General features: G+C 44.4%; 2 protein-coding genes across 3 annotated transcripts; both read right to left on the reverse strand.

Moving 5' to 3' along the window:
• Positions 1-62,146: 62,146 nt before the first annotated feature.
• ASB1 (ankyrin repeat and SOCS box containing 1) lies at positions 62,147-135,482 on the reverse strand. The gene is made up of 5 exons (XM_077448202.1): positions 135,362-135,482; positions 84,180-84,321; positions 76,212-76,514; positions 68,625-69,004; positions 62,147-63,005 (listed from the first exon to the last, which is right to left on the reverse strand). The coding sequence occupies exons 1-5, from the start codon at positions 135,414-135,416 to the stop codon at positions 62,869-62,871; spliced, it is 1,017 nt and encodes a 338-aa protein (XP_077304328.1). The 5' UTR covers positions 135,417-135,482; the 3' UTR covers positions 62,147-62,868.
• An 8,580-nt stretch (positions 135,483-144,062) lies between these two features.
• TRAF3IP1 (TRAF3 interacting protein 1) lies at positions 144,063-226,196 on the reverse strand. Of its 2 annotated transcripts, none has more exons than XM_077448204.1 (15): positions 225,890-226,196; positions 210,643-210,711; positions 202,344-202,505; positions 201,581-201,724; positions 198,479-199,021; positions 198,034-198,096; positions 197,002-197,077; positions 185,510-185,530; positions 179,506-179,578; positions 177,587-177,670; positions 166,512-166,638; positions 166,392-166,428; positions 161,880-161,947; positions 149,402-149,625; positions 144,063-145,238 (listed from the first exon to the last, which is right to left on the reverse strand). In XM_077448204.1, the coding sequence occupies exons 1-15, from the start codon at positions 226,010-226,012 to the stop codon at positions 145,073-145,075; spliced, it is 1,980 nt and encodes a 659-aa protein (XP_077304330.1). In that variant the 5' UTR covers positions 226,013-226,196; the 3' UTR covers positions 144,063-145,072. The 2 variants fall into 2 exon arrangements, with proteins under 2 accessions (XP_077304330.1, XP_077304329.1); XM_077448203.1 differs by having other exon boundaries at positions 185,510-185,533; positions 225,890-226,195.
• Positions 226,197-283,093: the final 56,897 nt, after the last annotated feature.

The raw sequence follows: 283,093 nt of genomic DNA on the forward strand, positions 1-283,093 counted from the left end.
GGCTGGGCAAGGAGAGCATTAATCGGAGAAGCAAACAAGAGGCCCATGGTAACTCTGGAACAGCTGCAGAGATCCATAGCTCAGGTGGCAGAATCTGTCTACAGGACAACTATTAGTCATGCACTGGCAATTATGGAAGAGTGGAGAGAAGAAAGCCATTGTTGAAAGAAAACCATAAGAAGTCCCGTTTGCGAGAAGCCATGTGGGGGACACAGCAAACATGTGGAAGGTTTCCTGGTCAGATCAGACCAAAATTTAACTTTTTGGCCTAAAAGCAAAGCACTGTGTGTGGCGGAAAACTAACACTGCACATCATCCTGAACACACCATCTCCAGCTTTTCTTCAGCAATGACAGGGACGCTGGTCAGTTGATAGGAAGATGGATGGAGCCAAATACAGGGCAATGTTAGAAGAAACCCTGTTAGAGTCTGCAAAAGACTTGAGACTGGGGCAGAGGTTCACCTTCCAGCAGCACAACGACCCCAAACATACAGCCAGAGTTACAATGGAATGGTTTAGATCAAAGCATATTCATGTGTTAGAAAGGTCAAAGTCCAGACCTAAATCCAATTGAGAATGTGTGGCAAGACATGGAAAATTGCTGTTCAGACTCCATCCAATCTGACAGAGCTTGAGCTATTTTACAAAGAATGGGCAAACATATCACTCTCTAGATGTGCAAAGCTGGTAGAGACATCCCAAAAAAGGCTTGCAGCTTTAATTGGAGCGAAAAGGTAGTATTGCAAAGTATTGCCCTTTTTCAGATGCTTATTTGTAAAAAAAAACTTCACAATTATGTGCCACGTTGGTCTATCACATAAAATCCCAATAAAATACATTTACATTTGGTTGTAATATGACAAAATGTGGAAAATGTCAAGGGGTATGAATACTTTTTCAAGGCACTATATATAATTTTGCATTATTTTATTAAATGTCACGAACAAAGACCGTATTCAAATTTCAATGTAGGTTCTTTATTAGAGATAAAGGCATATGTCTCACCAAAAATGAAGTGACCTTTATGCTAGAGTACACTTACATACTGCAGTTTGTCTTCCAAGTTGGCCAATGGATTACTAGTATGAAAAAGCCTTGCATGTCTACAGGTAACCTTAACTTGGTTAGAGAGGAGGACCGATGCATGGATGTCCCCTCCATGCTGCCGCCCCCCCCCCCCCCCCTCGGTATCTCAGGATGGAGAGCAGAGGTAGAAGCCGGTAAACCCGGCTCCTTTGTTTTCAGAATGGACAGAGTCAGTGACCACTGACTCTGTCCATTCACATAACTGAAACATTGTAACCGCCTGTGATGACGATGTCTCAGTTAATGAATGAAGAGAAGCCGCTGTGTTCTTTCCATTCATTATCAGTGCAGCAGAGGCTGCAGAGAAAGGGACTGGGGAATCTCTGTTCCCAGTCCCTTTCTTTGTCTCAAATGGGAGATGTCAGAGGTCTGTTAAGACCCCTGATATCTCACAATAGCCCCCCCCCCCCAACAGGGCTGATAAAAAAATTTGCAATAAATAATAATAATAAAAAAAGAGAAAAATTGTAAAAAAATAATAAATAAAAAAACAAAAACACACTGACACTGTCCCCACACACCCTCCCCCTTAAAAAAAGAAAACATTGTAAAAAATAAATTATAAACATTCATGAACTTTTGAACAGAAAATATAAAGCTAAGATAAAAGAATATATATATATATATATATATATATATAATATATATTTTATTTTTTTATCTTAACTTTACAAAAAATAAGTACATAAAAAAGGTAAGAATATAAGTACATACTTATATATATGTACTAGTTATATTATTTTAATTTACCTTTTTTTATGTACTTATCATTTTTTGTAAGGTTATCCAAAGAATTAATTAGCTAATTAAAAAAAAACACTTGATTAATTAAAAAAAAAATAATAATCGTATAGTCGATGGCTAATCGAAGAAATAATCGATAGATTAGTAGACAGTCAAACTAATCGTTAGTTGCAGCTCTACTGTACTGAATATCTGCAGTAGACTGACTATAATATAATATGCATATTTTGATACCTATGCCTATAAGGATACTAACTATTATAAATCATTCTAAGGTGAAATCTAGTTGTTACAATACTTTGCACATAAATGAAAAAAAAGCTAATGATCCATAAAACTGGGTGGAGAAAATTAGAAAATATTAAAACAAAATAAGAAAGTCAGTGATGGCCACACTCGTCCTGTAGATTAGTAATCCCTTTCTCTTGCGTTTAGTTAAATAATCGCTGCATGCAATCACGATTTAGCCACAATTTATTCAGATCACTTATGCAGTTGAACAGTACCGATGTGTGACTGAATCTTCATACATTCAGACTTCTTCAGCTGAAAGCTAATGAGCTGTGATAAGTATGCAAACCTTCTGGTCACAATTTGAATTAAATGAAAAGTATTTTTGATTAGGCTCAGTTAAAAATAAAATAAAAAGCATAAGTCAATTAATATTTTTGTTTCCATGTTACTTGCTTTTTGAGTACACTAGAGGCATTACAGTATACACTTTAATGTATGCACATTGAGGATTTGAGAATTACTGCACAGGTTGTTCAGGTTGGTTAATATTGTAAATTCAAATGAGGTCTATATTGAGAATTATGTCTGTTACCTGAACAACTTTAGATTAAATAATGCAATTAAATCAATGAGTTCAAATTTAGTTACACATTGGTGAATTTAGCCTGTTATATTTTCTCAAAACAGGGTGTAAATTGGCACAAATGTGAGATGTTACAACCCAGGTGAGTATTACGTGGGATTGGTTTTTCCATGAAGTTTTAAAGTTTGTTGTCTTTCATGAGGAACTGGTAAAGAGGCTTGATGAAGCCTGTTATTTTGGTAGTTTAAAATTTCATAGCAACAATAAAGGACCTTATAACCTGTGTAACAAATAAAAACACACCATTTGTTTTGAATTCCCTTGAATTATAATGTGATAAATTTGAAAGAAATGCCATTTACAGGGTAATTCTGAAGACACTCACCACTTGTGTTCCAGATGGTGCCATTTGACCTATGTGCACCTTTTTTCATAAACTCATTCAGATAGGACTTGGGATCTGTCCCAGAAGCCAGGATGTCACTCAGCAATGCTATGTAGGCAATAGCCAGCCGCAAGGTATCAATCTTGGATAATCTCTTCTCATAGGGGAAAGTTGGGACTCTACCTCGCAATTCTTCAAAAGCAGAATTGATACTCAACATTCGCCTCCTCTCCCTGATGTTAGCTGCTTGCCTGTGCACCTTTACCTGGGGAGTCGGGCAGCTTTGGCTCTGGAAAATATTGTTTGCATCAACATCTCTTACAGGGAATTGGAAGTCTGGTGTAAACTGAGCATCAGAAGACCAGGAAGAAAGGTATTCTGGAGCAATATCAAAATCTAGGGTGCACATGTCCAGCATAGATTCATACTGACAGCTGTTTGATGGACCCAACAACTGTTCTGCAGTGGACATTTCTGGCTCCCAATCATTTTCCTTCATTCTACAAGTTGCAATGTGTTCCCATCCAGCGTTTGATACTGAATGGTAAGACCAGTCTGGGAGAATATCCTGGCTGTTGCCTTTAAATACTCTAATGACACTTAGTGGCTCTCAATATTATTGTTGTTGTTCCTAAACTAATTAGAAGATGCAACTTCTTTTCAGAGGCCAATCAATGAAACGTGCTGATTTTTCTATAGCTGTTCTTTTTGCATGTAACAATCAGGGTGCTTACGCTATGAGTGGGGGTGTCAGCATGGCATCCTTAAGTGCCCTGGATAGCAGAAAGGAGCAGCCTCAGAAGTCTACAGAAGCCTGTCAGGAACATATGAGGCTCTTGTTTCCCCCTGTAATTGAGATCACAACCTCTACTTGCATGGGGTTTGTATGGGTTTTACAAACAACTTCACTTGTATTACCATAACTTGTTAATTGGTTCCCAAGCGCTTGTGCAATGCATTTGTATGAACAAGGTACCCTGACACACCATGGAAGAGTGTGAGTTTATAGCCTGACAAAATTAAGCACTACCTGGTCTGCTCAGCTTGCTGATGAGTTCCCAAGTAATTGTAAATAGAAATGTAATTTGGAATGTTGCAAAGGCCACATAAACCCTAAAGATACATTCTTACCAGGTTACATTTTCTAAATACAGTTCGCTTTAATGAAAAAAACTATTTTAGTAGCAAATAAAAGTTTACAAGGCTAGTGTAAAAATGTATTCTTTGAAATTGCAATTTTATGGATTTTTTTTTTTTTTTTTTTACATAAGGCTGTTATGTAAAGCAATGACAGCTGAGTCGGTGATCACTATTTTAGTCTCTTTTGAGTTGGAAAGCTCTGAAAGATGCTGTGTGTGTGTAAGGGCTTGTTCACAAAGATTTTACTTGTATAACAGCAGTGTGCCTACTGAGTACTTTCAACCCCCTTCCTGCCCAGGCCAATTTTCAGCTTACAGCGCTGTCGCATTTTGAATAACAATTGTGTGGTCATGCAAAATTTGTATAATTTTTTTTGAGACCGAGCTTTCTTTCGGTGGTATTTAATTGCCACTGTATTTTTATTTTTTGCTAAACAAATTAAAAAGAGGCAAACAGTTTGAAGAAAAAAATGTTTATCTACAATTTTGTAAATAAGTAATTTTTCTCTTTCACTGATGAGGCATCACTGATTGGCAGCATTGGTGGGCACTGTTGGGGGCTGCACTGATCATCAGGACACTGATGATCACTGCCCTGATTATCAGTGTAGATGTCCCCTGTTTGGATTTACTTGTTTTTGGCTCTCCTTTCCAACAAATCCTGTTTACACTGTGATCAGCTATGATTGGACACAGCTGGTCACATCCTAAAGAGATGCTGTGATTGGCTTTTCACCCCTATCTGTGTCTGAAGGATGCAGCGGTCTCAGCTCGCTGCTGATGCGTGCTGCAGGGGGACATTGCCCTCCTGGCAATATGCGACCACACTGTAGCCTTCAAGTGGCTGTAGTGTGGTCTTGAAGAGGTTAAAGAGGAAGTAAAGGCAAAAAAAATAAAAATAAAAAACACACCCTGTAAGGCAAAGGCATAATGAGCTAGTAGGCATAGCATACTAGCTCATTATGAATAACTTACCTGAGAACGAAGCCACCGAAGCGGTCCTCCGTCTTCCTCTTCGCTGCTGCCATGTATCCCGGAGCGACTTCCCGGGTCTCGCTGCTCTGTGCTTCGCCAGAGCCGCGATGACGTCACTCCCGCGCAATCTTGATGGAAATGCTGACTCACTTTAATCAAGCTGCTAGCAGCCTTTAGTAAGCATCAGCATGATGTGATGCTTGTTAAAAATCTGCTACAACTTGCTAGCAGCTTGTTTAACCACTTGCCACCACTGTAAATAAACAGCCAGATGGCTCAATGGCAGGAGGGTGTATATAAACATCTTGCTGCTAACAACACTTGTGCATGCCCTGGGATTGCTGTGTCCTTTGAACACAGCAGATCGCAGATTTGGGGGGGGGGGGGATCGAATGAAATTCAAATATGTAAACAAAAGCTGAATCCTGCAGCCAGTGTTCTGTTTCCTGCAAGAGGAAGCACAATGTTTCCTACAGAGAGAGACTGATTTATTTTTTATTTTTTCAAACCGTATCAGTAGAGCAGCCAGCCAGTGTCTCCAGTAGAGTGTCACATAAGTCCCGGTGTCATTAGACCTGTGTCCCACACAAATGGTGACCCAAACTAGTACAGTCAACCATAGTGTTCCTGATCCCCACCAAACCAGGGCAGCCAGAGTAGTGTTCCTCAGGGCCGATCCTAGGGTCACAGATACCTGGGTGCAGAAATAATTCTGGCGCCCCCACGTGGGCGTGGTCATCTTACCAACTCCTCCCCTTTACAAATGTTACTATGGCAATGACTCTAAAACAGAGATGCTCCCATAAGAAGTCTTTATTACCCTATGATCCGCTCGTGATCTTTTAACAATAATAACAATTAGTCTGTTAGAAAGAGCCCCCTGACATAGTACAGGAGATGGTCAGAGACTGCAGACATGATACAAGAGACGGTCAGAGACTGCAATCATAGTACAGGAGATGGTCAGAGAATGCGGACATATTACAGGAGATGGTTAGAGACTGCAGACCTACTACATGAGACAGACTGCAGACATGATACAAGAGATGGTCAGAGATGGCAGACATGATACAAGAGATCGTCAGAGACTGCAGACATACTAAAGGAGACGTCAGAGACTGCAGACATGGTGCAAGAGATGGTCAGAGACTGCAGACATGCTGGTCAGAGACTGCAGACATGAGTCAGGAGACCAGGAGATGGTCAAAGAACATACTACAGGAGATGGTCAGACTGCAGACATACTACAGGAGACGGTCAGATTGCAGACATACTACAGGAGATGGTCAGAGACTGCAGACATGTTACAGGAGATGGTCAGAGAATGAGGACATATTACAGGAGATGGTCAGAATGTGCTGGGGTTTAATAATGTGTCCGCTAACACAAGTGCTGGGTTTAATAATGTGTCCGCTGACACCAGTGCTGGGGTTTAATAATGAGTGTGCTGAGAACAATACAGTTGTTTTTGAAGTTTGAAAGTTTGCATGCGCCCCCCATGGGATATGAAAACTTGTCTTGAGGCCCTCAGATAATTTGAGTTTGAGACCCCTGTCCTAAATTGCTGGGTGTTTATATTTTTTTTATCTCACATGGTATTTGCACAGAGGTTTTTCAAACGCAATTTCTTTGAAAAAAAATACACTTTTTTTGAAGTCTATAAGACTCCAGATCCTTCCTCTGCCCTTAAAATATTGTTTTGTGTTTTTGTCTCTATGACCAGCCGTCTGGTCGAATGGATGTCCGGGTGGGATGAAGCCACGGAAGGCGGTGGGAGGGGGTAATGCCCCTCACACTGCCAGTAATAGTAATCCAGTGGTTAGTTAGCTGCTAGAATTTCTTTTACAAGAGAGCCAACTGTCGCCTCAAAAAAAAAAAAAAAATAATAATGGTACCAGGGTGGTGCAGCCATCATTCCGGTATGACTACTTGAAATCCAGCAACATACTTCTGCTGGTTGTCACATGGTTGAAAAAAATGTAAGGCTCAACAGCTTTGAGCTGTTGAGACTTACCTCCTCTATGGAGCGGTGTAGATACCCCCAGCACTGCTTATTATTCGGGATTAATGACATCTAGCAGATGCAGAACCTTTAAAGAGGAGTGCCACCTTAAAAAAATAAAAAATATTAAAAGTCAGCAGCTACAAATACTGCAGCTGCTGACTTTTAATAAATGGACATTTAACTATTCCTGGGTCCAGCGATTTCAGGGAAGTGAGAAGTGAAGTGAAGCGATGCGGCTTCACTGCCCACTTCCCTACTGTGCATGCACGTCTTCTTTTTTTTTTTTCTCCCCCCCTGTAATTTCAGTTTCAGGCCCTGGTGATATTAGTAACTACAAGTAGTTATCCTTGGAAACGGCTCGTATTTCTCTGTAATAACTTACACTGCAACCCTGATTCCTTCCCCATTCCTCCACTGCAGTCTACCAACCAAAAACCTTAACTGTATATTGTTGTGCCTTCGCTGCGAAAATCCCAATCAGATTACCATGCACAGTAGAGCGGGCGAAAATGGTGACCACAGTGCGCATGTGCCGGTTTTCCGGCATGCGCAGTAGAGTGCCCAAAAATCCCGACCGTAGTGCGCATGCGCCGGATTTCCGCCCGGCGCATGCGCAGTCGAGCGACCAAAAATCCCGACCGTAGTGCGCATGCGCCGAATTTCAGATGCGCGCATGCGCAGTAGAGCGGCCGAAAATCCCGACCATTCTGTGCATGCGCCGAATTTCAGGCCCGCGCATGCGCAGTAGAGCGCCCGAAAATACCGACCGTTCTGCGCATGCGCCGAATTTCGGGCCCACGCATGCGCAGTAGATCGCCCGAAAATCCCGACCGTTCTGCGCATGCGCCGAATTTCGGGCCCGCGCATGCGCAGTAGAGCGCCCGAAAATCCCAACCGTAGTGCACATGCGCCGAATTTCCGACCCGCGCATGCGCAGTAGAGCGGCCGAAAATCCCGGCTGTTCTGCGCATGCCCCGAATTTCGGGCATGCGCAGTAGATCGCCCGAAAATCCCGACTGTAGTGCGCATGCACCGAATTTAGGGGCCCGCACATGCGCAGTAGAGCGCCCAAAAATGCCGACCGTAGTGCGCATGCCCCGAATTTCGGGCCCGCGCATGTGCAGTAGATCGCCCGAAAATCCCGACTGTAGTGCGCATGCGTCTAATTTAGGGCCCGCACATGCGCAGTAGAGCGGGCAAAAATGCCGACCGTAGTGCGCATGCACAGGTTTTCTGGCCAGCGCATGTGCAGTAGAGTGCCCAAAAATCCCGACTGTTCTGCGCATACGCAAAAAAGTTTGTGTATATCTGTGTTATATTGTACATGTATTATATTTGTTGCACCAATACCCTTTTTTTTAATCGGTGAGTGCGAGTAGAGGTGGCAAAAATCATGATCGTACTACGCACGTACTTTCGGTCAAGTACACGCCGATGCCTGCATCCATTAATTTGTATGGATGCAAAGTATGGTATCGGGAGCATACTTGTGAAAATACTCGCTATTGGTGAATTCCTAATTGTCACTGTTGGCTGTGACGTCATTTCCCATCTCATTATTATTTAGTTCATCATTCAGTTTAGTGTGGGGGAGGGGGGTTTGGTGGGCTAGCGGGTGTTTCCATTAGATTTTTATTTGATTGTACTGTAAGTATTGTTTTATTTGTTATACATTTTGTAGTGTAATTTCTCTTACATTGTGTGTTTGTTATTTATATGGGGACACGGCTGGACTCCACTGATGATTTTTGCTTAGGCGTTTCCGGAATGCGGCAAATTCTCTTCTATGGCTTCCCAATGTGAATAAATGTCACCAGAGCAGAGGAATTCCTCTAACCGGTCCGGTGCTTTGGTCAGATGGTACATACGTTGGCAACGTTTCATAGCCACGCTTTCGCCAGGCACCATGGGTGGGGCCGTACATTAGGGGCACCCGGGCTCCACCCCCTCTCTGTATGCTTAATGGATAGAAACATGCATAGCATGGCATGACTATCCATTGCCGCCGTGGCGCCCCTATTAACGCATCCATCCCATTTCAGGACGACGGGCGCTTGAATTAGAGAAGCGGGGGAGTTTTGTTTTTTGAAGCAGCCGATTAGAGCCCCGTCACCTGATTGGCTGAAAGGACAGGCACTCCTACTGGACGACTAGCAGAAGGAAAAGCGCAGAGAACCCGCTGCCCGTCCCACAGCTCGCCGCTGTCACCTGCTACCTGACCCGCCACCACGATGGGGTAAGTGCCAGCTAGACTACGAGCGGGCGGGAGGCAACCTTGTTAAATGCAGCGGGAGGGGGCATAGTGGCTGCATTTGCCACCAGCCCCCAATCCCTGCTAGAGGTCTTGGATTTTAGCAGAGAATCTAGAGAATAAATGGCGATTGTTGCAATATTTTATGTCACACGGTATTTGTGTGAATTAAAAAAACAAAACAGTATAGTTATCCCAATTTTTTTTTTGTATAATGTGAAAGACAATGTTACGCCGAGTAAATAAACGCCAAACATGGCACGCTTTATAATTGTCGCCATTCCCCGAGTGCGTGCAAACTTTGGTACCTAAAATTCTCCATAGGCGATGCTTTAATTTTTTTTTTTTTTTTTTAGTTACCAGGTTAGAGTTACAGAGGTCTAATGCTATAATTATTGCTCTTGCTCTGACGATCGCATGTGAACACCATTTACATGCGGGAGCGACTTCCGTATGCCTTTTTCTTTGCTGCGTGACCTCGCGGTGATGGGGGCGCGTTGACATTTTTTTTCTTATTTATTTTAATATTATTAAATTGTGTTTTTTTTTAAATAATAATTTGATAACTTTTTTTTTTTTTTTTACTTTTAAACAGGTAATGTTTATTGAACATTATTGCAGAGATTACAATCACAGTGGCATACACCGAACATTCAAAAGGCGTTGCATCATAACCATAACAGTAGATAAAAGACATTTTTCCATTACAGTAGCGATTATGTATCACAGTCAAGGAAAGTCCTAACATTGACATGTTATTTACTGTAACAGTACATCAAATTCCCTCATCACACGTGGCAGCCTCCTGCAGCCATTTATCCCATATTCTATGATATTTAGCTGGGCAACCCCTATTTTTATATAAGAATTTTTTGTATGGGAGCGTAAGATTAACTTCCCGTTTCCAGTCCTCAACCCGGGGTGGAAGGGGCCTCATCCACTGTCTAGCTATCACTTTTCGAACAGAAAACAAGGTTCCCTGCAGGAAAGTGCCAGTAGTTTTATCTAATACGTCAGGAAATATCCCTAGTAGACAAGGTTTGGGGTCTAGAGCCAAGGGCGAGCCCATAACATCATGTAGAAATGATGCTACTTGTTTCCAAAGTTCCTGCAGTTTGGGGCAAGACCAGATAAGATGGAAGAACGTCCCAGTCTCAAGAGTACACATCGGGCAGAGCACAGATTGATTCATATTATATTTGGCGGTCCTGAGTGGGGTGAGGTATGCTTTATGCACTATGTAAATCTGAGAAAGCCTGTCCTGGAGCCTAGGGGACTTGCACGTCTCCAGAGCCTCCTCCCATTCCTCGTCTGTCAGTTCACCCACATCACCCTCCCAGCGGGACTTCAGAGCATACGCTAGTCTCGCCGAGACGGGGGCCGTAAGCATACAATAAAAGCACGAGATAAGCTTTTTGGGATCAGTGTCCTTCACTATGGCGACAATAGGATTGGGAGCAGGCCGAGGCAATGACTGCGGGAATTGTGTTCTAAGTGCATGTTGGACCTGTAGGTACTGAAATAGCATAGTGTTTGGAATACCATATTCCTCCTGCAGCGCCTGAAACGTTTTAATAGTACCATGGTGAATCAGGTGATGCAGGTAGTATATTCCCCTCGATACCCATAACTGAACACTCTGGATCTTTTGAAGTTCTGGCAATTGTTTGTTATGCCAAAGTGGGGTATAGTCATTTGGTGATGCAACATTCAGTTTAGTGGATGCCAGATCCCAAATCTTTCTGTAATGAAAAAGCATGGAGTGTTTACCTGGCTCCACGACTGAGCTCCCCGCCCCCGTCGAGATAGCAGCTATTGGATCATCTGCCATTTGTGCCCAAGTAGGGGAGAGAAGGGTAAGAAAACGTTGTTTATCAGTCTTGTCTACATGGAAAAGCTGAGACAGTTGTGAGCCAACATAGTAATGATTTAGATCTGGAAGAGCCATGCCCCCCATATCAGTCGGGCTTTTTAAAGCCTGCCAAGCAAGCTTGTGTCTATTATTCCCCCATACAAAGGGTCTAAGGAGACTTTCAAGGCATTTAAAGTATTTCAGCGGCAAATATACCGGGGCATGCCACAACACATACAGTATTTTAGGTAATAGGACCATTTTAATCAGATTAACGCGCCCCCAAACCCCAAGGGGGAGACGAGACCAGGCCTGAATCTTAGTACGCACCAGGGAGAATAATGGTTCTACATTCAGCGCAATGTAATCTGCTGGATTCCTAGAGACATATACCCCCAGATACTTAATAGTGCCGACTCGCTGAAGAGGCAGACTGGCCTGAGATTCTGACTGTGGAAAACTGTCAATAGGCAAAATTTGGGATTTTTCCCAATTTATACGGAGACCGGAAAAGCTACCGAACCACTCTATCTTTTGTAGGGCCTTTGCGAGGGAAGGGCCCGAGTCCGCCAGGTATAACAGCGTGTCGTCAGCATATTGACTGATTTTTTCGGTTAGTCGACCCATCGTCAGTCCCCTGATCGCAGGGTCCTCACGAATCGACACCGCTAAAGGTTCAGCAGCCAAGGCATATAGTAGCGGGGACAGTGGGCACCCCTGTCTGGTACCTCTACTAAGGCCAAACTCCCGGGAGGACCACCCATTCGCCACCACCTTAGCCGTTGGGTGATGATACAGCAGCTTCACCCACCGCATAAAGTTCGGGCCAAAGCCGTATCCCGCTAGACACTTCCACAGATACTCCCATTCCACTGAGTCAAATGCCTTAGCCGTGTCAAGTGTCACCACCACACGCTCACCCACTGCCTCATGCGTTGCCTGTAGATTTATATAGAGCCTGCGTAGATTGAACAATGTATTCCGCCCCGGCATAAAGCCCGCCTGGTCAGCCTGAATCAGGCTAAGGATCACTCCGTTCAATCTAGTAGCAAGTATTTTAGCTAAAGTCTTAATATCTACCTGCAATAGGGAGATTGGGTGGTATGATTCCGGGAAACCCGGATCTTTGCCAGGTTTGGGAATCAAAACTATCGTTGCCTCCCTCATGGATGGAGGCAATGTCAGTGTATCAAAAAGACTCCCGTAGAGGGCAAGAAGCTTAGGCGCCAGCACGTCTTGGTAACGGGAATAAAATTCAATGGGAAGACCATCTGACCCCGGCGACTTGGATTTTGCAAATTCCGCAATAGCACCCACTATTTCATCGGTGGTCAGGGGGGCCTCCAGAGCCTGCACCTGTTCCTCCGTAACCTGGGGGAGGGAAACCTGAGCCAAAAAGCCGTCCATCGGAGTGGTGTCGTCGGAGACTGTAGTGGTGTATAGGTCCGCGAAAAAGTCCCGAAATCTGGCTGTCACCTCAGAAGGGTCCGTGATCATTGTATCACCCTGACCCCGCAAAGAAATAACAACCGGGGGCCTGTCTTCCCTGTGTACCAAATATGCTAGCAACTTACCAGCTCTTTCCCCGGATTCAAAGTATTTTTGTTTGGTAAAAAAAAGTTTCTGTCGGGCCTTGTCTTGGTGTAGCTGAGAAACCACCCTCGACTGTAGTCTAAGTGCATCTGCGTTTGCCGTAGACGGGTCATCTATGTAGGTGCGTTCCCTGGAGCTCAAATCAGCCTCAGCCTCAATAATGACAGTGGCCGAGTCAGCTTTGAGCCTATTAATGTGGGCAGTCAGCACCGATCGAGCGTGTAATTTAAATGTATCCCACACTGCTGGAACTGAGGCCGTGTGGTCATTATCCTCAACATTTTTTATCCACTCCGCTTCAATAGCGTCATCTTCGGGTAACAATGTCAGCCAGAACGGATTTAGTCGCCACGCCCGCGGAGGCCTACCCAGGGGCACGTCAAGCACTACAGAGTAGGGGCTGTGGTCCGAAAGTAGTCTGGGGCAGAACAATACTTCCCTGAGTCTGGGAGTGAGTTGTTTAGATATTAGTATAAAGTCAATACGGGAGAGAGAACCATGTGTGGGTGAGAAGCATGAATACTCCTTCTTTTGAGGGAATTTGTGCCTCCAAGTGTCCACAAGGTGAATGGTGGTTATAAGCCTGGACAACCTAGTGGTCCCAGCTTGCCCCACCATCAACTCGGGGGGTTTGAGCCTATCCAGGGAAGGGTTAAGCGTAGTGTTGAAATCCCCCAGCCAGATAACAGGAACCGCCGGATGTCTGGACATAAAAGACAGACCCTCAACAACCAACGTCATGGTAAATGGAGGGGAGATATAGAAGGCCATAATAAGGTAGGGTTCCCCATACAATTTAGCATGTAGAAAAACAAACCTGCCCTGTGGGTCAGTAAGAATTTCGCAAAGTTCAAATTGGACAGACTTAGCTACAAGTACCGAAACCCCCCTTGAATGAGACGTGTAGGTGGAATGAAATGCCCACCCTATCCAAGGGCGTTTAAGGGCCATCTGCAGTCCACCCTCCACATGCGTCTCAACTAGCACCATCACTTCCGCCCTTTGCTTTTTGAGGAACGTGAAGGCTGCCGCGCGCTTAATTTTATCGCGCAGGCCCCTCACGTTCCAGGTAAGAAACCGTATAGATGCCATAAAGATTCATATAAAGCAATAGGTGCAGTCGGCTCACCCCCTAACAGCCCTCCCATAAACACACCCCAATACAGTCGTGTTTGATCAAGCCCAAACAGGGGCTGTATAGGCAGTAGTGGTAAAAAACATTCAGTAAAAGTAACACTTAGTTCAGATACATACTTCGATATATTTATAGTAATCTTCTGCATAGAAACCCTAACCAAACCATCCCCCTCCCCCCACCCTACCCTGCACCAACCCCAACTTGTGCGGGTATGTTCCCTGAAAAACCAAACATGTCTGGCTGGGAAAACCAGTTTCATTAAATCAATAAAAAGGTTTAGAACAATAAGTCTGGAAGAGGGTCGCGGCCACCGGCACCAGACGGCAAGGCAAAACAAAGCCCCCTGTATAACAGTACACAGTGGTGACCCGGGTAAATAGGCAAAAGTGCCGGTTGCCGTCCAGTTCCAGTGATCAGCTCCCTCTTGACAAGAAGAAGTCCCAGCAGACAATGGAGCAGTGTTCCGCTGCACCGTGCAATTAGCCCGTAGGCCTAACATGTCTCCCCTTGCTCCGGGAGAAAAAAAAAAGGGAAAACCAAAATTGTTGAAATAAAGCAAACAGGTATGTATTGCAGAAAAGGTCCCCCAACAGGGACACTAAGAAAAAAGGAAAAAAGTTGATCCATGAACGTTGACACCATCAGCCGGCGCAAATGTCCCAAAATCGGAAAGTTCAGCAGATCTCAAAGTAGAAAAGGGCATAAAGGTAACATACGCCACAGATGCAAGCACCCTGGCGATAATAGAGCAGCAAGTAGAGATCAGGCGACCTGCCACAGTTCCAGAACACCAGGGGAGAGACGAAAAAAATTTGTTAGCTCACACGTCCCAATGGGTCTCAGGCAGCTCCATCTTGAGGCCCTCTGCGTTCCAACCATGCTATGACCTCTCTGGGTTGTTCAAAGAAGATCGCCCGGTCTCCTGCCTCCACCCTGAGGCGTGCTGGGAATAGCATAGAGTATTTCACTTGCTGTGCACGCAGTAATCGTTTGGCCTCCATGAAACTCTGTCGGCGTTTCTGGACGTCCGCGGAAAAATCAGGGAAGATTGCAACTTTAATATTGCCCACAGGAATATTACCCTTTTCCCGAGCCATGCGGAGGGCCGCGTCTCTGTCCTTATAGTTCAGGAGTTTTGCAATAAAGGTGCGTGGAGGTGCACCCTGAGGTGGAGGCCTGGCAGGCATACGATGCGCGCGTTCAACCGCCAGCATGGGGGAAAAAGACTCTCGGCCATAGGTACTTATCAGCAATTGTTCCAGAAAAGTTGTGGGGTCCTTACCTTCAGCCCCCTCCGGGAGACCAATCAATCGGATGTTGCATCTGCGTATACGATTTTCCATTTCGTCCTGTTTAGCAATCAGGAGATCTATTTGCTTCTGCATGTGGTCAGCATCACTTTGCAGTGGTGGGAGAGCGTCTTCCATATTACTGATACGGGTCTCAGTCTCCCTCACCCGGTCGCGCAGTTTCTGAAAGTCTTGCCTCAATAAAGAGATGTCCGTTTGCACTTCCTCAATTTGGGATGTAAGGGACGTGCGGCACAATGTAATGGCTTCAAGAAGCCTGTCCGTGTCTCCCGCCACACGCGGCCCTCCCGGCTCCTCCGCGCTGCCATTTTCCTCCCCCTCCTCACTCACATGTCGGCGGTATTGTGACAATCGCGCCGCCGCCGATTGTCGGGATTTCGAGGGAGACATACGTGCCGGAATATAGGGACGCCTGCCAGACGTGGTTAGGTGAGTATCGGTGCTGTGGTGTCACAGGATCAGCGTGGGAGACAGGATTCCTCGGCGGAGCTCCGGAGACACGCGTCCTACTCCATGCAAGGTCAGGCCACGCCCCAATTTGATAACTTTTATTGCAGTCAGAAGGAATGTAAACATCCCTTGTGACAGTAATAGGTTGTGACAGGTACTCTTTATGGAGGGATCAGGGGTCTAAAAGACCCCAAATCCCTCCTTTACACTTCAAAGTATTCAGATCACCGAAAACAGTTTATCTGAATACTGTATATTTTTTAAAATCCGGCAATTTCACAGTCCTAGAGGATGCCGGGACTGTGACATTATAATGGGCGGGGACATCCGGGATGTCCTTATATAAGTCGCCGCACGCCACGTCCCTGGCATTGTGACCGGAGATAGCGACGAGGCAACATCTCCAGAAGAGAAGAACAGAAGGCCAGAAGACAGCGGCGACAGAAGACCGGGCCACCGCTTGTAAAAGAGCTAGAAGAAGGTGCGGTGGCCCGGCAAGAAGAACCGAAGAGGGGGACAAGACCCCCAAAGAGGGCAACAAGACCCCCGAAGTTGGAAGAAGAGGGCGGCGGTGAAGAAGAAAGCCGGGCTCCTCCGCTAGTAAAAGAGCTAGCAGAAGATAGCGGAGGAGTCCGGCGAGAAGACCCCCGAAGACGGAAGAAGACCCCTGGAGCTGTGCAATAAACTATTTTAACCCTTGTGTGTCAGTTGCAGAATTGTCGCTGTCATTAGATTTAGTGATTGAGGATGAATTTCCCCACAAATCGCTATCGCTCAATTCTGCAAGTGATTCTAATTTATTATCGTTGTTTTCTATCTGGTCTAAAACCACTTTTGACATAAAGGGACACTTTTTAGTTGCTATGGACAATCTCCAAATTCCAGGCAGAAAAAAAACAGTATTTATAATATAAAAGTGCATACAGGGCACTGGACAGACCACTAGGGACAAATGGGGTGCATATTATTTTTTTTATATACAGTACTGTACTCTGTAAGATTACAGTGTATTGTGTCTATTCTCCATCCCTGTGCGTCACAATGCAAGCAGGGAACGGAGTCTGGCGTAACTCGGCACTGTGTGAATCAAGCGAGACAGCTCGCACATGCAGCAGGGAGATCCAGGATCCAGGGGACAAGGTGAGTAAATTTCCCTGTATCCTGCAATGCGATCCCGAGTCTGACTCGGGGTTACCGCTAATGGTACTGAAATTTCACCCCGAACCAGACTCGGGAATACAGCCAGGGAGGTTAAAGGTGGAAAAAGTTCTAAAATGTTTTATCTTTGTCTCATTTTTTTACATCACAGAAACCTGACATTTTAACACGGGTGCATAGATTTTTTTTATATTCATTGTATATATACTTTTTTTTTCTGTTCTACAATGTATGTTGCTCATCATGACGTGGATGTATGAATCCAGATACATTTCTTTAGTTAAAATTTCTATTTGCATTGCACACTTGCATTTTCAGCAACTTAAACAGGTTGTAAACCCATTTAAAAAAAAAAAAAAAAACCTGTAAGACAAAGGCATAATGAGTTAGTAAGCATCACATACTAGCTCATTAGGAAATACTTAACTTAGCATTGTGCGGGCTCCGCTGAGAGAGCTTTGTTCTAAGACAGCTGACATTTCCCTGGTGTTTCTTCCGAGTTTGCGGGCTTCGGCGCTGTGATTGGCTGGAGCCACGATGACGTCACTCCCACGCATGCGCACTGTAGCTGCCGGTCACAGCACAGGGACCTTAAGAAACGGCATGGCAGCCATTTCTTCAGAGTGCATGCGCTGATGATGTCGTTGTCGGAGTATATAGTAAATATCTCCTAAACAGTGCAAGTTTAGAAGATATTTACAGTACCTACAGGTAAGCCTTATCATAGGCTTACCTGCGGGTACAATAAAAAAGAAAGACTTTACTTCCTCTTTAATAAAAAAGATTAAACATACATATTATATAATACATACAATATTAGTGTTTTCAATTTTTTTTTCATGTTTATTTTGCATCTCAGTGCTGCTGATCTGCTGCATATGGACAACAGTTGTGACCCGAAAGCAGGGAAAGTCTGAGCAAGGACCGGTATGGCAAGATCATGATATGTTGCAGATTTAAAAAGATTGAAAGTGACATTTGAAAGGCATTAATAAGTTGAAACGCATGGCGCATGCGCAGTAAGCATTTTTTGCTCAGAACCTCACGTTATTTTCTGATGGGTAGCCGTATTCTGACAGTACACAGGCTTTATGAAAGGCGTAACACAGTAGTGCCCACTCACAGGGTATAGTGAAGAGGTGTCACTGAATTCAAGGAACTAAATGTGTGGGGATCTTGAGAAAGTTAAGCACACATTATTTGATTTTCTGCAGATTTTTGTCTTCGGATTTACCAAAACCATGTAGTGCAAGGGCCTGCCTGATTGCATACAAATGGAAACGCTTATACCCCATACACACACACGATTGGACTTTCCGACAACAAAACCATGGATTTTTGTGCGAAGGTTGTTGGCTCCAACTTGTCTTGCATACACACGGTCACAAAAATGTTGGCCAACAATTACGTAGTGACGTACAAGACATATGTGATATCTCCAATACGAACGCTGGTTTTACAAGACCGAGCGCTTCCAGCTCGTAATTTATTCCAAGCATGCATGAACTTTTGTGTGGAGGACTTGTGTACTCACAATCAAAAAGTCCGACAACAAAGTTTTGTTGGCGGAAAATTTAAGAACCTGCTAGCCAACATTTGTTGGTGGAAAGTCCGACAACAAATGTTCGATGGAGCATACACACTGTCGGGCTTTCAGCCAACAAGCTCACATCCAACATTTCCCATCGGAAAGTCCAACCATGTGTATGCGGCGTTAAGGTTTGACTTCATATTATATGATTTTGGTAAATCTGAAGACAAAAATCTGCAGAAAATCTAATAGTGTGTATGAGGCTTAAGTTTACAGACATCACGATAATTCAGATTAACCACTTAATAACCAGCCCATAGCCGTATGATGGCTACAGGGCAGTTTGTTAACTCTGGGAGGGCGTACAGTGACGTCCTAGAATTCCGCTCTCACGCACACCTTAGAACTTCCATGACCTGGACCCGGCGCATCATGGATCACGGTGAACGGCCGCTGCTCATGGGCATTTACCACGTGATCGCTCCGTCAAATGACAGAGCGATCACATGTAAACAAACCGCTGTGATTTCAAGTTCCTTCCTCCCCTCTCCATCCAGTGTGAGCGGAGAGGGGAGAGATCGCTGTGGGCTGCATGTGTAGTGCCCACAGCGCTGCTTGGAGATCCATCGATCCATGGAGATCCATCGAATGCCAAATGATCCTTGGAGTGTCTTCTTTCCAAAAAGGGGTAATTTGGGGGGTATTTTTACTTTTCTGGCTTGTTAGGGTCTCAATAAATGAGATAGGCCGTCAGTACTTCAGGTGTGATCAATTTTCAGAGATTGTGAAAGTTATAGAGTCCACAAGCTACGGTGCCAATCTCTGAAAATTGATCACACCTGAAGTACTGACGGCCTATCTCATTTATTGAGACCCTAACAAGCCAGAAAAGTACAAATACCCCCCAAATTACCCCTTTTTGGAAAGTAGACATTCCAAGGATCATTTGACATTCGATGGATCTCCATGGATCGATGGATCTCCAAGCAGCGCTGTGGGCACTACACATGCAGCCCACAGCGATCTCTCCCCTCTCCGCTCACACTGGACGGAGAGGGGAGGAAGGAACCTGAAATCACAGCGGTTTGTTTACATGTGCTCGCTCTGTCATTTGAGACCCTATTTATTGAGGTTATTTTTACCAAAGATATGTAGTGGTATACATTTTGGCCAAAATATATGAAGAAAAATCTCTAATTTGCTAAATTGTATAACAGAAACAAAGAAAAATGCATTTTTTTCAGAACTTTCGGTCTTTTTTCTTTAATCACCGCTGGGTTGTTGTTTTTTTTTTTTGCGCTATAAAATACCACCAAAAAAAGCTCTATTTGTGTGAAAAAAAGGACAAAAATTTCAAATAGGTACAGTGTTGCATGTCTAATTGTCATTCAAAATGTGAGAGCACCGAAAGCTGAAAATTGGTCTAGTTATTAAGGGGGTTTAAGTGCCCAGTGGTCAAGTAGTTAATAGGAGTAGGCATGAAATAATTGAATTACAATGGGTAAATTAATTTATGATTTTACATTTTGACTTTTCGTATCTGTATAGATGATAAAATAGTCCAACAGGTCCTTTCTGTATATCTGTAAAAAAAATGTAGCTATTAAGTTAATCATCTTGTTTTACTGTGCACAAACAAAACAAAATAGTGAAGCCTTTATATTTTAGCATTCTACTGTATTCTTTTTATTTTAGTTTCCTATAGTTAGAAGTTACAGGGAGTTATTCTGATAAAGGGGAAAGATAAGGCATGGTGCAATTTCCAAGGAACAAATGAAATGCATGTGAAAAGCCATTTAGTGTGCGTTCAATTTGAATATGTAGGTACAGATCATACCATTTACTATGCAAAGTGGCAAAGTCTACAAAACAATAAAATAAAACAATTGTACAAAGCTATTAAAAAAGGCAATCAATTGTGTAGATTGTGAATTATCAAGTAAAGCAGGATATGGCAACTCGTTTGAAACTGTTTCCCAGTATCAAAGATAACATGTTAAAAAAATATATATATTTTTTTTAAGCAATGTGAGAAGTTTCCTAAAAATAAGTTTTCACAGTTGTAAAGCTTGGTACGTGCACAGGCCGTCTAGCTGGGTGTTGTTTTTACAAAATGTAAGAAAGAAAGTCTGTCATTCTGTTTAAACAAATGACGTAAGGAATATCTTCGGCCTCTTATGTACGAAAAAGAAAGTGCAGGTGTTGCCAAGATCTATTTACTTACCTATCACAAACAGGTAAGTCCTGAACAACCTTTCACTGGAAGCTACATGTCTTCTGTGGATTGAAACTCAAATGCTACACAAAAACAGCAATGGCATAGTTATGTTGTAGATACAGGTGAGTTACAGTTAAGCCACCGTACACATGGTCGGAAATTCCGACCACAAAATCCATCTGATTTTTTTCGACTGAATTTTGTCCGAAACTGGTGTTGCATACACACGGTCAGAGAAAGTTGTCGGAAAATCCGATCGTTCGGAACATGGTGACGTTCGTTCGTTCGTTCGTTCGTTCGTTGCGACAGGACTACTTAGCCAATAGCTTTGGTCTCGTAATTTAATCTGAGCATGCGTGGCACTTTTTCTGATTGTAGAGAATTCCAATCGGACAAAGTCAGATCGGATTTTGTTGTCGGAAAATTTGAGGTACTGCTCTCAAATTTTTTCTGTCGGAAACTCCGACGGAAAAAGTTCGATAGAGCCCACACACGATCGGATTTTCCGACAATATAATCCGATCTGACCTTTTCTGTCGGAATTTCTAACTGTGTGTATGGGGGCTTAGGGATAAAAGTTGAGTTAGCTTTAGATGTGAGGGTAAAACTCATGTTTACTTTTATATCCCCTAAATTTGGCCAGTGGACCACAATAGTAATAAATGTGATAGATTCAAAGCGGAGTAAAAAAAAATAAAAAATAAATCACTACGGTACACCAATCAGATGCCTGCATTTCCAATCCTAAAGTAGATAAATGGTTGTTAGAGAATGGCTGGTTGTTAAGGGCATTGACTGTCATTATTCTTACATGAGGCTAAATAGAAAACTTGTTACAATTTTAAAGTATATCATGTTTTTCCTCTGTCACACTTAATAAATAGCAATATCCTTCTGTAAGTGTGACTGTAGAAATCTGCAAGCAACTGGGTGAGAATCGAGCTAAAGGCTTCCCAAGTTGCAATATCAAACACATTTACCCATCACTAAGGAATCCTTATGCATGGACTGCAGACATGTTACAAGAGATGGTCAGAGACTGCGGACATGTTACAAGAGATGGACAGAGACTGTGGACATGTTACAAGAGATGGTCAGAAACTGTGGACATAATACAAGAGATGGTCAGAGACTGCAGACATAGTACAAGAGATGGTCAGAGACTGCAGACATGATACAAGAGATTATCAGAGACTGTGGACATGTTAAAAGAGATGGTCAGAGACTGCAGACATACTACAGGAGATTCCCAATATATATATAATTGCGCTACCAAATAGAAACAACGTATAAAGCAGCCAGCATCAACAATGATACAATTGCATAAAAAACAAAAAATGCAGCACTAAAAGTGAAAAAATCACCTACTTGTGAAAAAGGTGAAAACATTTTTACACAGTGGCATAGCATAAGCCAAGCATAATAAAAATAACACAAATGCAATATGTATAGATAAACAATACAGAGATCCAACAATGTGTAAAGATCCCCACAATATATGTGGATAAATGATAAAGAGATCCACGTGAACTGTACCACGTAGATCAAAAAAATTTGAAAAACAAAAAATTTTCCTATGACACGTAATAAAATAATCGTCCACTTAAGCAACAAATAGTTCCTGTTCAGTAAGGAGTGACCCAAATTGACAGGAGTGTCCAACTTCCAGTAAATGTAAAATGGAACACTGAAGGTACCATCATAGCGACACCCTTCCAAAGCTCCTCATGCAGGTAATACAGCGTACTGGATAAACAGAGATAAGTAATGGGTACTCTTACCCGAAGGTGTGGACCCACACACCTTAGTGGTGAGTCAGTCAGACGTCAAGCTGTAATGAACAGCAATCCTCTCAAAGGGATGGTCTAAACCTCCACTCCGCCATGCCGTCTTTCGTACTCTGTATAAATGGGGTGTCCAATGTAGGATTTCCTCAGCTTAACCACTTCAGCCCCGGACCAATTGTCAGTCTAATGACCAAAGGTCTTTTTACAATTTCGCACTGCACTGCTTTAACTGGTAATTGCGCGGTCATGCAATGTTGTACCCAATCGAAATTTGCGTCCTTTTCTTCCCACAAATAGAGCTTTCTTTGGATGGTATTTGATTGCCTCTGCGATATTTATTTTTTACGATATAAAAGGAAAAAATTTAAAAAAAATAAAAGATATTTTCTACTTTTTGTTATAAGAAAAATCGAATAAACTAAATTTTAGTCATACATTTAGGCCAAAATGTATTCAGCCACATGTCTTTAGTAAAAAAAATTGTCAATAAGCGTAGATTTATTGGTTTGCGCAAAAGTTATAGCGTCTACAAACTAGAGTACATTTTCTGGAATTTACATAGCTTTTAATTTATGACTGTCTATCTAATTTCTTGAGGTGCTAAAATGGCAGGGCAGTACACCCCCCCCCCCAAATGACCCCATTTTGGAAAGTAGACACCCCAAGGAAATTGCTGAGGGGCATGTTGAGCCCATTGAATATTTTTTTTTTTGTCCCAAGTGATTGAATAATGACACAAAAAAAAAGTTTACAAAAAGTTGTCACTAAATGATATATTGCTCACACATGCCATGCAGTGATATGTGGAATTGCACCCCAAAATATATTCTGCTGCTTCTCCTGAGCACGGGGATACCACATATGTGGGACTTTTTGTGAGTTCAGCCGCGTACAGCACCCCGAAATCCAATCACTGCCTTCAGGATTTCTAAGGGTGCAAATTTTTGACTTCACTCCTCACTACCTATCACAGTTTCGAAGGCCATAAAATGCCAAAATAACACAAAACCCCCCCCGAAATGACCCCATTTTGGAAAGTAGACACCCCAAGGAAATTGCTGAGGGGCATGTTGAGCCCATTGAATATTTTTTTTTGTCCTAAGTGATTGAATAATGACACACAAAAAAAAAAAGTTTACAAAAAGTTGTCACTAAATAATATATTGCTCACACATGCAATAGTTATATGTGGAATTGCACCCCAAAATATATTCTGCTGCTTCTCCTGAGTATGGGATACCACAGATGTGGGACTTTTTGGGAGTCTAGCCGCGTACGGCACCCCGAAAACCAATCACTGCCTTCAGGATTTCTAAGGGTGCAAATTTTTGATTTCACTCCTCACTACCCATCACAGTTTCGAAGGCCATAAAATGCCAAAATAGCACAAACCCCCCCCCCCCCCCAAATGACCCAATTTTGGAAAGTAGACACCCCAAGCTATTTACTGAGAGGCATGTGGAGTCCATAAAATATTTTATATTTTACCACAAGTTGCAGGAATATTACAATTTTTTATTTATTTTTTTGCACAAAGTTGGCACCAAATGATATATTGCTCACACATGCTATGGGCATAAGTGAAATTACACCCCAAAATAAATTCCGCTGCTTCTCCCGAGTACGGGAATACCACATGTGGGGAACTTTTTGGGAGCCTAGCCACGTACAGGACCCCGAAAACCAAGCACTGCCTTCAGGATTTAAATATAAAACGCTACCAAAAAAAACTGTTCGCAGAGTCAGGCCTGATCGCTAATGCTGCAGTTATGCATTTAGTGGTTGGTAAGTGACAGTGATCGATTGATACTGCACTTGGGTGGGCTGGGCAGAGGGGCAAAACGCAGGTGCTAGCAGGTATCTGGGCTGACCCCGCTAACAATGCGTTTTTTTGGAACCCTAAACTGCTGGGGACGCTAGTATAGATCTGATCAGATCAGATATTGATCTGTTCAGATACTATACCATTACGGGAGGTGTATGCTTTGCGCGTGGGTGTTAGCGGTACTGGCACTAACCTGGCGATGCAGACCCTGACCCTAAAACCTAATTGATATCACCCGCCGGGTGATCAGGGGGTTAAACCTTTATTGGGTAATGGTGGGTGCCCTGATGCTATAAAAAGCAAACTAACTAACCAGAGTCACCCGTAACACTTATACAGTGTAAATTTACATGGGCTGGTCGCCTGGCAGCTTTCAAAATGATGACTTTACCAAAATTATTATATCAACTCAGGTCCCTTCCAATATGTATCCCTAAATACTACTTTAAATCCTTACAAAGCAGTTTGGGAAAATATCTATGGAATGGCAAAAAATCTTGTTGCGCATACCATATACTAATTAAACATAGAAATATAGGTGGAGCGACCGTACCTGATCTACAGGATTATTATGACGCAACTATTTTGGCCCAATTGCAAGAATGGTTCTTGCCTACTCCTAAAACTTTATGGGGACAATTTGAGAAAGACATCACGCGACAACCTAACATGCAATTCTGGTTGCTTAGTAAGAAAGTTAAGTCCACTATTACGGCTCAATTCCCACCAACGGTGAAAGCGACGTTACACTCTTGGCAGAGAATCATCACATACAAATGGGATAAAACTCCAATCACCGTGTTAAACCCTCCTCTAAAAATCATATCAACATTAATTCCTGGCGTACAAATAGACGACTGGAATTTGGGTCGGGATATCAAACTTGGTTCCTTCTTCCAACAGGGCTCATTAAAGTATTTTTCTCAGTTAAGTAATGAATTACAGCTTCCGAAATCTGAGCAATCTACATATAATCAAATAGAAAAGTGTCTGCTACACAATCCACAACTCAGAGCTTTAATCCCGGTTAAAATATGGTCTTTCCTCAATTACCATACCACATCACAGAAAGGAGTTGCTACAATGTACCCAATTCTAGGGGAAAAAAATATACCCAGCAAACTACCTTTCTTCCTTAAATGGGAACAAGACTTGGGGCAAGAATTTTCAATTAAACAATGGATGGCTTCCCTACAAAGCATATATAGGGCCACTGCATGTGGTACACTATGGGAATTGGCACAAAAAATTGTTCAAAGACAATACCTGACTCCACATATCCTAGCAAAATTCAAGAGGAACTCTTCCCCTAATTGCTGGAGAAATTGTACCCAATTAGGGACCCTATTTCATATTATGTGGGAGTGCCCAAGTTTACATAACTACTGGCAGGCAATCTCCCATTTACTTACTTCAGTAACAGGTATTGTTCTACAACTTTCACCAGAACTAGCCATTCTGAATATGAATTTACATACGATTCCCAAACAATATTGTAAAGTAGTTACACATATACTTTTAGCTGCGAGACTATCCATAACTAGAAAATGGAAAACTGACTCTCTTCCTACTATGACAGAAGTTATAGAATTAACCCAACTCCACCATTCCTACGAATTGTTATTTCCTAATGACAAATCCCTATATATTAACCACTTTCAGACCGGACCATTTTGCTGGTAAATGACCAGAGGTCTTTTTACACTTTGGCACTGCGCTGCTTTAACTGGTAATTGCGCGGTCATGCAATGTTGTACCCAAACAAAATTTGCGTCCTTTTCTTCCCACAAATAGAGCTTTCTTTTGATGGTATTTGATTGCCTCTGCGATTTTTATTTTTTGCGATATAAACGTAAAAAGACCGCAAATTTTGAAAAAAAATGATATTTTCTACTTTTTGTTATTAGAAAAATCCAATAAACTCAATTTTAGTCATACATTTAGGCCAAAATGTATTCAGCCACATGTCTTTGGTAAAAAAAAAGTCAATAATTGTATATTTATTGGTTTGCGCAAAAGTTGTCACATCTACAAACTAAGGTACGTTTTCTGAAATTTACGCAGCTTTTAGTTTACGACTGCCTATCTCATTTCTTGAGGTGCTAAAATGGCAGGGCAGTACAAAACCCCCCCAAATGACCCCATTTTGGAAAGTAGACCCCCTAAGGAAATTGATAAGAGGCATTTTGAGCCCATTGAATATTTTATTTTTTTGCCTCAAGCGATTGAATAATGACAAAAAAAAAATTTTTTTTTTTTTTTACACAAAGTTGTCACTAAATGATATATTGCTCACACATGCTATGGGCGTATGTGAAATGACACCCCAAAATAAATTCTGCTGCTTCTCCTGAGTACGGGGATACCACATATGTGGGACTTTTTGGGAGCCTAGCCGCGTACGGGGCCCCGAAAACCAAGCACCGCCTTCAGGCTTTCTAAGGGCGTAAATTTTTGAGTTCACTTCTCACTACCTATTACAGTTTTGAAGGCCATAAAATGCCAAGATGGCACAAAACCCCCACAAATGACCCCATTTTAGAAAGTAGATACCCCAAGCTATTTGCTGAGAGGCATGTTGAGTTCATGGAATATTTTATATTTTGCCACAAGTTGCGGGAAAATTACAAACTTTTTTTTTTTTTTTTTTTTTTCACAAAGTTGTCACTAAATGATATATTGCTCACACATGCCATGGGCATATGTGAAATGACACCCCAAAATAAATTCTGCTGCTTCTCCTGAGTACGGGGATACCACATATGTGGGACTTTTTGGGAGCCTAGCCGCGTACGGGGCCCCGAAAACCAAGCACCGCCTTCAGGCTTTCTAAGGGCGTAAATATTTGACTTCACTCCTCACTACCTATTACAGTTTTGAAGGCCATAAAATGCCAAGATGGCACAAAACCCCCACAAATGACCCCATTTTAGAAAGTAGACACCCCAAGCTATTTGCTGAGAGGCATGTTGAGTCCATGGAATATTTTATATTTTGCCACAAGTTGCGGGAAAATTACAAACTTTTTTTTTTTTTTTTTTTTTTTCACAAAGTTGTCACTAAATGATATATTGCTCACGCATGCCATGGGCATATGTGAAATGACACCCCAAAATAAATTCTGCTGCTTCTCCTGAGTACGGGGATACCACATATGTGGGACTTTTTGGGAGCCTAGCCGCGTACGGGGCCCCGAAAACCAAGCACCGCCTTCAGGCTTTCTAAGGGCGTTACAGTTTTGAAGGCCATAAAATGCCAAGATGGCACAAACCCCCCCCAAATGACCCCATTTTGGAAAGTAGACACCCCTAAATTTAGGGGTACACTAGTGAGACTAGGTAATAAATGGCGGGTGCCCTGAAACTATAAAAAAATAACTAACCAACCAGCGTCACCTGTAACAGTTATATGGTGATCACTGGTGAAAGGGTTAACTAGGGGGCAATCAGGGGGCTTTATGCGGTAGTATATGGGGGTCCCTGGCGCTATAAAAAGCTGCGGCGAACCTAAATACCTACCTGCCTAACTAGCGTCACCTGTGACACTAATACAGCGATCAGAAAAACGATCGCTTATTAGGCTGGGTTCACACTGGAGCGATGCGGGAACGCCACGAATGCGCGGCGGGTTCCCGCATCGCATGCCTCCCGGCGGCAGTTCACACTGCCCTATGCGAACTGCTGGGAGTGTCAGTGAAATGTTACTGACACCCCCAGATCAGTTCGCATATCGCAGTGCGATCTGCAAACTCGGATCGCATGGTGTGAACACCCATGCGATCCGATTCTGCTGCGGGCCAAAAAAAGGGTCCCGTGCGAATTTGCGGCGGGTGCGGCGGGTGTGGCGGGTGCGGCGAATGGCTGAACTCGAATCGCACAGAGATCGGATGTGATTTGCACTGCAGTGCGGTGCGAATCACATCCGTTCTCAAACCGCTGCAATCTGAACCCAGCCTTAGTGACACTGGCGACGGGGGGTGATCACGGGGTTAAACCTTTATTGGGGGGGTTAGGGGGGTACCTTAGAACTAAAGGGGGCTAACCCTAACTGCCCTAACAGTTATTAGTCACAAATGACACCCGCCGGGTGATCAGGGGGTTAAACCTTTATTAGGTAATAAATGGCGGGTGCCCTGAAACTATAAAAAAATAACTAACCAACCAGCGTCACCTGTAACAGTTATATGGTGATCACTGGTGAAAGGGTTAACTAGGGGGCAATCAGGGGGCTTTATGCGGTAGTATATGGGGGTCCCTGGCGCTATAAAAAGCTGCGGCGAACCTAAATACCTACCTGCCTAACTAGCGTCACCTGTGACACTAATACGGCGATCAGAAAAATGATCGCTTATTAGGCTGGGTTCACACTGGAGCGATGCGGAAACGCCGCGAATCCGCGGCGGGTTCCCGCATCGCATGCCTCCCGGCGGCAGTTCACACTGCCCTATGCGAACTGCTGGGAGTGTCAGTGAAATGTTACTGACACCCCCAGATCAGTTCGCATATCGCAGTGCGATCTGCAAACTCGGATCGCATGGTGTGAACACCCATGCGATCCGATTCTGCTGCAGGCCAAAAAAAGGGTCCCGTGCGAATTTGCGGCGGGTGCGGCGGGTGTGGCGGGTGCGGCGGGTGCGGCGAATGGCTGAACTCGAATCGCACAGAGATCGGATGTGATTTGCACTGCAGTGCGGTGCGAATCACATTCGTTCTCATAAACCGCTGCAATGTGAACCCAGCCTTAGTGACACTGGCGACGGGGGGTGATCACGGGGTTAAACCTTTATTGGGGGGGTTAGGGGGGTACATTAGAACTAAAGGGGGCTAACTCTAACTGCCCTAACAGTTATTACAGTCACAAATGACACCAATGCAAAAAAAAAAAAAAAAAAAAAAAAAAAATGACATTGGTGTCACTGTGACTGGGGGGCAGGGGTAATTGGGGGGGTGATCGGGGGGTAAAGGGGGGGTGTGAGTGTGCCTGGCATGTTCTACTGTGTGTGTAGAGTGTTGGTGCAACTCACCGATCCGCTCTCCTCCGTGTCGGAACGGAAAATACCGACACGGAGGAGAGAATACATCACTTCCTCTCCTGTGTTTACATTACAGGAGAGGAAGTGATGTCACGGGGGATTTCCATTCGTCGAGAGCGATCGCGAGGGGGTGGCCATGAATGAATGGCCGCCCCCTCATCCCGGATCGCTCTCGAAGAAATGCCGACCGCCGCAGGCACCGGGGGGGGGCCCGATCGGGCCCCCCACCCGCGGGCAGGCAGGGACTTATATATACGCCCATATGCCTGCCCGTGCCATTCTGCCGACGTATATCGTCGTGCGGCGGTCGGCAAGTGGTTAAGGAACAACAACTATGGGAACCTTGGAGTATATGGTACAAAAATTATACTTCCACGATTTAGATAATGCTGATTCTTTAATCATATAGACGAAAAAACCCTTGTGCGTTTTAATATTTTTTTTGGATGGCTTTAAAAATAATTTCATAACAAAGTGATAAATATATCACATGTCTGTTTATCTAAATTGAGTTGCAGAGTAAGAATAGATCTTTATTTTCCTTCATAAACGATAACTACTGTGTTTGAATTTCCTTTAGGATGTTGGCCTGGGTACTCCAGGACACAGATAGATCCCTGTGAGGGGTGTCTTGGGGTTCCAGAAGTGGCCATTATCCATGTCGTTGTTTATAAATCTTACAATAATTATATTACGGACTTTATTACACAAGTTCTAAGAGACTTACACTTGTTCGAGTCCCTTTATGACTATGAATATTAGATACTTGGAAATACTACTTAATTCTTTATTGTGGACTATTTGTTACTATGCTATATTGTGCTGAGAACACCCTGTCACTACATTATACTGTGTTATGTTACTTTTGTTGTTATAAATTATTTCTTTTGTAACCCTTGTTGTAACTAAAACTGCTAAAAATCTCAATAAAAACATTTGAAAGAGAAAAATAAGAAAGGGGAAAAGAAAAAAGCAAAAGGCCTCCTCATAGAGTAGATTAAATCCAATAAAAAAATATGTTTATTAAAAAAATATAAAATTAGAAATACATGGCATGCCCCAGTTGAAGCAAGTTATTGCGAAACATGTCGGGTACTTAGCCTGCTGGCGAGATATTTCACGCATTCCAGATGACATCTTTGTTGTTGTTTTTCTTTTGTTGTACCCCTTTTAACTGCGGGCTTGTACATGCATGTATTTCTAATTTTATATTTTTTTAATAAACTTATTTTTTTATTGGATTTAATCTACTCTATGAGGAGGCCTTTTTCTTTTTTCTTTTCCCCTTTCTTATTTTTGATACACCTACTATGATGTGAGTACTTCCTACGTTGGAGTTTAAGCTGAGGATATCCTACATGGACACCCCGTTTATACAAAGTACCAGTGGCGGCTGGTGAAGTTTTAGGATGGGGGGGCGCAAGACCCCACTCCTCCAGATTGCCCCCTCCCACTTCTCATAAGCCACACCCCTTATATAATCCACATCATATACCAGGCTTCACATTATACACGGGCTCTGCACATCATATACCAGGCTGCACATTATACACAGGGCTCTACTAAAGCAACCTGTAAATCATACATATCTGCATTCTGCAAACTGTAAATCGCACATAACTGCATTCAGCAACCTGTAAATTGCACATCTGCAACCTGGAAATCGCACATATCTGCATTCTGCAACCTATAAATCATACATATCTAAATTCTGCAACCTGTAAATCGCACATAACTGCATTCTGCAAACTGTAAATTGCACATAACTGCATTCAACAACCTGTAAATTGCACATATCTACAACCTGTAAATCGCACATATTTACAACATGCAAATCGCACATATCTACAACCTGTAAATCGCACATATCTACAACATGCAAATCGCACATATCTACAACCTGTAAATTACACATATCCACAAGCTGTAAATTGCACATATCCACAAGCTGTAAATTGCACATATCCACAAGCTGTAAATTGCACATATCTACAACCTGCAAATCGCACATATCTACAACCTGTAAATCGCACATATCTGCATTCTGTAAATCACACATATTTGCATTCTGTAAATCACACATTTGCATTCGGTAAATCGCACATATCTGCATTCTGTAAATCACACATCTGCATTCTGTAAATCGCACATATCTGCATTCTGTAAATCGCACATATCTGCATTCTGCAAATCACATTCTGTAAATCACACATATCTACAACCTGCAAATCGCACATATCTACAACCTGTAAATAGCACATATCTGCATTCTGCAAATCACATTCTGCAAATCGCACATATCTACAACCTGTAAATCGCACATATCTACAACCTGTAAATCGCACATATCTGCATTCTGTAAATCGCACATCTGCATTCTGTAAATCTCACATATCTGCATTCTGTAAATCTCACATATCTGCAGTCTGTAAATCGCACATATCTACAACCTGCAAATCGCACATATCTACAACCTGTAAATAGCACATATCTGCATTCTGCAAATCACACATATCTACAACTTGCAAATCGCACATATCTGCATTCTGCAAATCGCACATATCTACAACCTGTAAATCGCACATATCTGCATTCTGTAAATCGCACATATCTACAACCTGTCAATCTTGTTTGGGGGGGTTATGCTGCCGACCACCAATAATAACCCTTTTTTTTTAAAAATCTTGTTGAGGGGTATGTTGCCAAACATTGATAATAAGTTATTATCAGTGGTCGCCAGCATACCCCCCCCAACAAGATAAAAAAAAGGGTTATTATCGTATTATCGGTGGTCGGCAGCATTAACACCCCCCCCGCTAAACAAGATTTAAAAAAAAGGGTTATCGGTGGTCGGCAGCATTAACCCCCCCCCCCCGCTAAACTAGATTTAAAAAAAAAAGGGGTTATTATCGGTGGTCAGCGGCATACCCCCCCTTAGACCAGATATAAAAAAAGGGTTATTATTAATAACCCTTTTTTTTTAAGCTTCTTGGTGGGGGGGGTGTATGCTGCTGACCACCGATAATAGCACTCTTTTTTTAAATCTTGTTTAGCAAGGGGGTGGCGGGGGGGTTAGGGCAGTGTTTCTCAATTCCAGTCCTCATGGCCCACTAACAGGTCATGTTTTCAGGCTTTCCATTATTTTACACAGGTGATTTGATCAGTTTCACTGCCTTAGTAATTACCCCAGCTGTTTCATCTGAGGGAAATCCTAAAAAACATGACCTGTTAGTGGGCCATGAGGACTGGAATTGAGAAACACTGGGTTAGGGTATGCTGCCGAGTGCCAACCACCATAGTAACCCTGTGGATGTGGAGGGGGTACCGGCGGCGGCGCTGAATAAATAACAAAGAAGAAGTGGTAAGCAGCCATGCGGCAGCCTTACCTTATCCTCTCAGGCGGGACAGAACAGAGCAGTGCCGTGCCAACATCACTTGCTTGAGTGACGTCAGAAGCACCGCCCACCGCTCACTCAAAGTGCAAGTCTATGCACTCGCTCGGCCAGTCCATCGCGCCGGAAGCTGTGGCGCGATCGGCTGCGCCACAGAGGGCTTTTTTTTTGCCCAAATGAAGCGCCTCATCTGCAATCTTTTGATTGCATAGACGTGGCGCTTCCTATATTGCACTGCACCCGGCGCCAGGATACAGTGCACACAGGGAGGGAAATTTAAAAAAATATATCTATATTTTTTTAAAGGGACATGTTTAAAAAAATATATATTTTTTTTTTACATTTTTTTTCTTTACTTTTTTTTTTGACTACATGGGGGGGGGCCCTATGGACGGGCCTCCACTGCAAAGTACGGAAGACGGCTTGGCGGAGTGGAGGTTTACACCATCCCTTTGAGAGGATTGCTGTTCATTACAGCTTGACGCCTGACTGACTCACCACTAAGGTGTGTGGGTCCACACCTTCGGGTAAGAGTACCCATTACTTATCTCTGTTACGCTGTATTACCTGCATGAGGAGCTTTGGAAGGGTGTTGCTATGATGGTACCTTCAGTGTTCCATTTTACATTTACTGGAAGTTGGGCACTGATGTCAATTTGGATCATTCCTTAAAAAAAAAAAATTTTGTTTTTCACATTATTTGTTTGATCTACGTGGTATGGTTCACGTGGATCTCTATCATTTATCCACATATATTGTGGGGATCTTTACACATTGTTCACGTGGATCTCTGTATTGTTTATCTAAACATATTGCATTTGTGTTATTTTTATTATGCTTTGCTTATGCTATGCCACTTTGACATTTTTTTTGTTCACCTTTCAGACTGTGGGCATAATACAAGAGATGGTCAGAGATGGCCAGAGACTGCAGACATAGTACAAGAGATGGTCAGAGACTGCAGACATGTTACAAAAGATGGTCAGAGACTCCAGACATGTTACAAGAGATGGTCAGAGACTGCAGACATATTACAGGGGATGGTCAGAGACTGCAGACATACGTCTGCAGTCTCTGACCATCCCCTGTAATATGTCTGCAGTCTCTGACCATCTCTTGTAACATGTCTGGAGTCTCTGACCATCTTTTGTAACATGTTTGCAGTCTCTGGCCATCCCCTGTAATATTACAGGGGATGGTCAGAGACTGCAGACATACTACACGAGACGGTCAGAGACTGCAGACATACTACACGAGACGGTCAGAGACTGGACATATAATACAGGAGATGGTCAGAGACTGCAGACATAGTACAGGAGATGGTCAGAGACTGGAGATATAATATAGGAGATGGTCAGAAACTGCAAACATACTACAAGAGATGGTCAGAGAGTGCAGACATGTTACAAGAGATGGTCAGAGACTGCAGACATGTTACAAGAGATGGTCAGAGACTGCAGACATAATACAAGAGATGGTCAGAGACTGCAGACATATTACATGGGATGGTCAGAGACTGCAGACCTATTATATGGGATGGTCAGAGACTGCAGACATACTACACGAGATGTCAGAGACTAGAGATATAATACAGAAGATGGTCAGAGACTGCAGACATACTACAGGAGACGGTCAGAGACTGGAGATATAGGAGATGGTCAGAGGCTGCAGACATGATACAAGAGATGGTCAGAGACTGCAGACATAGTACAGGAAATGGTCAGAGACTGCAGTTCCTATGAACGTTAGTGGATAATGGCCGATCGACCCTTTCACCTGACCCAGCGATACAGCAACAACGGTTCCTCTGATCAGGAGTCTCCTCACTCTGGACTGCTCATGGAGACTCCGCTGGGTAGAGCCCAGATCTGTATTCTGGCAATGACTCCATTCCTTTCTCTGCCAGGGATGGTGCTAGGCTGTGTATGGTTTTCCCTCTGGTGGCGAGGGCAGCGGTGTTCTCTCTCACTGATGGTGTTCCCTCAGCACTGTTTTCTCCCTCTGGAGTCCTGGGTGTACTTCCCTGAAAACTTTCCAAGGGCTCCTGACTCTCTCTCTTTCCCATTCAGCTGAGCATGCTGTGTGGGCTGCAGTTTCCGTGTTACAGTAGGGCTGCCAGTCCTCCGGACTACATGTCCCACAGTCCTCTTCTTTGCTTCTTTTTCTCTTCCCTGACCGATATGAAGGTGGGGAAGAAACATAGTGCTCTGCTCACTAGTACAGCAGCGTGTGCAAGGAGGAGAGTGAGAGGGGAAATAAGAGCCCGCGGCTGCAATGGCAACATGTTATCACCCCCAGGACAAACCCCCCTCCATTAGTATAGAACCCCCAGGACAAACTCCCCCTCCATTAGTATAGAACCCCCAGGACAAACTCCCCCTCCATTAGTATAGACCCCCCCCGGACAACCCCCCTCTCCATTAGTATAGACCCCCAGGACAAACCCCCTCTCCAAACTTGTGAAAAATAAAGCCAGATGCATAAAGCAATTTTGCAGTTGTCTATACAGTTAAAGTAATACTGATTGTGATTTATGATTGCAATGGACAGCTAAAAAGTACATATGGTAATTTATAAAAAAAAATAAAAAATAACAGATATACTTTTACTAAGTTCCAGCTTTTCTAAGTTAGCCCCATTGTCTTTCAGTTTTGAAATAAAACGCATGACATGAAATGTGGATATGGAGGCCTTAGCAATCAGCTCCTTGATTTTTCTTTTTTGTTGTTGTTTTTAATATTTTTTGAGTTTTGAGAAGGAGTAATGGACACAAATGTAATAATCAAAGCCAAAGTCTTTGTGTGTGTGACATGTGAGTATAGCTTGTGTAGGACTTAAAGGCATTGTAAAGGCAGAAGTTATTTTTATCTTAAGGCGGAATGCCTTAAGTTAAAAAATCGTTTTGTGTGTAGAAGCCCTGGTTTTCACGGCATTCCCCCTGTCTTATGTCACATTTCCAATAAATAAAAATGCCTTTTAACATGCTATAGTGCTGAGGTGATAGTCACCTGTGGTGCGGCTCTGCAGCCCTGGCTTGCACGGCATTCCCCCTGTCCTATGTCACATTTCCAATAAATAAAAATGCCTTTTAACATGCTATAGTGCTGAGGTGATATGTCACCTGTGGTCCGGTTCTGCAGCCCTGGTTTTCACGGCATTCCCCCTGTCCTATGTCAGCTCTCCTGCACTTCCTGGTACCTCTCTCGTCAGCTGATTAAGCTCCACTTACCTGTTTCGTCACTCTCATGACTTCCTCTGGGAATTCTCTGAGCAAGTCACGAGAGTTACCGTCCTTTCTGGTCATATCAGTCAGGGACTTAACCAGAGATAGGCATTCTTATTCATGAAACGATCGAGCCCCCTATAATCAATACAAGGTTTCAGTCCACCACGCCTCTTCTTCATGAAGAAGAAGCCAGCACCAGCGGGGGATGAGGATTTCCGGGTGAAACCTCAAGAAAGTATGTCTGCATCATACTCCTCCATGGCCTTATCCTTCAAGACCGACAAAGGGTAAACCCGGCCACAAGGGAGTATGGCACCTGGTTTAAGGTCAATTGTGTAATTATACGGCTGGTGTGGAGGCAAACTACTGGCTTGGCCTTTGTTAAAGACATTGCTAAAATCACAATACTCAGGCAGGGAGGAGAGTGAAGAGGTCCACAGGACCTTGGCTACCTTCTGGAAGCATGTCTTACTGCATTGTGGTGACCAGGAGAGAACCTCAGCACCGAGCCAATCAAAAGAGGGGTTGTGCCTCTGTAACCAAGGATAACCAATAACCAGAGGAAACTTAGGTGAGGAAATAACTTGGAATTGGATTATCTCATGGTCAAGAGCCCCTACGGCAACGGACAACGGAACCGTCTCATGAGTCTCATGAGTCACATGGGCAGGCTGTAGGGGTCTCCCATCAAGAGCCTCAATGGCAAGTGGAGTGTCATGCAGCTGTAGTGGAATTGAGTGCTTCAATACAAAGGCAGCATCAATGAACAGTCCTGCAGCCCCAGAGTTGATTAGAGCCTGTATCTCGATGGACGACTCGGCCCAAGAATGGATGACCGAACCAGGGGCTTATTCTTCTGGATAACTGGGAATGAAACAATGATACCTAAGGTCTGTCCGTGACAGGACCTCAAGGTTCAGGCGTTCCCTGGACGGGTAGGACAAGACTTCAAAAAGTGACCTTTCTGGCCACAATAAAGGCACAATCTCCCCCTCCTCCTAAAGGTTCTCTCATCCAAAGAGAGATAAGTGAAGCCCAAGTGCATGGGTTCATCTTCACTCACTGACTCGGTACCAGGAGGCATGGGTAGGTGAGGGAGGCACAGGTGGGACTGCATAGCTTGGAGGCAAACATACAGGAGGCTTCCACAAGAGCTCCTTAAAAAAGAGTCTCTCTCTGAGTCTGGAGTCAATGAGGATGGCGAATGTGATCAACTTCTCCAGCTCATTGGGTATATCTTGTCCTGCTATCTCATCCTTGATGGAATCCAAGACCATGAGAAAAAGCAGCCACAAGGGTCTCATTGTTCCAAGCAACCTCTGCTGCCAGAGTACGGAATTCAATGGCGTAGTCGGCAACAGCTCTCATACTCTGATGGGCGTGAGGCACTTGGCAGCAGAAGCAGAGCACGCTGGAACATCAAATACCCTTTTAAAGGAGGCCACAAACTCAGGGTAACTAAAGACAATGTTTTTCCATCTCCCATAGAGGGTTTGCCAAGGCCAAGGCTCTCTCAGAAAGCAAAGATATCACGAAACCTACTTTGAGATGCTGCCCCAGGCGTTTCCCACGGACAGAAGCAAAGTATTTCTCAACCTGGTTGAGAAACCCTCTGCATTGAACTGAATCATCCCCAAATCGCTGAGGAAGGGGAGCGGAACTAGACATACCTCTTACATAGGTAATGAGGCGATTGCCTGCACAGACACTGGCGCAGCAGCAGGGATGACCTGCAACTCGGGTTGTACTGGAGCAGCCACAGTGGGAGATTTCAGGTGACACGGGCGACTCAGGAGCATTTGTAATGCCATGGCAAACTGATCCATGCGGTGATCATGCTCATCCAATCTGGAAAAAATATTACCAACAAATGGATTGACTGTATCTTCTGAATTCATAGCCTTCGCCTACTATCAGAAACCATGAAATCAGACGAACGGAATCGGAACGCATAGTCAGACAAGCCAAACGTCAGGGAGCCAGAGATGAGCGTAGTAAAACAGAAAGCAGGATCTGGAGCCAGAGAGGATGTTAGCCAAGCAAGTCTTTTAACGGGAATGCAGGAGAGCGTCTCTGTGATGTTGACTAAGGCGAAGTCAGAGAATCTATTTTGCTGGGTGAATGGGATTAGTCAGAATTGGCCCTTGTATATTCGTTTACATAAGTGCAGGTCTGTCAAACTTTGAGGTGAAAGAGGGGATCCCAGCACTGGAATCATTCAGCTAGGAGTTGGAGATAGTGATATTTTAAAAAGGGTTTTTAGTAATGGCTATTGCAGGTCCCAATAGTGGATGGTTTGAGATCTGTCAGGAGAGCTTAGTAGAAGTGTTTACCCATGGTAGACCTTTAATTGGGAATGAGAAAAATTACTGTTCTAATCAGTGTACCAGTCCAGTCAGTCTAGCCAGACCACAGCATGGTATTTTACAGGGCTTGGGAACCCAATGCCACCTTTTTGTGTTTTGGTAAAGTCAGTATGGTTCTGTATAATTCCTGTTTATGGAGGGTGAGAAAAGCCAGATTAAATTGAGATTGTAAGCCTCTGGATGGGAAGTGGGGAAGGACATTCATCTTTAGGACATTACCATGTCAGAACCACGTGAATGCGTTTCTATTCCATCTCTTAAGATCTAATCTAAAATGGGCCACTCTAAAAAAAAAAAATTGCATACAAATGTTCCTAACAAATTAAAGACATTTTTTTTTTTAACTTACCAGAAATGCATGTTGCTAGGCAGATCGTCCTAATCTACTTCTTCTTATTCCACAGTGATCTTCAATCTTCTCCTCCTCACATCGTCTTCTAGTGAATGGGGGCGCTGTGTTTTCTGAGAACTGTGTGTGTCCCAGAACACAGCGTGCCCCATTCACAAAGCTCTACTCGACTCACGCATGCACAGTAGGAAATGGACAGTGAAGCCGCAAGGCTCCACTGCCTGTTTCCCTTAGTTGGAATGGCGGTGCCAGGACCCGAGAGCCGAAGGATGGTCGCCTCGGGCTGCCGACATTGCGGGCACCCAGGACAGGTAAGTGTCCTTATTAAAAGCCAGCAGCTACAGTGTTTGTAGTTGCTGACTTAAAAAAAAATTTTTTTTCCCGGCTGGCCCTCCCCTTTAATTGTTTTTGGTAGAGGGCTGAAATTTAATGCAAAGGTTCTTTTTAGATTGATAGGGATGCTGGTTCCTAGATATCTGATATGCGAGTGTGACTATTTAAACAGGAAGTTCCATCATATGTACTCATTTTGTGAGGCAGAGGTAGTTATGTTCATATTCTCTGATTTAGTAATAATAATTTTGAAGTTTGAAATAGAGCCATATCTCTCTATTTGATGAGGACCTGGACTGAAATGGGTGATGCGGTGTTGAAAACATAAGATCATTAGCAAACTCACTGCCTTGTGGGAACCTGATGTAATTGTGAGGCCAGATATATTCTTTTGTGCCCTTACAGTACGCAAAAATAGTTCTAATCTAGAACTATTAATTCTAATTCTATTAGTTCTAATCTAGAATCTATTAATGTGAAGACAGATCCTCAAGGGTGCTCTATTATACCAGTATTTGAACATATGGACAGAAATTATTCAGTAGAAATTGCATTTGTTCTTGTCCATTTGGATATAGCTAAACTGGACACGCCTTCAAGCATATACTTATTGAAATTACCACGTGCCCAGTGAAATTAATAGCATACTTGCCTGGTTCCAAACACGCAGCCTACTGGACCCGCTGCATGCAGCCTATGGGCTGCATATAAGCTGTATTGTGCAGTGGGCTGCTGGAATCTGCTCTGTGCTCCAGCACTCAGAGAGACTGTACTGTGAGAGGGAGTTATCTCTGCCCACAGTTAAAGACCAAGCCTGTGGAACAAGAGCTTGTGGTACTAAAGTGACTAACAATGATGGGGGTTATCGTTCAATGCGTTGACCATCAATGCAGGGGATTGGGGGGTTTAATTGGTACTGCACAAATATGGAGAGAGTTAACATTCACCTGCATGGCCACTAATACAGAAAGGGGGGATTGAGGAGCTAACTTTAACTGCGACTGACCACCAATGCAGGGGGGGGTTAATAATACTGACACCAGTGCTGAGGGTTATTATTGCATCCACTGACACCAATGTTGGGGGTTGTTATTGCAGTCATGACACCCATTTTGAGGGCTATTGTGCCCTCTGACGCCAATGTTGGGGGTTATTTTTGCATTCACTAACACCAATATTGGGGATTATTATTGTGGTCACTAACCCCATGCTATTGCATCCACTGGCCAATGTTGGGCGTTATTGTGTTCACTGATATCAACGTGGGTTTTATTGCATCCACTGTCACCAATGCTGGGGGTTATTGTCGTCGTCCACTAACGCCAATGCTGGGTATTTATTGTACTCCAACTAATTTAGTGTGCATTTCAATCCGCTGCACAAAATTCAGCGTGAGGTGTGAAAATGCACTTCTATTTTGCAGTCCTCTTCTTTTTTTTTTATTTCTTTATTGAAGGAACAGAAAGCATAACAGTGGCATGGTCAGCATTGGTACAAACATAATACAGGTCAAAGAACAAATGACTTTGTAACGTTTAGTTAGTAAATGAAATTGAACAGTCCCGTACCTGGGTAGCAACATACTAGGGAAAACTTCCATCCCGATGACGTGGATGATATGCGGGACCTCTGGGGCCATCCGCACATCCCCTTATCTGGCCCAGGTTAGATAATGACCGGTGCCTAGTCATGCAATACATCAACATGGTCAAACTTTTTCTATATAGTATAAAAAGGGTAGTGGGTCGGCTGTCTGATTGGTCTGGACATAAGGTATAAAGTAGCACTTTAATTCCAGGGATAGTCCCTTATTCGGCCAGTTACTCATGAGCAATCACAAATTCCCAAAATAAGGGTATATAAAGGGGGGGGGGGAGGCAGTGGATAGGTCTATGATAGCGGGAGGGGGGGCGCACCGGGTCAGGAGAGGAGAGAGGGGGGGTGGAGGAGAGCAAGTGGAGGGGGGGAGCAGAGAGAAAAAGTAATTGCAGAGTGGGAAAGGAAACAGCAGGAGAGAGTGAAGCACAGTCAAAGGGTGTCCTGGGAGGGCGGGGAGGCGAGGGGGGAACAAGCCAAAAGTATCCGGAGTTTCGGGCCACCTCCTGGAGGTAAGCATCTGTGTAGATGAAATGCTGCCAGGGTCTCCAAGTCTCCTGAAAGGCCTCCTCCCTGTTGTGCAGTGTAGCCGTAAGGTCTTCCATGTCTCAACTCATTCACTTTGGCCAACCATAAGGACTTTGCCGGTGGGTTCTCTGATCTCCAGCACAGGGGGATACAAACCTTCACCGCATTTAGGAACTGAATAGTCAGGGAATTCCTGTATTTCTTGATGGGTTGCTCTGTCAGGTGCAGCAAGCAAGCCGCCGGGTTTCCCTCCAATGAAACTTTAGTCAAGTGGCCGATTGTGCTGATCACCTCACGCCAAGAGGGGGTCAGCCTAGGGCAGGACCAAAAGACATGCAACATTGTCCCCTCCGCATCACCAGCAACGGGCCGACACCTGCGGGAAAATGCAATGGAGAGTAGTGGGTGCTCTGTACCATCTGGTCGTTATTTTATAACATGTCTCCTGGACTCCGGTGGCAATGGATGATTTCTGCATGAAGTGGAGGATTTTCTTCCTTTGGTCCCCAGTAAAATGGGTGCCGAGTTCTGATTCCCATTTAGATACGAAAGGGGGGACGTATCCCTCCGCTGGTTGGGATAAGGAGGAGTAGAGAAGTGAGACAGTGCCGCACTGGTTCCCCATGGTGGCATATGCGCTCTAGCTCCATGAGCTGGCGGAAGATGCCTGGCTTCCGCAAGCAACTGCGTAAAAAGTTCCGCAGCTGTAGGCCACTCCAGAAGTCCAGAGGGGGGTCTGTCGCCAATGCCCCCGCCTCCGGGGCGAGCCGACCATCCGGCCCCAAGAAGTTGCATAAACGCTGCCTGCCGCCTGGTGCCAAGCATTGGAAGCGGGGACTCCGAAAGCCCGGCACAAACTCCGGGTTGCCCAAGATTGGCACCATCGGAGAGGGCGCTGGGGACACCGAGGAATTTCTGAAGGTCTCCATTGCCACTAACAGGGTGCTACCCAGCATGGGGTGTTCCACTATGTCCCTTGGCAAGGGCGTCGCGAGCCAGGGCCTGCTACTGGTCGTATCCCCCAAGTCCTCTCCCTCCATGGTCACCCAGTGTTTCGCTTCCGCATGGCAATGCCAATCTACTATCCTGGTAAGGTGTGCCGCTCTGTAGTAGGCTTTCACATCTGGGAGGCCGACCCCACCGCTGTTCTTTGCCCGGTGTAGGAGCTGCAACCTAATGCGAGGCTTGCAATGCGACCAAATAAATGCTCGGAACATAGAATCTACACGCTTGAAGAAAGCGGGGGTAGGTGGATGGGTAACACCTGCATCGGATACAATACCTTCAGCAGTAGGGTCATCTTAAGGGCGCTACAGCGACCAAACCACGTCAGCGTGAGCATGTGCCAGTGCAGGAGTTCCGTCTTAAGACGATCCAGCAGTGGCACAAAATTGGCTGCATATAGGTCAGTGGGATCTGGGGTGATGTCTGCTCCTAAATAGCGAATGCGGTCAGCCACCCACCTCAGTGGGAAGGCCGCCCACAAGAGCTGAGTGACGTCCTTGCCCACCGTTATTTTGAGGATGGAAGATTTGGCTAGGTTGATTTGGAAGAGGGAGAGAGTTCCACAGTCTTGTAGGGACTGTAGCAGGTTAGGCAGAGAGATAAGGGGGTTGGTTAGAAAGAAAATCAGGTCGTCTGCGAAGGCGGCCACCTTGTGGAAACCCGAGGGCTTAAGATAGCCGACAATGTCTGCGTTCGCCCTTATATGGCACAGGAGGGGCTCCAGGCATAGAATAAAAATCAACGGGGACAGGGGACAGCCCTGGTGGGTACCATTTCCTAATGTGAAAAAAATTGGACCTCGTCTCGTTGACTTTGACCGCCGCAGTGGGGTTCGAGTATAAGGACAGTATCCAGCTGACCATGGAGCAATGTGTTCCAGGGTGGCCCGAATAAACGACCAGTCCACGTGGTCGAAGACCTTCTCCACATCTGTAGACAGCAGGAGAAGGGCCCGCTTAGAGGTTCCGGCCGCGTGGATCAGGTTTAGCACTTAGAATGGTGTTGTCCCGAGGCTCTCGTAGCGGAACAAAGCCGCTTGGTCTCTGAACGAAACCTGGGACATGGTGGAATAGTCTGCCAAGACTCTGGCGAAGAGCTTCAGGTTGGTGTTTAACAGTGCAATTGGCCGGTAGTTTCCGCAGCGCAACAGATCATTCCCCTCCTTCCGGAATGAGGGAGATGTGGGTCCTCATTGAGTCCACCGGAAAAGGGGTTCCCCTCAGTAATGGAGTTGAGGGCCGAGACTAAAGGTGGTGACAACGTGTCAAAAAAGGATTTATAGTAGGGCGGAGTGAAGCCGTCAGGGCTATGAGCCTTTCTAGGCTTTGAGGCCGCCAAGGCCACCCCCAACTCTGCCGCTAAGATGGGCTCCTCCAGCTCATCCCGAACCTCCCCAGGAAGGGAGGGCATGCCTGAGGAGGCCACATACGATTGGGGGGTATGATTGCCTCCTTCACCGGGGTCAGGTGGAGATGGCTTGTCCAGATTGTTGAGGCCCTCATAAAAGGTCTGGAACTCTTTCGCTATGTCCGCAGACAAACTCAGTTTCTGGCCAGACGAGACCATGATATGCGGGATATAGGTCTTGGTACGTGGGCCCCGCAAAGTCCTGGCCAGTAATGACCCAGGCTTGTTTGAAAATTCGTACATAGTCCGCCGTGCCCATGCCAGCTTTTGTTTGGTCTTCTTAAACAAGAGCGAGCGGAGTTCCTCACGGGCCTTAAGGAGGTCCTGGAGGGTAGTCTGTGCAAGGCTTGCCTTGTGTGAGCACTCCAGTCTGCATATCAGAGCCAAGAGGTCCTCTGTGCGACGAGATCTCTCCAGTTTAAGGCAGGCCCCTATTCTCATTAGAACGCCCCTGACAACCGCCTTGTGCGCCTCCCAGACTACAAGGGGGTTGGCCACAGACTCCCTGTTGATGGAAAAATACTCCCCCAGGGTGTGCAATATCTCTGAATGAGTATCTTCTGATTGGAGTAGGGCTTAATTGAGTTTCCATGATAGTGGGGATCGTGGCACGCTACCTAGCTGCAAGGTTAGGTGGACTGGTGCATGATCGGAGAATGAGATGACATCAGTGGAGGTGGATACCACTTTAGGTAGATCTTTGTGTGACACCAACAGATAGTCCAGTCGGGAGTACGTGTGGTGTACCTGCGAGAAGAATGTATAATCTCTCTCTTGCGTGTGCAGCAGCCGCCAGGGGTCAACAAGGTGTAGCGCGTGGACATCAGATTTTAGATGCTTTAACGTGCATAGGAAAGAGGGAATGCACCTCTCGACACATCAAGAGCTGGGTCCATGGCAAAATTGAGGTCTCCGCCAAAGACCAGCATCCCCTCTGCAAACTATAAAAGTTCAGGGAGGAGCTTCTGCAGAAATTGCGGGTGATCCATGTTGGGGAAGTATACATTGGCAAAGGTGACCTGCACGACAGACACCTTTCCCTTCAGCAAAAGGAAATGACCCTGTGCGTCCGCCGCTGTGCCCCGAACGACCACTGTACTGATTTTGCCACCAAAATGCTCACCCCCTTCAACTTGGGGATCGGTGACACACTATGACAGGCCAGCGGGAAGGCCCCCGTTGGTCAATCTAGGTGTGTTGCCAGCACAAAATTGTGTCTCCTGTAGAAACGCCACCTGCATCTTGCCCTTACGCAAGTTAGTTAGGAGCTGCAACCGTCTCTCCGGCGCGTTTAATCCCTGCAAATTCAGGGAGGTGACCTTGAGGAGATCCATCATGTCTGCCGGCAAGCACACGACCACCAGAAAACTAGTGCAGAGATCCCTGGCCCGGGGCAGGGGACCACTCCAAAGAGAAAGAAAGAATGGAACAAACAGGTAGGTAAGATAGAAAAGTGAGGGGGAGGAGTGGCCCGGGGAGGAGGGGCTCGGGGGAGGAGGGGCAGAGGGAGGAGAGGGGGGAGGGAGAAGGGGCAGAGGGAGGAGAGGGTGGGAAGGGGAGAATGAAAGGTTTCTGTAGTTAAGTCTTATGGTCTCCTATTGGGCACTCAAGGTGTCCACACAGAGGCCTACCCTAATGGGGGGTGAAAGGAGCGTCAGGACTTTTGGAGACAATCAGCAAAAAATCTATGAAAATCAATTCTCAATGTTTTCGGAGATGCAGGAAGCCAGACCCTGGAGAACCTTGTATTGAAAAAAAAAACATTTATGCCAAACAAACGTGTGAATGGCAAACATAGCTGTAATTATTAACCATTAACCGTGCCTTGCGTCATAAAACTAAACACCCATTACTATGATCCCACTACAGCAGCAACCCGCAGGGTGCACCCACAATCTTTATGCAGGGAAGGCCCCCAACACATTCGAGGCAGACCACAGTCATCGCAGCTGCCTGAGACGCAGAGGGGAGAGGACGATCCCATGGCTATCCCTAATGGGAATGGCGAGTTCCACTCCAGGTAGCAAGGCCCGGGGGAGGGAGAACCCTCAAAACCAGGTCCTTAAGCGCCCGGATGCCCAACCAGGGGGGGAGGGGGGCAGAGACGGAGGAGGGACCAGAGGAGCAGGGATGGAACTGGGTACAGCCAAGAATGTAGGAGTTCGGTGTCCAGCCCCAAATCCCACACCACCCCCCCCCCCACACAACAATCCCCACACACACAACAGAGTATTCAGACTTGTCAAAGAATAACAGTACCTTGTGTGGTGATACTGAGTGTCGAACGCTAGTGCCCTACTGCCACAGCATCCCACAGGGAGCGCCGGCATTCTGCATATGAGGAGGTCCCCTGCTCCACACTCTAGGCGAAACACAGTTGGCTTAGTCACCCGAGGGGGACCCAGGAAGGGGGCAGCGGCTCCAAGACCATCCGGGAGGGGGGCCCAGGGCAACGCTACACCGGGCAGACTGAGCACAAGGAGAGGGCCTATGATGTCGGATTCTGGGTGCAGCCAGTATGCGGGGGGGGGGCAAGGAGAGCGGGACCGGGGAGACAAGAACGCCACTGGGCATCGCCATGAATGTATGAGCTCGGTATCAAACCCCATATCCCCGCCACCCCCCAAAGAGAGCACACCATCACATTCCCCTTGAGTCCCCTCTGGCCCCCCTTTCCCCAATAGTAGTCTATGGAGAAGGCCATGACCCTTAACCATGGATAAGCAGAGGGCTGCCCATATGGGCAAAGACAAAGTACTTTCACTCAGTCTATCAGCTGTAAAAACATATGTGTAGATCAAAGTATTTAGCAATGGGCTGGCTACGGGACAAACTCAGCACCTTACCCAACCCTGAGGTGTGGATGTAGATCAGTCCTCTGACGCCATCGGATGGGGTCTGGTGCTTTCCCGGCTGGGCACACTGGAGCGGGGCGGACGGACCCACTGCGGTCTGAGCATAGGTGGTCCGAGCACCTCCTGTGAAAGCAAATAGTCAAACCAATTAGGAGCGTTTACTGCAGGTTTATCAAGGAACTCAAACAGGTCCGGTAGCTGGTGGGGTGCACGAAGGTGGAACTCAGTACCCCTCCTCTTCATGATCAAGTGAAAGGGGTGTCCCCAGCAGTAGGTGGCTTCTGCTGCACGGATTACTTCAAGAAGGGGACGCATGAGTCCCCGCATGGCTCTCGTTTGTCTAGAGACATCTGGGTATATCCGAATGAACGCGTCATCAAAGTCAATAGGTCCCCTTTCCCAGGCAAGGAGCAGGATCTTCTACTTTATAGTGAAGAAATGCAGCTCCCTGGAAAGTGTGCTGACAATTTAGGCCGTCATCTCCTGTATGTCTTGCTTGGAGGGCAGGCCCGCCACAATGTCCCGCAGGGCGCCCTCTGCACTACCATCAGGTCTCCCTCCACCTGTAAAGCTGAGCTGTAGGTCCAGGTTTGGTGATGAAGTTGAGGGGGTGGGAGAGGGAGCCCCATTGCTCTGGGAGGCTTGAGAACAGGATGTGGCGGCTCCCGCTGATGTGCCTTTCCCCTGGTGTGTGGCGGTGTTCATGGAGGAGAGCTGCTGCGGCTCCATCTTGGCAGGCCGGATGCAGAACTATCACATGGTAGATGTATGGCACTGGAAGTACCCTGATAGAAGGAAATATTCATGTTGTTCAGACTCGCATCATACACTGTCTTGCAGGCCCGGACTAGGACAAAAAATAGGCCCGGGCATTTTGCATTGAGCAGCCCATGACATGTTAACCGGCCCCTTCCCCACTCTCCTCCCTGACAGATCCCCTGAGAGGGGGAACCCACCAGAGGTGTGGGGGAGGGGTGAGGTGGGACCAGGAAAGAGCATGGGGGGTTGGAGAGCACAGGGAAGAACCTTGAGAACATGGGGTGGGGCGAGAGCACAGGGGAGAGGCAGAGAACACAGGGAAGAAGAGAGCACAGGGGGGCAGCATAGAGCATAGGGGGAGGTAGAGAGCACAGCGGGGCATTGGAGAGCATGTGGGGAGGTGGAGGGTACAGGGAGGCTGGCTGAGAGCATGGGGGGTGGCGGAGAGCACGGGGGTGGTGGAGAGCATGGGGGCGGCAGAGAGCATGGGGATGGGGGGGAGGTGGAGAGTATGGGGGGTTGGCAGAGAGCATGGGGGGGTGGCAGAGAGCATGGGGGGGTGGCAGAGAGCATGGGGGCAGGTGGAGAGCATGGGGGCAGGTGGAGAGCATGGGGGGAGGCGGAGAGCATGGGGGGATGGTAGAGAGCATGGGGGGAGGTGGAGAGTATGACAGAGAGCATAGAGGGAGGTGGAGACTATGGGGCATGGCGGAGAGCATGGGGGGATGGCGGACAGCATGGGTGGATGGCGGAGAGCATGGGCGGATGGCGGAGAGCATGGGCGGATGGCGGAGAGCATGGGCGGATGGCGGAGAGCATGGGCGGATGGCGGAGAGCATGGGCGGATGGCGGAGAGCATGGGCGGATGGCGGAGAGCATGGGGGGATGGCGGAGAGCATGGGGGGATGGCGGAGAGTATGGCAGAAAGCATAGGGAAATGGCAGATGGCATGGGGGGGTGGAGAGTATGGCAGAGAGCATGGGGGGAGGTGGAGACTATGGGGGGATGACAGAGAGCATGGGGGAGGTGGAGACTATGGGGGGATGGCAGAGAGCATGGCAGGATGGCAGAGAGTATGGGTGCGGTGGAGAGCCCAGGGGGAAGCAGCAGAGAGAGGCAGGATAGGAGGAGGGGTGGGGGCGGCTGCATATAGAAGAATAATTCTCTCCATCCTCCTTCTGCAGTCTCAGTATGCTTCTCCTCTACCTCTCGCAGGCATTCCGCTACTGCAGGAGGAAGATGGAGAGAATTATTCTTCTATATGCAGCCACCCCACCCCTCCTCCTATGCAGTTTACAGGGGGGCTGAACTCACGGGTTTCTTTTTGGGCACTTCCGAAGGTGTCTGCTCTGGCTCCTCCTCCCGACACTGACGGCTGACCCATACGGGCAGCCATGCGGCCGCCCAGAGGCTGCCGAAGGCGTCTCATCTAGCTCCTCCCCCTGGCACCGATGGCTGAGCTTAACTGGCAGCCGGGCGGCCGAGGAGAGGCTGGATGAGCCCCGCAAGGACTTGCAGCCAGGTGGCCCCGGCAGCCGCGGCCCACCGGGCAAGGGCACGGTTTGCCCTATGGCCAATCCGGGCCTGCTGTCTTGGTTAGATCTGCTTATTGCACATACCACATGGTACTCCTCTTTGGAATTTACTTTACTACGTTTTAAACCTTGGAGAATAGATCCAATACTGGTTGTTATAGTGCTCTATAAACGTGAATATGGGACATGGTTATTTATGACAGAGCAATGGAGATGAAACCACTGAGAATACCAGTTAAGAGGCCTTCAAGGCCTGTGAGGCGCCTTTTTTTTGGCAGCTACATGTACTCCTGGGAAAACTAATAGGGAAAAAATACACTCACTAGGACAGACAAGTGGATGCAAAAATTACATATCCTGGATCTGTCCCCAGACAACTTTAAACACTTTCAGTGATTGTTTTTTGTTTCTTTCAGTAAGTGAAAGAACAGACACAACATATACAGTGCCTTGAAAAAGTATTTTTACCCCTTGAAATTTTCCACATTTTGTCATGTTACAACCAAAAACGTAAATGTATTTTATTGTGATTTTATGTGATAGACCAACACAAAGTGGCACATACTTGGGAAGTGTAAGGAAAATTATAAATGGTTTTCAAAATGTTTACAAATAAATATGTAAAAAGTGTGGGGTGCATTTGTATTCAGCCCCCCTAAGTCAATACTTGGTAGAACCACCTTTTGCTGCAATTACAGATGCAAGTCTTTTGGGGGATGTCTCTACCAGCTTTGCACATCTAGAGTGACATTTCTGCCCATTCTTCTTTGAAAAAAAGCTCAAGTTTGGTCAGATTGGATGGAGAGCATCTGTGAACAGCAATTTTTAAGTCTTGCCTCAGATTCTCAATTAGATTTAGGTCTGGACTTTGACTGGGCCATTCTAACACATGAATATGCTTTGATCTGAATCATTTCATTATAGGTCTGGCTGTATGTTTATGGTTGTTGTCCTGCTGGAAGGTGAACCTCCGTACCAGTGTCAAGTCTTTTGCAGACTCTAACAAGTTTTCTTCTAAGATTGCCCTGTATTTGGCTCCATCTATCTTCCCATCAACTCTGATCAGCTTCCCTGTCCCAGAAGAAGAAAAGCATCCCCACAATATGATGCTACTACCACCATGTTTCACAGTGGAGATGGTGTGTTCAGGGTGATGTGTGGTTAGTTTTCCACCACGCATAGCATTTTGCTTTTAGGCCAAAAAGTTCAATTTTGGTCTCATCTGAGTAGAGCACCTTCTTCGACATGTTTGCTGTGTCCCCCACATGGCTTCTTGCAAACTGCAAACAGGACTTTTTATGGCTTTCATTCAACAATGGCTTTCGTCTTGCCACTCTTCCATAAAGGACAGATTTGTGGAGTGCAAGACTAATAGTTGTCCTGTGGACAGATTCTCCCACCTGAGCTGTGGATCTCTGCAGCTTCTCCAGTTACAATTGGTCTCTTGGCTGTTTCTCTGATTAACGCTATCCTTGCCCGACTTGTCAGTTTAAGTGGGCGGCAATGTCTTGGTAGGTTTGCAGTTGTGCCATACTCTTTCCAACTTCCAGTAATGGATTGAACAGTGCTCCAGGCAATGTTCAAAGCTTGGGATATTTTTTTTTATAACCTGACCCTGTTTCAAACTTCTCAACTATATCCCTGACCTGTCTGGTGTGTTCCTTGGCCTTCATGATGCTGTTCACTAAGGTTCTAAAAACCTCTGAGGGCTGCACAACAGCTGTATTTATACTGAGATTAAATTACACACAGGTGGATTCGATTTACTAATTAAGTGACTTCTAAAGGCAATTGGTTCCACTACATTTTAGTTAGGGGTATCAGAGTAACGGGGGCAGAATACAAATGCACCCCACTTTTCAGATATTTATTTGTAAAAAACATTGAAAACCATTTATCCTTTTCCTTCCACTTCACAATTATGTGGCACTTTGTGCCACATAATTATCACATAAAATCCCAATAAAATACATTTACATTTTTGGTTGTAATATGACAAAATGTGGAAAATTTCAAGAGGTACGAACGCTTTTTCATGGCATTGTATTTGAGTCCAGTGACAAAAATTGCTGTCTTTTGGTCTTTCTAGCTAAAGTGGAACAGCTTCCTTATCCTATACCCAGGAACTATGATGCTAATCATACCCTACAAATCCCTAATGAGGGTATCATGGAAGCCTTTCTACAATGATATTGTAGGCTTTATGAGACCCAAGCCTATTACGACCCTGCTGATATCCTAAACTCCTAAACCATGTTAATTCTATTTAGCTACCCTCTCTCTTTTCCAAGCAAAGTGAATTAATAAATTCTAACATGAAGGAAAAGGAGATTTGACAGGCGCTCTCATCTATCTCTAAATAAAAAACATGGCCTGGATGGCTATTCTATTGAGTGGTACTGACATGACAATGGAAAATTGTATCATACTTACCGTAATTTTCCTTTCCTGGTGCCTACTGGCAGCATACTGGTGATAGAGCTCCGCCTCGACTCATCCCTCAGGACTAGTGAATAGCATAAATTAAAGGCATAGTCCCTCCCCCAACATTCTATGTAATACAGAATACCGAGGGTGGGAGTGTATGCTTCCATGGATAGGCACCAGGAAAGGAAAATTATGGTAAGTATGATACAATTTTCAGTTTTCCTGGTGCCTCCATGGCAGCATACTGGTGATAAATAACTAGCTGACATGGGTAGGATAATGCTTAACAATAAATGTTTAATTAGAAAGGGACATTGCCGCCTGAACTGTCCTCCTTCCAAACTCAACAATCGCGAGAGCTCCTGGGTCAGTTTGGTAATGTCTGAGGAAAGTATTGTGAGAAGACCAGGTGGCGGCCCTGCACACCGTCTCCAATGAAACATTAGCCCTTGCTGCCCAGGAAGTTGAGACTGCCCTTGTAGGATGAGCATTCACTCGGGTGGAGGCTCCATAATCTTCACACTGTAAGCCTTCTTAATTCATTTTACAACCCAAGATGCCAGAGTTCTGATGGAAGCTTCTTTGCCCCTGTATTTACTGAATGGTACAATGAAGTCTTTCTGAGTTCCTAAAGGGTCTAGTGGCTTCTAGGTAGGCCCTGAGCACTCTGGATATGTCCAGCTCGTGACAAGAATCCGAATCTGTTTCAGTAAATACTGGTAGTGCCCAAGGTTCCAAAAGGTGGCTTGGAGTTGCGACCTTAGGTGAGATGCTGCCCTCATCTCCAGGATGTTGGATACCACACCCTGTGTGTAACAGGACCATCTTCCCTGTATCCTGGTTTCACCTCAATAGGCTCCCAAGCCTTGTCCGCTTGCACTGGATGTAACTGTGATCCAGGGGAAGGAACCAAGATGATGAGGTTTGGAGAGGTTTTCTGGAAAGGTCCACCACTGAAGACCCCGGCGCATTGCTCCCATCAGTAAGATCATCTGAGAGAGTCGTTGTTTCTTCGATTGCGTCAAGAAACCTGTTTGGAAATGCCTCAACTGCCAATGGGCCCAAGGAATCATCAGTATGCAGGCAGACATTGTGCCAACGAGGCTCAAACATTGAAAAGCCGTCAGATACGGGCTCCGGATGACCTTGGCCATTCTCTGGATGATGATCCTCATCTTCGGAGAAGGTAATGATACTCTCCCCTCCTGGGTGTCGAACATTGCACCCAGGTAGATTATCTGCTGTGTAGGTGCAAGTTGACTTTTTTTGAGTTTATCAGCCACCCTAGCTCCCTTAGAGACTGGAGAAGAAAGTCTCGGTGATATACCATCTGATCCGGGTTGTTTGCTAGGAGAAGGATGTTGTCTAAGTAGTGGTATATCCTCAAGCCCCTCTGCCGCAGGGGAAACAGAGCGGATATTAGAATCTTGGTGAATACCCTGGGGGAGGTGCACAGACTGAAGGGCAGGGCTTGAAACTGCAGGTTGGTCCATCCTACTGCAAATCTTAAATACTTTTGAAAGGCAGGTAGAATTGGAACGTGTAGGTATGCATCCCGCAGATCTACTGAGATCATCCAATCCGATGGCTGAACTGCCTGGATAATTGTTTGCAGAGACTCCATCTTGAAGCTTTCAGGGTGTATGTACCTGTTGAGCCTTTTCAGATCTATCACAGGTCTCCACCCACCTGTGCTCTTTGGGACCAGAAATAGGGTGGAGTAGAAGCCTGTGAAGCGCTCTGCCAAGGGAACTGGCACAGCCGCCCCCTGAAGCTGGAGTGACGTTACGAAGTGTTTTAGGGCTTGAGCCTTCAGCGGAGAGGATGGAATCTCTCCAGGGTTTTCTTTCCAGGGTCTTCTGTTGTCTCTGGGTTGTCTTAATTGTCTAAAATCCCTAGAATTTGACTGGCGGAACCTAGAAGAACCCCTTCTGAATATTTGCATAGTTCTATCCTGGGGAAGCATACCGGACTTTCCTCCTGACAACCTGGAAGATAGCTTTATCCATCTTGTCTCTGAATAATGCCCTACCATCGAAAGGGATTTTGCACCAATTTTGTTTGGAAGATAAGTCAGCCGTCCAGGGTTTCAGCCACAAAGCCCTTTTATCCATTACTGAGTGCAGCATGGACCTTGCTGAGCACCTAATCGTGTCTATAGCAGTTACCCCGACGAAGTCTGCCGATAACCTGATCTCTTCCAAGGCTTTAATTATATCCCCCTTGGGAACATCCTGGCGCAAAGCTGTCTTGATATTATCAGTCCAAGCTCTGATGGCATTAGACACCAAGGTGAGGGTGATCGCTGGCTTACACGCTGCTCCTGCGGCTAAGTAGCTCCTCTTGAGGTCCAGGTCTATTTGTCTGTCAAGGGGATTCTTGAAGGAAGAGGAATCCTATTTATTTTTTGAGAGTCGCACCACAGACACGTCTAACACTGGCATCTAAGTGGCGTCTACCACTTAGCGACTGCGTTCCTGACTCAACGGGAAGAAAACCTGCTTCCTTTTGAGGAACAGGAAGTAGCTTCTGGATTCCTGGGGAGGTTCTTCTGTGTCCTCCCAGGCTTTCGCAGTTCTGACTGCCGGGATGAACAGTTTCACCAAGGAATGACTGAAGCCAGAAGGATCAGACTCTTCTGAAGAGTCCCCCCGAAAAGTCTTCAGGTGGAGAATCTCTGCCGGTCAGCCTGATGGAGGCGGGAGTACTGACTTCAGAAGGACCAGGAAGATTAGGTTCTCTATCCTGAACCTGGGACATCTGCAGGCCTGGCTAAGTAGGAACCAACGCCGCAAGCTCAGAGGAGTCCTTCATTGTTCTTTTGAGCAGATCCACAACCTGTTGACATTCTAGCTCACGGCTGGACGCATAGTCGGCAAAACAATCTTTACAGACCACTTTGTTTGGCAGCGGAGTAGCCCCACAGGTCCATCTTTTCTTTGTATAGGTCCTAGGAGAGGGGAAACAATCTGGTCTTCTGGATCTTGATCTATGTCGTGAAGAATGGGATCTGCGACCAGAGTGGGACCGGTGGCATGAAGAATAAGACCTGCAGTCTGGGCTGTCATCGTCACGGTGCCTCAAGGATTTTTCTGGACCTCTTGGAGTGGACAGGGCTGCGATTTAAGAGATCCACGTTAGGCCAGCGAGTGCACTTTTATTTTTTTATACTCGCGTATAGTTGGTCTAATAGAAGTGTGAGGATATTTGTTGTGAGATAAATGGCGGAGTTGGGCATAAGGATCAGCTGCGGAAATATAGCAAGAAAGGGAAATGGAAATTTAGTTTTTCTTCCACCTTTTAAAAAAAAAAAAAGAACATACACACATATATATAATGTTTTTTTGTTGTAAAAGGATACTTACCACAGAGCAACGTCAGAGAAACCTAGCAGGGCACAGGCAAGGAGACTCTGACAGCTAACCGTGAAGCTGACCTTAAATACCTTCTAGGTGGGAGGGCTTATCCCATGAACCACCACTGAGAGTTAAAACCTTTAATTTTTGTTTTTTTTTGGAAGAAAGGGCAAAACTGCCCCTTTTTCCAGAAACCAAGATGTCTGCCCCATCACAGAGTGGCCACGCATGTGCAGAAGAGCCGACGCCGAATGGTATAAAAAAATAGACATGCAGACCTCCCTCTCGCCCCGGATCGGGCATGTTCAATACGGCGGCGAGGACGCCGGTCAGCTCTGTTCCTTCTGCTGGGATTTCTAAATAGATAAGACACCCGCAAGCCCCCCTGCTGTACCAGGATCCAAAGGAAAAAGGGAGCATAATAAGATAAGACATCGGCCAGCACCAAGCAGACCAGAGGTAAAGTAAAACTTTTTTTAAAGGAAATAAAAGGGGAGGGAAGATAAAAGAAAAAAAATAACATATGCTTCTAAAATAAAGTGAAAACCACAAACCTGAGAAATTGGGAGCTGATCCTTTTGCGACTCCACTGCATTCATCATAGGATATGGTGGCAGACTGCGTTTCTGGGAGGAAACTCTGCGAGTAAAAGACCCCAACAGATCCACAGAGGGGTTCCCAGTGTCGGCGGATGCTGCCAAAGGCAGAGGTATGGACGTACTGCTACTCTTCACCAGCACAAGAGGTATGAGGGAAAAAGGGAGAATGTTGGAGGAGGGACTATGCCTTGATTTATGCTATTCACTAGTCCTGAGGGAGGAGTCGAGGCGGTAATCTATCACCAGTATGCTGGCATGGAGGCACCAGGAAAATATATTACCTGGTCCCATATTTATTGTCCCTTTATAATGAGATACTTTAACCAAGCCCCCTCCATCCCTTGATGAGAAAAGCTTTGATTTATTTAATTTCCAATCCTAATAAAGACCCCTGTATTTTGAATATTTTATTAATCTCATTATTAAATTAAATTCATTAAATTGTGTTATGTCTACTGTTGTTAATTTGGAAAAAATAGGATTATTCTAGGGAGATCCACAAATATATTCATAAACTTTTTACCAGTCAAGAAAGTTTGGGTTTGGTAACACTTTTATATCTTGGAAACGCATTTTATAAAACAGGCCTACTGCCCATATTAGATTCTCTCCCTCTCTCTATATCTATATATATATATATATATATATATATATATATAGATATAGATAGATATATACACACACACACACACACGAGAAAGGGATGCCCTTTGCTCCTGCCCCCATTGCTTTGGTTATAGAGTCTTTTTCAGAACGTATCAGACAGACCTCTTTCTATCAAGTGAGTACACTGGGAAAAAAAAGTCTCTCTATATGCATATGATACCTTGATACATGTATCATATTCATAACAAGCCATTGATAGAACCCTTCCTGTAAAAGTGTATTTTATTATAGCTCTTTGGATTAACAGTCAAGTGATCATAACACAGGGATTATTAGGCAGCTCCAGGGCCGTCTTTAATATTGATTGGACCCTGGGCAAAACTTTTCTTGGGGGCCCCCCCATGTGGTTTTGCTCTCCACCTGCTCTGAGACATACAATAAATAGCAGCTAGACTCAAAATCAGTTTACTGAATCAGATCGGGCGGCTATTGCGATTGGTTGCCAGAGAGTACAGTGCATCATTACCGCTCACTGACTGGTTGCTAGAGGTTACAGCACACATTACGGCTCACTGATTAGTTGCTAGAGGTTAGAGAACATGATTTCTGCTTGTTGATTGGTTGCTAGAGATTACTGTGGATATGACCTCAGGGGGGTATGATATACATATCAATGGTGCCGGTCTCCACTATTTACATATGAATGCTGGCAATTTACATGTAAACACAGGGTCTGCAGGTGAGTCATCTGTACACAACAATAGGGCAGAGCTGGGCAGCATTAATAGCAGCACTTCACACTGAGGTATTCAGACACAGCACAGGACTAAAACCTCAAGGGATGAGGGAACTTAAACCAGGATAGTTGGCAAGTATGAGACAGCTGCTTTGGGCCCCACAACAATGACAGGGCCCAGGGCAGCTGCCCCTTTTGCCCTGCCTTAAAAACGGCCCTGGGCAGCTCCATGTTAATGGCACTTTAGTTAAAATATTCATATTTATGTAAAATTCCCCTTGTTTGTCCTTAGGGGCATTTCATCTGGGTGTTGACTTGGTTGGTATTTAGGCACCCCCTAGTGGTGATACTTCATTACTGATTTTATTAAGAAAGAATCCTAATATAGTGAAGTAGCTAATGATGTTTTGGAAATACCCTTTATTAGTTAGTAATTTAAGGATATTTTTGCAGTCTTTATACACTTCCTTGTCTCCTCCTGTGGTCCCCTTGTTGCGCCTCTATTTCGGTTCAGCTGGGGTGCCCTACTCTGGGTGGATTGTCTCCTATAGAGGTTTCGGGGCTTCTGGAGATGTGCTTGAAAATAGGCGGACATGGTTCATCTTTTCCTTCCCCTCTCAACCTTGTGTACACAATGCATTAGTGGTAATATGGATGTCAACATATAGGGTGTGATTTTTAACTATGTTCTTTTTGTGAAATTATCGCCATTTAAAAGCAGTGGCTTCCTGATGAAGCAAAAGAGCAAAACATGTTGCTATGTGTCTATTATCACAGTTTTAAATCGACACATAATTTTTGTATGGTTTCTGTGTAATAAAATACATTTTTAATTACTTGCTCGTTTTTAATGGCTTCTTAAAAGTCCCCCTTTGTTTTGTTTGTAATACTGAGGAAGAGTTAAAGTGGTTGTAATCTGACCTGGGCACATATATATATGGTGTTTACTTATCTCTCTCCAAAGCTTAGTCCCGTGTCTTTCTGCTGCTCTGTTCCTCTGTTATCTGCCTCTTGCAAGCTCTCCAACACATGAGATAAAAGCAGGTTGAAATTTGTGTCGGGGAGGTAACATAGAGACAGATAAGCAGAGAGTGTATATATACAGACTGCAGGTCTGCAAGTTTATTTGTTCCTCTGCCTATGTGGAAGGGGGCATGTGTCTTTCCCCCAATCAGCTCTCACACAGTGCATGCCCAGATTCCGCACACACTGCTGAATGAGGAAGAAAGATTTGTAACACGATGTGCACTTTCTAAAGAATGTAGAAAGGGAAAGACTGCAGATATACATGGAAAACTTATGTAGGGAGATTTGTTTAATCTCTGTATATCATCTGAGGCTGTTCACTTCACTGGGTATAGGAGAGGATTTACAATCACTTTAACATCTTAAATAGTTTCTCCTGATGTTTTATACATTTTCTCTGAATGCTCAGTCTTTTCACAAGAACTGAATCATATGCTTAATACGTTTATTTGGCACTCCAAACACCTAGGTTTTCACTATCTCCTTTGCAACTCCAACGTTCTCAGGTTAGACTGGCATTACCAGACCTACAAAGATATTAATATGACACACAACTGAGGTAAGTGCGTTGGTGGCTATTTCCACAGTTAAATAACACCTTAACTGTAACATGCTGCCGAGGCCCAGTTGTGATTGTGTGATGTTCTCTCTCAGCCATTAAAATGAATTGTTATTTTAGTATACACTATTTCCTGTTTCCATATGCAATATGCTTAAAAACCAAAATGAGACCTACGTGATTCTGATGGAACTGTTATTACTGTCTCTCACATAATTGTCATCATCATTCTTTTAATGTTTATGTATATATCTGTCTAATACGGTATCTTTTCAATAAGCTTGAACTAAAATGTCACCTGACTTTAAGGTTAACCCCCCCCCGGCTATATCAAGTTCAGGAACAATAGAATATAAAAATGCTGCATATTAGAGGTGCAACGGATCAAAAAACTCAAGGATCGGAGCATTCCTCGGATCAGAGTCGCGGATCGGATAATTTTTCGGATCAGCAAATAATTGAATTTGCAAAAACCTGTGAAAATTCCACCACCATATAGTCCCCACTGTAATATCCACAATCTCCCCCACTGTAATATTGGCTGAGCATGGCTGGGTATTGCAGAGTATTGGCAGGGTATGTAAGAGTATTGGCAGGGTATGGCAGAGTAGGCTGTCAAAGAGCAGCGCTGGGGGACTACAATTGCAATCCACAGTGCTGCATCCATCCGATCTCTCCCCTCCATTATACAGATCAGTACAGAGAGGGGAGAGAGGAACCGTTGTCATAACATGACGCCGGTTTGTTTACAAGTGATCGCTCCGTCATTTGACGGAGCGATCACATTGTAAACGGCCTGGGTGTAGAAAGATGGCCGCCGCTTTGTAGCTAGGCCGAAGTCGCGGCCTCTCCTAAGGCCATGACCGCGGAGCGCTCTGCGGAGTGTTCGGATCCGAGCGGGGTGACCCGTTCTGATCACAGGTCGGTGACGATCCGTTGCACCCCTACTGCATATGAATGAGCAGGATTGGGATAACTTTCACAACTTTTATGTCAGCACTGCTATATCTGCAGAAGACAAACTCAATTACAATATTTTCACAGAATTTATTTCACCCCCATTAAGACTGTAGAAAATGGGAAAGTGAGACTCCACTCTCCACTGTCACAAATGCCACAGAAATACCAGGGATATTCTCAATATGGTTTGTGAATGCTCCAAATGTGGACCCTTCTGCTCCCAAATTACTGTTTTTTTCTCAGAACTTTGAGATCCCAAATAAATTCAAAATAATGTTCACTAGGAGCATTTACTTTAACCACTTGCCAACCACCCATTGCCGAAAAATGGCTGCAGGGCAGTCGGATAACTCTGTTGTGGGCTGGATCTATAGTGCCCACAGCGCTGCTCTGTGCCAATTCCTGCCTCATCCATCCATACTAAGCTATGCCATCCATCCATACTCATCTATCCATGCTCAGCCATGCCATTCATGCTCAGCCATCCCCATCCATGGCTCATCCATCGATCGACATTCATGGCTCAGCCTTCCCTATCCACGGCTAATCCATGCCACATCAGTTCTCATCTGTGCCGCATCCATGCCACTGCAGTGCCTCAAAAGTGTAATAGGTAGCCAATTTAGACTTGAAATTATGCCCCTAGAACACCTGATGGTGCTCCCTGCATGTTGGGCCTCTGTGTGTGGCAAAGATATGTAAAAGTCTCATACATGTGGAATCGTTATACCCGGGAGGAGTAGCAGAAAATAATTTGGGGTGTAATTTTTGCTATGTACATGCTCTGTGTTAGAAATATTGTATAAATGGACAACTTTGTGTGTAAAAAAAATAAAATAAGTGTTTTTATTTTATTTCCACATTTTCTAAAAACTTGTGGAAAAAAATGACATGTTCAAAAGACTCATTATGCCTCGAAGAATATATGTTGGGGTGTTTGCAAAATGGGGTCATATTGTGGGCATTTTGATTGTCTTGGTGCTCCAGAGCCTTCAAAAGTGCAAGAGGTAGTCAAGAAATTATATGTGTAATTTATGTTCCTAGAATGTCTAATGGTGCTTCCTGCATGTTGGGCCTCTGTATGTGGCCAGGCTGTGTAAAAGTCTCACACATGTGGTATCGCCATACTCAGGAGGAATAGTAGAATGTGTTTTGGGGTGTAATTTGTGGTATGCATATGCTGTGTGTGAGAAATAACCTGTTAATATGACAATTTTGTGAAAAAAAAAATCATCTTAATTTTGCAAAGAATTGTGGGAAACAAAATACAAAAAACTCAATATACCTCTTACTAAATACTTTGAAATGTCTACTTTCCAAAAAGGGGCCATTTGGAGAGTATTTGTACTTTCCTGACTTGTTAGGGTCTCAAGAAGTTAGATAGGCCATTGGTGCATCAGGTGTGATCAATTTTCAATAATTGGCACCATAGATTGTAGACTCTATAACTTTCATAAAGACCAAATAATTCACACGGATTTGGTTTATTTTTTACCAAAGATATGTAGCAGTATAAATTTTGGCAAAAATTTCTGAAGAAAATTTACTAATTTGCTAAATTTTATAACCGAAACGAAGAAAAATGCTGTTTTTTTTAACAGAATTTTTGGTCTTTTTTCATTTATAGCGCAAATAATAAAAAACCCAGCAATGATTAAATACCACCAAAAGAAAGCCCTAATTGTGTGAAAAAAGGACTAAAATTTCACATGGGTACAGTGTTTCATGACTGGGCAATTGTCATTCAAAGTATGAGAGCACAGTAATCTGAAAATCGGGCTGGTTAAGAAGTAGGGGTGCAACGGATCAAAAAACTCACGGATCGGATCGTTCCTCGGATCAGAGTCATGGATTGGATCATTTTTTGGATCAGCAAATAATAATTGAATTTGCAAAAACCTGTGAATTCCACCACCATATAGTCCCCACTGTAAGATCCACAATCTCCCTCACTGTAATATCCACGTCATCTCCCCCACTGTAATGGACATCTCCCCTACTGTAATTTTGACTGAGTATGGCTGGGTAAAGCTGAGCATGGCTGGGTATTTCCGAGTGTTACAGAGCATGGCTGAGTATTGCAGAGTATGGCTGGGTATCACCGAGTATTGCAGAGTATGGCTGGGTATGGCAAAGTACTGGCAGGATATGGCAGGGTACTGACAGGATATGGCAGAGTATTGGCAGGGTATTGCAGATTATTGGCAGAGTATGGAGGGATGGCTGTGACTGAAATTGTCACAGAGCAGCGCTGTGGGCACTACAGATCCAGCCCACAGAGCTGCTGCCATCCGATCTCTCCCCCTTCACTGTACAGACCAGTACACAGAGGGGAGAGAGGAGTTTGTTTACAAGTGATCGCTTCGTTATTTGACAGAGCGATCACTTTGTAAATGGTCGCCGGGTGTACAAAGATGGCCACCGCTCCGGAGCTCGGCCGAAGCCATGGCCTTTCCTAAGGCTGAGGCCACGGAGCTCTCCGCGGATCGCGCCGTGACGATCTGAACAGGGTGACCCATTCGGATCATGGATCGGTGACGATCTGTTGCACCCCTATTAGGAAGGGGGTTTAAAGTGGGGTACATACTATAAGAAAATCGGTCCAACGTTTGTCTGATTTTTCTTGATTCGTCACAGCAAATCAGAACCGATGAAAGAAAATTCTTATGAATATTCTCTTACGACAGACTTTTTTTGTTATTTCTGATCATGCGCGGTCTTTCTTTTCTGATTTCTCTTGTACGATAAAAAGAAAATAGTTCATTCTGTTCCAGTATGAGAAACATTTTGGAGTTTGTCCCTTTGGGAATTTTCGTATGAAAATTAGGAATCTGCTGTCAAACGTTGTGTACACTATATGAAAATCGTACGAAAATTCTTTGAACGAAAATGTTCTTCCGATTTTCTTATAGTGTGTATGAACCTTTAGTGCCCAGTGGAAAAGTGGTCAATGTCACTAATCTCAAACTAAATATCTACTCAACTCATAGATAATAATGCATGAAAATGATTAGTGAATATAGTTCTATAGATGAATCCGTGAAGCCAGAGCATGCCTCACTAAATCTGGAAGGAGTTGGGTTTTTTGTTTTAACACCTGTAAGCAGCAAGTTCCTACTTCACCATCTTAATTGCAATGCACAAAACCCCTTTTCCAAAGTTGTTTCTGTCTTCATGGTCATACTATACAAATGATACTCACAAAGAAGCAGATACAGTAAATTTCTTTTATTAACTATTGGATATGTGTACAGCTTTTGCAACTGCAAAGTTAATGGGTATTCTTGCAATAAATTATTGTATGTCCAATTATATTTTGCATTCAAAAACTGCAAATCCTACCCAGCGATAATGTTATTACATGTTAATTTTTCATAAAGCGTTGTTAAACCCAAAACCAAAAATGTAATATAATGCAGCTTAACAATTATTAGATTTGGTGGCTCCATTCGTTTTGTTAAGCTTCCCCCTCCACCCTCTGTTTTCATCTGGCCAGCAATCAACCACCTGTCTTACAATGCCTACAGTCTGTATGAGTGCATAGGCACCTTTGGACAGCAGCACTGTAGTCTGGGGGAGTGCTAGATGTACTAGCAAATTTTGTTACACTAATAAACTGAAGCCAAATTCCAACTAACTCTTTTTAAGCAGTTACAGCAACAAGTTTTTTTTCCCTATTATGGAAGTTCTTCCCACAGCTTTACTGGAAATTTGCATAATAATTTATACTGGTTATCCTATTTACATATCATTAGCCAGAAGTGGAAATGTGCCCTTTAACGAACGAACATGTTCAATTTGCCATATTTCCGCTTGCAAAGTAAAATAAGGCACTGTTTTTATGATGACAATCCATCTTCCATAAAGGCTTGTTTTTCCATGCAATGTGCAAGGATGATATTTGCTTATAGCAGAATTTTGGATACATTTTGTAGACATACATAGTAAAAGCTAGCATCCGTCCTCATAAAGAAGGTAGTGTAGAACACGGGATGGAACAGGGAGGCTATTAATACAGGACATCCTATGTTTTCCAATCGCTCTCCGCACAACAATACGACATAAACTTGATAGGGTTCGTGTACAACCTAAATAAGAATGGGCATAGTTAGTTTTTTCAGCTTTACATGTAATCTTCACACAGTTCATAAATTAAGATTTTCTAACTTAAAGGGTTAGGAAACTTTCTTTCTAGTCCATTGAGCAACACAAGTTTTTAAACTTGACAAAACAATGTATACCAAGAGTGAAAAGGACTGAAGTTTTAAGGTGCAAAAAAAATCAATTATGATTGATTTTTTTGCACCTTAAAACTCCAATCCTTTGCTCTCTGGGTATACATTGTTTTGTCATATATAAAGCAGGTGGTGCATTTATTATCTCCCAATACAAATTTTATTAAATTGTGTAACTTCGTTACCCTGCACCCACTGAATGATTGGACACTGGCAAATAAAATAAAAATTGTAGGCCAGCCCTACGATAACCCCTCCTAGTAATATGCTTCAGTTTTTTTTTTTTTTAGCTAATGGCCTTTTCTTCAATTCTGCTGTTAATATTACACTCATTTTTGCTAGCATCCCTTCTTTGGCTTTGTATTTTTTTTTTTCTTTGATCAGGACTCTTCTTTACTTCGATGCTAAAGCTGAATTCTACAATTGGCACTATCCAGAATGGCCTTTCCTTAGCATAGATTTTGGAGTGTCATGCTGGTTTACTGCTATGGGGCCATAACTTGTCTGTATCTAGACACAAAGGGGACAGTAATACTGCAATGGATGACCAGGGCTCACACTCCACTGACAGTTCTATGCTCTCTGAAGGTGCCAACATCTGCCATCTGAAATCTTGTTACCCAGTGATGACAGGGTCTACCTCCCTAGCTCTTTGGATGGGGCCAAGGACCTTGCCCTGTTGGCTGGGTCTCTACTAAATTCATGCAAAAATTTGTGGCTAAATTCATTGAATTTCTGGCTGAGGTTGGCTGCTGCGGTTCTAGGCATGCTGCTGCCCCTTCCCTTGCATAATCTATAGATGATCTGCCTTCAGCCCTATCAGCTTCTTGGCCATTGGTCAGTGACCATTTCTTACCTCCAATTCTGAGTCTGTCCAATCTCTACCTGACAAAATTATCCCTGTGGATTAGCAATTTTTGCAATATTACTCCAGAATTAAGAGGTTGGTTCAGCTCCAATTAATGTGGTGCACAGTACTCTGAATATGTAGGATCAAATGGCTATATCCAATCTTTCAGTGCCCCTGCTACTATAGACCTTTCCAGTGCACCTGCTCTTTAAGGTATTCCTCTGTGAAAATTAGAAACACCCTGACATGGCCTTGGTACCGCTAACCACTTACTGGACTTCCCATTCCATAGAGATTTTGTTAAACACAAAACTACGTAGACCCTATAGTAAACAGGCTGCACACCCATCACTTCCTCTGATAATCTTTATTCATCAAGACAACACATACAGAAAAATTATTGGGGGACTTTATAGGCACTAAGAAGAGAACAAGTATTTGATTAATAATTCAATTAATACAAACCGTACAAAATTTCATTAAAAACACAAATAGAAAAAGATGCTTCAATAGGGCCATATTCAGCATAACAGGTGAATAGACAGTGTCACATGATACAAATCCTTGACTTAGTAACCATAGTTGTGTCACAGGTTAGAACATAGTGTACATCCATAGGGGAGCATCCATCGGACGTCATGCTGCGTACGTGAGAGGGGAGGGCCCTGACTGCGGCACCCACGCGAGCGGATGGAGGAGGACCCGCCGTACCAACCGGAGCTGAGCGCGGTGAGAGAGCGCAGCGCTCCGTAATGAAGCCTGCTTTAACCCCATCGCCCGCACTCGAACGCCCGCACGCACGAGCCTGAGTACTCCCCCAGCGAGACTCGGAGGAGCACCGCCGGTAGACGGCACTGAGGATCTCGCTGGAGCGAACGGAGCCCACGGTTCTCCCCCCCCTCTTTTCTCGCCCACCTGATGCTGTGATATCCCTGTGAGCTGAGGAGCCTGTAAGCAAGGAAGACTACAAACAGGTCAGACCCAAGCATTTTATTCATTCTGACTGTTATACCACGGCCTGTTAAATACATAGCAGTAGCAAAACAGGAGTAAAACAGGAGAGCAAGCAGTAATAGGAAGCCTGCAGACCTATGTTACATGGAGTGGAAACGTGTATTTAAAATACATGAGTTCAGGAGAAATTTGCTGGAGGTAGCTGACGGACTTGAAAACTAAGCTGAGCTCTTAATAAGCATTTCCCTGAAAATATATGCTAATATATATATGCTAAATAAGCCTTGAAAAGCACAGCCTTGAACTTTGAAACATTTTGAATTGTGCTTTTTCCCTTTCTTTTTTCTCCTCTGTATGGCCTGAATTAAAACAAGATAGCCCAGTTTAAGGGTATCTACTGTGCTTAAGGTCGGTGCAGTCCAGACTTTATGCCCAAAGATAGAATGAGATGAGAAGCCGAGGATGTTAAAGACTAAGAGCTGCATCAGTGTTCCCTTATTGAAGGAGGGACCGAAGGTTTCAAATATAGCGCTGAGTAATTCTCTGTATAAGAAGACAGCACCTCGGGTCTCTTGAACATTTCTTCATTTGGGGAATACATTAATGTGACAAAGGAAAAGGTTTTTTTTTTTCTCTTTTCTTTTTTTTTTTTTTGATATATTTTTGGCCCCTACAGCTAAGGTATGGACATATAAGGGATATACTTTAGGTCACGGAGAAGAACAGGTGGTCTCTCCTACTGTGATCAGAGCGCACCATTGGTTGACCATTAGTGAAGAGATCCCTGAAGAAAAGCTCCAGACATTTCCCGATACCTATATAAGTTAACGGCGGGCATAAAGGAAAGGAGTATCTTATCCTGTTTTCTTTTTTCTCTTGGTACTTTTCCCCTATCCCCGTATTCTATTTCTCAGTTACAATTAAGTGAAAGGGGAACCCTGGGGAGGAGAAAGATAAAGAGGGACAACATGAGGGGAAGAAACCCAAAAGCTAATGACCCCAAAGCCCCTAAAGAGAGTTCAAATACAAGCACGATCCAGAAGTACCTTAAAGAAACAAGCCAAAAAAGTCCTGGCATAGAAAAAAAACAGCAGGGCATACGAGAGAGGAGGAAGGAGGCAGGAAAATCAGACGGGACACAGGGAGACACCTCCGGTGAGGAGATGGATTCAGATATGGAAGATATGGCGGGGGTGGGATTGACAGGAGGAAGGATTGGATGGGCTGACCCGGGCTCCACCACTCCTTGTCTGTAAAGGGTGACTCCCTTTCCCAAGGGGTAGGGGGAGAAGGGGTACAGAAGTGGAGGGTCGCAGTTGGAGTCACACCCTAGTAGGTATTGCTTGCAGAGGGGAGCTGTGCCCCCCAATGTCAAGTAAAGGCCAGGATTGGGCCAGAGGAAGGGGAGGGGGGGGGAGGAGGGATGGGGGGGGGAGAGGCGGGAGAAGAAATGCCTTGCAGAGGGGGGGGGGGGGGGGAAAGAAAGAAAAGGGAAAATTATGGGTAGGGTAAAAAGGTGTAGATTAAGCATGTCACCAGACAGTCTTGGATGACCGAGGTAAAATTTATGTCATACAATGTAAAAGGATTAAATTCTCCTAACAAAAGGTACAAACTCTTAAAGGAACTGCAGCAATACAGAGCAGAAGTGGTATTTTTGCAGGAGACCCATTTAACCCAGGATACGAATATCAAGTTATACTCAGATAGCTTTCCGATCTGGTTCTATGGGGACTCCCCAATAAGGAGGGCTAAGGGAGTGGCGATTGGATTTGAGAAACACACAAGATTCATTCTGCTCGATAGGCTGACTGACCCTGAGGGCCGATACTTGTTCCTTAAGGGAGAATTAGGAAATAGGGTGTTTACTCCTGCAAATGTATATTGTCCAAATAAAAATCCCGTAGGATACATGAAACAGATCTTACGGAGATTAGCAGATTTTAAATCAGGTGATGTAATTTTGGCAGGGGATTTAAATTTCTGTATGGATCCGGCCATGGATAGTACGTCCCGTGCAAAGGGGATGAATGAGAGGACTCTGAAAATAATTAAACACCGCCTGAAACAACATCAAATGATGGATGCATGGAGGATTCAACATGAAAAAATGAAAGATTATACTTTTTTTTTCCCCGTGCACGGGACGCACTCCAGGCTGGACTACATAATGGTGGACCACAGGCTGTTAGAGGAAGTCTCTGAAACAAGGATAGGAATAGTGTCTCTGTCAGATCACTCCCCAGTGATAATGAAGATGAGGATTCCTGGAATACATAGACAACCTTTTACATGGCGATTAAATGAAAATCTCTTACTGGACAAAGAAACCGTAGAGATAATTCGGAAAGATGTAGCTGAAATTACAGAATATAACTATATAAAATTCTTGAAAATTTGTGTGTGCGCCGTCTGGTACCATACCTTGCTAACAGCACAGAAACTTGGATAACCTGATGCAGGCCAGAACACTAGACATTCTGCCTGGCTGCTATGAGTTTCAGGGAAAAAAACTGGCACCCTGCCTAATAACAGGAATACACGGTTAGAAAATTGACCGATCGCTCAACCGTCGACCAACGAAACATCGTCGTTGGTCGAAATCATCACCAACATTAACCAATAAAAAAAAAAAAAACGTTAAAAAAGAAATTGATTTCATACGCAGTGTGGACGTCTCACGTACAAGTGGGGTTGTCTACTAGTTTTGCTCATGCGTGATAATGTTCAGATGTTTTACGGACAACCTTTACACCAAATAATAGGATATCGTTCATTCGCAAACGATACGACACAATTTTCCCATTTTTTCAATCGGTCTTTTTCTTTCACAATATCGATATCTGGTATTACTTGCTGGGCATCAATGAGTAGAAAATCAGCCGATCATTTGCGGAATGGAAATTGTCGCCCAATTTTCATATCTTGTATTCCTGCCATTAGGTTCACCCGAGTGAAACGGTTGTTGACTCGCCAAATATACAAAACCATGATTGACAAACTTCCCAGTCAAACCTGGTAGAACTACTTAAAACCGATTGTAAAAGGTAATTAAAAAAAAAAAAAAAAAAACATGTCTATACTTACCTGGAAATGCACAGTGGCGCCCAAACCTCCTCTTGTCGGGTCCCCTGCTGGCGCTCCTGGCCCCCTCCCCTGTCCAGTGCCCCCATGGGAAACCACTTCCCATGGGGACACTTGTGCATTTGCTCTTGAACCCTGCTGTCACATCCGTTGACACAGACAGTGAGACTCAGTCCCCACCCCCCCCCCCCCCTACTCCCTCGCCACTGGCTTTGATTGACAGCACTGGAAGCCCCAGTAAAGCCAGCAAGACCCAGAATTGAGGGGAGAGAAGAGCTGCAGACGTGCAAGGCCCTGGATTGAATGAAGGCTCAGGTAAGTAAAAAGGGGGGGGGGATTCTGAAGCCTAAACATTTTTTACCCTAATGCAAGCAATGCTGTAGGGTAAAAAATGTTTAGGCTTTAGAGCCACTTTGATTACATTGGGTTCTCTCTTGACTTGTTTATATGTCAATATTTCTCACTGAGTGGTTTTGCATGGATAAGAAAAAATAGCTTTGTAAATGCTAGTGACTGACGCGCACGCACGCACGCACGCACGCACACACACACACACACACACACACGCGCGCATCATGACTCACTTCTTGCCTCCCTGAAGAGTTTCAGAGCCTCTTGGTTCACTTTTTTCCTGGAGCTTTCCTCAACACTAGGTTCCTTGCGTACAAGACTCAGATTTGCCCCGTAGTCAATAAGTAGCTGAACAAATGGTTGATCGCATCCATGCCGAAGAACTGCCTCCAACAGACAAGATGGAGATGCCCGTGAAAAGTTTTTTTCGCATACCATACTCCAGCTGTTATAGTCAGGATTGGCACCAGCCTGAAGCAGGAGACGGAAGCAAGGCAAACTGTCATACACTGCACTAATATACAACGGTGTGCATGATAATGATGTCAGACATCGAGGGGAAGATCCCAAACCACATGACAGCTGGTGATCAACATCCACATCTGCACCATATCTGAAAATAGGGGAGAAAAAAGTAAATAGTTATTGTAAGAATACAGCCAAGACAGGTTTGAATTTGCATGATTAAATGACCTCTACACATATCTAACCTCTATAAGGGACCTCTCAGATACAGAATATATTTCACAAAGACGTTATAGAACATATTTCCTTCTATGCATAGCATTACCTCTAAAACCCTAAAGGGTTTTTACTGGGTTCTGTAAGAATTTTCTTATCACTGTCCTGTTGACTATGGTTTCGCCCGTCAGGATAAGAGGGAGAATGTCCAACAACAACATAGACAAATAAAACTTCTTTATAAAATTTGAGTATGAAATTACTAAGTACCTTGTCAGTTTTTTTTTTATTACTGTTTGAACCTCTATTGCAGATTTTCTAATTTTTTACCTGATGAATCTGTTGTCACCAGTACAGTAAGAGCCTGTGGCAGGCTTTGTGCTTGTGTCAATAGCATCCGTTTGAGATCAGTCTGAGATGCTTCTAAAATCATTCAGAATTCATTAACAGGTGCATTTGACAATAACCTGTGCGTGTGCTTTTCACATGCTTTTTGCTGCATTATTAAAGCAGGCTTTTGATGTGTTTTCATACATTGGTTGTTAACCACTTCAATACTGGGCCTATTCTAGCACTTCTCTCCTACATGTAAAAATCATAATTTTTTTGCTAGAAAATTACTTAGAACCCTCAAACGATATATAAGTTTTTTTTTTTGCAGATACTAGAAATCTGAAAAAAACATAGTCGTGCTCATGAGCGCCTGTGACGTAAGACTAAGTCTCAGAGAGATTTCAATCAATATAAATCTGCCCTCCAAAAATAAAATCCCAGCCTCCTCTCTGCCAAGCAGACCTATTTTATCATTCTCATTAGCAACTTCTCATCCTGTCCCCGTCAACTCTTCTCTACCTTCAACTTCCTACTTCGTCCTCCTCTGCCTCCACCCGCCAACTCACTCACTGCCCAAGAGATCGCCAATCACTTCAAACAGAATATTGATACAATTCACACGGAGATCTCTACTGTTCCAATACCCTCCATGCTTTACATGCTCCATGCCCACAGACACAATCAATACTTCCCTCATTCCACCCCACCACTGTAGACGAGGTTGCTAAACTACTTGGTAATGTCCACCTTACCACCTGCCCTCTGGATCCTGTTCCCTCACAAATGCTACGTTCACCCTATGGCTCTATGCTACACTCTCTAACCCACATCTTCAATCTTTCCCTCTCTTTTGGCATCTTCCCCAACTCTCTAAAGCATGCACTTGTCAGACCCATACTTAAAAAGCCCTCACTGGACCCATCAAATCTTAACTTATGCCCCATCTCCTTGCTCCCCTTATCCAAACTCCTCGAATGTCTGGTCTATTCTGACCAGGCGTTCAAGGAGTAATTCTGACACAGGCCTCTCTGGGTAGGTCACCATGGACCCCCTTGTGGATGGATCCTTATTTCTCCCTGAGCTCTTTGGTCACCTGGATTCACCCTGGTCGGATCGCATTTGTGTTACTCACCTCTCCCATATTGTTGAGAACAATAATTTAGTGATATTGACACACTTAGATGTAAACAAGGCATAATAAGTTCTTATTTAAATATCTCCTACTGTGGCATGCCATTCGGGGGCAGTTTGTGTTACTGACCATTGAGCTCACGGAATCTGCTATTGAGGATCCCTTATCGTTTTTTTTAGAAATCTCCAGACTGGTGACGACCTTTTATGGTCGCCTCCAGTTGATGGGGATGATCCTTTCCAGAAATCTCATCTCAAAAGGCTGTTGCTAATGCCGGCGCTTTCTGAGAAGAATTGGGAGGAAGCTACTGAGATATTCTTTCATGATATAATCTGCACTGCTGACCAGTTGATCCAATTTAAGTTTGTACATCATTTAAACTACACACAAGCCAAGCTGGTTCAGATGGGATTGGGTCTGGGTATTGCTTGTTTTAGATGTGACTTTGCTGCAGATTTTTTTTCATATGTTTTGGGACTGTCCTGGACTCTTGTCCTACTGGAAGGATCCATTTGCCTTTTTCGAGCACACGCTTCATCTGCCGATACCTCACACCCCAGAAGTTGGACTTTTAGGGGTTCACAACGATTATGTTCCTCGTACACATGCTAGGACTCTGTTACGTATACTGTTATTTTATGCACGTAAAGCTATTTTATTGCATTGGACGGATGCGGACCCCCTTTCAGCCCATGCTTTCTTTCCTATTGTTCATGGGGTATGCCCTAATAAATTCACTAAAATATGACAACCATGGTTGGATGTCTCTGAGGTTTTCTGGGGGGGGATGTACTATTATCACAGCCTACTCAATAAGTTTCTTCCCACTAAAGTAGCTTAAGAGTACTGGTCCGATGGATTGCAACAAATTGGCTAGGTATTGTTTTGCACTTAACTTTCCGCCAAATAAGGGGTCTCTGGGAATGTGATGCTGATAGGGGGTCATGTGTGCTGCTTGTATGAATGTGTACGTTGGTTTCTCTGTTTTTGGCACGGTGTTTCAGTTTATTGAGTACCTCATTTTGTATGCCCTTAAGTGCCTTATGTGCCAGTAATGTGATCTTTTTTCTTTGTATCTTATACTGTGAAAACTAAATAAATACCTTTTTTTTTTTTTTGAAAGAGGACTATTAATCGATGTACTAAGATTCAGTAAGTCACCTTACTTGCTCAGTTCGCGTCTAATCTATCCTGTTATCTGTAATGATGTCACTGGCGCATGCGCATTTCTCCCATGATTCACAAGTACGAATGTACTTTCAGTCCATTGATCAGTGTGCCATATCTGCTCCCTGCGGCACTGCGCTCCAATATTGCAAAACTACATTCTCAACCTCGGAAACTAGGAGGCGGCTTGGCTGAGAAACTATTGCGCATGTGTGAGAATATAGCAAGGACTACATGAAAGGGCAGAGGCATTTTCTACTACAGACAAGGAAAACAACACTTAATATGGCGCTGGCTTTTCCCGGGAGAAATGCATGTATAAACATCTTAAACACAGTAAGGAACATGCGATTTGGGCTAAATTATATTCTAAGTGCATACGAACAATAGACACAGGTGGGAAGGGAGTGAAACATGCTGAATCTTCACCTAGATGGCCCACACCATGTTTTTGCAAACAAATAATAAAGATTTGAGTTCAAATACATATTTATATGAGAATTTAAAACTTAAAAATGTATTGGTTATGCACTTTTCCTTTTGTATTTGAATCTTTTTTGTTTGTTTGTTTGTTTTTACATGTGACCAGAAGCAGAAGACTAGAAGCTCCTCCTGCCAATATTTCCCTGCAGATGGGCTGGGAAAGAGCTGGGTCACATGATAGCTGTATATCAATTATGAAAAAAGGTAATTTTTTAAATTTTATTATTAAAATAAACAGTGCCATTATCCATATTCATAAAGAGTAATAGAGAATAGATATTGTAAATTATACAGTATGTGTTTAGTATCACTTTAAGTGGTCTGAAGGAAATCCCATTGTTCTCATCCTAAGCTGCCAATGAGGTTCTCCCTTTATGTTTCTAGCACAGTATTGAAGAATGACTGTGGATTACATATTTTTCTTTAAGGTTAAAGTCACCATCCCCTTTTTTCCAACTTACAACCATTAAAGTGGTATTCAACCCAAAAGCAAATATTATATTGCAGCTTACCATTTCTTAGATGTAATGGCTGCATTCGTTTTTTTTTTTTTTTTGTTTTTTTTTAAGATTTCTTTCTACCATTTTCATCTAATGATCCAGTCAGTAAGTCTGTTTTTCAAAAGAACAAGCTCTCCAGCAGAATGAGCTCTCCAGCAGAATGCATCAGTTACAGAGGTGAGATAAATCATTTAACACTAGCAGGGATGCCTACAATGAACAGCTATCATTTATTTATGTAAAATCTTTATCCTAAAAGGGGAAAAAAATCAGTTTGCTGTAACTGCTTATAAAGTATTAGCTGGAGTTTGGCTTCAATTTGTTAGTGTGTTTAAATCTGTTATTACGTGTAACACTCCTCTCCCCTCATTCCGACAATGCTGGTGTTCATTCTGGATCACCAGGTGAAAACATAAGGAAAAAAACCTAAGAAAAGTAAACTGATGCACCCACCACATCTAATGATTGGTTAGCTACAATATATTACATTTTTGGTTTTGCTTTTAAATCCACTTTAACCTCTTTATTCCTTTTACCACTTCTTATTCGGTTTCTGCTAATGTTGTATCTTCATTATGGTTGTTGAAAATTATCCTATCTACACAAATGTTATAACTTCATTTAAATCTGCAATCGTGTATATAATCTTTGCTCAATTTCCTGCATTAAAGCGGGGTTCCACCCTAAAGTGGAACTTCCGCTGATCGGAAACCTCCCCCCCTCCGGTGTCACAATTGGCACCTTACAGGGGGGTGGAGATACCTGTCAAAGACAGGTATTTACACCCACTTCCGGGCATAGACTCCCGTGGGAGTCTATGTCATTTCCTGTCCTGCCGCACTGTCTGCTGGGACACACACGGGTCCCAGTGGCAGTGCGGACAATTCCTATTGCGCTGCGCGACTCGCGCATGCGCAGTAGGGAACCGGGAAGTGAAGCCGATTTGCTTCACTTCCTGATTCCCTCACCTAGAATGGTGACGGCAGCAGCTGAGAGCCGAGCGATCGATCGGCCTCGGCTGCCGGCATCGCTGGAACCCGGGACAGGTGAGTGTCCATTTATTAAAAGTCAGCAGCTGTAGTATTTATAGCTGCTGGCTTTTAATATTTTTTTTTTTTAGGTGGAATCCCTCTTTAAATACATTTTTAGCAGCATGTCTATTCAGTGTAAGGTGTATGCAGTACTTCCTCCTTAATTGAATATTTCTCCAGATAACTTCCTGGCTCCCCTATCTGCGTATGTATTTTCACCATTTTGCTCATTACATTCATCCTACTCATTCTGTTTGATTGCATCCTGTCTAAAGTCTAACTCCACTTTGAAACTGTAACTGTGCTACATATTAAACTCATATTTAGGGCATAACATTTAACATGGTGATATATGGACCTCCTCCCACCCCAAAAATGCCCCCCTTCCCTCGGGCAGCGTACAAGGATTATTCCCGCCCATTCACTCACAGATCTCGAAGCAGCAGATCTGCAGTTCTCATAAACACAAATGTGTTGATCAATGCACTCATATTTACACTTCCTCTAACTCTCCAACTGAAAGTCCATACATGTAGTGAAATAAACTGCAGAGGGTGTAGATGACTTCAGGCCCAACAGGTCATAGAGCTCAAATATAATCACTATTATATTTTTACTAGTATTTTTTTTAAGCGACCTCCCTCTCATGCTCCAGTGTAAGGATGAGGCTGCAACATAATACAATGGCTTCCAATCTCAGATTTAGGGGTCATTTCAGGGAAAGAAAGACCACTTTCTAGCAAGGATTGAGCTAGTTGGGTAGCTCTGTGTAAATATAAAATGTCAAGACCAAAATGTAAACGTTTTAGGTTCGTCTATGTGTGTTTAAATAAAGGTTTTTCACTCATTGGAAAATGAAAGCCCCCTGCTACACACCATTTCCTTATAGTACAATTGCCCCTTGTGGGTCCTCATACTGTCCACCAAGAGTTCAGTCCAGACACATAGTTACTTGTCTCCTTTCCACCATTTTTTTTTTTTTTTTGCTGTGTCCTGATTGGCACCACAGAGCCTCTTCTTAAAAAGGCCAAGTTTACTTAAATGCACATATTTTTGCAGGAAAAAAAATTAGAAATTATAATTTTTTTCATGTGGGAGCCTGGAAAGCATTGTACCCATAATCAGTGGATCAGGGATGCAATGTATGGCTTCTGCAGACAAACTCATACCTGCATACGGGCTGTCCGATTGAAAGTTGCAGGGCTTGTGAATGAACTACAAATGTGCTCATCAACACCCTTGCAGTTCATTCAGAACTACAAGCCAGCAGCCGTGGTGGATGACAGTAGATGTAGTTGATCATTCACAGGAAACTTTGCTTTTGAATTGTGACAGCAAGTGTGGAGAGAAGATCCCCAGTCCGCTGTCACGGGGGGGGGGGGGGGGGTCTAGTGAACTGGCTGCTGGAACATGTTACATGTTCCTCCAATATTTAGGGTGGAACATGTAACATGTTCTAAAAGGGGAACTTACCCTTTAAAAACTGTTCCAGTTGTGCTCCGTGCCTTCTGCATCAGACTCTATTCATTCCCATGCAAACTGTAGTGTACACCATCTCAAATGGAGTCAGGTGATGTATGGATGATTAGAGTCCAGGAGAAGTGTGTGGATGTTGCATTGGGTCCAAGAAGTGCATGGACATTCCACTGAAATATATGAAGTCCAGGTAATGTATAATTGTTTCACTAGAATAAATGGAGTCCAGGTGGTATATGGGTGTTCCATTGGAAAGGAGTAAAGCGGATGTACAATTCTTCCACTGGAATGAGTGGGGTATGTGTCGCACATGCATGAAGGTGTGGGGCTTGACTGAGGTTATTTTAATGAAAAGGCAGTGGGTCGTCAGGCAGGCCATACAGTGAAGAAGAGCAGGGACAAATAGTATTATTCTCTGAACGAACTGCTTAGAAAGACATAGCAGGGCCCTCTAACCATTACATGAAAAATCAACAACCTATTTTTCTTTTTCAGGGATGAAAAAGATAATCATCACAATCATGTATTAAAGGACTTTACCATACAGGGCTCACTGTGGCACACATATCAATGAAGTGTAGAACAAAATTCAGCTTGTATCAGATATTTTGCATGCTCCTATATGGTAGCCACACTTTCCTTTATCAGAAAAAAGCTATCCTGCCAATAAAAAAAATTAACTATTATATACTTTTGTGATATCCTAAATATATATTGTATAGGTTCAGAAACTGTCCAGCTGCAGTACATATGGTGCAAGTGACTGAACTTCTATTGAGAAAATGCATAATAATATATATATATGAGAGAGAGAGAGAGAGAGAGAAAGAAACACACACACACACACACACACACACACACACACACACATATATATATATATATATATATATATACACACACACACACGGCCAGTATGTCCTTCCAAGTATAAAATAGACCAATTTGATAACACCCCCAATCCACATCACAGGCATAAGTTATCATATATGGTGTGTATTAAAGGCTCTTACTTACCTTATCAGCTCTTCTAATATATCAGCCCTACCCATACGAGCTGCATGATATACTGGTGAACTCCGATTATGTGGGCTGCCATTAGGGTCTGCTCCAGCTTTCAGAAGAACCTGCACACATTCCAAGTGTCCATTTTCTGTGGCCACAAACAGAGGTGTTTGCCCTTTTACATCCACTAGCTCCAGCTCAGCCCCATGATGGATCAGGAGAGAGACACAATCTGCATGGCCAGCTGTTGCTGCAATGCGTAGAGGGGAGCAGGGGAGCCATCCGCTGCACCACACTGACTTCTCATTTATACGTCTGTGAAAGTAAGGAAGGGGGAATAAGACACTTATCAGTCATTTTAGGAGAAGCTTCTTGTCAAAAGGCAACTATGTCATCAACATAACCAAATCAAACAAAAATGTAACAAATAGGAGGAATTTTAATTTCCTCACTAAAAGTGTGTTCCTGTCACAGTATGATCTTTTATAATTATTTACATTTTTGTGGTTTAACATGCAATCTGTTTTTATGAGTTATATTTACTTTGCTAAAAAGAATGATGCCCTCTTCTATGATCACTTAAGCTCCTGCAGCTACAGAGGGTAAAATAAGTATTGAACACGTCACCATTTTTCTAGGTAAATATATTTCTAAAGGTGCTATTGACATGAAATGTTCACCACGTGCCAGTAACAACCCATGTAATTCATAAAGAGACAATGAAGTGAAAAGAATTATCAAAAGGGTTGTCTAGGAGCCAAGAACCACTTATGGAGGGCTTCATAAAGACCTGGAATTAGTAGGTACAATTGTTTGTACAAAAACAATAAGTAATGCACTTGAAGCTTGTTTTAATGTTTGCTGCACAACATTTAAACAAGCCTTTAAAATACTGGGAGAATATAGTCTGGTCAGATGAGACCAAAATTGAACTCTTTGGACGCCATAATACACACCATGTTTGGAGGTCAAATGCCACTGCAAATCACCCCAAAATATCCCAATACCAACAGTGACGTTTGGTGGTGGGAACATGATGGTGTGGGGCTGTTTTTCAGCATGCGGTACTGGCAAACGTCATATCATTGAAGGAAGGCTGAGTGGAAAAATGTACCAAGACATTTTTGATAAAAATCTACTGCCATCATGCAGAATGATGAAGATGAAACGAGGGTGGACATTTCAGCAAGACAATGATCCCAAACACAAAGCCAAGGAAACTCTCAATTGGTTTTAAAGAGAGAAAATAAAGCTACTAAAATGGCCCATCCAATCACCTGACTTGAATTCAATAAAAAAATAATCTATGGAAAGAACTAAAGATCAGAGTTCATAGAAGAGGTCCACAGAACCTTCAAGATGTGAAGAATGTTTACGTGAAAGAATGGGCCAAAATCACACCTGCGACTAGTTTCTCCATACAGGAGGCATGCTGTCATTACTAACAAAGGATTTTGTACGAGTTCAATACTTTTTTCCACGTTTCGTTCCGTTTTATTACACATAACTTAATTTCTGAACTTATTTGTTTTGTTCTCTTTGTATGTATGGATTACATGGGTTGTTACCGACATGTGGTAAAATTTAATGTCAATGCCACCTTTAGAAATATATTTACCTATAAAAATGTGATGTGTTCAATATCTATTTCACCTTCTGTATCATATGCCTTATGGAACAGAGCAATTTTTACAGTTCTGATTCTTTTTTTTCTTTTTAGTAACAGATACTTTTTCACAATATTGCTTTCCATTTTTCCATGAAATCTTAGGACAAAAATCTTTCATATGCAAGTTAAGTGTACATATTGTCCACGTATTATGATTTTTTAGTACAAAGTTAGTTTGATAATGCATTGCTACAAAAGTGAATATGAAAACACTTCTCTTGGTCTTCTTCTGGATCCAGAGTATTCAGTCATCTTTATTGGCTGCATGAGAGTTACTTTGTTCCAGCCCGCACAGCATACTGAGCCTACACTGAGCTACACATGCATGGCTAAGTGTACAACAAAGAAAACTGCATACAAAAAAAAAAGCTCTTATTTCAGAAGAGCCCTACAGAGTGTTTTCTGCAAAAGTTGCTAGCAAATAAATACAAAAGCGGCTTTGCTTTAACTATTATGTTCATATAAACCACTTCAATCCCAGAAGATTTTACCCCCTTCCTGACCCCAGAGCACTTTTTACAATTTGGCACTGCATCGCTTTAACTGACAATTGTGCAGTCATGGAATGCTGTACTCAAATGAAATTTGCATCTCCCCACAAATAGAGCTTTCTTTTGGTGGTATTTGATGACCTCTGCGGTTTTAATTTTTAGCGCTATAAACAAAAAAAGGAATGACAATTTTGAAAAAAAATAAAATAAATTTTTTAACTTTTAGCTGTAATAATTACCCCTGAATTTTTTTTTTTTAACAGGCCAATATGTATTCTACATATTTTTGGTAAAAAAAAACAAAAAAAAAACAAAAAAAAAACACAATAAGCATATATTGATTGGTTTGGGCAAAAGTTATTGCGTCTACAAACTATGGGAAAGATTTATGGCATTTTTATTATTTCTTTTTTACTATACGGCCATTGACGTTTATACAGCGATCGGTGCTATAAATATGCACGGATTACTGTGTAAATGTCACTGTTAGCGAAGGGGCTAACATTAGGGGCGATCAAGGGGTTAAATGTGTGTTCCCTAGATGTGTTCTAACTGTATGGGGATGGGACTGACTGGGGGTGGAGACATAGCGTTTGTTCCTACTTAGTAGGAACAAACGATATGTCTCCTCTCCCCTGACAGAACAGGGATTTGTAGGTTTACACACTAAAATCCCACAATCGTGCGTGGCTGGTGATCGAGCCCACCAGCCGCGCGCATCTGATCCCTCGCTGTTCAGCGGGTGCGTGCGCCTCTGGCGGCTCGTAAAGGGAAGGATATACCTATACGAGGTACGTGAGCCGGTCGGGAACTGGTTAAAGTGGATGTAAACCTGACTTATTCAATTTGAGCCCGTAGCTGTCTCTTGCTCAGTAGCTCTGTTGTCAGCCTGATAACTTATCACACGTTCTCTGAGAGGGGAGATATAAGTGTGTGTCGGGGGAGGTTGCTATAAATAGATTGGCAGTCAGCTTGGCATCTAAGAGCTGACTTCTGCACATTCCTTTCTTCCTTTGCCTATGAGGAGAGTGGGTGTGACCCTTCCCTCCAATCAGCTGTATGGCAATAATCCACTCCCAGTGCAAACCAGAAAGAGAAAAACTAAAACAAGAAGCACTTTTTAAAGGATATATACAGATGAAGACAGCAGATATACATGTAAAACGTATGTAGGTTTGTTTCATCTCTGTGTATCATCTGAGGCTGTTCGCTTCACTGGGTATATGTGAGGGTTTACATCCACTTTCTGTTTCAATGGTTTTTATTGGAGGTTTTTCCAAGACATTTTTAAAATGCAAGTCTTAATTGTATACCATATCTCAGTGTTATAGAGTGTGCCTTTCTAGAAAAGTAAATTGTCCTCTGGTCTGCACATCTGTTACAGCTTATTGCTCCAATTCACGAGAAAACAAAAAGGGTAAAATTAAAACACAACTAGATAACCATAGTCTGAAAGAGAACTATGAATATCTCTTGATTTGCCTGTCCCTTCACCCCTCCCAGTGAAGGAAGGGAGGATGGGGGAGGACCAAGACATTTTACATCCACTTTAAAGAAAAGTTGATCTGAAAATAAAAGATCATGTGTAAACAATGTAAAAATAATATTCTTATAGAGCAGTGATGGCGAACCTTGGCACACCAGATGTTTTAGAACTACATTTCCCATGATGCTCATGCACTCTGCAGTATAGTTGAGCATCATGGGAAATTTAGTTCCAAAACATCTGGGGTGCCAAGGTTCGCCATCACTGTTATAGAAAATTTATAAACAAACCTGCAAGCAGTGTTTACAGGCTTTATTATTATTATAAAAGCACTGTCAAGGCCCCTGCAACACAAACTGGAAACCTAATGAATTCATAGAGCTCCAAAGCCACATTTTTTTCTACATGAATTACAGTTTGAATTCAAGGCAATCATATCATTCATTAAGGAATAAGTAATTTTATGTCCACTCATAATTGTTGGTTTCTATTAGATATAATCATGATTACTGCAATGATTGCAAATTTTAACAAGGTGGCTCGGCTGTGTGAATGACATACTGGTACGTCAGTTCTTGCACTGGCATTTGCAGGGCAAGGGCCTGCCGAATGTTGCGGTAGCTCACCCACGGGTCTGACGCACTCGATGTCCTTGGTCCCGCTGCGATTGCGGGAAAGAGGCAGGACAGGGATCTGTAGTTAAGGAACTTGCCAGTGAAGACACGTGGGGGCGCGCTCTGAGGTGGTTTCTTTGCAGGCATCCCGGTGAGCACGCTTCACAACAATTGTGAGAAGGCCTCCCTGCCATAGGTGGTAATGAGCAGGTCTTCTAGAAATGTGGCTGGGATTTTACCCTCTTCTGCTTCCGGGAGGCCTATGAAGCAGAGATTGTTCTGCCTCAAATCATTCTCCAAATCGTCCCGTTTCTGCTGCAGCTGAGTGGCGAGGCGCTGTGCCTGGTCCACGACTCGTGCAGGGATGGGAGGGCTTCTTCCATGTGTCCTAAGCGCCGACTTGCGCACTCTCTCCCGCAGGTCTTGCATATCCTGGCGGAGTAGGGAGGATATCCACTTGCACCTCCTTGATCCTCGAAGTGAGGGAGGTCTGACAGGTAGCAATCGCCTCCAGGATTTCTGCTTTGTCGGTCGCGCGGGAGGTAAAAGAGGAGGAGGGGGAGTCGCCATCTTTGGCCTGTGAATCTCCATCCTGTCAGCGGAATCAATCGAGTTTTGCGACTGTGGCGGCCTGTTTGCAAGGTGGAGACATCTCTCCCAGGGTCATCAAGGCAATGCAGGTAAGATATCGGGTGGAGGGCTTGTGAAAAGAGGGACAGGATCTTAGATTCAGGATTTCACTGGTGGAGCTCAGCTCAGGCATGTCTTACCGCATGCAGCTTCAGGCCACGCCCCCAGGTATGGAGGACTTTGACAAGCTTCTACTCTTTTAAACTCTTAGAAAAGAAAGTCTGATGTTCATACCCGCTCCTGTGCTTTCGTAAAGAAAAGTTTGGTGTTCTTCTGTTAGCCCAACATAGTTTTTTTTTTTTGGGATATTTTTATATTTTTCAGCCCTAAAATAGCCAAATTAGATTTTCTCAGTAGGTAAATCACACAAGGAAAGGAATGAAGGCATCTACATTTTAGATCCCCCATTTTTCATTTAAGCTAAACTGCGGGGATGGAAGAATACATTAATCAGGTGCTTTCCTTCCAATGCTGAGATGTAGCCTTTATGTACAGGTGGAGGTATTATTGTATGATGTTTGTGAGCAACAATTCAACTCAGGGTGAAGAATTTTGTAGCAAGTCTAAGCTTAATGTTACTGGAAAGGTAGCTGTGAACTTTTTACACATAAATACTACTAAAAATAGATGGATCAGAATGTAAATGAAACACAGCTAGAGGCAGGTCTTCTAAATGTTAAACTATGGGCATTGAGGAAATGGGTGCACTTGAATGAGGTGAAAAATAGAATAAATAGGTGCAGCATTGACTGGGCTGTGTGAATCTACTATTGACAATGAGTGCTGTACATGGATACAAAATACATCTGCTGGGATCCTGGACTATTATGAAGTCATTGAGTGTCAGAGTCCAGGTAAACGTTTTACAAGCTTAAGCTCGGTCCATAGCTGTGGATGACTGGAACCCTTTTAGAGGGGTTGAGAAGTTTTATTGATTTCTTTGGATGGTTTAAAAAAGTAGGAATGCTGATTTTGTTATGTCTCTTACTAATATTTGTATAGTTGTTGCTAAAATTTGTATGTGCATTTTTAACAGGCTCTTAAAGAATCCAGAAGCATACTGGAAACAAACTTTGTGAATTTTTTTGTGAATTCTATATTGTCACATTGTGACAAAATGGAGGAAACTGAAAGGAAACATATAACTTTAAATATTCGATGGGTTTTTGTCGGGAATTCTGACCGTGTGTAGGCTCCATCGGGCATTTTCCATAGGAATTTCCGACACACAAAATGTGAGATCTGGATCTCAAATTTTCCAACAACAAAATCCGTTGTCGGAAATTCCAATCGTATGTACACAATTACGACGCGCACAGTTCTACACATGCTCGGAATCAAGTTGAAGAGCCGCACTGGCTATTGAAATTAAATTTTTTCAGCTTGTTGTACGTCACCGTGTTCTTGACGTTCGGAATTTCCAACAACATTGGGTGACCGTGTGTATGCAAGACAAGTTTGAGCCAACATCTGTTGGAAAAAATCCCATAGATTTTGTTGTCGGAAAGTGCAATCGTGTGTACACGGCATAACAGTTTTAGTTTGATTTCTCTATCATAAATTCACTTCTCATGAAATGGATACTTCTCGCTTAATTATTCTAGTTTCTGTTTTATGTAGCTGTACTGAAAAGAATGTAATGTTTAATTAGTCATCCTAATCTTAAGAAACACCTATATTTTTTTCTGTACATTACCAATGCGCCATAATAAACCTTTGAAAATATTGCTTACAACACTTGGGTGTAAGAAGCTTATTTTCCCCAGATCTGGTGGATATGAGAAATGAGGACAGATTGGCTAGACAGAAAGACTGATTGTAGTGTCTCTCTGTACAATAGACTGAGCAGTTAGGTATCCTGCAGACACTACTGAGATAAGAGGGTAAAGCTGGCCATAGACAGTTCATTTAAAACTAAGATTCTTCCATTCACACTACCAAGGTGAAAGGAGGATTCTCCCCCAGCCGGAACATTGTTTTCCGACAGTGGGACCTGACGCTCTAAGAATACACTGATCAGTGGCTGCAGCCACTGATCGACACATACGTTTTCCACCATTCAAATGGTTGATTTTTGTCAAGCAGGGATGGCCACATGCTGATAGAAATTAGTCAGTCCCTGCTGAACTGACCAAATTGCAGGCAGTGTATGGCCAGTTTATAACAACTGTTGTAGATATAGTTCTCAATCTCAATCAGACTGCACTGACAGAAACAGTAAGGGCATGGGTCAACAGACTTTGATGGGAAAATGCAGCGTGCTTTTGACATCGGCCTGTCGAACCTGCTTGGACTGCTTCTGCATTCCCACAGACTTATTACACTATATTACCAAAAGTATTGGGACGCCTGTAGGGTTCAATATTGCGTTGGCCAACCCTTTGCAGCTATGACAGCTGCAGCTCTTTTGGGAAGGCTGTCCACAAGGGCTGAAGCTGTTATAGCTGTAAATGGTGGGCCAACACATTATCGAACCCTACAAACTAAGACTGGGATGCCTTTAAAGTTCATGTGCGTGTAAAGGCAGGCTTCCCAATACTTTTGGTAATATAGTGTAGGAGGAGATTAACAGTTCTAGAGCAAAAAGGTCCATCAACACTGACCCTAAAACACACATCACGAGTGCTGTACAGGTCTACTTATGTATGTCCCTTTTAATAGCTGTTTAGCCACCTTGAAGTGTAGTGTTCAGTGTTTATGCATCAAATTGCCAGGCCATGTGTGGGGCGTGGCTAAGCCTACACAAGAAATGGTATTTGCATAGTGTCTGCAGGGGGCTCCAGTGACAGAAAAATTCAGAATGATCCAGACTAATACTTTATTTGTAAAACAACAAAAACAAATAATAATACCTATAACTACATTTTAACAAGTCTTAATCCAATCTACTAATGCAATTAGGCAGCAAAAAGGTATTCCTGGAGCCTTTTTATTTGAATTCTGGATCAACTCCATAATTAACACAGAACCAAAATTTCAAATTAAGATTCCAGTAATAAAGAAATCCAGTCTTGCAGGGGGAACCACACAGCTAGTGTGTACAAATCCTCTGGCAGCTCATTTTACTTGTCTATATTGTCTCAGGCATACCTTAGAAATCTCTCCTCTTGCAATAGTGTCCTCAGTGTATCAATATCCCCAACACAGGCAGCATTATGTAGCAGTGTGTCCTGACAATGCTCCAGCTCATGATCACAGTACTGGTCCTGCAGCCAAGCTTTCAAGTTGCGTCCTGCAAAAGGCCCAAACGATTAATAGATAACAGTAAAAACACAATCTTTGCTCCTCAAATGAGGAGCATTAAGGAATGCATAAATTTTTAATTTTTTTTAACAAAGGTGCTTTATTGTTCTCATATCAGGTAAACACGGCATAAAGACGGACATAAAACAAATCTTAATACATTGGTCTTAGGCAATAAAACAGAGAATAAAGGTATTTCCAATAGTACATAGATCTTACCAAATATGTTGAAATCAAAAACAAATACAGAACTTAGGAAAAGAAGGGAAATGCACAGATGAATAAGACAAAGCAATCAGTCGTCAAGGGCTTTAGGTAGAGGTTCACGGGGCTCATACCTTGTCATACTTCCACTGACATCCTCTATTCATATATATATAATTCTGTAGATAGGCAGGGCGGTGTCAATCAGTGCTTCCCAGGGGCAGAGGGATGGGGGAGATGGCGAGATCCATTTTAGGAGAATCTCCTTATTTGCGTAGACTAGAAGGTAGGAAATCAGTCATTTTTCATGGTGAGATAACTGTGCATCATCGTGAACCCCCATTAATGCTAATTCCGGTACCAACGGAAGGGACTGCTTTAACCTAGAATTGATTTCAGCAAACACAGCTGACCAGTAGGATGATCTAACTGGGCAATCCCAGAACATATGGATAAAAGTCCCCACCTGCGTTTTATATCTAGGACAATTGGGATCCCAATCCGGGAATATGCGGTGTAGTCTCTGCGGTGTATAGTAGGTCCCATGGAGAAAAGGAATGCATACATACATACAGTACAGTGCAAACATTTTAGGCAAGTGTACAAAATTGCTGTAAATTAAGAATGCTTTCAGAAATAGAAGTGTTAATAGTTTATATTTATCCATTAACAAAATGGAAAGTATATAAACAGAATGGAAATCAAAATGGCAGATGTATTCCCGGAAGTAAATGCTACATGAATTATTTGCCCTTACTCAAGATGGTCATGGCCAAAAATGCTAGGGGGTGTTTTTCAAAGTGATCCCTCAACAAAATAAAGCATAGAGACATGGATGGATGGGGTAGTTTGCTTAGAATATTAAAAATGAATTAAATAGCGTTTTGGTTTGTTGTGCTCAGATGCAGTGAAGATCTGCTTTAATTTACAGCATTTTTTTCACACCTGCCTAAAACCTTTGCAAATTAGAGTGTGCGTGTATAATATATATATATATATATATATATATATATATATATATATATATATATATATATATATATACACACACACACACACACACACACACACACACACACACACACATACACAGTATACCACAATAGTGAGTACACCCCTCTCATTTTTGTAAATATTTTATTATATCTTTTCATGACACAACACTGAGTAGTGAGTGTACAGCTTGTATAACAGTGTAAATTTGCTGTTCCCTCAAAATAACTCAACTTACAGCCATTAACCAGTTCCCGACCGCCGCACGACGATGTACGTCGACAGCATGGCACGGGCAGGCATATTGGCGTACATGTATGTCCCTGCCTTGCCCCGGGTCGGGGGCCCGATCGGGCCCCCGCCCGGTGCCTGCGGCGGTCGGTATTCGTTCGGGACCGATCCGGGATGAGGGGGCGGCCATTCATTCATGGCCACCCCCTCGCGATCGCTCCCGACGAATAGAAAGTCTTCGTGACATCACTTCCTCTCCTGTAATGTAAACACAGGAGAGGAAATGATGTAATCTCTCCTCGTGTCGGTCTTTTTCGTTCCGGCACGGAGGAGAGAGGATCGGTGAGTTGCACCAACACACTACACTAACAGTAGAACACGCCAGGCACACTTTTCACCCCCCTGATCACCCCCCAATCACCCCCCAATCACCCCTGCCCCCCCCAGTCACAGTGACACCAAGTGCATTTTTTTTTATTTTTTTTATTTTTTTATTTTTTTTGCATTGGTGTCATTTGTGACTGTAATAACTGTTAGGGCAGTTAGGGTTAGCCCCCTTTAGCTCTAGGGTGCCCCCCTAACCCCCCCAATAAAGGTTTAACCCCGTGATCACCCCCCGTCGCCAGTGTCACTAATAAGCGATTTTTTTCTGATCGCTGTATTAGTGTCACAGGTGACGCTAGTTAGGCAGGTAAGTATTTGGGTTCGCCGCAGCTTTTTATAGCGTCAGGGACCCCCATATACTACCGCATAGCCCCCTGATTGCCCCCCAGTTAACCCTTTCACCAGTGATCACCATATAACTGTTACAGGTGACGCTGGTTGGTTAGTTATTTTTTTTTTGTTTCAGGGCACCCGCCATTTATTACCTAATAAAGGTTTAACCCCCTGATCACCCGGCGGGTGATATAAGTTTGAGGGTCAGATAAGGCCTGCGTCGCCCCAGCGTCAGGTTAGTGCCAGTACCGCTAACACCCACGCGCAAAGCATACACCTCCCTTAGTAATATAGTATCTGATCAGATCTATATTAGCATTGCCTGCATTTTAGGTTTCCCAAAACGCATTGTTAGCGGGATCAGCCCAGATACCCGCTAGCACCTGCGTTTAGCCCCTCCGCCAAGCCCAGCCCAGCCCACCCAAGTGCAGTATCGATCGATCACTGTCACTTACAAAACACAACACACATAACTGCAGCGTTCGCAGAGTCAGGCTTGATCCCTGCGATCGCTAACAGTTTTTTTTGTAGCGTTTTGAAACAGTCGCTGACAGGCTAGGTGCTTTTTTACCTGTGAGTCTCACTAGTGTACCCCTAAATTTAGAGCCCAAAATGGCAAAGCGAAGGTACACTAGTGAAGAGGCCTACACGTTTCTGAGCATGACAGATAGTGAAGAGGACGTCACTCATCTGTCAGATTCAGGCTCAGAATACGATCCTGTAGAGGACAGCGGCTCCATGACAGATAGCTCTGACGACGGAGATGAGGCCTCTGTTAGGGACAGGTGTGCCCGATCCCGAATGTATTCTGTTGTTGAGGTGCATAAACCGCAGGCCACTCGTATGGAGCAGAGACGTACTAGAGCCGCTCATCCTTCTGGTGAACTGGCAAGCACCAGCGGCCTAGTACACCCTGGACCTACATCCAGCACTGCAGTAACACGTGGTGACGTGGCGAGTCCCATAAGTGCAGTTCAAGCTGGCGAGGTGGCAAGCACAAGTAGTGTCCCGCTGCCACCAAGAAGACAAAGACAGGCCCGTCGTACCCATAGTGCCCTTCCTGCAGAATTCGCCAATCCTATTTGGGTGCCCACCACTTCTGCAGAACCCGTACTTCCCCCATTCACTGGCCAACCTGGCATTAAGGTGGAAACAGTTGATTTTACGACACTTGACTTTTACTCACTGTTTTTCACCGAAGATCTCTTTAGATCTATTGTGGACCAAACCAATTTGTACGCTGCTCAACACATCGCCACTATTCCCCAGTCCGCCCTTGCCAGACAATGGAAACCAGTTACGGTTTCCGAATTTAAAATCTTTCTGGGCCTCTCCCTCAACATGGGCATAACCAAAAAGAGTGAGTTGCGGTCATATTGGTCCACTGACCCAATTCACCATATGCGCGTGTTCTCTGCTTCCATGTCCAGGGCACGATACGAGATGATTTTGCGGTTCATGCACTTCAGCGACAATGAACTCTGTCGTCCTCGTGGAGACCCTGAGTACGATCGGCTCTACAAAATTCGGCCCCTCATAAACCACTTCAACCAACGTTTTGCAGACTTGTTTACTCCCGATCAAGTTGTCTGCGTTGATGAGTCCCTGATTAAGTTTTCTGGTCGCTTGTCATTCAAACAATACGTCCCCAACAAGCGTTCCAGATACGGGGTCAAGATGTATAAGCTCTGTGACAGGGCCACAGGCTATACACGTAGTTTCATGGTTTATGAGGGAAGAGATAGTCACGTAGAGCCGGAGAACTGCCCTGACTACATAGGAAGCGCTGGCAAGATAGTGTGGGACATGGTGTCACCCTTATTCGGAAAGGGGTACCACTTGTACGTGGACAATTATTACACAAGCGTGCCACTGTTTAGTCACTTGTTTGATCAGCAGATTGGAGCATGTGGCACCGTGCGACCTAATCGCCGGGGCTTTCCCCAGCGGCTTGTAGAGTCCCGTCTTAGGCTGGGGGAGAGAGCCTGCTTGCGCAGTAATAATTTGCTCGCTATGAAGTGGAGGGATAATAAGAATGTTTTCGTTCTTACCTCCCTTCATGCAGACACGACGGTCCAAATTCCTACGGCGACTGGTATTGTGGAGAAACCCCTCTGTGTCCACAAATATAACCTTAACATGGGAGGGGTGGACCTCAATGACCAGTTGTTGGCGCCGTATCTAGTTGCCCGTAAGTCCAGACGCTGGTACAAAAAAGTGTCTGTTTATTTATTCCAATTGGCTATACTGAATGCTTATGTACTACACAAAGCTTCAGGACGGACTGGATCCTTCCTCAAATTCCAGGAGGATATCGTCAGAGCCCTTCTGTATCCAGGCGGTGCTCCACCTCACCTTCCCCTACCAGATGCAGTAAGCCGGCTGCATGAGAGGCATTATTCTTATGTCATCCCGAGTACCCCTACCCAACGAGCCCCCCAAAGAAAATGTTGTGTCTGCAGAAAGCGCGGATTTAGGCGTGACACCCGTTCTTATTGTCCCCACTGTCCTGACCAGCCTGGTCTTTGTCAGGGTGAGTGTTTTGAACGCTACCATTCACTAGTTGAGTATTAGCGTAGGGTACAGCATTGCACAGGCTAGGCACACGTTCACAGGGTCTCCCAAGATGCCATCGCATTTTGAGAGACCCAAACCGCTGGAACCGTTACAACAGAAAAAAATGTTAAAAAAAAAAAAAAAAGTGTTGTAAAAAAAAAAAAAAGTAAAAAAAAAAAAAAAATATATAAAATAAAAAAACCAAAAATAGTTGTCGTTTTATTGTTCTCTCTCTCTCTATTCTCTCTCTATTGTTCTGCTCCTTTGTACTGTATTCTATTCTGCAATGTTTTATTGTTAACCATTTTTTGTTTTCAGGTACGCCATTCAGCTGTAGCGTGGATTTATTTATCTTGACAGCAACAGCGTTTGCTCCCACGATACGTAAAGCTGCGACTCCAGCACTGTCGGAGGTGATTTCACCACCACAGTTAAAAAAGAGCATATATGCCGAAGCATGGGGGCATAAGGGGTGGAGGAGCGATCTGCTCCTACCTTTTGCGGGAGGATGCCCCCATGCTTCGGCATATATATATTTTAGGCACAGATTGTGTTAAATGTGTTATTTTTTGCGATTTTTTTTGTATTTGCTTTGCAGGTATGGTAAGTCCTACTGTTATACTGTAATGTTACTTTGTTTTATTGTTAACCATCATTTGCTTAGCAGGTACGCCATTCTGCTGCAGAGCGGATTTATTTATCTTGACAGCAACAGCGTTTGCTCCCACGATACATAAAGCTGCGACTCCAGCACAGTTAAAAAAGAGCATATATGCCGAAGCATGGGGGCATAAGGGGTGGAGGAGCGATCTGCTCCTACCTTTTGCGGGAGGATGCCCCCATGCTTCGGCATATATAAATGGTGCATGTATGCCCACCATTAGAAAGTGGGTGGATGAAGGGTGGTATCTAATGGTGGGCATACCCACCGATCAATATTTTTTTTTCGTTCAGCCCACAGGCTGCATGAAAAAAAAATTACAATATATGCCCAACCAGTTCCAGCAACATACTGGTATGTTGCGGGACTTTGAGTGCTTATACCAGAATGATGCCTGCAGGTTTAGGTATCATCTTGGTATCATTCTTTTCAGCCAGCGGTCGGCTTTTATGTAAAAGCAATCCTAGCGGCTAATTAGCCTCTAGACTACTTTTACAAGCAGTGGGAGGGAATGTCCCCCCCCGCACCATCTTCCATGGTTTTCTCAGGCTCTCCTGTCCCAACAGGAAACCTGAGAATGCAGCCGGTGGTTCCGCCAGCTGACCATAGAGCTGATCAGAGATCAGAATGGCTCCAATCATCTCTATGGCCTAAGACACCGGAAGCTACGAACATTTCATGACTTAGATTTTGCGGGATGTAAACAGCGCCATTGGGAAATTGGGAAAGCATTTTATCACACCGATCTTGGTGTGGTCAGATGCTTTGAGGACAGAGGAGAGATCTAGGGTCTGATAGACCCTAATTTTTTTTAAAAAGAGTACCTGTCACTACCTATTGCAATCATAGGGGATATTTACATTCCCTGAGATAACAATAAAAATCATAAAAAAATATATATAAATGAAAGGAACAGTTTAAAAAAAAATAAAAAAAGCAAAATAAATAATAAAAAAAAAAAAATAAAAAAAAACACCCCTGTCCCCCCCTGCTAAGGCGCAACGCGGAACGCAAGCGTTGGTCTGGTGGCATATGTAAACAGCAATTGCACCATGCATGTGAGGTATCACCACGAAGGTCAGATCGAGGGTACTAATTTTAGCAGTAGACCTCCTCCGTAAATCTAAAGTGGTCACCTGTAAAGGCATTTAAAGGCTTTTAAAAATGTACGTAGTTTGTCGCTGCTGCACGTTTCTGCGCAATTTTAAAGCATGTCATGTTTGGTATCCATGTACTCGGCCTAAGATCATATTTTTTATTTCATCAAACATTTGGGCAATATAGTGATTTTTAGTGCATTAAAATAAAAAAAAGTGTGTTTTTTCCCCAAAAAATGCGTTTGAAAAATCGCTGCGCAAATACCGTGTGAAAAAAAAAAATGAAACACCCACCATTTTAATCGGTAGGGCTTTTGCTTTAAAAAAACACTTCATGTTTGGGGGTTCAAAGTAATTTTCTTGCAAAAAAAAAATATTTTTTCATGTAAACAAAAAGTGTCAGAAAGGGCTTTTTCTTCAAGTGGTTAGAAGAGTGGGTGATGTGTGACATAAGCTTCTAAATGTTGTGCATAAAATGCCAGGACAGTTCAAAACCTCCCCAAATGACCCCATTTTAGAAAGTAGACACCCCAAGCTATTTGCTGAGAGGCAGGTCGAGTCCATGGAATATTTTATATTTTGACAAAAGTTGTGGAAAAAATACATTATTATTATTTTTTTTTTTTTTTTTGCACAAAGTTGTCATTAAATGATATATTGCTCAAACATGCCATGGTTATATGTAAAATTACACCCCAAAATACATTCTGTTGCTTCTCCTGAGTACGGGGATACCACAAGTGTGAGACCTTTTGGGAGCCTAGCCGTGTACGGTACCCCAAAATCCAAGCACCACCTTCAGGATTTCTAAGGGTGTAAATTTTAGATTTCATTCCTCACTGCCTATCACAGTTTCGGAGGCCATGGAATGCCCAGATAGCACAAAATCCCCCCAAGTGACCCCATTTTGGAAAGGAGACACCCCAAGCTATTTGCCGAGAGGTATGGTTAGTATTTTGCAGACCTTCATTTTTGTCACAAAGTTTTGAAAATTGAAAAAAAGAAAAAAAATATACATTATTTTTTTTTTTCTTCATTTTCAAAAACAAATGAGAGCTGCAAAATACTCACCATGCCTCTCGGCAAATAGCTTGGGGTGTCTACTTTCCAAAATGGGGTCATTTTGGGGGGTTTTGTGCTATTTTGGCATTTTATGGCCTTCAAAACTGTGATAGGTAGTGAGGTGTAAAATCAAAAATTTACACCCTTAGAAATCCTGAAGGCGGTTCTTGGTTTTCGGGGCCCCGTACGCGACTAGGCTCCCAAAAAGTCCCACACATGTGGTATCCCCGTACTCAGGAGAAGCAGCAGAATTTATTTTGGGGTGTCATTTCACATATGTCCCTGGCATGTGTGAGCAATATATCATTTAGTGACAACTTTGTGAAAAAAAAATAAAAAAAAATAAAAGTTTGTAATTTTCCCGCAACTTGTGGCAAAATATAAAATATTCCATGGACTCAACATGCCTCTCAGCAAATAGCTTGGGGTGTCTACTTTCTAAAATGGGGTCATTTGTGGGGGTTTTGTGCCATCTTGGCATTTTATGGCCTTCAAAACTGTAATAGGTAGTGAGGCGTGAAATCAAAAATGTACGCCCTTAGAAAGCCTGAAGGCGGTTCTTGGCTTTCGGGGCCCCGTACGCAGCTAGGCTCCCAAAAAATCCCACACATGTGGTATCCCCGTACTCAGGAGAAGCAGCAGAATTTATTTTGGGGTGTCATTTTACATATGCCCATGGCATGCGTGAGCAATATATCATTTAGTGACAACTTTGTGAAAAAAAAAAAAAAAAAAAAAAAGTTTGTAATTTTCCCGCAACTTGCGGCAAAATATAAAATATTCCATGGACTCAACATGCCTCTCAGCAAATAGCTTGGGGTGTCTACTTTCTAAAATGGGGTCATTTGTGGGGGTTTTGTGCCATCTTGGCATTTTATGGCCTTCAAAACTGTAATATGTAGTGAGGCGTGAAATCAAAGATTTACGCCCTTAGAAAGCCTGAAGGCGGTTCTTGGCTTTTGGGGCCCTGTACGCAGCTAGGCTCCCAAAAAGTCCCACATATGTGGTATCCCCGTACTCAGGAGAAGCAGCAGAATTTATTTTGGGGTGTCATTTCACATATGCCCATGGCATGCGTGAGCAATATATCATTTAGTGACAACTTTGTGAAAAAAATAAAATAAAATAAAAAAAGTTTGTAATTTTCCCGCAACTTGCGGCAAAATATAAAATATTCCATGGACTCAACATGCCTCTCACCAAATAGCTTGGGGTGTCTACTTTCTAAAATGGGGTCATTTGTGGGGATTTTGTGCCATCTTGGCATTTTATGGCCTTCAAAACTGTAATAGGTAGTGAGGCGTGAAATTAAAAATTTACGCCCTTAGAAAGCCTGAAGGCGGTGCTTGGTTTTCGGGGCCCCGTACGCGGCAAGGCTCCCAAAAAATCCCACACATGTGGTATCCCCGTACTCAGGAGAAGCAGCAGAATTTATTTTGGGGTGTCATTTCACATATGCCCATGGCATGTGTGAGCAATATATCATTTAGTGACAACTTTGTGAAAAATTTATAAAGTTTGTCATTTTCCCGCAACTTGTGGCAAAATATAAATTATTCCATGGACTCAACATGCCTCTCAGCAAATAGCTTGGGGTGTCTACTTTCTAAAATGGGGTCATTTGTGGGGGTTTTGTGCCATCTTGGCATTTTATGGCCTTCAAAACTGTGATAGGTAGTGAGGAGTAAAATGACATATGTATGCCCTTAGAAATCCTGAAGGCGGTGCTTGGCTTTCGGGGCCCCGTACGCGGCTAGGCTTCCAAAAAGTCGACCACATGTGGTATCCCCGTACTCAGGAGAAGCAGCAGAATGTATTTTGGGGTAAAATTCCACATATAACCATGGCATGTGTGAGCAATATATCATTTAGTGACAACTTTGTGTAAAAAAAAAAAAATATTTTTTTTTTTGTCATTATTCAATCGCTTGCGGCAAAAAAATAAAATATTCAATGGGCTCAACATGCCTCTTATCAATTTCCTTAGGGTGTCTACTTTCCAAAATGGGGTCATTTGGGGGGGGGTTTGTACTGCCCTGCCATTTTAGCACCTCAAGAAATGAGATAGGCAGTCATAAACTAAAAGCTGCGTAAATTCCAGAAAATGTACCTTAGTTTGTAGATGTGACAACTTTTGCGCAAACCAATAAATATACAGTTATTGACTTTTTTTTTACCAAAGACATGTGGCTGAATACATTTTGGCCTAAATGTATGACTAAAATTGAGTTTATTGGATTTTTCTAATAACAAAAAGTAGAAAATATCATTTTTTTTCAAAATTTGCGGTCTTTTTACGTTTATATCGCAAAAAATAAAAATCGCAGAGTCAGTCAAATACCTTTAAAAGAAAGCTCTATTTGTGGGAAGAAAAGGACGCAAATTTTGTTTGGGTACAACATTGCATGACCGCGCAATTACCAGTTAAAGCAGCGCAGTGCCAAAGTGTAAAAAGACCTCTGGTCATTTACCAGCAAAATGGTCCGGTCTGAAAGTGGTTAATGTCTAAACCGCTGGCAACAGAAGTGAGTATATTCTTAAGTGAAAATGTCCAAATTGGGCCCTCAATAAACTGTAGCTCCCCAGTGTCAGCAGCACACCTTCCCTTCCCTCTCTCCCCTCCCTTCTCCTCTGCAGCATGTTCCAATCCTCAGACAAATACAAAAAAAGAGAAGATCACTTCATTCATTGACTAAGCTAGGAGAAGTCACTGATAGTAGTATGTAGAGGAGATTTACATACACAGCACTATATACCAGAGTGAAAATATATTTTTAAAGCAGAATATGGATGTGACGGCACACAGGCATTCCATGCTTTACTGGTATAGTAAAATTAAATTAACTAAAATCAGAGCTAACATTGTGAATGAATTATTTTATTGATTTTTATATGAGACAATGAAACCTTCCATTCACATCTACTTGTATTTTCATACTGAAGCCCTTTGCTCCCCCATAATTTGTGTATCACCTAGTACCCCTTTTAATAATGTTTTCTTCATTGCAAATAGAGTATTACAGGATCACATAACGTACAGTGCCATCACATGCCGTATAGAGGGATGTGTATAGCAGTACAGGGGATGTGGGGGATAGGGATGACATCAGTGACAGAGGGATGATTTGTATGTACAATAAAGGAGACTCTTGGAACATATCGGGGCCACTTTAGATGTGGGGAAGTTGACAGTCTCCTCTCCTATGTACTGTACACAGGGGTATGCTCTCGTCAGAAACCATGAATCAGACTGAGACAGAAGTACAGTTAAATCATACTTGTTTAACCACTTGACAACAGGGCACTTAAACCCCCCTCGTGACCAGACCAATTTTCAGCTTTCAGTGCTCTCACACTTTGAATGACAATTAGTCATGTAACACCGTACCCAAATACATTTTTTTCATTTTTTCCCACAAATAGAGCTTTCTTTTGGTGGTATTTGATCACCTCTGAATTATTTTTTGTGCTATAAAAGAAAAAGTCCGCAAATTTTGAAAAAAAAACACATTTTGCTTTGTTTCTGTGATAAAATTTTGCAAATTATGAATTTGTCTTCATAAATTTTGGCCACAATTTATACTGCTACATATCTTGGTAAAAACAACCCAAACTGGTGGATATTATTTGGTATTTGTGAAAGTAATGCCGGCCATACATGGTTCGAATTTCGAAAGAATTTTCTTTCAAAAATCGTATCTAAAAATTTTCGTATGAATTTCGCACCATTAGTGGGCTGCAGCAACAGCTGATTTTCGTGCGGAAATAAAATTTGAGGAATCGGACATGTTGGAAATTTTTTGAAAAACGAACGATTTTCTAATCAATGATGGGAGAATCGTGCGAGAAATGTAAGAAAATGTACGGAGATAAAAGAAAATGTATGGAGATAAAAGAAAATGTATGGAGATAAAAGAAAATGTACAGAGAGAAAAGAAGATTCCCAGCCAAGAAAATTCTTTTCTGTAGCAACATGAGGCGAAATTGAAGGCTTGGTCGGCCGAATTTTCGAAAATCAATGGTGGCATCATCGGATCACAAAAAAAAAGAATTTTCTGATTTTGAAAAGAAAATTCGTTCGAAATTCGACCGGGTATGGCCTGCATTAGAGAGTCTACAAGCTGTGGTGCAAATCATACAAAATTGATCACATCTGTTGTACTGGTGGCCGATCTCATTTCTTGTGACCCGAACAAGCCAGGAAAGTACAAATACCCCCCAAATGACCCCTTTTTTGAAAGTAGACACTCCAAGGTATTTCGTAAGAGGCATGGTGAGGTTTTTGATGTATTTTTTTCCCACAATTCTTTGCAAAATTAAGATTTTTCTTTTTTTTTTTCCACAAAATTGTCATTGTAATAGGTTATTTCTCTCACTTGGCATGTGTATACCACAGATGACACCCCAGAATATATTCTGCTACTCCTCCTGAGTATTACGATACCACATGTGTGGGACTTTTCCACAGCCTAGCCACTCAGAGGCCCAACATGCAGGGAGCGCCGTCACGTGTTCTAGGAGCACAAATTACACATCTAACTTGCTGACTAATTATTACACTTTTGAAGGCCCTGGAGCACCAGGACAATGACACTGACGTGGCACTGATGACAGATGCCACTGATACTTGGCACTGATGACAGATGCCACTAATACGTGGCACTGATGACACGTGACACTGATAACAGATGGCTCGTGACACTGACAGGTGGCACGGATGACAGATGGCACTGAGGACACGCGACACTGATATGGCACTGATGACAGATGGCACCATGTGACACTGATGACTGATGGCACTTATATGTGGCACTGATGACAGATGGCACAGACAGGTGGCACTGGGGACAGGTAGCAGTGGGGACAGGTGGCAGTGACATTGTGAGACCTTTATTTTATGTTTTTTTTTACCGACTAACGGCCGCTGCAGCCGTTCATTTCTCCCTCCTCACACGCTGTCTGTGTGAGGAGGGAAAGCCGGCTATGAAATCATGTTTACATATGAGATCATTTTTCATTGGGCACGCTGATCGCGCTGTAAACGGCCACTGTGATTGGCCATTTACAGCGATCTGTGACTGGTTGTGTCCAGGGGACACGGCCAGCACAGAACTTCCGATGCACGCTCGCGGGAGCGCGCAACGTGGAAGTAAACAGGAGGACGTCGAGGGGCGGCCTCCCGGCAATTGGCGTCTGCACTGCAGCCGTCTTTTGGCTATAATGCGGACGCCCAGTGGTTAATAATAATAAAAAAGGGTAAACAGAGTAAATGTCGTCAAAACATAGCCAGAGTTCAGGAATCGTAACGGATAGTCAGACAAGCGAAAACGTCAGGGAGCCAGAAATGAACGTAGTAGAACAGCAAGCTGGATCTGGAGCCAGAAGCAATGTCAGTCAAGCAAGTCTTTAACAGGAACACAGGAGAGCGTCTCTACAGATGTGACCAAGGCGAAGGCAGAGATCATCTGGACTGGATGCCTTAAGTAGGCAGGACTGACGAGCAGGATATCATCAACAGGTGAGTCACTGTTGAGAGAAGGAACTGGCAATTAGCCAACAGCTGAGCTGCCAGCTTTGAGAAGGAAGGGCTGAGCCCAGCCCTGTCACTACCCCCTCCTCAATGACCCCTCCTCATCAGAGGACCACCAGACTTGAGGGGAAAACATCTATTGAAATCACAGAGGAGGACAGGGGGATGTACGTCTGAGGATGAGACCCAAGAGCTTTCCTCCAGACCGTACCCTTTCCAGTGCACCAGGTACTGTATGTGCCCACAGAGGGAGTCAACAATGGACTGTACTTCATACTCCTCATGGTTCTCAACCTGTACAGGGTGAGGAAGATGCACCGAGGTGGTAAAGCGGTTGCAGGCCAAAAAGTTTTAATAAGGAGACATGAAATACATTTGAGATATGCATTAATAGAAGGAAGGTCTAATGCGTAAGCGGGCACAATTGGTAATAATGCGTAATGCATGGACAATTGGTAGGCAAAGTTCAAGACACTATTGTGAGCAAACTCTGCCCACGGTAAGAGGTCTGACTAGTTGTTAAGATGGTCAGAAATATAGCAATGTACGAATTGCTCCAGAGACTGATTGGCTTGTTCTGCATCCCCATTAGACGGGTGATATGCAGAGGAGAAAGCAAGCCGAATTCCCAAAAGGCTTGCCAGAACCGGGACACAAACTGACTACCCCTGTCTGAGAATCACCTTAGGTAGCCCATGTAAGCGAAAGATCTCCCGAGCAAAAGTCAAAGCCAGTTCTTTAGAAGTTGGCAACTTATTCAGTGGAATACAATGGGACATTTTCGAGAACCGGTCAACCACCATAAGGATAACTGTGTTGCCCTGGGAGTTTCCAGGGCCGTGTCACAAACGTACTTAAGGCCATGCACTAGTTGGTCTGATAACTCCACTCAGACAGGGGAGGCATTCTGCTCTCCCAATTCGTGGTGCAAAAGTTTTGCCCACTCAGTGTCTGCGACACCAGTGCGGATGCCAGTACAGGTCGTACGGCTGACCTCACAACCATAAACAAGGAACGAGCCACTGTTTCGGCCTTCCTGTCCGTGGGATCCTTGAATTCAGGAGTCCCCTCAACCGGGATCGTGGTTACTTTAACCTAGACACTGGGGGGTCCACGACCGGAGGAGCCGACCACTTTTTGAGAAGGCTTTCCTCAAAGGGGTAGCGTACCGCCAAGTTTTTGGGGACCAAAAAAGTCTGTTGCGGGGGACCCCATTCCCTGTAGATGAATTTGTCAAAATAAGTCAAATACGGGAACACCTTAGGTGAACATGCTGGCTTTTGGGACCCAAAAGAGACCGGTACATCAGTTGAGGAATCCGCTGGTTCCTGAATCTTCAGGGTATCACGCACAGCTGTCATAAGTGCTCCAACAAGCGCTTTGTCGTGCCCGGACCCGGACAGGGAATCATCCTTACTGTCCAAATGGTCCTGGTCAGCCACGTCTGATAGGTCAGAGCAAGGTTCTCCAGCCGCAGCAGGGCCCGAGTCTGCATGAGAGCTTTCCCCAGAGGATGGGGGGGGGGGGGGAGCAGGGGCCTCTTACGTGCTGCCATGTGCCGCCTCTATCTTAGCAACATAGGAGTCCAGGAATGCAGTCAGGGTGTCCATGTGCACCGTACTAACCGCAGGTGACCCGGTTGCTATAGCCTGGATTTCGGGGGAAGAAACACCAGTTTCTGAAGCCATGCTGACCCTATCCTGTCTGCCACCTGCAAGGAGACTTAGGACAGTGAAGGTCCCACCCTACTGCTGCTGCCGCGTGGGGGGGTGCTTAGCACTAGACTCACCACCCTGGGGCATTCTGTGAATGCCAACAGTGCCTGTAGTCCCTAGGAGGTTCCCAGATGCAGAGGAGAAAAAACTGTCAGCAGGAACAGCTCTAACAACGGTGCAACGGTCTGCAGAACAGCTTCAGCGTTCCACACAGAGCCACCCAGTGTCTCTCGCACACAGAGAATACAGGAAGTGACAAGAGAAAGCACATTGCAAGCTGTCACAAGAGGCCAGCGGTGAAGAAAGCATTTTGGCTTTCAAAAAATGGCTGCCAATGTAATCCATAGGAATCCCAGGGCAAATGGCTGCCGAAGCTCCCCAGGGAATCTATAGCTTTCCCAAATCCAAGATGGCTGCCGGAACGGCGCCAAGAGGTGAAAAGAGCAAAAAATAAAAATGAACTGCCTGCTGACACACAGACATCCTCCACAAAAACTGCCTTTTGTGGACCCCCAAACCTGAACAGCAACCGCACAGAGCCCCACAAGTGAGAAACAGCGACACACACACCGCTCGCAGACACCCCCCTCAGATAGGGACTTGGGAGAGAAGGAGGTGAGGTGGCCCCCCGAATCGACCCCCCGGGGAATGCCCAGCTGCTCCCCCCACCGAAGTCCTGAAGAGCTGGGAGACATTCCGTGGTAGCCAACTCCTGCGCAGTTACAGGGAAGGTTACTGGCCCGGTATACTGTGATCCAGACATCAGTAGCCCGGTCATATGTATACCCCAGAGCATTGAAGCTCATCGAAAGTGAGGCTTGGCCCTCGCTTTGCCCGCATTTGTTTCCGGGCACGTGTTCACGTCGGAATGCCACCAGGGATTGGTTGGCTGGCCTGACGTGACCACGTTGCGAGTGAGGGCGGATACGTCGTTCGGGACGCCATTTCCGCATTTATGCGGAGATAGGATTTCCGGCGCGGCATTGATAACGAGGCTTGGCTCCCGCTGGATTCCAGCGGTGAACCAATGGTGATAGGCTGAGTGATTGGTTGACGTGTTGTGACGCTCTTGCGCCACTTCCGCCTTAGAATTGCCCGCGTTGTTTCAGCCGCCCAGGGGGGAAGGAGGCTTGGACCGTAAGACAGTATTTAAGAGAGGCAACATGGCGTGTCACCCGAGCCCCGAGACGACGTGATATCTCACGAAACGCGTCGGGCGGTGTGACACGCTATTCATTGCCTCCGAATGGACCAGCTGGCGAAAGGGTATTGAAATAGAGGATTCGCGTCCGGCCGGCGCTACCTACTGTGACATGCCCAATTGTGCTTGACCTTTGTAAGTGCATTTTCTACTTTTTACTATTTTCAATAAAACGTTTTTACACTATTTGGAGTGTTTTCCCTCCTCTTTATGGTGGACCGGTTATTGCCAAATATTGGAGCCTGACTGCGTAATGATCTAGCCTATGGGTGGAGCCTATGGACGCTTGATGAATGTATATGGCCTGGTTTGACCTTTTAGAGCATACTATTTAAGAGCATCTGGTAAGGAGCTAATCTTCACTTCCGGTGGTGGTGCACTTTTACATTTGCTGAGAAGTTGAACAAAATCCTGAGAATTTAATGTCACATCTGACACGTGGTGATTTCATAGTCTTTATGGACTGATTTCAAATGATTGGACACTTTTATTTTTATTTTATTTTATGTGTTTGTAATCTTCTATGATAACACATTGACCTTTTTTTTGTATTATTGAATATAATAATATGTCACATGTTTTATTTACTTGAGCCAAGAGTTTATTTGGTACCATCTGTATAGTTGAATTTATATAGCATATATATACACTTATTGAATTAAGGTTATAGACGGTACTATCTTTTAGTCTTGGGCGATTCTTTCACATTTATCACCCACCAATATAATCTTTGACATTGCAACACAATTTTGTAAATTGGATTTCCCTGTTGGGGAAACACACAACCTAAGCTCATACTTAGGACAGCGCGGTTCTTTTGGGTTATTTTGTTTGAGCATATTTTTTCGGTATATAGCAGAACTGCAGCAGTATTTGATGTGTGCACACAAATCTTTGGTCTTCTTTTAAGCTGTAGGTGGTAGCGCGATTTTTTCTCTGTTTTTCATTGAAGCTCATCGACAACCTCTGGAGCATGAGGTATGACGTGGCCTGCCGGACCGTAGCTGCGGCCTGCTCACGCTCGATGGCCGGACTGGGGAGACTACAAGGATTTCATTAACCAGCCTGTCACCTAGCCGGCAGTTGATAGAAGATCTCAGGATCTCTCATCTTGCGCAAAAAGCAGCAAACCTGCAGCAAAAACATGGACCGAGAGGCCCGCAGGGTTTCCTAGGTCATTCTCCTTGCTAGGCAAAATAAAAACTGAAGCTGAAGCTGCTAGGAGCAGTGGGAAGGGTTGATAGCATGGGGCCCGGCCCCCGAGGCGGGATTAAAGTTCAGTGTATTGTGTAACAATTTTGCCTAGTTTCTCCTAAGGGCAGGCTATACAACCCATTTAGTTACAGAAAGGAGCTGTGTCGGCCGGTGAATATAAGAGAAATAAGGGTCAGTGCCCATCAATGCAGCCTCATCATTGCCCATCTGCAGCCTCGCCATTGCCCATCATTGCAGCCTGATCAGTGCCCATTATTGCAGCCTGATCAGTGCCCATTATTGCAGCCTGATCAGTGCCCATTATTGCAGCCTTGCCCATCATTGCAGTCTGATCAGTGCCCATTTGCAGCCTTTCCTATCATTGTAACACGATCAGTGCTCATCTGCAGCCTTGCCCATCACTGCAGCTTGATTAGTGCCCATCTGCAGCCATGCCATTCTTTGCAGCATGATCAGTGCGCATCTGCAGCCTTGTTATTGCCGAAATAGACAGAGCCGGATCTCCTGTGTACTCTGCTCGACTCGCAGTCCCACCCCTTGGCCCGGCTACTATGATTGACATAACACCGGCGGGACGTCAATGCTAGGAGGCGGGATTGGGCGTGACTGTGAGTGGAGCTGTGTACACAGGAGATTCGGCTCTATTTCAGCTGAGCTCGTTCCCTCCTTCCCCTCCAAGGCAGCAGTTTCGCGTATAACATGCACACATGATTTACCCCTGATTTTAAATGGGGAAAAGTGTATGTTATATGCCGATAAATACAGTATTTGATCCCCTATCAATATTTATGGCTCCCAGGTGTCTTCTATAGAGGTAACGAGGTAGATTAAGAGCACTCTCTTAAAGGGAGTGCTCCTAAACTCAGCTTGTTACCTGTATAAAAAAAAAAAAAGACACCTGTCCAGAGAAATATTCAATCAGATTCCAATCTCTCCACCATGACCAAGACCAAAGAGCTGTCCAGGGATGTCAGGGACAAGATTGTAGACCTACACAAGGCTGGAATGGGCTATAAGACCATCTCCAAGCAGCTTGGCGAGAGGGTGACAACAGTTTGTGCGATTATTCACAAATGGAAGAAACACAAAATAAATGTTAATCTCCCTTGGTCTGGGGCTCAGTGCAAGATCTCACCTCATGGAGTTTCAATGATCACGAAAACAGCGAGGAATCAGCCCAAAACTACACACGAGAATCTTGTCAATGATCTTAAGGCAGCTGGGACCATAGTCACCAAGAAAACAATTGATAAAACACTACACTACACTACACTAACTACACACAAGGGACTAAAATGCTGCAGCACTGGCAAGGTCCTCCTGCTCAATAAAGCACATGTACAGGCCTGTGTGAAGTTTGCTAATAGACATCTGAATGATTCACAGGAGAACTGGGTGAAAGTGTTGTGGTCAGATGAGACTAAAATTGAGCTCTTTGACATCAACTCAACTTGCCATGTTTGGAGGAGGAGGAATGCTGCCTATGTCCCAAGAACACCATCCCCACTGTCAAACATGGAGTTGGAAACATTATGCTCTGGAGGCCTTTGTCTGCTAAGGGGACAAGACAACTTCACCGCATCAAAGGGACGACGGACAGGGCCATGTACGATCAAATCTTGGATGAGAACCTCCTTCCGTCAGTCAGGGCTTTGAAAATGGGTCGTCAATTGTCATTCCAGCATGACAATGACCCAAAACATGGCCAAGGGAACAAAGGAGTGGCTCAAGAAGAAGCACATTAAAGGTCTTGGAGTGGCCTAACCAGTCTCCAGATATTAATCCCATAAAAAATATGTGGAGGGAGCTGAAGGTTAGAGTTACCAAATGTCAGTCTTGAAACCTTAATGACTTGGAGAGGATCTCCAAAGAGGAGTGGGACAAAATCCATCCCGAGATGTGTGCAATCCTGGTGGCCAACAACTACAAGAAATGTCTGACCTCTGTGATTGACAAAAAGGGTTTTGCCACCAAGTTTTAAGTCATGTTTTGCAAAGGGGTCAACTACTTATTTCACTGTCCCTGGACCATACCCTTTGACTAATGTGGCAGCACGCAGGTAAAGTCACCTGGTTGTATCCAGGATGGGAAATATGTGTGCCCTAGATTCAGGCTTTATGCAGACTTGTACAACTAGAGGGGAAGAGTTAATGAGCCCAGCTGAAGTAAGTGGGCTCATTAAGACCTCTACAAAAAACCCCAGCATGCTTAGGGAGATGCTCCATCCTGGAACCAGTTTTGTGTTGTAGAGACTGGGGAGTGTGATATCTGTACTGTGCGGTGAGTTAACGCCTGTGTGGCAAACCTTTACAACAGAGGCAGGGACTGGGGCAGCACAAGGCTGCATCCAGTTGTTAGACAGGGAAATCTAAGTGTGTAGTTAGAGGTCAAGCTGACCAGGATTTATTTTCTTGTTTTATTTTTGTTTGGCTGTTATATGTTTCACTGCATGTAGCATGAATAAACCGCATCTTTTGTTTTTTTGCACCTACAACGCTGTCTGCTGTGCCTGATTTTGTGTTGTGAACCCATCCAGGGGGTCACACACACACCCGCTGCCGAGCAAACCCCTCACAGTTGGTGGAGAATGCGGGCATTTTTTTTTTTGTTAAGGCCAGCATGGAGGAGATACTGAGACAGCTGGCTCTAGCAAATGCAAACCAGCAACAAGCAAATGCAAATCAGCAGCAAACAAATGCAGGTTTACAAAAGAGCCTTGCAGCTCAACAACAGAGCCTTGCAGCCCAGCAGCAGATAAATGCAACTTTGCAGCAGAGTTTGGAAAATCAGCAGAAGGCTCACCAGCAGAGTTTGGAAGCTCAGCAACAAGCCCAGCAGCGATCTGAAGCCCGCTTCATAGACCTGTTGCAGAAGCAAGAGCAGAATTTTCAACAGAAAATAGAGACATTAATACAGCAACGTCCGCAGACCAATGAAGCAAGTGGTTACAATAATACCGCATCCTTTGGTGTGAGCCGTTTACTGACAAAAATGACTGGAGAGGATGATCCGGAGGTGTTTTTGACCACATTTGAAAGGACTGCTGAAAGGGAAAAGTGGCCTAAGGAGCAATGAGCTGGACTGGTGGCCCCTCTGTTAACTGGGGAATCACAGAAAGCTTATTATGACCTAGAGCCTGACCAAGCAAAAGACTATGTGGTGCTAAAAGCAGAAATATTGGCACGGCTGGGTGTCACCCTGGCCGTCCGGGCTCAGCGTGTGCATAACTGGACTTTTCAGGTTGGAAAACCTCCCAGGTCTCAAATGTATGATCTCATTCACCTGAGCAGGAAGTGGCTGCAGCCAGAGATTTTGACTGCACCAAACATTGTGGAACGTGTTGTTATGGATCGTTTCCTGAGAGCTCTTCCTACTGCCATCCAAAAATGGGTAAGCCATGGAGACCCAGAAAATGCAGATAAACTTGTGGATCTGGTTGAGAGGTACTTGGCTACAGAGAACCTGACCACCTCTTCCAGGGACTCACGGACTTTCCCCCCTAAGACCAGATCATCCCCAGTGGCGGGTAAGATGACTCCAAGGGGTGAGGGTGGAGAGAGTGAGAGGGTGGGAGTTCTACCTAAGGTCTGGCGGGAGCAGCCCAGGAAGCCCATGCTGCAAGAGGCAGCGAAAAAGATTATTTGCTACCGCTGCCGGCAAGAGGGACATATTGCAGCCAATTGCCCCGTTGTGGATGAGCCTATGCAATGTGACTTTATAAGGGAGAGACGTCAGTCGCTGTTTGCGACAGTTGCATGCACTGCCATTCGGGGACCTGAGAAACATTTATGTAAAATGTGTATTAATGGTAGACATGTTGATGTGTTGCTAGATTCAGGTAGCCTGGTAACATTGATAAAAGCTGAATTAGTTACTACAGAGGTCTCTGGGAAGAACAGGGTGGCTGTTATTTGTGTGCATGGGGACACCCGAGAGTATCCTGTAACTTCAGTGTTTTTTGAGACCCCCAAAGGTAACCTCTCTCATCAGGTGGGGTTAGTGTCTCACTTACCACATGATGCTATTGTGGGAAGGGATTTTCCAAAATTCTGGGACCTCTGGGATTGTCCTGAGCCCCCCACTGGTGCCCCTATAAACCAGGAAGATGACCAGAATTCCTCTGGGGGTGGTGAGGACTCTCCTGAATTTCCCTTGTCGGTATTGGCGGGGGAAACTCGAGAAACTGGGGAGGAGCCAACATCCTCAGTTGAAAACATGCCGTCTGTGGAGTTTTCGGATCTTGAGGTTCACAGGGAAAATTTTGCCACAGAACAGTTAAAAGACCCCACCCTAATAAAGGCACGGGAAAATGTGGTGAAAATAGATGGCGAGTTAGTGAACCCAGATAAGACTTGCACTTACCCGTACTTCACTGTGGAAAGGGACCTGCTGTATCGAGTGACTCAAAGGGCAGAAGAAACCATTGAGCAACTTGTGGTGCCCAAACCTTACAGGAAGTTGGTGTTAGAATTGGCCCATGGGCACATTCTGGGAGGTCATCTGGGGGCCGAGAAAACCAGAGAGAGGGTACTGCAGAGATTCTATTGGCCTGGGGTCATGAAGGAAATAGAAAATTATTGTTCCTCCTGCCCTGTGTGTCAGAAGTCGGCACCTATGCCACATTTCCGTAACCCGCTGGTACCTCTTCCTATCATTGAGGTCCCCTTTGAAAGGATCGCAATGGATTTGGTAGGTCCGATAATGAAGTCCGCTAGGGGGCATCAGTACATTTTGGTTATATTGGACTATGCCACCCGTTATCCGGAAGCAATTCCTCTCCGAAATACCTCGGCCAAAACCATAGCCAAAGAGCTATCTCTGGTTTTTAGCCGCGTGGGTATTTGTAAGGAACTGCTTACGGACCAAGGTACACCCTTTATGTCCAGGGTTATGAAGGAACTATGCAAGTTGTACAAAGTGACACAATTGCGTACATCTGTGTATCACCCCCAAACAGATGGGTTGGTTGAAAGATTCAACAAAACCCTAAAACAAATGTTAAAGAAGGTGGTGGATAGAGATGGAAAGAATTGGGACTGTCTAATACCCTATCTGATGTTTGCCATTAGGGAGGTACCCCAATCCTCTACGGGTTTCTCACCCTTCGAGTTGCTCTATGGGAGACACCCAAGAGGGTTGCTGGATATCGCCAAGGAAACTTGGGAAAATGAGAGTTCTCCTCACAGGAGTGTGATTGAGCATGTCGCCCTGATGCAAGATAGAATTGCACAGGTAATGCCAATTGTAAAGGAACATTTAACCCAAGCGCAGTTAGCACAGCAAAGAGTGTACAACCGTGGGGCCAAGACACGTACTTTTTCCCCGGGGGATAGGGTCTTGGTGCTAGTCCCTACGGTTGAAAGCAAATTTCTGGCCAAATGGCAAGGTCCATATGAAGTAATTGAAAAAATTAGTGAGGTGAACTACAGGGTTAGACAGCCAGGAAGGCGAAAGCCGGAGCAGATCTATCACGTCAATCTGCTGAAAGCCTGGAGGGATAGAGAATCCCTAGTCGCAGAGACTTTGTCACAAACACAGCCTGATTGCTTAGTTCCTGAGGTTGGAATAGCAGACACCTTATCGAAACCCCAACAACAGGAGGTTAAAGAGTTTGTACTTCGTAACAAAGAGATTTTCTCTGAGCTGCCGGGACAAACATCTGGCGTAGAGCATGACATTATCACCCCGCCAGGAGAAAGGGTAAAACTAAAACCTTATAGAATACCAGAGGCCCGACGGGAGGCAATACGTGGGGAGGTTCAAAGGATGTTGGAATTGGGTGTGATAGAGGAGTCCCAGAGTGACTGGTCCAGTCCTATCGTACTAGTGCCCAAACCTGATGGGAGCTGGCGGTTTTGTAACGATTTTCGACAATTGAATAAAGTTACAAAATTTGACACCTACCCCATGCCGCGTATAGATGAGTTGATTGACCGGCTGGGAACAGCCCGATATATGACAACTCTTGATCTCACCAAAGGGTATTGGCAAATTCCCCTGGCCGAATCGGCCAAGGAGAAAACTGCGTTTGTAACCCCAGATGGGGCATTCCAATATAAGAGAATGCCGTTTGGGTTACAGAATGCACCGGCAACATTCCAGCGGAAAATGGATAAGATTCTGAGGCCCCATCAGAAATATGCTGCAGCTTACCTGGATGATGTGATTATCCATAGCACAGACTGGGTCTCACATTTGCCGAAAGTACAAGCAGTCCTAGACTCTATCCGGGAAGCTGGATTTACGGCCAACCCAAAGAAGTGTACCATTGGACAGGAGGAGGCCAAATATCTTGGGTACACTATTGGGAGGGGGGTGATAAAACCCCAAGTCAATAAAGTCGAGGCCATACAGAGTTGGCCACGTCCCAACAGCAAGAAACAGGTACGAGCCTTTCTGGGAATCGCTGGCTATTATCGACGATTCATTCCCCATTTTGCTTCTCAGGCTGTGCCCCTCACCAACCTGACAAAAGGGAAAGAGTCGGTTATGGTTAAATGGTCCCCAGACGCTGAAGAAGCATTTCAGTCCTTAAAAACAGCCTTATGTAGCCAGCCAGTGTTGTACTCACCAGACTTCTCTAAGGACTTTGTGGTACAAACTGATGCATCAGACGTTGGGTTAGGAGCAGTGTTATCCCAGGTCTGGAACGGGGAAGAGCACCCAGTCATTTACCTCAGCAGGAAGTTGAAGTCCCATGAGGTAAATTACGCCACGATTGAGAAGGAATGTTTAGCAGTGAAGTGGGCTCTAGATTCCCTTCGGTACTATCTGCTCGGTAGGCACTTTGACCTGGTGACTGATCACGCTCCTTTAAAGTGGATGGCTCAGAACAAGGAGACCAATAGAAGGGTAAATAGGTGGTTCCTAGCCCTACAGGAATTTAACTTTACAGTTAAGCATCGCCCTGGTGTTAAAATGGGGAATGTGGATGCTTTGTCTCGGATACATGCGTGTCTGACTGCTGGTGTTACAACCCCAAGGTTGAAACAAGAGGGGGGGGGGGTATGTGGCAGCACGCAGGTAAAGTCACCTGGTTGTATCCAGGATGGGAAATATGTGTGCCCTAGATTCAGGCTTTATGCAGACTTGTACAACTAGAGGGGAAGAGTTAATGAGCCCAGCTGAAGTAAGTGGGCTCATTAAGACCTCTACAAAAAACCCCAGCATGCTTAGGGAGATGCTCCATCCTGGAACCAGTTTTGTGTTGTAGAGACTGGGGAGTGTGATATCTGTACTGTGCGGTGAGTTAACGCCTGTGTGGCAAACCTTTACAACAGAGGCAGGGACTGGGGCAGCACAAGGCTGCACCCAGTTGTTAGACAGGGAAATCTAAGTGTGTAGTTAGAGGTCAAGCTGACCAGGATTTATTTTCTTGTTTTATTTTTGTTTGGCTGTTATATGTTTCACTGCATGTAGCATGAATAAACCGCATCTTTTGTTTTTTTGCACCTACAACGCTGTCTGCTGTGCCTGATTTTGTGTTGTGAACCCATCCAGGGGGTCACACACACCCGCTGCCGAGCAAACCCCTCACAGTAAATAAAGATTTGTAAAAAAAAACAAAAACAAAAAAAAATTATTTCACGCATTAAAATGCAAATCAATTTATAGCTTTTTTTGAAATGTGTTTTTCTGGATATTGTTGTTGTTATTCTGTCTCTCACTGTTAAAATAAACTATCATTAAAATTATAGACTGATTGTTTCTTTGTCAGTGGGCAAATGTACAACATAAGTAGGGGATCAATACTTTTTTTCTCTCACTGTACATGTTGGAAGTTGTAATGCGGAAATAGAAAACCTGGGGGGTCTTAGAGCGCCAAAGAAATAAGGTAATAATCAGGAAGGTTCATCCTTATATATTTATATATAGAATATGTGTTCCAAGCAAGATAAGGGAGAGTTTAGACTAGATAGGTATTTTATGTTTAAATGCTGAAAGGATAGGGATTAGGTTAGGGGAATTATAATTTGAGTTATTGTAAACTCTGTCTGTTCAGCAATTGCTGCCCATGTGGAATATGTGACCTATATACATTACATTTCTTCTTGGTCTTTTAACTGTAACTTGCAGATATTATCTTCCAGCCATATGTTCTGTCGCTTATTAACATATTGGTTAACACTGGATAATGTCCTGTGGTGTGCTGCCAGCCCCAGAGCAGAGATTCTGCACTTGTCTTGGCACATATGCCATAGTACACATTGCTGATAGACCCTACTAGATTTCTAACAATAAACTTGGTGCCTAGCACTGGAATTAGCCATTTCACTGGCTAAGAATTTGTTACAATTTCAATATATACTAAATTGTATTGTTAAGAGACATTTCTGAAACGTTTTCAAACCTCACATTTAAAAAAACTGACAGTACAACTCTATATTACAGTATTGGCTATACATTTTAGAGATTCTTTCCTATAAAAATTTTGCAGAATGAGAAATGTTTATCTTAGGCTATCTGATGGAAGCTCTTGTTCCGCCATAAAATATAAAAATATTAGACTTTAGTGCCACAGATCTCGTGATTAAATAAACCAAAATTTTGTTTAAAATAAAGGTGCTATAAAGTTCACACCAGCTGCCATGCTGACGTAAGCGTAACTGTAAAACTCAATAGTGAACATATTCATACATTGCGCTAGACAATCATATACCGCTGCAATCTAAAATATAAAGTAAAGCCACAAAAAAATAGGTACAGTTCCTTGCATAAGTATTCACCCCACTTGGCTTTTACCTATTTTGTTACATTACAGCCTTTAGTTCAATGTTTTTTTTTTAAATCTGAATTATATGTGATAAATCAGAACACAATAGTCTAAGTTGGTGAAGTAAAATATATACATAAAACTATTTTTCAGAAATAAAAAAATAATAATTGGCATGTGCGTATGTATTCACCTACTTTGTTATGAAGTCCAAAAAAAATCTCTGGCGCAAGCAATTACCTTCAGAAGTCACATGATTAGTTAAATGATGTCCACCTGTGTGCAATAAGTGTCACATGATCTGTCATGACATATACACACCATTTCGAAAGGCCCCAGAGGTTGCAACACCTAAGCAAGAGGCACCACTAACCAAACACTGCCAAGACCAAGGAACTCTCCAAACAAGTAAGGGCTATGTTGTTGCAAAGTACAAGTCAGATTTAGGTCATAAAAAAAATCTCCAAATATTTGATGATCCTTAGGAGCACCATCAAATCTATCATAACCAAATGGAAAGAACATGGCACATCAGCAAACCTAATAAGAGACGGCCGCACACCAAAACTCACGGACCGGGCAAGGAGGGCATTAATCAGAGCGGCAGCACTGAGACCTAAGGTAATCCTGAAAGATCTGCAGAGTGTCACAGCAGAGACTGGATAGTATCTGTACATAGGACGACAATAAGCTGTACGCTCCATAGAGTTGGGCTTTATGGCAGAGTGGCCAGAAGAAAGCCATTACTTTCAGCAAAAAACAAAATGGCACGTTTTGAGTTTGTGAAAAGGCATGTAGAAGACTCCCAAAATGTATGGAGGAAGGTGCTCTGGTCTGACGAGACTAGAATTTAACTTTTTGGCCATCAAAGAAAACAGGTGCTCCACTAGTGCTCAGTTCAAGTGCCCCATATGGATGTGAACCAACTATTTCTAGTATGGTCACTTGCACCTGTGGGGAATCCACCCTTGGGTGATGTTCTAGATGGTGACTCTTTCAAAGGGTTAATCACAAGGTCTCCCTATTGCTATTGGGACCTGTTGTATTAGTAGGGGATCCTCCCCTATATAGGATCCTCTAAGGCAAGATTACAGCTCGCTGGACAGGTCCTGAGATGGTATTATGCAGGAACAAAAAAAAGACAATCGGAGAATTCCACATAGCGTAAATAGATTTATTAAAATTGATAAGAAGAAAAGGTGAAAAATACTCACATTTTATGATGCCTAAAACATGGCAAAAATGCCAGTCTAATCATTGAAGGAGAGCAGGTTGAGTTCTCAGCACAGCTAGAAAAAAACTGACCACAAAATGGTCAGGAGCCAAATGTGGTCAGTTTTTAACCACTTGAGATCCGCGCTATAGCCGAATGACGGCTACAGCGCAGACCTCCTTTGCCGGGACGATGTCTATTGACGTCGTCCCGTGCACGAGTGGCCTGCGCGCCCCCTGAGGGGCGCGCGCGGCGCGCTCTGTGATCGGCGAGTCTATGAGACTCGCCTGATCACTGATCCGAGCAAGGGGTCGATCCCGACCCCTTATCACGTGATCAGCTGTCAGCCAATGACAGCTGATCATGTGATGCAACGGAGCTGGTAATCGGCTATTATTCCTCCTCGCGCTAATAGCGCGAGGAGAAAAAAAAAAAGAGCCGATCACCGGCGGCCGTGATCGGGACATCAGTCCCGATCACGGCCAGCCCTGCCAGTGCCCACCTGCCCCCTGCCATTGCCACCTTAATAAAACATAAGTGCCCCCCGTCAGTGCCACCCAGCAGTGCCCACAGTGCCACCCAGCAGTGCCCACAGTGCCACCCAGCAGTGCCCACAGTGCCACCCAGCAGTGCCCACAATCTGCCTCAACGGTGCTGCACCCCAGTGCCACATATCCGTGCCCATCAGTGTCATCTACCAGTGCCCATCAGTGCCGCCCATCAGTGCCCAGCAGTGCCACCTATCAGAGCCACCTATCAGTGCCACCTATCAGTGCCCATCAGTCCCATCTATCAGTGGTACCTATCAGTGCCCCTTAGTGCCACCCATCCATGCCCATCAGTGCCGCCTTATCTGTGCCCATCAGTACTGCCTTATCTGTGCCTATCGGTGCCACCTTATCTGTGCCTATTAGTTCCGCCTTAACTATGCCTATCAGTGCCCACCAATGCAGCCTATCAGTGCCCACCAGTGCAGCCTATCAGTGCCGCCTCATCAGCGCACTTCAATGAAGGAGAAAAATGACCTGTTTGCAAAATTTTATAACAAACTATTAAACATGATTTTTTATTTTTTTTGCATCTTTTTTTGTTTGTTTAGCAAAAAATAAAACTCCCAGCTGTAATTAAATACCACCAAAAGAAAGCTCTATTTGTGGGAAAAAAATGATAAAAATTTCATTTGGGTACAGTGTTGTATGCCCGCGCAATTGTCATTCAAAGTGCATCAGCGCTGAAAGCTGAAAATTGGTCTGGGACTGAGGGGGGTTTAAGTGCCCAGTAAGCAAGTGGTTAATTGGAAAGCAGAGGGATTTGCTGAAACACCAGGTTTTTCACACAAAGGAAGCAATACAGGGGGAACAGGATACTTCTTCATACAAGTACATGGTACAACAGACACATACCAAGTATAGGAAATTGTGGATAAAGAGTACCATGTTCTTTAGCTATATGCTTCGCCCAAACCGTTAGAGACTGACAGAACCCAATAGAAGAATGATGGGTTACCAAGGAAAAGGCAGCTTTGAATAGGTACTGAAATTTTTTATACGCAGGGTCCTTTAAACACTGGAACACTGTCCAAAAGTACTACAATGGTCCTTATCAGATAAGATGCCACAGGGTCCACAGCTGGGAGCACCCACTTTTTTGCGGAAGCGTTCTCTATAAGGTATTGTTGGGCTAACTGTTTAGGGAGCATGAACACTTGTCCAGATGGGCCTAGTCCTTGTAAAGATTCTCTTCAGTATGCAGATACAACAGAAAGGACTTAGCTGGCTTGGGAGCTTTCCGAGACACCAACCACACCATTTTAGGTAACAAAAAAGAAAATTGCGCTGGACTGAAAAAACAAAATAGCAGCAACACCACGTGAAATACACACCAAATACAACAAAAATCAAAAAGGTTGCGCTCCTGAAGATAATTAATAAATTAATTAAACTAAATAAATAAATGAAATAAATAAGTCAATTAATAAAGCGAGAAATTAATCAACTAAATAAATATCAATTGCTATAGACCAAAAAATTCAGGTTCCAATACCAGTGAAAAATAACGAATTCATATAAATAATATGTAATGATTTCCACAATATGGTGACTTGTGCTGAATGAATCCCACCACCAAGTGAAATGCACGCTTACCAGCTGTAAAAATGTAAGCACATGTGGCCAGTGCCTGGCCGGGGCCTTTTCCTCAGAAGGTTCTTACCGGACGATCCGGTTGCCTAACGATCTAATCGGCGCCTCTTCTGTAAAGGTCTCCCAGCCTCAGCAATATTCCTGTGACTCTCCACTGATGACGGGTGATATGGTGAAGGATAGATATATATTTGCTGGAGTTTCCTTTTGCTCTCCTAGACAGAAGTTGTCTGAGGTTCCTAGGCCAAGAGCCTCTTGGGGACCATTTACACTCAACTTCTTATTCTACCAGAGGCGTAACTAGAACCTTCAGGGCCCCGGTGCAAAGGAACCATTAAGGGCCCCCCTGACTCCCGGCTGGGGGCACGTTCTCTCAGGCCTGGGATCATTTCCCTGAAGCCTGGTGGTGGAACTCCATGGCTCGGTCGCAAGTGTGACCCTGGTAGTTCCTCCACTGCTGTCACAGTCATTTTTTTTTCATTATTATTTTTTACCCTTTATTTTATTTTACGAGCCCTATTGGTGGGGCTTTGGTGAGATATCAGGGTTCTAAACAGACCTCTGATGTTCCACCTTTGAGACAGGGAAAGGGGATTGAGGACACAGCCTGCAATCTCAATCTCTGAAGCCTCAGCTGCACAGAATCTTCTCTTTCATTCACAAACTGAAACATAGTAAAGATAGTGTACCTCAATTATGCCTCAGTTTTGAATGAACAGGTGCCGATCACCGACGCTGGCTTTTTTTTTAATTATTATTATTTTTCTTACGCATTTTTAACAATATTAATTATTTATTAATTTTTATATTTTTTTAAGGAGCTCCATTGGGGGCTTTGGTGAGATATCAGGAGTCTAAACAGACTTCTGATGTTCCACTTTTGAGACAGAGAAAGGAGATTGAGGACACAACTCACTCTGCCTCAGCTGCACAGAATCTTTCCTTTCAATCACAAAACTGAAGCATAGTAAATATAGTTTACTACGTCTCAGTTATAATTGAACAGGTACCGATCACTGGCTGTCCATTCAGACAAGGAAGGGGCTGGTAAATTACATATTTACCAGCCCTTTCCCTGCTCTCCATCCTGACAAATCCCCTGGCAATGCTGAGGGGGGAGTACAGGGGGCCAGGAGAGAGCAGAAAGAAGATGAATCGGAGCGACGGTGGGGGGAGGCGTATAGAGGAATCAATCTCTCTATTTTCCTCCTGCAGGAGGAAAATGGAGGGAATCAGTTCCTCTATTTGCCACCCCGCAGCTCCTCTGGGTGTACATTGGAGCTGCATGGGTCCCCTAAAGCACGGGCAACTGCGACCCCTGTAGTTACACCCCTGGTGGCAGTACTGTGTGGGGGATGGGGCAGTGGCAATGCTGGGGGGGATGGTATCAGTGGCAGTGCTGGGGGATCAGTGTGACAGTGGTGGTGGGATGGGAGCATTGCCAGTGCTAGGTGGGTGAATGGGGAAGTGCCAGTGCTGGAGGGTGATGGGGTTTGGGATTTATGGCACTCACTTGCTCTCTGTGTCAGCTTGGAATTCTATGCTCCATGTATGCTCTGGCTCCCTCCACGTGTTTCCAGGTCACTATCCCAAGATGGGGTCTCCTCAGCTGGCCGGGACCTCCTCCAGCTCCTCCCCCTTCACTTTACCTGGTCAGCTGCCTCAGTTTCTGGCTATGGAGGCTTGCAGCTGCAAAATCAGTGGCTCTGGGTGAGTGATCCGCTGTGCAGTTACTATGGCAGTGATGATACACAGTGCAGCTACAAAATCAAGGGGAGGAGAGGCTGGATGAGCAGTCCACTGTGTGGTGAAAGTACCGCACTCTCCCACCATTGCCTCTGGGTAACTAGCAGAAGAACCTTATGGCGGCGGTGGAGGGGACCCCCCCATAGTGGTGGAATTGCCAGGGCCCAGTCGCAAGTGTGACTGGTAGTTCCTCCACTGATGTCTACCAATGTTTCCACCACAGCAGCAAACAGTTGTAAATTCCTCTTTGGACACAAAGGTACTTGAAGGAAGAGACCCAGAGGGAGTAAATGCAAAACCAGATACTGCTATAGCGCTAGAGCTGTTCTGTTGCCCCAGAATATAGGATTTTTAAAACAGTTTACCTGTAAAATCCTTTTCTTTGATGTACATCAGGGGACACAGAGCCATAGTAATAACTATATGGGTTATATCGGTGTATCAGGTGCTGGACACTGGCATGCCCCTTAAGGCGTGTACTTCCCCCATAAAACCCCTCCCATTACTGGGAGTCCTCAGTTTTGTAGCCAAGCAATACAAGTGTATAAGAAGAAAGGAGGGACCTCTGTGTCCTCTGATGTACATCAAAGAAAAGGATTGTACAGGTAAGCAGTTTTAAAAATCCTATTTTCTTTTCTTACATCAGGGGACACAGAGCCATAGTAATAACTATATGGGATAGCAATGGCAACTGAAGGGGGGGGGGGGGGGACAGAACAAAAAAAAAAAAAAGGCCAGGGGACACTCATACTGCAGCGTATGCTGTGCCCAAAGGCAATATCCTCATGACCTTTAATATCGATATGCTAAAAATCAGATAAGCGTATGAACTGAGGACCAAGTCGCAGCCTTACAGATCTGAGCCATGGAGGCCTGATGATGCATCACCCAAGAGGCACTAACTGCCCTGGATGAGTGTGCTCAGAAGGAAGAATTTTCTTCTTTAAGCTGAAGCTTGAACAATCGCCTTGACAAATCCATCTGGAAAATAGTGGATCTTGAAGCTGCTTGTCCATATCTTGGACCCTCTGGAAGTACAAACACAACCTGTATTTTGCAAACCTGCGTGGTTGCCTTTAAATAGACTCTGATCACTCTTACTACATCAAGAGAATGTAGTGCTTTCTCTTCCCCAGATTAAGGCTCTGGGGGGGAAAGAAATAAGAATAATATCTTGGTTTAAATGAAAATCTGTTAACACTTTTGGTAAGAATTCAGGATGAGGCCATAAAACCACCTCATCCTTATGCATGATGAAATATGGCTCTTACAAGACAGCCGTTAGTTCCGATACTCTTCTAGCAGAAGAAATGGCAAGCAGAAAAGATTATCTTTCTTGCCAAAGGAATTCCTCAAAGCCGATAAGACCAATTTGAAATCCCAAGGATTTAGAGGTGCCGTGATAGGGGGAATAAACCGTGTTACCCCCTGAATAAGGTACGCACCAAGAGTGGGAAGTAAGAAGCCATAGGAAAAACTCTTGCAAGGCAGGGATCTGGCTCTGATAGAAGTCAAGACCAGCTTCATTCCAGATCCTGTATGCAGGACATCAAGAATCCTGCCTATTGACATACTTCCTGGGGTGCCAACCCCCGGATCCATACCAAGAAACCTATGCCTTCCAGACACCTAAAGTAAGTGATTCTGAAAGCTGGCTTCCTGACATTAGACAAAGTAGACACTACCAAAGGAGATCACCCACAATCTTTTATAGAGTGGGATTCAACAGTCAAACCTGTTAAACTCTTTGTCCGTAAGTTAGGATGAAATACCGGACCTTGTGCAAGAAGGTCTTGCTATAATGGCAGAGTCCAGAGGACTCCTACTGCCATCTTTATGATCTCGATAAATTAAGATCTTCTGGGATGCCCTGGGGCTGCCAGAATTACCTCCTTTTGTTCCTGCTTAATCCTGCGGAGAAGGTGCGGAAGTAGTAGAACTGGAGGAAATGCATAGATCAGTGCAAACTGATCCCCTGGGAAGACTAATGCGTCTGTTCTGCCTGCTAGCGGACCCCTTGTTCAACATAAAGCTGTCGACCTTATTATGAATCTGGACGCGAATAGGTCCATGTCCGGATTACCCCATCTGACATTTGCTAGGAAGATGTCGGGGTGAAGAGATCATTCTCCCAGAAATAATTGTTGGCGTCTCAAGTAGTACGTCTGAAAAATTAGAATTGCTGATAGGCAAGGAGTGTTGTGTTCTGCTAAAGCTAGAACATTATTCAGCTCTTTTTGGGCTGCACGACTTCTCGTGCCTCACCTGGTGATCGATGTAAGCCACCGCCGTGGCCATGTCAGACTGAATCCTGTCAGGACAGTCCTGTAGTCCGACCGCCAAGATTCTAGGGCCAGATGTACTGCCTGAAACTTCCAAAAAAAGTTGATATGCAAGGTCCTCTAACCTGGGCCATCTCACCTGGACAGAATCATCTTCCAGGGCTGCTCCCCAGCCTAGAAGGCTGGCATCTGTTAACACCTTCCAGGATAAAGATTTTCCCTCCTGCTGGATAACAACCACCAATTTAGGCTCTGACCTATGTCGTGAGCCAAGTGTATTGGAAACAAACAAGGCCTGAATCTTCTTTACTCCAGACCAACAGGATGGTGTCCTGAAGCAGTCTTTGAATAAAACTGCGCGTAAGGGATGGCCTTGAAGGAGGCCACCATTTCCACTAAAAATCTCCTGCAGCTGAATGAAGGAATTATCCTTTATCCTGATAAGCTGAATTAGTCCTACAATGGAACTGATTCTCGTCTGGGGTAAGAATACTGTCTTCTATATGGTATCTATAACCAGCCCCCAAGTCACCTCCTTGATGGTTTTAAGGAGAATCTTCCTAGGCTGAGAATCCAACCTAGAGATTTCAGATATCTACAGCTGAGATCAGACTCTGGTTTTAGAGCTGAGCCTGAATGATCAATTAAAAGTAGATCTTCTAATAGGCTAGGATCGTTATGCCTTGAGCCCTTAACCTGGCTAAAGGAGGTGCCAGAATCTTTCAGAACACTTGTAGTGCTGTGGCTAAGCCGAAAGGCAGCGCCACAACTGAAAAAAAAAATATATATATTACAAACCACAGAAATTTCTGGTAAGCTGGAAACTTTGGCACATGGAGATATGCAACTCCCCTCCTTGCAGGATGGATACAGCTGATCGAATTATGAAAGGATTGAATGTTTAAGTGCTGATTCAGATCTCCGATCTCTCAGATCTTACCTCTCTGTATTCCTCTGAAACCCTAAAAGGTTTGAGCCAAAAACCCCTGTTCCACTAAGGGAATCTCTGATATCACCGACTGGGATAATAGCTGATCCAGAGGCCAGAAAGAGAGACTTCTCTTTTTTTCTGGAACCTTAGGAACATTCTCTGAGGAAAAGGAAACTCTTGCATAAAGACTGCCGCATCAGCAGCCCCAAGGACCCCACAGGCAGCACCCAAACAGGGACCCTCAGATCAAAAGCCAATTGAACCATCCGGGCTCTTGGAACTCTAGTCGTAACCTAGAGAAAAAGAATGCAGAAATCCCTCTACTCTTGACATTGTTCCTGCCAGACCTTGAGAATCGCAGGACCTTTCCTCTCACTCAAATGAGTGGGGGTGCTCCTTCATGAGAAGGCCTTAGCATTCTCTTTATGGGCTCGCTGCCCTTGGGAACTTTCTCCTGAACCCGACGAATGAGGCCGTTGAGACTGCCTAAAGGCAGATGCCTCAGGCATAGGAGAGGCTGCACGATTAATCACTTTCAGACCGGACCATTTTGCTGGCTTAAGACCAGAACACTTTTTGCGATTTGGCACTGCGTCGCTTTAACTGACAATTGCGACATGGCTCCCAAACAAAATTGACGTCCTTTTTTTTCCCCATAAATAGCGCTTTGTTTTGGTGGTATTTGATCACTCCTGCGTTTTTTATTTTTTGCGTTATAAACAAAAAGAGAGCGACAATTTTGAAAAAATAGCAATAAACGATTACTGATTGGTTTGCGCAAAATGTATAGCACTTACAGAATAGGGGATAGTTTTATGGCATTTTTATTAATAATTTCTTTTTTACTAGTAATGGTGGCGATCAGCGATTTTTATTGTGACTGCGACATTATGGCGGACACATCGCCCATTTCTGATGCATTTTTGGGACCATTGTCATTTATACAGAAATCAGTGCTATACAAATGCACCGATTCCTGTGTAAATGACACTGGCAGTGAAAGGGTTAACCAGGGGGTGGCAGTGTAGGGGTTAAGTGTGTCTTAGAGGCATGTTATTAACTGTGGGGGGCTGAGCTGTGTGTTAGTGAACACTGATCTCTGCTACAATCACAGGGATACTCGTGATCCTCTCACGGGGAGATGCTAATGTAAACAAGTATCTCCCCATTCTGCCTAGTGACAGTGTCACTGATCTCTGCTTCCTGTGATCGGGAGCAGAGATCAGTGACATGTCACATGTAACCCCGCCCCCCCCCCACAGTTAGAAACACTCCCCAGGGCACACTTAACTCTTACCCTGCCCCCTAGTGGTTAACCCCTTCACTGCCAGTATCATTTACACAGGAATCAGTGTATTTGTATAGCACTGATTGCTGTATAAATGACAATGGTACCAAAAATGTGTCAAAAGTGTCCGATGTGTCCGCCACAATGTCGCAGTCACAATGAGAAAAAAAAAAAAAAACGCAGATCGCCATCATTACTAGTAAAAAAAAAATTATTAATAAAATGTCATATCCCCAATTTTGTAAACGCTATAACTTTTGCACAAACCAATCAATAAACACTTATTGCAATTTTTTTTAACAAAAATATGTAGAAGAATACGTAATCGGCCTAAACTGAGTAAAAAAAAAAGGTTTTTTTTTGTTATAGCGCAAAAAATAAAAACCACAGGGGTGATCAAATACCACCAAAAGAAAGCTCTATTTGTGGGGAAAAAAAAGAGGTCAATTTTGTTTGGGAGCCACATTGCATGACCACACAATTGTCAGTTAAAGCAGTGCCAAATTGCAAAAAGTGCTCTGGTCAGGAAGGGGGTAAAATCTTCCGGGGCTGAAGCGGTTAACTCCAAAGAGGTAACATGTAAAAAAAAAAAAAGTGTTGCCTATGGAGAAGTACCGTAGGCTGTCGCCATTCCATGAGCGTGCGCAATTTTAAAGCATGACATGTTAGGTATCTATTTACTTGGCATAAGATCATCTTTCACATTATACAAAAAATTGGGCTAACTTTACTTTTATTTATTTTTTATTCATTCAATTTTTTTTCCAAAAAATTGCATTTGAAAGACCGCAGCACAAATACAGCGTGACATAAAATATTGCAACAACTGCCATTTTATTCTCTAGGGCCTCTGCTAAAAATAATATATAATATTTGGAGGTTCTAAGTAATTTTGTAGCAAAAAATATGGATTTTAAAAAATGTCAGAAAAAGGCCCTGTCTTCAAGAAAGGTATCAGTTACTTACTGGGAAATCTTCCAGGACGGCACACCTAAGCGATGAGAGGCTCCTTCCTACAGGAAACAAAATCAATCAACAGCTGTTTTAAGACCCCACCCTTCCCCTTGATCCTCAGTTTGTTGAGAAGTAACTTCTGAACCCGGTTCACAAGGGAAATCATTCCTCATAGGCACTCACCTTCTAGTGTTCTACAATTTTCCCTCCTCCAATGGGCGGGAAGTAGGCCTGCCGTCCTGGAAGATTTCCCAGAAAGACAGCTACCGGCAAGTAACTGGTACCTTTCTCAAGTCATCTTCCAGGACGGCCTGAGAGGATAAAAAAGTACCTCAGGCCTACCTTAGGGTGGGGCCACTGCAAGACCCTCTTGGCGAACCTTGGTTCTGCAGTGAGCTTTACCTCCACTGCAGCTGATCTGCAGGTCTGCTCCACAGATTTCCCTGCCTTTTCCGCTTTGGATGCAGTATCTAGGTGGAATGGGCTCTTAAAGATGGAATCAGAAAACATGTTAAACTTGTAGGTTAGCAATGTTGCCTGTCTCACACATCTAACAACCATGGCCTATTGTGCCTGTAGGTGCTACTGAGAACCGCTAAAAAGCGGTTGTATGTAGTGTCCTTGTCTTACAACACAGAGACCTGTGTTGTAAGACAAGGACACTACATTGATCAATAAGAGGGCCTGTCTTAATGCTACCCTGCTCAGGGAAATAAAACTGCAATCTTTCTGGTCTGCTGCAAAATAAGACAATAACTCCATGATGAGTATTTGCTACTACGTAGCAAAACCTCAACCAGAAGGGACAGATAAGCTTAGGGCTTCCACACCCGTGCGACCCAACCTGCGACTTGGCACTGCAAGACGCATGAGAAGTCATACACTATGGCTTCCAATGGGTACCATTCGTGTCTGTGCGACTCCAGCAGTCCCCGATTCCTGGATCCACAGACCTCAAGATTACATAGGTCGCAGGGAAAATAGCAATTTTCAGGTCGAACAAGTGAGCGGTCCCCAATGCTGTGACTCCCTGGAGGAGTGCAGCCAACAACCCCCTGCTGTGTATCCCTAAGATGCAGAAAAGTAGATCAATAGGAAACACTGCTGTGCCCGATATACAAACCATAAGGCCGTAAATATAGGACATACAGGACACAAACATTCAATCTTTGTGTATGTCTTAAGTGTAGCAATATACCAATACTGAGCAGAGATGTCACCATCCTCAATGTGTCTTTCGGCTGAGCAGCAAAAACAAAATCAGAAAAAAAACAAGCAACCTTCACTGCTGTGTCCTTTCTGATATGCAGCCAATAAGGCAGTATATGCAAAACATAAAAAGGACAGACAACCTTCAATCTTGTATATGTCTGATGTGCAACAATATAACAATTCTGAATAGAGATAGCACATCCATATTGAAGTGATTTGGCTTTGCGACTCAACATGTCAAATTGCATGGCTACAATCGGCACGACACCACTTTGTGGTGCTGCACGGATTACCAAAGGCAGTATTATGTACTACCCCTGGTAGGGGTTCAATTTGTATTTCTGCTATGTAGCCCAACAAATTCAAACCATCAATCAACCATCTATACAGTCCAACAAATCAGGACCATCAAACTTCACTGTTGCCTTTCTGATAAGTAACCAACAAGGCAAAGCCCCACAGACAGACCTCAATCTTGTGTATGTCTGATGTGCAGCAATATAACTATTATGAGCAGAGATGTCACCAGACTCAACGATGTGCATTCCTGCTGTGCAGCACAAAACCAGAAAGTACAGACCACCTTCACTGTTGTATTTTTCTGATCTGTAGCCAAACAAAGCAGTACCTTTATGATATAAAGGACAGCAAACAAGCTTCAGTGCAGTGCATTTCTGATGTACAGCAATATAGCCCTTATGAGCAGAGATGTCACAAATCTCAATGTGTATTTCTGCTGTGCCACAAAAACATCCCAGCAAGGACAAACCTTCACTACTGAGGTCTACTGGTGTGCAGCCAACGAGGAGTCATGGTCTATCCCTTTATGAAATAACCATCAGGCAATTTATTTCATAGGCATAGCCTGGGCTGTAGAAACTAAACCTTCACCACCAGTGAAGGAGCAAATCCTTAAATGGTTGAACACCCTACTATAGTAGTAGTTGTCCTACCTTACCTCCATAGACTGAGCAAACACTAGCCAGCTCATACCCAGGTGGGGCCGATTAGCAACTGAAAGGTTATGCTAAGCATCCATCTTGTTTCTGTCAGCCATCTTAATATTCACAAACTTCCATTTCACAATATGTACAGTTTGAACACCCCTTTAACTTCTCAGATAACTGTCTCAACATGAGATTCTTCTAACCCGTGTGTTCTCACACACTTATCTATAACCTTCACACTGTTTCTCAGCATCTTTTAGCTACAGAAGGAATTATGTATCTTTTCTTATATTAATTCAGCTAGCTTAGAACAAAGAACAATAGCGTTTTTGTCTTGACCAGCTGTAATCGTCTTGATGTCTACTGCGCATGTCTTATTCTGTATGACGTAAAATACCCTATATCATTTGCTTTGTAATAACCCAATACAATTAGTTCTCGAAGGACGCCATGGTGTGTGTGTGATTTTATTTGTCCTTTGAGAATTGATTCCAGAGCGCTCTGAATTTATACAATACATTGGATCTAAGGTCTGAGAGGTTGAAAGGACCACCCTAGACACAGGATTAACCCTTACAGAACTGGGGGCTCGTCCCGGGATGGATGTTAACCCTTAATGGACTTGGAAAGCTACTAACGGCTCGGTAAGTGAATTCTATTCTTATTGAGTGAAATTGACTTGCCGCAGTCCAGGTGTCAGGTGTGTGACTTGGCTTCCATCCCACAGAGATTGCTGTTGGGTTATAGAACCTCTCATAAGTATACATAAGTTGACCGGTCATGACCTTGGAGGTCATATAGTGTTTTGGGGACACTTGTAAAGGTTTTGGTGACCTTAAAAGAAAAGGTTTTGGTAATCTTAGAAGAATAGGTTTTGGGGACCTAGAAAAATTTACAGAGTACTCTAGAGTTTTCGTTCTGTTCGGTACAGAACTGGTGACGGACGATCAATGTATTGTGTAAACTTTGTGTATGATTGTATAACTGCTTTGCTTTAAAAGTATCACGCTGAATGAAGTGCCCCGAGTGTGTATGCGGACTGCTGTTTTGCTTCAGGAACCAAAGGGAATACTTGATTAGTAGTGTTCCTGGAGGGTACTGGCACAATTTGGGCAGAGGTCCATATTTTAGGGAAGGTAATCCAAAAATCGAAGTTTTAAGAATTAATCTACATTGCAAAGTTAATTTCATAGAAGGATTAAGCTTGTCTGAGGCAAGACAGCAGGTCCATGAGCAAGATTGTGTGTTTATTGTATGTCTGAAATACTCTTGAACTTGTTCCAAATTTATTCTGTTACAGTCTTGAAGTGATTGTAGCTGTATTAGTACAAAAAAGTGTCACGGACAGTACTGATAGTTTTTGTTAAAAGGAATCTAGGTTGAGGTATTGCCTAATTGTCTGATTGTCTGCACCGCTAGGTGGCAGTCAAGCAAATAAATTGTTTTGCTTTCATAGGAAAATGAAACGGAGCAATGCCTAGTTAACCCTTAGGTGGACCATATGGCAGGATGGACAGAAAGCCGGTTTGGGCATTCTGACAACTTTGGATCCATTATTGATCCAGACTTTCCTGGGTAATCTCAAACCCCATTTAGTGGTCCCAGTCAAACAAATGATTACTGAATGGTCAACACTTTCTAGAACTGACTTTGGTAAAGCTCTTTCACAGAAAGATGCAGCGGGCTGTTTTGAAATACCAAAGCCGTCTCCTGCCTCACAAAATTTCCAAGGGAATACGAAGGGGAACTTTAGAGGCAGAGGAAATTTTAGAGGCAGATTTAGAGGCAGAAATGGAAGAGGGATGAGTCGCTCTAGAAACAATGGATGTTTCAATTGCGGTGCTGAGGATCACTGGGTGAGTCAGTGTCCTCACCCCACCCATCCTCAGACTCCCGATTCCAGCTCTGTCCCTAACCAGACACAACAACCACAGGCATCCATCCAACAAGGTCCAACATTTCCAATCAAATGGGGAAATCAACAACAATGATGGGGCCCGGAGGGTAGTGTCCCAGCTTTTCCTTTTGTCTCAGATGATTTCACTGACAGTCCAATGGTTGCTATTTCAATAAATGGGAGACTCCTCCCCTATCTTGTTGATAGCGGGGCCACTAGGAGTACTATTTGTGAAGATCATTTCAGAGGCAAGTGGGAACCAGCGGAACCCTCTTTGGGAATTAATGGGATACTGACAAAAACATATAGGACTCCACCCCTACCAATAGAAGATGATGAAGGGTACACCATATGCACACATTCTTTCAGGATAATACCAAGGTGTCCTGTAAATTTGTTGGGAAGAGACTTGTTTGGGCCACTAGGAATCACAATTAGAACCAACTCAGAAGGAGGTCTAGACATTTCCTCAGATAAAATCACTATAGTAGCATGCAAACCAGGTTCATTGATGCTGTCACAACAAAATAGTGAAGAAGATTTTGAGGATATAGAACCCCAGGTCTGGTCTACATCAGATCTGGATGTAGGACTTGTTTCATGCACACCATACAAGGCCACTCTCAAAGAAGGTGCATTTCCTATCTATCACAAACAGTATCCACTCTCTAAAGAAAAGATGGATGGCATAGTGCCAATGGTGAAAAAGTTTCTGCAGGATGGAATCCTGGAGGAAATTATTTCTCCATACAACACACCTGTTAACCCTGTAAAGAAGCCGGATGGCTCCTTCAGATTTGTACAGGACTTGAGGGCCATAAATGACCTCATAGTCCCAATAGCACCCATTGTACCTGATGTTCCATCTCTGCTGTCCTCCATTCCAGCAACAGCCAAATGTTTTACTGTGATTGATTTAAAGAATGCTTTTTTCTCTGTCCTTGTAGACAAGGAGACAAGGCCACTCTTTGCTTTTACTGTGTCGATTGACCAACACAATCGCCAGTTTACCTGGTGTAGAATGCCCCAGGGATATATAGACTCACCTGTGGTCTATTCTATAGTACTCCAAGCCACCCTCAGGCCTTGGACTGCCCCTCATGGTTCTGTACTGTTGCAATATGTTGATGATCTTTTGATTTGTAGTTCTTCAGAGGAGGACTGCCGAGCTGATTGCCTATCCTTATTGAAATGGTTACATACGTGTGGTCACAAAGTGTCTAAGAAAAAATTACAATGGTGTAAACAGGAGGTTGAGTACCTAGGGTTTGTGCTGTCTCCGGGAGTTAGGAAAGTCAGTCACAAAAGAATTGTTGCTATAGTGGGTCTGCCCCGCCCACTTACCAAGAAAGACCTGCTAACCTTTCTTGGAATGATTGGTTACTGCCGCCAATGGATACCTGACTGCTCTTTCTATGACAATATATTGAGACAAGCAACCCTCTCTGAAATGTCTGATATTGTAAAATGGTCTGATGAAATGTTAAATGCTTTTACCATGTTGAAAAGTGCAATGGTTACCAGCCCGAGCCTCGGCCTCCCTGATTTTAGCAAAATGTTTCACTTGTTTGCTAGGGAAAATTGCAGAACCATGGCAGGAGTACTGGCCCAGGAACATGGTGGGAGACTGCGCCCTGTAGCTTTTTTCTCAAAGGTGGTTCCAGTACAGGTGCAAGGCATGCCTGCTTGTCTCAGAGCATTGGCTTCTTGTTCTACGGTCGCAGAGTTGGCAGCACCATTTACCTTGGGCCATAACACTACTTTATACACCTCACACAGCGTTACCACACTCCTCAAAACTTTACATACTCAGCATATGTCAGCACAAAGATTGAGTGGGTATGAAGTCATCCTCCTGTCCAATCCAAACCTGAAAATAAAAAGTTCAAACATAAACTCTGGCCCAGCTCCAATTTTGAATGCCTTATTAGGTCTTAAAGGAGAACAGGATGACTTACCACCACCTCATGACTGTACACAATCAATACATCAGGACACTTCACCTAGAGCAGATATGCTTTCAGTACCAATTCCTACTGCACAAACAGTTTTTGTTGATGGCTCTTGCAGCAGACCAAGTGATAATGTCTATCATGCAGGATATGCTGTTGTCCAACTGCCGGATACTGTCCTCGAGGCCAATCCAATACCCTATCAGTCTGCACAAGCTGCTGAATTGATAGCATTAACCCGTGCATGCCAGCTGTTTGCAGGAAAAGAGGTAAACATTTACACTGATTCCAGGTATGCTCATGGTGTGGTTTGGGACCATGGTGTAATATGGCTTCGCAGAGGATATGTGGCAGCAGATGGAAAGAGCATCTCACACTCTGACCTAGTCACAGCATTACTAGATGCAATTCAGTTGCCTTCAAAACTAGCTATCATGCACTGTAAGGCACATACAGGCCAAATGACTGATATAGCCAAAGGTAATGCACTAGCTGACAGAATAGCTAAAGAAGCTGCATCTACACAAAAGGCAAACATTCAAATGCCCATGCTGACACCTCAGCCATGTTCCCTGAAAGAGACACATTGGCTCACGGAACTACAGGCTTTTGCCACCCCTGATGATATTGCGCAATGGAACTGTGATGGGATGATACAAAAGGATCCTAAAACAGGATTAATCTTCAAAGAGGGGAAGCCGTGTATTCCTGTTGCTAGCGCCCCCCTGTTCATTGCACAATACCATGGACTGGGTCACAAGGGATGGCATGCCACATGTGAACTTCTAGATGCAGATTTTTTCATTGCAGGATTACCTAATCTAGTCAAAGCTTTTGTAAGGAGATGTGTCACTTGCATTAGGAACAATCCAACAAACCCAAAGAAATCAAAGCATGAACATCTTGAGTACCCAACAACACCGTTTACCCATTTACAGATAGACTTTACACATATGCCCAAAGAAGGAAAGAAACAACAATATCTTTTGGTTATCGTGGACATAATGTCACGCTGGCCCGAAATTTTTGTCACCAACAATGAAAACGCACAAACTGTAGTGAAGATCCTCACACAGGAAATTATTCCTAGATGGGGGTGTCCATTGCAAATAAATTCAGACAATGGCCCAGCTTTCACAGCTAAAATATGCCAAGATCTTGTAAAAGTACTAAAAATAGACTGGAAATTTCACCTCCCCTACCATCCACAGAGTTCAGGAATTGTAGAAAGAATGAATAGAACAATTAAAGACAGGATAAGTAAAGCTACGGGTGGGAATTTTGGCAAGTGGAAAAAAGTTCTCCCAGCTGTATTAGCTGAAATCAGAATGACCCCTCACAGTGTGACGGGTTATTCCCCCTTTGAGGTACTCATGGGTAGGCCATTCCCCACACCGTGGGCTAATCATCCCTTGATGGTAGAGAAAGGTGATTTGGAACAAATACAGGAGGAATATGTAAAAAAACTGATTGAAACTCTTGATATTGTTGAAAGAAGAGTTGCTCGCACCTCTCCTTCTTCTTCACAGGTACCAACCCACCCGTTCCAGGTCAGTGATCAAGTTGTGGTCCAGAGGCTTCAGAAAGGTCGAAAGCCGCAAGAGGTTCCATTCGGACCAGTGACCAAAGTGGTAGCCGTCACCAGGACCGCCATCCTTACAGAGGAAAGTCCTACTTGGATCCATGCCAGCAGAGTAAAGAAGGTTGATCTAAGCCCAGGAATTCAAGAAAGACTGAAAAGAGGTGAAGCAGGTGTTTTAAGTCCTCAAAAGACAAGCACAGACATAAAGGACAGTGATGTCACTCATTTCACCACAGACTTCTGGGAAGGCCTTTTGCCTTCTGGTGATGTTTCTACTTCTGATCTTTGTCCCAGTGTGGATAATAACTAACTGTATTTTTCATCCTGAAGACTTAGGTGCCTTGAAACTCATATGTGGTAAAAGCGAAATACACACCAACCATACTGACTTTCACCTCAGAAATCGCAGTAAAAGAGATGTCTCTAATGAATTCATCAAAGAAACAAGTTTTTCTGGAAAAATGTTACTGTTAAAATTTAAATATGCTTACGCTAGAAAGTCAGGATATGAAAAATGCTGGATTTGTAGTAAGTTGCACCCAGAAACTGCTAAAATCCCACTCTTAGCTGTCCCTCTGAACCTCAAGTCATTATTGGAAAATACTCTAGTCTTAAGTATTAAGAATGTCTCGGAAGGGTACCGCAATCAGAGTATTATGTTTTACACTTTAGGAAAGACACATGAACCCGAGTGGTGTGTTCAGTTAGGCAATACATCCAACGGAATAGGTATGTGTTCCAAGTCTGTATTTAACATTTCAAAGGGTATTCCCTTCCATACCAGTAACATTATCATAGGTCATATGTGTAGTTACAAAAATCAATCCCTTAACAACACCATTAGTGAACTTACTACATACAGGAACACAACCTCTGGGATACTTGTGAGTAAACTTGTTAGTGCTGCATTTGAGGCTGGAACTGAGCCCCAACGTAGTTCTCTAAGAAGTTTTTCATTGGGAAACAATACATATGTATGCTGTGCTAAAATGTGTTACCCATGGATCCCCGCAGGAGTGAAAGGATGGTGTTATTTAGCACAGTTGGTACCAGTCATGTCAGCCCTAGGCCAGAATCAGGAACATCACATACAAGTTACTTCAAGTCCAGTACATAGGTTAACTTATAAATACAAGAGAGAAGCCCCACCTATGTTTTCTACTTCAGATAAGTCATGGACATGGTTTCCATCCTGGACAGGATGGGGCATAACCATGATGGACAAATTAAATAACTACACTAGTTTAATAAATGATGTTATGGAAAAAAACTCCCAAGATATAGGACTACTCAATGTCGAGCTCAAAGCAATTAGAAGACAACTAGAGTTACACGAATTGGCTATTGAAAGCATGAGTGCAGCTCTGACAGGTTTATGCGAAATGACCCAAGATTATGAATGTTGTACATGGTTTCACAATACCAGCCTGGAAATCCCAGACTACTATGATGTTATTAATCAACACCGAACACAGGTAAATGAATTAATGAAACAAGCAAGGGACATAGGTAATTATGGATGGAACCCCTTTTCTAGTTTGGGTTTAGGTGGAATGTTTTCATGGTTAAAGGACATAGTGATTATGATTATCATAGTACTATTGTTAGGATTGATAGGCTACTTGATTTTCAAGCTTATTCTACTTTGTATTAGCAAGTGTACTACACCAGACCAACCTTCTCACGCATATACACAATATCTGCAGCTTTATGTAAAAGAATATAACAAACGTAGCAAGAACCGTAGATTTCAGGAGGCTGCGGATCTGTAGAAGTCATTTCATGACTTAAAGAGGGGGTTGAAAGGTTATGCTAAGCATCCATCTTGTTTCTGTCAGCCATCTTAATATTCACAAACTTCCATTTCACAATATGTACAGTTTGAACACCCCTTTAACTTCTCAGATAACTGTCTCAACATGAGATTCTTCTAACCCGTGTGTTCTCACACACTTATCTATAACCTTCACACTGTTTCTCAGCATCTTTTAGCTACAGAAGGAATTATGTATCTTTTCTTATATTAATTCAGCTAGCTTAGAACAAAGAACAATAGCGTTTTTGTCTTGACCAGCTGTAATCGTCTTGATGTCTACTGCGCATGTCTTATTCTGTATGACGTAAAATACCCTATATCATTTGCTTTGTAATAACCCAATACAATTAGTTCTCGAAGGACGCCATGGTGTGTGTGTGATTTTATTTGTCCTTTGAGAATTGATTCCAGAGCGCTCTGAATTTATACAATACATTGGATCTAAGGTCTGAGAGGTTGAAAGGACCACCCTAGACACAGGATTAACCCTTACAGCAACTAAAGTCTCAATGAGCCCAGCCCTAGAGACCAATTTAAAGAGGAAGTAAACCCTGATGAGTTTACTTCCTCTTTCATTCCCTGCAAAGGTAAAGCATAATGGACTACTATGCATCGCATAGTAGTCCATTATGTGTCACTTACCTGACACAGGAGCCAGCGATGTCACCGCTGTCTCCTGTAGTCCGACGCATCCATCTTCTCGGTGGGTCTCGCTGCTCCGACGCTGTCATTCGGCGAAGCCGTGATTACGTCACTCCCGCGCATGCGCACGGGAGCCACCACGCGTGGCATATCGCCGTTGACGGGTGCCGCGCTCAGTGCGCCGTAGACAGCGGTGCCTGTCTTTCGGCAAATATCTCCTAAAACGTGTAGGTTTACGAGATATTTCTTGGACCTAGAGGTAAGCCTTAGGCCTGATTCACACCTATGCATTTTTAGTGCTTTTTGCATTTGCAGAATTGCACTACAGCCCATTTAACATGGTTTCCTATGGAACACGTTCTGTAGAGCAAATCTGCAAAATGCATCAAGCACTAAAAATGCATAGGTGTGAATCCACCCTTAATCTAGGCTTACCTGTAGGCCAAAGTGTGTTGTAAGGGTTTACAACCACTTTAAGACAGCCTCTAGAAGAGGTGGTTACCAATTTAGCCTGGGGGTAAATAGCTACTTGCAGGCTTGAACAAGCAATCATGTAGCTCTTGCATAGGTTTGCACAGAAAATCCCTAATTAAAAGTATGTAGGAAGCGATCTATGGTGAATCGCCTTTAGATCTGCCACTGAGTGGCTTGTAGCCCAAAACAACCAAAAAGGTTTTTCTTACCTCCTACACTATAATATAAACACAGTGTAAAGGTGGAGTGGGAGGTTGGAGCTTATGAAAGTTACCTATAGTAAGCAAACCCCAAAAGGAGGATCTGTCACAAGGGAACCCCTACTGTGCCACACAGAAGCTTGTTTCCTGCCCATCGCTGAATGTTAGGTCAGCTTTTAAGCATCTTGAAGCAACTTCAGATTCCTAGCAGCTGGGCTAATAGGGCTGGTAACCTACCCTGTTTCCCCTAAAATAAGACCTAGCGTGATTGTCGGTGTTGAAGGCAATATAACCCCTACCACCCAAATAAGCCCTACTCCGTTTCCTCAAAAATAAGCCCTACCCTGAAAAAAAGACATACAAGGACTTTAACTAGGGCTTATTTGGGGGGTAGGGCTTTTATTGCAGCTATCACCGACAATCACACTAGGTCTTATTTTAGGGGAAACAGGGTAGTGCACCTGCTGACCAGGAGAGCGTCTGAATCCACCAACCACTGCCCAATTAATAACTTGTTCAGTGGTATACCTGGCCTGTAAGTAACTTTTTGTATCTACCAGGTCCCCTCTGTACACTATATTCATCCCTACTAATGTACCACAACTGGGCATGTAGGGAGAGGCTGGCAACCTACTGTTGCGATAACCATCGTGTCTCTGCTGTAAGAGGGAGCTGTGGCTGGTGGTTTTAGTAGTAGCGTCTGGGCTATTTGTATCCCGACCCCAGGTTCTGCACTACACCAGCCAGTATATACATGGGGAAGGGGAGCAATGGCCTACCTACCTCTTTCCCATCTGAGGTGGTTTAGGCACACTCATTCCTCTGCACCACCTGTCCGCCATACAGCGTCTCTGATGTAAGAGGGAGCTGCGGCTGGTGTTTTTAGCAGAAGCTTCAGGGCTATTTGAATCCAGACCCCAGGGGAGATTATCTCAAATGGCCAGAAATCCTCTGGCTGGAATTGGGGATTTTGCAGCTAAATTCCCAAGGCAATGGAAAGTACTCACCGTTGTCGTCTTCTCCTTTTGCCACAGCCAGGGGGCTTGCTTTTCCATCCTTATGGTCCACACACAAGGAGGATAGCCGCCAAAGTGCCCCCCCCCCCCCCAAGGTTAGGCTGTGTCCTGCACTGTACCAGTCAGTATATACACATGGGGGGGGGGCAATGCCTTCCGTTCCTCATTCCCATCTGAGGTGGTTAAGGCAGACATCCACCGTAGTGAACTGGTGCCTCCTCACCTAACGAAAGGAGGATGTGGGCGCCTGCTCCTGCTGACTCTCAGCCTTCCCTCCTGGGTAAGAACGCCGCCGCCATTTTCCCGAAGTTTGAAAATTATGCAGGTGCTGGTCGCCGCGCCCTCTCCAGCAGCCCACGCGAGCTACCGGGGCCCAGGAGTCGGGGACACGATTCCCCTGGAAAGAACCGATGGCCAGCACCCCTGTCTGAACAGCCACCTGGACAGGTAAGGAGGGGAGACAGAATAATGGCCCCTGAAGTTCTGGGTACACCAATGTACCCAGGGTCCTTCAGCTCTCAGGGGGGCTCTTCCAATTTCTGCTGCCCCCCCCTGAAGAAAAGATAGGGGAACCCCCCCCCCCCAGGAAGGATAAGAATATCCTACCAAACCCAGAGGCTTCCCAAGCTTGTGGTCCGGCTCCCAGGGGGAGACTACCAGCCCCAGGCTTCGGGTCATTTGGAAAAAAAACAAACAGTTTTCCTGTGCAGGGAGAAACACAATCAAAAACTGAGGATCAAGGGGAAGGGTGGGGACTTAAAACAGCTGTCGATTGATTGTGTTTCCTGTAGGGAGGAGCCTCTCCTCTCTCAGGGGTGCCGTCCTGGAAGATGACTTGAGAAAAATCTCTGTTTTTCCAGACATAAACTGTGGCCCCCCAAGCACTCTAATGACCTGAAAGTGAATAACTGAACAAACTGTACACTCAGGGCTGGTGCAAGGATTTTTGACACCCTAGGCGAAACCTCATTTTGCTGCCCCCAGCTCCGCCCCTGACTCCATCCTTTTCGCCCCCTGCCCATGTAACCTACCTGACCACTAGGGATGGGCTCCAGCGTGTTCACACAGCCCACATGCAGAGCCCGCCAGGAAGCCGGCACTGCACTGCACTAATCACAGGCAGTGAGATATTTCCTGATCTCTGCAGCCGCACATCGGGACAATGTCTCACGGCCTGTGATTAGCGCAGTGCACTACACTAACCTACCCGATTCCTACTTCCTGCAGTACTCACACTCCCTCCTCCCCATCTCCTACACACACAGTATGATGTAAATCAGAGGATCCATCCTCCTCCTTACCTCTTCATGGTTTCATCAACCATCTCATCAGGGCTCTGCCCAGCACTAGGTGGACAGTTGTTTAGGACTCCCCTCCAGCGCTATCTAGCCGCTCTGTGGTGTACCCGGAGGTCAGCTAACAGCTGAAGCCCCTCTCCCAATATCTTCACCAAACACCGCCCCCCCCCCCCCCATTGTACTCACACATGGCCTGTGTACAGCACCAGAGAGACAGGCTGGAGCAAAGGAGACCCGGGCCGGTGTTTCGTCAAATATAGTGACCCATCAAATTTGGCTACCCACTGGACTGCGCATGCATGACGCCGCCATATGCGTTCCAACACTGTGGCAAATTTTGGAGCCACGCCCGAGTCCACGCTCAAGCCCCATCATCCAAGTGGACATATAATTAGATTATAATTATGCAGAGCGAAGCAAGCCCGTGAGGGGCCCTGTGGCAAAGTGGTCTTACAAGAGTGTTGGAACGCATATGGCAGCGTCGCGCATGCTCACTCCAGAGGGTAGCAAAATGTGATGGGTAGCCGAATGTGACGTGACACCGGCACTGTCAGGTATTTTGGGGAGTAGGGATGAGCTCCGGTGTGTTCGCACACTCCACATGCAGAGCCCGCCAGGAAGTCGGCGCGGCTCTGCGCTAATCACAAGCAGTGAGACATTTTCCCGATGTGCAGCTGCAGAGATTGGGACATTTCTTACTGCCTGTGATTAGCGCAGCACAGTGCCGACTTCCTGGTGGGCTCTGCACGTGGAGTGTGCAAACCTGGCGGAGCTCATCCCTAATGGTGAGGATATGTGACAGCAATACACATCGGGGGATTGGTGGCACCTACAGCAGATGAGATCCCAGGACAGCCAGCACTGAACAGGACTCACAGCGACCAGGAGAGGTCAGTACATGCCTGGGGCTTCACCGGGACAGAGGCCGTGGCTGCGTCCTAGGTGGTAGTGCGCCCTAGGCGGCTGCCTAGTGGTAGCGCCGGCCCTGTGTACACTGAATGCACAGTACAATGTACACTCAACATGAATGGAGTATGGTGGCGACATGGGTTCATTCCCGAGTTACATCATCAGTGGTTGCAGAGAGGACAGGAGACGATGGCCTCAACGCTGTGTGTGTGAAATTACGTCATAGAAAATGCACCACAGACTGACAGCGGCTTTATTCAACTATAACCATTTCTAACTCTCCACAGATTGCATGTAAATTCTAAAAGTTTACATAGAAGTTACTACAAAGGCAGCCCTATGCCCCCAGCTTGTACACCTTCCACATGCAGGCACTACAGATAAGAGGTGTGCATGACTAGTCACTTCTATCAGGCATGCGCTTTTCTCTGGTCACTAAATATGAATCATCTGCTTTATTATAGACCTCATTTAATGAAATGACCGGTGCTGATATTGTAGAGCCCTTGTACAGATGGCTGGGGCACCAGGGCCTTCATTTACAACTCTGGGGTTTTTCTGAGTGGCAGTATAGGTCGGTATGGCAACACACTGCATAGGACTGGCCCATACACACTACAGGTGGTGCTCTTACCTACTCTACCGGTGCCTCTCATACCACCGTCTGCCCCCTCAGAGTCCTCCTCCATCCGGAATCTAATCACACTCTTCCAAAGATGTCACGCCTCCCGCCGCCACCGATTGGACGTTTCACGTGTCACGTAAACAGATGACTGGCTACGTCATTAAGCGAGGACAGCAGGAGAACGTTGGCCGACCAATCAGCGGCTGCAGTCATTCTGCCTATAGGAGAGCAGACACAGATCCAATGTTTTTCTTCTCATCGCTGTTTCTATGACAATATGCGCCCCGGTTAGTGAAAATGGAGAACATTGGCTTGTAACGGGAGCAATTGTCAGATCTAAACTTCATCACTAGAAATTCATATAATCAACTTCCAGCAAAAGCCAATCTTCGTGCAAGAGTCACCTCCCAAAATGAACGCTTATCTTTTATATGAATTCACACTGTTAGAAAAATGTCTCTGATATCACGATTAAAAGCGTCTGAGAATAAACTCATTCTATTGGCTCATTTAGGCTCCATGCACACAGGACATTAAAATAACCTTATAAAAACGCCAGTAGCCTTGCAGTGTGTGTTTCATGCTTTTTTTTTTTTTTTTTTTTTAAGGTTCCATGCACACTGGAGTTTATAAACTGCAGTTTATTGGAGTTTGGGCGTTTTTTTTTTAAAAGCCCATAAACTCCACTCTATGTTAGCCTATGTATCCATGCACACATGGACGTTTTTCAGCTTTAATGAGCAGTGGAGTTTCTGGGCTTTTTTCTGAACGCCAGAAATTCGCGTTTAAAGTGCAGTTTTTCACCGCCAAAAAACGGCAAACGCTGATAAACGCTCATAAACGCTTATAAACGCGCGTTAATTAGCGTTCAGCGTTCTATTTTTTCAATGCATTGTGGGAGTTTGGAATGTACTGTGGGATTTTTGGAGTGTCCTCTGTGTATTTTTATTGAAAACGCCCATAAACGCTAACGCTAATAAATGCTCATAAACACTAGTACAAAACTCTGTTAAAAGCAAGTTTTTCAACCAGCGTTTTCTGCCAGCAATCTTGCGTCCAGAAAAAGCTTTTTTGAGCTTCAGTGTGCATGGAGCCTTAGTGTCTTTTTTTTTTTTTTTTTTTAAATGGATCAAGGTTTTTGATTGTTTGACGTTTTTTGTGGCCAGAAAAACGACACCTGGTTGCGCTTTTATGGCGTTCAAAAAAAAAGTCCATAAACTCCACTGCTGATAAACATCCAAGTGTCCATGGACATAGATGGATAATATAGAGTGGAGGTTATGGGCTGTTAAAAAAAAAAAAAAAAACTACCAAAAACGTCCGTTTATGAGCTCCAGTGTATATGGAAATGGAGCCTAAGTCTAGCCACTGGAATCAATTTACACATCTATGCACATATTTATACATGTTCACAGGTAGATTATACTCATAAGCGCCTCCAAATGCAGCTTTGGGGCATTTTTTTTTTTTTTTTTTTTTTACCTCTAAGCACTGCTCTTAAAATTCTGATCATAACCCTAAAGAGGAAGTAAACCCTGATGGGTTTACTTCCTCTTTGATTCCCTGCAAAGGTAAAGCATAATGGACTACTATGCATCGCAAAGTTGTCCATTATGTGTCAGTTACCTGACACAGGAGCCAGCGAAGTCACCGCTGTCCCCTGTAGTCTGGAGCATCCATCTTCTCATGGGTCTTCCTGCTCTGCCGCTGTCATTCGACAAAGCCGCAATGACATCATTCCCGTGCATGCGCAGGAGAGCCGCCACTCGCGGCATATCACCGAGGACAGCAGCGCGCTCAGTGCGCCTGCGCACCACTGTCGACAGCGGCGCGCTCAGTGCGCCTGCGCACCACTGTCGACAGCGGTGCCTGTCTTTTGGCAAATTTCTCCTAAACCTACATGGTTTAGGAGATGTTTCTTGGACCTACAAGTAAGCCTCAATCTAGGCTTACCTGTAGGTCAAAGTGGTTTGTAAGGGTTTACAACCACTTTAAGCCCCATTAGATTTTTGTCTTCAGATTTACCAAAACCATGTAGTGCAAGGGCCTGCTTGATTGCATACAAGTTGAAACTCCTAAGGTTTGACCTCATATTATATGGTTTTGGTAAATCTGAAGGAAAAAATCAGAAGGAAATCTGATAGTGTGTATGGGGCTTTACCTTCGTTCACACTGAAAGAGCCCAAATTCATCTGAAATCGCACAATTTCAAAGCCACATCTCAGTGCAACTTGAGAGATATCTGTGCAGCTTCATGCACATATGTCTATGCAAGTCACACCCAAAAATCATCTAAAGTAGTGCAAGGTGCAGCGCTGCAAAGTCGGCATCACACCGATTTGAACACTGCCATTGCCAACCTGTCAAATCAGATGACAAGTTGCTCCAGTGTAAATGGGGGCTTAGTGTGCACGGCCCCATAGACTTAGGCCTCTTTCACACATGCAGACAGCTTGTGCGATTCATCAATCGACGCATGAAAAGAGAGACCTCAATGCATCTACGCAAGAACTGATGTAAATGGATGATCATCCGTTTACAGCCACTTCCATTAACATCTGTTTTTTCGGAACAGCTCAAAGACTTTTTTTTTTTTTTTAACGGAAGAAAAACAGAACAGATGCAAAACAAACAGTCAATTTTTGCATGAAAAAATGGCTCAGTACATAATGTTCTGCATTACGAAAATTAGATCAAGCCTGATTTTTTGTGACATAGTGGTGGTGTTGGCAACCCATTCATTTCAATTGGTTGCTAAGCATAAATGGCAAAAATGTAAATGGGCCGTTTATTACTGCCAAGGCTGACAATGACAAAATATAAATCTCAAAGTAAACCGGGTGGACTTTATGACTTCAACATATATTCACCGACCACTTTGTTAGGTACACCTGTTCAATTGATTGGTAACACAAATTGCTAATCAGCCAATAACATGGCAGCAACTCAATGCATTTAGGCATCCTGACGTAGTGAAGACGACTTGCTGAAGTTCAAACCAAGCATCAGAATGGGGAAGCGAGAGGATTTAGTTGACTTTGAACATGGCATGGTTGCTGCTGCCAGACGGGTTTGGTCCGAGTATTCAAAAACTGCTGATCTAGTTGGATTTTCGTGCACAACCATCTGTAAGGTTTACAGAGAATGGGCCGAAAAAGAGAAAACATCCAGTGAGCTGCTGTTGAGTGAACAAAACTGCTTTGTTGATGTCAGAGGAGAATGGGCAGACTAGTTTGAGATGATAAAAAGGCAACAGTAACTCAAATAACCACTCATGATAACCAAGGTATACAGAATACCATTTCTGAATGCAGAACATATCGAACCTTCATGCAGATGTGGAACAGCAGCAGAAGACCACACCAGGTGTCACTCCTGTCAGCTAAGAACAAGGATACCGAGGCTACAATTCGCACAGGCTTAACAAAATTGGACAATAGAACATTGGAAAAAAGGTGCCTGGTCTGATGAGTCTCAATTTCAGCTGTGACATTCAGCTGGTAGGGTCAGAATTTGGTGTTGACAACATTAAAGCATGGATCCATGAAGCAAGGGTTTAGGCTGGTGTAATGCTGTGGGGGATATTTTCTTGGCACACTTTGGGCCCCTTAGTACCAACTGAGCATCATTTAAACACCACGGCTTACCAGAGTGTTGTTTCCGACCGTGTCTATCCCTTTACGACTACAGGTGTACCCATCCTCTGATGACTCCTTCCAGCAGGATAATGCACCATGTCACAAAGCTCAAATCCTCTCAAACTGGTTTCTTGAACATTACGAGGAGTTCACTGTACTCCAATGGCCTCACCAGATCCAAATCCAATAGAGCACCTTTGGGATGTGGTGGAACGGAAGATTCACATCATGGATGTGCAGCTGACAAATCTGCAGCAACTGCGTGATGCCATCATGTCAATATGGACCAAAATCTCTGAGGAATTATTCCAACACCTTGTTGAATCTATGCCACAAAGACTTCAACCCCTTTCACTGGGGTTGTGGCTGATTAAGCGGCGCTTTTAACCCCAATAACCCCCGATTCGCTTTTCAGGTGCTTCAGAAGCGCCGCCCAATGGGCAGGGTGTTTTTGGAGCGCTAAACACATCGCTCCCAACCTGCCCCAAAGATGCTGCTTGCAGGACTTTTTGGAACGTCCCGCAAGCGCACCGCCCAAGTATGAAAAGTCTCACTTGAATGAATGAGAGGTGGTTTTCAGGTGCTTAGCAGAGGCTATTTCTAACACTTAAGCGCCTGAAAACTGCCCCAGTGTGAAAGCGGTATTAAGGCAGTTCTGAAGGCAACAGGGTGTCCAACCCAGTACTAGCAAGGTGTACCTAATAAAGTGGCTGGTGCTTGTAGTTGCAGTGAGTGTTTCCTGCACAACTGTGGAGCTAACTTGTTTGTTGCATGAAATTACTTACCAAATAATAAAACATCCTGAACTCCACATCATCATCAATGCTTTTGAACCAGAGATATCCACAATGAATTGCAGTCCACTGCGATCCAATTGCTCATTTCTACAACCATAACAATCAGGTGGCACAGATGAGCAAAATGTAAAAAAAAAAGTTGAGAAATGTAAATTCTCAGCAACAGAGCAACCCGGTCCAAAACCCACTATATTCAGGAAACCCCACCACATGCAAATATATACAAAGAAGCAGTCTGTTTGGATAGATTTTATAGCAAAAATTAAAACAATCTGATAGAATGTAACGCTATTAAGTTTTACAAAATGTTCACACAAATTTTGTCATGTGATTAATATGTATATAAATAATTTGTACACAATACAATTTATAAAATCTGTGTCCATACAGCCCGGTAGTGATCACTCACCTGTGCAAAACAAAATCTTCTGTTAGCAGCAGTTTGTATAGAAATCTGGAATGGACAGGTGAAAACGAAATGGCAGATTGGAGATCAGTACTAAAGGCTTGTTCACAATAGGCACATGCGTTTTAGCACGTTAGCGCATATTTGGATGAAAATTATATGCATTGTGAAGGCCCCCTATCTGTTGATATTAACAGGAAAATGCAGATCAAAGCATAGCGCACTGCTGTAAATGGTCCCTACTGAAAACAATTGATTTCTTGGGTCCATGGATGTTTGACTCCCCTGGGAAATGCAAGAGAAAGCTCTAAGGGCACACCGACATCTTTGCATTGTGATAATGTATTGTAAAGCATGAATCATGGTGCACTGTTAGTCATTTTTAATCAGACCCCATCACATGGGCAGCACATCCGCATGTCAGCACTTAAAAACAAAGGTCAGGTGCATTTTCTAGTGCATCAGGTGCGCTTTCAACCCATTCAAAATGAATGGGTTGTCTTGACAAAGGTCACGTTAATGCAACAGTCTGAATTGGACCTTTTAGAATGAACAAGCGGCTACCAGTGTGGGACCTAGACACAGTCACATCAGACTAGGGCCCTACTGCAGAAAATGGCTTTTAGAGTAGAAGGTGCTCAGGCTTTTGTTCAAGTGAAGAAAGCAGTTATAAGTGTACTATTGAAACACACACAGAAAAATCTCTAGTCAAAGACCTCATGTCCTCTCTACTCAATTGTGTTCTGTGCAACAAACAAAATCTGTACTTTCCAGCTTAAGGCTGGGTTCACACTGCTGCGGCTACGAGAACCGGATGCGATTCGCACCGCACTGCAGTGCAAATCACATCCGATCTCTGTGCAATGCGAGTTCAGCCATACAGATAGTATGGCTGAATTCGCATCGCACCCGCCCCAAACTCGCACAGGACCCTTTTTTTGGTCCGCAGCAGAATCGGATCGCATGGGTGTTTACACCATGCGATCCGATTCCTGTCCGAGTTTGCAGATCGCACTGCGATATGCGAACTGATCTGGGGGTGTCATTAACATTTCACTGACACTCCCAGCAGTTCGCATAGGGCAGTGTGAACTGTCGCCGGGAGGCATGCAATGCGGGAACCCGCCGCGGATTTGCGGCGTTCCCGCATCGCTGCAATGTGAACCCAGCCTAAATTACAAAATATACAGACCAAAAATCTCTTCCACACCTAAGTGTACAAATGTCAGTGGCAATGTCTGTCAATGGATGCAAAAATAAACTGCTCTAACACAATTGGCTTTCTTGCTCGTTCAACAGCTTACAGTTACTCAGCTAAACTTCGGCCCTTGCTGCCCTATTTGGATATGGGGGATCCTGAAAACTGGACAACAAGAAAAAAAGGTCACACCAGCCTCAAAAACACTACCTAGACACCCTTTAATAAACTCTAAAAACTAAAAAATATACTTGTACTTCTAAACCAAGATGAGTATCTGGCTAATATATAAATAAAGCCAAAGCAAACTAACAATAGGCTTTAACCGTGACTCTGGGTAGGTATCAGAGGCATCACATTGCAGAACCAGATGCTAATGCATTTTGGGGGTTATAACATCTTCCTTTGAGCCATCTGCCTGCACTGACACACTAGGATGTTTAAATGCTACTATTATTATTATTATTATTATTGTTTTAGTATTATATCAGATCACACTAATTGTAATACAGTATGGCAAAGGACTTATTTTTTTTTCAATTGAACCCCGTATTAATTTGATTGATTCACCTGGGGGCAGTAGTGATTTATCCAATCCAAGAAAAAGGTGTAATATTTTTTACTAAGATTATCAACAATAATTTTTTTTTTTTGTTATTTAGTTTGATGTCAAACACACACACATTTTTTTTCTCCAGTGTCGTTGACAGTTGTTGGGGTTGTTCAATTTAGTTGGCAGACACATTTATGTGCCTTTGTATTGTTGCCGTTTCAAGACTGGATTTGATCCCGCACCTGGGTATGCTTTGGGCTGTTCTGGCTCTGTCATGGATGAGTACCTATTGCAGGGGTGTCCAAACTTTTATCAAACAGGGCCAGATTTGATGAAGTGAACATGCGTGATGGCCGACCATTTTTGCCTCACATTCTTTGAACCATTAAAATTCGGTGTGTGTTGGTCCTAGTATACTGCCCAACAAGAATTCTCTTGCCTTTGTGGCTGTGTGATGAAGAGATGAGCTTGGGCGTGTTATTTGGATATACTGTATTCATTGGCGTATAACATGCACCTTCACTTTAAGAGGGAAGTTTCATGAATGCAGCACCCACATTGCCAAGAATGCAGACACACCATTGCCATCAGAGCAGCCTGAATCATGCCCATCTGCAGCCTTGGAGGAGATTACATACAGGAGAAACTCCTGTTTGCTCGGAGCCCTCTTTAATACAAAGTTCTGCTTCCTATGATGGACAGAACAGTCGTCCAATGGCAGATCAGGAGACGGAACTTCCTTTTACAGAGGCCACCGTGTAAACATGTCCAAATTACCAGGCGGGCCATTTGCAAACCGGAATGCGGGCCGCAATTGGCCCGCAGGTCAGACTTTGGACACACCTGACCTATTGGTTGGGCCTCATGTACACTACAGCTGCTAAACTAAAGATTAGGAGCAGTTGGGCGTTTTTTTCAGCAGCCACTGAACTTTCCTCTATGTTATCGCATGTGTACATGTACACTCACTCATTTATAGTAGTTTAGAGGCAGTTGAGGTTACAGGCATTTTTTTGAAAGCAGGAAAATCGCGTTCAGGACTGTAGTTTACTGGAATTTCAAACCTCAAATGCTTGTAACCACGGTAAACCACACTTATGAGCATTAGCATTTATAAGCGTTTTTAAAGGGGAAAAATTTTCTGATAATTTTTGAACCTATAAAAATGTTGAAAAAAAAAGCCCCCACAAAATTTCACCACATGCCATTTCCTGCATCAATGGAAGAGTCCAGTAGCAACAAGCTCTGGTCCTCTCACGCAATTTTCTAGGTCTTTGGAGCCTCAGCAACATCAGGAGCATTTTGTTACACATGCTCATGATGGGATCCATAGTGAAAACACAAAAAATAAGATGGCCATCTACTAGCACACTGCTCTTCCTGCTGCTGTTCTCTCTTCTGTCACAGAAAAGCTGAAATAGTTAATTATGTACTTGTTTTTTATGCATTGTGGGCATTTGGGAGGGTCTCCTGGGGTTATCTTTAAAAAACGCTTCTAACCTCAAATGCTCATAACTGCTGCTAAACTCGTATAAATTCAGTATGTTAAACCTGTAAAAAGAAAGTTTTTCACTGTTGGTTTCCAGCTGTCAAGTTTCTAGCGTTCAGAAAAGGTTTTCCACTGACCTGTGTACATGAGGCTTTAGTGTGGCGGAATGGGAAATTTAGTAAGTGATACCCCTCACTGTTTAGTAGCACTGATCAAGTGAATATCCCTCCATTATGCATTGGACGCTGCCTCTGGAGGTGGCACCTGACCTGGATCCATGTGACCATGCAAGGGGCATTTGTGTCATCCAGAGTGCAGTAATTTCCACCTTGGGAACTTGTGCTACACCAGCACTGGTGGCCATATTTAGTTATCCTAGCTAATTTACACTCTTCGCCAGATGACTTTTTGTTGTCAAAGGTGCATCGCCATACCCCAGCTTTGATATACGAGTATAGGTAAAAAGAGCAGGATACTACTGCTACCTTATGCTAGAAACATTGGTCCCTATGGTCTCCTGAAAGAGATTATATATATATATATATATATATATATATATATATATATATATATATATATATATATATATATATATATATATATATAAAATTTCTGTTAATAATTTCCGTTAATAATTTCCTGCAGATATTTTTTGGAGACATTCGTGGTGTGCCTGGCCACTGCTCCCTGGTGATATTATCTGTGCCCTGAATTCATTCATGATGTTGCTGATACCTACACAGAATAACAATTCAAGCTTATTGTTTGAGTGTTCTTTGGCTTTATTTGTATATTAACCTGATACTCATCTTGGTTTGTGACTATATTTTTGGGGGTTTTATATTTTAATAAATGGTATCGATGGTATTTCAAATCCCTGGACTGGCTGCATGGGCACTGACAGCTGATGAGTACAGGGTGGACCGGAAGGCTGCACAGTGGTAGTTCACCTTTACAATTTTTCTGAAAAGATGAATTAACACTTTAAAAGGAGAAATTCCTTAACTGTGCTATAAGTATTGGTAATGGTTACACAGTTATTTCATCATGAGTCATATTCACATAATGCAAGTACTGCATAAATCGTTGATTTATAATCTAGACCAGTGTTTCTCAGCTCCAGTCCTCAAGGTGCCCCAACAGGTCATATTTTCAGGCTTTCCATTATTTTGCACAGGTGATTTGATTAGTTTCCCTGCCTTAGTAATTACCACAGCTGTTTCATCTGGGGGAAATCCTGTAAACATGACCTGTTGGGCACCTTGAGGACTGGAGTTGAGAAACACTGATCTAGACCATATAGGACCAAAACATTGCATATTCTCTATAGGATATGCACTGATCAAAAGACAACTGGTTTCTACAGAAGAACCACTGCAGAAGTGGCCCTGTGAAGAAAAGACTGGCATTCCAGATATTCACTTAAAAAGCTCAGACAATGACTGGCATTGCTCTGTAAAGCAGGAGCTACTTCCCGAAAAAAAAGCACAAACCTCCAATGGAATGTATACGATTACCAGACGCACCCTGAACAGCAACTGAATAAATAGGTTTAAAAAGTACTGGACCTAGACAAAAGAGCAATTTGTGCCACAGAGATATGGACCGTCTATTACTGTCTGGATTATTACTGCATAATTCAGTCTCTATGAGAGCCACTCATGCTCTGAACCATCTTCTGGATTTTCTCTTCATTCCGTAGTATGTTTCCTTTCACTGTGCAGATCCTATCACGTTGTTCATTGATAAGTTGCTCAAGCTCAACAAGTTCAGCCTTAAGAGGTTCCACAGCGGAGTCAGTGATGCTGATGAAAAAGAAAATAACATGGTCACATGCATATGCAGCTGTAACTGTATGCAAAAAAAAAAAAAAAGTGTACATTTTACACATACACAGATCATCAGCCGGTATGCATCCTGTGGCAGTTCTCAAAAAGTGTGCTTAGCTGTAAAGATTAACGCTTTCAATCAAACAAAAAGCTAGTCAACCTCTGTCTCTATGTAGGTTAAAGTATATGTCAAGGGAAAAAAAAAAAGTTTTGTACTTCGCATAAAGTCTATTTTTTGGAGTCTATTGAAGAACACAGAAATTCAGATATGGTTGCTATATGCTGCCTACAAAAGGTTTGGACACTGGCAATCAGAAAAAGTGTTAGCCAGTCCCCATGTAATCCCTACTCTACCCAGAATGCCTCAGCTTTGTGGAAAAGCAGTACCAAGGGTAAGAGCAAAAACACAGAGGGCTGGGGTCTGTTTTCCTATGCATTAAAAGTAAAAGGAAGAGGTACTTGGCGGATTCAGACACCGCGGCTGGGATGATGCAGTGACTGGACATTGGTGACTTCAGTCCGCTCTCTGCTAAAAATGGGTCACAGGAGTGCAAAACAAATTGCACTCCTGTGATCCATAGGAGAATCTACACAAGCTTTGGCTATACTTCTCCTTTAAGATAGAAAGCCTTCTGTGTGCAGCAGACCCCCCACCCCATTCTTACTTGAGCTCCATATCGATCCAGCGATGTTGCACAAGAGACTCGGCAGTCCGAGACTCTCCCTCCTCATTGGCTGAGACAGCAGCAATGCGCCATTTTGGGTCCCACTGTTGTCAAAGTCGGCAAGCCAATGAGGAGAGAGAGTGGCTCAGTCTGGGTGTCCCTATAGCAAGCTGCTTGCTGTGAGGGCACGCAACAGGAGGGAGGGATCATCACAGATCAGGTAAGTAGAACATGTTTGTTATCTAAAAAACAAAACAAAAAAAACGCACAAAGAGACTTTAGTGTTACTTTAAGGTACTCCAACTAAAGTGTGGACAACAGTCACTGACAAGTCCAAAGAAGAGACTGGTGACTGTAAACAACTCAAAACAAAGTACCAACGTCTGCATCTGAACCAGATTAGGGGAAGCCCCTTGCAAGACATGGAAGGCTGCCTCTAAAACTCCATAAAAAAAAAACACTGAGCCAGCAACAGGTGAAACATCATAACTACTAGATTAAGACTTAAGTTTGTTTATTTTTGTTGGGGGGGTATAGCACCAACCACACTGGTTATTTGTCTTGGTATGTATCAAATCACCTGTAGGTGTCTGCATCCGATTAAAAAAGTAAATAAATCTTTGTGCAGTTGCTCCTTCACAGCCATATAAACCCTTAAGACCCCTTGGGGTGTCTGAAAACCGCCTCCCATTCATTTAAGTGTGGCTTTTCACACTTGGGCAGTGAGCTTACGGGACGTTCTGAAAAGTCCTGCAAGAAGCATCTTTGGGGTGGGTTGGGATTGCTGTATTTAGCGCTCCTAAAATGCCCTGCCCATTGGAATGAATGGGCAGCGCTTCGGAATCGCTGCAACACAAGGGTTTTTAACCCCTTCTTTGGGGTTAAAAGCGCCCTGCTAGCGACCGAAAAGCGCAGCTTAAAGTGGAAGTAAACCCATCGATTTAAACAGTTAAAAAAAAAAAAAAAGGCATGCCGGGAATGCTAACTGCACATTGGCTGTGCTCTCAGCCAAACCATCAAACCATCCAATGGCTGGTGTCATACCAAATCACATGTGCAGCACCATAGCAGTTGAAGATTAAACAGAGGCAAAGATGGCAGGTTCCTTGGCTGAAAAACGATAGGGGAGTTTACTTCCACTTTAAACAGCGGTAAAGCCCCACTAGAACGAGAATCGCTTTACCCCGAACGCGGCCCTGGCCTAGCGTAAAAGGGGTCTAACAGAAGTTACTGCTACTTAAAAAAAGTGTGCAACTGGCCCACCCTCTTTCCATTCCTAGAACTCATCTTACTACTATAACACATGCATTGTGTTCTGTGAATGGGGCAATAAGAGTTGAATGACAGCATCACTTCCTCCCATTCCCAAACCTTGGTGCACAAGAAAAGAGGCTACCTAGCCAGACAACTAATCTTGTGTAAAGAGATATTCAAAGAATTTAAGAATGTTCAGCGTAGAAGCCCATGAGAAATGCAAAGTGACCATAGAGTGGTAGAGAAGTCAAAGGTACAACCCTCATGGAAAGTGCCACATGATTAAAACTACACTTAGGTCTGGAAAGCACCACAATTCGGAGACCAGTGATCGAAGGTCAAATTCCAGGCTAGCTAGGTCCAGATACAAAATTTCAAAACAGGGCCAAGGAAACACAAAAATGTATGAGATGCTATATAGAGACCAGCCCAAGCAACTGTGTAAGCAAGGAATCTTGATTGAAGTCACAGAGAAAACATCTAAAAACAAAAGGCTAGCAAAGAACATTTAGACTACATTTACACCAGCTGCTGTGCGGCGCGGTACAGCGGAATGCCAATGCGCTGATCTTGGTGCATCAGATCACCTGTTTTTCAACTGAACTTTATTGAAATGTCACACAGACGTTTGACAAAGTTCAATAGGCCACTGCACAGTGCAAAGTGGATTGCCTTGCACTGTGCTGAAAAAAAGTACTGCATGCAATACTTTTTTTCAGTACACACCACCACAACACAGTGGTGTGAACCAGGCACACAGCATTTTGCCTTGTCATGCAGTGGGACTGTGCTGGAATAGCCGCTTAATGGAGTCCCACCAAACCTGGTGTGAATCTACCCTTAAGGTTTGTACAACAACTCTCGACAGCCAATTCTCACCTTTCGAATTAAAATATCCAAAGGGACAAACTGCAAAATGTTTCTCGTATGGGAACAGAACGAACAATTTTAATTCAATTGTACCATTTTGGTTAAATTTTCGTACAAGAAAAATCATAAAAGAAAGACTACGCATGACCAGACACAATAAACAACAAAACAAAATAAAAGCCTTTGTTATTCAAGAATTTTTGTACATTATTTCCTTCCTTGGTTCTGACTTGCTGGGAAACAAGGAAAATCAGACAATCGTTTGCCCTATTTTCTTATAGTGTGTACCCCACTTTAGACATTTCTAAGCAGAGTTAAAGAAAAGTCATGCAAATTCCTAGGACACTGGCAAAAAACATGCTTTGTAGCATTTGTATCCGAATTTCTGTGTCCCCCGATGCATGAAAAAAACATTTTTTTCAGATTTGTGGAAACGGTAGTGAAAAGTTAGAATCTAGAACCCTTGTCAGTTTTATACTGCTATCAGTGGCACCATTAGTGGGATTTTTTCTGTCCTGCATTAAAGCGGTAGTAAACTACACATAAAAACAAAACAAAAAAAAAAAAACTGCAAGACAATGGCATAATGTGCTGGCACATTATGAAATACTTACCTTAGATTTCACTGCTGACAGGGCTTCCATCTTCACCCGGTCTTCCTTTTGGGTTCAAGTGCTCCAGCCATCTGATTGGTCGAGCCACAATGACGTCACAGCCACGGCACAGAGCTCTGAAGGGATGGCACAGGTATGCCGCCCTTTCAGAGCGCATGCGCCGGTGACGTTGCTGGCTGCGTGCAGTGTAAATATCTCCTAAACAGTGCAAGTTTAAGAGATATTCACTGCATCTATAGGAAAGCCTTATTATAGGCTTACCTGTGGGTACAAGTACAAAAAAAAAAAAAAAAGTGGATTTAAAGGCAAAAATACTTACCTTAGTTCCAACAGGTCAATGTCTGCAAGGTCCCCAATGACACCAGCAACTTCTAGCCCTCTTCAGGTGCCAGTCTTCAGCCATCTTGTTTGGCTGGCACAGGATGATATCACTTCTTTGCATTAATAGGAGTGTGGTCATCTTATCACATAGGGTTTGTGCCGGAATGTAAACTGAGGTGTGCATACACACCTCAGCTTACATGCTTCAGGGAATTGCAAACAGATATTACATATCCCTTCTGCAACAACAAACCTTTATTTCTTGACATAATGCAAAAGTGTCAGCACCTCCCAGCACTGGGCGCACGTCGTCAAATACAATTAAGCTCATTTGTATAACTACCAAGAATCACATGGTGTATGACTTGCATTAAAAGTGAGCATATATAGTATAGCCAAGGGGTATGATAAATACCTCTGCTCCCTTAGCAGAACTTCTGCATGTTCACCGTTTTCTTTTCTCCACATCTGCAGCTCATTCTTCATTGTGTCCATGTCCTCCTGGATGTAATCCATAATTTTGCCAAGTGGCAGAGCACTGCGACACACAATCTGAATGGAGCTCCTGAGCTTTTCAATCTCCTTTGTCACCATATCCTTTTCCTTCTTTCTTCCATTATCAGTCAAAAAGGCCTTGCCCTGAAAATAATTTAAATAGCTAAAAGATTTTCTGAAACACAGAAGACAGAGCTATTACAGGCATTATATGACAAAAGCTTTAAAGCTGAACTCCATCCTTACTTTCAGGGCCTATACACAGCATGTCGATTGGGCTGCAATTTTCTACACAGTACCATATAGATATGATATGCCTGCATTGCATAAAGAAGTACCAAGACTCAATTATAACATCACTGGGTCTAAAATAGGACATGTAATCAAAACAAAAGTTTTACTTTAAACATGAACTAGAATTACGAAGGTTAAAAATAAAAAACCAAGGAAGGCAAAATATAAGAAGATTTTAAAACAACTTTAAAGCTCAACTCCAGACAGATACAAATAAAAAAAAAACACAATTAATAAAGTTATATATCCATTCCAAAATCCTTAAAGTGGTTGCAAAGGCAGACGTTTTTTTATCTTAATGCATTCTATGCATCAGGATAAAAAAAACCTGTGTGCAGTAGCCCCCCTAATATTTGCCTGAACCGCCTCTCTATCCAGCAATGTTATAAGAGTGCTTCAGCTGTCCCGGACTCTCCCTCCTGATTGAGACACAACAGCGGAGTCACTGGCTCCCGCTGCTGTCAAACAAAGTCAGTCAACCAATCAGAAGAAAGAGGGGGGGCGGGCCAAACCTTGGCTCCATGTCTGAATGAACACACAGAGCAGCAGCTCGGCTTGGGTGCCCCCATAGCAAGGTGCTTGCTGTGGGGGCACTTCACAGGAGGGAGGGGCCAGGAGGACCAAAGAGGGACCAGAGAAGAGGAGGACCTGGACTGCTCTGTGCAAAACCATTTTACAGAGCAGGCAGATCTGATTATTACTATTATTTTTAAAGAAAAAAAAATAAGAGATTTTAGTATCACTTTAAAGTGCTTCTACAGACTGAAGGCTTTTTACCTTCATGCATTCTAAACCTGAAGGTAAAAAAACCTTCAGTGTGCAGCTCCCCCCTCAGCCCCCCTTATACTCACCAAGTCTCACCCTCCTCACTGGCTGAGACACAGCAGTGGGAGCCATTGGAGGGAGTGAGGAGGGAGCAGACGGTGGGGCAGAGTCATGCTCTATGCATCTTATACACACACACAGCTCTAGAGCAAGCACACATGAGTGCCCCCCAGAGCAAGCAACTTCCTATAGGGACATTTAGCAGGGGGGAGGGGCCAGGAACAATGGTGGGGGACCCAAACAGAGGAGGATCGAGGCTGCTCTTTGAAAAACCATTGCACAGAGCGAATAAGTAAAACATGTTTGCTATTTAACAAAAGAAATCTGAACCTCTGCAAAAGCATTAAAATGTGACTAGGAAAGTCAGGGATAGCACTAGGGACCTATCTGGGGTGCTGGTTTGCGCATGTGCTGACAAGGAATAAGCTGAAAGGAGGAGAGCAATGTGTCTCTTAAGAGGCTGGGAGCAAGGTCACCAACCTAGCTGTTCTGTATAGTAGGCTCATATAGGCAGAAATAGAAATCCCTTAGTGGGTTACAACTCCCATATATGGATTTCAATTATGTATTGAACACTTTACCTGGAACTCAGCTTTAACATGGTTAAAGTTTCTCCAAAGGTGGTTAAAGTTTCTGCAAAAAAATGTTCTAGTCAGAAAAATAAATTATCTTCTACGTATTTAATTGAGGTGAACAATGACCCTTCTATATAAAAAAAAAATAGAAACAATAGATTTCTCAACCACTCCAATAGTTGCACTTGCCACCAGGAACAAGTTAATGATTTATCACAAGTCCCAATACCGAGAAGCTCACACAATTCTGATAGGTCAGCATTTCTACACAGGAACAGATGCATGCTCAACCTGTAAAATGAAGATTTAGCTACAACAGCTGTTAAGATTGCTGCTTGGAAAATGTTCCTTAGAGAGCACATGCCTACTGAATTGTTAATTAGCCTATTTGGTTGCAATATAAAACCACACAAATGTGGAACACATAGACTTTGCTCTTCATCTCAGTTTTATTGTCTGCCTACTGCTATATGATTCACAGTGGACTGAATTCTGAATTTACAAAACAGAGTAACTGGTCCCAAGTCTTCAGGTATTTAGATGAATCAAGTGGACCGGTCTTTAAAGGGGAAAAACAAAACAAAAAAACACAACAATGTTGCGCTTTAGAAAAGGTGAAAATATGAAGCAAGCACTCTCATCTGGCTCTTCTTCAAATGGTAGGTCTTTATTATGAAGCCATGTAATGTGGGTGGCGCAGTAAAGGAAGAGGGATAGGAAAAGAGAGAAAGTAGGGCTGTGGAAATTAAAGATTAATTCCACGATTAATTTTTTTGATCAAAATTATTTTGATCGGTACTCACCTCTCCGTCGGCTTCCGGGTCTTCAGGGCGTTCCGTCGGAGATCCGGTGACGTCATAGACATCACTGAACGCCTCTCCCCCTCCCCAAGTGCCTCTGTCTGCTAACAAAGGGAAGGGGGGGGGAGGAGTCCGGTGATGTTGAAGTTCTGATTGAACGTAACGTGTACAGGGGAGGAGCTAAGCATGACGTCACCTGCTGCTGCCCTACAGAACGAACATGATTGTTGGCTTTACATGCTGTGTTTTTAATCACATTTATGTGAGTAGTTTGTGTTTGAACACAAAACTTAAATCTTATACTTAAGCAGTGAACACTTAGATCTTTTCTTTCTACCCATGACCTGGCGTCCTTGCTAAGATCTAAGGAGACGTGAGAGAAGTTTATGGTCCTTGTTAACCCTTTTGATACCCGCTTGCATGACCATCTGTATGCACAGGGGTCCATGCCATAAGGTGAGAGTGATTAGTTAGATAGGAGGTGGAGGGATTGTCACGCTACTGTGGTAAAAAAATTGACTTACATCAGTGCTACAGTTTGAATTTAAAACATATTTGTGTGAACTGTGAAGTTAAGTCATGGATTGTGGAAACGAACTAGTGTTGGGTGATTGTAAATAGTGTATACCATATTTACCATTGACTAATGCAGAGTTGCAATGCAAGGAGATCAGCTAAAAGTAGCTGAATCTGTATGTGCATTATAATCAAAATTAGTCAATTAATCGATTTTTAAAAAATCGATTAATCGAACACGAAAATTTTAATCAGTAACAGCCCTAAGAGAAAGCCCTATTTTGTGGGTATTTTCACTATAAATCAGAGTAAACATTGAGTACATTAATTTCATTAAGGCATAAGAAATTAAAAAACAAATTTAATTACTGGCACTTAAAGAGGAACTGCAGTCTGCTCACATAACTTGTAATAAAAACATCTTTGCCATTCTGAAGCTTCCCGCCAACCACTTTGCATATTATTTGATATATACTGTGATTCTGTACATGCCAAATATTCTGCAGAAATCTCCCTCCACTAAGTCTGACTGCATCCATTTTAACTGTGGGCAGCTGAAGCTGCTGCCAGTTCACTTCCCGGATTTACAGACACACACCTCCAGCTCTGCAGCTCTCATTGGCCCTCTTATGACTCATCCCCCCTCCCTTTCTGGCAAAATCTCACCAGTGAGAGAGAGCTGTGTATGATGTCATAAGCCTAGGCTTTTTACCAGACAAGAGACAGGAAGTGGGCTGTATAAGGTATTTACTAGTAGAAAGAAAAATGTTTTACTATCCGAAGTTAAAACAAGGGAAGAAGTTTTAATAGACGGAAAGTTGAAAAAAATGACTGAAGTTCTGCTTTAAATACAAAACAAAAATTTATGGGATTAACTAAAAAATGTCAGCTCTTAAAGGGATCGTAAAGTAAAATATTTTTTTTTAAAATAACAAACATGTTATACATACCTCCACTGTGCAGCTCGTTTTGCACAGAGTGGCCCCGAACCTGCTCTTCTGGGGTCCCTCGGCGGCTGTCTCTGCTTCCTCCCACAGGTACTTCTCAGGCTCATGCGAGCTCCTTCGCATGGCGAGAAGCACCTGCGGGCGCGCTCCTGTGATACAGCCGGCGGCTATAGCTGCTCGCTGTATCACACGGCGGCGCTCCGCGTCAGTGGATGTGATTGACAACAGCGTGAGCCAATGGCTGCGCTGCTTTCCATCCATCCACTCCAGCCAATCAGCGGCCAGGCTGAGCGGTGAAGAGGACGGCGGGGGCGAGCACGGGATTTTCGAGGGGTCAGGTAAGTAAAATGGGGGGGGGGGGGGGGGTGTCAGATGTGGCAGTGTCAGATGTTTTTTCACCTTAATGCATAGAATGCATTAAGGTGAAAAAACATTTACCTTTACAACCCCTTTAAACATGAATGCATCAAAGATTAAATCTCTACATTCCATTGTTTTGATAAGTAGACCCCTATGTAATATTCCAGACAGCTGCAGACATGCAGCATGGTTACCAACACAATCTAAAAGTTCCTTACAGCAAGATAATAGTTGTAAAAGCATCTGCAAACACGGGAACAAAGATGGGTAATCAATACCATATTTAAAAGGCTGATCTAGCCCACCGTACAAAATCATATTTAAAAATTTGAATATAAAAAGTCTTTTTGACCTTTTTTTGTGAAAGCGATCAGCTTAATGTAAATCATCTTATCAATATTATTTAAGGTTTTAAACCTTGTTTATATGTATTTTTTTTTAATGTTATATCTACAATGCTGTAGACTTAATTGCAAGCTATATTTCCTTTGCTTAGCAGGGCTGCACAGTGGTTGTGTATTGACAATTCTCTTAGGTCACTGCACGTCTACTAAAAAGAACAAGTCTGAACATAAATAGAATCTCTGCAGTAGATTATAATGTGTAACCACCAAAATGCTCCTGGTCGCTTTAGCTTACATGAGAAATCACTTAAATAGTGCTTTTTCCATAGAAAAAAACTGCTATTTTTTTTTACTGAAAATGGCAATGTGAAATTGTAATGCAAAAATATTCCCTACTGATTAATGTGAAGTGTGTTTTAATTACAGGTCCACTTTAACCACACTTACTGGAAACCTCGACAAGTCTTTCACGGACCTTTTACAGACTATACTAGCATGCACGTTCCCTGCTACAACACAAATATACGGTTCTATTACATATGCTAAGCCTTCATCAATAATTAATGAAGACTATAAAAATGTGAGACAGGAGGCCTATAGCCACACAACTATACAAGCTTTACAACTGCACATTCATGGCCACTGGAGTGCACTAACCTAGAGCTTATTAAAACTATAATTTCCCCTTGTACAGCTGAGAAGCTGCACATCTCTCAGGGTCTATATAGTAAAATGAGCAGAGTACATTCTGCTGGCAGAGGAATGACTATTATCACCATAGTCACAAATCCCAGATAAACGAACAATTTCTAACTTCAAATTTAACAATAGTGCATAGACTCCAAGACCAATTAATATGATTTGTGTGCACAGGGCGGGTCCGATATTTGCGCTGGTAGTTAGGAAAAATGCCAAGCATAATAGTTTAACAAGATCATAAATAGAACAAAACTCTGCCTGTAGGTATGGCCAAATATGCTATTTAATTGTGATTACATAAATATAATTATAAAACCGACATTTTTTACAAATAAACATGTCAAACGTGTGGGATTTATTTTGTATTCAGCCCCTAGAGTCAATAATTTGTAGAACCACCTCTTTACTGCAACTACAGCTGCAGGTCTTTTTGCACATCTAGAGTGACATTTTCGCCCATTCTTCTTTGCAAAATAGCTCAAGCTCTGTCAGATTGGATGGAGAGCATCTGTGTACAGTAATTTTCAAGTCTTGCCTCAGATTCTCAATTGGATTTAGGTCTGGACTTTGACTGGACCATTCTAACACCTGAACAAGCTTTGATCTAAAACCATTCTATTGCAGCTCTGGTGTTATGTTTAGGGTTGTTGTCCTCCTGGAAGGTGAACCTCTGCCCCAGTCTCAAGTCTTTTGCAGATTCTAAACAGGTTTTCTTCCAAGCTTGCCCTGTATTTGGTTCCATCCATCTTCCCATCAACGTTGACCAGCTTCCCTGTCCCTGCTGAAGAAAAGCACTGCCACAACATGATGTTGCCACCACCATGTTTTACCGCTGGGGATGGTGTGTTCAGGGTGATGTGCAGTGTTAGTTTTCTGCCACACATAGCTTGTTTTGCTTTTTGGCCAAAAAATGTAATTTCAGTCTTATCTGACCAGAGCACCTTCTTCCACTTGTTTTCCACGTCCCCCACATGGCTTCTCGCAAACTGCAAATGGGACTTCTTCTTGCCCTTCTTCCATAAAGCCCAGATTTGTGGAATGCATGACTAATAGTTGTCCTGTGGACAGATTCTCCCACCTGAACTGTGAATATCTACAGCACCTTCAGAGTTAATGGGCCTCTTTGGCTACTTCTCTGATTAATGCTCTCCTTGCCCAGCCTGTCCGTTGAGGTGGACAGCCATGTCTTGGTAGGTTTGCAGTTGTGCCAAACCTTTTCCATTTTCAGATGATGGATTGGACAGTGCTTTTTGAGATGTTCAAAGCTTGGGATTTTTCTTTTTATAACCTAACCCTGCTTTAAACTCTTCCATAACTTTATCCCTGGCCTGACTGGTGTGTTCCTTGGCCTTTATGATGCAGTTTGTTCACCAAGGTTCTCAAGCAAACCTCTGAGGGCTTCAAGGAACAGCTGTATTTATACGGAGATTAAATCACACAGGCGGACTCTATTTACTAATTACCGCATTTATCAGCGTATAACATGCACTTTTATACCCTTAAAATAAGGGGGAAATCCTGGGTGCGTGTTATACGCCGATCACCCGCCAATTGCTAGCTCTTCTGCCTTTTCTGTCTCTGCAGCTTTCGGCTATTTTCGGCTATTCGGCTATTCCTGAAAAGCCGAAAATAGCCGAGAATGGCCGTGTGCGGCTGAAAATAGCCGAGAATGGCCGAGAGCTACCGAGCGCCGCCGAGATACACAGGACATGTATCTCGGCGGTGCATTTTTAAATGGAAAGCCTGCAAAAGAAACTGACAAGGCTGCAAATGACTGACAAGGCTGCATTGGAAGGCTGCAAATGACATGGAAGGCTGCAATGGAAGGCTGCAAATGACATGGAAGGCTGCAATGGAAGGCTGCAAATGACATGGAAGGCTGCAAATGACACTGACACGGCTGCAATGCAAGGCTGCAAATGACACTGACAAGGCTGCAATGCAAGGCTGCAAATGACACTGACAAGGCTGCATTGATGGGCATTTAAATGCAAGTTTTTTTTCCTTAAACTTCCCTCCTAAAAGTTTTTTCTTTAAAATTCCCTCCTAAACTTAGGGAGCGTGTTATACGCCGATAAATACAGTATGTGATTTATGAAGGCAATTGGTTCCACTAGATTTTAGTTAGGGGTAGCAGAGTAAAGGGGGCCGAATACAAATGCACACCACACTTTCCAGATATTTGTAAAAACAAATTCAAACTATTTATAATTTCCCTTCCACTTCAAAATTATGTGTTGCTTTGTGTTGGTCTATCACATAAAATAATTTTTTTTCATTATTCTCTCTTTTATTATATAAACAAAGATACTCAAATACATATAGTAAAACTCACATTCCTATGTCAAAATTTCTGATTACATAGATTACTTATACTTACAATATATAATTATACTCCCCATTTCCCCAACCCAGCAAAAAAAAAAAAAAAAAATCCCCTCTTCTCCTCCCCCCAAACCCCTACACCTCCAAATTCATCCAACCCTCTGATTTTTTTAAACTCCATCCATTTTCCCCATATGTTCCAATATATCTCTAATGAATCCTCTACTGTTTTCTCTATGGCTCTCACCATTTCCACTCTTCCTACCTACTCCTTCATATTCTGCTCTTCTTTGTTCTCTATAAGCTTGGGATCAGACCTTTAGCTATACTTAGGAGGTATGGGACTAAGGTATTCTTATATTGGGACACCGTCTTTCTCGTATCATGAAATTGACATCCCCAGGGATCATTCTTAATGCATTCTCCCTTATTTGGTGAATCACTACTATAATTCTACCCCAGTAAGGTTGTATCTTTGTACATTTCCACTACAGGTGTGCAAAGGACCCTGGGGCATCACATCCTCTCCAGCAAGTTGGGGGACCTTCTGCCCAGAGAGCCTGTGCGCCATCTGAGGGGTCACGTACCATCTCGCTAGAAGTTTATAGCACATTTCCACTGTCCTTATGTTGCTTGATGAGAAACAGGCTATTCTAAGGATTTTCCTTTTATGTTCCTCATCCCTCTTCCCAATTTCCCCAAATAGTGGGGCAAATAAGGTTCTACTTCCTTGACCAAAATTTTTTAAAATTTTAGATATACTTTGATTTAAACTAAGAGGGGAGCAAAATAATTTCTCTATTAACCTCATATGTCTTTTAACCCTTATCCAAGCATGCAACCGGCTCATTCACGTACATCCCCCTACTCATTCACCAAAAAAAAGTGTAGTGTAAAAAAAATGACAGTAGGCAGTTTTTGACAATTCTTTTATTTAAAAGAATAAATAAAAATATATCCCCCCAGTGTAGACCCATCATAAATCAAGCTGCCAGCTGACCCCTGTGTGACAGCTCTTAAATAACTAAGGAGCAGGTCCACACGGTGATGTTATCAGGTGGCACCGCCCCTTGTGACGTCACCGACCCATAACATTACAAAGGAAACCCTACTGACAGCTGAAGGAGTCATCAGTTGTTAAAGAAGAGTTCCGCTTAAATAAAAAAAAATAAAAAATTTAAAAGTCAACAGCCACAAATACTGCAGCTGCTGACTTATTAACCACTTAAGGACCGCCGTATTGCCATTGTACGTCATCACAATGGCACAGGCAGGCATAAGCACGTACATGTACGTGCCTGCCTTCCAGCGGGTGGGGGGTTCGATCGGACCCCCTCCCGCTGGATACGGCGGTCCGTTTCCCTCCGGGAGCGATCCGTGATGAGGGGATGGCCCTTGGTTTCTGGCCACCCCCTCTCGATCGCTCCTGGCCAATGACGAACTTCCTCCCACTGTGTATTGTTTACGCAGGAAGGAGGAAGTGATGTCATTCTCCTCGGGGTGGTCTTTTTGACCGGACTACGAGGAGAAGAGTAAAAGTAAGTGCACCAAAACACTACACTGACACATAGGTACACAAACCCCCCCCCCCCGATCCCCCCCCGCCCTCCCTCCCCCCCCCCAGTCACAGTGTCACTGATTGCATTGATCATTTCTTTACTGATCAATGCATTCAGTGTCAGTTGTAAAAGTAAAAACTGTCAGGGCAGTTAGTGTTAGGTCCAGGGTAGCCCCCTATCACCCCCCAATAAAGATTTAACCCCCTGATTGCCCCTAGAGTTAACCCTTTCACCCCCTTTTGCCAGTGTCACTAAGCGATAATTTTTCTGATCACTGCATCAGTGTCGCTAGGTAGCTAGTTATTTTTTTAGGTTCACCGCCAGGTTTTTATATCGCTAGGTACCCCGATATACTACCCAATAATGGTTTTAACATCCTGATTGTCCCTAGTTAACCCTTTCACCCCCTTTTGCCACTGTCACTAAGCAATCATTTTTCTGATCGCTGCATCAGTGTCGCTACTGTCGCTAGGTAGCTAGTTATTTTTTTAGGTTCACCGCCAGGTTTTTATAGCGCTAGGTACCCCGATATACTACCCAATAATGGTTTTAACCCCCTGATTGCCCCTAGTTAACCCTTTCACCAGCTATCACAGTATAAGTGTCACTGGTGACGCTGGTTAGCCAGTTAGTTATTTAGGTTCCCCGTCAGGTTTTTATATAGCGCCAGGGACCCCCATATACTACCTAATAAAAATTTGAACCCCCTGATTGCCCCTAGTTAACCCTTTCACCGCTGATCACCGTATAAGTGTTACGGGTGACTCTGGTTAGTTTGCTTTTTATAGCATCAGGGCACCCACCATTTATTACCCAATAAAGGTTTAACCCCCTGATCACCCGGCGGGTGATATCAATTAGGTTTTAGGGTCAGGGTCTGCGTCGCCCCAGGCAGCGCTAGGTTAGTGCCAGTACCGCTAACACCCACGCGCAAAGCATACACCTCCTGTAGTGGTATAGAATCTGAACAGATCAATATCTGATCTGATCAGATCTATACTAGCGTCCCCAGCAGTTCAGGGTTCCAAAAAAAACGCATTGTTAGCGGGATCAGCCCAGATACCTGCTAGCACCTGCGTTTTGCCCCTCTGCCCAGCCCACCCAAGTGCAGTATCGATCACTGTCACTTACAAAACACTAAACACATAACTGCAGCGATCGCAGAGTCAGGCCTGATCCCTGCGATCGCTAACAGTTTTTTTGGTAGCATTTTATATTTAAATCCGGAAGGCAGTGCTTGGTTTTCGGGGTCCCGTACGTGGCTAGGCTCCCAAAAAGTCCCCCACATGTGGTATCCCCGTACTCGGGAGAAGCAGCAGAATTTATTTTGGGGTGTAATTTGACTTCTGCCCATAGCATGTGTGAGCAATATATCATTTAGTGACAACTTTGTGCAAAAAAAAAAAGTTTGTAATATTCCCGCAACTTTTGGCAAAATATAAAATATTCCATGAACTCAACATGCCTCTCATTAAATAGCTTGGGGTGTCTACTTTCCAAAATGGGGTCATTTTGGGGGGTTTTGTGCTATTTTGGCATTTTATGGCCTTCGAAACTGTGATAGGTAGTGAGGAGTTAAATCAAAAATTTGCACCCTTAGAAATCCTGAAGGTGGTGATTGGTTTTCGGGGTGCCGTGCGCGACTAGACTCCCAAAAAGTCCCACACATGTGGTATCCCCATACTCGGGAGAAGTAGCGGAATATATTTTGGGGTGCAATTCCACATATAACCATGGCATGTGTGAGCAATATGTCATTTAGTCATTATTCAATCCCTTAGGACAAAAAAAATAAATATTCAATGGGCTCAACATACCCATCAGCAATTTCCTTGGGGTGTCTACTTTTCAAAATGGGGTCATTTGGGGGGGGTTTGTACTGCCCTGCCATTTTAGCACCTCAAGAAATGAGATAGGCAGTCATAAATTAAAAGCTGTGTAAATTCCAGAAAATGTACTCTAGTTTGTAGACGCTATAACTTTTGCGCAAACCAAAAAATATACGCTTATTGACATTTTTTTTACTAAAGACATGTGGCTGAATAAATTTTGCCCTCAATGTATGACTAAAATTTAGTTTATTCGATTTTTCTTATAACAAAAAGAAGAAAATATCTTTTTTTTTCAAAATTTTCGCTCTTTTTCCATTTATATCGCAAAAAAAAAAAAAAAAAAAAAAAATCGCAGAGGCAATCAAATACCATCAAAAGAAAGCTCTATTTGTGGGAAGAAAAGGACGCAAATTTCGTTTGGGTGCAATATTGCATGACCGCGCAATTACCAGTTAAAACAGCGCAGTGCGAAATTGGAAAAAGACCTCTGGTCCTTAAGGTGTTTATTGGTCAAACAGATGCTTACCTGTCCCAGGGTCCAACAATGCGGGGGATCGAAGTCCCGCTCGTCTCTCCCTCCACTTGGCGGTGCCTGCATTGTAACTGTGGGCGCCCGGCTGTGGCTTCACAGCCGGGCACCTACTGCGCATGCGTGAGCTGCGCGCCGTGACTAACTGCGCAATCATCTGGGACCTGTGGTGTGTTTGCCTAGAGGGAGAGGTGATCTCCCTTCCAGCACCGCTGGTGCGCCAGAAGGAATTGAGAGCTGGAACCCTCTGAAAAGAAGGTATCCGCTCCCCCCCCCCCAAAAAAAATGGCATGCCAAATGTGGCATATCAGGGGGTTACCTTCTCTTAAATCGCAAGTTCCATTTTTGAGTGTAACTCCGCTTTAAGGTCACTGTAGCAGTGCTCCTTAACAGTAATTGCCAGCTTCTTTTTTTTTTTTTTTTTACATTTCGGCTCTCAGTGGGGAATCCCGCTGACACCTGAAAGAACTGAGCCTGAAAGTGTCAGTTTCAGGTATTGGAGGCATTTGCACAAGTACCAATACTCATGCAAATACTTAGTATCAGCACCAAGATCGATATCATATACCAATATTTTGCCCTTTACATGTAGGGTGTGCAGGAGGGAATTAGGTAATTTTTTTCATTTTTTTGTCTCTTTGTATGAAATGTGTTTAATTCTCTACCTGCACTAGTTATAAATTTAAAACTGCATTAAAAAAAAGGAAAGTGTTAAGAAAGAACAAAAACAATTGCTTGTTCCAGATATCATAGAAAAATTACTGATTGTGCACCAAAATGATGAGGCTCTTACCTTACTGCCTGCATCAGGTTGCGTCTCAAATTCCTTTTTGGTCTCTAAGATTTTGTTAACAAGACTGCCTGTAAAAACAGAAAGGTTTACCATTACTAAAATTACTGCATATTTTAAATAGATGAAATATGCTATATTTAATACTATTCAAAGATCAGCATCACAGTCCTTTTTGTGTGAGAATTATATTTAGTAAGAAAAAGATAACCATCCCCCCCCCCCTAGTGGCAACCAAAATTCCAGCATCAACGGTCCTTGGTATGATTAACCACTTGACCTACGGAAGATTTACCCCCTTCCTGACCAGGCAATTTTTTGTGATATGGCACTGCGCTACTTTGACTGACAATTGCGCAGCCGTGCAGTGCTGTACCCAAATAAAATATATGTTCTTTTTTTCCCCACAAATAGAGCTTTCTTTTGGTGGTATTTGTTCACCTCTGCATTTTTAATTTTTTGTGCTATTAAACAGACAATTTTGAAAACAAAAGCAATATTTTTTTACTTTCTGCTATAAAAGATATTCAATAACATTTAAAAAATAAAAAAATAATAAAAAAAAATTTCTTCATCAGTTTAGGCCAATATGTATTCTGCAACATAATTTTGGTTAAAAAAAAATTGCAATAAGCGTATATTGATTGGTTTGTGCAGACGTTATAACATCTACAAAACTATGGCATATTTTTATTTACTTTATTTTTTTTTTATCAGTAATGGTGGTGATCAGTGACTTATAGCAGGACTGCATTATGATGGCCAACAATTTGGACATGAACCGACAGTGATCAGTGGTAAAAAATATGCACTGTCACTGTACTAATGACACTGGCTGGGAAGGGGTTAACATCAGGGGTGATCAAAGGGTTAACTATGTGCCTAGCTAGGAATTTTGTGTACTATGTGTGAGGTGCTTTTACTAATGGAAGGCATGAATCCTTGTCCCTGCTTTGCAGGAACACAGGATAAATGCCATCCAGACTGACAGGCAGATTGCCGTTCTACCTGTGTACTGAACAACTGACAAGTGCTGGCTGACATCGAGTCCACAGTAACCCCTGCTGTGCTCCTGCTGTGTGTGATCACAGCGGTAGCGAGGCGCCGTTCCTCCTACCCGGAGGAGCCAGATCAAAGAGATATACGTGATCCGGCGCACAGGTGCCGCCTTGTCGCAGTAAAACTGCTATGTGGTGGACCTGAGGCTGTTGAAATTCATCTTCTGAACATGTTACATGTAAACCCATATTTGGAGTGTAACATTTTCAGCACCCTCCCACCTCACCCCCTTTCCCTGCAAAACCGGGCTGGGGTTCTCTCTGTAGCTGCTGTCAGATTTTAAAAACGGCATGGCTGTGCAGGTCTCCGCCTATACCGCAGCGTCATGAATGAACTACAAGTCACATGATCCACTGTGGCAGGTGGCTTGTAGTTCTCAATGAACTGGGAGGGTGCTCATCAGCGCCCTCATAGTCTATTGACATTTCCTACAGCTGAGTATCTGTCTGCCCATACACAGAGAGAACACAGCAGTGTCTGCAGGAGCCCTACATTGCACCTGTGATCCACTGATTGCAAGTGCAATACTTTTCAGGCTCCAGTGTAAAGAAAATAATAAAATGTACATTCTTTCCCTGCAAAAATCACATGCGGTTTTTTTCTTGCTTCTAAACGCGCCTGCATGTTAGCCTATGTGTTCATGCACACATAGGCTTTTAGAGAACTTTAGAAGCAGAGGCATTTAAAAGGCAGTAAGAAAAACCCACTGCCAGTGCGTAGCAGCAGTGTTTTGGCGTTTAATGCTTGAGCGTTAATTTCAAAGGCCAACAGAAATTATTATTCTGGTCAACTAAAATGTCGGTAAATAGTGTATGACACCGCAAATTCTTGTGCTAAACAAGTAATTAAATAGAATAATTGGTGATAGGAATAAAATTAAATAAAAATATAAGTGATTACTAACATTAAAGGTTGCTGCTCTTAAAGTGCAAGTGCCTTTAAGAATGTGAACAGAATAAGAGCGCTACCATACACTATACTAATACATCACCAAATAAATCATAAAAACTCATATAAAATAAATAGAGGTTTGGAAGTGCAGTCGTTGGTCCGAAAAGGACATGCAAGGTAAAAAAAAAAAAAAAAAAAAAAAAAAACAGCATTTTTGCTTGTACATGATTGAATGATAAAAATCAGCAGAGCTTCCCCCGATTCAGATCTTCCCCTCAGATTTACAGCTACTGCACTTTCAAGTGCACTTTTAGTGCAGAGTGGATTTTCCTTTAGTAAATCAACCCCATAAAGTCCATATACTCCAGTGAACAAATAAATATATAAAGTTGATGTAAATCCAAGGAGGTTTTTCCAGTGCAACTTCAACTTAATCAATTGTGCAGTATAACTGCTTCAACCCCGGAAGATTTTACCCCCTTCCTGATCAGAGCACTTTTTGCGATTTGGCTCTTTGTCTCTTTAACTGACAATTGCGCAGACGTGCGACATTGCACCCAAAACAAAATTGACGTCCTTTTTTCCCCCACAAATAGAGCATTCTTTTGGTGGTATTTGATCACCTCTGCGGTTTTTATTTTTTGCACTATAAACAAAAAAAAAAAACACCAATTTTGAAAAAAAATAAAAAACACATTTTTTTTACTTTTTGCTATAATAAATATCCCCCAAAAGTATATTAAAAAACTATTTTTTTTCCTCTGTTTAGGCCGATATATACTCTTCTACATATTTTTGGTAAAAAAAAAAATGCAATAAGCGTATATGGATTGGTTTGCGCAAAAGTTATAGCGTCGACAAAATAGGAGATAGTTTTATGCCATTTTTATTATTAATTTTTTTTACTACTAATGGCGGCAATCTGCGATTTTTATCGGGACTGCAACATTTTGGTGGACACGCTGGACAATTTTGACACATTTTTGGGACCAATGGCATGTTTACAGCGATCAGTGCTATAAAAATGCATTGATTACTGTAAAAATGTCATTGGCAGGGAAGGGGTTAACACTAGGGGGTGATAAAAGAGTTAATTGTGTTCCAAACATCACGGACGTAAATTATGTCACCACCTATTGTCACCTGACCGGTTTCGTCCTGCCCACATGTCGTTTTCAAGATCCTTTGAAAACCCGTGGGCGGGACGAAACTGGTTAGGTGGTGGTGACAATTTCCGGCCGGCTATTTCCGATTTTACATTGTTTTTAATGTTTTAATAGGAGTGGATTACCTGGAATTTTGGATTGTATACAATAAACACACAGAATTACGCTATGTAGCGTCTTTTGCCTTTTGTACCCATCTCTGGAGGTTCGTTGAGGACAATACCTTTTGTAGCTGGAGTTAAAGCCTGTGGAACCACAGAACCCAGCAGTCCTCATAATGTTTGCGTACTTCTCAATGAGATTCCTGGATTTCTGATGGCTCAGTGAGGACAACGCAAGCTGCAGTGATACAGCCAGTGGGACTATTAATCCCAGCCACCCTCTCAAAGCACATCTGACTTCTGTTATGGGAGACCAGGATCCCTTGTGAGTGAGAGGGCACACAGAGTGGAGCACGGATTTTGCCCTGATGTTTGTCTTGGCACTTTAGACTGCACATGCAATTAAATTGAATTTGCACTGGAAAAACCTCCTTAGATTCATATGAACTTTATAAATGTAATTTGTTCACTGGAATTTATGGACTTTATATATTATTTTATATTTGATATGAGTTTTTTTTATGATTTATTTGGTGATGTATTAGTATAGTAGCGCTCTTATCCTGTTCACTAAATTTACTAACACCCAAGCGCTTGACACCTGTAAAAGCACCTAAATGCGTTACATACTTTTACAAGTGGCAGGCATTTCTATCACAATGCTGCTGCTCAGAGAAAAGGCTTGCAGGAGAGTTGGTAAAATGTCCTGTGTGCATGAGGCCCTAACGTGTCATTAACAGAGTAGAGAAGAATTCGAACCCCTGTCAGGTTTTATTGCTGTATGTTCCTCCATTAGGGATTCACTCTCTCTATTTGTTTTGTTTACCATTCTCATTGAAAGTGAAAGTAAAAGAAAAAATCCCAAATTTTGGGTGGACATCAGAGAAGTAATGTAAGGGAAATCTTCCAATGGGGACACTAGTTCCGGTGACACCCTGGAAATCCCTCACTTTATAGGGAATTTCTCTCACTTCCTGTTCACACAAACTATGTGGATGTTCATTTTAATTATCCAATCAGAAGATGAAACAACTAAAGGGATTTTCTTTTCACATCACTGGATAATTTAAGTGGAGTGTAACACAAATTATTGAAAGAAAATTCTTAAAATCTGTAAAAAACAAAAACAAAAAAAACACAAAATAAAAAAAAAAAAAAAAAAAAAAACACCTTTGCCTTGGCAGACCAATTCTATTTTAACTAAGCAATTATATATTGTATTGTCAGTCACGTATGGATGTTTAACAGATTCAATATTACAACTACAAGGACTGACCACTTAATAGTATCACTCTTACCATGCTTTTCATCCGCAGGGAGGTCTAGCTCTGACTCCTGGAGAGAGAAGACATTAGTCAGTTAATCAATGTGACTAATATGCTGCATTTACCATGTCTCCATGCAGCCCTATTACTTACCATCTCCATTGCAGGCATATCCGACAGCTGAGGAGACGCTTCCTCCACCACAAATTCGTTATCGTCATCACCATCATCTTTCTGCTTCTCCACAATTACACTGGATACACCCTTTCCACTGCCAACCCTAAGTGGGAAAAAAAAAATATCTGAATTACCTCTACATCTAAGCACTGCACTATGAATGCAGTCTGCAACATCATAATTACATAGATATCATATTTATTTGCCAGGATCAAGTTTAGTATCTGTTCTTATCAGTTATCAAGAGAGGGAGAAAGCTGGTGCCTCTTATTGATTGGGGGCACCGGTGAGTTTTTCTTCTGATGTAATAAGGTGAGAACGCTGGGGGGCTTTTTTACTCCTGAGCTGACTCTGGCCTGGCGCATCAGAATTGTCCCTGGTTAAAGGAAAGGCTCACCCCAAGTTCAATTGCCTTTCTGGTAGGGATGGTGCTGCTCTGGTCTGGCGTGGGGCAGGGCTGAGAGAAGCCTGCAGTGTATGTGCCCCTGGAGTGGCAGTTAATGGGTGCCAGAAAATCTCAGTGGGGGAGCTCACTTTGATTTTTTTATGGCATCAAAGTTGCTGCACTATTGCACAATTTTTCACACCTGCCTCTTGGGCCAGGCCTTTTGGCTAGAACTGGAACAACTTTTATACCTGGCCAAAGGGCCCGCCATTGTATAATACACAGGCACAAAGCAATTAGCCCTTACCCTTTTAAAATTTGTGTGCCATTTTTGCACAACATGTTAGCACCTGACTCACCCCGACCATGGTGTAGGTCCTTTGAGTTGCCCTGAAAGTCTTGAGGGGGGAGGACACATGGCCTTTTGGTCAGGTTCTCCGCCTCCCATGGGGACTCTCTTCAGGGGAGCCTCACCTAGTACTTGGGTAGGCTTTGCTTCGGCTGGCCGAGCAATAGGGTCTGCCTGGTTTCACCTTGGTGGACCACGGGTACCCCCAGTCTCTGTCAGAGGCCTTGCACCACATAGAATCAAGGCTAGGGTTCATTCTCTTCAGAGGAGGACCATATGTACAGTAAAGATAAGAGAGAGAGGCGCCTTTGAGTGTAGACTGTAAAATTCTTATTTAATACACAGGTGGTTAAAAACACTCACATTAAGTAGTACATTAACAGGCAATGTAAAATTCCAAACCGGAGGGAGACCCTCGATGTGTCATCTGTATCCCTTGCGCTGGGGGAGTCCTGTCGGCGTGTGTCCGCTCCTGGGGGCTGTATTAGATGTGCAGAGCCGGCCAATGTAGAGCAGTGAGCGTTAGTCTGCACATCTAATACAGCCCCCAGGAGCGGACACACACCGACAGGACTCCCCCAGCGCAAGGGATACAGATGACACATCGAGGGTCTCCCTCCAGTTTGGAATCTTTACATTGCCTGTTAATGTACTACTTAATGTGAGTGTTTTTAACCACCTGTGCATTAAATAAGAATTTTACAGTGTACACTCAGAGGCGCCTCTCTCTTATCTTTACAGTACTAATTGGGAACCTGTTTCAGTTTCCACGGGATGGCTGCCGTGTTTGGACCATACTTTTACCCCCCTGAGAGGTTTTACCCCCCTGAGAGTGATTAACCCCTTCCCTGTCGGATTTTAGACCTAGTTAAGGAAGGGGTCCTCTCCTTACTTCCGCCCCTTTCACTCCCATTCCCCCTGTCCCTTTCCATTCCCCCTCTTGTGCTGATTGCACCTACAGCATTATTACTTGCAGCATTATTATTACGCCTTTTAAATATGTTTTTTTAAATATTGTGTTTATTAAGTGTTTTTCATTTCTTGAAAATAGTGATAGGCGGGTGGGTGTTTTTATGAGTGCCATAATACTTGTATATATGGACCATATGTACACCCTGTGCACTTTTCTGTGTGCTTCACTTTTGTGTGCCCACTTTTTTTTGCACTTTGTGTTGGTTTTGAGTGTTCTCACTGCACCACAGAGCTTCAAATTGAAAAAAAAAAATAATTTAACAAAATGTATTAAACAACATACGATTAACAAATTACAGTCGTTTTGTTATAGAAGTCCTTCGGTTAAACAGACTTAATTTTTCTCTGTTAAAAGGGTTGTAAACCTACGTGTTTTTTCACTTTAATCATATCAGTGGCCGCTCTTGATTGGATAGATTGATAGCAGCACAGCCATTGGCTCCCGCTGCTGTCAATCAAATCTAATGACGCAAGCGCAGGGGGGTGGGGCGGAATCCTGCATTCGGCAGCTATAAATGCTAAATGCTGGACTCGGAAGCACACCCGCAAGGTAATCCCCCGGGAGAGCGCTTCTCCTAGAGGGTTATCTGATGTGCGGAGGAGCCACTGGGGGACCCCAGAAGAGCAATTTCGGGGCCACTCTGTGCAAAACGAGCTGCACAGTGGAGGTAAGCATGACATGTTTGTTATTTTATAAAAAAAAAAAAAAAAAAAAAGGGTAGGGCTTTACAACCACTTTAAGTTCTGCCTCTAATTTAAAACCAAGCTCCACTTATAATTGTGTATGAATGACAGCTGAGCCGAATACACTTTTCTTTGCCTAAACCTAATGTGCTATGGAGGTTTTTTTAGGTTCCGTAGTTTGTCGCCATTCCACAAGTGTGCGCAATTTTAAACCGTAACATTAGGCGTCTATTTACTTGACGTAACATCATCTTTCACAATATTCCAAAAAATTTGGCTAACTTTACAGTTGATTTTTTTTTTAATTCAGTGAAGTATATTTTTTGCCAAAAAATTGAGCTTGCAAGACCGCTGTGCAAATACCGTGTGACATAAAATATTGCAACGACCGCCCAAAAAAAAATACCGATTTTTAACTTGTAAGCAACAAGTGTCAGAAATAGGCTTGGTCCTTAAGCGGTTAAAAAAAAAAAAAAAAAAGGCCTTGTTTACACCGACCGTGAACTGGAAGGGACGTCATGAGCCATAGAGATGAGCGGAGGCCATCTTTCCTCTGATCATCTCTGTGGTCAGCCGTCAGTGCCGGATTGGTTCTCAGGCTTCCCAATCAGCCAGGCAAGCCCAAAAACCCCTCCCACTGCTTCTAAAAGTGATCCAGCGTCCCCACCACCTTTCCTCCCCCGTCCCACTTGACCCTGAATCTCTGCTCTCTTTATTTTCTTCCCCCCCCATCTGGTTTCTTACTGTCCTTTCCTTCTGGGGCACTCGGGGACTCAAGAGGTGTTCCTGGGCGCCCATGCAGTTCTACTATAATAAATTTAGAAAACAGGGGCAGGACTCGAAGGACTGTCCTGGAATTTATAGACCAAATTCGGTAGAGGGATGCAGATGACCTCTGCTGGAGAAATGTTTTCCCATACCTGTAGGCTCCCTATAGTCAGGAAAACCTGAGGGATGTAGATGATCACAAATTAAGTTTGGGGACGTTTTGCTCCGCTCCCTCTTATACATGTATTCTCCAGTTAGGCTATGCGATATGTTTCAATGCACGTAGCGTTACCATACCCTCTATATTTACTGTGCCTGGATATTGTATTCTATGTCTCTCTGCCTTGTATATAAATAAAAGATTTGAAAAAAATAAAAAATAAAAAAAAAAGTGATCCAGCGGCTAATCAGCTTAACAGAAAGAGCACCTGAGGAAAATTTTAATACTGCGTTATGGCATCTAGCTGCAGCTATAACCCCAATATTAAACATCAAAGTAATGACATATTTTCCCAGTTAGGAGGTTGGCATATGGCTAGAGCAAACCACTAAAATATTACATAGGGCTACAGTATTGTATCGGCTTACACTTTTACTCATTATCAGTGGGTTGTGTTATAGTTTAACTACTTCAGCCCTGGAAGAATCTACCCCCTTCCTGACCGGGCCTTGTTTTGTGATACAGGGCTGCGTTGCTTTAACTGACAATTGTGCGGTCATGCGACCCTGTACCCAAACAAATAGCACCAAAAGAGCTTTCTTTTGGTGGTATTTGATCACCTCTGCGTTTTTTATTTTTTGCGCTATAAACAAAAGGACTATTTTGAAAAAAAAAAACATAAAAAAAAAAAAATCTATATTTTTTACTTTTTTGCTATAATAAATATTCCCCAAAAAAATAAAAATAAAAATTTCTTCCTCACTTTAGGCCAATATGTATTTCTCTACATATTTTTCGTAAAAAAAAAAAAAAAAAAAAAAAAAAAAAAAAAAAAGAAGAAGAAAAAAAAAATACGAGCGTATACTGTTTGGTTTGCGCAAAAGTTATAGTGTCTACATAATAGGGGATAGATTTATGGCATTTTTATTATTATTTTGTTTCCCTAGTAATGCCAATGATCTGGATTTTTATCAGGACTACGACATTACGGCGGACAGAGCAGACACTTTTGACACTATTTTGGGACCACTGACATAAATAATTATTATAAAACTATATTATATGTATATATATATATAAATAAATAATATAAATTGCCACTGATCACTGTATAAATGTCATTGGCAGGGAAGGGGTTAACACTAGGGGGCGACCAAGGGGTTAATTGTGTTACCTAAGGAGTGATTCTAACTGTGGGGGATAGGACTGCCTAGGTGAAGAGACTGATCGTTGTCCCTAAGCATTAGGAACAACAGATTGCTCTCCTCACCCCTGACAGAACAGAGATCTGTCTGTTTACATTGACATATCTCGGCTCTCTCCTTCTCAGGAGCAATTGCGAATAGCCAGCGGCCATCAGGGCCGCTGTGCATGAGCTCCTACGTCACGCCAGTGGCACGCACCCTATACTCCTTAAAGTGCTTGCCATACAGCTAAGGCGTTTTTGCGCAGGAGTGCCATTCTGACAGCAGGCGGTCGGCAAGTGGTTAACATACATCTTTCTGTGATCTGCTTTGCAATGCTCTCTTATAATGTTTATATCGTGATTCATTTAAATTTAAACCGGTTTTGCAAGATAGAACTCAGTTGATTGTAAGGGTAAAGCATTTCTATAGCTTTGATATTGTAGCACTACTGTGTTACTGCTGGGCTCTTCTACACTTAGCATAGCAAGGGCAGACATGAGATGGAGGTCTAGGTTCCTTTTTTTTTTTGCTTTTACAAAAAAAAAAAAATAAAAAAAGTTATTAATTTCACTCAAAAAAGGTTTTTAATCTACCTGCATGTTCTTTCTGTGTCAGGCATGGGTTTCCTCTGGGGTGGGGTACTCTGGTTTTCTCATCCACTCCAAAAACATGCTGGTAGAGCAATTGGCTCCTGTCTAAATTGGTACTAGTATGTGTTTTTATGAATGGGAGTTAGGGAGCTTAGAGATTGTAAGCTCCTTGTGGGCAGAGACTGATGTGAATGTAAAATATATTTGTAATCGGAGTCTTCAAGTGGGAAATGCAATATTACTTAAGAAACAAGGCCTGAGGTGTGCCATGGCCTGGATGGTCAGTATGCCTGAAAAGAGGGCATACCCTGAATGTAAGAATAAGAAAAATACTATGAGTATGAGTGAATAAACCTGGGGGAAACGGGTGGGTGGGCACCTAGAAAACCCCAACCCTGGCCCTGACAGAGGAGGAGGGTTATATAGTCTCCGACTCCTCCCACAAATACAGGCTGGCCTACAGCCAGCCTTCTAACTTGTAATCGGAGTCTTCAAGTGGGAAATGCAATATTACTTAAGAAACAAGGCCTGAGGTGTGCCATGGCCTGGATGGTCAGTATGCCTGAAAAGAGGGCAAAAGACACCAGTTTAGGTGGGAGAGGGAAGGTAGAGATCCCATCCCTAAAATGACGTATGCCCAAACGCCAACCGTAAGTAACCGCTGTGCGAGTAGAACCCATCGACTCCAGACCTGGAGATGAGAAGGAACCTCCTTAGAGCCTGCCAGCTACGCAAACACAATTGAACGTCCCGTGAAGGATAGGATGAGCCTGATGCCCAAGGTGACCCGGACATGAGAATGAACTGCTATGAATGAGAGGATACGTGGGGAAAAGAGAGCAAGGGCTGACCCGAAGAACCCCTACAACACACACCAGAAGAAGCACCGTGAAAACACCCCTTCCCATACCTGGTAAGAGGATGTGAGAGGGTGAGTGGCAAAAATACCAGTGATAGGAGAGGAAACCTGGCTGCCTGATGGATGTGATGGAGTAGATGCCATGGCAAGCATCATCAACATGGCGACACCAAGACAAACTGGTCCCACCGGATGTGAGCAGGTCATGCTACTGCCCGAGACCTCCCAACCGAGACCGAATCCTGAACCGAGGAAGGAGAAACAGACTCCAACCCAGGGGAATAAGTCCCATAGCATGAACCAGCCATGCCCAAAGTGACTAAAGCACCCCCCTCCCCACCTGGAACAAACCGGGGAGGAGCAAAGATGACTGGACCGACATCCCTGAGCAGTACTCCAGGCAACCTCCTAGACAAGAGATCAGAGCTGAGAGTGGAATCCAGAATGGTGACGACGTCGCCCAACCTACCACCTAAGGACCGTGGCTTGGACACACCCTGAGAGTATGAATCCCAGGGCGGTAACCAGGGCCTCTATGCAACAGGATGTCCACTAAAGAAAATTGTTGTCTGCTTCCAACCTGAGGATGCGCCCAGTGGCGAAAAGACATCTGTACGTGAGTGCAGGCATGGTTGATATTGGTATGGATGCCAAGACGGCCCAACCTGAAAACGTAACTAGAAGGAAAGACAGACAACCAGACATGAGAACAACAACAACGCCCCTCTGCCTACCTAAGAATGAGAACATGGCAGAAAGTCAAGACCACAGCGCATGAATGAAACCTAATGATGAACCCCCCCCCCCCCCCCCCCGTGTGTGAGTAGAGAAATAGTGAGTTAACCCGAGTAACCTGCAGCGCAGAGACAGGTAATTAACAGAAACTCAGGCCTAGAGTACCCACAGACCGTGGTGGGTAGACGTACAGGTGTGGTGAATGAACATGCATCGTATGACGTATGGTATACAGGCGAGAAGATTGTGGTCAACAATCATTAATAACGAAACCTCAGCCCGTATGGATCTGTAGACGTGACAGATCCCGATGTGCGAGCCCTAGCTAAATGACCCCGGTACAAACATGAACACAGATACGATAAGACATGACAATGAATGCAGACAAACCTAACCAGAATATGTCATAAGTGAACGCCCTTCTGCGAACTCTGAAGCCAAACACAGAGGTTGAAACACCATGACAACCACTGAACAGAAACACTCTGACAGAAATACTGACAGAAAAATGTCACGACAATGCCATGACAGAAATGCTAAAAGTTAACCTAGGTAGAACAATGACTGAAATCCCGGGGCAGAACGCTATGACAGACATGCTGGCAGGACGCTATGACAGAACTCCAGGGGCAGAACACTGACAGATAACCTGGGGCGGAACACTATGACAGACATGCCGGGCAGAATGATATGACAGGAACCCAGGGGCAAACCACTATGACCGCCATGCTGGACAGAGCGCTATGACGGAAATACTGGACCGAACGCTATGACGGAAATACTGGACCGAACGCTATGACGGAAAAACTGGACTGAATGCTGTGACGCTATGACAGGAAAGCTAGAAAGAATGCTATGACCGAGAATGCTGGACCAATCGCTATGACAGAATTGCTGGGCCGAACATTATGACAGAAAATGCTGGGCCGAACGTATGACAGAAAATGCAGGGCCGAACGTATGACAGAAAATGCTGGGCCGAACGTATGACAGAAAATGCTGGGCCGAACGTATGACAGAAAATGCTGGGCCGAACGTATGACAGAAAATGCTGGGCCGAACGTATGACAGAAAATGCTGGGCCGAACGTAATGACAGAAAAATGCTGGGCCGAACGTAATGACAGAAAAATGCTGGGCCGAACGTAATGACAGAAAACTGGACTAATGCTATAACCAAAACCTGGACAGAACGCTATGACAGGAAAGCTAGATCGAACGCTGTGACAGAAATGCTGGACCGAACGCTGTGACAGAAATGCTGGACCGAACGCTGTGACAGAAATGCTGGACCGAACGCTGTGACAGAAATGCTGGACCGAACGCTGTGACAGAAATGCTGGACCGAACGCTGTGACAGAAATGCTGGACCGAACGCTGTGACAGAAATGCTGGACCGAACGCTGTGACAGAAATGCTGGACCGAACGCTGTGACAGAAATGCTGGACCGAACGCTGTGACAGAAATGCTGGACTGAACGCTGTGACAGAAATGCTGGACCGAACACTATGACAGAAAATGCTGAACAGAACGCTGTGACAGAAAAACTGGACTGAATGCTGACCGAAACCTGGACAGAACGCTGTGACAGGAAAGCTAGATGGAACGCTTATGACAGAAATGCTGGGCCGAACGCTATGACAGAAAATGCTGAACAGAATGCTGTGACAAAACCTGGACTGAATGCTATGACTGAAACCTGGACAGAACGCTGTGACTGAAATGCTTGACAGAACGCTATGACAGGAAAGCTGGGCCGAACGTTATGACAGAAAATGCTGGGCCGAACGCTGTGACAGAAAATGCTGGGCCGAACGCTGTGACAGAAAATGCTGGGCAGAACGCTGTGACAGAAAATGCTGGGCAGAACGCTGTGACAGAAAATGCTGGGCAGAACGCTGTGACAGAAAATGCTGGGCAGAACGCTGTGACAGAAAATGCTGGGCAGAACGCTGTGACAGAAAATGCTGGGCAGAACGCTGTGACAGAAAATGCTGGGCAGAACGCTGTGACAGAAAATGCTGGGCAGAACGCTGTGACAGAAAATGCTGGGCAGAACGCTGTGACAGAAAATGCTGGGCAGAACGCTGTGACAGAAAATGCTGGGCAGAACGCTGTGACAGAAAAATGCTGGGCAGAACGCTGTGACAGAAAAATGCTGGGCAGAACGCTGTGACAGAAAAATGCTGGGCAGAACGCTGTGACAGAAAAATGCTGGGCAGAACACTGACAGAAAATGCTGGGCAGAAAATGCAGGGCAGAACGCTGTGACAGAACGTTGTGGCAGAAATGCTGGATAGCCCGCTGTGACAGAAAATCGCAGGCAGAACGATGTGACAGAAAATCGCAGGCAGAACGCTGTGACAGAAAATCGCAGGCAGAACGCTGTGACAGAAAATCGCAGGCAGAAACGCTGTGACAGAAAAACGCAGGCAGAACGCTGTGACAGAAAACGCAGGCAGAACGCTGTGACAGAAAACGCAGGCAGAACGCTGTGACAGAAAAAACGCTGGCAGAACGCTATGACAGAAACGCTGGCAGAACGCTATGACAGAAAACGCTGGCAGAACGCTATGACAGAAAACGCTGGCAGAACGCTATGACAGAAAACGCTGGCAGAACGCTATGACAGAAAACGCTGGCAGAACGCTATGACAGAAAACGCTGGCAGAACGCTATGACGGAAAACGCTGGCAGAACGATATGACGGAACACGCTGGCAGAATGATATGACGGAACACGCTGGCAGAACGCTATGACAGAAACCGCTGGCAAAACACTATAACAGAATGCTATGACAGAAAATTGCTGATGGAAGCTACAATTACCTCCCCCCCCCCCCACGGGAAAAACCGGTGGGGAAGGGCGGACTGCACGCGGGAGAGCTGAGGGAGGGGAGAATGTGGGCGAAGGACGGCCGATCAACCCCCCTCCCCCCGGCATATGTGAGGGGCCGAATACCCCCCCCCCCCCCGAGAATCGGCCGATCATCATCATCATTGTCATTTTTTACGTGAGGGGGGAGAGAGCCGACGCGGCCGATGGCTGGACGCATGGGGAGTGGGCGGGCAGGGAGAATGCAGCCATGCACCAGGAAGGAAGGACGCATCCCGCTGCCTCCGGCATGAGCGCGCCCAGGTGGAGCTGGGAACTGACTGGGGACATGGCAAGGTGGAAGGATGGCCGAACGCCCCCCCCCCCCCCGCTCCCCCGGCCTGAGCGCCGGGAAGAGCGGGCGGGCCGCATGCCAGCCCCACGGAGCTATGGGGATATGATAGCAGGCGGATGTTTCTTCCGGACAGAAAGGCAATGACTAAAGCAGTAACAATGAAAACATAATGCAGCTTGTGTGCTTTAGTGTCACACGTATCCCAGGATACTGTACACTGTGTGTAGGATGCCTATAGTATCATTCTGCAACAGTCTCCACAAAGATAAGAAAAAGATGCAGCTTTGTTGTAAAGCAAGGAGAACTTAGGAACGAAAATGCTCATGCAAGGGGAGGGGGGGGGCGCAAGCCGGCGGCGGCCGATTACCTCCCCCTCCCCAGGAGAATCGGCGAGTGCACTGCATGTGTGTGTGTGGGGGGGGGGGGGCGGCGGCGGCCGACTACCTCCCCCTCCCCCTCCCCCCGCAAGGAGAATCGGCGGTGTACTGCAATGCGAGGGGGGAGACGGCGTGGCCGATCATCTCCCCCCCCCCCCCACGAGGAGAGACAGCGAGCGCTCCGTACCCGCGAGAGGAGAAGGGGAGCCGGCGGCGGCCGGCTACCTCCACCTCCCCTCCCCAGGAGAATCGGCGGGTGGAGCAAAAGGCACAGATTGGGAGAGAGCAGCCGGAGCCAGCCGACCCACCTCACCCCCAATGGGAGAAAGCCACGAGGAGCCCTGTACCTGTGGAGAGGGTGGGCGGGGAGAGAAAGAAGCAAGAACGTGGGCGGACAGCACAATGCCCATGAGTGAGAGAGGAGCTGGCCGATCACCCCCCTCTCCCCCGCACCAGGAGGAACGGCGGACAGGCTGACGGAGCGATGCACATGGGGAGAGAGAGGCGCTGGGGGTAGCCGATCGCACTCTCCCCTCCTCCCATACCGGAAAAAACGCCGCGCAGGATCACCCGCACCATGGAAGCCGGCAGGGACGAAGAGAGGAGCGTAGTGAAGGATAGCTTGACCGGCCTCCCCTCATGGACGCCGGCTGCCTCCACCTAGAAAACCCCAACCCTGGCCCTGACAGAGGAGGAGGGTTATATAGTCTCCGACTCCTCCCACAAATACAGGCTGGCCTACAGCCAGCCTTCTAACATGTAAAGGGCTACGCATATTGCCAGAGCTATATAAAATACCTGTAATAATAAATTTACCTTTCAGGGACAATGATGTCTGTGCTGGGTTGCCTCTTTACTCTTGGTGGAGCTGGTCGTGCACTTCCAGGTCGAGGGATTCTTCTGCAATACATAGTGGGACAATAAGTTAGCATACTGAGACACATTGATTCTGTTCTTTAGCATTATAGGAAAACTATTGTATTTTCAGTAAGCACACCAAATGTAGTAGTTGGAGGCTTAGAGGCACAGTGATCAATGTACAATAACGGCGTCCATAACATTCTAAAAGTTCAGATCCAATTCCTGCTGTCTTAAATAACCATATCCCTTTTAGGAACAATTTAGCAAGGGAAGCTCAAAATAAAAAGGCAGATAGCTGTCTAGCAGTAAGGGCTCTAGTAAGGTGCCCAAAAATCTACTGGTATGAGGGAGAAGTGAAAAAGGCATGAATGAAAAGGGCTCATGACAGAAGTTTTAAGGAAAATTGCCCAACTAAAGGGAATTGTACCTATATCGGCACTTGGTCACATAGTACAAAACAGACTTCTAACTCTACGATCTGTAAATCAAGCAGTAAAATCAGCCAACACTAAATTAGTTCCAAAATAAGATCAACTAATCATGTATAAAGTCTAAAACACTTATAGCAAACTAGCAGATTTTACAATCATTTTGATAAAGCACGAATCAGTGACTGTATATGCAATAGGCCAAATAAAGCTGCCTCCACATACAAATACTCATAATAAATACTCATAACATTGAGGCACAGAACAATTCTGCTATGAACCTCAGAAACCAATCTGAGTGTAGGCAAACTGAGAGCTTTCTCATGTACCACATCTCATAAATGCCAGTCATAGACACAAGTCAAACAGGATTTAATGTTTTTTCAGTTTGAACTGGCAAGCCACGTGTGGCATTTGCTTTTATTTCCTGGCACACGCTAAACATGATAGCTTACCAGCACCCAGTTTGTCGTGGATTGGTGTCATGAGTTACAATGAAGCGGCCAGGCGGGCCACCAGCACCATAACAATTGATGATCTAGGGCAGTATTCATGGCATAATTCCTTGCTACGGTGTTGGCAGCTGGCCATCCTCACCATGGCAACCCAATGATGCTGATCCATAGCAGGCGACACGCAGAACTGCCACCAGCATTCAGGAGAGGACAGAAGTTTGGTTTCTCCAGACCTGCTGCACTGCTAGAACCAAGAGTGGGGCTCTGAAGTGATCATAAGACTTGTGATGGGAGACCATATATAGGAGTGACTCTGATGTTATGGGGGGGCTTTTGATGCAAAGTTATTTTCATGAAGGCAGTTGTGTGCATCATTCCGGGCTTAAGTTTTTTCATTGATAAGTAACATTTCGTTTTCAAACAGTTTAAACTGGAGTGCCTCAGGACTTTGCATTCAAAGGTGCAATTTAAAAAAAAAAATAAAGATTGGGACATGTTGGCTTAATGCATGTTACCAACATCCCCATTTTCCTTTGCTTCAGTTTTAGCACACAAGACCCATTATACGCAGGCTGTATACTTAAAAAAAATTCAGGTCCAGAAAACTATGCCCAAATCACACATACCTGGAAATGGCTACAAGGTAAAGAGAAGATCAAGAAATATGTTGCCAGCACACCAAGGATCTCCAAGAAAGCATTCAATCGGTTTAATAAAATAATCACATACCAGCTTATAGTGAGGCTTCGGGGACGTGCAGGTTCCCTTCTTTTTTTTTTTTTTTTTACACATGGCTGAAGAATGGGTCCTGTATGGCTTTGAAACGTCACTACTTTAAGCTTTGATACAATCATTTTAATAAACTGCGTGGATGCTAATTTGGACATCGTTGGCGCCCTATCTCTTAATTTTTATAATAAACTCTTGACACACTTGACACATAGCACAAGACCAGAAAAAAAAATCTCATTTTTATGTAGAACGCCATTACCTTTGAGCAGAGAGGTTTGTTCGCCCATCAGGAGCTTCATCTTCAGTATTCTTTGCCTCTGTGTCTCTTCCCTCTAAATAAAATAAAAACTAGGTCACAAAATATATATATATATATATATATGTCAACGGATTATAACCCCCACTGATCACAGTATAAAAAAAGTATTCACAGAGCTTGACCTTTTCCACCTTTTTTATGTTACAGCCTTATTCCAAAATTGATTAAATTCATTATTTTCCTAAAAATTCTACAAACAATACCCCATAATGACAACTTGAAAGAAGTTTTGTTTGAAACCTTTGCAAATTTATTAAACCAGAATTCTGGGGAAAAACTGTTTTCTATGTCCTTGTTGCTGATCTCCTACCTTCACCAACTAGGCCAACCATCTTCTTCTGAGCTCTGTAGTTCCTCTGCAATAGCCTGCTGATCTTGCTGAAAAAACATTATTGCCCTGCGATTTCCTGTTTGTAACACTGCTGCCTGCTATTCCTCCTGCATCCTCAGCCAGCGGTCTTGAACACTGCCCACCTGTAGTTCTCTTAAAGGGAGCAGGGTCTTGTATTTCCACCCTGCTCGCTGTAGTGGGCGGAGGCAGTCTCACAGCCCCTGGTCTGTGCCACCCCCCTCCTTCGCTAGCTCTCAGTGCAAAGTGGGGATCAATGACAGAAATCATCAGCGTGACAGAGCGGAGATCTCAGTCTGTGACAGGTGTTGTATGTGAAACACTGATCGCTGTAACTTCCTGCCTCCTGTACCGGCATTGGAACAGTGTACTCTGTGCTGTCTATCAGAATGCCGGTCCGGGAGGCAGGATGTTACGTCAATCGTTTTCACATACAACACCTGTCAGCCCGTGATCTCGGCTCTGTCATGCAAATGATTTCTGTCATTGATCCCCATTCTGCACTGATGGGCACTAATAAGCTGCACTGGTGGGCACTGATATGCTGCACTGGTAAGACTGCACTGATGGGCACTGATAAGCTGCAATGGTGAGACCGCACTGATAAGCTGCACTTGTGGGCACTGGTGAGACCGCACTGATAAGCTGCACTGGTGAGACCACACTGATGGGACGAGTGCCGTGCACACAGGAGGAGAATTTCCTGTTTACACAGCAGCCTCTGTAATAGGAAGTCCCGTCTCTGCCATTGGACGACTGTGCTGTCCATCAAAGGAGGCGGGACTCGCTCTTAAATAGGCCGTTGTGTAAACAGGAGATTCTCCTGTAAGATGTCTTTGGCGCTCGTCCTGCCCTACATGGCTCCACTGATGGTAATGGTGGCTGAAATTCCCGGCAATGGTGGCTGAAATTCCCGGCAATGGTGAGTGAAATTCCCGGCAATGGTGAGTGAAATTCCCGGCAATGGTGGCTGCATTCCCGGCAATGGTGGCTGCATTCCCGGCAATGGTGGCTGCATTCCCGGCAATGGCTGCAGCATTCCTGGCAATGGTGAGTGAATTCCCAGCAATGGTGGGCCCTGCATTCCTGGCAATGCTGGGCGCTGCATTCCTGGCAATTGTGGGTCTGCAGATGGACACTGACCCTTATTTTGCTTCACAGCTCTTTATATAAAATTTAAAGTTTTTTTTTCCTGAAGCTTCCCTCTTAAAGTGAAGGTGCGTGTTATAAACCAATAAATATGGTGTATCCAAATAATACACTTGAGTTCCTCTTTTCACCACACACAGCCACAAAGGCAAGAGAATTCTTGTGGGGAAGTGTATTAGTGCTCGGACGAACACACTTAAACCAAATTTTAATGGTTCAAAGAATGTCAGGCAAAATAGTCGGCCCTCGCGCATGTTCACTTCATCAAATCTGGCCCTCTTTGAAAAAAGTTTGGACATCCGTGCCTTAGAGGGTTCAACCATTATTGTGTTATTAATTAGTAAGGCAGCGCTGCACTTTTTTGTTTTTTTCTCACGCCGACATTTACTTGTGCCACGTGTTGATGGTAAAGCATCATGTCCCGGCTCTGTGGTATGGCTAAGGATGTTCTCATATACACCATACAAGCACCGATTGCTGTTACAAAGATCTCAAAGCTGCAGGAGGAGGAATATTTCTAATACTGAATTACAGCAGCGTACAGTGTGTATAATATATAACAATGGGCACGTGTCTACAGTTCATTAATGATTACATAAAACAAGTAAGGGCAATAAATGTATCTCCTTGTGGCTGGAGTGGGGAGAGCAGAAGCATGCTATGTGTTACTGAGTGGTATGGCTGGTTTCCTGCACAACGAGGGGTGCGATTTATGTTGAAGTGGGCTAATTCACATTTACATGTACAGGCCTAGTGTACCCTCTCACATTGATTATAGTGTAGAGACAGAGGAGAGGATATGATGTAATCACCGTTCTAACAGATCCTCCCTGGCAGATAAAATGCAGCATGTTTTTGAATTAAAGAGCTGATTTCCTGAAAATTCAATTGGACTTTTCTCTTCAATGGTAAGGAAATTAACAAAATGCAATAACTGTTTAGTGTTTTGTAGGGGGGTGTACTAATGGGGGATTTTTTGCTTTAAAGATATAAATAAAAAAAATAAAAAATAAAAATCACACGTACATAAGTATTCACAGCCTTTGCTCAATACTTTGTTGACGCATCTTTGGCACCAATTGCAGCATCAAGTCTTTTTGAGTATGATGCTACAAGCTTGGCACACCTATTTTTGGGCAGTTTCTCCCATTCTACTTTGCAGGAACTCTCAAGCTGCGTTGGCGCACAGACATTCTCAGATCTCTCTAGAGATTTTCAATCTGGCTCTGGCTGGGCCGCACAAGGACATTAACAGGAGTTGTCCCGTAGCCACTTCTTTGTTATATTGGTTGTGTGCTTAGGGTTCGTTGTCCTGTTGAAAGATGAACCTTCACCCAAGTCTGAGGTCCAGAGCACTCTGGAGCAGGTTTTCATCCAAGAATGTATGTACATTTTTGTTTCTCATGGTCTTAGCCCTTGTACACACAGTCTGAGATTCAGACGGAATGTGTCAGATCGGACCGTTTTGTCGGATATTCCGACTGTGTGTGGTCTACATCGGACTGTTTCCGTCGGAGTATCCGACGGACCAAGTTTTCCAACTTGTTGGTAAAATTTTCCGACAAAATGCTCTGATCGGACATACTCCGATCATGTGTAGAGAATTTCGATCGGACAAAGTGCCACGCATGCTCAGATCAAATTCCTACACCAAAGCTATTGGCTATTAGCGTGAACGTAGTCCCGTCGTAACGAAATAACGTAATCACGTCAGATTTTCCGACAACTTTGTCCGACCGTGTGTATGCAACAGTTTCGGACAAAATCCTACGGATTTGGTTGTCGGAATCTCCGACCGTGTGTACAAGGGCAAAGAGTCATTTAGGTACCTTTTGGCAAACTCCAGGCAGGCTGTCATGTATCTTTTACTAAGGAGTGGTTACTCTATCACACAGTCCATAAAATAGAGCAGAGGTAAGGGGCTACTACCCAATAAGATTCGAAAAAAAAAATTCAGAGCTACCTGGGTGCGGAAAGGCAGACCCACAGCTGTACTAGCAATCATGAGAAAAGGTGGTCCGCAACTCCTTGCTTGCTCTTTAAAATCTTCAAAATGTTTTGATTCTCCATAAAAAGACACAGTGACAGATAACAGATATAAACATGTTTCAGGCCTGATTGGTGGAGGGCTGCAGAGATGGTTCTTCTGAAAAGGTCCTCCTCTCTCCACAGAGAAACACTAGAGCAATGTCAGAGTGACTATTGGTTCTTGGTCACCTCCCTGACTAAGGCTCTTTGCCCAGATCGCTCAGTTTGGCCAGGTGGCCCGCTCTAGGAAGAGTCCTGGTGGTTCCATTTGCGGATGATTGAGGTCACTGTGCTGATTGGGACCTTCAATGCTGCAGAAATTTTTCTGTACCCTTCCCCAGATCTGTGCCTTGACACAATCCTGTCTCGGAGGTCTACAAACAATTCCTTGGCTTCATGGCTTGGTTTGTACCTGACATGCACGGTTAACTGTGGGACCTTATATAGACAGGTGTGTGCCTTTCTAAATCATGTTCAATGTTCAATCAACTGAATTCCACAGGTGGACTCGAAGTTGTAGAAACATCTCAGGGATGATCAGTGAAAACAGTATGCACCTGAGCTCAATTTTAAATGTAAGGCGGCTTTCACGCTGCCGCACCCATAGCATCGGCGGTAAAACAGCGCTATTTTTAGTGGCGTTTTACGGCGCATTTCGGCTGCTAGCGGGGCGCTTTTACCCCCTGCTAGCGGCCGAGAAAGGGTTTAAAACGCCCGCAATAGCGGTGTTTTGCCAGTGGTATTGCAGCGCTGCCCCATTGATTTCAATGGGGAGCAGTAGTGGAGGAGCTGTAAACACACCGCTCCAAAGAAGCTCCTGACGTACTGCCAGCGCCCTGCTCCGGTGTGAAAGCCCTTGGGCTTTCACACTGGAGACAATGGTGCAGCAGTTTGAGGGCGGATTGCAGGCGCTATGTGTAACGCTATAGCGCCTGCAAAACGCCCTTGGTGTGAAAGGGGTCTTATGGCAAAGGCTGTGAATACTTACATACATTCGTTTTTTACCTTTAATAAAATTTGCAAAGATTTCCAAAAACTTTTCACGTTGTCATTATGGGGTATTGTTTGTAGAATTTATAGGGAAAATAATGAATTTAATCAATTTTGGAATAAGGCTGTAACATAACAAAATGTGGAAAAAGTGAAGCGCTGTACAGTGCACTGTACATACAGTAAACAAAGACTACTAGTTGCGTACACTGTGTAAAAAAATAAAAATAAAAATAAAAATAAAAAAAATATGGCTCCTAATTATCAGGTTTTAAGAGTTACAAACAATAATCCCGTGATGCTGTTCACTTCGGTTTTGCTGTACATTTGCTTTGCATAGCCCCGATTATGTAGAAAGATTATTAATACCCCTCCTCTCATGCATAGATATGTATGTCTCATGGAAGGAGACAGCATATAATGACAGACAAGAGGGTAATCCTTTCTAGAGGAAAGACCTGCTTGTTTTGGCTACGATGGATCACAGCAATTTAAAATTTAAGATGGGTTTTCTGTAAGGATGCACCAATACCAGTACCAATATCAAGTATTTTCACAAGTATGCTCCGATACCTGAAACTGATACTTTGTGGTGCCAGTTGCGCCCATATCATACTGAAAAGATTTGCATGCAATTTAAACAGGAATGCGGTGTAATTCCTGTCTGAATCAAATGCGTTTTCCCACATTGATTCTGTGTGAACCCAGGCTGAAATCACTATGACATGCCTGGTTTCACACAGGAGCGGTGGGGAAACCTTATGCGATTCAGACAGGAATCTCACCCCATTCCTGTTCAAGTCGCATGTGATTCTTTCCAGTGGAATTTGAGTCCAATCATTTTGTATGGGCTCAAATTGCACACCAAAGTATCAGCAAGTACTTGACCATAAGTATCGGTACTTGCCGATTAAAAAAAAAAGGGTATTGGTGTGACCCTAGTTTTCTGATTTCAACATAGGGACAATGATTACTGAATGGCATTAACAGCTTACTGCATACAACTAGCTAGTTAAAAGAGACATAGTCGCTTTGCTCAATAATAAATTTAAAGCCCACACCAGAGCCTGTTATACTCACCTTCACAGCATTGCCTTACCACTCTTTCCTCTGCTGCACTTGTCGCAAAATACCTGGTGTCGATACTTACAAGAAGCAAGGTTATCACCATCACCACATGTGACCACATACCCAGAAGCACCTGATATTTTGCAGTGGTTGTTGCAGAAGAAGGAGCAGCGGGGAAGGCTGAAAAGGTGAGTATACTTGGGTATTGGCTTTAAAAAGAAAGATCCTATCACTGCCCTGAATAAACAAAGTGACAAGGTCAGTTTAAAGATCTCCATGAAATATACAAAATGAAAAAACAACTTTTTACAAATGATTAATTGATAGTTTAATAAATAGCATAGTAATGAATCTTCTTACCACCATCACTAGCAGAATCTGCTGCTGCAAGGCAAAAAGAGCAAACATTAGAACAATGCACACCTCAATTTGCAATAAGTCTGGGAAGCATCTCATATGCATAATATGCTGTCAGTAAAGATAAAGGATCACAATTATTAGAACAATGCTGAATGCTGTTTAAAACAACCAGACAAAAACCCTAGTTTCCACAGGAACAAAATGCTAAATATATCAGTTTTTTTTTTTTTACATTTTGCAAATTTGGGGAACAAATAACAAAGCTGTTCCAATAAACTCCAATAAAAGAAAAAAATGTTTCAGTTGGCACAGAAACAAGTATCCCTATTAAAACATTTTCACTCCATGTTTCTTCTGGGGGCAATTCAAAAATGTCGAATTTATCCTCAATTTTATTCTTGGTGAAACAGATGATCAGAAAAATTTGAGAGACTGCATCTCCCTGACGGGGACACAGACAATAAAAAAAAAATAAAAAAAATATGACAGTGGTTTTAATCTCTCACCACTCTATCCAAAGCTAAAAAACAAAACAAAAAAAAAAAAAGTTTGGCCTTTAGTTATACTCTAGGCCCTTTCACACTTGTGCGACCTGAAAGTTGGGCGATTTGGCCATGACTTGAAGCAATGCCTGCGTAATGTTGAGGTCTAGGGACCTCAAGTCGCCTCTGAAGTAGGGACAAAGTAGTGCAGGAACTACTTAGAAGTCGCACACACATGAATGGTACTCATCGAAAATCATGGAGTACAACCTGTCATGCGACTTTGCAGTCCCAAGTCGTTGGACAAGTCGCACAAGTGTGAAAGGGGCCTTAACAACTTAACCTCTTGCACCTATACACACGCCACTAAGAAATATAGTGATTTTTACATTTCTGTTAACTTTTATAATTATTTAAGATAATTGCTAAATTAATACATAAACACAGTTGGGCTCATAAGTTTACATAACCTGGCAGAATTTATGATTTCTTGGCCATTTTTCTAAGAATATGAATAACACAAAATCTTTTCTTTCACTCGTGGTTAGTGTTTGGCTGAAGCCATTTATTAGCAATCAAATGTGTTTACTCTTTAAATCGTAAATCACAACAGAAACTACACAAATTACCCTGCTCAAAAGTTTACATACCCCGGTTCTTAATAACGTGTATTGCTCCCTTTAACATCAATGACAGCTTGAAGTCTTTTGTGGTATTTTGGATGAGGCTCTTTATCTTCTCAGATGGTAAAGCTGCCCATTCCTCTTGGCAAAAAGCCTCCAGTTCCTGTAAAGTCTTGGGCTGTCCTGCGTGAACTGCACATTTGAGATCTCCCCCGAATGGCTCGATGATATTGAGGTCAGGAGACTGAGATGGCCGCTCCAGAACCTTCAATTTATTCTGCTGTAGTCAATGACAGGTCGACTTGTGTTTTGGATCATTGTCATGTTAGAATGTCCAAGTACAACCCATGCGCAGCTTCCTGGCTGATGAATGCAAATGTTCCAGTATTTTTTGATAACATACTGCATTCATCTTGCCAACAATTCACTCCTCTCCAAATGTAGCGTTTATGGTTGTGGCCAAAAAGCTACATTTTGGTCTCATCACTCCAAATGACTTTGTGCCAGGTTTCAGGCTTGTCTCTGTGCTGTTTGGCGTATTGTAAGCGGGATACTTTGTGGCATTTGCGTAGTAATGGCTTTCTTCTGGCGACTCAACCATGCAGCCCATCTTTCTTCAAGTGCTTGCTTATTGTACATCCTGAAACAGCCACACTACATGTTTTCAGAGAGTCCTGCATTTCACCTGAAGTTATTTGTGGGTTTTTCTTTGCATCCTGAACAATTTTCCTGGCAGTTGTGGCTGAAATTTTAGTTGGTCTACCTGATCGTGGTTTAGTTTCAACAGAACCCCTAATTTTCCACATCTTGATTAGAGTTTGAACACACACGATTGGCATTCTCAATTCTATATATCTTTTTATATCGTTTACCTGTTTTATACAGTACAACTACCTTCTCCGGCAGATCCTTTGACAATTCTTTTGATTTCCCCATGACTTAGAATCCAGAAACGTCAGTGCAGCACTGGATGAAAGATGCAAGGGTCTGTCAGAAGTCCAAAAACTCATTGACCTTTTATACACACACACTAATTACAAGCAAACAGATCACAGGTGAGGATGGTTACCTTTAATAGCCTTTCAAACCCCCTTTGTGTCAATTTCACCAGGGTATGTAAACTTTTGATTAGGGACATTTGGGTAGTTTCTGTTGCCATTATGATTTAAAAAGAGTAAACAATTGATTAATAATAAATGGCTTCAGCCAAACACTAACATTCTGCCAGTGTATGCAAACTTATGAGTACAACTGTATATTGTGTTCTTAAGGACAAACATGGCTTTCCTGTCGTGATATTGTCTGTATAAACACAGAAGAAAAAAAAAAAAAAAGACAGCATTAGTTTAAAATCTATATCTAAGAATAGTCCTGTTTAAAACAAAACTGAAACTAAAATTCTGATAAAAAGCATTGCAACATTATTAAAAAAATAAAAATAAATATGTGTAATACCACGCTGTCCCAATATCACTCTAAGCCCTTGTACACACGGTCAGACATTCAGATAGGACCGCGTTGTCGGATAATCCGACAGTGTGTGGGCTCCATCAGACTGTTTCCGTCGGAGTATCCGACGGACCAAGTTTTCCAGCTGGGCAATAAAAATTTTCCGATAACATGATCCGATCGGACTTTGTCCGATCATGTGTAGAGAATTCCGATCGGACAAAGTGCCACACATGCTCAGATCAAATTCCTAGACCAAAGCTATTGGCTACTAGCCTGAACGTAGTCCCGTCCTAACAAAATAAAGTCATCACTTTAAGTACGATCGGATTTTCTGACAACTTTGTCCGACTGTGTGTATGCAACAGTTTCGGACAAATTCTGACGAATTTGTTTGTCGGAATGTCCGACCGTGTGTACAAGGGCTTAAAGTGTCACTAATCAAGATAATGCAAGTAAAACTGCTGCAACTAAAAATGTAAGACACACAATATACAAAAAAATAAAAATAAATGGGCGCTGACGTCACCACATACCACGCTAGTCCCGGAAGCTACGGGCAGCGTTTGTGAGCTGGCCGGCTTGAATTATCCGAGACGCTTTTATAATCTACTACATTCTGTAAGTGCACTACCTTGATGTTTAATAAATGTTTTAAAGAGTTACACTATGGAGGCTTTTTACATGGGGAATAGCAGGGACCATTCTGCCACTCTTACACAGAGACCCGAGGCTGGGGAAAGAGCCACAGGCTTTTGAGATCTCCATAATCTGGTAAGCAGCAGCATTTTCGGTGGCGGAGGACCTGTCTGTCATACCATCTCACTTACTTCTTGGGTGCTACAGTGTTATGTCACTACTGAATAGAGCGCTAAGGACCCTCTTTTTGAATACCGTTTGACTTATCACCTGGTGGAACATTTAATATTGTTATTTTGGAATCAATTGGATTTTTGGACAACATTATTCACCTTTTGTAATTAAAAAATTTTTTTTTCTATTATATGTTTTATGTATTATTTTGCACCAATATTATTAGTTTATTTTCGTCATTGAGCCACTTGGATTACTTTCATAGTTCACATACTTTATTTGTTATTATTTAAGTTTTTCATTGCAACATTATTAACAAATGAAATGTGTTTTTTTTTTTTTTTTATTATTTTATGTGGTTTCAAACAAACAAAGCACAAAGATATTTAATAAAATAGAAATAAACAAAATAAAAAAGAACAAACAAAAAAAATTATTGAAAAAAAGGAAAATGGGTTAGAGCTGATTGGGGTAAACTAATGGTGAATGAATAGAAACTAAATAAAAAAAAAAAAAAAAAAAAAAAAAAAACACACTTTTCCCCCCCCAATTGTCAGGTTGGTTTAGGCCCCGTGTACATGAGGCCATCTAGGAGCAGTGTATCCCTTCTGATGTTTTAGGCTTAATGTACACGGGACGTTTTTACAACCTCTCCTGAACGATTTAACTTGACAGCTAGTAACCCAAAACATCAGTTTTGCCGCGTTTGCGTTTACAAGTGCTTAACAAAAAAAATAAAAAAATAAAATTAAATTGTCAAGATATCCAAAAATGAAAAAAGCATGTAAACAAAAACGTGGCTTAACGCGAGTTACCGCGCTTAAAAGCATTTGGCGCTTGAGATGCCTCTAAACTCAGAGTCTGAACTCATTTTTTTGCTTTCCAAAAAAGGCTTCTAAACTCAACTGCCTAAAAACAAAATTAAACTAACCTGTGTACAGGTACACATAAGATAACATTGGATGATTCAGGGGCAGCTGAAAAAAGCAGCCAACTGACTGAACATCCATTTACCAGCAGCAGTGTACATGAGGCCTTAGTGGTCTTTATTTTTCAGGTCTTGTGTGTTCCTGAATGCACAAGGCCCTAAGTGCTGGTAACACTATGACAAGCTGCCTGTACCGGGGTGGGGTGCCTCACCTGTCTCTCCTAGAGACACTAAAATGCCAGAAAAGATGCTCAGCTCTTGGGTGGCCCTGCGTGTATAATGGGCCCTAACTGACAGAATCTGTAGATAAATGAAACAGTTTATATAAAAGTAACAATAATACTTGGTATCCCTGTAGCTGTGTCACTGAATGAAAGCTGATAAAAACTGCTGTTAGAGCTGCTGAATGTATACAGATACTAATTTTAACCACTTCAGCTCCAGAAGGTTTTACCCCCTTCCTGACCAGGGTATTTTTTGCAATACTGCACTGCGTTGCTTTAACTGACAATTGCGCAGACCTGCGCCACTGTACCCAAATAAAATAAAAAATTATGTCCTTTTGTTCTCACAAATAGAGCTTTATTTTGGTGGTATATGATCACCTCTGCGGTTATTTTTACGCTATAAACAAAGCAATTTTTTTTACTTTCTGCTATAAAACATTCCCAATAAAAATAATGTAAAAAAAATTGAATTTCTTTATCAATTTAGGCCAATATGTATTCTGCTACATATTTTTGGTAAAAAAAAAAAAAATCCCAATAAGCATATATTGATTGGTTTGTGCAAAAGTTATAGTGTCTACAAACTATGGGATAGATTTATAGACTTTTTTTTAAATGATTGTTTTTACTAGTAATGATGGGGGATCAGCGATTTTTAGCAGGACTGCGACACTGCGGAGGACAAATCTGATACTGACACTTTTTTGGGACCACTGACAGTAATCAGTGCTAAAAAAATAAATAAAAAGAACTCTCACTGTATAAATGACACTGGCAGGGAAGGGGTTAATACCAGGGGCGATCAAGGGGTTAAATGTGTCCTAGGGAGTGATTTCCAATCATGTGGGGGACAGATGCACTTGAGTAAAAGAGATTCGTGTTTCAGCTTAGCTGAAAACACAAGAACACTCTTTTACACTCTGACAGAACAGCGGTCTGCCTTGTTTACATAGGCAAACTGCAGTTCTTTCTTTCTTCTGAAAGATCGGTGGGTCTAGGCGGCCATTGCGGCCGCCGGACCAGCCAATTTGCTACAGGTAGCCAATCACAGTGGGAGCGGCACTCTGGCAGCGAGCGCTCCCCCTGGATCTTGTGTACGTACCTGTAGGTGATTTTGCTCAGCCGGGCTGCCCTGCCAAAAGTATATATGCGGTCCGAAACTGGTTAAAAGGAGAAGTACAGCCAAAGCTTGTTTGGCTGTACTCCTCCTGCGGATTACAGGAGTGCAGATCATTCTGCACTCCTGTAACCCATTTTCAGCAGACAGTGGGCTGAAGCCTGCTTACGTCACAGCGCTGGACCAGGCTTGGGCAAGATTGTGACAATGAAGTCGGGATCTGTCCACATACCTGGATGGGCACCTGGGCTCAGCCTCTTAGTGAGCCGCTGAGACCACTCCCACCCCCTCAAAAGCCCAGTGCTCCAGTGAATTGGGAGGAGCAGTGCAGACAGTGGTGAGTGACAATCATCAGCTCTATGCTCATGAAGCCCTGAGAACCGAGCGATTGACAGTATTTGATTGATCGGTTCCCAGTCCTAGAGTTGGCGGGGGACGGATGCAGCATTGGACTGCATTCATCTAGGCAAGTGTGATTCTGAAAAAAAAAAAAAATATTCAAACATTTTTCAGTTCTCTTTTAAGAGCTAGGATCTAGGAACTAGGATCTGAAGTAAGTGTTCAGTCATCGGTTATTAAAAACGTTATTTATCTGGACCGCTGCTACTATGGACCAAGTGATTTTAACAATTAGATTTTGCAATTTGACTATCACAAAAGAATCCTTAGATTTTGAAAGTGGGGACACTCAAAGACATAATAAAAAAAAAAAAAATCCAATCCGATAGTATTGTCTTTTTTATTCATGTATACAAGTTGCCATTACCTATGTGTTCAGCACTACCGCTTTCCCTAAGCTTCTCTTTTGCTTTGGGAATTAATCTCTTTAATCTCCTCATGAAGCATGGAGACATGTGCCCTCTTCTAAAGACAGAACGACAGCGGCAGATGCCACATAGATTGTAAATACAAGAACATGTCTATTATAAAGATTCTTGCTCAGTCAAAGAAACACAAGGGGTTTACTTTCAAGCATCAGTTTAGAGCAGCCTGAACAGCACAATTACTGTATTTTGTAGGCCTTGTACATAGATAGTTACATAGTTAGTAAGGTTGAATAAAGACACCAGTCCATCCAGTTCAACCTGAGTGAGTGTATACAATCGTCCCTATCCCTGTACATTGCACACTCACCCTACCCTCAAGGAGCCCACAATCCAAGTTCCCTGCTCATATACTAGGGCCAATTTAGACAGAAGCCAATTAACCAACCAGCATGTCTTTGGAGTGTGGGAGGAAACCGGAGTACCTGGAGGAAACCCGCACTGGGAGAACGTTCTGGAGCAAACTTCAGGCAGGTAGTGTTGTGCTTGGGATTTGAACCAGCAACCCTTTTTACTGCTAGGCGAGAGTGCTACCCACTGCACCACTGTGCCGCCCTAAACTTTTTCAATTTCTGTATTATTGCTGAAGCTGATAAGACTGACAGAGAGAAACATTAGACACCAGCACAAGTAAATACTATGAAATAAAACAAGTAAGCTATGAACAGGGAAGCAGGGTTGTCATAGAAACGTTGGATTGAGAAGGAGGCTTGGTTAACAGTACAGGAAGTGCTCAATGTAAGGGCGGAAATACACTCCACTGTGAAAACAATACTAAAGATGGTGCTGCCTAACCCCTGGAAACAAGTTTTTTAAAGTTTCTTTAACCACTTGCTTACTGGGCACTTAAACCCCCCTCAGTCCCAGACCAATTTTCAGCTTTCAGCGCTGATGCACTTTGAATGACAATTGCGCGGGCATACAACACTGTACCCAAATGAAATTTTTTATCATTTTTTTTCCCACAAATAGAGCTTTCTTTTGGTGGTATTTAGTTACAGCTGGGAGTTTTATTTTTTGCTAAACAAACAAAAAAAGATGCAAAAAAAAATAAATAATGTTTTAATAGTTTGTTCTAAAATTTTGCAAACGGGTAATTTTTCTTCTTCATTGAAGTGCGCTGATTAGGCGGCACTGATAGGCTGCACTGGTGGGCACTGATAGGCTGCACTGGTGGGCACTGATAGGCATAGTTAAGGCGGCACTAATAGGCACAGATAAGGCGGCACCGATGGGCACAGATGGGCACAGATAAGATGGCACGGATGGGCGGCACGGATGGGTGGCACGGATGGGTGGCACGGATAGGCACCACTGATAGATGGGACTGATGGGCACTGATAGGTGGCACTGATGGGCACTGATAGGTGGCACTGATGGGTGGCTCTGATAGGTGGCACTGCTGGGCACTGATGGGCGGCACTGGGGTGAAGCACCTTTGAGGCAGATTGTGGGCACTGTGGGTGGCACTGTGGGCACTGCTGGGTGGCACTATGGGCACTGCTGGGTGGCACTATGGGCACTGCTGGGTGGCACTGACGGGGGGGCACTTTTATTCAGGATGGCACTGCGGGGGGCAGGTGGGCACTGGCAGGAGGCAGATGGTCGCTTGAATTGATGTCCCGATCACGGCCGCCGGCGATCGGCTTTTTTTTTCTCCTTGCGCTGTCAGCGCGAGGAGGAATACTAGCCGATTACCGGCTCCATTCTATCACCTGATCAGCTGTCATTGGCTGACAGCTGATCACGTGATAAGGGGTCGGGATCGACCCCTTGCACGGATCGGTAATCAGGCGAGTCTCATGGACTCGCCGATCACAGAGTAGGTCTGCGCTAATGCCGTCATTTGGCAATAGCGCGGATCAGTAAGTAATATGCGATTTGGCCTGGATTACAGTGGCTATAGTCTGATAATTACTTATTATAATAGACTAAATGAAGAGAAGCATCAGAGTGGGAGTTTACTTCCTCTTTAAAAACGGGAAAGAAAAGCAAGCAAAACATAGGAAAACAAAATAATTTAACAGCAAATTAAATCTTAGCATGTTTGAGAATTTGTACCAGAATAACAATAAAATAGCTGCTACACATGATGCCTCTGTGTTTTAGTATTGTAAATACATTCCACTTGCGTAGATACGCAGAATTGCCTATTCTATACTTCTCAAGGTAGGCACTACAGCAGGACTCAAAAATTTACATCCGGGAACTTAAAAATGTTGCGTTTCTCATATATCTAAAATGATCTATGAAAATGCATTCACAGACCTGCCAGAAAAAACCTGAACAATGAACATGCTGCTAGAGGTTCTTGAGCATGACAGCTGTGTGTAATTTGTTTCTCTCTCATGCCTTAGTGCTCAGGGGAAGCAGAACAGTGACTGTTAGGGCCAATTCACACCATAGAAACGCAGTCTGGATGCAGTCCAGTGCATTTTCCCCCCTTTTATTCCCTTAAACCTAAAATAAGAACATGGGTGCTCCTGTGTGTTTTTGGTGCGTTCCCGTGAGTTTTTGATGCTTTTTACAGCGTTCTAGTACAGTCCAGTGCAGGAAAAATGCAGTATGTTCTACTTTTTTTTCTGGAACTGAAACACACGAACTACAAGCACTGGTGTGAACTATGCCACTGAAAACCATACAACCTACTTTCTATGCGTTTTTGATGCAGAAAAAAAAAAAATACACTGGACTGCATGTGGTGTGAACTGGCCTTTAAAGGGAGTAGCACCTATAAAGCTATTACTAAATCACCATTTACAAGAGCACTCAGGAAGATGGCAAAATAATCAACAGGTATGATGCAAAATAATGAGGGTTTCTTAATAGAAACGTGAAGTTCTGCACTTTAGTAAAAAGAGATAATGCTGAAGTCATAGACAAAAGACAAATTGCAGAAGTTCCTAAATTCCTTGTCTATGATATATTATTATGCAGTATTTAAACGGCACAGTTCCTGAATCTGGCTCAGAACATTAACCTATTCACCGATTAGCCATAACATTACCACTGACAGAATGCGACCAATGACAGGTGAATAACATTGATTATCTCATTACAATGGCATCTGAATGTGGGTGGCAAGTGAACATGTCCTTGAAGTTGATGTGTTAAAAGCAGAAAAACACGGCCATGTGTAAGGATCTGAGTGACTTTGTAATAGCTAGATGCCTGGGTCAGAGCATCTCAAACTGTAGCTCTTCTGGGATGTTCTCTCTCTGCAGTGATCAGGACCTACCAAAAGTGGTCCAAGGAATGAAAACTGGCAAACCAGCAACAGGGTCGCGGGCGGCCATGCATGTGGGAAGCGAAGGCTGGGCCGTGTACTCCAATCCAATAGAAGAGCTGGGAATCTCCTTTCTTCTTAGAAAGATAGCTTACAGTAGAACTAAAAGGCAAAACTTTTTTTTTTTTGTTTTGGATGGAGCGCAGAGGGTTTAGAACACCTGTCAGTTTTTATTGCGGTCTGTGCCCCCGTTAAGGAGATACAAACCTTCCTGTTTACCATTATCTTTGAAAGTAAAAGAAAATCCCAAATTTTTAGTTGTCCCATGAAAAGTAATAGAAGGGAATGAGGACACTAGTTCTGGTGATGTGGGGGTCCCCAAAGAATTCCCTTAGTTTGATAGGATTTCATTCCACTTCCTGTTTGGCTATACCTTCATGTGTTCTATGCATGAAGGCAAACCCAGACAACTTCTGTGTGCACCCAGCCGGCCTTTACCTGAGCTCCCTCCAATCCAGCAATGTTCACGGATAGCCTCGCTGTCCTGACTCCCCCTCCGCAGCCAGTGAGCAAATTAGGAGAGAGCGTGGGGCTCCACATGTCACCAAGTTTCAGATTTCAGTTTCAAGTGTTTGCAGCTCTTGGTGTGAAGCATTTCCAGCTGTGCTCTTAAAGAGGAGGTCCAGCCGCTATCAGGACACTTACCTGTCCGGGAATCCAGTGATGTCGGTGCCCCAGCCGATGTTTCCATCGGTTCTCGGGTTCTGCAGCCATTGCCTGTAAGGAAAAATGGTAGTGAAGCCTTGAGGCTTCACAGCCGGTTCCCTACTGTGCATGCTCTTTGTAAATGGCCCAGCACTGGGGAAAGGGGGGGGGGGGGGGTCAAACTTGTGGGGACAGGTACCTGTCAAAACCAGGTACACATTCTCCCCCAAAAGGTGCCAAAACGTGGCACCGGGGGGGGGGGGGGGGGGGAGGCAGAGAAGAGGAGCTTTGCCTTTTTGGTGAAAATCCGCTTTAAGCACTGCTGTTACCTTAGAAACATTTAGGCCAAGTGAGGTTTACTTTGTCAATGAAGAGAACAGACAATGCACTTGCACAACACAGGGAAAGTATGTATTTTCAACAGTGTTCGCTATAACCTTCTGATTCACGAAGGATAACATTTTAAAGTATCTCTAGCAGCTGATGAGCTGACAACAATGAAGGTTCATATACACATGACAGTTAATGGTTTAATACCATTTATCCCATTGCTGACAAACTTCTGTGCTTTACAGCACAGTAGTTCCAGTGCACTGAAAATGAAGACTGTCAAGCTCCTTAAAGAGATTGTAAAGGCTGATATTTTATTTTCATACCTACTTGCACTGTGCAATTGTTTTTCACAGAGCAGCCCTGTTCCACTGCTTTTCAGGTCCCCCCACCAGCACTTCTGGCACTAATTCAACTCCTCCGCGCCTCCCCAAAAACCAGCAAGCTGCTTTCTATGGGGGCACACCTATGGGCCCTCCCACTGCTGTCTCTGAGACAATGAGGAGGGAGAGAGCCAAGAGAGCCTCTGCTCTAGTGCACAGCACTGGATCAAGATTGGGCTCAGGGAAGTATAAGGCGGGGTCTGGGGGCTACAGAGAAGAGCACAGAACGCATTAAGTAAATGCAAATAAAACATTGCATTTTTCTGCACACCACCGCACATGTATGGTGTGAACAGGGAACATAGAAACCAACTGTTTTCTATGTGCCCCTTTTACACCACACACAACTGCAAGGGGCGTGATATGAACAAGCTCTTATTCTCACCTTCTCCACCGAGTTTGGCTGGCTTTCGTTCTCGTAGTTTTGAGGCAGATGGCCGAGCTGCTTTGGATGAAACGGACTGTTAAAAAATAAAAAATTACATTTTAAAGTTTATATGCAATTTAACTATGCACTCCCATGTGATAAATTATACACACCCATATTAAATTTGTAATGAAAAAAATGCACTATACTGATCCATTTCCAACAAATCATATTTCAGTTTTTCTGTTTCCAATGTAAGGTACAGAGTTTAGGCTAAGCTTTTGATTGATTTTTCTGCACTAAAAATACCACACTTTTTCCAGTCTTATACAGAGGTAAGAACCGAAAATATTAGTGTATCACTGAGATTTTGTAACTTCCATCAGTAAAAACTAAACATGTTCTTTTAAAGGCCATGATATGAGGTACAGGAAGTACAACATTGTTAACTTGTTGATAGGCAGCTCTTCCCTTCAGTGCAGAAACAGGTATGTGCTGGGCAATGAGCGGTGTGGCCGTAGGATTATACCAACTACTCGAACTAAGCGCCTAAAGAGATACATCCTCCATGCAGTCCATGTTCAGAGGGAGTGTTTTAATATTGGCGACATCTGGTCTCTGAGATGGGATCAGTTTAGCTGGTAAGCGGCAGTATTGTTGGTGGTGGAAGTCTTTCTCTGCAACTCTGATGACACTTTTTCTTTATTGGTGTGGTGTGATAAAACACGTTGGAGACTACAAGCAGAATCTCTGTTGTCGGGGAAAAGGGCTAACATTTGAACACATATATGCATTTTCTGTTTATATTTTGTCAAACTGTTGTTTTTGATTTATTTAATTCATTTACTTGTTTCACATAGTATTTTTGGATCATTATAGCGCAGCTTTTTTGGAAAAAATTTGTATTTGAATTGTGGGTATCTCACGTTTAAAGCTGCTGTTGCATTTATTGTATATCTTCACTAATTTTTTGTCACAAATTTTCATTGTTACACAAACCACATTTAAGAATAGCGCTGTATTTTATGGGTTTTATTAACTTGTTGATACCTGTCTCTCCTCTCTTGCAGAGATGTCCGCGATTTTCTTTGTAGACTCCTCTGATGTTTTATGCTGTTAAAAGAGAAATTAGGTCTTAGAACTGTGGAAAATAACCTGCTGAGCTAATGATGGATATATTATTTTGCACAAAGACAGACAGCTTTTGATAATCCTTTGATCTGCAAACAGTGATGTAGATGTAGAGGATGACCTTGCAAATGCACCACTATACACAATTCTATTAATGACACCATGCTTAGTGCAGCAACCCACAGAAACTGGTCTATACCAAAGAAATATGCATTTTAATAAAATAAAAACTTAAAAGTAGGCCTATTATAGTTAGCCCTGAAAGTCATATTATTTGCCTATGGTTTTATACAAATAATCCAAAATCATTATGCATGCCAGGATGAGAGCTTAGCAATGCACAGCAGTTCACCTGTAGTATTACCTTTCGTTCTGATCTCATTTCTTCCTCTGGTTTTTCTTCTCTATCCGCTTTATGCTCATTATCCCTTACACGTTCTTTTCTCCTTTCTGAATCCCGTTCTCGCCTTCGCTCCTTATCCTGTTCACGCGTTCTTGTCCTCTCATCCCTGTTGCGGTCACCACGTTCTTTGTCTCTTTCACGACTGCGATCTTCAGGATCTCCCGCTTTTTCCAGGTTTCGCTCCGTCTCATGTTCTCTCCCTCTGTCTCTTACTTTTTCTTTATCTCTTGTTCGGTCCCTCTCTTTTCCATGGCTCCCTTCACTTCGTCTTTCTCTGTCCCTAACTTTCTCTTTATTTCTGTCAGTTTCTGACCGGGGTTCTTTTACTCTGTTTTTCTCTCTATCGTTTTTCTCTCCTCGCAATCCATCTTTCTCCGTCTCTCCCACTCTTTCCCGTTCCTTCTTTTTTTCTCTCTCAGAATGTTTTCTTTCCTCATCTTTCATTTGTCTGTCTTTTCTGTCTCTACTTCCACTTCTTTCCCTGATTTCAGACTCCCTCCTGTCCTAAACCCCCCCCAAAAAAAAGACAGCATTAGCTTTCATCAGTCAACATTTATGATAAAAAAAACAAAAAAAAAAAAAAAACAAACACACATCAAAAGGAGTTTAAAAAGTTCAATAAATTCATAACTTACACTTGTGTTCTATCAATTAGGCCCCTTTCACACTGACGTCCCGTTCAGGCCCACCTGTCAGTTTTTCAGGCGGACCTGAACGGGTGCTCCATAGAGCTCTATGGAGCGTCGGATGTCAGCGGTGACATGTCCGCTGACATCCGACCCGCTCCGATCCGAAAAAGTGTAACGGAGGAAAAAGCTTTAGGGTTTTGTTAGAATCACTGCTGTGACTGATATTCCAATGTTACAATAAGGCTGGATTCACACCTATGCATTTTTAGTGCTTTTTGCAGATTTGCACTGCAGTCCATTTAACATGGTTTCCTATGGAACACGTTCTGTAGTGCAAATCTGCAAAAAGCACTAAAAATGCATAGATGTGAATCCAGCCTAAGAAGGGTTGGGTGGGGGTTGGGACTTTAAATGCGGTGTGTGGGATCACACAGCTCCATCCCTATCTATATGCAAGAAAAACAGGGTTTGGGACTTTAAATGAGGTAGATCTAGCATGGCTAAAGATGAGTCAATGTAACAAGACATGTTTTATTTATTAAAAAAACATGACATGGCAGGATGAGTACATACATAGTAAGCAAGCATAACAATCACATATTATTGACCAGATATCCATAAAAACAATCATAGAAACTTGGAGATGACATATTGAGGTATTGGACAATTGTCAATAGTAAAGAATCGCTTAAAAAGCAGCATTGTCAGGTAGCTTGGGAGAGGATGAAATAAAACCATCTAAAAAGAAAATGGCGCATCAAAACTGGCCCGACGCACATTTCATGGTTTCCTACCACATCAGGGGCGAGTGTACCAATGTCTGTAAAAAAGCATATATAAACGATATGGTCCAACGTTACACGAGGGAGACTATATATGTAAAGGATGGGAGAAAAACTCATGACGCATTGGCGCCACGCTTCCCTGCGCCATGCACACGGTGCCCTCTCTGGGCAGCCTGTTGCTGGCGTAAGTGGGAATAAAATCATGGCCAGCACATGGGGAGATGTGTCTAAATGTAATGGGCGACTTTGATCGCTCCAGCAGGGGGGCTTTTCCCCCCTTTTCTTGCAGTGCCAGCGTAACGCTGGGAGGAGCCCATGTGGTCATGCTGAGCACATAAGGATCCCCATTTCACTCTGCTAGCTCTCTTGGTAGCACCTCCAGCAGCATACTGCACAGATCTGTGGATCATGGTTCTTGGTCACAGCTTTAGGTAATCACCTGGCTGGGCTTTCTGCCTATGCTTTTCAGTGTTTGATTGAAGACAGCATTTTGCTATCCTTCATAATTTTTTCTCTATCCTTATCGTTTATGTTTTTCACAGACATTGGTGCACTCGCCCCTGATGATGTGGTAGGAAACCCCGAAACATGCGCTGGGCCAATTTTGATGCACCATTTTCTTTTTAGATGGTTTTATTTCATCCACTACCCACCATACTGCTTTTTACGCAATTTTTTTACTATGGACAATTGTCCGATACCTCAATATGTCAACTCCAAGTTTCTATGATTGTTTTTTTATGAATATCTGGACAAAAATATGTGATTGTTATGCTTATTTACTATGTTTGTACTCATCTTGCCATGTCATGTTTTTTAATAAATAAAACATGTCTTGTTACATTGACTCCTCTTTTAGCCATGCTAGATCTACCTCATTTAAAGTCCCAAACCCTCTTTTTCTTGGATATTACAATGCTAAAAATAACCAATCAAAACTTGTTTCTGATTCTCAAACCATAAAGCAAAATGCAAATAACAAGGCAAAATGTCTTCCATTAGTTTTGAATAGAATAGAGTAGAATAGAACTTTTAAGTTTTTACTGCTGCATGTCCCCCCTAGGAAGATGGGGGTGGAGAAATAATCACAAATGTTCAGATGACATCTAGGATGGGCACCCCCCTCCTACTTCAGGTTTTAACCCTTCCATACTATCGAAAACAAAAATAATTCTGGCTACACTTCAAATAAAACCCCTCAAACCCACTCCCTGTTGTATTCTGGGCAATCTATGGTACCTTTACCCTTTACCCACCACACCTACCCTTGACACAATTCCTTTAAAATCCTGTGTTCTTCTGTGTATGAGAGTAAAGATATATTCTTCCAAACCCTCCCCTTACTTGCAAGCATTGGGAGCCAAACTGCCAATCACACTTGGTGCCTACCCAGTCAGTAAGACACTGACCTGGAAAAACAGATCTTGGATCTCACCAGCTTGTTTGTATAAAGTCAATAAGCAGTGAAGTGAGAGTGACAGTTCCGTTGTCTGCATCTTAGAACATATCAGCAATTGCAGCTCCATTATTTATTTTCTGTTAGGTTCCCATGGATGTGTATACACTATATGTAGTGTATATACACTATAAGCTAGCTATACTAGCCAGACTATATCCTGATACAAGGGCAACAAGTATGCATTGCCTACCTCTTTATCCCTCTGGCTCCTTCGTTCTTCATCTTTTGCTTCTCTGTTTTCCTTATCTTGAGACTTGGTGTTTGATGGAGGCTTCCCTTTAGATTCCAGTTTTTCTCCCGACAGAACCCTCTTCACAGCATCATCACTGGATAACTAGATATAAAATTAAGAATTTCATTAGGAAACCCTAGTAGGGCATTTTGTAAAAAGAGGAAAAAGAGAAAAGAAAAAAGGTGTCACCAACAAACTGTATTCTCACCCATTTTTCTCAAGCAGGTCTTTGATTTAAAGAGTTAGTAAATTGCAGGCAATTAAAAAAAAAAAAAAAAAATCCCTGCAAGGCAATGTCATAATGTGCTAGTATGCGTTGTAAAGTGCTCCAGCAATGCATTGTTACGGCTGAGATCTTCCCCCGGTCTGGCTTCCGGGTTTGTGGCCTCCGGCTACATGAGTCACCGTTTTTTCCGGCACATGCTCTGAAGGTCCGGCACTGTAAGCCAGAGCTTCAGCACGCATGCGCCGGTGATGTCATCAGCTGTAGACACTCTGAATATCCCCTAAACTGTACATGTTTAGGAGATATTCACAGTACCTACAGCTAAGCCTTATTATAGGCATGTGGTGGTACAGAGGTTACTACCACTTTAAAGCTAATAAGAGGCTGGTTGCCATGACCGATACATGCACATTTCCTTCACTTCCTTCTTGAAAACATATCAGCTAAAGTCTGGATTACGAATATGAAAACAAGCTTGTTTAATAAGACACATACTTTATTTAAACAGCATTTCCCTATGGCCTGAAGGAACTCATTCGTCTTTTCTGGTTCATGTCCCGCCACAATTCGAGCTGGCTTCACAGACAAAGGCTCTCCAGTCACCAAAACAACCACATCGATTGCTTTCTGTAAGAAGCTGATTTTGGAATCCTTCTCCTATGGGTTACAAACAAACAAACCAATAAAATTAAGTTTAAGGTCTCTTGCACACGATACTCTCCTTTTAGCATCTACTGTTTTTTTAGACGGCTTTTTTTGTATGCATTTACATGCATTTTCACACATACGCGTTCACACTTTTTCTCGCATTCTCTTTCTGCACAATATATGAGCATTAGTGCGAATTTACGCGTATTTGCATGCATGAGGCGCAAATTGCTGACCAAAACAGCAGATTTAAAAAAAAAAAAAAAAAAAAAAAAAGTAGTAGTAAACCTCAGGCATAATGTGCTAGTATGCATCACATTCACTTATGTGAAACTTACCTGCAAACAAAAACCCTCCACCAATGCGCAATCACCACTGGAGGCTGCATCCATCTTCACCCGTTTTCCTCCCAGGTCCGCGGACTCCGGCTGTGTGACTGGCAGCAGCCACATGCTGTCACTCCCGCACAAGGCTCTGAAGGAATGGCATGGGTGGCCGCTCCTTCAGAGGGCATATACAGTAAATATCTAATAAACAGTGTATGTTTAGGAGATATTTACAGTACCTATAGGAAAGCCTTTTTCTAGGCTTACCTATAAATACACTTCATCTATGTAAATTTACAACCGCTTTACTCATTCCATGCATTAAGATAAAGAAACCTTCAGTTTGCAGCAGCCCCCTTTAATACTTACCTGAGCCCCATCTTGATCCAGCGATGTGCACGAGTGCCTCTCCGGGACTCTCCCTCCTGATTGGCTGAGACACAGCAGCAGTGTCATTGGCTCCCGCTGCTGTCAAAGTCAGTTAGAAAATCAGGAGATACAGTGGGCGGGGCTGAACTGTGGCACTCAACAGAAGAAGAGGCCAGGAGCGCGGCGAGGGACCCGAGAAGAGGAGGATGTGGGCTGCTCTGTGTAAAACCATTGCACAGAGTAGGTAAGCATTACATTTTTTCTTAAAAAATTACAAATAAGTCTTTATTATCACTTAAAGCGTAATTCCACTTTTGTTGAGGAAAAAAGATTCCCCTCTGGGTAATCAATGTACATTGCAAGGATTATAACAACCTTTGTTGCAGCTTCCTACCTTTTGTTATTCTGAAGAAATTCATGTGCATTTCTGTACTGACTGGGTCTAATGGGAGTGGTTTCATAATTAACTGTCAGGTGTGCAGCTGCAGGGCACCAATGAGGAAATTTGCTGGGCCTGCATCCCTTTAGACCAGAGGTCTCAAACTGGTGGCCCTCCAGCTGTTGAAAAACTACAAGTCCCATGAGGCATTGCAAGGCTGACAGTTAAGAGCAAGACTCCCAAAGGCAATGGCATGATTGGACTTGTAGTTTCGCAACATCTGGAGGGCCACCAGTTTGAGACCCCTGCTTTAGACGTTCTCCTATTGCAAGTATCTCTCCAAAAATGACATTTTTGTTGCAGGGGATGCCTAAAATCTGACTTGTATCTTAGGCAGACTTCTGGGAAAATTGGTGAGCCAATCACACAAGCAGGAAATTATGTTTCTGGGGAGTGGTCGGTACACACTCTGTGTACAAAACAACTCCATGTAGCAATGCATTCTCAGAAAATTACAGTGTCTGCAGATTGAAAAGGAAAGGTAATTTTTAATAACATTCAATTACAATAGGATTAGTTCAGCAATTATATGTGCTACATTATTATTTTTTTTCTTTATTTGCTAATTTGTTCCCCCTGCAAAAGTGGAGTTACCCTTTAAAGTGGATGTAAACCCACCACTCACCCAGTATAAACTAATGCCACAGTATTAATGTATATACACATGCAAGCCTCATGCATGTATCCCTACCTTGTAAATGTCACCCCCTCAGCAGTAGGAGCCCTGCAAAACTCTGGAATCAGTGGGTGGGTCTCTTTACTGGAGCTCGGTGGGCAGAGTCGTGATATCACAAGATGCCCCCCCCGCCCACCTCTACACTCTCCTACTCCTGAGTTTTGAGTAACATCCAGTCAAAACTCAGGAAAGACACCACATGACTTCAGCATGCCCAATCATGCTGAGGTGTGGAGCAGACAATCCTGGGACAGCTGGAGAAGAAAGGAAGAGGGATGTGAAGCTGGAATCCTAACACTCTCTCTCCAATGCTATGCATGAGATAAAGAAATCAGATGTCAGTCACAGCAGTGGGGTATGTGGGGATACAAACTTGTCTGTTTTTTTTTTTCTTTATCTTACGAATGCTGGCCATACACTATACCAAAAATCGTTCAAACCCATTTTCAAAAAACGAACATTCAGCCGTGAGAGCAAACGATAATGCCATCATGTAATGACCGATAAATTGTTCAATGGGCATAAATTAATCAATTTTTTGTTCGTTTTTTTACATATACTTAGTGCAAACAGTTTGGACAGGAAACACATTAACCAATCAATTTATCGTTCATTCTGCAGAAAATTTCCAAACTTGTCCTTCGTTTTTTCGGCTCAAAAAACATCCCATTAACTGGCTGAAAAACTATCAAGCTGTCTAAATGACCAGGTTTTTCATATAGTGTATGGCCAGCATTAAAAAAAAAAAAAAAAAAAGACAAAAAGGATTGCTCAGAGCTGGTTAACACTTCATGGCAAGACTGGGCACAGATGACTTGATATCCTCTACTATACCAGGTAGAAGTCTTCATTAAAACATTTTTTTTCAGGTATACATCCACTTTCAGGCCCTTTTCACATATACAGACCATTTGTCCATTTTTCATCCATCTGTAGACGGATGAAAAATGGACATCAATGCATTCCTATGAAAAAACAGATGACAACAGATGATCATCTATTTTCATTAGTTTTCATCCGTTTCTGTCAACGTTCATTTTTTGAATGGATGAAAGTCCTATTCCTCATCTGTTAAAAAATGGATCGGACAAAAACGGATGTAAGCAGACGAAGGGTCCGGTCCATTGTTGCATTGGTTGTTAGGAGCAGTCAGTCACTGTGGGGGGTTTGCGGTGGAAAAAGGCAGGAGAGCCGTATAACACAGTGAGGGGGCAGTCTGTACAGACAGGCTCCCTTACTTGCTGGCGCTGTTATTTTCGGCTTTTAAAAGTAATTGCCGGCTTTTTTTTTTCCCTTAGATTTTGGAGCTATCATTTGGGGGAGTTTAAGGCGGAAGAAAGTAGGAGAGGAGAAGAGCCGTATACACAGTGGGGGGGGGGGGGGGGGCAGTCTGTATAGACAGCCTCCCTCACTGGTTGATGCAGACTGTCATTGTCAGCTTTTAAATCTAATCATCAGGTTTTTTCTATACTTCATAGCACCGAGAATGAGCTGTCATTTGGCCTGCCACTAAATTAAACAAAAGGGGCAGGGGTCACAGGGTGATGCCACTGGGTGACTGCCCCCCCGCCCTTTGTTTAATTTAGTGGCAGACTAAGTGATCGCTACTTCTCGGCGTTATGAAGTACAGAAAAAAAAAAGCCGACAATTACATTTAAAAGCTGACAATGACAGTCAGCATGGGCAAGTGAGGGAGCCCCCTCACTGTGTATACTGCTAATCACCTGTCCTCTCCTTGCACACACTGCCACCCCCCCCCCCCCCCCCAAAAAGAGGAGGACCTGTCATGTATCTGCTATCACACAGGGGACTATTGCTCCCCTAAGTAAAAAAATAAAGAAAAATTGAGCCTCCCCATCCCCATATACACTGGCATACATACAAAAAATGCAATCGTTGGGGTGTCTAAATAAAAGAAGAAAAGCAATTGTGATACACGTTACATGTCCCTGCACATGCCAGAATGAGATCAATAATTTTAGCACCAGAGCTCATGGGTAACGCTAAACTGATGACCTGTAGGGGCTTTTAAAGCATCACCTACGTAAAATATAGGATATTGACGTTTTATCACTGTTTCACAAGTACACGCAATTTTAATGCTTGACATATTGGGTATCTATTTACTTGGTGCAACTTCATCTTTTTTTTTTTTTTTTTTTTTTTGTAAAAGGGTCAACTATTGCATTTGTGTGCCCTAAAATTAACTTAAGTGTTTTTTTTGTTGTTGTTTTTTTTCACAGAAATTTAGCATTTTATAAACCGTTGTGCTAATATCATGCAACATAAAAATTTGGAACTACCCCAAATTTATTTTCTAGTCTGTATCGGTTTTCAGAAAATATATAATGGTTGGGGGTTTTAAGTAATCTTCAGGACTAAAATTATTTTATAATCAAGTAAACCAAAAATTTGACTAGTAGTTAAAGAGGGGTTACTTCCTCTTTGATTCCCTGCAAGGGTAAAGCATAATGGACTACTATGCATCGCATAGTAGTCCATTATGTGTCACTTACCTGACACAGGATCCAGCGAAGTCACCGCTGTCCCCTTGTGTACGGAGCCTCCATCTTCTCGGTGGGTCTCGCTGCTCCGGCGCTGTCATTCGACGAAGCCACGATGGCGTCACTCCTGCGCATGCGCACGGGAGCCGCCACTCGTGGCATATCACCGTTGACAGCGGCGCCCTCAGTGTGCCTGCGTGCTGCTGTCTACGGCGCATACGCCGTAGACAGAGGTGCCTGTGTTTTGCCAAATATATCCTGAACCGTGTAGGTTTGGGAGATATTTCTTGGACCTACAGGTAAGCCTTAATCTAGGCTTATCTGTAGGTCAAAGTGGTTTGTAAGGGTTTACAACCACTTTAAGTGGATGTGAAAAACTGATGGAAAAACAGATTTGTTTTTTTCTTTGAAAAAACATGACTGAAAGGATGAAACAAACATAAGGCATATGTGAAAGAGGCCTTAAACATTTTTTGTGATATTTATAAAACAATATATCTCCATTATCTATTTAAAGCATAGAGATGTTCAGGAGAAGGGAGGATATTGGACAAAACAAATAAATTATCTAACAAAATTTACTGAAGCTGTAGAAATGTACAAACCAGTATACAAAAGCAAACTATATAGAGAAAAGCAGGAAAAGGATGGAATGTCTGCCACAAGTTTATGGGCCTAACTACCTCCCACTAATATTGAGTCATTGTAGCATGCCCTTGTGTTCATTTGTAACTGGGCAACAATAGTGAAGTTTATATGGAGGTTGCCATGTAAGTGATAGCTTGTGAATGTGCCACGTTCTCAAATAGGAAATAAACTAATCAGCGATAGTGCTTTATATCATACATTTAACCACTTCAATACAGGGCACCCTTCCTGCCCAGACCAATTTTAAGCTTTCAGTGCGCTTGCCCTTTGAATGGCAATTACTCAGTCATGCAACACTGTACCCAAAACAACATTTTTATAATTTTGCAACATAGTGAAAAAAGTGTGAAAATGTAAAAAAAAATAAAAAAATTTTTTTTTTTTTTTTAGTTTCTATAATAAAATTTTGCAAATAAGTAATTTTTTTCATAAATTTATACTGCTACATATCTTTGGTAAAAATAACCCAGATAAGTGTGCATTACTTGGGCTGTGTGAAAGTTATATAGTGTACAAGCTATGGTGCAAATTATTGAAAATTTATCACACCTCACACCATGGCCCATCTCATCTCTTGAGGCCCTGAAATGTCAGGAAAGTACAAATACCCCCTAAATGACCCCTTTTTGGAAAGTAGGCAGTCTAAGGCATTTAGTAAGAGGCATGGTGAGTTTTTTGAAGTTGTAATTTTTTTTCCACAATTCTTGGGAAAATTAAGAAATTACTTTTTTTTTTTTTACAAAAAAAATAAATAAAATAAAATGTATCAATAACTTATATAACAAGTTATTTCTCACACACAGCATACACATACTTTCAATTACACCCCAAAATACATTCAGCTACCGGTCTCGAGAATGGCAATACCACATGTGTGGGACTTTTTCACAGGTCCAACATGCAGGGAGCACCATCAGGTGTTCTAGGAGTATAAATTGCACATAAAATTTCCTAATGAGCTATCACACTTTTGAAGGCCCTGGAGCACCAGGACAATTGAATTACCCTCAAAATGACCCAATTTTGGAAAGCAAACAGACCAACGTATATTCTATGAGGCATAATGAGCCTTTTGAACAGTTCATTTTTTTCCACAAGTCTTCAAAAAACGTGGAAAGAAAATGAAAACTTTTTTCTTTTTTGTACACAAAGTTGTCCATTTATAAGATATTTCTAACACACAGAAAGTACATAGCAAAAAAAACACCCCAAAATACACTCTGCTATTCCTCCCGAGTATGGTGATACCACATGTGAGACTTTCACAGCCTGGCCACATAGAGAGATCCACCATTGAAGTAGTACCTTCAGGAGCATAAATTACATATATAATTTCATTCACACTTTTGAAGGTCCTGGAGCACCAGGACAGTGGAATTACCTACAAAATGACTCAATTTTGGAAAGCAAACACCCAACATATATTCTATGAGGCATGGGCTGCAGATGGGTACTCAGATGGGGTGGTGACAGGTACTTTGATGGGCTGGTGATAGGTCCTCTTTATTTGGGGGGGGGGCAATCAGTGTATTTGGTATATACTGTAGGCGGTAACGAGCTGTTAGCGCAATCTCCTCCTCACACACAATCGGTGTGTGAGGAGGAGAGCCCGGTAACAGCTTGTTACCGCGGTTTGTTGACATTCTGTGATCGGTTGTAAGTGGACACAGCCGGTCATGTGTTAAAGAGACAATTTCATTGGCTCTTTACTGCGATCGGGGGTGGGCTCTGTCAGTGTGGCAAGCCTTGTCCCCTAACGCCGCTCTGAGTGCCTCTAGGGGCACGCACAAGCGCCATGCATGTGGACAATGCATGTGACCAGCTGTGATTTGACACAGCCAGTCAAGTGGTAAAGAGCCAATAAAAATTGACACTGATATGGGATGGGCTGTGTCCCGAGGGACACGCCTCAACCCAAGATCACCACACTGAGCCACCACAGGAGCGGTGAGAAGCCCAGGATGTCATAGGACGCCCACCCGGAGGGACAGAGTGTTCCTGCGGATGTCATATGACAATGGCCTGGTATGGAAGTGGTTAAGCAGGTCAGGGCTCAAGATAAATAAAAAGCTTGTAACTTCTCATAGTGTGGATTTATCCATTTTCTGCTTGCTTAGAATTACTAATACTGTACCTACTGATGACCTTTATGCTGGCCATACACTAAACGAAAAATGGACCAAAATGGGCTAAAAACGAACATTCAGCCATGACAGAAAACTATAGTGCCATCACGTAATGACCGATAAATCGTTCAGTGGACATAGATGAATTTTTTTTTTTGTTTTTTTACATATACCTAGTGCAAACAGTTCGGACGAGAAACACATTAACTTTTCAATTTGTCGTTCGTTCGGCAGAAAATTTCAAAACTTGTCCTTCGTTTTTTCGGCTCAAAAACATCCCAACGATTACTGATTTTATGCCCATTAACTGGCCGATAAAACAACAAACTGGCCAATTTCGGATGATTTTTCATATAGTGTATGGCCAGCATAACCGTGGGACCAGAGAAAGGAAAAAAAAAAAAAAACAGGAAATAAGGGAGACCAAAGCGGAATGTGAAGTTCGACAATGCTCTGTTCCACTGTAAATAATGGATTCATAAAAATTGTATAACCAAAATTGTTGTTAGTGAATGTACTTTACATTGCACAGTTTTAACCCTTTTGCAGCCGCTAGCGGGGATTAAAAGCCACCCCCCCCCCCCCAGCGGCCGAATAGCTACGGTAAATCGGTGCTAAAAATAGCAGCGCTTTACCACCGACGCCCCCAATGCCCCAGTGCAAAAGCACTCTTAGGCTGGCCACAATAAAAGGCTAATTTTGCTCAGTGTATTTAGTATGGGGACGCTTTGCTACAGTGCAGTAAAGGGCATCTCTCTCAACTGTCCACTGGGGCTGCGGTTGAAGAAAACATTCTTGTTGAATATAGCCAAGATCAGGGGATCCTCGGCAGCACTGAAAATAACCTAAATACTATTAACAAGGTACAAACATTGTCTGTATTAGTGGAAACGAGTTAACCAGAAGGAGGAAATTGGCAAAGTTCACTGCATATTTTATATATTACATACACAGTATACACACCCACAAATACATACAAGACACTTAACATATTGTATTCATAATTATTTGTTTTAAGACCATATTTCACTATTGAACCAAAAATAATGAATACATACCTTTACATTCTCCGATTTCAGTTCTGACTCTGTGTATAGTCCCTTGAAAAACCCAGCAGTTCTGATAACCTGAGACACCAGATTTGCCATTAATGTCAAGTTAACAAAGCAACAATGCACAATAACAAAGCAATTACTATGATTTAGCATTATAGCCTTCATTATTTTCACTACACTTAAAGCGGGAGTTCCGTCGTTTTTTTTTTTTTAAAAGCCAGCAGCTACAAATACTGCAGCTGCTGACTTTTAAAATAAGGACACTTACCCGCCCAGCGTGCCCGCGATGTCGGCACCCGAAGCCGATCTCTCGTTCATCTCTCGGGTGCTGCCACCACCATCTTGGGTATGGGAATCAGGAAGTGGAGCCTTGCGGCTTCATTTCCAGGTTCCCTACTGCGCAATAAGGATGGTCCCCGCTGTCTCTGGGATCCGTGTGTGTTTCCCAGCAGACAGCGGGGGACCCGCGGGAAGTGGCGTAAATATCCGCAGATTCTGCTGATATCTATACCGGAAGTGGGTGCAGATACCTGTACTGTACAGGTATCTGCACCCCCTCCCCCCTGAAAGGTGCCAATTGTGGCGCCGGAGGGGGGAGGGTTCCAATGAGCGGAAGTTCCACTTTAGGGTGGAGCTCCGCTTTAAAGTATAACTATAGGCAAAACTTTTTCTTTAGTTTTGGATAGAGTGCAGAAAGATTAGAACACTTGTCAGTGTTTATTGCTGTCTCTGCCCCCCTTAAGGAGATTCACCCTCTCTATTTGTCCGGTTTACCATTATCCTCCACTGATGGCGTCTGTTGCAACAAAACGTGAGTCAGGTGCCCACTGGGGCATAAGATGAATTGTACATGGAGAATGCGTGTTTAAGTCTTTGGAATTGTAAGTTACATTTTAATAAATAGTTTTTCCCCAACTTTGGATATTGCGCAATGAGTATTTCTTAATTTGGTTGCCATGCTCCCCTCTCAATTATAAACATCAGAGGGCAGCTGTAAATGCAGAGAGATAACCCATACCCAGAGTGAAGAGTGAGCTGAGGCGATTATAGACCTGAATAGGATCTATCTTTTTGGTGAGAAGCTGATTTTGCTCATCTTGGTGGTGATTACTTGCAATAATAAGGAGTTTCAAGTGCATACTCTGATTATCACTTTAAGAACTCATATTGGACTGTCCTATGTCTTTTTGGCCCTTTTCTTTTTTATGTATGATGGCATTGATATGAATTGTTAATTATTGTTTACGAAATGATGGGTTATAAATTTTATTATGCATCACTATATGCACTTTATTATATGATTAATGACAGCACAACATTTTTTCTTCAAAATTTATCATGATCATTGAAAGTGAAAGTAAAGTTCCCGGACCTAGTCAGGTACTATCAGGCTGCCCAACTCCACGCGGTCGCTTCTTGGTTTACCCAGAGGCCTTACAACCGCTGGTCGGAAATTGAATCCCGGTGGTTGGCCCCTATACACCCTAACAGTATGCTCTGGAGTGCGGCGGCATTGGTTCCCCAGTCCCAACCGTTGGGCCCCATGTCCCATCTGCAGAACCTATGGCGTAGGTCCTCCAAGGCGTTTGGCCTGACCTCGGATAAATCGCTCCTGACCTCTTTTATATGCAACCCTCAAGTGCCAGATAGCCTATCCCGCCAGATGCAACACCCTTGGTCCTCCCGGAACCTCTTCCATCTGAGATCTCTGGTGGACCCCAGATCTAGGAGACTACTGTCTTACACTGAACTCCAATCTCGGTTTGACCTCCCCCGGCAGAGCTTCTATAGTTATTTACAAATCCGTCACTTTGCCCAGACCATCTCATCAAATCTCCGTTTCTCTCCGCCTACCTCATTTGAAATTGTTGTTTCAGCAGGTACGGCACAGAGAGGGATGATCTCAGATATTTATAAAATACTTAACGCCTTTCCTATGGGTCTTAAAGGCAAACATGCATATATGCTTAAATGGGAGGAAGCTCTGGGTGAAGTGTTCACGGAGGAGCAATGGCGGGTGATTTGGTCACAGGCATCCAAGAGCTTTGGTCACAGGCATTCTCCCGTTACGCTCTACCGGGAGAATACATACAAAATTTTGTTCTTCTGGTACATGACCCCGGATGTCCTACACGCTATTTACCCTTCTACAACAGACCGGTGCTGGCGTTGTGTGGAGCATAAGGGCACCCTCTTGCACATATACTGGCAATGCCCCCGCATAGTCCCCTTCTGGACAGAAGTCCGTACTCTCCTGGCCAGTGTCCTGGACCAACCCCTGGACTTGAACCCCAAGCACTTTTTACTGGGAGTCCCTTTCCCCAAACTGTCCAGATCCCTACAGAAACTATCCCGACATATCCTGACCGCAGCGCGGTGTCTAGTTGCACTTCATTGGAAAAGGACGCACCCCCCTACTCCGGACGCATTATACGCTCGAATTAGAGACGTGGAGCTTATGGAGAGGATGACCGCCAGGATACAGGACCGGCTGGAAGCGCACAACGTGGTTTGGAACCCCTGGAATCTTAAGGGCGATCGACCCTGACAGGCAAGCGGAATATTTCAGATAACTACCCACCTCTATTCCCTCCTTTTCCTCCCTACCTTTCTTTCTATCCTTTTTGGTATCCCCCTCTTTTCACCCCCTCTTCCCCCCTTTTTTTTTTTCCCTTTTTTCTCCTCTCTTATTTCCATCTTTCTTCCAAACCCCCCCTTGGGAGGGTGTTTGAATGGGTTAATTTGTAGTACAAGTATCTCACACTTTTAGTTGATACCTGTATCCTCGGAATGCCACTCTTTACTGGCTGTAGAGTTTTGAGGACTAGTTTACTATTGGTTGGACTTTATCCCTGACTTACATATGTAGCAGAACATACTGCCTGTGGATAGCTCTGCCTGGCCTGGTTTGTACCTACTCCAAGTGGCTATATTCCGCAGGCCGATAAGCTCTTATTGTATGTTCCCCTTTTTTCTCCTTTGGCTCCGCCACTGCTGCATTGAAGTGAATGATATGTAATGTTTCATCTTATAATAATAAAAAAAAAGTTATTTGAAAGTGAAAGTAAAATAAATTCCCAAATTCTGGGTTATCCCTGGAAAAGTAATAGAGGGAAAATCTTCCGGGGACACTGGTTCTGGCGACCTGGGGGTCCCCAAGAAATCCCCTGCTTGGCTATGGGACAGGAAGTGAAGGGAAATCTCTGCAATAGGACACAGAAGGCAAAAAATAACCTAACCAAAATGAATTAAAAAAAAAAAAAAAAAAAAAGTAAGTTTTTCCTATCGTTCTACTTTAATGTATCCTTAAACCCAGACTATGACAAACTCTCATTACGTGCAATATAACAGAATGTTCATACACACAAAGATACTAAAGCATTTGTTTTGTGTAGAGTGAAATATATCTGCTTGATCCTGCAATCAGCTGTCCCTCCCCACTGCAGGTTGTGATTGCACAGATCAGCTGTTGTCATCTATGGAGCATGCTCAATCTCAGTTCCCTTCTAAGCTCTTAATTTTCGCCTTTTTTCTGATTTGTGCAATCCACGAGTATAGAGTCACGCATGTGGGTGTACGTACAGTAGTAAATGACACTCTCGTCCCTCCCTCATGTCCATTATTATTATAACACAGGATTTATATAGCGGCAACAGTTTGTGCAGTGCTTTACAACGTACAGACATTAGTTGCAACACAATTCAATATAGGAGGAAACCAGAGGGCCCTGCTCGTTGGAGATTACAATCTAGGAGGGAGGATCAAGTCATACACAAGGTAAGAACTGTGGGGGATGATCTGATGGAGAAAATAAAAGTACAGTGGTTAGGCATGGGCAGAATAGGCTTTCTCTGAAGAGGAGGTTTTTCAGGGATCGTTTAAAAGCAGAGTAGGAGATAAACGGACAGATTGGGGTAGGGAGTGTAATAGGATGGGGAAACTCAGGAAAAGTCCTGGAGGCGAGCATGGGAGGAGGCGACAAGGAAGCTAGAGAGCAGGAGGTCTTGGGAGGAACGAAGAGAATGATTAGGTTGGTATTTTGAGACTGGGCTAGAAGATAATCTGAGAAAATGACCAGTTATACTTACCGGTAACGGGTTTTCTAGGAAATCTTCCAGGACGGCACACCTGAGAGATGACTGGTCCACCTGACAGGAAACACAATCAACAAGTTCAAAAGTCCCCACCCCTCCCTCAGACCCTCAGTTATGGCAAAGGAAAAACCCCACACCAGTGTCAGAGGGAACATTCTGTGAGGAATGAACATACCACACCAACAAAACAAGGGTAGGGAAGTAGGCCTGCCGTCCTGGAAGATTTCCTAGAAAACCCGTTACCGGTAAGTGTAACTGGTCATTTTCTCCAGTCATCTTCCAGGACGGCACACCTGAGAGGATGAGCAAGAAGTTCAGGCCTACCTTAGGGCGGGACAACCGCTTGTAGGACCTTCCTGCCAAATGCCAAGTCCTGAGGAGACAACAGCTCCACTCTGTAGTGCCTCAGAAATGTCTTGTGGCTCGTCCATGTTGCTGCCCTGCAGATCTGGTCGATTGAGGCACCTGCCCTTTCTGCCCAGGAGGTCGCCAGGGACCTGGTTGAATGCGCCTTAAGGTGGGTAGGCACTGGTTTACCTGCCTGCCCATAAGCTATAGTTATGGTCTGTCTGATCCATCTCGCTATCGTTGGCTTAGAAGCTTGCAAACCCTTTCTCTTCCCTGAGAAGGTGATTAGTAAGTGACTGGATCTCCTAAAGTCTCTTACTCTCTCTAAGTACGCTAGGAGACAGCGCCTGACGTCTAAGAGATGGAACCTTTCCTCTTCCTTATTCTTAGGATTCAGGCAGAAGGACGGGAGAATAATCTCTTGTGTTCTGTGAAAACCCGAAGCTACCTTCGGCAAATAAAGGGGATCCTAATTGAGGATTATCCTATCCTCTAGGATACGCAAAAATGGCTCCTTAATCGAAAGAGCCTGTAAATCACTAACCCTTCTGGCCGTGGTAATGGCCAGAAGGAAGGCTAACTTAAATGATAATAATCAAACGGAAACCTGAGCCACCGGCTCAAAGGGCCCTCTTGTCAGGGCATCTAACACCAGGGATAAGTCCCACGGAGGGCACCTGACCGACCTGGCTGGGGTCACCCTTTCCCTGGCCAACAGAAATCTTTTCTGTGCTAGTCTCCTGTCAAAAAACACAGACAGGGCTGCTACCTGGACCTTAAGAGTGCTAACTGCCAATCCCTGGTCCACCCCCTCTTGAAGAAAATCTAGGATGGTAGGTATCATCTGGAGAGCCCCCTGCTTAGACTGTAACCAACGGGAGAAAACTTTCCAGACCTTTGCATAAATTCTCCTGGTGACTCCCTTTCTACTGAGGAGAAGAGTATCTATCGCTTTCTCCGAGCAACCCCTATCACGGAGGATTTCCCTCTCAAGAGCCATGCTGTCAGAGAGAGACGTCCCGGGGCGGGGTGAAAGACCGGACCTTGAATGAGCAGGTCTCGTTGTACCGGCAGATGCAGCGGGGGAGCTACTAAACGGTTCTGAATGGAGGGAAACCAAACCCTCTTCGGCCAACAGGGTGCCATCAACACCAGGTCTGTCCTTGACTGAGCCAACTTTTGTAGAACTCTGGGAATGAGTGCTAGTGGGGGAAAGGCATAGGCCAGACTGAAATCCCACATCTGTACAAAGGCGTCTATTCCCTCTGCTCCCTGTTCCTTGAAGAGGGAGAAAAACCTGCGGACCTTCGCATTCCTCCGGGAAGCGAATAAATCTACTTCTGGTCTGCCAAAATGTCTGCACACCAGGGCAAAGACCTCCTTGTTCAGCCCCCATTCTCCCTGAAGGATGGGTTGTCTGCTTAGGAAATCGGCCTGAAAATTGAGGGACCCCTTTAAATGTACCGCTGAGAGCGAGAGGATCCTCCCCTCCGCTTCCTCTAGGATCTCCTGAGTCAACTTCCTCAGCCTGCCTGATCTTGTCCCCCCCTGGTGGTTCAGGTAGGCAATCGTGACCAGGTTGTCCGAGAGGATCTGGACCTCTCTGCCCTGAAGCTGCTCTTGGAAGGATCTTAGCGCCTTGCCTACTGCCAGAAGTTCCCTGAAATTGGAGGACTCTCTGGCTTGGCTGCAGTTCCAGGACCCCTGGGTATACCGGTCTCCCAAGTGAGCCCCCCAACCCCAGGCGCTGGCGTCCGTGGTTAGGACCAGCGGGTCTATCTGGAACCAGGAGCGACCCCTCGACAGATTGTCTGAGTCGAGCCACCACCGTAGAGAGAGAGAGCAACCTCTTCTGTGATAGACACTCTTCTTTCCAATGCTTCTTTTCTTCCTCCCAGGAGGCAAGAAGGAAGGCTTGGAGCTGCCGAGAATGGAGTTGCGCCCAAGTCACTGCCGGTATACAAGAGGTCATGAGACCCAAGAGTCTCATGATATACCTCAGGGAGGCTACCCCCCCTTGGAGGAGGGTGATAACTGCGGCCTGGACTTTCGCTACCTTTTCTGCTGGTAAGAACACCCTCTGTGACTGCGAGTCTATCAGGTAGCCCAGGTAAAGCTTGGTCTGAGATGGAGTAAGCGAGGACTTCTCCCGGCTGACCATCCAACCCAAGGACTCCAGGGTCCTCAGCACTGTTTCCCTGTCTCTTAAGGTCTGCGTCTGATCCACCCCGTAGACCAGTAAATCGTCCAGGTAGGTAATCAAACCTATTCCCTGGAGATGTAGGTATGCCACCACCTCGGCCATTACCTTTGTGAAAACCCTTGGACTGGCTGCCAGACCAAAGGGGAGTGCCCTGAACTGCCAGTGCTCTATCTTCTGCTGCATCTGTATTGCGAAGCGTAAGTATTTCTGGTGTTCTGGAGCCATGGGTATATGCAAATATGCGTCTTTCAGGTCCAGAGTGACCATAAACACTCCTGCCTGAAGATGTCTCCTTACAGAATAGATGCTTTCCATTCTGAACCTTTTGTGTAATAAGTAACGGTTGAGACCTCTTAAATTTATTATCAACCGAAACTTGCCCGAGGGCTTCGGAACCACGAAAACATGTGAGTAAAAGCCCTGGGTCAACTGACTGACTGGTACCGGAGCAATAACGTCTTGCTCTGCCAGTTCTCGTATACTTCCCAGCAGACCCTCTGCCTTGGTAGGATCCCTGGGGAGAAAGGCGACAAGAAAATTTTGTGGAGGGGACAGCTGAAACTCTAGTCTGTACCCCTCTCTTAAGAGGCTTAAAATATATGGACTCTGCGTAACCTTCTGCCACTCGGAAAGGAAACCGCGGAGCCTTGCGCCTACCTTTACGGTGGCGTCATTTGGCTTCCTTATGGGAAGGAGCAGAACCGGAAAAAAGGATCGCACCTTTTTCCTTTCCCTTCCCGAGACCCCACTTCTTCCTCTGGTCGCTTCTCCCCTTATGCTGACCTCTTGACTGGGGGCCACGAAAAAATCTCTTGCCCTTCTCTTTTTTAGGTTTCACCGGGAATTTCTTTCCCCTCTCTGTGGACCGGGAGAGGAACTGATCCAAACCCGAGCCAAAGAGCAGGGAGCCCTCAAAGGGAATCCCACAGAGACGAGACTTGGAGGTGAAGTCCCCGTCACAGGTCTTTACCCATAGGGCCCTCCTGGCGGAGTTTAGAAGTGCCGCTGACTTAGCTGTGGTTCTGACAGTCTCCACTGCTGCATCTGCCACATATGTTACTGCTCTGCTGATTACCTCCAGCGAGTCTACAATCTCTTTAGCCTCTTTGTTACGCGAGGCGTGTTCCATTAGTCTGTCCAGCCACGCGTCTGCATTTCTGGCTACACAGGCCGAGGCTAAGGCGGGGGCCATAGCCGCCGCATTTGCCTCCCAAGCCCTCCTGAGTAGGATCTCTGACTTCTTGTCCATCTGGTCCTGAATGCTTCCTGAATCCTCAAAGGACAGATCGGACCTTTTGGACACCTGTGCTAAGGCTGCATCTAGGCGGGGAGTCTTAAAAAACCTCTCTTCCTCCTCGTCCTTGAAAGGACACCTTCTCTTCCAGGCTTTTAACCCAAGAAGCTTGCGTTCAGGCTCCTTCCATTCCCTGAGGATTATATCCTTCAGGGACTGGTGCACAGGAAAGGTTCTGGCCTGTAACCTCCCTAAGCCTCTATATACCCTATCCTGGGCCGACACCTGAGTAGAAGGCACTTGTATATCCTCTGAGGCATAGATGGCTTTTAATAAGCCTTCCATATCGTCTGTCGAGAACAAGAGACCTCCAGGTTTAGCCTCTCCCTGGCTATCCTGGTCCGAATCCTCCTCCCCAGTACTAAAATCTGGGACCTGACCTTCCTCTGCCTCAGATAGAAAAGAGACCTGGTCCTGGGAACCCGTGTAGGACGTAGATAAGTCTTCTTGTGAAAGAGGGGTATCTCTCCCAGAGGGACCCTCATCCCGACCTTTCTCCAGTGTAGCACGGAAGGCCTGAAGGGTAGCTAACATCTCTGACTGTAAGGCCCGACAATCCTTCACTACCTGAGTGGTCTCCTTGCCAGCGAGCTTAAAAATGCACCTATCGCAGAAGGGCTTGCTGTGGTCTTGTGGCAGCTTAGAGTTACAATACCCGCAGCGCCTGGACTTAGAAGTAGCCTTACCCTTGGACCTACTGGCTCACTCCTGGGCAGAATCCTGGGTCCCTAGAGACAATAAAAAAAGTCCCCATTAGCTACACATGTCCTAAAGGAGAAGGGGGGTCTCACAGAGTACCTTGCTCCTACAATAAACAGCCGAATCACTCACCCCCTGTGGCGACCTCACTGGCTGTCTGCTCGGATGCCCCTTCCATGTCCATGGCATCTTCACTGCCCCGCAGGATCGCTAAAGTGGACCGGGTGCTGTCCTGAGCGTCCCCTCCTGTTTGCTGCCAAGGTAGTGTGGTCGTGGGTCTGGATCTGCGGTCAGCCCATCTCCAGCCCTGTCCGTGCTGCCTGGGTGCTTTCCACTGCACCAGCTACAGCGTCTTGTCCCGGTGGTTGGCGCCATTTTTCAAGAAGTCCGTCGCCCGGAAGTGACGTTCGGACGGCACGACGGACTTCCGGGCATGCGCAGAGACGCTGGAACGCACGCAGTCGTATCCAGCACTATGCACCGCAGACGGAGCCTTGCTCCTACACCGACGCTGCCCGAGATCCCTAAGGCAAACAGTACAAACGGGGAACAGAGCTGCAGAAAACAACTCCCCTGTTTATGCAGCCTGAACCATTCCTGTAACTAGGCAGGAACTCCCCCCCCCCCCCCCCCCCCCAAGGGTCTCCTGTGACCTCTCTGGACTGACGCAGGCTCCCTGCCTACTTGACCCCAGCTGGGGGGAAAAAGGGGTTTAAGAAAAACAAGAGGTCCCCGAACCCCTTTTCTAAGGGTCCCCCCCTCTAGGTAAGAGAGGCAAAACCCTCCAGACGGGGAGCAGCGCTACCAAGACAACTCCCCTGTCTTGTGAGCCTGTAATTAGTCTCCCTCAGGAGAAGATCACTCCATCAGCATCCGACCTTACTTGAGACTACCGCAGACTCCCTGTCTGCTCGAGTCTCAAAGTCTGGGGAAAGATTTAGAGGAAAAAAGGTCCCAGACCCCTCCAATTAAAAACAAAAAAAAAGAAGAAACTTGGTTTCGCTGCCACTTGTGGGAAACACATCAATAACTGAGGGTCTGAGGGAGGGGTGGGGACTTTTGAACTTGTTGATTGTGTTTCCTGTCAGGTGGACCAGTCATCTCTCAGGTGTGCCGTCCTTGAGGATGACTGGAGAAAGGTAATTTTTAATAACATATACATACAACATGACTTCTGCAGCATGTGTACATGCTATAATTTTTTTTATGAAAGTGAAGTCACCCTTTAAGGCCCCTTTCACAGGGACGGCTGTTCTGCCACAGTTTAGCATGTTTATTTTTTTTTCGGTGAAATTCAAGACTCCAGGCACAGCGATCAGCTGCATTTGTACAGTGCAATTACCTGCGTTTATGTGCGTTTCTGTGCAATTGCGTTCAGCTGCAGTTATCTAATATAGTCGTTCCCATAGCAACCCCTTTTTTTTTTTTTTTATTTATTATTTGGTCCCTTGAATCCCTTCTCACGCTGCTATCCACAGTTGACACAAAAGACTGCGATTACCTGCGGTTATGTGCATATAGCTGCGCTACATCGCACCTGAACGCATTCAATTCTATTTTTTCTATTTGCACCGAACCGCATGTAACTAAATCGCAGCTAAACGCTGTGTGTGAATGGGGCCATAGGAAAGCATTGTGTGCTTTTAGCTGCAGTAGAAAACTAGAAAATCCGCAGCTAAAAGCACCATTCTATCGGTTCGTGTGAAAGGGGCCTAACTGGTATCTGGTGCAATGATCAAACGAATAACCCCTCAGGATCCCTCCAATATTATCAGTCCAGGACACCCTCTTTAAGGCCTGGTTCACACCTATGTATTTTTTTTGTTCATTTTCAGTTTTGCAAACACATACTACAGTTCATATAACATGGTTTCCTATGGATGTAGTTCACATCTGTGCATTTTATGGAAAGGGCCAGGGACTTTTTTCTGGTTTTTGGTTTCATAGACTTCAATGGATGAAAAGCATGTATTGAAAAATGCAAATTTGTACCTGCAATATGCAAACTGCAACTTGTATAAGTGGGAATCATGCCTAACGGCACTAAGCCCTGATGAAAAGGGAACCTCTGTAACCAAGGAAATGTATCAGATGTTTAGGATATAGTCTGAATAAAATAAAATCTGCTCTTTATTTGGTCTGACTTCGGCACATTCGTTCTTGTAAACCCAATTCATAAAATCCTCACAGGGGCTCTAACCTTCTCACTAAAGCAGGGTATACACCAGCAGAATTTAATTTAACCTTTGCAAGAATGTTTGTTTTCTATCATTAGTTGGGCCAAATCGATGTTTTCAACCAGAGCGACGAAAAAGAAGGATGGAAATTTTTCTCTCAAAATGTATGAATTTCTAAAAGTGTATGTGGCTTTTGTTCGGTAAAGTCCATTCTTTCCAAAATTGAATTTAAAAAGCAAACAAAATCTTTTTTTGAACGACATGTGAACGTTCTGAGAATTTTTGTTTGCTACAAAAGGGGTGGGGATGCTCATGACATCATTGATGTAATATGGCCACACTACAGATCCCATAGCCCCCCTGTATGGATGAGCTCAGGTGTGTTCAGATCTTAGTTTAAACCTACATGAGCTTTCCCGTCGGGAAGCTGTCATTTCCCACTCATTTGTATACAAGGGGTGTGGTATATGAGCAACTGCAGGGTGGGCAATGCCTCATATGACTGGTAAGGATGGGCTCAGGCGTGTTCGCAAGTCCACATGCCCACACCTGCCAGAAAGTTGACACTCCGCAGCGCAAATCACAGGCAGTGACAAATTTCCCAATCTGTGCAGCCACAGACTCACGAACATGCCTGAGCTCATCCTTACTGACTGGCGGTGTGTAACAGGAGGTGGGTTCGGACCAGTTTGAGCTCACACCGGTGTGAACATGAGCCCAAACCCACCTGAGCTATCCCGCCAGAAAACTGTCAAAGCAGGCAGTTAATCATAGGCAGTTGAGGCATTTCTCACCACCCAGCCACATATATTCACACCCCTTGCTTACGTGTGATGGGGAATGCCTCCACCACCTATGATTGGCTGTCAGTTTTGATACCTCCGGTGGGTTTGGACTGGGATCTGAACATGCCTAAGCTCATCCCCTGGTCCCTAGTCCATCTCAGGAGCAAGCAACAGAGGGTGGCTATGTACCTACCTTCCGTGTTAACATGGAGAATGAGCATAGTCACCCTCTAACACTATATGACGTGGAGGAAACTCCACTCCAGGTGAAATAGGGAAGCAAATCCCACGGCTGATCATTTCCGGCAAGTGCTGGCCCAATGCACCACCGCAATCAACCATGAACAGAAAAGAAAGCCGCACAGTGCAACAGGATACCAAAAATAGCTTTTTTATTCCAAAAATTACATAAAACAGCACAGGAAGCCAAGGATGTTAACACGTTTTACACAGCATTGTGCTCATAACTTATTATGATTAAGCACAATGCTATGTAAAACAGCGCTCTCCCGGAGTCCAGCATTTGCATATTGAGACAGAGAATGCCGGACTCAGCCCTGCCCTCCGCGTGTTTGGATTTGATTGACAGCAGTGGGAGCCAATGACTGCACTGCTATCAATCTATCCAATCAAGAGCAGACAACCCTGGGCCGAAAGGAAGAGCACATCTTCGCCGAGGGAACAAAGGGCTCAGGTGAGTAAAACGAGAGGGCTGGAGGGTCGAGCAGTGTCAGAAGTTTTTTTCACCTTAATGCATATGATGCATTAAGGTGAAAAAAAAAAATCACAAGGGTTTACAATCCATAAATTTATTTATTTTTTTAAATCAGCTTTGGTTGGAGCTGCTGTACTAACAATTCAATGTTAGTACAGTGTTCTCCCCTGCTAAGCTGTTGTGTTCTGACAGGGGGATGGCCCCCATGCCAGAACACTCCATTCAGCGCTCTCTATCATTGGCTGAGAGCGCTGATGCGGAGCCGGTCAGCTACTAAATTTTCCAGCATGCACGGCCGACAGAAGCAGACCAAATGGCCGGCCTCTGCTGGACTTTCTGACGTACACATATCGATGTTCGGTCTCTGTTTACGGGGCTTAACTGGGAACTTGTCCTCCATTCTCCCTCTTTTAAACCACATTTCCACTCTGCTTGCCAAGGCATGACTTGCACTAAAGAAATGTGTATGTGAGACAATCAGGCTTTTAGGCAGGGGCGGACTGACAACTCATGGGGCCCCCGGGCAATAGGAGATTATGGGGCCACACAGTATATACATACATGTTTCTATTGGCTGAGGTGGTACTGGAGAGGTGGGGCAGCTATAATCTCAGGATTTTTAGACCAAAAGGATGTCGGTAAGGGATATTTCAGAGACAGATGTAAAAAAACAAACAAAAAAAAAAAAACATAGATTTTTACATACTGTCCCTGGTTTTACTGAGGCTGGCAACCCTGATGGGGCCCCCTAGTGGCCCATGGGCCCTCAGGCAGTGCCCGAGTGGCTGAATGGTCAGTCCGCCCCTGCTTTTAGGATGGGTGCAAGTCCTCAGTCCACTGCTGTAAGTGCCGGCTTGGGAGGGAGCTCACCCCGGCTCCAAACGTCCCTATGTATAGAAATGGATCTCCTTGTAGCTGCACATCAAAACAATCCCACTAGTAGGAGGTCTATGGCAACCTCCGCCTGAGCTCCAACCATTAAGGATGAGCTCAGGTGTGGTCACACACTCCACGTGCAGAGCCCGCCAAGATGTCGGCGCTGCGCTAATCACAGGCAGTGAGACATTGCCCCTATGCGCGGCTGCAGAGATCAGGCAATGTCTCACTACCTGTGATTAGTGCAGCGCTGCACCGACTTCCTGGCTGGCTCTGCACGTGGAGTATTTGAACACGCTGGAGCTCATCTTTACCAACCAGGCCACGCTCTCAACGTGCTTCGCTCCACCATTTGGAGCTTAATCATTGGGCAGAGCGAAACGTGTTGGGACAATGGCCTGGTTGGAGCCCAGGCTGAGGTTGCTATACAACTCCTACTAGTGGGAATCTTTCGATGTGCAGCTACAGGGAGATCAATTTCTATACCTAGGCAAGACTTGGTTACTGCCCTTGCTGTGTTTGCAGGTGTGCAGCAGGCCCCACATCCTGGTATCTGCACATGCGTGGGATTCGCCAGCCATACGCAGATACCTCTAATGGGGAAGCTGGAGATCTTGCCAGTCTTCATTCATGCTCAGCATTTCCACAGCATGTACACAGATGTACTGGTGGCCCCTAGGAAGACCTGAAGGCTTGGCGGAGCCACTTTAAAAGGCGGACTAAGGTTGCACTTTAGGAATAAGGATGAGCTCTGGCGTGTTCACACACTCCACGTGCAGAGCCGCCAGGAAGTCGGCGCAGCACTGCGCTAATCACAGGCAGTGAGACATTTCCCGATCTCTGCAGCTGCGCATCGCGGCAATGTCTCACTGCCTGTGATTAGCGCTGAGCGGACTTCCTGGCGGGCTCTGCACGTGGAGTGTGCGAACATGACAGAGCTCATCCTTATTTAGGAATACATAGATCAGGGGTGCCCAACCTTTTGAAGCGCGAGGGCCACTTAAGCAACTTGGTAACTGGTTGCGGGCCACAATAAGTGGAGTGTACGGAAGACAGATCCGTGTCCGCTCTGTATATGCAGAGCGGGCATGGACACAGCCCACTCTACTCTGTGGGCCCCCCCATCCAATCCAACCAGATGGAAGGAGACGGATACCCTTCTGTTTTTTTTTGGATCGGATTGGAGGTAGGTGGGTGCAAATGGACACAAGTCGTCCATAGAGGTGAATGGAGGGTCCACATGGGTTGAACCGATCATGTGAAAGGGGCCTAAGGCTGCTTTCACACGGATGTGCGGCAGTTTACCTGCACTGCGGGTGCAGTACAGTGCACCTGTAGCTTTCCTGCAGGTTAGCTGCACTTTGCCATCAATGTCTATTATATCCTGCAGGTATGATGCACTTTCTGATAGCGCACCAAACCCGCAGATAACAGAAGACTATGACTCACTCAGTGCAGGTAACCCAAAGATGCAATGCGCTGCACCTACGGATCAGTTTGAAAGCAGCCCAGTAACCAATGCAGAACAGATATGCCCATATATACACTGCTTTTAGTAATAAACGTACCTTTAATAACAGTCTTCCATTCAGGTATCGCCGGCTGTTACCGTCCCAGGCAGAATGCATTTGGTATCACTCTGCTTGGGACCAGAGCCCCCCCTATACAGGAAGCATGGGCAAATGTGACTCTGCTCCCTCTGCAGTCGCTTGCTTCCTCTATTGCTGGTTTCATTTAAAAAACGGATGCCCTGGGATGGTGGGTCGGCAACCCATGATCAGGGCTTGAGAACCTGCTATCCCGAAGCAGGAGTTCGCGGACCACGGGGTGGGCACCCCTGACGTAGATGAATAGAGTTTAGAGTCAGGCTCAATACAGTGTGATGGGCCCTACCAGGCTTAGAAGTGTACATTCTCATATCTAGAGCTCTGTGGGCATCCCTTGGCTCGCTTTCTATAGAAGCACTACAAATCCCAGCACACCATTCTGTTACTGAGAGTTGTAGAAGAAAGTTGTCAGGACCCCTCCCCCGGTGTGGTTGTCAGGGTCCGCATCTCACCTCGCTCAGAATGTCATGCAGGTAACGGAATGGCGGCTTGCCCAGCAGTTTATCGGTGAGCGGCGGCTTCCTGATCACCTTCCCCAGAGTATCCTGTGTGCGCCGGATCACCGCGGCCTCCATCCCGGGAGACCGGGCCTGTGGAGCAGCCGAGGAACGGCGGAACGGGCTCTATACTCCCAGGATTGCTTCTCCGGCTCCCGCTCCTCGTTGACAACAATCACCAAGGCTCGGTTACTGTGTTCTCAGCACCGGCCAGTTCTTCCTTTCCCACAATCCCTTTCCAACACCGCTGTGCGCATGCACCGCCTCCGCTGTTACCAAGCGTCCGCCGCCATGGAAACGGACGGTAACACAACGAGGGGTGGGACCTAGCTGTGCAGCCTAGATAGGCTAGTGACGTCATTCTATAAGAGTATCAGCCTGTTCTAGCATCAGACCCAGCCATACTGCTCAGTCATTGTTTATCTTTCTACAGCTTTACTGCATGAAAAATAATCTAAACCCGCAAAGTAAAGATCAGGGTGTTCAGGGTTGGTTTTAATTCAGGCAGCCTCTGTTTTCCTTTGTATGTACCTGGTGATTCTGACAATTATATTAGACTCCCCTGCAGCTTCCCATTCTAGGATGACAACCCTCTATGAGTGTGTTGGCAGTGGCACTGCCAGGTATTGATGTCCCTTTAACTACTTGCTTACTAAGCACTTTCACCCCCCCTCCTGCCCCGGGCAATTTTCAGCTTTCAGCACTGTCACACTTTGAATGACAATTGCGCGGTCATGCAAATAAAGGAAAAAAGACAGAAAAGAAAAAAAAAAGTTTTCATTGTTTGTTATGCAATTTTGCAAACAGGTAATTTTTCTCCTTCACTGATGGGCACTAATAAGGAGGCACCGATGAGGTTGCACTAATAGGCAACACTGATGGGGAGTGATGGGTGACACTAATGGACAATTATTATACAGGATTTATATAGCGCCAACAGTTTACGCAGTGGTTTATAATACAAAAGGAGACAATACAGTTACAATACAATAAAATACAAGAGAATTAATAGGGCCCTGCTCAGCTTACAATCTAATAGGGTGGGGCAGGTGGTACAAAAGGTTGTAACTGTCGGGTTTGTAACTGTGGGCAATGATAGGTGACACTGATTAAGAGGCACTGATCTGCCCCTCCTTTATGTCATGGGTGGGCTCGGTGCATATGTAACACTACCCCCGCAGGACCACCTGGTGAATGGTCTACCTATTCATGCATAGCCAGGCAACAAGTATTTTCTACTCACATCCAGACAAAGGAAACAGTCTTTGACCTTGGTTTTGTTGTTTTATTAGTTGTAATAACTTGAATGGGGTAAAGGGGTTATGGGATGCCCAACTTAACTGGAACAATAAATGAGGAAAAACTCCTTCCTATGTACAAGATACTAAACTGTCGTCCTTCTTGGACACTGACAGTCTTTTGTGATCAAAAGCAAAAGCCCCTTGTGGTGTAGGAACTCTCAGTCCATTTTAGAAAATACCACAGTGTGTTGTAAGTAGGGATGAGCCGGTTCGGTTTGCACCAGAACCTGCGAACGGACCGAAAGTTCGCATGAACGTTAGAACCCTATTAATTACAGTGGACGTGAACATTCGAAATCTAAAGTGCGAATTATAAAGGCCAATATGCATGTTATTGTCCTAAAAAGGGTTTGGGGACCCGGGTCCTGCCCCAGGGGACATGTATCAATGCAAAAAGAAGTTTTAAAAACTGAGGTTTTTTCTGGAGCAGTCATTTTAATGATGCATAAAGTGAAAAAAAAGTGAAATATTACTTTAAATATCGTACCTGGGGGGTGTCTAAAGCATGTGTTTCCCATGTTTAGAACAGTCCCTGCACAAAATGACATTTGCAAAGGAAAAAAAAACATTTAAAACTGCTTGCGGCTATTAAATCATTAATTAATTATTAAGTAATGCTTTGTCCTGGCAATATGGAGGAAAATCTTTGAGAAAAATGGCATGGCTACCCCATCACCCCCCTACCCCAGCCCATTACCAGCCCCTTTCGGTCTTGTATGGATATTAACCACTTACAGACCGGACCATTTTGCTGGTCAAAGACCAGACCACTTTTTGCGATTCGGCACTGCGTCGCTTTAACTGACAATTGCGCGGTCGTGCGACGTGGCTCCCAAACAAAATTGACGTACTTTTTTTCCCATAAATAGATCTTTCTTTTGGTGGTATTTGATCACCCCTGCGGTTTTTATTTTTTGCGCTATAAACAAAAATAGAGCGACAATTTTGAAAAAAACGCATTATTTTTTACTTTTTGTTATAATAAATATCCCCCAAAAATATATAAAAAAACGTTTTTTTCCCTCAGTTTAGGCCGATACGTATTCTTCTACATATGTTTGGTAAAAAAAATCGCAATAAGCGATTATTGATTGGTTTGCGCAAAAGTTATAGCGTTTACAAAATAGGGATAGTTTTATAGCATTTTTATTCATTTTTTTTATTATTATTTTTTTTTACTAGTAATGGCGGCGATCAGCGATTTTTATTGTGACTGCGACATTGTGGGGGACCCATCGGACATTTTTGACACATTTTTGGGACCATTGTCATTTATACAGTAATCACTGCTATATAAATGCAGTGATTCCTGTGTAAATGACACTGGCAGTGAAGGGGTTAACCAGTGGGTGGCAGTGTAGGGGTTAAGTGTTCCTAGGGGTGTGTTACTAACTGTGGGGGGGTTGGGCTTTCATTTAGTGAACACTGATCTCTGCTCCATGGAGCAGAGATCAGCGTCACTAGTTGCTAGGCAGAATGGAGAAATGCTGTTTACACGGCATTTCCTCCATTCAGCCGTCCCGTGAGACGATCGCGGGGATGCCCGCAGCGATCGAGTCCATGGGTCCCGCGACCGGACTCACGGGGGTCCCGACCAGCGCGGGAGCAGTGCGCTCCCGATGGCAGGGCGGCATTGAATATCGGACGTACCTGTACGCCAATATGCCTGCCCGTGCCATTCTGTCGACGTACATCGTCGTGCGCTGGTCTGGAACCGGTTAAGGGGAACCCCGCACCCAAAATATGTTATGTTAATGTTAGGCAGATGCCTTTGTTGCACAAATGAACTACACAACATTAGCAATAAGGGGGGGGGGGGGGGGGGTAGATTCAGGTGTATGCTGTGCAGGAGGCACACTACACTGACTGAATATTAGGCAGATGCCTGTGTTGCACAAATTAACTACACAACATTAGCAATGGGGGGGTAGATTCAGGTGTATGCTGTGCAGGAGGCACACTACACCCACTGTAACAGTGCTAGGTTAGGAAGCAAAGCAAAGCTGACACTGTCCCTGCCTATCCTGCTCTCTCCCTGAACACTACACTCACTGTAACAGCGCTATCTAAAGAAGTAAAGCACAGCTGACACTGTCCCTGCCTATCCTACCCTCTATGAATGCCGCAACACACTACACAAGGCCGCCGCGCTGGCAGCCTTATATAGTGTGGGGCGTGTAATAAACCCCCTGAGCTATAATTGGCCACAGGCATCCAACCTGTGGCCAATTATGGCTCTCCTCGCTGCCAGCGCTGTGATTGGCCAAGCATGCGGGGTCACAGTGCATGCTTGGCCAATCCTCAGCCAGCAATGCACTGCGACTGGCGCAGTGCATTGTGGGCCGTTTGTATCACACAAATTTGATGCGAAAGGCCCACAAAGTTCTGTTTTCGACGAACGGACGAAGTTCGATTCGAACATGGGTTTGAATCGAACACCGGGCTCATCCCTAGTTGTAAGCTGCATTCAGGAGTTTCTCAACTCCCTCACAGAAACTGCTCCTACCTCCAATGCCTGTAGGAACACCTGGCTGCTTCTCCACCAGCCCACCTGGCTGCTCCGAATATCTCCCAGGCCAAAGAATAGAAAGGGTTAAGCACAGTGCTGTCCTCCTGAAAGGCTTGCTACATTTGGCAGTCTCTGCTCTTGTGAATCCCCAGTTGTGCTGATGTACTCTGATTCAGCCACCCTACCAGGAAATTCTGCCTGGGGACTGACCAAATTCCCTCAAGTATGCAGATCAGCCCGTTTGGCCTCCGCTCACTAACGTCCAGAAGGTTCTCCAAACTTCCAGATCGAGGGAAAAGTACCAGAGACCTGACTCTGTGAGTCATCCAGCCTAACCTACAGTAAACCCTGACCCAATTTGTCACTCACAAACTAACCATGAGTCATGAACTAAATTTGCCTGCACTAACACTACTAGCACACTAGAGAGAGGTACACCTATATACAGTATACTGTATGTATATGTAGTGCTATCCCCAGAGAAGCTGCTGAATTGTCTTGTGATTTCTCTGGACACCTGAAGATGACAAACTCGCTCACCCAACACTTACCGACACACTTTGAGGTATTTTCAAATAATTTATTAGGCTAAGTATAGCCTAATTCTGGGGTGCCAAGCCTTTTGAAGAGCAAGGGCCACTTAAGTGACTTGGTAACTTGTCACGAGCCCCAATGAGCAGATCGAGAGTATGAAAGGTCCGTGTCCACTTTGCATTTGGGGACACTGACACAGCCACTGTTCTCTATGGGCCTGTTCACTTCCTGGATTTACACAGACACACAGAGGCACACCTTCTGCTCTGCAGCTCTGATTGTCCCTCTTATGACTCACCCCCTCTCTTCCTGGCAAACTCTCTCAACAGTAGGGATGAGCTTCGTGTTCGAGTCGAACATACGTTCGACTCGAACATCGGCTGTTGGCCCGTTCGGCGAATTCCGAACGTTATGGGCCGTTCGCGCCAAATTCGTGTGGCGCTCACGGCCCACAATGCACTGCGTCATCGCAGTGCATTGCTGGCTCATGATTGGCCAAGCATGCACTGTGACCCCGCATGCTTGGCCAATCACAGCGCCAGCAGCGAGGAGAGCCATGATTGGCCACAGGCAGGATGCCTGTGGCCAATCATAGCTCAGGCTGTGTAGTACACGCCCCACACTATATAAGGCAGCCAGCGCGGAGGCCTTGTGTAGTGCGTTGGCGTCTGAAGCAGTTAGTGGGTGTTCTGTGTACCTTCAACACAGTATACACCGATCGTTATCGGCCGATTTTCGATCTTGCTCTTCTGTAGTGGTTGTTGTCTGCGTGCCCTGACCGCAGTATACACCGATATATTCACCTCACCTGTATAGCTAGTGATCTATCTTTTATAATAGAGCTTGCAGTCAGTAGTGTTAGGAGCTTGTGTGTGCTGTCTGCGTGCTCTGTACCCGGTACACACCGCTATATCCACCTACATAGCTCTTCTCTATTTGAGCCCACTTGCCATCTGCAGGAGTTATTGGAAGTTGTGTGTGCCTCCAGCACAGCACAGTATACATCTGTATATACCCCTTTATCTCTGGTGTTCTATAATAAAGGCATCTGCAGGAGTTAGTGGGTGTTTTGTGCCTCCAGCACAATATACACCTGTATCTACCCTTTATTGCTGTTCTCTAATAGAGCCATCTGCAGGGCTTAGTGGGTGTTGTGTGACTCCATTACAGTATACCCCTTTATCTCTGGTGTTCTATAATAAAGGCATCTGCAGGAGTTAGTGGGTGTTGTGTGCCTCCAGCACAATATACACCTGTATCTACCCTTTATTGCTGTTCTCTAATAGAACCATCTGCAGGGCTTAGTGGGTGTTGTGTGACTCCATTACAGTATACCCCTTTATCTCTGGTGTTCTATAATAAAGGCATCTGCAGGAGTTAGTGGGTGTTGTGTGCCTCCAGCACAATATACACTACCCAACTGCTGTTTTACCCAACTCCCTTCAGGCCATTACCATGTCTGGAAGGCCAGCAAGGAGAGGCAGACAGGCGCGAGCCGATAAAAGAGGGCAAGCAGGCTCTGTGTCTAGAGACAACAGTGCTGGTCGTGGACGCAGTGCATTGTCATCAGCACGTGGCCATGGGACACGCTTGTCCTTCTTTTCGGCAGCTGGACATGTTGAACCGCAACATGCCAACGACTTGGTAGAGTGGATGACCAAGCCCTCTTCATCCTCTCTCACCCAGTCTCAGGGTACTAGCAAAGCAGCTGCCAACGCATCGTCTTCCCTCCTCTCAATGTCATCATCAGTGACTCCTTCCCTAGACCCACCACGTCCTCCTGAGGAGTCTCCTGAACTCTTTGAGCACAGTGTTGGGTACATGCTCCAGGAGGATGCCCAGTGTTTTGTAGGCTCTGATGATGACACTCAGCTAGAGGAAGGCAGTAGCGTGAATGCAGAGAGGGGATGCTCAAGAAGGACAGCAATCTGGCAGTCATGTTCCACAAGCTGCAGCATATTGCCAGGTTTGCTACAGCGATGAAGAGGGAGGGGATGATGAGGGCACTGACTTCACGTGGGCGCCTGGTGGGAGAGAGGAGGAGGAGGAGGAGGAGGAGGAGGCACATGTCCAACGAGGCAGGATGCCCTCCGGGGGCCAGCTTAGGGGCAGCACACCGACTGAATCACACCGCAGAGCTCTGCCTGTGCAGGGCGCTGCCTCTGCGCGTTATTCTAAAAGTTCTTTGGTGTGGGCCTTTTTTGAGACGAGTGCATCAGATCGCACCGCTGCTATTTGCAACATATGTCTCAAGCGTATCTCGCGTGGCCAAAACATCAGCCGCTTGGGCACCACATGCTTGACCAGACATAGGTTGACCTGCCATGCAGCTCGTTGGCAAGCGTACCTCAAAGACCCACACCAAAGAACAAAGCGGACCTCTCCTTGCTCCTCATCAGCTGGCATCTCCAACCCCACTAGACCTTCAGTCCTCTCTGAAACCTGCTCTGAGAGGAATGAAGGTGTAGAATTAGGTGTGTCACAGCCAAGTGCTTCCGGGCACTCTGCTAGCAGTACACCCACGTCCGATTATAGCAGGCAAATGTCCCTGCCCCAGCTGCTGGGCCGGCGAAAAAAGTTCACTCCCAGCCATCCACATGCCCAGCGGTTGAATGCTAGCTTGGCTAAATTGCTAGCACTTCAACTGCTGCCTTTTCAGTTGGTAGACTCGGCCCCCTTCCCGTGAGTTTGTACAATGTGCGGTTCCTCAGTGGCAGGTCCCCAAACACCACTTTTTCTCACGGAAGGCGATTCCGGCTCTCTACCGGCATGTGGAAGGCAATGTCCTTGCCTCGCTGGACAGGGCGGTCAGCGGTAAGGTGCATATTACCGCTGACTCATGGTCCAGCAGGCATGGACAGGGACGTTACCCATTGGGTCACTCTTCTGGCAGCTGGGAAGGATGCAGGACAAGGTGCAGTAGTGTTGGAGGTTGTTCCGCCACCACGCCTCCAAAATGCTACTATTGGTTGTGACACACCTCTCTCCTCCACCCCCTCCTCTTCTTCTTCCTCCATGGCCTCTTCCAGTGCTCTGTCCTCAGAACCAGCGGTGCTCCGTAGGCGTTCCAGGGGCTACGCAAGTAGGCAGGCAAAACGATGCCATGCCGTGCTTGCGCTGGTTTGTTTGGGGGACAGGAGCCACACTGGGGCGGATGTTTTGTCAGCTCTGCAGGGGCAGGCCGAGAGGTAGTTGACGCCACGCCAGCTTAAGCCAGGAATGGTGGTTTGTGACAATGGCACCAACCTCCTCTCCGCCCCCTGACAGGGACAACTGACCCATGTGCCCTGTGTAGCTCACGTCCTTAACCTGGTGGTGCAGCGGTTCTTGGGCAGGTACCCCGGCTTACAGGATGTACTGAAGCAGGCCAGGAAATCTGTGTGCATTTCCACCGATCATTTAATGCCTGTGCTCGGCTGGCTGAGCTCCAAAAGGAGTTGAACCTGCCCAAGAACCGCCTTATATGTGACATGCCCACCAGGTAGAACTCAACGTTGGCCATGCTGCAGCGGCTGCACACGCAGCAGAGGGCCATCAATGAGTACCTGTGCGACTACGGCACCAGGACAGGGTCAGGGGAGCTCGGTTTTTTCTCACCATGCCAGTGGGGCATGATCAGGGATGCATGCACTGTCCTGTCACCGTTTGAGGAGGCCACAAGGATGGTGAGCAGTGACAGTGCATGCATCAGTGACACTGTACCTCTTGTCCACCTCTTGGAGCATACGCTGCGTGGAATAATGGACAGGGCACTTGAGGCAGAACAGAGGCAGGAAGAGGAGGACTTCCTTGCCTCTCAAGGCCCCCTTTATCCAGACAGTGTTCCTGCTGTGCCACCCATCACGCAGGAAGAGGATGAGGAGGAGGAAAAGGAGGAGGAGGATGATTGTGTCAGCATGGAGGTGGAGGCTGGCACTCAGCATCAGCAGCAGCAGTCTTGTAGGGATGATTTACAGTCCCAAGAAACACGTGGACTTGTACGTGGCTGGGAGGAGGTAGCTGCGGATCATGTTGCCCTTAGTGACCCAGAGGACTCCGGACCGAATGCCTCAGCTAACCTACGCTGCATGGCCTCCCTGATCCTGCAAAGCCTGCGGAAGGATCCTCGTATTCTTCGGATCAAGGAGAGGGACCATTACTGGCTGGCCACTCTCCTTGATCCACGGTACAAGGGTAAGGTTGCCGACCTTATCTTGCCATCGCAGAGAGAGCAGAGGATGAGACATCTTCGGGAGGCCTTGCAGAAAGGTCTGTGCAACGCGTTCCCAGAGACTGGGAGGTTACAAACTCCTGGTCCTGGACAACGTGTTGCTGAGGCATCGGTCAGAAGGAGCGGTGGAGAAGGTGGCCGTCTGATTGATGCTTTCAGACAATTTTTTAGTCCGCAGCCCCAAGGTATAATCGGTTCCAGCAACCATCGCCAGCGTCTGATTTACATGGTGCAGGAATACCTAGGGGCAAGGTCAGACTTGGACACCTTTCCCACCGAAAATCCTCTGGCTTACTGGGTCTTGAGGATGGATCACTGGCCAGAGCTTGCACAGTATGCAATTGAGCTACTGGCCTGTCCTGCATCCAGCGTTCTTTCGGAACGCACCTTCAGTGCTGCTGGTGGCTTTGTTACCGATCACAGGGTGCGCCTGTCCACCGAATCAGTTGATCGACTGACCTTCATCAAGATGAATCAGTCTTGGATCACCCACAGCTACCAAGCACCTGAAGATGATGTAACCGAATATTTTTTTTGGAAATATCACATCCCTTCAAGACTGCCTATGCTGATGAGTATATGGGAGAGGTTGCAGTGTGGTGGCACCAGCACCAGTGCCTAAGGCCCAATTTTTCTGCCTTTGTTTAACAGGGACATGTAATTACAATTCTTGATATAATATTTCACAGGAGGGCCCGTTCCTGTGCCCACTCAGAGTAACTGTGAGGACTTATAGTGTTGTGGCACCAGCACCACAACCACCAAAGGTCAATTTTTCTACCACTGTTCAACAATGGCATGTAATTACAATTCTTGATATAATCGTTCACAGCAGGGCGCTCCAGCGCCCACCAAGAGTCACTTTCAGGGCTTACAATGTTGTGGCAAAACCAACACCTTGTTCCGCCATTTCTGCAGAGCATATAGGGCAGGCCCCTACTTTCAAACATTCAACTTACAAACATCTCCTACTTGCAAACGGAAGGAGACAACAGCAAGTGAGATGAAAAAAGATGGATGACAAAACAAATTATACAGGGGTGATAACCCTTCCCTATGTTTTCCAAAAAGCTTAAAAATAGTTTTTTTGACTGGAGCTACACTTTAAAAATGTACCAGTTGAAAATTACAAACAGATTCAACTTAACACAACAAACCTACACAGTCCCTGTCTTGTTTGCACCGCCTGTATACTGCTGTTCTGAGTATATAGGGCCTGGGGGCCACACGCATTTCCTTTTTTTAATATGGGTACGGGGTTCCCCTTAATATGCGTACAAGACCCAAAGGGGCTGGTAATGGGCAGGGAGGGCTACCCATGCCATTTTTCTCAATGATTTTCAACCATATTGCAGGAACCAGATATATAACATTAAAACCGCAAGCAGTTTTAAATGATGTTATTTCCGTTTAATGTCATTTTGTGCAGGGACTGTTCTAAACACGGGAAACACGTGGCACTTCACAGGCATACTACAGACACCCCCCAGGCACCATATTTAAAGGAATATTTCACTTTTTTTTCACTTTAATCGTCATTAAAATCAGTGCTCCTGCCAAAACGGCCACTTTTAAAAACATTTTAGGCATTGACCCATGTCCCCTGGGGCAGGAGCCAGGTCCCCAAACCCTTTTTAGGACAGTATCTTGCATATTAGCCATTAAAATTGGCACTTTTAATTTCGAACGTTCGAGTCCCATAGACTTCAATGGGGTTCTAAAGTTCGTACGAATTTGGGGTCCGTTCGAAAGTTCTGGTGCGAACAGAACTGGGGGGGGGTGTTTGGCTCATCCCTACTCAACAGTGAGAGAGAGAGCTGTCCAAAGTTAAAATAACAAGGCCAGAAGATTTAATAGATGGAAAGTTGAAAAAATGACTGAAGTTACACTTTAAGGGGATTGGAGGTAGGCGGGTGTAAACGGACACAAGTCCTTTTACATCTGCTACTCCATAGAGGTGAATGGAGGATCCGAGTGGGTCCACCTGAAAAAGAAGCTGGGCTTCTCTGTGTGCAAGTGACAGTAGTGAGCAACAGGCAAGGTGCTAGCTCTGGAGGTGGCTGAAAAAAAAAAAAGTCCTGCTGTGAATCTTCCTCTAAATAAAATAACACTAACCGATATTGTTATTCCAAAAATAATCCATACACATCCACTACTTAATGGTCCTGTAATATATTTTTCATTACATTTTTTTTTTTACTGTGTTTTTCCGTCACATAATAACATCTTCTGTGAGCTCCCAAACCTCCCCTTGTCCCTCTCACTTCCATATATATGAAATAAGCAGTGCACGTCAGCTGTACACTCAGGGGTCAAGTCCTGGGTAAAAAGTGTGGGAACTCACCCAAGATTCCCCCTCACCTCAAAAATAAGGTGGGGGGAGGATATGTGCTTATATAAAATATACATACGTACTTCTTTTTTAACAACTAAAGTGCAACATTTATTGTAAAGTGGTAGTTTATAAAGGACACCACAATGTGTGATAATGGTTCAATGCAGACTCATTGTGCCCATGATTGCAGACTCACTGAGATAATGAAATGCAGACTCAGCTGTGTCCATCAATGCAGACTCACTGTGCCCATCATTGCAGCCTCACTGTGCCAATCAATGCAGCCTCACTGTGCCAATCAATGCAGCCTCACTGTGCCAATCAATGCAGCCTCACTGTGCCCATGAAATGCAGCCTCACCGTGCCCATGAAATGCAGCCTCACCATGCCCATGAAATGCAGCCTCACCGTGTCCATGAAATGCAGCCTCACCGTGCCCATGAAATGCAGCCTCACCGTGCCTATGAAATGCAGCCTCACCGTGCCCATAAATGCAGCCTCCCCATACCCATCAATGCAGCCTCATTGTGCTCATCATTGCAGCCTCACCGTGCCCATCAATGCAGCCTCACCGTGCCCATCAATGCAGCCTCACCGTGCCCATCAATCCAGCCTCACCGTGCCCATCAATCCAGCCTCACTGTGCCCATCAATCCAGCCTCACCGTGCTAATGAAATGCAGATTCACCTGTGCCCATCAATGCAGACTCACTGTGCCCATCATTGCAGCCTCACTGTATCCATCAATGCAGCCTCACCGTGCCCATCAAGGCAGCCTCCCCGTGCCCATCAATGCAGCCTCCCCGTGCCCATCAATGCAGCCTCCCCGTGCCCACCATTTCAGTCTCACTGTGCCCACCATTTCAGCCTCACTGTGCTCATCATTGCAGCCTCGCTGTGCCCATCATTGCAGCCTCACTGTGCCCATGAATTGCAGACTTACCTGTGCCCATCATCACAGCCTCACTGTGCCCATCAATACAGTCTCACTGTGCCCATCATTGCAGCCTCACAGTGCCCATCAATGCAGCCTCACTGTGCCTATCAGTGCAGCCTCGTTGTGCCCATCATTGCAGCCTCACTGTGCCCATGAAATACAGACTAACCTGTGCTTACCAATGCAGACTCACTGTGCCCATCATTGCAACCTCACTGTGCCCATCAATGCAGCTTCCCTGTGCCCATCAATGCAGCCTCACCGTGCCCATGAAATTCAGCCTCACAGTGCCCATCACATGTAGACTCACCTGTTCCCATCATTGCAGCCTCATGGTGCCCATTATTGCAGCCTCACGGTGCCCATCAATGCAGTCTCACCGTGCCCATCATATGTAGACTCACCTGTTCCCATCATTGCAGCCTAACTGTGCCCATCAATGCAGTCTCACCATGCCCATCAATGCAGCCCCACCGTGCCCATCATTGCAGCCTCACCGTGCCCATCATTGCAGCCTCACCGTGCCCATCATTGCAGCCTCACCATGCCCATCATTGCAGCCTCACTATGCCCATCATTGCAGCCCCCCCCCCCAAGCCCAATGGGGAAGAGCTGTAAGCCAATGTGAATTTGCAAAAATCTAAACAAATGATGTCCTTCTCAGTGGCGGAGTGTAGCTTGTGTAGTACTGCAGCAAGGGTTAATAAATCAATGGGCACTCACCAAGCTCACCCCTGGATTGCTGGGCTCGGACTGACTGACATGGTTCTATACCGCCAGGAAGCATTGAACACAGTGGGAGCGGCGCCTCTAGTCCCCGCTCTCGGTGTTCTCAGTGCTGCCTGGCGGTATAGATCCATGTCAGTCAGTCCGAACCCAGCAATCCGGTGGTGAACAGCGTGAGCTTGGGCTATTAACCCTTGCTGCAGTACTACACACACTACACTCCGCCACTGACAGGAACATCATATTTTACATAAAATGAGGAGGGAGGGAGGGGGGAACTCTGCATCTGTGCCTCCCAAGATCGGCCCACTGCAGCCACAACACAAGGGGAACATTGTTCCAGCTTTAGAAAAAGTACAGGAACGACGTTCCCATGCATTCCTGCAGGACTCGAGCCCTGCGTATACTGCTCTATGCACACTACAAATCCCACAGTCCATAATCCTAAACCAAAGTCCACCTCAGGAGCGAGCTTGGGTGGCTATATTTCTAAATAAAGTGGGACATGGAAAACAAACATAGCCACCTTCTAACATCCACTTTATGTATCTATGAACAGTGAGCCTGGTGCTGCGTCTTGTATGTTTTCCGAATCCGAATGCCTTTTGTGGCCAGAGACACCATTTTGCAAGCTGGAGAGTTTTTGTTGGTGCCACCTGAACTCATTACTCATATTCCTCTGGAGAATTATTTACACTGGTGTATGAACCTTTACCCATAGTTTCCAACATTGTAAAAAAAAAATCCGGGACACTTTTTTGGCTGTAGATGGAGTTGTATTATAATTAGGGGGCGGGACATGCGGTTATAGTCGTGGCACAGGAAATTGTGAAATATGGGCGTGGTTTGCGTAAAACAGTGGGCGTGGCTTACACGGGCGTGGCTCAAAGGGGTATGGTTAGAGTCTGAGATGAATGCGGGATGGAGAGGGAAAGGGGGGGAGGGATGGAGGGACAGCAGCCCCAGATCCTACACCACAATAGCAATATGTGTTTTCCAGAGTTTGACAATCGGCAGATAAAGATACTCCAAATACCTGGTGTTAGCGATTCAATCATCCCGGCGCCATGATTGTTATGGTGTCAGGATGATTGAAGCGCATTATTTCTATTATTACATTGTAATATAAAATGAAATCATTCAACTCACCATAATGCAGAATCAGTGGGAGCCATGAGCGCGTCACTAGCCACGTTGCCTGCCACCGGATGCCATCAGGTGCCCCCAGCAGAGTCCCTCCTTACATCAGGTGCCCCATCAGAGCAGCCTTCCTCACATCTGTGTCTGCATCAGCGAAGCCCCTCCTTACATCTGGTGTCCCCATCAGTCCTCCATACATCTGGTGCCCCTCTGACATCCAGACTTGCCCCCCTCTGACATCTAGACTGCCCCTTCTGACATTCAGACTGCCCACCGACATCCAGACTCAGAGTCTGGATGTCGGGGGCCAGTGAGTCAGAGTCTGGATGTCGGGGGCCAGTCAGTCAGACTCACTGGCCCCCGACATCCAGACTGCCCCCTCTGACTTTTAGACCGTTGTTGCTGCACGGAAAGAGATTGAGCTGCGGCGCCGCCCACCTTCTGCCCCTTTCCATTACACCTCACAGACACTGGCAGCGGGGCGGGGGTGGGCGGCACCGCAGCATCTCTATTGTAGACCAGCTTCTGGTCTTCTTTAAAATGGCGGCCGGCAGAGACATCGTCTCCGTCGGCCGCGGATCTCTAGCAGCCGGCGGTGAAAATCGGGACTAACCGAATTTCCCGGGACATTTCCCGTGACAAAATTAAATTGGGACAAGGGTCCTAATCCCAGGAATGTCCCAGGAAATTCGGGACAGTTGGCAACTATGTGAACGGTTTGTGGGTTGTCTACAGCATTGGAGCTACAGTCGGCACATTTATGGGGACAAAGTTGTTATTTGCAGACTGGACAAAGACAGTGCTGTTTACTTCATTACCACTGTAGATGCACAGGTGAAAGACTTAAAGCGGGAGTCCACCGGGACTCCGCGTTTTTTTTTTTTTTTAAAAGCCAGCAGCTACAAATACTGCAGCTGCTGACTTTTAAAATAGTGACACCTGTCCAGCGCGCCCGCGATGTCGGCACCCGAAGCCGATCTCTAGATCGTCTCTCGAGTGCTGCCGCCGCCATCTTGGGTATGGGAATCAGGAAATGGAGCCTTTCGGCTTCATTTCCCGGTTCCCTACTGCGCATGCGCGAGTCGCGCTCTGCAATAAGGACGGTCCCCGCTGCCTCTGGGATCTGTGTGTTTCCCAGCAGGCAGCGGGGCACTTGCGGAAAGGGGCGGGCACTTGCGGAAAGGGGCGTAATCTACGCCCCTTTCCGCAGAGAGCTATCCCAGAAGTGGGTGCAGATACCTGTACTGTACAGGTATCTGCACCCCCCTCCCCCCTGAAAGGTGCCAATTGTGGCGCCGGAGGGGGGGAGGGTTCCGATGAGCGGAAGGTCCACTTTAGGGTGGACCTCCGCTTTAACTCTACCAGACCCATGCTTTTATTGGTAGAAGAGAGGCTACCTGTGTTTTTTCTGGACTTAGAGTTGTTTTTTTCCCCTGGTTTCCTGAAAAAAAAAAGCAAGGACTGTGGGGTAGGGTCATAGGGTCAGCTCACCAGAAGTGCCATGTCAAGGCTACCTTATGGGTCACAGTACCTGCTTTAGGTAAAGACTGCACTTCAGTGACTCTGACCACTAGGTGGCATGAGTCGGCACAAATATCACTGTTCTTACCTGTTTGAAAAAAAAAAAAAAGTTTTAAAGTTTAGAAGAGAGTATTCCATAGAGACTGGGATGGGATCCTGCTTTCTAATAAGTTCTGTGTGCATTTCGTTTGTGTGCAGTGGCGGAACTACCGCCATAGCAACCCACGCGGTCGCTATGGGGCCCGCAGTCTCTATGGGGCCCGCAGCCTAGTGGGGACCGCTGCCGAATGGGGCCCTCAGCCGGGGTCCGCTGCCGAGTAGTCCGACCGGGGCTCGGCATTGGCAAGCTTCTGTCCTGCTAGTGCAGCCTGCATACAAGAGGAGCCAGGCAGCACCGCTGAGGAGGAACCAGTCAATGCCCTCACTTGATTGCAGAATTTGCAGACTACAATTCCAGAGGTACAGTACAAGCTAAATTAAGCTGATGCAGTGATGGGGCCAGACTGCATTCTGAACTGTCTGTGAGTTTGACTGATTTTTCTAATATGCAGCATGGCGGGGGGGGGGGGGTGAGGGGGTAAATGTCCTGCACTGGTCACAGTAATTTTTGCATTAATGTCCTGCACTGGTCACTGTCATTGATGAATGAATTTACTGGTCATGGTCACTGATGAATGAATTTCCTGGTCACGGTCACTGATGAATGAATTTCCTGGTCACGGTCACTGATGAATGAATTTCCTGGTCACGGTCACTGATGAATGAATTTCCTGGTCACGGTCACTGACGAATGAATTTACTGGTCACGGTCACTGATGAATGAATTTACTGGTCACGGTCACTGATGAATGAATTTACTGGTCATGGTCACTGATGAATGAATTTACTGGTCACTGATGAATGAATTTCCTGGTCATGGTCACTGATGAATGAATTTACTGGTCACTGATGAATGAATTTCCTGGTCATGGTCACTGATGAATGAATTTACTGGTCACTGATGAATGAATTTCCTGGTCATGGTCACTGATAAATGAATTTACTGGTCACGGTCAAATGATTTTACTGGTCACTGTCACTGATGAATGAATTTACTGGTCACTGATAAATGAATTTACTGGTCACTGATGAATGAATTTACTGGTCACTGTCACTGATAAATGAATTTACTGGTCACTGTCACTGATAAATGAATTTACTGGTCACGATCAAATGATTTTACTGGTCACTGTCACTGATGAATGAATTTACTGGTCACGGTCACTGATAAATGAATTTACTGGTCACTGATGAATGAATTTACTGGTCACGGTCAAATGATTTTACTGGTCACTGTCACTGATGAATGAATTTACTGGTCATGGTCACTGATGAATGAATTTACTGGTCACTGATGAATGAATTTACTGGTCATGGTCACTGATGAATGAATTTACTGGTCACTGATGAATGAATTTCCTGGTCATGGTCACTGATGAATGAATTTACTGGTCACTGATGAATGAATTTCCTGGTCATGGTCACTGATAAATGAATTTACTGGTCACGGTCAAATGATTTTACTGGTCACTGTCACTGATGAATGAATTTACTGGTCACTGATAAATGAATTTACTGGTCACTGATGAATGAATTTACTGGTCACTGTCACTGATAAATGAATTTACTGGTCACTGTCACTGATAAATGAATTTACTGGTCACGGTCAAATGATTTTACTGGTCACTGTCACTGATGAATGAATTTACTGGTCACGGTCACTGATAAATGAATTTACTGGTCACTGATGAATGAATTTACTGGTCATGGTCACTGATGAATGAATTTACTGGTCACTGATGAATGAATTTCCTGGTCATGGTCACTGATAAATTAATTTACTGGTCACGGTCAAATGATTTTACTGGTCACTGTCACTGATGAATGAATTTACTGGTCATGGTCACTGATGAATGAATTTACTGGTCACTGATGAATGAATTTCCTGGTCATGGTCACTGATGAATGAATTTACTGGTCACTGTCACTGATGAATGAATTTACTGGTCATGGTCACTGATGAATGAATTTACTGGTCACTGATGAATGAATTTCCTGGTCATGGTCACTGATGAATGAATTTACTGGTCACTGATGAATGAATTTCCTGGTCATGGTCACTGATAAATGAATTTACTGGTCACGGTCAAATGATTTTACTGGTCACTGTCACTGATGAATGAATTTACTGGTCACTGATAAATGAATTTACTGGTCACTGATGAATGAATTTACTGGTCACTGTCACTGATAAATGAATTTACTGGTCACTGTCACTGATAAATGAATTTACTGGTCACGGTCAAATGATTTTACTGGTCACTGTCACTGATGAATGAATTTACTGGTCACGGTCACTGATAAATGAATTTACTGGTCACTGATGAATGAATTTACTGGTCACGGTCAAATGATTTTACTGGTCACTGTCACTGATGAATGAATTTACTGGTCACTGATGAATGAATTTACTGGTCACGGTCACTGATGAATGAATTTACTGGTCACGGTCACTGATGAATGAATTTACTGGTCACGGTCTAATTAATTTACTGGCCTGGGTACTGTGCCACGTGAGTATGGTAATCTGTTTTTCAATGGAATTTGCTAATTTTTTTTGTGTGTGGGGGGGGGGGCTGTTTGCAGGGGGGCCCCATACAACATTTTGCTATGGGGCCCTGTGATTTCTAGTTACGCCCCTGTTTGTGTGTTTTCTTTTAGGATTCACCGAGATCTCCTATTAAGACTGCCAAAGCAGGGGTGGTGTAGATAGGTAGAAATTGGGTGGTATGTGTATTTCACTTAACCACTTCAGCCCCGGACCAATTGTCAGCCTAAGGACCAGAGGTCTTTTTACAATTTCGCACTGCACTGCTTTAACTGGTAATTGCGCGGTCATGCAATGTTGTACCCAAACGAAATTTGCGTCCTTTTCTTCCCACAAATAGAGCTTTCTTTTGATGGTATTTGATTGCCTCTGCGATTTTTATTTTTTGCAATATAAATTGAAAAAGACCGAAAATTTCGCGAAAAAATTATATTTTCTACTTTTTGTTATAAGAAAAATAGAATAAACTCAATTTTAGTCATACATTTAGGGCAAAATTTATTCAGCCACATGTCTTTAGTAAAAAAAATGTCAATAAGCGTATATTTATTGGTTTGCGCAAAAGTTATAGCGTCTACAAACTAGAGTACATTTTCTGGAATTTACACAGCTTTTAATTTATGACTGCCTATCTCATTTCTTGAGGTGCTAAAATGGCAGGGCAGTACAACCCCCCCCCCCCCAAATGACCCCATTTTGGAAAGTAGACACCCCAAGGAAATTCGGGGGGGGGAGGGTTTGTGTGCCTATATGTCAGTGTAGTGTTGGTGCACACTTACTTTCACTGTTCTCCTCGTAGTCCGGTCAATAAGACCGCCACGAGGAGAATGACATCACTTCCTCCCTGCCTGTGTTTACTATACACAGCGGGGGAAGCTTCTCATTCGCCAGGAGCGATCGAGAGGGGATGGCCAGAAACCAACGGCCATCCCCTCATCCCGGATCGCTCCTGAAGCGCAACGGACCGCCGCATATGTGCTTGTGCCTGTCGGTGCCATTGCACCGACGTACATTGCCACGCGGCGGTCCTTAAGTAGTTAATGTAAACGGTTTTATACACTGTGATGTTGCAATATGTTTTTTTTCATTCCTTCCCTTTCCCCATTCCTACCTTAAAGTTCAGGTACTCAAATTTTTTTAGGTTTAGGAATTTTTTGCCAGACAATGGGGACATCGTCTAAATCACCAGGGGGAGTGTGTAGCGCCGGCTCCTGAAGAGCACGCGCTATGTGTTTTTGAAATTTAACGTTACACCTAAACTGCAGTTTGGTTTGGGTATAATTATTCCAAATTTTCACCTCAGCATCAGTCTGACTGGACTATAGGATGTTCGGCCTGGCCATAGGGGGCGCTGTCACTTCTGGCAGGCATGGAAACACAGTCTGGTTGGGTGTTTTAAGGTTACTTTCTCTCGGAGTCAGCCCAGTGGGAGTGTCTCTTGCTGTGCTTTCTGGGAGAGGGTACTTAAGATGTCGATGTCACCTGTTTCGGGGTTCTGGTCCAGAAGTATGGTCCGACTCCATGGTCCTGGTCCTCCTGACTAGCCCCCAGGACGCCTATGGCCTGGGGTGCGGATCCACCTGATTTTACGCCTTGGGGCTGGCTAGCCCGGGGCAAGAAAACTAAGGCAAGGATTCGGAGGTGGTCCGGTGCCATCTCAGGTTGTGGAGAGGCCCATCAACTCGGTAGTTATCCAGGGGAGGACTCTTCAGAAGGCCACACAAGGGTTGGCTTCTTAGCAAGAGCCTGGTAAAGCTGAAGGACCTAAGCAAATCCAAACTTGTGCGGTATCGCCAGACCGGCTGCAAGATACTGGTACCACACAAGTGTTCTACAAGTTTTCTAGTTTCCTGTTGATGTTCTACAACAAAGTCTGTGGCAGAGACTTATTCCTACATGATCTACAACAAAGTCTGTGGCAGAGACTTATCCCTACATGTTCTACAACAAAGTCTGTGGCAGAGACTTTTTCTGACTAAAGCACCCTGTTGGCTGCTAGGCCTGGTGAGAGAAGGACTATCCAACCAGGGTGAGGATCCAGCTGTGAATGGCTATTCTCTGGATTTTATTCAAAGTAAGAAAGTTCTTATATACTGACTTTGACACTAAGCCCTTGTACATACGGTCAGACATTCCGATCACCAAATCCGTTGGATAATTTCTGAGAGATTTAGTCTGGAACTGGTGTTGCCTACACACAGTCAGACAAAGTTGTCGGAATTTCCGGTCGACAAGAACGCGGTGACGTAAACCGCGTACGACGGGATTGAATAGGGAAGTTCAGCACCGCGTGTGGCACCCTTTGGGCTCCTTCTGCTGATCTTGTGTTTATCGCGTGTTAGTAGAAGTTTGGTTAGAGACAATTCACGCTTTTCAGATTTGTGCTTCAGATCGTTACTGCTCTTCAGTTTGTGCTTGTCGGTGCGTATCTGCTTATCAGTGCGTGCAGTCAGTTTGCATTTGTTGGTCATTGCGGACTATATAAAGTACGCTTTGATTTTCAGTACTTATTGTCTGCTTGTTTATGGTTTTCAGTTCGTTCTTTCAGGCCTTGCTGTTTATCGGTGCTGTTGTCTGTTCTGACCAGCCAACCGTTTTGAAGCCATGTTTCGTGTACGTACTCGTCGTAGAGTTCGTGCTGTGCAGGGGCTTGGTGTTGAGCTTTTAGCTTTCACACAAGCCCAGTCAATGAACAGGTGCAAGGAGAAGTTCATGGATCAAGAATTGGTTGCTCCAGCGTGACCAATTCTCGCACATGCCTTTGCTTCGTGAGATCTGGGAGAATAATCCGGATGACGGACCCTGTTATTCACCGTCTGCTGGCTTTGCTGTCCCCTTATATCAGCAGGCAGGATACCTGCATGCATGAAGCCATCACTCCGGAGCAGAGGCTCATCGCCACGTTGCAGTACTTGGCGACAGGGAGAAGTCTTCAGGACCTCAAGTTCTCGACAGGCATTTCCCCCCAGGCTCTGGGAATCATTATTCCAGAGACCTGTTCTGCCATTATACAGGTCCTGCAGAAGGACTATATTAAGGTAAGTTTTCTCCTTTAACATCACATTCTATGTATTTAATGTTTGCTAATGTATTTCTTTCCTCATTCCTTAATTACCATGATTGCAATATTCTGTAATTGATATGCTGTGCCCCTTTGTCCTCATGCATGCTGGAAGCTTTTAAAGTTCCCTTTTTGTCCTTCATGCATATTTGCCTTCACTAACTTCCCCAGCATGCTCTTCTGGGCCCATAAACCTATAGCCTAGTCCCTTAGCAATGTATTTTGTCAGCTCCATAGTATTGCATTCCCCTAAACACTCCCTAAAATGTGTACAAATGTTATGTGTGTGCTTAAATTCATGCAGAATGCCAGAGGTTTTTTTTGGTGGTCCAAACTAATTAGGAACCCCTCTCCCCCTAACTGTTAGGTCAGCTGATAGCAATCCTCTATCTGCTGAATTTGCCAAACCCAATACACACTATACATACCTCTTTTGTGGTCAGATTTATGGATGAATTCACCAAAACATGCAGTGCAAGGGCCTGCCTCAATACTTTCAAATGCTACTATTTAAAGTTTTTTTTTTCTCCTATTATTATCTTGATAAGTAATAGCAGAATGTAAAAATGTGCTTCCATTTATTCATTTTTTTTCTTGTATTATGACACTTCTTAGCTATCCAGTGGGCTGCCAATAGTGTAAGTAAGGAGGGTCAAAGTATCACACATTATTTATGCATTCAGCTCTCAATGAAGTGGAGAGGGTTACCTGTCCAAAACATCCCCCCCTAATTTTTTGCAATGGGCCATCAAATGGGGGGGGGGGGTGAGGAATCTGATAAGGGGACCTTATACTTTTGGCTTTAAATACTAATTTCCAAAAATGTTATACTGATCTTGGGCAAAAATGTTTGTGTCTAATCTGCTTGCAATGTTGATGTGCAAAATATTTTTTTTTCTCTTGTTTGACTCCACAGTTTCCTTCAACGCCACAGGAATGGCAGACTGTGGCCTCTCACTTTGCCACCTGTTGGGACTTTCCCCGTTGTGGAGATGCAAACGATGGGAAATACTTCCGCATTGTCACACTCCCCAACTCAGGGTCCTACTATTATAATTACAAGGGGTATAATAGTATCGTGATGTTGGCGGTGGTGTCAGCAACATATGATTTCCTGTATGTGGACGTGGGGAAAAATGGCCGGATATCGGATGGTGGAGTGTTCGCGCAGACAGAGTTCTACTGGCGTCTCCAGAGTGGCAGTCTGGGCTTGCCACCTCCAGAGGAGAATGTGGAAGGACTCCCCTTCGCTTTCGTCACGTTTGCTCTGGCAAACCATCTGATGCGGCCTTTCCCAATGAGGACCCTCACCTGGACCAGAGGATCTTTCATTTCCGGTTGGCCAGAGCCAGAAGAGTAGTAGAGAACACTTTTGGGATAATGGCCAACTCGTTCCGCCTATTTTTGACTCCTATCCACATGGCAGAATATAAACTCAATCATATTGTGCTTTCGTGCTGCGTTCTGCACAATTTTTTGAAGAAACACTCAGCAAATTATGTGGCCTCAGTTGCGCCTGATGCAGACTTGCCCCCCCAAAGTGCCCGCAAGGTCAGAACAAGATATGTGGAGTACTTTGTGGGTGGGGGGGGCATTGCTATGCCAGACAATGTCTGAGAGGCATTTTTTCAATAATTTTTCTTTCAAATTCCAATAATCTTTGTTTTCATTTACTGCTTGACTTCGTTTTAGGTGTCTCCTAGTTTTTTTTTTGTGTTTTTTTGGGCCTTTTTATACAACAGTGCAAACCCAATTTCTGTCCGAGATGAGGTGACAGTCTTCTTCAGATTATTATTATGTTGTGGGTCTGCTACACACACACCTTGTTTTTGTTGTTAAAGAGGAAGTAAACCCTGATGAGTTTACTTCCTCTTTCATTCCCTGCAAAGGCAAAGCATAATGGACTACTATGCATCGCATAGTAGCCCATTATGTGTCACTTACCTGACACAGGAGCCAGCGAAGTCACCGCTGTCCCCTATAGTTCCAAGCGTCCATCTTCTTGGTGGGTCTCCGTGGGTCTCGCTGCTCCAGCGCTGTGATTCGCCAGAGCAGCGATGATGTCACTCCCACGCATGCACACGGGAGCCGAGGCGCGCGGCATCTTCGTCATCGTCGATGCCACGCTCAGTGCGCCTGCGCGCCGCTGTCTACGGCGCATGCGCCGTAGACAGCGGTGCCCGTCTTTGGGCAAATATCTCCTAAACCATATAGGTTTGGGAGATATTTCTTGGACCTACAAGTAAGCCTTAATCTAGGCTTACCTGTAGGTCAAAGTGGTTTGTAAGGGTTTACAACCACTTTAATGTATGTAGTGCATTACTGACAAAAATATTGCTCATTTTCAGCACATGGCAGAAATATGTGGGGTCATGAAAATGGCGTGATTGGGGAAATTTTAAAAGCACTGTGGGTGTTATTTACAAAAGGCAAACCCACTATGCACTACAAGTGCACTGCAAAAGTGCACCTGAAACTGCACTTGGAGTGCAAAGTGGAGTTTCCTTTAGTAAATAACACCCATTGTCACAGAAAACAACAACTTTACTACAAATATTGTGAATCAAAAAGTGGCCATTTTCCTCCTGATCCCATGCCTAATGTCAACATGTGCCCCATCATGGGGTATCAATGTACGTGTTTTGGGGGTGCAACCCCTTCATCTCAGCCACTTTAGTAGCAAGGAAGGGGTTGCACCCACAAAACGCGTACATTGATCCCCCATGATGGGAGATGGCACATGTTGACACACTGTGTGCATCTTCCAAATTTGGCTTTTCTAAAAATATAAAAGTGTTTTGGAAAAATTAAAATGGATGCTAGCTAGTTTTGGGTGTTTCAGATTCTCCCTAAAACATCAATGATGTTCTTCATTTTTTGCTGAACATCATTGATGTTTTTCTATCTAAATCGCAATTGCACCCCATTATCTCCCCAATGAGGATCTGGGCACTTTCACTGGTAAAATGAGATTCTTCTTCCACAACATCCACATCACCTAAAAAGAAACCAAAAAAACACTGTGTATTATAAATATGCAGGCATACATTGATCAGCTTACCTAAAGCTGTGGTCTCAGACACTCACCTGGTGCCAATTTCTCCTTCTTCCTCCTCCTGCTTCTGGTGTTGGTATTTCCCCTTCTTTGGGAGGTGTGGAGTCCCTGGTGTCCTCAGACATCCTGAGTCTTCTCTCCCCTATGAGAATGTAAAAAAGGAATACTTAGCACACAAATATTTGAGGGCAGAAATAGGAATATGGAACATTGCTTGGAAGTGTCGTACGATTGTGTTTTTTGGCAGAGTTCAAAGGTGAAAACATTATTTTGACACTTTCTAAAGCTGGAATACTTACCTGTTGTGTAAACAAATGTAGTCAAGTGCAACTTGCCAAAACATCGTCTTTGGAGTGGGCTAACGAACGATGTTTATTATGAACAATTGAACCCATGAACATGAAAGTGGTTATTTTAAACATTACAACGTTAAATCAAAGCACATGGAGCAGTATGCAAGCAATAATAATAATAATATGAACACACGACAACTACTTACTTTTTTGAAGAACTCGCTTGATCCTTCTGTACTGATCGTGCTCCCTCAGTTTCATGTCTGACCAGCGTTTCCTCAGTTGATCCGTGGATCGTTGTACCCCAAAATTCTTCTGAAGACTCACAACTTTAGTCATGATCTTGGCCTTTCTGACATTTGGGTTTGAGTAAGGTCCATACTTCCCATCATAGTCGTTCCTCTTCAATATGGCCACCATCTCCAAAAGACATATTTGAGGTCTTAAATCTCCTCCTTGGGGATCAGGACATTTCTGTCTCTGGGCTTTCCTCATCCTCCTCCTCTTTAGTGGAATTATCATGCCCCTGCTGTGTCTCCGCCATGTGCTCTTCCCTCTGCGCCTAAGGAAGACCAGAGAGTGATGGTCTGGGTTCAGTCTGGTCTGACAGACGATGCAGGCTCTTGTATGACCACAGCCTGGGGACATAGATGTCATCTGCTCTTCCTGATCTCTTGGACTTCTGGACCAGACTGTTCTCCCTTTAGATATGTACTCCTCAGGCCACCAATTTTGCATTTAAAAAATAATTGATGTCTGCCCTGCGAGCCAAAGGCTTTGCCAAATTGACCAGTTTCTCCAGCGTTGCCTTCCTGTTTATTTATGACACCTAAATAACGTTTTTTTGGTTCAAGAAATACTTCAAAAAGGACAGTTTATTTGTGAGTAGGCAGGTACATTTCAAAAATACAAAGTCAAATTAATAACAAGGGGCACCAACACCAAACAACCTCCTAGAGATTAAAAAAGAAAACAATAAAATAAATAGATAATAATGGTGTTGTAGCAAGTTGACACACAAAACACACCAAAAAAAATTACGAAGATGAGCAAAATGTCAAAAAAGGAGATCTTGATTAAAAAAAAAAAAAAAAACACCACAAAATTTACAGAAAAAAACATCAAAAATTATTAGGGAGATCTGACGAATTAAAATATTGTATTAATGAAATCTGGAAAAAGAATAAAGAAATACGTTTTGGAGAAGTGTGCGTGTCAGTGTCAGAAACCATGAAACAGACTGAGACAGAAGTACAATCAAATCACACTTGTTTATTAATAAAAATAAAAAGGTAAATAGAAAAAAGTGTAGTCAAGCATAGCCAGAGTCCTGTAGCCAGATCGGGTAGTCAGCCAGTCCAAAGTTCATTAACCAGATCGGGTAATCAGCCAGGCCGGAAGTCAGGGATCCAAGGAGAGCAACCGCAAGCAGGATAAGAAGCCAGGTGGGATGTCAGCAAGCCAGTCTTGAAACAAACAGCAGGAGATGGTTCCCTGTGATGTGACCAATGCGAAGGCAAATGAAAAAGTGAGCAGGAAGGCTTTAAATAGGCAGGTCAGACGAGCATCATCGGGAACAGCTGGTAACTGTGGAAAGAGAAGAGAGCTGGCAATTAGCCGACAGCTGAGCGGCCAGCCCAGAGGAGGAAGAGCTAAGCCAGCCCTGACAGTCAGAAACAATGAATCAGACCGAGACAGAAGTACAATTAAATCACACTTGTTTATTAAATAAAAATAAAAAGGTAAATAGAAAAAGCGTAGTCAAAACATAGCCAGAGTCCAGTAACCGGATTGAGTAGTCAGCCAGGCCAGAAGTCAGGGATCCCAGTAGAGCAACAGCAAGCAGGATAAGGAGCCAGAAGGGATGTCAGCAAGCCAGTCTTTAAACAGAGCCGCAGGAGATGGTTTCTTGTGATGTGACCAAGGAGAAGGCAGAGGTGAAGTGAGCTGGACAGCTTTAAGTAGGCAGGTCAGACGAGCATGATCAGGAACAGCTGGTAACTGTGGAGAGAGATGAGAGCTGGCAATTAGCTGACAGCTGAGCAGCCAGCCCAGAGAAGGAAGGGCTAAGCCAGCCCTGACAGTGTGTGAATATGAGCAGCAAAACAACTTCATTCTTGTAGCATTATAAAGAAAAAGATAATGCGCTGCATTAAACAATTTTTAACATTGCAGCGTGACGAATGTTCTATATCGATTACGAATGGTAGTTTTACCTGACCGAGCGCTTCCGTCTCAGAATTTATTCTGAGCATGCGTGGCACTTTGTCCGTCGGACTAGGCTACACACGATCGGAATTGACGTGCATCGGATCATGTTGTCGGAAACTTTGTTGGTTGGACTTTCCGAAGGAAAAAGTCAGATGGAGCCCACACATGGTTGAATTATCTGACAACGCGGTCCGATCGGACATTTTCCATCTGAATTTCTGACCATGTGTACAAGGGCTAAGAGTACCTGGACTTTTCACCTAACCTTCTGATCCTATACTGAGAGACTGTTGTTAACTATGTTTTTGCAAATAAAAATCCCTTTAAGCGGATCTGTCCTCAGTCTCTATAGTTTATAGGCCATCTACCATGGGAAACCCCTAGATGCAAATCGAGGTGAAGAAGGTAATGGTAAGCCCATTAAAACAAGCTGCTCCTTCGGGAATCAGTGCTACATAAGGAATTTTGAAATTCCATATAGAAAGATTGGTCTTTAAACAAGTCTGCCTGAATTCCTTGAAATCATTCAAGACTTGTATTACTCTTCTACTCCACTTTGAATACTCAAAGGTAGAGATTGTAAGGCCTGGAGAAAAAAAAACAAAAAAACGGAACAATTGGGGAGAAAAAAAAAACAGTTTTTTCTTGTCTTTTGTTTTTTTCTAGAAAAAAAAAAGTGTGAAAAATTTTCTTTTACGATGATAAACAATATATCTATGACACTGTATTCAAACTATATAACATGGAGACCTTAATGAAAGATTTCTGAGACATTATGTAAAGCCTTAAATTATTGCAAGTTCTCTCAGCTGAAGATAAGCAAATCCTGGAACACAATTCAAGTAATATGTCTCAAAGCAGTTCTCAAACAAGAGAAATATGAATTTCTGCCACTAGAGAGCACTGCAGGGGAAAGGCTCCAGTTTAGTTTGCTTGTGGGTTCCATTTTCTACTTTACTTGTGTTTATCCTTATAACCTTTAAATGACTCTTGATAATGTCCTTCACCATCACAGCGTAATGTTTACCTATAGTCTGGTCAGTAAATTGTTTTTTTCTTTTCCTCCTCTGAGACTAACATTTAGAGTTTGGAAACATTTCCACAGTGCAATTTCTGCAAAGCTGCAATTTGCAAATATTGTGAGATGAAAAATTATTTCCCATGTGCTACAAGGATAACAAAACACATCCTGACATGTCAGAGGTGCCCTAAAGACATAAAAAAATATATTTTATGGAATAAAATGATGAGGACCAGAATAAAAGTGCGAGTAGCTTTTCCCTCCAGAGTTCTCATTCCAGAAACACTAGAAATATGTTGGTGTTGCGCTGCTCTTTAAAAGGAACTAGCCCTCAAAGGGGTGATAAATCAATAGCTAATTGCACAAATTAATGGTGCAAAGTATATATATAGATATATATCTATATATATATATATATATATATATATATATATATATATATATATATATATATATATATATATAGATAGATAGATAGATATATATATATAGATGCCTAATCTTAAGATATGAATTTATTCGATAATAAAAAAAACAAAAAAATATCAAAAAGTGCTAAGTGCTCAATTCAAATAAACGCACTCCAGAGGTGCTAGAAAATCAGAATGGGTGGAAATAATGTGGAACAGAGATATAAATATCTATAAATTTACATATCAAAAAAAAAAAATTAAAAATGAGAAATAATTGTTGATAAAGTGCAAAAGGAAACAAATTTCATGAAATAGTAAACACACTACAGAGGCAGTTACATCAAGCATCCACAGAATCACTCCAAACTGTGCGACTTGAGTGTATAACCACAGACGGTGAATTATTCATAAAGTGCCAAGTGCTTCCTTCAAACTGTGCAAATAAACAAACACTCTCCAGAGGTGATAAAAAAAGACACTCCAATAAAGAAATACTAAAAACAAACAGAAAAAACTAAAAAGAAAATAAACTTCTGCGGATCACTCTTAGATAAAATATCAATGCAATATGATGATGAACATCATCTAGTGCAGAACAGTATAATGCTCTTTTAATATGATCATTCTGAAAGCAGCTTACAAGGTTCTCTTTTTGTCGTATTGGGTACCTTCTTTATTAGCTCATGCTTTCCTGCATTACAGTAACAGGTGCTTCAGGGGAGTGGTTAGTGTGGTGATTTACTCCTGCCTGAAGCTGAATGCATTTTGGTCTAGAATAGCTGGCCTCCATCAACCCTTGTTTCATATAGTAGTCCCAAAGGACCCACGAGTGGCTCTCCCCTACCCGACAATTGCAGGTCTTATTTCCTACCAACATAAATGGGCTATTTAAATGCTTTGACTGCTAATGATAGCCAAGGCCTGGAAAACCCTACAGTTTATCTTCAAGAAGTTAAAGGAGAAGTACAACCAAAGTTTGTTCTGCACTCCTATGACCCGTTTTCAGTAGACAGCGGGCAGAAACTGATGTCACGGAGCTGGTCCAGGCTCAGGTAAGATTGTGACAATAAAGTTGGGATCCATCCACATGCCTGGACCGGCAACCGGGCTCAGCCTCTCAGCGAGCCCCTGAGAATCTGAGCCAGCTGCTCCCACCCCCTCCACAGCCCAACACCCCAATGACCGAGAGGGGGGAGCAGAGCAGACAGTGGTGACTGATAGTTTACAGCTCTCTGCTCAGGGAGCCCTAAGAACTGAGTGATTGCGCTGTTTGGTCGATTGGTTCTCAATGTTAGAGGTGGTGGGGGACACATGCTGCATCCACCTAGGCAAGTATGATTCAGAAAAAAAACAAAACTCTTTACTTATCTTTTAAGAGTCATATGAATATGTCAGGGCTGGCTTAGCCCTTCCTTCTCTGGGCTGGCTGCTCAGCTATTGGCTAATTGCCATCTCTCTCCACAGTTACCAGCTGTTCCTGATCATGCTCGTCTGTCCTGTCTACTTAAAGCTGTCCAGCTCACTTCACCTCTGCCTTCTCCTTGGTCACATCACAAGAAACCATCTCCTGCGGTTCTGTTTAAAGACTGGCTTGCTGACCTTTCTGGCTCCTTATCCTGCTTGCTGTTGCTCTACTTGGATCCCTGACTTCTGGCCTGGCTGATTGCCTGAGCTGGTTATTGAACTCTGGCCTGGCTGACTACTCAATCCGGTTACTGGACTCTGGCTATGTTTTGACTACGCTTTTTCTATTTACCTTTTTATTTTTATTTAATAAACAAGCGTGATTTAATGGTACTTCTGTCTCGGTCTGATTCATGGTTTCTGACAGTAGGCGGAGGCCTTGAATTCCGAAGATACAGTCAATCCACTCGTCTGTAATATTTTTTCCAGACTGGATGAGCAAGATCACCGCATGGATCAGTTTGCCCTGGAGTTACAAACGCTCCTGAGTCACACGGCTCACCTGGAATCCCCCACGGTGGCTGCTCCGGTACAACCTGAGTCGCAGGCCGTCCCTGCTGCTGCGCCAGTCTCTGTACAGGCACCCGCCTCGAGTATTACCTCTATAAGAGGTATGTATACTTCCGCTCCGCTTCCCCAGCGATTTGTGGGTGATCCAGTTCAATGCAGAGGGTTTCTCAATCAGGTTGAGATATACTTCGACATGCTGCCCCAGGCGTTTCCCACAGACAGAAGCAAAGTAGGTTTCATGATATCTTTGCTTTCTGAGAGAGCCTTGGCCTGGGCTAACCCTCTATGGGAGACGCAAAAACCTGTATTCTTGAGTTGCCCTTAGTTTGTGGCCTCCTTTAAAAGGGTATTTGACGTTCCTGCATGCTCCGCTTCTGCTGCCAAGTGCCTCAAGTCCATCAGAGTACGAGAACTGTTCCCGACTACGTCATTGAATTCCATACTCTGGCAGCAGAGGTTGCTTGGAACAATGAGGCCCTCGTGGCTTGCTTTTTCAAGAAATTGTCACCTGCTGAGTGCAATTATGAGATTGGTGACAGAGAGCTGTTGGCGATCATTTTAGCCCTGAATGAATGGAGACATCTCCTTGAAGGTACCACTGTGTCTGTTTTTTTTCTTACTGACCATAAGAATCTTACATTCTTGTCTGAGGCTATGCGACTCTGTCCCAGAAGGGCGCGATGGGCTCTTTTCTTGTCAAGCTTTAATTACATTGTCTCATTCTTACCCGGTACTAAGAATGTAAGGGCTGATGCCTTGTCACGACAATTTTCCTCCATTTCCAAGTTGGAGTCGGTTCCGGTTCCTATGATTCCTCCTGATCGTATCTTGGCTACGGTTCGCACCAGTCTTACTTCTTCTTTGGGTGACAAAATTCATGTTGCTCAGGTCCATGCTCCTCCTGAGAAACCTTGTGACCGCTGCTTTGTCCTCAGAGAGTTTCTGTACTGCTGTGCTCCAGACTTACCATTCTCCCAAGGCAGCTGGCCATCCTGGGAAGAATCAATTCATTTTGGCCATTTCCCAACAATTCTGGTTGCCTAATCTACAGGCTGATGTTACTGCCTTCGTAGCTGCCTGTTCCGTGTGTGCTCAGAGTAAGACTCCACGACACCTTCCAGGGGGCCTCCAACAACCCGTACCCAATGGAGAGAGGCCCTGGACTCATCTGTCAATTGATTTCATTGTGGAGTTGCCCAACTCCCAAGGCAACTCTGTTACCCTTAAGCCCCATACACACTATCAGATTTTCTGCTGATTTCTTCCATCGGATTTACCAAAACCATATAATATGAGGTCAAACCTTAGGAGTTTCAATGTGTAAGCAATCAGGCAGGCCCTTGCACTACATGGTTTTGGTAAATCTGAAGAACTAAATCAGCAGAAAATCTGATAGTGTGTATGGGGCTTTATGGTGGTTGACCGTTCTCAAAGATGTGTCATTGTATTCCACTTAAGAAGTTGCCTACCTCTAAGGAACTGGCTTCCATTTTTGCTCGGGAGATCTTTCGCTTACATGGGCTACCCAAGGTGATTGTCTCGGACAGGTGCAGTCAGTTTGTCTCCCGGTTCTGGCGAGCCTTTTGTGCACAGTTTAGAATCCAGCTTGCGTTCTCTTCTGTGTATCATCCGCAGTCAAATGGGGCCGCAGACTTCTGTCTCGGTCTGATTCATGGTTTCTGACAGAATATGATCTTGGTCAATGAGAAACTATCCAGTATTCTCAATAATTCACAAGACAAATTTATATTGCATACCTTTGCCTTTCCATCTTTGAGCTCTTTATCTGGCCTTTGGACCTAGTTCATAGGGTAGGCATTTTGTGTGCCTCTTCTCCTCTACCTCTTCTCTTGTTTTGTCCTCGTTTCCCCACTTTTATTTTTGACCCCTGCTGGTTTGCCTTTCTTTTCCCCCCTCTTCTATTGCTTCCACCTTCTCCTCCCTTCCCCTAAACCCTTTCCCAATATCTCCTCTCCCTCCTCCCTCTCCCATCTTCCCCTCTCCTCTTCCATACCTAATCTCTTAACCAGTGGACCAGGTCTATTATCTGAAAATACCATCCCCAATAGGGACCACTAGAATTATCGTCATATAGATCTTGAATGTTTTACCAATGCATGCGTCTGTTCATTAATACCCTGACTTGATTGTTGCTCCTATCAGATGTCCTAGCCCCTGCCTGTGTGTCACAATTATTATTTACTCTTTATAACAAATAAAATGATTGCAGCAGAAATGGAAATGTTTTGGCCTGGGGAAAAATGTGTTGTAATCGGAAGCAAATGCTCACACAAAGAGACGACAATGGCAGTCTGTCATACTCATTCTGAAAAAGTTTGCACACAGGTATGTTTTCCTGCTAGACTGGTACTAAGCCTGGCTTGTGATGTGAGTCATAGTTGAACTCGGTCTACTACCAGCTGAACTACTGCTCATCTGATACTAGCTAACTCCAATTCCTGCTTGTAATATCATACCACTTTTTATATCTAATATTACAAAACACATAGTTATTTCTTATGCACTCTTTTGTATGTTAATTTTTTTTTTTTTCCAAATATATTTTTATTGATTTTTCATAACAAATATACAGAGACAGTTCTTAAAGGTTGGGCCCACATGCGGGATTTCCATATGTTTGGTTACAGCAGCATACAGAAGTAAGCACATATCTTCCCTAGAGGATCAACCGTTACCAGTTCAGCTGACTGGGAAACAATGGCATATAAGTATTGTTTATCTACTGCCTAAAAACTATAGTATATAACCCAGCATAGTATATCACTTTCCTCTCCGACTACTGTCTGCTATCGAGATTCGGTAGCCTGTGGGTCCAATTACAAAGAAAAAAGTGAAAGCAAAAGAAAAGGGAAAGAGTAAGAGAAAGGGGGGGGGGGGAATGGTGGGGGGGGGGGGGGGAACAGGGCGGGGAGACTAAGGGTAAGGGAGGGATGGGAGACGGCCACAGACATGACAGTTAGTACGTTAATTGTCTTCTTATCTAATGCCCCTACAATTTTATTAGTCAAGCTTCCATTTATGGCATAAATTAGCCTAAAGCTAATTTATGCATTAGCAGCATTTTAATACCAATGGTTTATGTCTCCTATACAGCACAGCCAATTTGTATCTACTCCACATACAACTGGTTACTAGACTCAACAAACCTATATACAGGCGGTCCCCGGGTTACAAACAAGATAGAGTCTGTAGGTTTGGTCTTAAGTTGACTTTGCATGTAAGTTGTAGACAAGTGCAAAAGGAAAAAATTTGTTTAGTTTAGTTTCTTTATAACTCGTTAATTCATTAATTTCGTTTAGTTATATTCGTTAACTTCCTTAAATTCATTTTCGGATTTCGTTTAGTTTTCTACCGAATTCGAAAAATCGGCCACATTCGAAAATATTTCTACTGGATTCGAAATGATTTCAACATGATTCGACATTATTTCAACCGCATTCGAAATGATTTCAACACGATTCGACATTATTTCAACCACCTTCGAAAATATTTTGTGACCCGACTTTAGGGCCATGTATCTCGGGGTCACTTGGTGCTAGAAACTCCAAATTTGGATATGTTGTAGTGCTAGTACTATTGTGTTTGCATACCAAATTTGGGGTTATAAACCATGTAGCTATAAGTGACCCCGAGATATGTGGCCCCAAAATCGGGTCGCAAAATGTCATTCTCTTCCCTAATAACTAATAACATTTTGCGACCCGAATTTGGGGCCACATATCTCGGGGTCACTTATAGCTAGAAACCCCAAATTTGGTATGCAAACACAATAATACTAGCACTACAACATATCCAAATTTGAAGTGGCTAGCTCCAAGTGACCCCAAGATACATGGCCCTAAAGTCGGGTCACAAAATATTTTCGAATGCGGTTGAAATAATGTCGAATCATGTTGAAATCATTTCGAATGCGGTTGGGCGGAGGTGACAAGCACGATCGAACACCTGACTGGCGCTGCCCTGGAGGGAGACCCCGCGGCTTGTCTATTGCACCTCTCTAAGCGATCGATAAAGAAGTACAAAGCTTCTCTTACCATTCATCTCTTGAATGCCGCCAAGGCATGCATTCCCTTGTGTTGGAGATCGGAGATTCCGCCAACTAAATCCCTGTGGTATGCCAAGGTGAATGAAATCAGAAACATGGAAGATCTTACTGCCACTCTGCGTGGGGGGGGAGGAGGCCTTCCGGGAGATATGGCGACCATGGCTACAATACAGCTACATGGAAGCCTACCTCCGCGAGGTTGCTATACCTGATCAGTCTCTGTAGTGTACTCCGTCCTCTGATCAGGAGGTGCCACCACTCCACTCCACTTTCCTTTGCTTTGCTTCTCTGTTTTCTCTCCCATTTCGAATGCGGTTGAAATAATGTCGAATCATGTTGAAATCATTTCGAATGCAGTTGAAATAATGTCGAATCATGTTGAAATAATTTTGAATGCGGTTGAAATAATTTAGAATCATGTCGAATTCATTCGTTATATTTCTTCCGTATTCGTTGTAATTTGTTATTTTTTTATTCGGACATTCGGATGCATCCGAATGTCCGAAAGATGCAAAATTCAGCCGAATTTCGATTAGTTACGAAACGAATTGCACAAGCCTAGTAAGTTGGAACAGGTAACATTTTTAAGTAACGCCAGCCAAAAAATATATTTTTAACACCCCTGTAATGTTTGTTTTGCGGTGTTGGCCCCTATTCAGAAGATTTGACCTCACATTCTGTCCCTATGACAACTGGATTTTGAGAATTTTGGGTTGTTGTGGAAACAAGGATTGGTGATAAAGCTTCAGCGGAGACACCTTTTTCCCATAACTCTTACAGGAGTGAATTTTCCATCCTAGGGGTAGAAAGCCAGAGTCATATGTAAGTCGAATGTTTGTAACTCGGGGACTGCCTGTACAGAAGCCCAAGATTAATGACCCACAATGAAAATGACTGTATCAAATACCATACATATCTTCCAACTTTCTGAGATGGGACAGAGAGACAAGGTGGACACTCTTGCCACATCACCAGTCATGCAGATCATTATGAATTATCACTCAAACCCACTTGTGCTTTCTTCACCATTACGTTTCCTGTAAACTAGGTTTTAATTCTAACCAGTACAATGATCTGAGGAGAGGATGACATTTTAAGTGCAATATTAAAATTTTTGGCAGTTAAATAGTCTCATACATAGTATTTTTAAAGGCCAGCACGAGACCTAAAATATAGACCTTTTTAAGGGGGGAAAAAGAGACAAAAGAATATTTTGTCCCAAAGAGGGATATTATTTCAAAATGAAAGACAATTGGGAGTGCAGAATCATATAATCAGATGTACACTCACCGGCCACTTTATTAGGTACACCTTACTAGCCCCGGGTTGGACCCCCTTTTGCCTTCAGAGCTGTCTTAATTCAACAAGGTGTTGGAATCATTCCTCAGAGATTTTGGTCCATATTGGCATGATAGCATCAGCAGTTGCTGCAGATTTGTCGGCTGCACATCCATAATGCAAATTTCCCGTTCCACCACAACCCAAAGGTGCTCTATTGGATTGAGATCTGGTGACTGTGAAGGCCATTGGAGTACAGTGAACTCATTGTCATGTTCAAGAAACCAGTGGTGAGATGATTTAAACTTTGAGACATGGTACATTATCCTGCTGGAAGTAGCCATCAGAAGTTGGGTACACGCAGGGCTTTTTTTCTCAAAGAAAACTCACCCTCCCCACTCAACTCCCCGCCCCCAACCACACCCAAACCCAAATTCCGCCCCAGCCACACCTTGTTTAGAGGGGAGAAGTACAGCGGCATCAAATAACTGCAATAAATTAAGGATTAGAACTGCATATCACACAAGGCACATGGTTCAGGAATGTGTATTGTGCAGTGGTGAGAAGTGCATATCATACAAGGCACAGAAAAAAAAAAAATAAGCAAAAAAGGACAGTACTTATATTCAATCCAAAGCATCCCTTGTGCTTAGGCAGCATATAGCCCTCTGTACAGAGGGCAGGGGTCAGGAATATGTAAGAGAATCACACAGACTGCAGTGGTAAAACGTATGCAATATTCAGACCAGCATACAGAATGCAGGGCTCAGGAGTATGTAATGCAAAACCCATTGTACAGAATACAGCAGCATGAAGCAGTACCATCCCAAGGCCTTTAATATGTGATATACAGCCATGCATTACATACTCTTGCTAACTGAACTCTACATGCATTACTGTCCCCCATCCCTTGTCTTTCCCAAGCAAAAATCCCCCTTCCCTCAAGTATCCTACCTCTGTGCCCCTCTTCTTGCACAACTCACTTTTGCCCCCCCCCCATCAACATCTCACTTCTGCTATCCTACAACCACAGCTTGCACCCCCACTCCACAACCTCTGTACCGCCATTCACATATCTATGCACCCCCATCTAAAGCTCACCCCAATCCACAGCTCTCACCTTTGCCACTTCCCATGTTTGACTTCTGCACCCCCAGCTTCACCCATGGCTCTCATCTCTGCACAACCTTCCCCACCCTCCACAGCTCTCATTTTGCACAATCTGCCTTCTGCAGGTCTCCCCTCTGCACAGAGCTCCCCCTTCCCAGTTCTCCTCTCCCTCTCTGCACAAATCCACCCCGTCCACACTTTCCCAGTTATCCTCTCTGCACACATCCCCTCAGTTCTCCTCCATGTACAAATCCCCTCTCTGCACACATCCCCCCAGCTCTCCTCCATGTAAAAATCCCCCCCAGATCCCCTCTCTGTACACTCCCCCCCCATTTCTCCCCATGTACAAATCCCCCCAAATCCCCTCTCTGCACACAAATCCCCCACAGCTCCCCTTTCTGTACAAATCTACTCCAGATACCCTGTCTGCACACCCCCCCAGCTCTCCTCCATGTAGCAATCCCCCCCAGATCCCCTCTCTGCACACATCCCCCCCTGCTCTCCTCTCTGCTAACCCCCCCCTTTCACCGTTCCCTCTGCACAAATTGCTACCCGCTTTTCTCTCAGAGCACATTCCCCCTTCCCCCACCCCACACCTTTACAGTGCACTTCTCTCTGCACAACTTCAGGCTTTGGCAATCCCTCACCTTTTCCGACGTCCTCCGGTCTCTATGGTATGCGCAGGCTTTTTTTTTTTTTAATTCAGCAGAGTACAGAGAGCTCCGCATGTTGTAGCACAGAGCCGAGGAGGAGTTTCAGAGCTCCTCGGCTCCGTGCTACAATGTCTCAGTACCAGCAGCAAGCGGGGACAAGCTGTCTTTGGAATCACTGCAGTTGAAGCTTACAGTGCTGGGAGCAGAAGCATGCACAAGGGCTCGAGCCTTGAGGGTAGCAGCACTGAGTGGCCATAGCTAACACAGAAAAGCCAGTAGAGGAAGTGAGCTGTGCAGAAAACTTCCTTTACTGGCTGTTACATGACAGGTCGCAGAGGAGAGGACTGACAGAGGTTCCAGAACGCAGTTCCAGTGTCCTATCATATAAAGTCCCCCATCCGATAGTGTCCGCTGTGTACTGCGCATGCGCAGTACACAGCAACACAGATTCCGAAAATTGCTGAGGATGAACGGCGCCTGCGCCGTGAGTCTAGGTTCTATCCCCAGCATCCAAGTGGACATAGAGTAAGAATAAAAAAAGAGCCGAGCGCAGTGAGACCGAGCCCGAAGCGTAGCGAGCGAAGCTCGCCCGCGAGGGGCCCTCTAATATTCACAACCCTGTGTCAGCTTGGATGGTGGAGCTACCACCTCCACTCACAGCGCAGGCGCCGTTCAGCTTCGGAGATTTTCCAAAACGTTGTCTGCTCCGTACTGCGCATGCGCAGTACGGGGCGGACGCTATATGATGGCCAGACACTATATGGCAGAACACCGGCAAAAAAAAAAAGCCCTGGGTACACTGTAGTCATGAAGGGATTAACATGGTCAGCAACCATACTCAGGTAGGCCGTGGCTTTCAAACGATGCTCAATTGGTATTAAGGGGCCCACTTCTGATGATGTCTTTGTGACAAAAAACGTGTAAGCAGGAGCTACTGCGTCACACACGGTTTCAGTCTGCTGAACGCATCGCAACCTGCACTTCCTGGCTGAGTAAGGCCGCGTACACACGCGGGGACTGTTCGCCCAACTTTGTTCGTCAAACAGTTTGAGCGGACAGTCCGCTCAAAATTAGCATGGACGGACTTGGCCACACACGACGAACGAACAGTCCGCTGAAACTTGCGCGATGACGTGAACGGCACGTACGACGGGACTAGAAATACGACGTCCTATACACTGCAATGCAACCTTCGCCGTGTAAATCCTTTCTGAGCATGCGCGGAACTTAGTTTGACGAACAAGCCTACACACGGGCGGACTGTCCGCTCAAACCAAGTTTCAGCGGACAGTTTTACGGAATTTCCGAAAAACTTTGTTCGTCAGACTGTCCGCTGAAACTGTCCGCTGAAGCCCACACACGAGCGGACTGTCCGCCGAAACACTGTTCAGCGGACAAAGTTGGGCGAACAGTCCCCGCGTGTGTACGCGGCCTTACACAAACACCTACTTTTATCTGGATTCATGTAAGTGCACTACATACTTACGCAATATTGCATTGTTATACAGAGTTATGCTATCGAAACAAGTTTGTCTTTACATTAGATCACCAGAGCAGAGAAAATCAAGGAGACTGTGGAGAGCTGTGTGGGTAAAGGATTTCACTTACAGTCAGTGGTACTGTGAAGGCTAGTTACCACTTAGCGGGTAGTTGTATCCAGTGAGTGCAGCAAGGAAGAGGGGCACGAGTGAGACACAGACACACTGCCCAATTGCATACACTTTGACAGCACCAATTTCACCTAATTTTTAATATTTTTCATATTTTTTAAGAACTTGACTTTATTATTTTTTATTGCATCATGTATGTACACAGTTTCACTAATGGATGTATTTGTTATAGCACTTTTTTTTAATACTGTAGCACTTTAACATTATTATTTGCACATTAGCACTTTGGTTGATCATAGTTGCTACAGATGTTCACTAATTAGCATAATTTAATTGAAGCAATTGTCACTTGCATTTAGCACTTTGTCATGTTTTTTTATGAGATATTGTGACACATTATAGCACATTTACTATTAGCAGCACCAAATCCACCTACCTCCTTATTTCCTATATCTTACCATCTACCTCAGTAGTTGGTTTAAGTGGAGGCAGCAGCTACAAGTGATACATTTTAGTCCATAGTGCGGAACCACTTTTTCTTTTACAAGGCAGAATGGATCCATGCTTTCATGTTGTTTATGCCAAATTCTGACCCTACCATCTGAATGTCGCAGCTAAAATTGAGACTCATCAGATCAGGCAACATTTTTCAAATCTTCTATTGTCCAATTTTGGTGAGCTTCTGCGAATTGTAGCCTTATGCTGCATACACACGTCTGGTTTTTCCATCATGAAGGTTTTTCCGACAGAGTTCCGCTGAAACGGACTTGCCTACACACAATCACACCAAAGTCCGATCATTTAGAAGGCTGTGACATACCCATGGGTGGCCGCAGAACATTTTTCGGGGGGGGGGGGGGGGGGGGCTTATTTTAAGGTTATCACGGCCAGGGACTGCAGACGTAGTTACAGGAGACGGTCAGAGACTTCAGACATGGCACAGGAGACAGTCATACTGCAGACAATGCACAAGAGATTATCAGAGACTACGGACATGGCATAAGAGACCGCATACATGTGGGGGGTGACAGAGATAGACAGGAGGGTGAGAGAGAGGGGTGACAGAAAGAGAGAGGGGGTGACAGAAAGACAGAGTGGGGGTGACAGAGAGAGGGGGGTGACAGAAAGAGACAGATGGGGTGACAGAAAGAGACAGAGGGGGGTGACTGAGAGAAAGGGGGTGACAGAGAGGGGGTGACAGAAAGAGAGAGGAGTGTGACAGAGAGAGGAATGTGGCAGAGACAGAGGGGGTGAAAAAGACGGGTGACAGAGAGAGAGGGGTGATGGGGGGTCAGAGAGAGGGACCCCCCTAGCCCTGTCTGCAGTCCCTCAAGTGCCCCTATGTTTCAGTGGTGTGTGTAATGCTCAGTATGGTACCTTGCATGTCAGTAGGATGTCCATGATGGCCAGCAGCTGTCAAGACTCGTTTTCATTCTGGGTGAGGACAGGAGGTGCTCTGTTCCTTCCATCGGATCTATGATGTGACATTGTGCGGTCCCTGGCTGCTTGCATTTCCTGCCCATCCTTGTTCTCTGAACCCCTGGGCAGTCTGTCCTCCAGGCCTGGGAGCAGTGAGGAGGTTTAAGGAGTCCAGGGGTTCCAGGCTCTGGGAGGCGCCGGAAACATTGTGCCCGCTGTTCCTGACGTCCTGCTGCTCCCCTTTCCTGTGGCTTCTGTCTCCTGGGCTGCTCGCTCTCACTACGTAGGACCGGGTAATGTCATCCTGCCCACCCCTTGAGGACTTTGCTGTCCCACTCCTCGCCCAGCTGGCCCTGATAAACTGTGTATAGGTGGGAGCAGGGCCGGTGCTAGGAAAAAGACTGAGTGGGGAACTCCTGATCTGATCCCCGATCCCAGGGGAGGCACTTGCCTCCCCTTGCCCCTACCTGCGGATGCCAATGGATGTACAACACGTACAACGGGACTAGAAAGAGGAAGTTCAATAGCCAGTAGCCAATAGCTGCCCTTGCGTCGTTTTTGGTCCATCGGAACAGCATACAGACAAATGCTTTTTCAGATAATAATTGATTCCGTCGGAAAGATTTAAAATATGTTCCATTTCTAGGTCGGTCAGAATTTTAGATAAAAAAAAAAGACTGCAGAAGCCCACACATGATTGGAACATCTGATGAAATGATTCCGTTGGACTTTTTCTGCCGGAAAGTCTGACCGTGTGTACACAGCTTCAGTTTTCTGTTCTTAGCTGACAGGAGTGACACCCGGTGTGGTCTTTAGCTACTGTAGACTATCTGGTTCAAGGTTCGATGTGTGTTTAGATATGGTATTCTGCATACCTTGGTTGTAATAAGTGGTTATTTGAGTTACCATTGCCTTTCTATCATCTCAAACCAGTCTGGCCATTCTCCTCTGATATCAACAAGGCTAACTGGATATTTTCTCTGTTTCGGACCATTCGCTGTAAACCCTAAAGATGGTTGTGCTTAAAAATCCCAGTAGATTCACAGTTTTTTAAATACTCAGACCAGCCCTACCTGGCATCAACCATGCCATGTTTAAAATCACTTAAATCCACTTTCTCTCCTATTCTGTTGCTCGATTTGAACTTCAGCAAGTCATCTTTACAACATCCAGATGCCTAAATGCAGTGAGTTGATGATTAGCAATTTGCGGTACCAAGTAAGGATGATCCAAACACCCCCCCGGTTCGGTTCACATTAGAACCTGCAAACAGACCTAAACTTCATGTGAACTTTAGAACCCTATTAAAGTCTATGGGACGCGAACTTTCAAAATCAAAAGTGCTAATTTTAAAGGCTTATATGCAAGTTATTGTCATTAAAAGTGTTTGGGGACCTGGGTCCTGCCCCAGGGGACATCCGAGCACGCAACCTGGCAGGCCGCAGGAAAAGAGGGGGGGATGAGAGAGCGGCCCTCCCCCTCCTGAACCGTACCAGGCCACATGCCCTCAACTTTGGGAGGAAGCTTTGGGGTCCCCCCCAAAGCACCATGTCCCCATGTTGATGAGTACAAGGGCCTCATCCCCACAACCCTGGCCAGTGGTCGGCTGGCCGGAAAGTGTAAAAAATTGTTAAAAAAGACACACACACCGTTTCAAAAGTCCTTTATTAAAAAAAAAAAAAAAAAAGATTCCAGTGGTGGTAATTCACTCTTGCTATCTAGCGACAGATGATCATCTCTCTGGTGTCCAGCGATGGCTGATCTGATCCAGCGATGGGTGATCCATCCAGCACAGCACATCCATCCTCTGTCTCCACCGGCGGAGACACTTCGGGGACCCCGGCAGCCTGACACTTCTTATATGAGGAGGGCGGGGTCAATGTCACCTGACCCCGCCCTCCTCGGATGCAAGGGGAAAGCCCGGCTTCCCCAATGACGTGACGGAAATCTGCGTTACACCAGAGGGGGGTGGGGTCACCCAAATATCACTGGGGAAGCCCGGCTTTCCCCTTGCATCAGAGGGGGGCAGGGTCAGGTGATGGGTGGCCCTGCCCTCCCCATATAAGAAGTGTCAAGCTGCCGGGATCCCCGCAGTGTCTCCGCTGGTGGAGACAGAGGATGGATGCGCTGCGCTGGATGGATCACCCATCGCTGGACCCCGGAGAGATGATCATCCATCGCTGGATAGCAAGAGTGGATTACCACTGCTGGAGTCTTTTTTTTTTCTTTTTTTTTCTTTTTAAATAAGGACTTTTTTTTTGTGTGTGTCTTTTTTAACAATTTTTTACACTTTCTTTGTGAAATGGTAGAAGTACTTTAGTACCCCCTTACAGTTTCAAACAGGGGGGGTGGGATCTCTGGGTCCCCTTGTTAAAGGGGGATTCCAGATTCTGATAAGCCCCCGCCCACAGACCCCCACAACCACTGGCCAGGGTTGTGGGGATGAGGCCCTTGTCCTCATCAACATGGGGACATGGTGCTTTGGGGGGGACCCCAAACCATCTTCCCAATGTTAAGGGCATGTGGCCTGGTACGGTTCCGGAGGGGGAGGCGCGTTCTTGTCCCCTCCCTCTTTTCCTGCGGCCTGCCAGGTTGTGTGCTCGGATAAAGGGTCTGGTATGGGTATTTGGGGGGAACCCCACGTAATTTTTTTTTTCCATTTAACGCGGGTTCCCCTTAATATCCATACCAGACCTGAAGGGCCTGGTAATTGAACTTGGGGGAACCCCCACCCTTTTTTTTTCTCTGTATTACGGGGAGCCGACAATTCATTATAGCCGCGAGTGATTTTAAATGACTTTTTTTCCTGCAGAAATTACACTTTGTGCAGGGACAGTTCTAAGCACGGGAAACATGCGTCCCTTTACAGGCATACTATACACACCCCCCAGGTATGAAATTTAAAGGAATATTACACTTTTATTGTTTCACTTTAAGCATTATTAAAATCACTGCTCTCGAAAAAACGTCAGTTTTTAAAACTTTTTTTGCATTGATACATGTCCCCTGGGGCAGGACCCAGGTCCCCAAACACTTTTTATGACAATAACTTGCATATAAGCCTTTAAAATAAGCACTTAAGATTTCTTCCATAGACTTGTACAGGGTGTTCTGCGGCTTTTCGAATTTGCTGCGAACACCCCAAATTTTTCGTTGTTCGGTGAACAGGCAATGTTCGAAGCTCATCCCTAGTACCAAGCAATCCAACAGGTGTACCTAATAAAGTGTCCGGTGAGCGTATATGCACTTTTAAAGAGATGTTCTGCCAAATCATTATATAACCTTGAACCATTGTAATGGAAATTTGTAAGTTTTGCATATAATTGTATTCTATTTTATATGTATTGCACAATACCCTCACTGTGCACACGGCAATAATAATGTTTTCAGTACATGTTTTGCATTCTTTCGAGTCCTGATTAGAATTAGCCTGCCTATGTAACGCCCCTTGTTACCATAAACATACAATTGTAATATTGATGTGATACATACGTAATCATGTGTATAAAAACCTTCAAATGCGTCATAATAAAGGAGAACAGTTATTTGCAAATATGCTGAGTGTATCTTTTGTGTCTGTTCCCTACTGCAGTAGTTATTCATTTGGAACCACTAATCAATATGAGGATAGGAATTGTCTATCTATAAAATATCTATTTCAGGTAGCGAGCTTTGCAGAGGAGGGATTCCCAGCGACCCTGAGTATCCGAAACCAGGAGCTTGAGACGATCCGGGAATTTCTGATAATCAGCCGGCTGAGGTAAGCCTTTTGCTTACATTTGAGTTATCAGATTTCCTTGATCGGTAAGGCATTTTCGGGACAAAGGGTACCTATTTTACTCCCCTTTATCGAACTGTATTGATTGGTGGTTATATGTTATGTTGCACTGTCTACTATCCATTGGAGTGTTAGAGATAAGAAAGGGAAGGATAGTCCTTTTCACAGGTATATGTAGCACATCTGCTAGATAAAGTCGTTTAGAGGCAAGAGGGTATAGGCACACGTAGAGAAGACTGGCCAGTCATTATGGGCATTAAATTAAGTAAGGGAATGAAGGGTAAGAGACCCTCAAAAATGCCCAGCTCAAGAGGAGCGCTATATATGAACCGAAGGTGCAGTTCCGCCTATACTGAGCCCCTAGAATAATGGTTAAAGTGGACAGGGATCTACAATGGGTAATATGGTTACCATCAAAGTCCACAGGGACTAAGAAACGTGCAGAGTAAACAGCTATCTATGTGAGCAGGATGGATCAAGAGTGACAATTAACACTAGACAGAAAGGGACATTTTGATGTTAAGTTTGGGGGATGAATTTGGGGTCAGGCACTACAACTAGTAAAGTCAAGAAACAGTAATAAGAGTTAAAACAGAATGCTTTATATGTTGTCAGAGAGGGAAGATGGGATGAGCACTATGTCTGCCCGTCTGATCATAGAAGGTACAGTATGTGAAGTATGGTATTACAATACATTGGATGCAAAGGACATCATAACAAAATAAGGAAAGCAGAAGTTTAAGCAGGAAAGTATTAAAAAAGTTAAAAGAAAGTGAAAGAATGATATGCATGTGTTGTGTACAAATGGGGAAAATGTAAGCGATTTTAGAGAGATATTTGTGTATGTTTGTGAATGCTGGAACCTTTAGTTCTATCGCTTGTGTGTGTCATGTATGCAGATGTGACCCCCTCCTTTGTGCTCTCATGAAAGAATGTAGCTGGGATGAGAGGTTGGTGATGAGCTGGAAGGACACCATGCCAATTTCAGTTTTTTAGACAAAACATTTATAACAAAATGTGACGGGTTAACGAATCTAATGATAAGCAATCTGATCACAATTATTTTTAATCTGTTTTTCAAACATGGTAAAATTAAGGTTACATTTAACCGTGTCTTACACAAATTGAATAGTGATAGTGGACACAGTACATAAAAAAAAGAGAAATTGAGTAAAATTAAGTATTATGTCCCCCTTTAAGGACATTTATCTGTGCATATATATTAGTGTGTGATATTGAAATTATCATATGAGTATTAATTTCTAATATGAGTTTAACAATTTTATAAATAAATATAGATATATTGAAACTGGTTTAGACAACCTTTGGTTGGAAATGAAATACAGGTTAATGGGGAAATTGGTAAAAATGGGATTAGTTTAGATTAAGACAACAATTTTGTAATTTTACATTTGAGTGGAAAGAAAAAAAAATGATTAAAATGAGGTTGTTAATTTGAATACAGCTGCCATAATGTTTAACAAAGCCAAGATGGATGGGATACATACCGTATATACTCGAGTATAGGCCGACCCGAATATAAGCCGAGGCCCCCAATTTACCCCCAAAAAAATGGAAAAAATTATTGACTCGTGTATAAGCCGAGGGTGAGACATGCCTGTCCATCCCTGTGTGTCCGTCCATCCCTGTGGGTCCATCCATCCCTGTGTGTGTCCATGCATCCGTGTGTGTGTGTGTGTGTGTGTCCATGCATCCGTGTGTGTGTGTGTGTGTGTGTCCATGCATCCGTGTGTGTGTGTGTGTGTGTCCATCCATCCCTGTGTGTGTGTGTGTGTGTGTGTGTGTGTGTGTGTGTGTGTGTGTGCATGCATCTGTGTGTGTGTGTGTGTGTGTGTGTGTGTGTGTGTGTGTGTGTGTGTGTGTCCGTGCAGCCTACCTGTGTCCAGCCTGCCTGTGTCCGTCCAGCCTGTGTCCGTCCAGCCTGTGTCCGTCCAGCCTGTGTCCGTCCAGCCTGCGTCCCGTCCAGCCTGCGTCCCGTCCAGCCTGCGACCCGTCCAGCCTGCGACCCGTCCAGCCTGCGTCCCGTCCCGGCCCGTCCCGTCCCGGCCCGAGCCGAGCCTCCGTCCTTCAGCTCTTCGTCGGCGGCCATTCTAGGATTCAAAAGCCGCGCCTCCGTCGGTGATAGGCGGAACACTCAATTTCCCACTGACTGCTGGGAAATTGAGTGTTCCGCCTATCGGATGTCCGTGATAGGCGGAACACTCAATTTCCCAGCAGTCAGTGGTCCGCCTATCATGGACGTCCGCTCATCCTCATACTACGGACGAGGATGAGAGGATGTCCGTGATAGGCGGAACACAGACTGCTGGGAAATTCAGTGTTCCGCCTATCACCGACGGAGGCGCGGCCTTTGAATCCTAGAATGGCCGCTGTCTGTCTGCTCGACACGCTGATCGGGCAGACAGACAGCGATGACTCGAGTATAAGCCGAGGGGGGCACTTTCAGCCTCAAAAAAGAGGCTGAAAATCTCGGCTTATACTCGAGTATATACGGTAAAACGTTTTTCTACAGAAATAAATCTTAAAGTCTGATAATAACTTGATGTGCAGTCCATGATGTGAAAGTAATAATAAATAATATTTAAATATAACAGACCCATCACATCAAGTCCACACACCCTGTTAGGATAGATGCCACCTGCAGCCAGTTGTTTTATAGTTTTTGATGGCCAAGTGCTTTCTGGTCCATCATACATATTGTTGGTCCTTTTGTTTTTATGTATTTTTTATTTTTGAAATCCAAAGCAGAATGTGTAGATTGTGAAATGATGTGCCCCTTTTCCTTGTAAGTGCAGTGGGTATAAGTAGAAGAATATTTTTGATTTATGGACATCTCTGCATGACTGCAGGGTATTGTTATCATTTATTATAATATTGCCAGGAAAAAGTTGTCTTTTTGAAACATGAAACTGGAGTTCTTACACAAACAGCATGATAGAAAACAAGCCATTGTTATATTTATGCAAGCTTTACCCAGTAATGAAGGGTTCACCCCAATATATTAGAGCTATATCTTTTATGCAAGGGTGCTATTAGACAAAGTTACAGATATTATTTTAGTCAAATATTTCATTTTTAATGGTCCGACATTCTGCACAGCAAATATATAGCTAACTAAATGTTTGTCTAATGAAAGGTTCAAAATATGAGTTTGTTTTGTTTATGTACAAATCTAACAATGAAAAATGCGTACATTTGAATCCAGCCACCTTATTGCCTCTATTGGAGGAGGCTGGAGACAAAGAAAAAGCACATGTGTTAAATTGATGATGTAGGAATCAGCTGCTGTGAGCTCAGTGCAGCACACACTCCCTGAGGACCTGAGTATTTACTTTTTTGTAGAGTTATTCCCGGTTTTATACTGAGGATGGCAATACCCATACTGAGTATGCAGTTTATCACCCAGAAGGATACTCTGTATTCAGAGTCATTGGATCCTTTTTCCCCAGCTCAAGAAGCAGAGCTCCATGTTTTAGCAAAGCCTGTGAGCTATAAAAAGAGTATATATTTATATAGATAGTCGAGATAAAGAGAGCTTTTGGTTCCATTTGAAGGGCCAGAAGTTTGTTTTTACTTCGGCAGGTAAACCAATCAAGCATGCTAAGTTAATTTGATCGGCTGTTTTCAGCCTTCCAGGTTCTTGCTAGGGTAGCCATACTAACTTTAAAACTCGCATATGGAAGCAGACCAGGTGACTCTAAGGATGCTGCATTTACAGCCCCGGACACTTGCTGGGTCTGTGCAACTCACAGATTCCACCCTGGATCTGGCCCAGTATAGCTGGGATTAATAATGCAGCTTTAAGGACCCCAGAACGAGAAGAACAAGTGGTCCACATGGGACAACTTCTTATGAAACAAGACTTTGGAAAAGGTGATCATTTATGTCTGCCAGCCACTGTTACCAAAAGCTGAACATCCCTTCCAGAGATAACAAAAATATATATCCAGATGCCCAAGTCAGGATCTTATGAGTATGTATTTTGTTTGTATGGACATGTTTTCTGGAAGTCCGTGGCAAATGCTAGTGCAAAGGCCACAGTAAAAAGTGTCATCAGAAGTAGTTTGTAAGTACAGAGAGTAACAGAGGAAATCATTTTTATAGGAGAGTCCTTATTAGACGTTTTGAGGTTTTATTTTTTACACCCTCTACTGTCTACAATGTAGCGGACATAGTAGAGTAAGAAACTAGAAAACATTTGCCTGAATGTTTTCTTATATTTTATCAAGCCCCTAATGGGATGTTGGACTCTCTCCCTATGGGATTTGGTTTGGGAGTGTGTTACTCACTTGCTTATATTTTGTCCTCCATTTGGATCTCACAGAGAATGTTGCTGATTTTTTAAGTTTTTTGACAAACTAATTCATGTGTTTTCTCCCCAAATCCAGATCCTAAAAGTTTGGATGGATCTAAAACTAAAGTCCGGTGATTTGTGGATTGTTAAGAGACATTTATATATAAGGAAATGTTTAGAGACTCAATACAGCATCTATTTCATGTACAGTTTTGCAAAACTTGAAGGAAAAGTCACCTGGACCCACACGAGACACTGCAAAATAAGAAATCTCTGTGTTTGATTTGTTTCCCACTTGCGATAGCAGTCTAGGGTACTTTATGATTTAATTACTTTAATTGTAAGGGAGATATATATATATATATATATATATATATGAAAAGTAGTTTAGCTATGTTGAATTCATATTTGTCTTTTGTACCTCTTCCATTTTATGTAGAATTGTCTGTGTTTACATATGCTAAGTCAGCATACCAACAACTAAGCTAGAAGGCCATTCTGGCCACAGGAGTGTACAGCCAGTACTCTGTAAATATGTCTTATCAATCATTTGTTTTTCACAATGAAAAGTCATTTTGTAATGAAAAAGCTGCTGAGCTATTATTTTCTCCACAATGGAGTTTTTGGCTCTTTGGCCAGGACTACCTCCAACTAAGCATGTGGAGGTTCCAGGTTAAAGGTGATAGCAGGTATGGCTAGTGATCAAAATATTGATCAAAAGAGAGGAGACTGTAATGGAAATTTGTAAGTTTTGCATTTAACCCTTTCATGACTAAGCCTATTTTTGGCATTTGGTGTTTACAAGTTAAAATCCATATTTTTTGCTAGTAAATTACTTGGAACCCCCAAACATTATATATATATATATATATATATATATATATATATATATATATATATATATATATATATTTTTAGTAGAAACTCTAGAGAATAAAATGGCGATTGTTGCAATATTTTATGTCACACGGTATTTGCGCAGCTGTGTTTTAAACGCAACTTTTTGGGAAAAGGGACCCTTTCATGAATGAAAAAAAAAAACAAACAGTAAAATTGGCCCAATTTTTTTGTATAATATGAAAGATAATGTTACGCCGAGTAAATAGATACCAAACATGTCACACTTTATAATTGCACGCTCTCGTGGAATGACGACAAACTACGGTACCTAAAAATCTCAATAGGCGACACTTTTTTTCCAGTTACCAGGTTAGAGTTACAGAGGAGGTCTAGTGCTAGAATTATTGCTCTCACTCTGACGATCGCGGCGATACCTCACCTGTGATTTCAACACCGTTTACATATGCGGGCGCGACTTCCGTATGACTTCAGTTTTCTTTGCTTCGCGAGCTCATGGGGACGGCGGGCGCTTTAAAAAAAATATATATATTTTTTTAAATTAATAGAAAAAAAATTTTTGATCACTTTTATTGCTGTCACAAGGAATGTAAACATCCCTTGTGACAGTAATAGGTGGTGACAGGTAATCTTTATGGAGGGATCCTTTACATCATGACGTCGCTTCTGTGTTTACTATTAAGAGACCGCTTATGGCTTCATTCCAGTCCCTGCCCAGCCGCCAGAGGCATCAGATCGTGCATCGGTGCTCCCGATTGAGCGGGAGCCCTGGTAAGAGCGGTGGGAGGCAGCGGGGGGGGGGGGGGGGGGGACGTCCTCCGGCATAACAGCCGAGTGGCTTTTATCCACATCGGTTGTTATGGATGAAAAGCCAATCGCCCACTGTAAAAATCGGTACCGAGATGATGCCTGCAGGTGCGGGCATCATCCCGGTATAACCCCCGGAAGCCGAGTACACACATCTGCGTACGCTCGGCGGCAAGGGGATAATTGTATTCTATTTTATATGTATTGCACAATCCCCTCACTGTGCACACGGCACTAATAATGTTTTCAGTACATGTTTTGCATTCTTTTGAGTCCTGATTAGAATTAGCCTGCCTATGTAACGCCCCTTGTTACCATAAACGTACAATTGTAATATTAATGTGATACAATCATGTGTATAAAAACCTTCAAATGCGTCATAATAAAGGACAACAGTTATTTGGAAAGATGCTGAGCGTATCTTTTGTGTCTGTTCCCTACTGCAGTAGTTATTAATTTGGAACCACTATTCATCATGAGGATAGGAGTTGCCTATCTATAAAATATCTATTTCACCATCATGGTTAAAACCTATGTCTGATGACCTATATGGATGTAATCTGTAAAAATTTGTGATCGCTTGGTTGCAAAAAAAAAAAAAGACTTTGAAGCGGTTCTATAAAAAAAGCTATTATTATTACATCAGGGAAAGAGACTTGCATTAATTGTAAAGTAATTTCCATGGTTTGATGCAATTTTTTTTGTACACCTCAAAAACATTTTTGAACAGATTGAATTATAAAGAGATGTTTTAAAGTTCTTTGGCGATCGTTCAGACACATGACATTCCTGCTTATTTCTGATGAAGAGTCTGCCGACGTCCAAACCCAATGAAAAGCTGTAATTTCCTTCTCAGTGTTTAGTTTCAAGCTCTCCTTTCACTTGGATTATTAGGGAATAAAATATCTAGCCATGCCTTGGTAATCTGGAAAGTTAATCCTACCCTTCTTCCTAATATCGTAAACAAGAAAACACATAGGCTCCCAGAGGCTTTTGAATCAGAATGACATAACTGCAGCAACACACCAAAGACTCTAAAGTAGACCACGTAATTACTGGTGGGCCCTGTAACAGCCAAGGGAACTTATTTATCCAGGCTAGAATAGCAGCTGGAAAATAATTTTGAATAATATTTTATATTCATTGGAGACAGTTTTATTCTGTTAGATTACTGTCTATACAAGTGAAGATTTAGGGGTCCCTTTAATGCAGGCATGCAGAGACGGCTCTAGGCTTTGTGAGGCCTTAGGCGAAACTTACACACGAGGCCCCACTCATGACCATAATGGGGAAAATAATTCAAGCAATACAAATGGCTGCAAAAGCACACTGTTCATTGGCACCACTTCCAGGGCACGCTCCTCACCCATCAGACATATGCAGCCAATAAAACATCTGGGACCCAGCAAGGTGGCAACCCCTCTAAAAATTTCCTGTGTTTTGGAAGAATGGTGGGGGGATGTCACTGAGTCGTTCCACATCCACAGAGGAAGTAGAGTGGGGGATCAGAGAGATAGGGGGAGCGAGATAGAGAGGAGGGGAGGGAGAGGGAGAGAGGAGGGGAGGGAGAGGGAGAGAGGAGGGGAGGGAGAGGGAGAGAGGAGGGGAGGGAGAGAGAGAGAGGAGGGGAGGAGGGGAGGGAGAGAGAGAGAGGAGGGGAGGGAGAGAGAGGGGAGGGGCGAGAGAGAGAGAGAGGAGGGGAAGGAGAGAGAGAGGAGGGGAAGGAGAGAGAAGAGGGGAAGGGGAGAGAAGAGAGGAAGGAGAGAGAAGAGGGGAGGGAGAGAGAGGAGGGGAGGGAGAGAGAGAGAGAGAGGAGGGGAGGGAGAGAGAGGGGAGAGATAGAGAGAGGAGGGGAAGGAGAGAGAAGAAGGGAAGGGGAGAGAAGAGAGAAAGAAGAGAGAAGAGGGGAGGGAGAGAGAGAGAGAGAGAGAGAGAGAGAGAGAGAGAGAGAGAGAGAGAGAGAGATGAGGGGAGGATAGAGAGAGAGAGAGAGAGAGAGAGAGAGGAGGGGAGGAGAGAGAGAGAGAGAGGAGGGGGGAGAGAGAGAGAGGAGGGGAGAGAGAGAGAGAGGAGGGGAGAGAGAGAGAGAGGAGGGGAGAGAGAGAGAGGGGAGGGGAGAGAGAGAGGGGAGGGAGAGAGAGAGAGGGGAGGGGAGGGAGAGAGAAGGGAGGGGAGAGAGAGAGAGAGAGAGAGAGGAGGGGAAGGAGAGAGAAGATGGGAAGGAGAGAGAAGAGGGGAAGGAGAGAGAGAAGAGGGGAAGGAGAGAGAAGAGAGGAAGGAGAGAGAAGAGGGGAGGGGGAGAGAGAGCGGAAGGGGAGAGAGAGAGAGAGAGAGGAGGGGAGAAAGAGAGAGAGAAGGGGAGGGGGAGAGAGAGGAGGGGAAGGGAGAGAGAGAGGAGGATGAGAGAGAGAGGGGAGGGGAGGAGAGAGAGAGAGAGGAGGGGAGGAGAGAGAGAGAGGAGGGGAGGGAAAGAAGAGGGGAGGGAAAGAAGAGGGGAGGGAAAGAAGAGGGGAGAGAGAGGGGAGAGAGAGGGGAGAGAGAGAGGAGAGGGAGGGAGAGGAGGGAGTGAGAGAGAGAGAGAGGAGGGGAGAGAAAGAGGAGGGGAGAGAGGAGGGGGGAGAGATAGAAAGGAGGGAGGGAGAGAGAGACAGGAGGGGAGAGAGGAGGGGAAGGAGAGATAGAGAGAGGAGGGGAGGGGAGAGAGAGAGGAGGGAGAGAGGAGGGGAAGGAGAGATAGAGAGAGGAGGGGAAGAGAGAGAGAGAGGAGGGGAAGATAGAGAGAGGGGGGAAGATAGAGAGAGGAGGGGAAAGATAGAGAGAAGAGGGGAGGGAGAGAGAAGAGAGAGGGGAGAGAGAGAGGAGGGGAGAGAGAGTGGAAGGAGAGAGAGGAGGGGAAGATAGAGAACAGGGGAGGGAGAGAGAACAGGGGAGGGAGAGAGGGGGGGAGAGAGGGAGAGAGAGAGGAGTGAGAGGGGAGAGAGAGAGGAGGAGAGAGGGAGAGAGAGAGGAGGAGAGAAGAGAGAGGAGGGAGAGGAGGGGAAGGAGAGGGAGAGGGCAGGAGAGAGAAGATGGGGAGGAGAGAGAGCAGAGGGGGAAAGGATGAGGAGAGAGAGAGAGGAGGGAGGAAGGAAGAGGAAGGGAAGGAGAGAGAAGAGGGGAGGGAAAGAGAGGGGGAGGATAGGGAGGAGAGAGGAGGGAGAGAGAGCTAGGGGAGGTGAGGGAAGAGAGAGAGGAGGGGAAAGAGAGAGTGGAGGGGAGGAGAGAAAGGAGGGAGGGAGGGGAAGGAGAGAGAAGAGGGAGAGAGAGAGAGACAGAGAAAGGAGGGGAGGGAGAGAGAGAGGGGGAGAGAGAGATAAGAGGGAGGGAGAGAGAGAGAGGAGGGAGGGGGGGGAGAGGGAGAGAGAGGGGAGGGGAGAGAGAGTGGAAGGAGAGAGAGAGGAGGGGAAGATAGAGAGATGAGGGGAGGGGAGAGAGAGAGGGGGGGGAGAGAGTGGAAGGAGAGAGAGAGAGGAGGGTAAGATAGAGAGAGGAGGAGAAGGAGAGAGAAGAGGGGAGGGAGAGAGAAGAGGGGAGGGAGAGAGAAGAGGGGAGGGAGAGAGAAGAGGGGAGGGAGAGAGAAGAGGGGAGGGAGAGAGAAGAGAGGGGAGGGAGAGAGTGAGAGGAAGGAGAGAGAGAAAGCAGGAGAGAGGAGAGGAAAGATGGAGGGGGAGAGAGGAGGGGAAGGAGAGGGGAAGAGGGCAGGAGAGAGAGATGGGGAGGAGAGAGAGCAGGGGGAAAGAGATGAGGGGAGGGGAAAGAGATGAGGGTAGGGGAAAGAGAGGAGAGGAGGGGAAGAGAGAGAGGAGGGGAAAGAGAGAGAGAGAATGGGAGGAGAGAAAGGAGGGGAGGGAGGGGAAGGAGAGAGAAGAGGGAGAGAGAGAGAGGAGGGGAGGGAGAGAGAGAGAGGGGGAGGGGGAGAGAGAGGAGGGAGAGAGAGAGAGAGAGAGGGAGAGAGAGAGAGGGGCAGAGAGAGAGAGAGAGAGAGAGAGAGGAGGGAGAGAGAGAGGAGGGGAGTAAGGGAGAGGAGGGGAAAGAGAGAGAAGAGGGGAGGGAGAGAGAAGAGGGGAGGGAGAGAGAAGAGGGGAGGGAGAGAGAGGAGGGAGGAGAGAGGAGAGAGGGGGTTGAGAAAGAGAGAGGGGAAGAGAGAGGGAGGGGGATGGAGGGGAAGAGAGAGGGGAGGGGAGCAAGAGATTATGAGGGAGAGGGGGAGAGCGAAGGGGAGGGAGAGATAGAGAGAGGGGGGAGGGAGAGAGAGAGGGGGAGGGAGAGAGAGAGGGGGAGGGAGAGGAGGTGAGCTAGAGGGAGAGGGGGTGAGAGAGGGGTAGAGAAAGGGTGTGCAAAAGGGGGAGAGAAAGAGGGTGAGCAAGGGGGGAGAAAGAAGGGTATGGAGGGGAGAGGTAGAGAGAGAGAGAAAAAGAGAGAGGGGGAGAGAGGATGGGGTAAAGAGAGAGAGTGGGAGGTGAGAAAGAGGGGTTGAGGAAAAGGGGGCGAGAGAGATCTCTAGCCTTGTCCCTGTCTGCAGCCCCTTCTGTGCCCCATGTACCCGTCTGTGAGAGCACTGGTGGGCAAAGAGCAGGGAGGAGCTGGAGTGTGCAGGGGGTGGGGGGCGGAGAGTGCTGGGGGTGGGATCTGGAGAGTGCTAGGGGGGTGGGGACGGAGAGTGCTAAGGGGTGGGACGGAGAATGCAGGGGGTGGGGGCGGAGAATGCAGGGGGGTGGAGAGTGCTAGGGGTGGGGTCTGGAGAGTGCAGGGGGTGGGGAGTGCTAGGGGGTGGGGTCTGGAAAGTGCAAGGGGGTGGGGTCCAGAGAGTGCAAGGGGGTGGGGTCCAGAGAGTGCAGGGGGTGGGGTCCAGAGAGTGCAGGGGGTGGGGTCCGGAGAGTGCAGGGGGTGGGGTCCGGAGAGTGCAGGGGGTGGGGTCCGGAGAGTGCAGGGGGTGGGGGCCGAGAGTGCTAGGGTGTGGGCGTGAAGAGTGCGGGGGGTGGGGGTGGAGATTGCTAGGGGGTGGGGCGGAGAGTGCAGGGGGTGAGGGCTGAGAGTGCAGGGGGTGAGGGCTGAGAGTGCAGGGGGTGAGGGCTGAGAGTGCAGGGGGTGAGGGCTGAGAGTGCCGGGGCGGAGAGTGCTGGGGGCCAGAGAAAATTGGGAAAGGTGGAGAGCACAGGAGGAGTGGGGGCTGGAGAGGGGGAGCAGAAAGAATTGGAATGAAGAGCAGGGGGGTACTGGCAAAATGGGGCGGAGTCAGGAAGGACAAGGAGGGGCTGTAGAGCAGGAGGGGCGGAGCCAGGGAGCCCACGGAGGGGCTAGACTTCGCTGGAGAGCAAGAGGGGCGGAGCCAGGGAGCACACGGAGGGGCTAGACTCCGCTGGAGAGCAGGAGGGGCGGAGCCAGGGAGCACACGGAGGGGCTAGACTCCGCTGGAGAGTAGGAGGGGCGAAGCCAGGGGGCGCACAGAGGGGCGGAGCCAGGGAGAACACGGAGGGGCCGTGCAGCACGGGGATGGAGAAAAAAATTAGATAGGAGGAGCGGTGGGGAGACTGCACATAGTAAAATAGATTTTTCCATGTTCCTCCATGCAGCCGCTTAATGATCACTTCTCCTCCTCTCCCTACTGCAGAAATTCAGCGGCTGCAGGAGGGATATGGAAAAATCTGTTCCACTATGTGCAGTCTCCCCACTGCTCCTCCTATTCAGGCACACAGGCAGGCTAAACGGACACACTCACCTTCTCTCTGGTCAGCCAGGCAGCAGAGCTCCTTCCTCTTCTTCATAATCATGGGGCAGCTCAGCTGGATAGCTTCAGCGACCCCCACACTGCTGAACCAATTAGGGGGCAGGTGCGGAGGAGAGGTCGGGAGAGCGGCACAGGCTGAAGGAGCTGCGGATTCCACATGGACATGCTGCCCACATACCTTGGAGCCCGCCCGGTGCTGTAATCCAGCCGCTGCCACCACCTAGAGGCCACTGTCCCGCTCCCCACACTTGCTGCCATCAGATTCTCCGTGACATCAGCGTTAGATCACAGGCAAATTAGGCGGCCCGCGAGGCCCCTGCGAGTGCGGGGCCTTAGGCGTTCGCCTAATTTGCCTAATTAAAGAGCCGCCTCTGCAGGCATGTCCAAAGTCCAGCCCGTGGGCCAATTACGGCCCGCATTCTGGTTTAATGCAGCCCCACTGGTAATTTGTGTGTATATATATATATATATATATATATATATCTCTTTTGTGGGCCCCAAAGCATCCCCAAGTGCCACTCTAGGATTCGTTGGGGGGGGGGGGGCACAAAAGATATATACTGTATTTATCATTCTGGCAGCCTTGGAAGGGACAGGAAGGGAATGGGATGAGTGCCGTAAGATTACATACAGGAAAATCTCCTGTTTATTCGGCAGCCTCTGTAATAGGAAGTCCCGTCTCCTGGGCTAGCATTGGACAACTGTTCTATCGATCATAGGAGGCGGGAATTTGTATTAAAGAGGCCACCGAGCAAACAGGAAATTCTCCAGTACGTAATCTGTTGGTGCTTATCCCACCCCCCTTCCTGTCCCCTCCAAGGCTGCAGATGAGCATCGATCAGGCTGCATTCATGGCGATGGTGAGGCTGCCTTCATAGCAATGGTGAGGCTGCAGATGGGCACTGATTAGGCTGCATTGATGGGCACTGACCCTTATTTTGCTTCACAGTTCTTTATTTAAAATGTAAGCTTTTTCCTGAAACGTCTCTTTTAAAGTGAAGGTGCGTGTTATACGCCAATAACTAGGGTATATCCAAATAACACACCCAAGTTCATCCTTCGACTCTTCATCACACACAGCAACAAAGGCAAGATAATTCTTGTTGGACAGTGTATTAGTTAATCTGCATTTAATTTTAATGGTGCAAAGAATATTAGGCAAAATGGTAGGCCCTCATGCATTTTCACTTCTACTACTACTTTGTAACATAAGCTGCTGGACAACTGAACTGCATGTAGATTTAGAAAAAGGTTATATGTAATTTATCCCAAGTTCCCTAGTGCAATAAAATACTTTGGAGCAGCAGGCTACAATAGTGGAATAGGTGCACTACCGAAGAGTATTTCTTGTAATGATGTTCTTATGAAACGCTGCCCTCTAGTGGTTAGAAGCAGCAGTGCAGTAGCTGTACAGTTTGTGCATTTCATGATAATGAGAATAGGCAAAAATACAGACATACTCACCTGGTTAAACATTCATTTGTCAGCAAAGGGAATAAGCAAATTAAGATTTTAATATCACAAAACAAACAAGTACCAGGTAATGTCGGTTTGGGCCTGATCATTTTACACATAAACATGCTACTTGTAACCATGGCAAACAACCCAAA

The sequence above is a fragment of the Lithobates pipiens genome, unplaced genomic scaffold (genome assembly GCF_037356315.1).
Source record: "Lithobates pipiens isolate NorthernLeopardFrog02 unplaced genomic scaffold, aLitPip1_a1.2 Scaffold_22, whole genome shotgun sequence".
Lineage (NCBI taxonomy): Eukaryota > Metazoa > Chordata > Amphibia > Anura > Ranidae > Lithobates > Lithobates pipiens.

What these genes read in the sequence shown, in the direction of transcription:
- ASB1 (XM_077448202.1), bottom strand. Translation starts at nt 135,416, where the DNA reads ATGGAGGAGGACTCTGAGGGGGCAGACGGTGGTATGAGAGGCACCGGT. An exon ending in GAGAGGCACCGGTAGAGTAG is followed by an intron (nt 84,322 to 135,361) that starts GTAAGAGCACCA and finishes GGCCTTTTGCAG; the next exon opens with GACGCAACTTGAAAGCTTGG. An exon ending in ACTCTTCAGGGAGGCAAGAA is followed by an intron (nt 63,006 to 68,624) that starts GTGAGTCATGAT and finishes ATTCTTATTTAG; the next exon opens with GTTGTACACGAACCCTATCA.
- TRAF3IP1 (XM_077448203.1), bottom strand. Translation starts at nt 226,012, where the DNA reads ATGGAGGCCGCGGTGATCCGGCGCACACAGGATACTCTGGGGAAGGTG. An exon ending in CCCTGCGGATGAAAAGCATG is followed by an intron (nt 161,948 to 166,391) that starts GTAAGAGTGATA and finishes CTGTTTTTACAG; the next exon opens with GCAGTCTTGTTAACAAAATC. An exon ending in GTTCTGCTAAGGGAGCAGAG is followed by an intron (nt 145,239 to 149,401) that starts GTATTTATCATA and finishes CTTTTTCATCAG; the next exon opens with CATCACTGACTCCGCTGTGG.